The sequence below is a fragment of the Manis pentadactyla genome, chromosome 4 (assembly GCF_030020395.1).
Source record: "Manis pentadactyla isolate mManPen7 chromosome 4, mManPen7.hap1, whole genome shotgun sequence".
NCBI classification, from domain to species: Eukaryota; Metazoa; Chordata; class Mammalia; order Pholidota; family Manidae; genus Manis; species Manis pentadactyla.
In genome coordinates, this window is record NC_080022.1 from 186,803,902 (window position 1) to 187,060,951 (window position 257,050).

At 46.7% G+C, this 257,050-nt stretch overlaps 7 protein-coding genes and 3 long non-coding RNA genes across 52 annotated transcripts; 6 read left to right on the top strand and 4 right to left on the bottom strand.

Moving 5' to 3' along the window:
• The first annotated feature begins 23,178 nt into the window (after window positions 1–23,178).
• On the top strand, window positions 23,179–180,841 carry TNRC6C (trinucleotide repeat containing adaptor 6C). Of its 7 annotated transcripts, none has more exons than XM_036910368.2 (23): window positions 23,179–23,732; window positions 79,381–79,480; window positions 80,252–80,273; window positions 103,058–103,387; window positions 126,349–128,922; window positions 143,114–143,329; window positions 145,033–145,199; window positions 148,081–148,161; window positions 149,469–149,526; window positions 154,638–154,780; window positions 156,282–156,455; window positions 157,939–158,085; window positions 159,296–159,415; window positions 162,325–162,408; window positions 162,647–162,875; window positions 165,986–166,153; window positions 167,032–167,223; window positions 167,598–167,741; window positions 170,953–171,069; window positions 172,878–173,072; window positions 173,853–173,923; window positions 174,478–174,617; window positions 178,395–180,841. In XM_036910368.2, the coding sequence occupies exons 2-23, from the start codon at window positions 79,418–79,420 to the stop codon at window positions 178,753–178,755; spliced, it is 5,796 nt and encodes a 1,931-aa protein (XP_036766263.2). In that variant the 5' UTR covers window positions 23,179–23,732; window positions 79,381–79,417; the 3' UTR covers window positions 178,756–180,841. The 7 variants fall into 7 exon arrangements, with proteins under 7 accessions (XP_036766263.2, XP_036766264.2, XP_036766266.2 ...); XM_036910369.2 differs by having other exon boundaries at window positions 156,306–156,455; XM_036910371.2 differs by having other exon boundaries at window positions 103,058–103,261.
• Window positions 77,093–79,326, bottom strand: LOC130683619 (uncharacterized). Its single transcript, XR_008997487.1, has 3 exons — window positions 78,965–79,326; window positions 77,924–78,933; window positions 77,093–77,847 (listed from the first exon to the last, which is right to left on the bottom strand). It is a non-coding gene; the product is annotated as an uncharacterized LOC130683619 (long non-coding RNA).
• Window positions 180,842–185,036: 4,195 nt separating the features above from the next.
• Window positions 185,037–198,391, bottom strand: TMC6 (transmembrane channel like 6). Of its 17 annotated transcripts, none has more exons than XM_057501743.1 (22): window positions 198,056–198,391; window positions 197,497–197,594; window positions 196,225–196,336; window positions 195,973–196,112; window positions 195,735–195,809; window positions 195,247–195,405; window positions 194,654–194,759; window positions 194,434–194,527; window positions 193,944–194,201; window positions 193,480–193,670; window positions 192,723–192,867; window positions 191,962–192,135; window positions 191,376–191,530; window positions 191,201–191,282; window positions 190,995–191,092; window positions 190,212–190,307; window positions 189,827–189,902; window positions 188,969–189,102; window positions 188,664–188,840; window positions 188,511–188,589; window positions 186,041–186,108; window positions 185,037–185,342 (listed from the first exon to the last, which is right to left on the bottom strand). In XM_057501743.1, the coding sequence occupies exons 3-22, from the start codon at window positions 196,278–196,280 to the stop codon at window positions 185,288–185,290; spliced, it is 2,418 nt and encodes an 805-aa protein (XP_057357726.1). In that variant the 5' UTR covers window positions 196,281–196,336; window positions 197,497–197,594; window positions 198,056–198,391; the 3' UTR covers window positions 185,037–185,287. The 17 variants fall into 17 exon arrangements, 13 of the variants coding, with proteins under 13 accessions (XP_057357726.1, XP_057357722.1, XP_057357723.1 ...); XM_057501739.1 differs by having other exon boundaries at window positions 195,973–196,115; XM_057501740.1 differs by lacking the exon at window positions 198,056–198,391 and adding an exon at window positions 197,916–198,014 and having other exon boundaries at window positions 195,973–196,115.
• A 481-nt stretch (window positions 198,392–198,872) lies between these two features.
• On the top strand, window positions 198,873–208,095 carry TMC8 (transmembrane channel like 8). Of its 11 annotated transcripts, none has more exons than XM_057501753.1 (17): window positions 199,569–199,662; window positions 200,043–200,180; window positions 200,411–200,658; window positions 200,826–200,974; window positions 201,301–201,450; window positions 201,735–201,817; window positions 202,316–202,452; window positions 202,788–202,935; window positions 203,299–203,469; window positions 203,782–203,921; window positions 205,244–205,364; window positions 205,737–205,834; window positions 206,028–206,211; window positions 206,313–206,518; window positions 206,608–206,766; window positions 207,259–207,337; window positions 207,597–208,095. In XM_057501753.1, exons 3-17 carry the CDS (start codon window positions 200,498–200,500, stop codon window positions 207,810–207,812), a joined length of 2,202 nt encoding a protein of 733 aa, XP_057357736.1. In that variant the 5' UTR covers window positions 199,569–199,662; window positions 200,043–200,180; window positions 200,411–200,497; the 3' UTR covers window positions 207,813–208,095. The 11 variants fall into 11 exon arrangements, with proteins under 11 accessions (XP_036766289.2, XP_057357736.1, XP_057357734.1 ...); XM_057501751.1 differs by having other exon boundaries at window positions 200,043–200,173; XM_036910394.2 differs by lacking the exons at window positions 199,569–199,662; window positions 200,043–200,180 and adding an exon at window positions 198,873–199,055.
• Window positions 208,096–211,562: 3,467 nt separating this feature from the next.
• Window positions 211,563–221,591, top strand: C4H17orf99 (chromosome 4 C17orf99 homolog). Of its 3 annotated transcripts, none has more exons than XM_036910404.2 (5): window positions 211,563–212,624; window positions 212,995–213,027; window positions 218,439–218,738; window positions 219,972–220,201; window positions 220,393–221,119. In XM_036910404.2, exons 1-5 carry the CDS (start codon window positions 212,588–212,590, stop codon window positions 220,678–220,680), a joined length of 888 nt encoding a protein of 295 aa, XP_036766299.2. In that variant the 5' UTR covers window positions 211,563–212,587; the 3' UTR covers window positions 220,681–221,119. The 3 variants fall into 3 exon arrangements, with proteins under 3 accessions (XP_036766299.2, XP_057357739.1, XP_036766300.2); XM_057501756.1 differs by lacking the exons at window positions 211,563–212,624; window positions 212,995–213,027 and adding exons at window positions 213,050–213,400; window positions 221,455–221,591 and having other exon boundaries at window positions 219,972–220,241; window positions 220,393–220,489; XM_036910405.2 differs by lacking the exons at window positions 211,563–212,624; window positions 212,995–213,027; window positions 218,439–218,738 and adding an exon at window positions 219,112–219,481.
• Window positions 219,284–223,434, bottom strand: LOC118925044 (uncharacterized). 5 transcript variants are annotated; one of them, XR_008997493.1, is made up of 5 exons: window positions 223,089–223,434; window positions 221,127–221,988; window positions 220,439–220,595; window positions 219,856–220,190; window positions 219,284–219,410 (listed from the first exon to the last, which is right to left on the bottom strand). It is a non-coding gene; the product is annotated as an uncharacterized LOC118925044 (long non-coding RNA). The 5 variants fall into 5 exon arrangements; XR_008997489.1 differs by lacking the exon at window positions 219,284–219,410 and having other exon boundaries at window positions 220,054–220,190; window positions 221,127–221,598; window positions 221,810–221,988; XR_008997491.1 differs by lacking the exon at window positions 219,284–219,410 and having other exon boundaries at window positions 220,054–220,190; window positions 221,127–221,207; window positions 221,427–221,988.
• On the top strand, window positions 222,477–226,362 carry SYNGR2 (synaptogyrin 2). Its single transcript, XM_036910412.2, has 4 exons — window positions 222,477–222,640; window positions 224,450–224,687; window positions 225,088–225,227; window positions 225,314–226,362. Exons 1-4 carry the CDS (start codon window positions 222,542–222,544, stop codon window positions 225,509–225,511), a joined length of 675 nt encoding a protein of 224 aa, XP_036766307.2. The 5' UTR covers window positions 222,477–222,541; the 3' UTR covers window positions 225,512–226,362.
• Window positions 226,363–227,106: 744 nt separating this feature from the next.
• On the bottom strand, window positions 227,107–238,838 carry TK1 (thymidine kinase 1). 2 transcript variants are annotated; one of them, XM_036910409.2, is made up of 7 exons: window positions 238,640–238,796; window positions 238,491–238,522; window positions 237,404–237,514; window positions 235,225–235,318; window positions 229,054–229,143; window positions 228,535–228,654; window positions 227,107–228,441 (listed from the first exon to the last, which is right to left on the bottom strand). In XM_036910409.2, exons 1-7 carry the CDS (start codon window positions 238,703–238,705, stop codon window positions 228,241–228,243), a joined length of 714 nt encoding a protein of 237 aa, XP_036766304.2. In that variant the 5' UTR covers window positions 238,706–238,796; the 3' UTR covers window positions 227,107–228,240. The 2 variants fall into 2 exon arrangements, with proteins under 2 accessions (XP_036766304.2, XP_036766306.1); XM_036910411.2 differs by having other exon boundaries at window positions 228,296–228,464; window positions 238,640–238,838.
• Window positions 238,839–238,967: 129 nt separating this feature from the next.
• Window positions 238,968–250,342, top strand: AFMID (arylformamidase). 4 transcript variants are annotated; one of them, XM_036910400.2, is made up of 11 exons: window positions 238,968–239,097; window positions 240,417–240,507; window positions 245,480–245,584; window positions 245,667–245,715; window positions 246,756–246,841; window positions 246,926–246,998; window positions 247,173–247,270; window positions 247,563–247,641; window positions 247,764–247,905; window positions 248,095–248,199; window positions 249,896–250,342. In XM_036910400.2, the coding sequence occupies exons 1-11, from the start codon at window positions 239,038–239,040 to the stop codon at window positions 249,926–249,928; spliced, it is 921 nt and encodes a 306-aa protein (XP_036766295.1). In that variant the 5' UTR covers window positions 238,968–239,037; the 3' UTR covers window positions 249,929–250,342. The 4 variants fall into 4 exon arrangements, with proteins under 4 accessions (XP_036766295.1, XP_036766297.1, XP_036766298.1 ...); XM_036910401.2 differs by lacking the exon at window positions 240,417–240,507 and having other exon boundaries at window positions 239,006–239,097; window positions 245,476–245,584; window positions 247,173–247,330; XM_036910402.2 differs by lacking the exons at window positions 240,417–240,507; window positions 246,756–246,841 and having other exon boundaries at window positions 238,985–239,097; window positions 247,173–247,330.
• A 404-nt stretch (window positions 250,343–250,746) lies between these two features.
• LOC130683621 (uncharacterized) lies at window positions 250,747–253,740 on the top strand. The gene is made up of 2 exons (XR_008997494.1): window positions 250,747–250,884; window positions 251,242–253,740. It is a non-coding gene; the product is annotated as an uncharacterized LOC130683621 (long non-coding RNA).
• The last annotated feature ends 3,310 nt before the right edge of the window (window positions 253,741–257,050 follow it).

Consider the following 257,050-nt stretch of genomic DNA (forward strand, 5'->3'; position numbering starts at 1 on the left):
GAGGTCCCTCCACTTGATTAAGGAGGATACAGACAGGCTCAGTTAGAAGTCCGTCCAACTCTTGGATGCAGGAGGGTGCAGACAACTGGGAGAAATGAGCTGCAGGCCTGACTATAAAGTGGCCAGGTGACTTCAGGCTCCCCTGAAGTCAAATTATATTTACTCCTTGTGGGAAGGGATAAGAAGCAAAGGTTGAAATGACAATTTGAAGGCTGTCAAGAATACAAAGGTCTGTGAGGGCTTAATAATGAAGTCATCGATTGATTCATTCAATCACTTAGCATCTTACTGGGCTCACCCATCTGGGCCAGGCACTGTGCCAGGCACTGGGAAATCAAGATAACTGGAGTGGCCACAGCCCTTCAGAGCTCACAACTTCTGTGGAGAGGGCAAAACCTACAATCCAGTGATGACCACGTTGAGCATAGTGCTGTGAAGTGCCATAAACTAGCTGGGCTGGCAGGGGTGTGGGACCTGGGCCATCACATGGGGCCCCACATGTAGAGGGACTTCACACTTGGTTTAATGCTCTGATGGTATTCATTATGATCCTTCAAATCCATTCATTCTGCAAAGATCTAGTGAGTGCCTAGTATGTGCCAAGCCCTTCTCTGGGCAATAAGGACAAAGCAGACACAAATCCAGGGTTGGTGATAGCAAATAACTACAAAAAACATGTAGGATGTCAGATGGGAGTAGGCTCCAAGAAGAAGAGCAAGCCTGGGGACCAGTGAGGGAGATCCTAGGCCTCCTTTGTGCAGCGTACGAACACCGAGGAACCACCTACCATACGCATGTGGTTGTGATGGTTAATACTACACGTCATCTACTTGGCCAGACTGTGGTACCGCTGTTTAGTCACACATCAGTCTAGATGTTACCATGATGGCATTTTTCAGATTTTTTTAGATGCAATTAACATTTAATCAGTAGACTCTGAGTAAAGCAAATTATCCTCTGCAACAAGGATGGCCTTCATCCAATCAGTTGAAGGCCTGAAGAGAAAAAAAAAACTGAGGTCCCTTGAGGAAGAAGGAATTCTGCCTCCAGACTGCCTTCGGACTCGAGATCGCAACACCGATTCTTCCCTGGGCCTCCAGCCTGCCAGCCTGCCTTGCACATGTTGAACTTGCCAGCTCCAGCACTTGCCTGAGCCAGTTGCTTAGAATAAGTCTCTCTCCCTCTCCTTCCCCCGTCCCTTGCTCTCCCTTTTCACTCTTTCTCTCCATCTGTCTATCTGTCCATCTCTCTTTCTCTGCAGACCCCTGACTAATACAGCAGTGCCTGGGGCATGGCTACTGGCTCGGCCCCTCTCCCTGCCCCCAGAGCCACAAGCTGCCACAGCTGGGATGCAAAGCGAGAGGGTCTACAGAGCCTGGGGACACATCTGAGGACTCCTCCGGGAGACTGCTACCACAGACAGCCACAGGAGCTGCCCCTACTTGTGCAATGGTCTGGCCACCAGTGTCTTCTCACTCCCCTCTTCCAGGGACCCCATGGCCTGACAGCCCTGCACACTGGAACTCCGCAAAGTCCTCTGGGGGTTATTTGTGTAGAAGAGAGGCTTGCTTTCTTCTCGATGGCTACTGTACTCAGCTTGAGTTGGACCTCAGATGGAGGTACTTGGCTGCAGATGAGGCCCTAACAGGAAGCCCAATAAAGCCTGGCAAGCTGCTAATCGCTGCACAGTTTGGTGCTCCACACCCACCATCTCCAGAGCTCATGCAAACAGAATCCCCACAAAGGGGCTGTGGCCTGCTGAGTGCTGGAGGCCGCTGCTGCAGCCATTTGGACAATGTATAACAAGGTCTTTGAAGCGATAAGTACAGGATTCTCCAAAGAGATTTTTGCTGGAATGTCAGGCTCTGCTCTTTTTTTTTTTTCCGTACACTGAAACGTGTGTCATTGCTCCAGAACACTGTTGTCTTCTGGGAACAAACACAGAGGCCCATTGTTTACACTGCCAATTAGGAGCCATGATTGACCCCAACGCACAAAGGCCCAGTTGTGCCCAGACAGCTGAGGGAAGTATCTTGAATCTTTTGACACAGGTCTTTGGATGGAGGAGCCTGGGTTAGTCACTTATAGGGTCCCGGGGAGCCGTTTTTCTCCTGCTCGGCCAAGCTGACAGTGCCACCAGGAGCTGCAGCGTGCAGGCCTTACTACTGTTTCCTGGGGCATGGCTCCATCCACAGTGGCATGTCGAGCTGGGCCTCCCAAGGGGACACCTCACCCTGGAGCGGCTACTGTCCCTGAGGTCATGCATATCTGCTCCCTGCAGAGCTAGAAAAGGACGCTGGATTTTGAAGCGGCAGCAGGGAAACTGAGGCTGCCACAGGCTTCCTGGGTCAGCAGGGGCATGTTTGCATGCTCCCGATGAGTGGGGATCTTTTGCCCTATGGGCAACACAGGGCCTTCATGGGCAAGGATCATCATTGTCAGCATCACTAAATATGAAGAGCTCCCAGGTCCAATTAGAGATGAAGACTTAGGATCTAAGACTCTCTTGCATCTAGTAGGAGATTCATTATGTAAATTATGGCCAATTCATTTGATAAAATAGTATGTCTGCTATTAAAATGGTTTTTATAGAGTTTATTGTAATAACATGAAAAATGATAATGTGGAAAAGTTTCTTACTCTTAGACTAAATATGTTTCTCTTCTCCCCAGAGAGTAATTCAAAAACAATTCATAGAGCATGAACATGTCTATAGTTTTTTAAATGATGCTAAGATATGAGTCTGGAAGGGAACACTTTTAAATGTTAACATAGCCTTCTCTGAGGGTTGGGGGAAGGTGCTATGTTTCTTTTTTTCCATCTTCCTATAGTTTCTGCAGTTTTTCATAAAGAGCATGTATTATTTCACAGTTGGAAAGAATAAAATAAACAAAAATAAATAAGGAAGTAGTTGCTACGATGAGAGAATAGGGTAAGAACTTCATTATCTAGCTTCTCCCTGGTGCCAGTATCACACTATTCTCACGCTCTCACAACTGGCAACTGGGAACCCCGCCCGGGCCACACACGACAAACACCCAGGACCGCTCGGCTGACTCCAGCTCATGCCGATGCCAAATTTAGAGGTTTGGCAACCCCTGAATTTCACCAGGTTTGGGATTCTTTTTCCCACTTCTGGCTACATGTGCGTGTGTGTGCACACACAGACACACAGCAGGATCAACACTTTCTGGTTTATGGGGTTCAACATGGGTGGCATGCCTGCAAGAAGCAGGTTCACTGGACACCTGACACTTTGGAGTCTCTTTGGAGGAAGAAGGAACCCTTTCATAGATGTTGAAATCCCAATTCTGTTCTCCAAGGGACAGTGGCCTTGAAGCCTAACTGTGGATGAGACAAATTCAGTGATAATCCCCGGGTCATGCTCTCCAAAACAAAGGCTGCATTTCAGAGGCGACTTTGAGAGTCCAAACAGGGCACCTCCCCAAGCTTGGTCCCCTGCTCCCAGAGAGCAGGACTGGTCCCCAGGAGGAAGGGAGCACCTCATGTCCCAGGAGATGGGCACCCACTGTGACATGCTCCTCTGTTGCGCCCACTGTGTCAGCTGATTGAAACCTGCGGTCTGGGCAGCTGCAACAAGCCTGTGGATTTCCCTCTGGCCTCACTCCTCTAATTATTCACCCTTGATTTTAGCAAGAATTATAACGAGTGTCTGAGGTCAGAATTATCTCCATGACCCAAACCATCAGGAGGAATCTGTTTCCATTCCCCCAGCTGGCTTCACCACCTGGGCCTGCATGGATCCTGGAGCCTAAACTGCTTGACCCTCCCTATTCCCCCAATACTCGCCTTCTCCTTAGTGCTACTGTCTCTCCGCCCTGACCTCCAAAGGCTGAGCTAAACAGGTAGTGCCTGGTACAGAAAACCACCTATCGGTCTGACAAATATTTATTGAATGCCTGCTATGTGCCACACACTGGGGATAGAGCAGTGAGCCAGTCAGACCTGATTCTGCTCGTGTGGAAGTGGCTGGACACTTATAAATGGCCAAAAGGAAACCGCTGTCAGAGTGGAGCCGGCACCTGAGCTTAATGCCACATCGCTGGGATGGGACAACAGAGTGAGGTGGTATCTTGGTTGAAACCCAGTTTCAATCCCCAGTCCAGTTGGGACTCCCTTGGGTTGACTTTAACAACAGACTGAATGTGGTCAGTGATTTGTTTATTCAAATATTATCCAAGATGAACAATCATCTGCACATTAACCAATACCCCTTAAACCCTCCTATTCCTACTCCTGACACCACCACTCTGTCAATCACCCAGCTCATCACCTGAGTCCCTGTGACCTACCCCCTGCAGGCTCCTGCCTTCCCATTAGTGTCCAAGTTCATGTCTCTCTCTGAAATGCCTCCAACTCTTTCAACATGGTTGCCACCCTACTTATCTCCATTTTCCCACTGTTTGCCTCCCGGTCCTTTAACAAACATTTGCTCAACAGCTACAGCGTGCCAGGGACCATGCTGGTGCTGAGACAGAGCAGATAGCAAAGGCGCAAGCTCTCTCTGCTATTACAGCAAGTATGGTCCACTGAGGGAGACAAGCATTAATGAAGGCCCGTACATAATCAAGAAAGTCGATAGCATAAATGAATGGATGAATGAATGCATAAATGGCCAACTTCTTGGACTGTCCTGTGATCCTAGCTCTGAGCCATACTACAATGGTGCTGCGCAGATAACCATCCCCTAGGTCAGCTGCTCTCATGTCACTCACCTGCCTACAACTTGCTGTGGCTCCCTACTGCACACCAGATTAAGTTCTAATTGCCTAGTCTGGTGCCTCTCCAATCTACCTTTCTCACTTTTGTTTCCTTCTAACCTTCCTGGCTAATTTTTGTACCATTCTAATTATTGCTATGTTTGTTTTGCCTGTCTAGAAATCTTACCTCCCATTCTGCTGTTGAAATCTTATCCATCTGAGGGAGAGAAAATGTGTAGGATAGTGGGATTTGGTGCAGAAGACCCAAACCCTCATCTTCTAAAGTAGGAAGTCATGATGTTGGACAGGGCAGGAGACGGGTTTTTCTTGTTTGTTCTGTGTTAGGATGGGTGGTACATAATTGCCTTTTTAAAGGCATGGATTAGTTTGCTTTTTAAAAATTGTTTTTGATGCCTAACGTACGTAGCAAGATAAAAATTTAAGTAAGAAATTTAAAAAAGTAAACGAGGTAATGTGTATAAAGATATAGTGTAATTTCTGGCATGTAATAAGCAAAGAAAAAAAGAAAAGGTTATCATCACTTTTGTCTTTTCTATGAATCCTGCTTTGAAGCAGAGGCAGAATGAGGGACACTGTGCTTCTTCACGACATGCGCCAGTCCCTGCAACAGCTTCCTGACCAATCTCTTCACCCTCAGTATTTCTCTCCCCTGGCTGCAGCCATCCTACTGATCAATGGCATATTCGTCTTCCTAAGACCATTTTCCTCTTGAAATCCCTATTGAGAGACTTTAAAAAGGTTTTCTCATGTATGTTAGGGCAGTGGTAGCTGCTAGAACAATAAAGAACACCCTAACTCGGAGGGTTTCATGTAATAAAGGACATTTTTCACTCATCTGGCATTCCTGGTTTATAGGAGATTTTTCTCCTCTTGATGTTTCAGGAACATAGGCCATTTTTATCTCAAGGCTCTTCTGTCCCCTAGGGCCCTAAGTCCTCGGCATCCATGCAGGAGGAGGACAGAGCAAGTGGAGAAGACAACTGTTTCTCAATCACCTTGGAGTAGTACAGAGCATCACTCCTGCTCACCTGCCACTGGCCTGAACTAGTCACCTGGCCCTACCTAGATGAGAGAGTTCTGGGAAATGTAGTCCCTGGCTGAGCAGCCTCTTCTCACTGCACTGACACTGTGGAGGGCAGTGTGGATGTTAGTGGAGGCATCTCTGCCACATCAACTACCTGTAAGACCACATCCAAATTGTGGCTTAGCCCAGTGATTCATTTACTTATCCAAACTGTGTGGTTCCTGCCTCCCAACAGGCCCCTTCTAGAGTCCCAGCCACCAGATCTACTCATCATTCTCACTTCCTTTTCTACATTACACGGGGCACAGTCCATCCACCTGAATACAGTGGGGCTTTTCAAACACAAATTCCCTCTTCTCTTTGAAGACCTCTGGGCACCTGCATCTCCGTGTGGATTTGCTCTCATGGGATCCAGCCTCCAAGATGGCCCCATGAGCTCTACCTCCTGAGATTCACACCCTGAGTAGATGCCTCCCACACTGAGCCAGGGTTGGTCTTTGTCGCGCGCCCCGTCCTCGCCGGCAAGAACAGCACACAACAGCAGGATTCTTCTGCAGAAAGCTTTAATCTTCAGCTCTTTGTGAAACAAATGTGTCGGGCAGGACCCAGACGGGAAGAAAGGGTCTGCTTATATAGGCCTCATGCTCTACGCTGATTGGTGCTGTTGCATAAGCCTTAATTAGCATGACACTTTGGCCTGATTGGTTCATATGCTCAGACTCAATTTGCATGGGTTTTTGTTACACAAGAGGGTGCCATTTTCAGGGTGCGGCAGGCGCGGCTACCAACATCTCCCCATTTTTTGTTTTATAGAAACTCAGAACGGAACATGTCAGCTGAGGCGGAGATAGAGGCCTGATCTCCAGAAACATTTGATGTCCTATTTTCGGAGAGGGGTTTGTAGACATCTACCCCTATGCAATCAGGCATGTCTCTCAGAGGGGTCCAAAACCTCTTGCAGTGCATAGCCTCGCATCCTCTAGCCGACGTTGGGACCGTCTGATGCAAAGGGTCTGGACCTGTTCTTTTTGACCCTCTTGCATCATGAGTTTCTTAGTGAAGGCTGCAGCTAATCGATAAGGTACCTGGGCCTGGTGCAATGCCACGAGGGCTCAGGGTGCAAGGGCTACCTCAAGCTAAAGCTGAGCTTCTTTATTGAGCATGTTGAGCCATACTTGGGGAGAGGCGCCAATATCTACCGCCATTAAAGCTTGAGCAAGGATTACTTTATCTTGCCTATGTTGGGCACGGAGCCTGCATAACAACCAGAGTAGGAGCATGAGACCTCCAAGCATGAATACACCCATCCCAGCCATGCCCGCCCACTCTTTAACGTGGGAGAGAGCTCTGTGGAACCAGGAAGAGAGTCCTTCTGCTACGGAGATATCTAGCCGGGTGGAGTTGATGTGGGTTATTTCTCGCCGTAGCTCTTCCAATGCTCCATCAAAGTCTTGGGACCAGTTTCCTGAAAGATACTGGGACAGGCTTCGTGACAGATTAGCTGCTCGCGTAAAGTTTTCATATTGTATGCTAGTAATGCAGAGAGCGTGAAACTTTCGCTCACATCCCAATTGGGCTAACTGCCAGAGCACATCTAGTTGCTCTTCCACTAGATCTACTCGCTGATTGAGGACGATAATTCCTCCTTTCATCTTTCCATCAAGTGAGGATTGGCGGTCCAGAGCAGTGGCTACTGAATCCGCAAGATTATTCAATTCTGCAGCCGCTTTAACAGAGGTGTCCAAGGCTATGGCAGCTGCAGTGGCAGCCACTGCAGCCAGAGATATTAAAGCCACTATGGCGGCAGTGACACCAAAGTCACGTTTCTCACGAAACAAGGTCATGGAATCAGGTGAATCCACTGGGACAGGGACCCAGCGAGGAATGCGGGCCACTAAAGCATTGGAATGGACAGTTATATTCCAGCACTGAGACAAGAAACAGGTGTCATTGGAGCAAGAGTCAAAACTGTTATTGGATAAGATAAATAGAAATGGGGGATACACGCATACTGGAGTAGGTGGATATTGGCCAGGGGCTGGTGCAACTCTTTGACATGAAATATTATAAGTAGTCTTATTCACCTGGTATACAGTTTTGCCATCTAAGATTGGGCTTGTAGATTCATAGGTACAGGAACTATTAGACATCCCAATCCCTCCCCCTTGTAGGACAATAAAGGGAGAAAGGTCTGAACACGAGCCATTAACTCCACACAGCAGCCATTTATGGAAGGGGTTCCTGCCTACATCTTGTTGGAACTCTCCTCCTTCTGCCACCCTTCTATAAACACTGCCGGAAATTTCCTCCATATCTGGGGACAAGGAAAATTTGTGTCCCTCATCTGCCCAGGTTGTTGCATGTGACTGGCAATCAGTCCAGGGCCATTGCTCTCCCTCATAATCTCCCACACAATGGGGAGCATATTTGGGTTGACGGGGACGGTAAGGGAGGAATATGTTGCTATAATTAATCTGCTTAATAGGAGGTTTCACAAAAGTACCATTGATCCAAAGGACCATTTGGCTTACTGCTGCATTAGTGTAGGTCTTATTCTCACGAAAGGACTGACTAAATTCACCTGATTTTCTATCACGGCCAAACCACCCGTACATATGCTGTTTAAGGGACAGGCAATTTGAGTGGTTACGAGTGGTGAAGCACAAAGATCCATCGGTTTCAAAGGTTCGGTTTTCTCCTAAAGAAGCTGCTAGAGAATCTAATGGTAAGTAAGGCAGGTTCATGCTAGAGTTAGTAGTAAAAAAGCGTGGAAAAACTGCTGCATTATAGCGAACAGGCATGGGCTTAGGGAAGACTGACAATATTCCCCATCTCAGTACTCCCTGTGTCAGGATTCCCATCGACAAGAGCAGGATCCACAGGCACAGAGACGCCATCTCCTTTGTTCAGGACTTTCCTGGTCAGGCGTTCCGGGATCCAGAAGGGGTTTTCTTCACCCTGGGGAAAAACACATACAGCCCCCCTGGATCTAATTATAATTGGATCCGGGCCTTTCCATTGGTTAGATAGTACATCCTTCCATTTTACTAGTTCTGTGGGTCTTTTGGCCATTGATGATGGCGGTCCGCTGCTGTATGGCCTTGAGCATCCAGGTTCAAAAAATTTAGAGTGAAAAGTGCTAGGGCTATAGCTGTTTTAGGTGTAGGGGGTAAGTCCTCAATTCCCCCTTTTTGTTTTAAGAGATAAGATTTGAGAGTGCGATTTGCGCGCTCAACAATGCCTTGACCTTGTGGGTTATAAGGTAGGCCAGTAACATGTTTTATCCCCATGTGATGACAAAATTGAGCAAATTTGGCAGAAGTATAGGCGGGACCATTGTCTGTTTTTAGGATTAGGGGCATTCCCCATGCGCTCCAAGCTTCAAGACAGTGGTTAATGACATAGGAAAACTTCTCTCCAGAGGATGGGGAGGCGAAGATGATTCCAGAACAAGTATCTACAGACACATGTACGTATTTCAGCTTCCCAAAGGAAGAAACATGTGTGACATCCATCTGCCAAACCTGTAGGGGTTTGATACCGCAGGGATTAATTCCCACATGGGGGGCAGGAAGAAAACTACAACAGTGTTGACAACTAAGAACAATGTTCCTGGCTGCAGCTCTAGTTATAGAGAACTTTTGGCGTAGTGTTTCAGCAGTGACATGAAATTTTGAATGGAATTGAGCAGCTGCAGTGACAGGGTCTAGCAGAGGAAAAGCTAGACTTCTAGTTGCGAGGTCTGCTAGCTGGTTGCCGCGGGCCATAGGCCCGGGAAGGCCTGAATGTGCTCTGATGTGGGTTAGATACAAAGGTGATCGCCTGTGGAGTAACTCTGATTGAATCTGCTTGAACAGCGAGGCTACTGAACTCAATGCGTTGATTAGCCCGGCTACTTCTAGAGAATTAACTGCATTAACCACATAAGAATCTGACACAACTTTCAAGGGTCCAGGGAAGGTTTGTAGAACCTCTAAAACTATGTGGCATTCTACTATTTGTGGAGTATCGGGCGTATAATTTTTTGTTACAATTTTGCCGTTATGGACATAGGCACCTGTACCTGTCTTGGATCCATCTGTGTAGACTGTTTCTCCATGTGGCAACAGGGTTTGGCTAGTGATCCGAGGGAACACTAGGGGATGATTTCTAGCAAAATTGATGAGGGGATGTTTTGGGAAGTGATTATCAAAGGTTCCTGAGAAGCTATAAGCAAGTATGGCCCAATCATCATTCATAGCACATAATGTTTGTATCTGCTCCATATTGTAAGGGGTTATGATTGTTGCTGGAGCTTTCCCAAAATGTGTTAATGAGTTTTTTATTCCCCTCAGAGTGAGTTTGGCTATGGCGGCCGGGTAGTATTCTATCGTTCTAGCCTGAGAGGCTTGGGGATGGATCCAGATCAGTGGACCTTGCTGCCACAAAACTGCAGTTGGCAGTCCCGGGGTGGGAAGGACGCATAACTCAAAGGGTTCATTTAACTGCAACCTATTTAATTGTGCTGTCATTAAGGCCTGTTCTACTTTGTGGATGGTCTGCACCGCCTCAGGTGTAAGGGAGCGCGGTGATGTTAGTTGTGAGTCTCCTTCTAGGATTTTAAATAGTGGTTTCAATTCAGTGGTAGGTATCTTTAAATATGGCCGCAACCAATTAATGTCCCCTAGGAGTTTCTGAAAGTCATTCAAATTTCGCAGCTGATCATGTCTTATCTCGAGATTTTGGGGGCAAATTACATCTGTGTAAATGGTGGCTCCTAGGAATTTGCTAATACTAGATTTTTGGATCTTTTCACTTGCTATATTCAGTCCCCAAGTCTCTAGGGATCTAGTGAGATTTATATAGGCCTCTTCTACCTCTGCTGGTTGTGGGGAGCAGAGAAGGATGTCATCCATATAGTGAATGATTTTTAGTGTGGGGTAGTTTTTACGAATCGGTGCCAGCGCTTGCTGAACATACAGTTGACATATGGTGGGGCTATTTGCCATCCCTTGAGGGAGGACTTTCCACTGAAATCTGGCGTCTGGTTGCTCATGATTAATAGCTGGCAGGGTGAAAGCAAACCTTTCTCTATCTCTGGTGTTTAGGTGTATGGAGAAGAAGCAATCTTTGATATCTATTATGATTACTTTCCATTCTTTGGGTAGAGCAGAGAGGAGTGGCAGTCCCCGTTGGACAGGTCCAAGTATTCTCATTTGAGCATTTACTGCTCTTAGATCATGAAGCAATCTCCATGACCCCGACTTTTTGATTACAAATATAGGTGTATTCCATGGAGATATAGAGGGTTCTAAATGTCCTAATTGGAGCTGTTCTTGAACTAAGTGGTGAGCTGCTTCCAATTTCTCAGAGGATAGGGGCCACTGAGGAACCCATATGGCCTCCTCTGTAAGCCAAGGTATGGGCATGGCATCTTCAATGGCCCCTACGAAAAACCCAAACCGCGACGGTCATTTTTTTTTTTTTTTTTTTTAATAATTATTTTTTATTGAAGGGTAGTTGACACACAGTATTACATTACATGAGTTTCAAGTGTACAACACAGTGGTAGAACATTTATATACATAATTCTAGGTTCCAGCTATCACCCTACCAGGCTGTTACAATATCTTGACTATATTCCTTATGCTATACATTACATCCCGGTTACTAATTTATTTTACCATTGGAAGTCTGTCCTTTTTTTTTTTTTTTTTTTTTTTGTGAGGGCATCTCTCATATTTATTGATCAAATGGTTGTTAACGACAATAAAATTCTGTATAGGGGAGTCAATGCTCAATGCACAATCATTATTCCACCCCAAGCCTAATTTTTGTCAGTCTCCAATCTTCTGAGGCATAACAAACAAGTTTTTACATGTAGAACAAATTCTTACATAATGAATAAGTTACATAGTGAACAGTACAAGGGCAGTCATCACAGAAACTTTCGGTTTTGCTCATGCATTATGAACTATAAACAGTCAGTTCAAATATGAATACTCATTTGGTTTTTATACTTGATTTATATGTGGATACCACATTTCTCTCTTTATTATTATTATTTTTAATAAAATGCTGAAGTGGTAGGTAGATACAAGATAAAGGTAGAAAACATAGTTTAGTGTTGTAAGAGAGCACATGTAGATGATCAGGTGTGTGCCTGTAGACTATGTGTTAATCCAAGCTAGACCAGGGCAATAAAACATCCACGTATGCAGAAGATTTCTCTCAGAACGGGGGGGTGAGGTTCTAAGCCTCACCTCTGTTGATCCCCAATTTCTCACCTGATGGCCCCCCTGCGACTGTGCCTGTCTTAGGTTGTTCCTCCCTTGAGGAATCTTACCCGTCTCTGGCTAACCAGTCATCTTCCGGGGCCATACAGGGAAATGTGAAGTTGGTAAGTGAGAGAGAAGCCTTATTGTTTGAAAAGGTTAGCTTTTTACTTCTTTGCATATTTATGCCCTGTGGCTTCTATGCCCAGCATTTGTCTTGAGGTATCTTTACCACTTGGAAGAATTATGATACTCGGTAAATTTGATATGAGGCACGAATTCTATTTAAGGGTTGTAATTAGGAAGGAAGAAGAAAAGCTATAGAAGTAGCAGGCGGAAGAAAACATGGGAAGATTGATTATTTCTTTGATATATCTTCTTGTAGAGTAACTTCAGCATGTATAGGTTTTAAGCTACTACTTAAATTGCACACACACATTAACATAATAGGAGTATAGTTACATAACCAAAGCATATCTGTAATTACCAGCCATCTGCAGTGTAACCAAGAAAACCAGTTAGGCACCTTAGGCATTTGTGAAAACTTATCTATGATATGGTGGATATTGTCCAAATGAACTTGAACAGTCTGAGAGAAATCAGACAAATTAAAACAACCCATTCCTGGGGACTGTTCTCATGCCATATGTTCTTTTAACAGTAAATAGTCTGTAGTTGTAAGAGTTTGGAGCGCTACAATTTGCACTTCTCCAAATTCTTGGTTGAGTTCCAACAGTATAGATCCAGTCAAATTTGTTGTTTTACTGTATGCACAGGCCAGCTTAGATATCTCCTTCCTCATTCCCATGGCAAGTCCAGGAGCTGGTGGGATGAGTGCATCTACAGCTGTAGCAGTGCATGGATCTTTGTTGGGGTTTTTTGATGCTCATCTTCTGGCATGAGTCTTCCAGAGAGTGCAGATGTTGGAAGTTCTTTTTCATATCGTATCTTAGTTCATTTTCGGGGTAGCCCAATTAGGCTTTGATCCTCTGTATAAACACAAACAGAGCGACGGTCATTTTTTACTTTGGGTAGGATAGGCTCTGTGCGTCCCTGTTGATGTTTCCCTAGCCCTCTGCCAGGGATGTATCCCATATCCATCATCATGCGTTGGGCAGGAGTGGAGTACTCATTAATGAGTTTAAGGCCTAGGCCCTGCATAACATCTCTCCCCCACAAATTGACTGGCAGTGGGAGCACATAAGGGGTAACTGTACCTTCTTGCCCTTCAGGCACCTGCCATCTCAATGGTTTGGCACTAATGGTAGGACTAGACTCATATCCTAAACCTTGTAAAGAGTGTGAGGACTGGGTTACAGGCCATTTGGAGGGCCACCAGGTTGCAGAGATAATACTTTTATCTGCTCCAGTGTCTAGGATTCCTTCAAAACTCTTTTCTTCTATTTTGAGGGTCAATTTTGGTCTGTCTGCTAAGTCTAATGCTATGAAAGCGGAATTGTAGTTAGAGGAGCCGAAACTCCCTTCTCCTCTCAGTGGTGGTGGCAGGATAATTGGCATGAAGACTAGGCAGCACTAAGAGCTGGGCTATGCGGTCTCCTGGGGATATAGGGTAGATTCCTCTGGGGGCTGAGCACATAATTTTTACTTGTCCTTCATAGTCCTGATCAATAACTCCGGGGTGGACAACAAGGCCTTTTAAAGTAGCAGAAGAATGCCCCAAGAGTAGTCCAACTGTGTTTGGTGGCAAAGGGCCTTTGAAGTCTGAGGTAATAGGTTGAACTCCCATCTGCAGAGTTAACACTATTCTGGTGGTGGCACGGATGTCCAATCCCGCGGAACCTGGAGTGGCTCTCCTTGGGGGGCTTTGTTGCTCCCGAAGGACACTTGTGTGCTGGTTGCCCCATATATTTGTGGGCCCTGATGGCGGGGGCCCCTCTGGGCGTTTTTTGGCAGCTCTAAGGGTTTCCCTTCTATGTCTTTAACAGATCGGCATTCATTGGCCCAATGTCTGCCTTTTTTACACTTAGGGCACAATCCAGGGGTCTTTTGGGTCGTGTGCTCTAAAGTTGGGCTTCTACATTCTCTCTTTATATGTCCTAATTTCCCACATTGAAAACATTTAATATTTTTATTAGTAATTCTGGCTTGTTTGTGGCTTTGTAATATAGCCGCAGCTAGGCCCGCATTGGTGAGTGGTCCCCCTATTTCTCTGCAGGCTTTTAGCCAAGCAGTCATCCCCTTCTGTTTCCAGGGTGTAATCGCTTGCCTGCATTCTTTGGTACACTGTTCGAATACTAATTGCTCCACCAGGGGCATAGCTTGCTCTTGGTCCCCGAATACTCTACCCGCGGCCTCCATCATGCGAGCGACGAAATCTGAAAATGGCTCGCTCGGCCCTTGGATAATCTTTGTCAAATTGCCTGACACTTCCCCTTTGTTAGTGAGGGCTTTCCATGCCTTAGCAGCGCACGCGTTTATTTGTGCGTACACTTGTGCGGGGAAGGCGGTCTGGTTGGCAACCCACTGTCCCTGGCCTGTCAACATATCATATGACCACGCGGGTTGCCCTTCGGCAGCGTTTGCACGTGCCTGGGTCATGCTGATATCATGCCACAATGCTTTCCACTCTATATATTGTCCCATACTAGTAAGGCATGCTTTAGTCACATACTGCCAATCTGTAGGTGTCATAGCTGTCTCTGTCAACCTTTCAATCTGTGCTAAGGTGTAGTTAGCACTGACTCCATAAGCCCGAACGGATTCTGCTAAATCTTTAACTTGTTTATGGCTCAGGGGCTGGTGGGAGCGTACCCCGTTGTCTTCAAACACAGGTAACATTTGCTTAATTGCTTGTATGGTATCTGGGTGACAGAGTATGTGTACCGCTCACATAAGGTGGCGGAGCAGTGGGCAACGGAGAGCACCCTGCTTTCATTCTCTTTGGTCTGCCTTTCAGCCTTGCTGGTTCCCTTATTTCCGCACTTCGGGGTTCTAGTCTCCTCCTCCTCTTCCGAGGACATTAGTTCATCTTCTGATTCCCTATTGGAAAGTTGGAGTTCCCTCAACTCTTTCCAGGGGTATTTGCTATTTTCTCCGAGGCGGTCATCACCTGCTTCTCGGGGCTCTTTCGCTTTTGCCCTGGATGGGCTCTCTCCCTCACTCTGGGGCTTTTTAACTTTCGTTTTAGCGGCCCTTTTTCGGCCGCGAGCTAGCTCTGTCTCCCGTTCCGTTTCTGACATACTTTCTTGGATGTCTGACAAGGCTCTCTGACCTGCCTTTATCACCTTTTCACACTTTTCATCCTGCAGGCAAGCTCTAATCAGTTTCCCCTCAAGCGTCCTTCTTCTTCCTATCAAGATCTTTCCCTAACTTGTCCCAGCTCGGGATGGAGAGGGACCCTGAACAGATAAACCAGGGGGCAACACGGTCTACTTCTTTTACAAATGATCCTAAAACTTTGGCAGAGACCTTCAAATTTTGCTCTTTGAGAACTGCCTGTAGTGCTGAGACTAACGATGGTGCGTTTCCCATGGTGCCTCTTTATTTACAGAGAACCATCAGCCACCACCCTTAAAAGCGCGTCTCTCGGAACTTACCTCTCCGGGCTTTCTTCTGTCCTGCAGTTCTGAATCCTCTCCAGATGTCTGAAGGGTCCTCCCTGTGCCGGTGATGTTCTGGTTCCTGGGTTTTGGCACCACTTGTCGCGCGCCCCGTCCTCGCCGGCAAGAACAGCACGCAACAACAGCAGGATTCTTCTGCAGAAAGCTTTAATCTTCAGTTCTTTGTGAAACAAATGTGTAGGACAGGACCCGGATGGGAAGAAAGGGTCTGCTTATATAGGCCTCATGCTCTACGCTGATTGGTGCTGTTGCATAAGCCTTAATTAGCATGACACTTTGGCCTGATTGGTTCATATGCTCAGACTCAATTTGCATGGGTTTTTGTTACACAAGAGGGTGCCATTTTCAGGGTGCGGCAGGCGCGGCTACCAACAGGTCTTTGTGACCAGTAGTGTATGGCAGAAGTGATATGTTGCTTCTGATATTCAACTGGAGAGAACTTCAGCTGTCTTGATGCTCCTGCGCCCTTGGACCACTCACTCTGGGGGACGCCGTGTCACGAGCCGCCCGATGGAGAGGTCCTTGTGCCGAAAAACTGAGGCCTCCTGCCAACAACCATGAGAGTGAGTTTGGAGCAGATCCTTGGGCCCCAGTCAAATCTTTGGCTCTCACACACCCAGTCAGCCCTTGACCACAACCTCATGAAAGCCTGAGCCAGAGCCACCCAAAGAGACCCTCCTGGCTTCCTGACTCTTGGAAACTGTGTGATATGATCCATGTTTGCTGTGGATTATTTGGGGATCTGGGGATAATTTGTGTCCCAGAGGCAGATAACTAACAGCCATTTTGCTTTCTACTCATAATCAAGTATGTGTTTTGGTTTACTTGGGAGGGGGAGAAGATAGAAAATTACATACTACATTGAGGTTTTTCTTTTTTTAAAATTTGGGTTCTACAAAGGTCTCAGGAAATGTCTGTTGTAAATATCAATTATTCTGGTGTTCTTTTTGTGTGTCGTCCTAAGCCCTCAAATGATGGATACACTACCAAGAGAAAGAAAAAGAGGTCAGGAAGGAAGGTTGGAAGAGAGAGGGAGGAATCCTACCTCTAAATACAGATATTACATCTATAGCAGTTTGACATTAACTTACTTATGACATTTACCATACTGAATTTCTTGATTAACTCAACAAAGAAATATTTATTGAGTACCCAGAGCTGATTCTGCTCTGGGTGCTTGAGATACATCAGTGAACAAAACACAAAGATCTTGCCTTAGTGGAGCTTACATCCTGATTGCGGAGATGATAAATAATAAACAATAAAAAGCAAATTATATATCATGGAAGGTGATAAATGTTATAGAAAAAAGTAAAAAATACAGGAAGGTAATCATGTCCTCTCTATCAGCACCTCAGGAGGGGTGGCTGGTGAGCTTGGAATGCCTGCAGTCCTTTGCATATGCCAGGTGCTTGCAAATATTTGCCTAATTCATGCAAGGATGAAGGAGCCAGCCCTGCAAAGGGGAGCTTACTCAGACGGCAAATCCAAGAGTTCCCGGCTGCTTATGCAAAGCCCTGCTTCTAGGTGATCATCAGATCTAGGAGCAGATTTGGGCCACAGAGAAGCCCAGCTGGTGGATAACCCACAAGGGATTCATCCTTCTACCCCCAAAAAAACCCTGCAACCTGAACCACCTCATCTCCCTCCCAATTTGGCAGAACTGGATCAAAGAAACAGCCGTGCCCCCAGGCTTTCTGCTCAGCATCACAGGACGCAGATAGATGAAACCTGAGCCCCCCACTCCCTGTACAGGTGACAACCTCATAGTAACTGTGCCAGGCATCTTTGTCCTGTACCCTAGATAACCTCACACAGATTTTCACCCCAGGCTGCAAGGAATAGGCCCAGCAGAAAGAGGGCACTGTGTAGTAGCCGCGTGCTGATCACAGCTTGCCTCCTAGACACCCAAAATGTCACATTATGATTCAGACTCAAAGAAACAAAGGCAAACAAAATATGCCTCCCGTGGTTTACATATGTGGCGCCCTAGAGTTTGGGGTTTGGAATTTAATAACAGGCAAAGATACAAGGAATATGTTTTCCTTTGAGGTTTAATACACCACATACAATAAATTAAAATGGCAATACTGTTAATAAACAATAATTTGTATTCAAATAGTTACCGAGTTCCCAAAGATCTAGAAACAGAATTTTAGACCCAGAAGGAATCCTAGGCTACTTTCAACTTAATTTTTTTTTTAAGGTGGTAATGCCCTCCAGTTTTTGCAAAACCTATCTCCCTCTCTTTCTCTCCCTCTCTCTCTCTCTCACACACACACACACGTGTCCCTGCAGCCACCTCCACTCTGGTCCTCTGGTCCCCTTCCACCCTTGCACAAAGCATCCCCACTCTGCCACCCCCAGTGTCTGCCCAAAGCCTTTCTTAGCCACACTCAACCCCTTTCAAACAGACCAACATCTTCCCCTTTGCTGTGCCCTCTTTACTGGCTCTTCTCAGCACATTGACAAACTCAAGTCTCTCTCTTTAAAAAAGTAAAAAATGAAAACTCACTGTCTGTGCTTCACATTCCTTTCTAGTCCCATCCCCTCCTTTCACAGCTGCACTGGGGCCCCTGGCGCTGCCCTAACAAAGCCCCACACTGGGGGGCTCACGCTCTGGAGGCCGGAAGTCGGGAGGTGCAGGTGCGGGCAGGGCTGGCTGCCTCTGGGGCAGGGAGGGGGTTCTGCTTAGGGCCTCTCCCAGCTCCTGGGGGTTTGCTGGCAGTGTCTGGTGCTCTGTGGCTTGGAGAGGCATCACCCAGATCCCAGCCTTGGTCTTCACAGGGCCTTCTCCCTGGGTGCATGCTGTGCCCAAATTTCACCTTTTTCTAAGGACAGCAGTCATATCAGACTGGGCCCCCCCTTATGTCCTCACCTTATCTTGGCTGTATCTGCAAAAACCCTGTCTCTAAATAACGTCACAGTCTGAGGTCCTGGGCATTAGGGCTCCGGCAAATCTTTTTGTGGGGACACAATTCGACCTCTAACAATGGCCAAATTTAAAAACAAAACCTGGTCTCTTCCCACTCCTGCTCCCTATTTGTCCTCTGGCTCACTCCACAGCCTTCTGTCCCCACCTCATGCACTGCCAGGACTGGGCACTAAATGACCTCATGGTTGCCCAACTTGGTGGACACTTTCCTGTCCTTGCGGTATGGACCTCACTGTCACACTGCTGACGGGTTACTCCTTCCTCAAACTCCTTCCCCGTTCCAGCCTCTCGGGCTCCCCCAAGGATTCGGCAGTGTGGGCTGTCCTTTCTCAGATCCCTTTAGGGCTTTCTATTCCTTGGCCACCCCACCTTCCCTCCTTACACCCCAAGCTCATCATCCGTGCTGCTGCCTTCTACTCCCACCCCTGTGCTGACTTCCCCAGCCAGACATCACCGCTGACATACAGATTTGCCTGTCCCCACCTGCCACTCCCCAGGTGACTCCAACTCCAAATGCACACAACAAGACTTCCCCTTCTTCCCCAAAGTCCCACTGAAGGTCTCTGCTCAACCTGCTCTTCCTCCTTCAGCCCCTGCTTCTCCAGCCACCCACCTCTCCCTGAGCAAGAAAACTAGGCCTTATCCTTTACCATCTTATTTACCATAGATAGCAGTCCCCAAGTCCCCTGGAGCCCCTGGAGCTAAAATTATCCTTCAAATAGATCCTTTCTATTTGGCCTGTACTGTCACTCTGGTTATTTCCTTAGGTTCTAATCACTTGGCTGTGTGACTTTGCAGCCCCCTACCTGTGCCACCACCTCTGCCCATCTTCCCTGTTGTATCTTTTTCCATGTCATCCACCACAGTGTTTTCACAGAAATCCCTTGGACAGCCAAGCATAATGCTCAGAATCCTTCAAGAACTCTACATGGCCTTCAGGATAAAGTCCAAACTCCTTAGTGGATGTGAGATGTCCCTTTGTAAGCTGGCCCCCTGCTCATCTCTCCCACTGCTTCACTGCCCTTCTCCTTATAGGAGCGCTACTCCAATCCTATTAACTCCTGGCAGCCCCCTGAAGGTGCTGGGCTCCCCATCATGCTTCCTCTACCCTGGCTTTTCCCTCTGTCCTCAGTGCCCTTCCCTCAGCACCTTAAGCCATTGCTTAAGGACTCAGATCAGAGGCCCCTCCAGGAAGTCTTTCTGTGCCCTCTGGCCTCCTTCAGCACCCTGTTATGTACTGTAATCCTAAATCAACCAGGCTTTCAACTTTAAATCCCTAGCACCTAGTCCACTGTCTGCATATAATACAGGTACAGTAAACGTTGGGTGGGTACCTGTTAACTCAGTGAGGAGTACAAAGGAGAAGTCTGAGGTCCAGAAAATCACCTAAGGTCAAACAAAGAGTAGGTGAGCAGTGGAGCTGAGATTCAGCCTTGCTTGCCCCTCAAGTTTCTTGTTCTATTCCAGTATTTTCCTCACTGTAGTAGGAGGACAATCACAACAGAATCTCTTGGGCAGTGGATTAAATATGCAGCTCCCTGCGCCTCACCTGAACCTAGATGAAACTGCATTTTCAACAAGCTAATGAACAGAGGCACAAAGGCTGAGAACCAGCACCCTAAGCCTGAGTGTCTGAAAAGCCTTTTATCACATTTTTTTTAGGCCAAGTCAGTTGCTTACCACTAGTGATGAGCGGGGAGCCCAGCTCCATTACATTTTCATTGAAAAGCAATCATTTGTGTGAATCCTGAAGCTTTTTCCTTTAAGAGCCCACTATTAGGATGCAAATTCTACTTGCAGAATTAATGGCTCTGGAAAGAGGGCAGGGACTTCGGGAGGGAGTAAGCAGCTCTGTGTGGTAGGAAGTGGCTGGGAGTGGGAAGGAGGCAAGCATCACACACAATAGAACTGTAGGAAAAGGTGCCCTTTGTTATTTATTCTCAAATGTTAGCTTGCAGCGGAATCATCTGGAGGGCTTGTTAAGAGGCAGACACCTGGGCCCCACCCTTGGTTTCTGATCCGGCAGATCTGGCGGTGGGGTCTGCTATGCTGCATAAACAAACTCCCAGGTGGGGCTGATGCTGTCCAGGGAGCACATTTTGAGAACCACCAAGCTAATTCAACCTTGTGCCCAATGTAGTAATCCATTCTGAAAATCCGAGGAGATAGGGACATGGTCTCCCAGTTTTTCTGCTTAAACCAGATGTAAACCTTGTTAAATTTCAACCCGGAGTTTCTATGGGTAACTCATGATTCTTCCTTGAATGGAACCAAAATTTACCTCCAAACCTTTCATCCACTGATCCCAGGTCTGCCTCCTACATCTTCACAGAATTTATCTGTGTCTGTTTGTACACAAGAGTTCTTTAAATATTTGAAGACAGCCATCCTGTCCTGCTTGTTTCTCCTTCCCGTTACCTGCCTCTTCTGCCCCTTCAGCACCTGCTGAATGAATACTGTCTCCGAGACAGACTTCAAGTTTGCCGCTTTCTTATACCACAGTGCCCGGAAGTGGCCAGGAAATTCCATTTGGGATCTGACCAGCTCAGAGTACAGTCTGTTCAACTGGACACTATTTTAAGGTAATTTGTAGGTTTTTTGTTTTTTTTTAACCATTTTACACATTCAGCCATGTTGAGCATGTGGTCACCTAAAACTAGAATTTTTTTTACGGGAGCTGTGTCCAGCCAGATCTTCTCCATATGTCCTTACCTAGCTGAATTTTTAACTCAAGAGCTACATATAATATTAATCCTCCTAAATGTAATTCTGTGGGGTTTGCCCATTTTTGAAGATTATTAACTCATACCTTAGTTCTGAGGTGGTAGTGGCAGGGCCAGTTAAGGGGGTGACAGACCCCAAACATGCACTTACCCGTTTTACAACTATGGGGACTTTACTCTCATATATTACTCAGTCTAAACAGCCGCTGGTGAGTGTCAGTGTGCTGCAAACTCGTGGCCATCATCTGCCTCAACGTTTCCGGTCAACCCTATATTCAAACTGCCACAGGCCCACATGTCAAACCATGAGTCTAATTTTTGGTTCAGAAAATATGGTCAGTATAGCATTGTCTTTCTCCAGATGTTTACATCTAAGGTAATAGAGGAGACAATTATTCTACCCTGTTTAAGCTGAGAGAGGGAATAGTAAAAAGAACAAGACATAAGTTGAGAGGTTACAATCACAATTAAACATCAAGGACAAATACTCCATTATGTAATTATGTTCAGTTTTCCAAAAGGGCAAGTTGTGCTTATTACAATGATTGGTCCACCGAGGTACCTGATTTCTCATTGATTAGGATGCTGCATATTTTGAAGATGTGACTTTGCACTCCCTCCTGGAACATGTATTAATACCTGGGATTTAGGTTGCTTCGCAGCTAAGAACTAATATAAATAAAACGTTGAATAGAAAAGGCAGAAGCCTGTGTCAGTCCGCTCTGACTTCAGATCCTTCTAAGAGTTGTGGGTTTTGGGGAGGCGGGGTGGGGAGGGCAGCGGATACACAGCACTGGAGGGCTTAAATATGGCAGTGAAAAGAGAGTGCGCGGTTGCTCAGGGGTCCTTAAGGGAACGAGAGCCGTAATCTGTCGTCTTTTTCATCCACACACGTTTCAAAGCCTGACACTTGCGGTGGCAAAACTGCATTGCGAAAGTAGTGTCACTAACTGCTCTTCAAGATAGGGACACGTAGACAGGGAATGGCCTCCTCACACCCCAACTTCCAGGACCGCCTAGGCTGCACCGCGGGACGGAGAAAGCTGGTCTGCCTCCCCAACCCCTCAGAAAAACGCCGTAAATTCCTGGTTTCATAATCTTCTCGCGACTTGAACGTAAAGTTAAAAGGGACTTTTCAGTTCTACATCCCTCCTGACGGTACCCGCGATTAACGACAAGCGTATATGGAGAAGGACGCGGGGTGCAGGGCCTCGGCCGGGTACCGAAGGCGGGGACCGGAGACGGGGATGGGAGCGGGCGCGGAGGGCTCCGCAGGGGAGGTCCCGTGGGCTGTCCCAACGCGAGGCCTGCTCGGCTCGCAGCGGGGCACTCCCCGGGGAACGGCGGCGCGCGTACGGGTGTGTGCGCGGCACCCGCGGGCCGCGCGCTAGTGCGGGCGCCGCTGCGTAGAGGGCCAGCGCCGCCGGGAGAAAATACCACGCAGAGCTCGTGTCCGGACGTTGCCGACCAGGGGGACCAAGCGGACGTGAGGGGGCCGGGCCGCGCCCGCTATCCCGCCGGGAGCCGCAGCACCAGAGGCGGGGAGGGACGCCACGCAGATCCCCACGCTTTTCTAGCAGAGGGAAAGCCACCGCGATTGCAGCGAGCTTGCAAACGTTGGCACCCCGGCGCGCTCCCCGCGCGGTATGGGTAGCCCTAACGCGGGCGGGTATTAAGGGGGAAGGATAGGGCGTGGCCTGACCGAGACGAGCCAATGGACCGGGAAGGGGAGCGCGGGGGGCGGAGCTCAGGTGCGGAGCGCCGATTGGCCAGTTGGCTCTCCGGTATGCAGATGCGGTGGAGTCACGTGCTAGGGGCCGGGACGACTTCCTGTAGGAGGCCAACGCGGGGCGGGGAAGGGGGTGCGAGCGCCCCGTCTGGCTGGAGCGGGGGGAGGGGGGTTCTTGTCAGTTAGAGCAACAAGATGGCCGCGGTGGCAGCTCTGCACCTCAGCGCGACGGCCCCGGGAGCCGCAGCAGCCGCTGCCGGCCCCTCCGCCCCGCAACCCTGAGCACCACCCCGGCCTCCCCTGCCGCCCCTGACAGGGCCGTCCCCGCGCCCGCCGCGCTCCTGCCGCTGCCGCCGCGGGCCCGCCCGAGCCGAAGGCGGAGGGAGCGAAACCGGCCAAGCACCGAGCGCCCAACGTTGCCGCTGCCGCCTCGGATCCCGGGCAGCGCCGGAGCCGTCGTCCCGCCCGGGGACGCGAGGAGGAGGGCGCGTCGCGGCGTCGCCGGGGCCGGACCTGGACCTGCCGGGGCGCGCCGCCGCCCACCCGCCCGCGCCACCGCCGCCCGCGCCGGGACCTGAGCCCACGGCGCCGGCGCTGAGCGGGCCCCCGCCGCCCGAGCGCCCCGCAGGCCCCGGGGCGGCCGCCCGAGTCGTCGTCGTCGTTGCTGCTGCCGCCACTGCCTCCAGGCCCGTATCGCCGGAGCCCCGCCGAGGAACCGCCGCCGCCAACGGGGACGGAGCCCAGGTGAGCGTGGACGGGCCTCCGAGCCGCCGCAGCTGGCCGAGCTGGCGGCGTCGCCTTTGTTCGGCCGGGCCCGGAGCGCGAGGGGTCGGCGGGTCCGGGCGGGAAGGGATGCGCGGCGCGGGGCGGCGGGAGGAGCTGCTGGCGGCGCAGAGCCGCGGCGGGCGTGCACCCGGGGAGAGGTTCGTGGTGCCGGGTATGCAGGGGAGCCGGCGTGACTGGAGCTGATGGTGCGACGACACATTGGCTGCATGTAGGTTTTAAACTAATGCAGTTGTTGGTATTGGGTTCTGACTCTGCAGTCGCCCAGGGATTTTGCATTTCTGATGGCATGTCCGAGCCCGAAGTGTCTTGGATGTAGGGCTTCCAGCGTTGTTTGGTGGGAGAGCGAAGCTGGGGCGCGCTCTGGGGGAGGGTGAAGGGCCCCTCGGGCTTCTGCGGGTCTGGAATCAGGTGGGCTGCTGGCGGTGCTGCAGACTGCGGAGCACTGCGCACGAGGAAAAGGAGCCGCGCCACAGCTACCTTGATAGCGCAGCACGTAACCCGAGCGCCTCAGTGCCACCTCTGCTCGAGCGACGCTTCATTTGCACCTTTACCTTGTGGATGAGATTTAATTAGTTGATTCGTAGCTACTAAAACGTGCCGATGCAAATATAGGGGTTCCCTGCGCGATAACTGGGCAGAGAAGCCCTTCGCTTGCAGGTTGCACGGAGCTTTGGGAATCTCAGTGAGGATGCAGGATCGCTGCTTGGATGCCGCGGGGGGCGGGGGAGGAGGAGCCGCAGATCCTAGCTGCACCCATTGCATTTTAAGACTCTGGACCGTATCAGCGGGTCTGTACAAAATGAGTAAAAATGTCTCCAACCTTTGCTCCTGTCAGATTAAACCTCCATTTGAGTGGTCTGCCCAGTTATGTCTAGGCATGAACTGCAGATTCTGAACTCAAAATGGTGCTCTGTAGATGTCCAACTTGAGCATCTTTAAGGAGTTGCAAATTGGTTCAGTCCATTGTGTTGCCGAGGTTCGGGTTTTCTCCTGTATCCGGTATTCACGCCGATGTGCTGAGGCCGGTATAGGTGGTCAGTTTCTGATCACCGTGTAGAGTTTGCTAGTCTCTGAACGTAATTTGACTTGCAGAAGGCTTATTTTATGCACGTTATTTTCTACATTTACAATTGAGTAATTATGGGGATGAGTGGGGACACTGGAGTTGTGGCTTGAGTGATCTCAGGGGACATTGATGGCCAGTTTGAAATGGGGAGGGGGGGCGGATGCTGACGATTATGTGCATAGATTCCTGACTTCCTTCAGTACTGTGTGAAAAAGAATAAAGGATAAACTTAACTCCAGGCCAGATGAACTGGTTGGCAGGGGGCACCTTGAAGAAATTTACATTATTTCAGAACCACAGAGGTGGTGATGGTATTTGAACATCTTTCAGCATGGCACTCCTAGGTGCTTTGTTGGGGGAAAAAAGATGCAAAATGAGGTTTTACAGATGACTAGCCCAGTTATATTATCTGAATCAATTTTATTGATGGTTTTTACAGAAGGTAATGAAAAGGTAATAATGGTCCGAATAGCTGTTACTTTGCTTACCTAGACTGAACGTTCTCTTTTTTCCTACAGAAAATTTTTAATGTTTGTATTTTCATGAGAATAGAGGTTCTTAGAATCTGTTTTTCTTTAACATGTTAGGTCATAAGAAATTGATAGCCCGGAAAATGGTAATAGTGAAAGTATTGGCTTAGTTAAATTTTACTTATGGTGACACAGAAAATGTCGTCAAGCTAGCATATCCGTAAAGGAGGAGAATGGATCTACAGGTCCCAGATATCATGTATGTGTTCAGATTTGATTTTGTTACGAGGCTCTAGAGTTCTTGTTTTGTTTTGTTTTTTATTATGGTATCATTGATATACAAGCTTATGAAGGTTTCACATGAGCGACCTTGTGGTTACAACATTCACCCGTATTTATCAAGTCCTCCCCACACCCCATTGCAGTTACTGTCCATCAGTTTAGTAAGATGCTCTAGAGTTACTACTTGTCTTCTCCGTGCTGTATACTGCCTTCCCAGTGGAGGCTCTAATTTTAAAAGCCTGATTTTAAGTCTTCAGTGCTTCTTATCTAAATTAAAGACCTTATTGACAGGTACTTCTTTTTTACTATTAAGGTATGAAATTAAATAAGGTTGACATAGAGGTTGTCATAAGGCTTAATCTGAACATATTTCATTGTGGATTCTGGCATTTAAATACTGGGGGTAAATTAAATGTTTGTTTTAGGTTTTCCTCCTTATAGCCTTTATTGTTTTCAAGTGGCTTGTGTTTTAACACTGACAAATATTTTGTAACAAGTTTATACTTAGTATTAACAAGTTGGCTCAGGGATTTTGGAAGAAATAGTTGCATTAGAGTGCTGTTTATGAGTGGGGTAAACTGTTGCATTTGGCTCTCAGTGATTAAAATACAACTAAATCATTGGGGGAATATAGGAAACTTTAAATTACAGTGTTTCTCATCACCACCACCTTTTTGTTAAACCAGTGGGCTTTACTGAGATAAATCTGTGTGTTTCCAGATGCTGTCATCTGGCTCACTTCCAAAACCAAGCTGAAGGAGGAGGTCAGGGCCGCAGAGGAGCAGCCTTTTTCCTTAGTGAGGAGAGCTTTCAGTTGGGAAGAAATGCAAGAGAAAATTCTTACAGTGCTGGCTGAGAATGCAGCGTTTGCATTACTTCCCCAACTCCCAAGTGAGGGCAGTGAAGTCCTGAATGTAAACTTAATCTTGTTTGACTCAAGAAAGTGATGCTTTTAAAAATTTTAAATTAAAAAAGAGACTTAGTAGAAATTAGTTTATTTACCCATTATTCGATTTGCTACATAGAATGCCTTGGCATTATGTAACACTTTAAGGCTTAAGAGACATCTAAAAACTATTTAAAGGTCTTTTGGGGTCTCCCTAGTAGGAATTAGATCCATGAGATCGCATACTTATGTTTTAGATGCCTGTTCACCACTCAGCCAGGGTTTATTGTGCAAAGTCATCTCCAAGATTTTCTAGGGAAGAGAATAGATGGGCTGTGAACTCTGAGGCTGTTCCACATACCAGAGCAGCACAGGAGATCATCAAGACTTGGGGATGCAGCAGGCAAAGATTACTTAGAGCAACTGAAGCTGGGGAAGGGGGAAAGCATGAGAGAGGACAGGGACAGGTTTATAGAAGACCTTGGACCAGGAAAGGATGACTTGAGGGAGCAGTAGGTAGACCTCTGAGCAGGCAGTGCACAGAAGGTTCTAGTAGGTAGGGAAGAACCAGTAACTTTGCTTTTTGTTTTGTTCTTGTTTTCTTTGGAATTGTTTTTCCTTCTTGTCATTTTGAGACAATCAAATAGGTTTTATCTTGCACTCCAACTTTATTTCAGAGGGCCTTCTGATGTTTTAGATTAATTGTAAAGAAATCTTTTGAAAGACAATTGGTGCTGTGGTCTGTTTTGTATGGTAACTGGTTTCACAGTGAAGGTGAATGGATTTTATTTGCTTAATTAAAACAGTTAACATGTTAATTTTGTTTGAAGATGTCATAGATTTAAGTGTAGAGAGCAGAATAGCAGAATACCAAATGAGAACTGGCTTTTTTTTTTTTCAGGTAGAGTTCACAAATTTTCTTGCTTTAAGCCTGTTTAATCATAAATTTTTACAAATTAACTTTAAAATAATCATGCATTGTTTGTGTGACAAAATGTATACGATAGTAGACTTTAATGCAGTAAAGATGTTCTTGATTATAAACATTCAGCTTATACACACTTCCCAGGAATATAAAAACATAAAGGTTACATGTCAGAAAAAACTATAAAACCTTGCGTAATGATTTATCTGTGACATTGAAACCAAGAAATGCGTAGTCCTTGCTCAGTCAACTTGTTTTAATAACTTGATTAAAATAATCCAGAAGTTTTCTGTTGTTCATGTTCAGGTAATGCATTTGAACTGTTACTTATTTAATGAAAAGTAAAATAATGTATTTTTAAATTCTCTGACTGGGATGTGACAAGGTTTTACATGATTAAAACATGGTAAAAATTCATACCCTTTGTGCCATTTTTGGAGTTAGCTAAAAATTAATTCTTTTCTTGGCTTTCAGAGAATGAAGAAGCTATTACAGAGATGGAGAGCTGTTGGTTACAAATGCATTCAAACTCTAGCCCTCAAAAGACTATAGAGCTGTGTGCAGAGCTAGACAATCTGGGCATCCAGCCATAAAACATCACTGCTGGAACACAGATAGTTGTTCGCACCCTCCTGAGCCCTCCGTGGCTGCAAACCACAACAGAGGGAATGAATGGCCTTGGGAAAGCAGCGCTCACTGCTATTTTGAACTCTTAATATTCCATGTGGTTCTTTGAATTCCAACTACGCAGTGGGCCTTTGGTTTTCTAAGATATAGTAATGATTAAGGATGGGGAAGAATATAGCTTCTGAAATATGTCTCTTCTAGGCTCTGATGGATCTAACTATTTGCTCTAGGAAATGAGGAGTAGAGAGGTTGTCTCTCCCATGGTCTCCTCTCTGTATTTGTCTCCTTGTCCCTACATTTCTTTCCTGTTGGAGAGCGACCTGCTTGAAGACATATAGGATCACTGAACCGCTTGGGCCACAACACACTAGGACCCAAAGAGTCGTCTGGAATCTGTCTCCAGAGAGTCTGCTGGATGGATTGGTCTGACATGGCTTGGTTCCCACTTTACTTCCTCAGAGACTGTTCTTGACAGAATTTTTTTTTAACGTACAAAAATAAGAAAGAGTGGGTAAATATGTCATCTCACCACCATTAGAAGTTTAAAGCATTTTCTGTGACCAGCATCTGTTTGTATAAATCCAAATGACCTCCTGTGACCTTCTAGAATACAAACAGCTGAACAGCTCTTTTTTTTTTAGACCCTCTTTTTCTTCTTTAGAACATTTCAGAAATTAATACTCTATAATGTCTTCATAATGTCCTTCCTTTAAAGGCCTGAACTGCAAACCTACAGTATCACAATATCAAGTCAAATTATTCTCAGCAGGATAATCCTTGTCTGTTGAGTTCTGTACGTGCATGCAGTCTGGCTAGTGCCAAACACAAATCCATGCCCAGGTGGTTATTGGGAATCTGTGCCCTGTTGGATTCATTTTGTGTGTACAGCCTAGCTTACTAAGAGTAAGAAATATCTCACAACTAAAATCAGTTGCTTGGGTTGAGCCTGGCAAAGTATTGTGTAGTTTTTATTTCCAAAGATAATTTCTTTTTAATGACTCTTTTAATAAGCGGGGAAATCTAAGTTAAAATAGCAACTGGGAATTAAAGTTAAGATCTGAAATTGGGAAATGGCAGCGTAGGCATAGCTTATCACCTTTTCAACCAGCCATTGTGCTGTGAAGAGATTTTAACAGAGTTGTTGAGAAATTACAAGGGGGATGTGGAATTATTGCTTGGATTGTGTTAAGTTTTCTCACACTGTATACATGAAGCATGTAGTGCAGAGGGGGAGGGGAAAGTGTAGGAAGGGAAATTGATAGGCTCTGTTTTTCAGGAGGCAGATGTTTTACACAGCTTTTTGGGTAGAGAAGTGAGGTAAAGGAAGAAAGTGATGGCTATGTGGAAGCAAGTACGTTCGTGTTAGCTGAGGACAGCTGAGACTTGGGGAGAGGAGGTAGTTAGAAAGCATCCTCTTAGGTAACCAGATCTCCATTAAAAATAATCTTCAAATAGGTACAACTAATATTTCAGCATTTGCTATATGAGAGTGTGCCCAAGGACGAGAGTATTTTCTTGTTTATTCCTCACAACACTCCTGGAAAGTGATTGCTTTCCTTCTTCCCATTTTACAGATCAGGAAAGGGAGGACAGAGAAGGAAGCAATTTCTACAAGATCCTACAGCTGGTAGGAGGTAAAGCCAGAATTTAAACTCAGGCAGTCCACTTGGGAGCCTTCACACATGGATAAATAACTTGAATTGTTTGAATGGCTTTTAATTAGTCTCTCTAGTCTGTGTCCCACCAACCTATCTGTGTATATTAACTGAATACTTTTGGGCACTTTATGTGTGTTGTTATCCGTTCCTTAATAGCAACTGGTAAGGTATCCCCCAAATTCTAGATGGGGAAACTGAGGCTGATGGCTGTTGAATAATTTGCCCAAAGTCTGAGTCTTGCTAGTGTGTGCCTAGGTGCTCTGATGCCAAGGTCTGAGCTCGTTAGCATCCCCTTGTGCTGCCTTCTAAATCCCCAGCCTGGTCACATCATTCCTTCCTTTATTCCACAAAAACTTAATACCCTCTCTGTGCAGTGGCCACAGTAAAGACCAACATCTCCCTGTAGTCCTGGATTTATGCTACTCGGTGAGAGAGACAGGCACCAAACAAAAACAAAACAAAACAAAAACTGAGATAGCAATTAAATATTGTGAAGCTTCCTTAAGTTAACAAAAATCTATGGTAACATATAATTATAAGCTGTATATCATACCTCCCCTCATGGAGATGCATATCAACACACTGGACACTTGGATAAGCCCAGAAGCAGCAGAACTGTTGACCTTTTCTTAGCCCAGTCTTTCTCAGACCGATGTGACTACCAAACATGGTCTTCCCTTCATGCCGCATTTTAGTTCAGTGGAACAGACTTTGGGAATGCAGAAAAAGAGTGCCCGTTCATTCCGAGGGGAGAGGACCCATGGCCCGCAGTGGTCGGGCGAGACTGCACTTGGAACATGGCCTGGAAGGTTGATAGAATTTCGCTGGATTGAAAGAAACAAATGGGCAAACCATGTTAGGGGAACATTCTGGAAAGTGCCTAACAAAGCACCTGGGGCTTGGTGTTTTTATTGAGAAAATGAACACTGAGGGCTTACTACTGTAAGTGGAAGTTTTTGTTGGCAGTAAGGGCCTGCGTGGGAAGAACCTCCAGTCTTTGAGTGGTTAGGAACTATTGATGGTTGTTGATGGGCATGACATGAACCAAATCGTAGGTTAGACACTTTCTTTGAGCTGACATACAGCAGATGGTTGGAAAATTGGAAGCCTGAAAACTGTGGCTGTCACAGTTGTCCAGGTAAGGTAATGCAAGCTTGGACAGGCATGATGGTAGGGCCAAACTGAACAGGTGTTAGGAAGAATCAGCAGGACAAAATAATGTAGAATGAGTGGTGTGAGCTGTTTATTGGAAGAAATGAGTCCATAGTGCTCCCTACTTGCCCTGGAATGTTCCAGAAAGGCTTTAAATTAAATAAAGCTGTTAATGTTAGAATGTTTGGTTAAATACATAGAGTAAGTCCTTTTAAAATGCTGATTGGGGAAAGATGACACATTAAGATAGCAGTTTTAGAAGTTTATTCTGTGAGATTCTGGGATAGAGGTTTGACTCACAGCATAAATCCCAGTATGTAATGAGCCATGTAATAATAGTGTTCTGCTGTTAATTATGGTGAATAGTCTCAACAAAATCAAATTTTCTTAGTACCTTACCTATAAGAAAATACTAACTCAGACTTTATGTAACAGTCCCAGATACATTGTAAAATTTCTACATGTGGCAACTATATAGGAAAGAGAGAAAACAGATCTTCAAATATTTCTAGAAAATGTTAGATCAGATAATAACAAATAGTGTGCCAGTGTTCATAGAGGCTGTGTTGAAGTTACTAGAACTTTTTGAAGGTTAGATAAATTTAACAGATTCCCTAAACTTAAATGATAGTAGATTCTTTTTTTGTTCTGCAGAGTGGGGTGGGGAAGCTTTAAAACAGACAAAAATATTATTTTTTTATCCCAGTCAGGTAACGAATTTGAATCTTGGCCACAGGCATACCTCTGCATGTTTATAGGTTTGTTTTTAATTGATGAGCACAATTTGAAACGCCAGCATAGTCCTTTACAGATTAGTGCTTTGCCGAAAAGCCTTCTTTATTGTCAATCATCTCTGTCCTGGATTTTGAGTTACTTCATAGTAGGGGTAATAACATGTAGTAGGGGTAATAACATGTTTGTAATATCTGTAGTATTTTGTGGATGTGAAGGTAAACATTTTCAGTTTTGTTTTGAATCGTCTCTTTTCTTCAGAGATACTGCTTCCACAAATGATGGTAAAGGGAAGGGTTTTTTTTTAGTCTTTCTGGGATAGTGACCAACCATATCTACAGCTAGTCAGCCCAGCAGGTGTGGGTGTACCTGCAGGTGTGACGAATTTCATGGATGAGGCCATCTTAACAGCCCCCAGTGGGATGCCGTGCACCGTGTTTTCTGTACCCATAGGAATGGACAGTTTCCTATCCCTGAGAACCCTAGGCACTGCACTACCAGTAAGTACCACTGACCAAATTATGAAGAAATAATGTGCGCTGTTTCTGATAGATGTTTGAATTTCAGTCATGACAGATGAATTAGGAAAAAATTATTGGTTTGCCTTTCACAGATCTGGTGACTATCTTCAGATACTAGTCCACTGGAAAAATGAGTGTCCCTACTACTGAGATCATTCTGGCCAATCCAGGGTGTCTGGTTACCATATATTAAGCCTGTTATTCTGTTCTCTTGTAGGGGTCCTCTTGGAAATCAGATAGAATTTTAAAAGGATATTGTCAGAATCTTTTTCGTTGAAATCAATTTATGTTAACTCATAATTTAAGTACTCCTTTAGCGAAATTATAGATTTGGTCATTTATTAGCTGACACACATGCCTATTTAACCAATGAATGGCAGATTTTTTATTTTGTAGATCCATGGCCTAAGAAAATGGTTTTTCTCTTTAGCTTGTGATTTTCCAACTAAATCTCAAACTGGTGGACAGTGATTTCAGAATTTAGACTTTAAGATCACTTGAAAGTTTTTCTTCCTGTTTGTCTTCCCCATGACCTTTTCCCCCATTTCTTCATTCATTCTTTTCATGTTCACAAATTTTTTTTTTTTACATTTTCTCCTGTGAGACTTCGCACCTCAGAGAAGGGCACTTGGATAAGCCCCAGGCAATAGGGCAAACGGTCTGCTCTTTTTCATTTCCGTGTGTTGTTATGTCGGTAAGCCGGTTTGCTGTAAAGATATAAATTCACAGCTGGTGAAAGGATTCTAAACTTTATAATAGCTGTAATTTTTTGAGTGCTTATCATGTGCCAAGTACAGAGTGCTTAATACCTCATCTTTTCTCACCAGGAGATGAGGAAATCGAGGCAGCTGGGAATGGTCAGGCCTACCTCATTGCAGTGAGCAAGCTCCCAACTGTTCTGTTGTTCCACCTCATTCAGACGGACAGTGATTTTCATTTTTTAAAGATCTAAGAGATTTGTGGCATCTGATGTTATTTTTTAATTAAAAATTCTATCAAGTGTAACATAACCTGTCTAATGGGTTCATAGCCCCTAGTATGGTCATTTGGGGCTCTAAAAATATATTAAGAGAAAACTAACTTTGATGTGTTTGTAAGAAACATTATTTATATTTGAAAAACCTGATAGTAAATTCTCTTTTCTCCCTGATTTCTAACTTTGGTGTCTAGAATGCAGCTTAGGCAGGCGCATGTCCTTGAGAGAAACATAGATCTCCTGCATTTTTTTTTTCTGCCATAGCAGCAAGGTTTTTCTTGAAGCATTATTTGAAAATTAATGTTACAAAAAATGTTAAGCCCATTTAAAAGGATTCTAGTTTTGATCCAAATTATAAAAAGTGGGAAGACATTTCTGTAAAAATCTGTGTCACCTTGAAACTGGGATGCTTTAGTTAATGGAATAAGCCAGTAGAAGTCAGCTGCCTTTGATGCATGAAAGCAGCATATGAATGGGTGATAACTGTCTTCCCTCTCATTCAGCTGCTTCCTATTCAATATCAAATCTCAGTTGGAAAGCAATTTCCCTCACTTGGCCCATTTTTCTTCTGTATTTTATCTTTCTGGTTCTTCAATACAAAAAGTTTGAAGGAATGGAGTGTTGTGAACCCTGGTAGATGTGTAAGGAGATTCAGCAGACATGTGCTTTGGAATAAGGACATGACCTTTTGTTTCATCATTTGGCTCCCTACTTGGAAAGGTGACAGTTTTGCTTCTTCACTTCGGTTCCACAGTTTTCAGGAGAGATGTGTGTTCAGTGACTGAGATTGGTAGAGAGGCATATGGATGTACAAAAAAGGATCTTGTTTTAGTAACAAGGACAATTTAAGGATGTTATAATTTTAGTAAACACATATGCAGTAAGCCTGACATTAACATATCCATATTGTAAAATTTCTGTTTATTTGGAGGCCTAGATCTCTTGATATCATTATCCTGTTATTATTAACATGTCCATTAGTTATAGGTATGACATGTTACCATGTAATAACATTTATTTCACATCCATGGCTTATAGTGCTTGCGTTGACTTTTCTCCTTGCCAGATCAAATTCTAAATGTCCTAACATACCTAACATGACACCAGTCCCCTTCATGAAATCATCTCTGACTTCACTCATGTAAAATTTCTCTATATTCAAGCTTCTGGTGACCTCATTCAGACCTGTGACTTTAAATACCACACATGCCCTGAAGACTCCTAAGTTTTGTATTGCCAGCCTGGACTGCTCCCCAGACTCAGTATTTGCGTGCTCAGGTGCCTTCTCCATATCTCCACATGACTGTCGAATGATCATTTCCATCTCACAGCTCCCAGTCTGAACTCCTGCCCTTGCCCCCACATCCACCCTGCTTGTACTCCTCCCCTTGTTACTGGAGAACACTCCATCCTCGTTGTCCAGTTGAAAACTTTGGAGTTGCTCCTTAACTCCCCTTTCTCTCCATGTACGATCCATAAGAAATTAAACGAGATTTATTAATAACCCATTGGTCAAAGAAAAGATTACAAGGGAAAGTCAAAATATTTTGAACTGAATTTAAGAAAGAAAACATAACATACAAAATTCATGTGCTGCAGCCAAACTGTACTAAGAGGGAAATTTATAGCTTTCAATGTCTTTATTTAGAAAAGGAGAAAGATCACAAATGAATAATTTAAGCTTTCACCTTATGAGTCCAGAAAGTGAGGAATAAGCTAAACCAATAGCAAGCAAAAGGAAGGAAACAAAGATTAGAATAAAAATCAGTGAAGTAGAAAATTCAATAGAGAATGAAACAGAAAAACAGTAGAGAAGGTCAATAAAACTAAAAACTGGCTAATTGAAAAAAACAAAATTGACAAACATGTAGCTACATTGACTGAGAAAAACTGAAAAGATACAAATTACCAAAATCAAGAATGAAAGAGGAGACATGAGTACTGGCCTTAAAGAAATTAAGTAGATACTGTGAATTAATTTATGCTAACAAATTATAAAGCTTAGATAAAATGGGTAAAATCCTAGAAATGGACTTATTACCAAAAGTGACTCAGGAAGAATGAAAAATCTGAATGGACATAAAACAAGTAAAGAAATTGAATTGATAATTAAAAATCTTAATACAAAGAAAAACCCAAGTCATCTTGGCTTCACTGGTGAATTCTGTCAAACACATAAAGAACTACTACCAAGTCTTCACAAATATTTCCAGAAGAAAAAGGAGAAGGAAATACTTTCCAGCTGCTTCTGTGAGGCTAATATTGCCATGATATTAAAGCCAAAGAAATTACAAGAAAATACAACTACAGCTCAGTATCTCTTATAAATGTAAACACAAAAAACTTGAGTCATATATTAGGAAGCCAAGTCCAGCAACATATAAAAAGGATTATTTCAAAGTGGGATTTATCCCAGGACTGCAGGTTTGGGTTAACATCCTAAAAATCACTTAATATAAAATACCAAATTGATAGAATAAAAAACAAAAACCACACGAGCATCTCAATAGATACAGAAAAAAACGTTTGACAGAATCAAACACTGATTCATGGTAAAAGCTCACAGCTAAAATCTAGGTATAGAAGGGAACATCTTCAACTTGATAGAGAGCATATTGGAAAAAACATACAAAACACAGGAAGTTAACCTTGTGCTTAAGTGGGAATGACTAAATGACTTTACTTTTTCCTGAAGTCAGAAACAAGATAAGAATGTCCATTCTCTTTACCTCTGTTCACATTATACTGGGAATTCCATTCTAACCTGTGTAATCAGGTAAAAAGAAGACATAAAAGACATCTAGATTGGAAAGGGAGAAGTAAAACTAGCTGCTCTGGTCCAGAGATGACATGACTCTGTATGTAGAAAAACCTAAGAAACCCACAAAAAAAGCTTCTAGAACTAGTAAACAAATTTAGCAAGGTCCCAGGACACAAGATCAATCTACAAAAATCATTTGTATTCTATAACTAGCAGTAAACAATTTGAAAATGAGATTAAACAATTTCATTCACTATAGTATCAAAAATAATTAAATATTTGAGAATAAATTTAATAAAAGAAGTGAAAGACCGTTTACACTGAAAAAACTACAAAACATTGCCTAGAGAGATGAAAGAAACTCTAAATAATTGGCAAGACATTTTGTGTCACTGAATGGGAGGACATAATATTGTTAATGTAGTGATTATGAATTGATGTGCATATTCAATGCAATACCATCAAAGTCCCAGAAGGACTTTTTTTTGGAGAAACTGAAATTGTTTCTAAAATGTTTATGAAAATGCAAAAGACTTAGACTAGCCAAAATGATTTTGACAGATAACAAAGTTAATGGACTTAAAATTCCCAATTTATACATAAAGCCAAAGCAATTCAAACAGTGGTACTGGCGTAAGGACAGACATATAGTCAAGTGGAGCAGAATTGAGTGTTCAGAAGTAAGCGATCCAATCCAAATGACCCAGACATTTATGGTGAACTGTTTTTTGACAGAGGTGCCAAGGCATTTCAATGTGGGAGAAGGATAGTCTTTTCAGTAAATGTTCTGGGACATTTGGATTGGATACCCACATGTTTAAAAAAAGGTGATTTAGACCCTTATCTCACCATACACAAAAATGAACTCAAAGTGGGTCATAGACTTAAATGTAAGAACTGAAACTATACAACCATTAGAAAAATGTAGGAGAAAATCCTCATGACCTTTGGCTAGACAAAGAGTTCATAGTTAAAACACCAAAAGCATGATCCATAAAAGAAAAAAGTTGATAACTTAGACTTCATTCGGAAAATGAAAATGAAGATCATGAGATGCCACTTCAAATCCACTAGAATGGGTGTAAGTGAAAGGACAGGCAGTGACAGGGATGAGGAGAAATAGGAAACGTCTTAACACTGCTGTTGGGGATTGCTTGGTGCAGCTGCTTTGGAAAACAGTTTGGCAGTTTCTTAAAAAGTTAAACATAAATTTACTGAATGACCCAGCAGTTCCCCTTCTAAGTTTATCTATCCAGTACAGGTAAAAACATCTCCACCCCAAAACGTGAATATGAGTGTTGTTCATAATAGCTGGTCATTGAAAACAACTCAAATGACTGAATTGGTAAGTGGATACAAGGAATGTGGTTATACATACAGTGGAATATTATTCAGCATTTAAAAAATGAAGTTTTAATAGATGCTACAGTGTGGGTGAATCTGAAAAACATCTTACCAAGTGGAAGCAGCCAGATTTCATTATATGACATTTCGACAAAGGGTAAATCTATAGGATCCAGAAGTATATTAATGGGTTGTCTGGGGGATAAGAGTAAGAATGGGGATTGACTGCAAAATGGCATGAAGGATCTTCAGGGAGTAATGAAAATGTTCAAAAGCTGGATTATGGTTGTGACCCTACAACTCTGTAAATTTACTATGAATCTTCTCTTTAGAGGAGAAAAGGCTATCCTTATTTCTTAGGACTTTGATGCATGTTAAGATGTATATACCTATAAGACATTTTCATCTTATTTTGTATTAAAAATAAGAGGACTGTTTTCTGTGTGTCTAGTTTTTGCTTGGTTTTATTTTGAGTTTATATTACCATTGCTAGTTAATGTTCTTTATAGTCAAGGTGATAATGCATTACCAACAACAGTATAATTTTTTTTTTTGTAGATAATTATTTTTTTATTGAAGGGTAGTTGACACATGGTATTAACATTACATTAGTTTCAGGTGTACAACATAGTGATTCAACATATATATACATGACAATTCTAGGTACCAGCTATCACCATACCAAGCTGTTACAATATCTTGACTATATTCATTACATCCCGGTTACTTATTATTTTACCATTGGAAGTGTATACTTTTTTTGTGTGTGTGTGTGTGAGGGCATCTCTCATATTTATTGATCAAATGATTGTTAACAACAATAAAATTCTGTATAGGGGAGTCAATGCTCAATGCACAATCATTAATCCACCCCAAGCCTAATTTTCGTCAGTCTCCAATCTTCTGAGGCATAACAAACAAGTTCTTACATGGAGAACAAATTCTTACATAGTGAATAAGTTCTTACATGGTGAACAGTACAAGGGCAGCCATCACAGAAACCTTCGGTTTTGCTCATGCATTATGAACTATAAACAGTCAGTTCAAATATGAATACTCATTTGATTTTTATACTTGATTTATATGTGGATACCACATTTCTCTCTTTATTATTATTATTTTTAATAAAATGCTGAAGTGGTAGGTAGATACAAGATAAAGGTAGAAAACATAGTTTAGTGTTGTAAGAGAGCAAATGTAGATGATCAGGTGTGTGCCTGTAGACTATGTGTTAATCCAAGCTAGACAAGGGCAATAAAACATCCACGTATGCAGAAGATTTCTCTCAGAATGGGGGGGTGAGGTTCCAACAACAGTATTATTAACCAGCCTTATATCTTATTTGTCTGCTATGTTTCCAAGAATAAGTCTTAATTAATTTAAACTATTTAAACTAGTTCTATGGGGTTTCACAGATCTATGGGGTTTAGAGAGAAGAAAACTGAAACCAAAGAGGTGGTATGACTTACCTCAAGATCAGACAGTCCTGGATTTAAACCCAAGTCTTGCAGACAACTAGTTTTATGATTTTTGGCATAGGTAAATGAGCAAAGGAAAAAAGACAATTTATAAAACATATTAGCAAGCAAACATATTTTTTAAATTTATCTTGCTACTAACCAAAGAAACACCAGTGACTTAGAATTTTTATGAGCATATCCCGTTGGCAAAGTTTAAATATAATCTTGAAGAGAAGGAGAAAAATTCTTCCACTCATATGTTTCCAGTGACAGTGCGGCCGTGATGTGGGCACAAGTGCCTCCAGGCAGTGACAGTGAAAATGTCTGTACAAGGCTCAAGTCCTTTCCCTATGCTGATGAGGTTATTTTTTAAGCATCTTTATAGTTTTTTTCTCTCATATAATAAACTGCACATATTTAAAGTACACCACTCAGTAAGTTTTGATACGCATATACATCTGTGAAACCATCCGCACAATCAAGATGATGAGCATGTCCATGGAGGTTAGGTGTTGAAGTATGTTGGTGGCACTGGTGGGACAGTGCACTGGCGCAGGATGAGAAGCAACATAAACCAGGTGACCACTGGAAGGTGGTGTGGAGGGAATAGGGGTGCCTCCTTTATGATATTGCTTAATGCAACACATCACAGTTTTTAAAATATTTGTCATTCTTGTAGGAAGGTAATTATCTCCTGAATATTACTAGACTTTTCCTTGTGGAGGTAAAATCTGTTATTTTGAAAATACAGAAAAGTGTTGTGGTTAGGAGACTTTTGGACTTCAAACACATGTAAAATTTCAACAACAGAAATGGGAGCCAACATACAGTTGCCATCTTTTAGTCCTGCTATGTAAAACATTTGAGTAAAAACCACCACCATCCACTCTTACCATTACTTCATGAAAGAAAAAACATTCCATGCAAAGAAGTAGAAAAGGTACGGTCTTAGATGAGAGTCCTATAAACTGAATGTAACTTAGGAAAATTGTCCTACATCATCCTTATTTTTCTCATTCTGTGGTGTTATCTCAGAGTTATTCTGATTGTGGGGATGGTTTCACAGATGTATATGTATATCAAAATTTATTGAGTGATATTTTTATATAAAGTATATATAGGTTTTTTATGTAAATATATGCATTTTGTTGTTCTCATTAACTGATAACCAGCATTTGAGGACTACTGGAGTAAGTGTGGTCTTGGGAATTATCTACCCAATTCTGGGTTAGATTTCTAGGAATGCCACTTACTAGCTGGGTGACTTTGGGTTTACTTTTTAGTTTCTCTGAGCCTTTGTTTGTTCATCTGGAAGAAGTGGATAATAATGCCTACTACAGGGTAATTGTATGAATTAAATGAGATAGTGCATAAATTTGACATTGTAGGTGCACATTATCTTCCCTGTATTCAGCCCTGCGCAGTCTATTATGTCACACGTTTGCACTGTCATTATCAATTTGTATATTACTGTAATTTCAAAGGAGTGATTCAAGTGTAGAGAGTGGTATTATTTTAACCCTATGATAGATGTGACCATAGTATTCACTATGGTGTGATTTTTAAGGTGTGGGAGGAGGGTTGTTTTACCCTGAAAACATCCATAAATGCTGGCATATAAAATTACTGCTTGAGCAGAATATGTGGGATAGAGATTGAATTTGTATTCTTTGTAGACTATTAGGATTTGTTCTTGTGATGATCATATTGTCAGTTTAATTTACTGTATTCACACAGAGAAGCCCCAGTCAGGTTTCAAATCGGCCTCCTGTGGTATTTAATTATCATAATGTAGTAAAGTTTTATTCAATAAGATCAGATACCTAAGAAATACACAGTCACTTAGTCACATACATAAAGCTTGGTTTTTCCCTTAATTTTTGAAGTACATTAGAGAGAGAAAATAATGTGTGTGACATGTTGCTGTGTGGTGGGCAGACAGTGTGCCTTGTCTGACAGTGTTCCCAGTTGGCTTGTATCTTATGGACTTCCTACCTTTTATGTTGGTTGTATATGTGTACATTTTTTCTTTAATCTGTTAAATTATAAACTCCTTGAAGACAGGATCCATGTTTAATTCTTTTCATTTTTATAAAACTTACTGATTTACACATAGTAGCCATTCAGTAAATACTGTTTCATTGATTAACTACATCTTCACGTGTATTAGATTACTGACACTGCTGGTACCAACTATCTCCAAAGTTTGATGAGCTTTTTGGCAATGAGAGTAGAATGAGCAATAATACTCCATTTTCAAGCCCACTAAGAGCTTTCCTAGATCTAAAATCTCCAGTAATTTTTAAACTTTGGGTAATGAAAAGCAATTCCCTGACTCAAAAATAGTAGATATTGATGACCTAGTGCAAAACAGAACACAACTTTTGGGTCAACAGGAAACAACATTTATTGAGCCTTAGCTTTGTGCTGGGAAAGGATTTAACTTTTTAAGTTGTCACAGAACCTTTTGAGAATGTAGGTAACCTGAATAAAATAGGGAAGGAATTTTAATTATAAAAGAAATTAGCTTCAAAAGTTACTTCTTTTCAGATGTTAATAAAAATTAATTCTTCCATTTTTATATTTATTGTGTCTATTGTCTCAACTTTAAAAAGAGGGAAAGCTATTTGGTTTACTTTATGAAGCTAGCATAATTATGATATCAAGAACATGAAAATGATAACAAAGGTAACTTTATATTTTTGTCAGATAATCTGACAATCTTCAATAATTTACCAGAAAGTATAATTCATCAGTATTAGTACTGTTTCTTTAAAATCACTTTCTAAAGAGAATTTGAGACAAATTTAATAGCAGCATATTAAATCAGTAGAATAGTAACAGCAAATACAGTTTATCTTGGGAAAGCAAAAAACTCTTCATATTCTACTAGTAGTAGTAGATCAAGTAAGAAAATTCTAAAGATTGTCTTGATTGCTGCCTGGAAAGTCATTGAATACATTTCATTATCTTTGGAGACTTCTGCTTCTGACTAAGGCAGACCAGCTATATCCGACCAACCCTGCTGCCAAGAACTAAAAAAGTGAGGTCAAATATAAAAAACAGCCATTTTTGAAGGCATTGAGGACTTTGAGGGGCCAAGAATCCTGAAAGAAGGGAGGTCTGAAGAGGCAGATTAAACATTTGGTACCATATGACTCCTCAGCGGCACTTGCCAGCTCAAAAATTCTGACTGAAAAGCTGAGCAGAAAACAGGTTGAGAAGCTGAGTAGTGTTGAGTGGACTTGGGAGGCCGGAGGCACAGAAGGGAGTTGAGAGTGACAGGGGGAAGGACCCTGGTATACATCTCAAACTTTTGGTCAGTCCCCCCCAAACCCATGGCAAAAGTTTTACCCTGGGAGTATGGTGTGGATGTAAGGATGATGCTGCAGTCCAACCCTCACCAAAACTAAAACTTAGTTTTTAATTGGCTGAAATAGATTACAATGAATCACCGCTATTCTTACTTGCTTGTCAGAAGCAGAAGTAAATCCTTCCTAGAGGAAGGTGACATCCAGAACCTCAGATTATCTCCACATGTTTCACATGCAGCGACTAACATTCAGTGAAAGCACACGCATAGAAAAAGCCTGAAAATCGAGAGTGAAAACAGGACTCCCACAGAAGGTCCAGATATTAAGGTTATCAGACTTGGACTTCATGATTAACATTGATTAATATGTTCAGAAAACTAAAAAATGGAGCAGTTCAGCAGAAAACTGGAAGCTGTGAAGAAATGGAAATTCTAGAATTGAAAAGTACAATAACAGAGTAGTTTTATAGCAGATTAATCATGGCTGAAAAGAGCATCAGTGACCTAGAAGATAGCTAAGAAAAAAGTGTGCATGCTGAGGCATGGAGATGGGAGAAGGGGAGGGGAAAGAACGACACATAAGAGGCAGATGGGACACTACTGAAGTCCTAAATGCCTCTAATTGGAGTCTCAGAAGGAGAGGAGAAAGTATATATCAGAAGCACTATTTAAAGAGAGAACAGCAGAGATCTTCTAAACTGATGAAAGCCGTCAAGCCACAGACTTAAGAATCACTACATACCTAAATAAAAAATAAAAAATAGAAAGAAGAAAAATTGCTAAAAACCAAAGCAAGTCTTAGAATTAGCCAGAGGAAAACAAAGGCACATTACCTTCAGAGGAGCAACTAACAGTTGACTTTGCAGAAGATACAGAAATCTGAAGACAGTGGAACAATATCTTCAAAGCGTTTAAAGACAATAACTGCCATCCTATAAATTTTTATCAAGCAAAAATAAAGGTAGAGGATAGGCATTTTCAGACATACAAAAACTTAGGAGAATTCATCACCAGCATATCCACACTAAAGGAACTATGAAAAGAGTTCTTCAGGTAGGTAGGAAATTTTCCCAGATGGAAGCATGGAGATGCAGGAAAGAATGAAGAACAGTGGAACGGGTAAATGATGAATGCAGGGGTACCTTGGAGATATTTTGGGTTTAATTCCAGACTGCTGGAATAAAGCAAATATCACAGTAAAGCCAATCAGATGAGTTTTTGGTTTCCCAATGCATATAAAAGTCATGTAGTTTATGAAGTGTGCAATATAACATTATGTAAAAAAAAAGTATATGTATCTTAATTTTAAAATACTGCTAAAAAATGATCATCATCTGAGCTTTCAGCAATCTTCAGGTTTCTTAAAACAAGACAACAGTGAAGTCGGCCACATCAATTGACTCTTCCTTTCACTCTTAAATTTAGAAGCCATTGTAGGTTTATCAGTTGGCCTAATTTCAATATTGTTGTGTCTCAGGGAATAGAGAGACCTGATGGGGGAGAGAGAGAGAGATGGGGGAACAGCCAGTCAGTGGATCAGTCAGAACACATTTATCAACTAAGTTTGCCATCTTCTCTGGGCGTGGTTTCATGGCATCCCAAAACAATTACAGTAGTAATATCAAAGATCGGTGATCACATGGAAAATATAATAGCAGTGAAAAAATTTGAAATATTGCTAAAATTAACACATGACACAGAGACATGAAATGAGTAAATGTTGTTTGGAAAATGGTGCTAATAGTTTTGTTCAATGCAGGGTTGCCACAAACCGTTCAGTATGTTAAAAACACAGATTCTGCAAAATGCATGCAGTAAAGCAAAGCACAGTGAAATAAGGCATGCCTGTAACTCTAAAGTACGATTAACTGTATAAAACAGGAAAAAGTGACAACAGTAACATAAAAAGGAAGAGGGTAAATATAGTTTAAATATCCTAAGGCCCTTGTAATTTATATTTAAAAAGTCTGATAAGTCTGGGATATATGATGTAATATCAAAGGCAGCCCTTCCCAACCATATTTAGGGAGAGAATCACATCCTAATGCCCAAAGATGGATTGACAAACTTCAGCCACGAGCCAAATCCAGCCTGCCGCCTGGCTTAGTAAATCATTTTATTGGAACGCGGCTGTGCTCATTAGTTCACGTATCATCTGTGGCTGCTTTCATGCTACAATGCCGGAGTTGAGTGGTTGCAGTGGAGACTGTGGAGCCCACAAAACTCAAATATTTACTATCTGCCCTTGTTAGAAAATGTTTGCCAACTTCTGTGTAAAGCATCCTTTGTATATAATGAATTAACTTATTTGCATCTGGAATGGCATAAGCTATGTATCATCCTTGGAAGAATTGAAAAAAACAGATTATTTTCTGTAAGACATAATTCTCTGATGGAACTTCAGTTGAGAAAAGCTGCTCCACAGTAGCCACTAAAAGAATAGAAAGATAATTTATAGCTACCAAGCTAATAAAGAAGTGAAGGGGGAAATGGAATCATAAAAAAATACTTAATGGTCCAAAAGAAGATTATTTTGAAAGGAGAGAGGGAAAAAAAAGGAACATAGAATAGGTGGGACAAGTACAAAATGAGTAGTAATATGGTTAATTTAAATGATAACAGTCAAAATAGACTTAAAGGCAAGACATCCCTAGAAATAAAGAAGGAAATTTCATAATAAAAATTCTGTCAGTACTCTAGGAAATTTGTATGTACATAATAACAGCTTCAAAATACAGAAAGCAAAAAACAGAAAAGGAGAAAAGGAGAAAATCATTATCACCATTTTTTCTGTTAGACAAATTCAGAAAATAGGGTATTTGTTTAATGTGGTACAAATGATCAGACCAACTTTCCATATCATACTTAATGGTAAAACCCTAAAAGCACTCTTTCACTCTTGTTATACGTAATAGCCCACTCACAGAATTTCTGCTTTGTGTCCTAGCAACTTTAACTCTACTGGGGTTTGGAGTTCTTACTTTCCAAGTGTGGGGGTGCCTCTGCCAGAGAACACAGAATAGTTCCATTGAACTTGAATAGGAGGCTCCTGCCCACTTGGGTGTCACTTTATGGCACTGAATCAGAGGGGTTACTTTACTGACTGGAGTGCATAATCCTGATGGCTGAAGGGAATGGGGGTGATACTACCCAGTGGGAACAGGGAAGACTGTGAACTCGGGGTCCTCTGGAGTGTCTTAAATAAGGACTTCTATGCACACTAGTAAAGGGTGTTGAAAAACTGCAGCATCCCAAAAAAGGCAGGTCTGTTGAGTCAGGTCCTTTGTGAATGAAGGTTTGGGCCATCCTGTCATGTTGAAAACTCATCAGACTCAATTTCTGATTGAGAACAAAGAAAATATGAGATAGATAATGGGGAGAAAAGTCATGGACACCATCCATGACCTCATGACCAGGTATAGAAATGAGAATTGTAGTAACTTAGCATATGTTTTCCTGCTTGTTATTCTATATGTTTAACTCTTCTTTTTCTTCTTCCCCTTATTTGATATATACGATTTGTTGGGACTGATTTGCCAGTTTAGTCTTAGTGGGACTGAATTTAACTCAAGTTAACATAGCCAGTGACAGGTGCAGTTGGGACTGTTAGGTCTGTGGCTGCTCGTTTTGGGGAGAGCATGAGAGCATCTCCATTTATAGGAAGATGCTTTGTGCTGTTAGGTGGAAATAGAGTTGTTCTGATGCTTTATGTAAGTTCAGATGTGTGTAGCAGGTGTTCATGGAAGTCAGGTAGCCATAGGAATGGACTGTTCCAGTTACTGATTCGTCACTCATCTCCCAATCTGTGTCAGTCCAAATCCATCTATGTCTGGCCTTGTGATACTAGAGCACAGAAAGCATTTCCCTTTGGCTAGCTGGCTTTGTCTGTCTGTGTCAATATGGGGCACTGGAGGGATACACTGTGAGGGGAAAGAAAGAGGCAAGGAGGGCTTCCTTTCTCTTCCTGGTTCCTGTGTTCTCTTTTTTTATTGTAGCAGTCAGCAGATGGGTGTCTGGGAGTCCTGGTAGTTCATACCTCAGAAACACTTACAGAGCAGCTTTGGTCCACCTGTACCCTTGGGGAAGATTATCTGCCACTCAGTAGGGTCCTTGGGTGGGCTACCTCTGACCTGGGCCCTCTGTTAGGTCTCTTTGCTACTGACCAGGTGTGTGTCCCTCTCTGTACCCTCTCCAGTCTGTGTGAAGGGATCCTCTTCTAAATTCTTAACCCCTTCTTTATACAGCCTTAGCCTAGAGGTGGTAAATTTCTGTTTTCTGCATTAGCTTTTTCTGGACTCATTCAGACCCTTCTCTTACCTCTCCTAAAAGTTAGCCAAATTTTGTTAATTAACAGGTCTTCTATTAAATTTTCCCTGTTCAAATTCCTGGTGCAGTATGTGACTCTGACTCTTCCCTGATTGCTAAGACTCACTGCAAGATCATTACTTAGTCTTCCCTAACATTGCTATCTGAGTCCCTGCCAGTTAAACAAGGTAGTTATGTTTGTTTTCTGTTGCTGCATAACAGATTACCACAAATTTAGCAACTTAAAAAATAACCAGGGAGCTGGTGTTGGCAAAACTGGACAGCTACATGTAAGAGAATGAAACTGGATCATTGTCTAACTGGATCATTGTCTAACCCTGTACACAAAAGTAAATTCAAAATGGATCAAAGACCTGAATGTTAAGTTATGAAACCATAAAACTCTTAGAAAAAAAATAGGCAAAAATCTCTTGGACATGAACATGAGCAACTTCTTCATGAACATATCTCCCCGGGCAAGGGAAACAAAAGCAAAAATGAACAAGTGGGACTATATCAAGCTGAAAACCTTCTGTACAGCAAAGGACACCATCAGTAGAACAAAAAGACATCCTATAGTATGGGAGAATATATTCATAAATGACATCTGATAAAGGGTTGACATCCAAAATATATAAAGAGCTCATGCACCTCAACAAACAAACAGCAAATAATCCAATTAAAAAATGGGCAGAGGATCTGAACAGACACTTCTCCAAAGAAGAAATTCGGATGGCCAACAGGCATATGAAAAGATGCTCCACACTGCTAATCATCAGAGAAATGCAAGTTAAAACCACAATGAGATATCACCTCACACCAGTAAGGATGGCTACCATCCAAAAGACAAACAACAAATGTTGGCAAGGATGTGGAGAAAGGGGAACCTTCCTACACTGCTGGTGGGAATGTAAATTAGTTCAACCATTGTGGAAAGCAGTATGGAGGTTCCTCAAAAAACTCAAATTAGAAATTCCATTTCACCCAGAAATTCCACTCCTAGGAATTTACCCTAAGAATGCAGGAGCCCAGTTTCAAAAAGACACATGCACCCCTATGTTTATTGCAGCACTATTGACAATAGCCAAGAAAAGGAAGCAACCTAAGTGTCTGTCAGTAGATGAATGGATAAAGAAGATGTGGTACATATACACAATGGAATATTATTCAGCCATAAGAAGAAAACAAATCTACCATTTGCAACAACATGGATGGAGCTAGAGGGTATTATGCTCAGTGAAGTAAGCCAGGAGGAAAAAGAGAAGTATCAAATGATTTCACTCATATATGGAGTATAAGAACAAAGGAAAAAACTGAAGGAACAAAACAGCAGCAGAATCACAGAACCCAAGAATGAACTAACAGTTACCAAGGGGAAAGGGACTGGGGAGGATGGGTGGGAAAGGAGGGAGAAGGGGGAAAAAAGGGCATTACGATTAGCAGACATAACATGGGGTTGGCACAGGGAGGGCTGTATAACACAGAGAAGACAAATAGTGATTCTGTAGCATCTTACTATGCTGATGGACAGTGACTAATGGGGTATGTGGTGGGGACTTGGTGATGGGGGGAGTCTAGTAACCATAATGTTGCTCATGTAATTGTAGATTAATGATACCAAAATAAAATAATAAAATAAATAAATAAAGAATAACCAGGGTTAGTTAACAGTTCTGCAGGCCAGAAATCTGGTGTGGCTCAGGGTCTCACAAGGCTGAACTCAAGGTGTCAGCAAAGCTGACTACTCCTTTGGAGACTTGGGGTCAGGTGGGGGGGGTGAATATGCTTTCAGGTTCATTTTTGTTGTTGGCAGGGTTGATTTCCTGTGGTTGTAGGACTGAGGCCTTTCTTTCCTTGGTGGCTGTCAGTAATGGTTGCTTTCATCTCCTGGAGGCCATCATGTTCCTTGCCTTGTACCCTCCGTCTTCAAAACAGTAACTCTGTTAAATCCTCATACTTTGAATTTATGATTTCCTCTGTCTCTGATTTATACATCTAGACTTGGTTCCTGTGATTAGGTCAGGCCCATCTGGATAAATCTCCTTACCTTAAGGTCAGTTGCTTTGGGACTTGAATTACATCTGCAAAATCCCCTCCCAACAGTGCCTAGATTCGTGCTTGATTGAATGACCAGGGGAAGGTATTGTGTACACCATGGGACAGGAATCTTGGGAAGGGGATCTTAGAATTCTGCCAACCACAGTATGAAATAGAAATAAGGAATAAGAAGGTGAAAAGACCGTTTTTGTTGCAAGATTGTATACCCAGAAAATCCAAGATGATTAGCCAAAAAGTTATTTGATACAATGTAGTAAGTCAGTAAGCTGACCAAACACCTACCATCAGTAACCATTTAGACAATATGTAGAATATTTGATCGCATACATAATAACAGTAAATTATAAAGTACTTAGACATGAGCTTAACAGGAAATACATATCAAGAAAGTAACAGTTTCATTGAAAAAGCAAAGAAATAATGAATTGAGAGATTTTCTTAAGTAGGAAAATGAAATCCTGCAACACTTGCCGTTCAGTTACTTTGTAGATTTAAAGCAATTCTTATTTTTAAACAATACATATTTTTCTTTTGAAACATGGTAAATGGTTATAAATTTCACCTGGAAGGATAAAAGCTGAGTTAAATAATTATTTTAAGAGTAAAGAGGGAAACTAGTGGTAGCAGATAATTGAAATTTTGTGAAACTGGAATAATTAAAACACTGTGGTGCTGGAAGAGGCACACAATTATTAATGGAGTAGAATGGTCTTCAGTCCCATCTGTTATATGTGACACTGATATATAAGAAGAGTCAGTGTCACAAATGAGTAGAGGAAGGATCATTTAGTCCTGGGGCTCTAAATGGTGCCGAGGCACTCTGTTGGCTACGTGATTTAAAAAGGAGGCCAGGTAAAATGTAAAAGTTCAACCATTATGGAAAGCAGTATGGGGGTTCCTCAAAAAACTCAAAATAGAAATTCCATTTCACCCAGAAATTCCACCCCTAGGAATTTACCCTAAGAATGCAGGAGCCCAGTTTCAAAAAGGCATATGCACCCCTATGTTTATCGCAGCACTATTTACAATAGCCTAGAAGTGGAAGCAACCTCAGTGTCCATCAGTAGATGAATAGATAAAGAACAGATATTCAGCCATAAGAAGAAAACAAATCCTACCATTTGCAACAACATGGAGCCAGAGGGTTTTATGCTCAGTGAAATAAGCCAGGCAGAGAAAGACAAATACCAAATAATTTCACTCATCTGTGGAGTATAAGAACAAAGCAAAAAGTGAAGGAACAAAACAGCAGCAGACTCACAGAACCCAAGAATGGACTAACAGTTGCCAAAGGGAAAGGGACTGGGGAGGGTGGGTGGGAAGGGAGGGAGAAGGGGAATAAGGGTCATTATGATTAGCACACATAATGTGGGAGCAGGGCACGGGGAAGGTAGTATAGCACAGAGAAGACAAGTCACTGTAGCATCTACTGCACTGATAGACAGTGACTGTAATGGGGTATGTGGTGTGGACTTGATAATGGGGGAACCTAGTAACCACATGTTGCTCATTGTATATTAATGATACCAAAATAAAAAATAAAGAGGGCCAGGTAAGTCCTAGTGTCTACCATATACCTACATAAACTTTAAATAAAGCATCATCTGTATTAAAAAATTAAGAAATCTAGAAAATAAAAATAGCAAATTTGGAGAATGTTTCTGTGCTAAAAGTAAAATCTCATGTAAGGTTTCTGTAGGATTTTATGGGAATTTAAAACTTGTGAATGTCAAAAATAAAAGGCAGACTGAAAATGGGAGAAATGTTTATAGCAACATGATAAAAGGTTAATACACCTAACATATATAAGCTCCTATAAATTGATAAAAACCCACTAAGAACCCAGAGGATAGGCCACAAAATATAGTCAGTTGACAGAAAATGAAATTCATGTAACAAATTGGGGGAATATGTTCATTAATAATCAAAGAATTGTAAATTAAGGCCAATAAGATATTTTTTCTACCTGATTAGCAGATTAAAAATTATAATACTTGGTGCTTGTGAGAGTGTTCTGAAATAAGTACTCTTGTACTCAGCTTATAAAAAAAGTATAGATTATCAAAATGCTTTTGGATAAGTTTGGTTATAACTGTTGAACAATTAATTAATACCGTTTGTTTTAGTATGTCTGCTTCTAGAAATCTCTCAAGACAATAATCACAAGTACAGAACAGACTAGAAAAATCACAGATATGGAATAAACCACATAACAAGGGGATTTGTGATGAAAACCATATAAAATGGAAACACCTAAATAAACAGGGGAATTGTTAAGAAAATTATGGTCTACCTACATGATGGAGTATTATGTTGTCATTAAAAATGTATTTGTGCAGCTTGTTTAATGTGAATATACCTTGTTACAAATGGATAAAGCAATATAAAATTTTACATAAAGAATCATTTCAACCATATTCTTTCTTTAAGTTTAGAAAGTTCCCTAAACAGAGTTCGGCTTTATTGAGAGTGTAAGTTCAGGTGGTGGTCAGCTGTCCACAAGCAGCACTGTCCTCAGTAGCAGTGTTTGCCACTCTTCACTCTTCATTGTGTCTTCTTACCGGGATCAGAATTTCTTCTCTTGTCTGCCCATTTGTAAATCTGCTCTCACAGGAGGTGGTTCCTGTACTTGCATCATTCCCTGGTTAAACACTGAGCTCCCCCTTTGCTATTCTCTTTTGTTTGAACGTGGAGTCCAGAAGTGTTTGGTTATAGTTAGCATCTTTTCTACTAAGTGTTGCTGTCTGTCTGCTTTTTAGACAGTGAAACTTCTTCAGTGCGATTTGAAACTGTACAGTTGCTTTTCCAGTGTTGGATGTCATTCATCGGGTACTTGAATGAATGTTTAAATCTTTTCTATGGTATATGTGCCTACAAATGATTACAGTTAATGGGGGAAATAACATTAATTTTCAAGGAAAAGTTTCCTTTTATTTGACAGATGCAAGGGCATATAAATTTAAAACATGAGAGTCACATTCTGAATCATTCTCATTTCACATTATTGTGTTTTCTAAAATGTAAGCTCCATTGAAGGCAGGGATCGGATCATGGTCCAGCACATAGCACACTCTCAGTAAGCACATATTGAATGAAAGCATCAATTACCACCTGGTGGAAACGTCCTCAACTAGAATTTGTTAGTATGGAGACCTCAGCACACCTCCAGTTTCTGGAATTTGTGGGTACTTTGTTGCCTTAAAGCCACATTTCTCAACAGGGGAGGTACCAACCCTTTGAGGGGCACTTGGAAATACGGAGATGTATTTAGGGCTGTCACATGACTGAGGTCAGGCACAATGGGCAGGCACATTTTAGTGGGTAGGAGCCCAGGATATTCGGTGGTGCCCAGACCAGTCCCACTGACCTTGCATGCTTCATGACTTTTGTATATCCCTCTGGACATCTAGTAGGTGAAAACGTGTTTAGTTTAACACCGGACCTATTTTACATGTATACACAGTTTTTGTGCTGTTGTAATATATACTGAATTTCCCAGGAAAGCAACTCTGGTAAATTGAGGGAAGATTATACTTTGTCTGGAACTTTCTCAGTAGTTGCTCATCACTTTGGAAATCTCATCACTGATGTCAGTGCAGTCAGGGAATTTGAATCACAGTGTCAATTTTATTTTCTTCATAGCACTTAATCACAAACTGAAATTACGTTTTATTTTTTCTTGGCACTTAGCACAAACAGAGATTATCTTATTTGCTTGTGTTTTTTGTTTACCCACTAAATTATAGACTCCTTAATAATAGGGATCTTATGTGTCTTGTTCATTGGATATCCTTATACCTAAAACAGAGTCTGACACATTGTGGCCAGTTATTGATAAATGATTAATGCATAAGTAATGGATGGGTGTCTAAATGACTGTCTCCTCCTTCTGAGTCTGACCTTTATGCTGTTGTTCCTTAAGCTCTGTCCCAGGCCTTCTTCTGTGTGTTCTCTCACCCCTTCCCTGTGGATCTCAGCTAGAACCATAGCTTTGATTTACATCTCTGCATTGACATCCCCGTAGATATTTTTCTCCAAACTGACTCTTTCCTCTGAGTCCAGAATTACATATCTAGCTGCCAGCTTCCTTCCCAGGTTAATGCCCAGGCATCTCAAACTCAGTCTGTCCTTTTCCAGATTCACCTTGCTGAATGATGCCATCATACAGTTAGTCTTAGTAGTGAAAACGTGGGGATTATTCTGCACACCTCCTCCTTTATGCCTATATCCAATTAATCACCAAGTCCTTATCCACCTAATCCACCAAGTTAATGTGTCATCTAAGAGGTTGTCTTGATTGGGCTCTTCAATTTCAAAAAAAAGAGGTCAACCTTATCACCAGTTTTTTTATAAATAATTTTCAAACCCTGCTTTCTTTCCCCATATCCTCTGCTGCTCCCCAAATCTAAACTTCCAAGTCTAAACGCTCTGAGATTGACAGCAGGAACCTGCTCATGGTCTTTCACTGTCCAGTCTTATCCTCTTGTAATCCATTCTCCACATAGGAGCCAGAATAATCTCATAAAGACACAAATATGATAGTTGTTCTCTTGCTTAAGATTCTTCAGTGGCTCCTCATTAAGTCAGCCACACCAGACTTGTTCTAGCCATTTTTTCATTGCACCCATGCTTCAGGCTCACTAGTCAAATTGCTGTTTCTCAAACATGTCGTGCTCCTTCCCACTGTAGAGCGTTTGTCTGAGTTGTTCATTGTCCCCTTAGTCCTCTGGAAGAACTTTTAGATGGGCACATCTAGAAGCATCTTCCCCAGCTTCCAGGCATTTAGATATGGGCGTGTAAGTTCTGATTAATTGGATGTAAGAAGAAATAATATGTGAATTTCCAGGGAATGAATCAAAAGGAAATTATTTGCTCTCCAATTCCTCTCTTCCCTCTTCTAGTGAATGGAAAGAACTTGAGTCTCTAAATGACCTCGTGGAACAAAGATGGCTGGACAGCCTCTGTTTCTCCCCCTAGACTGCGGGGGAGAAACATCTTGAGGACATTGTACTTAGGAGTCTCTTAGAACAACTTTACCTGTACTGTAGTTAATATGTCATCTAAGAGGTTGTCTTGATTGGGCTCTTCAATTTCAAAAAAAAGAGGTCAACCTTATCACCAGCTCGTGTTAAGTCTGAAGTGCATGGCTCTCATTCTTGGACTATAATAAAAAATATGTGCTCTTTAGGGATGCATTGTGGTATGATGGATGAAGCCTATGCTTGAGATTCAGTCAGACCTCAGCTTGAGTGACAGCTGTCACTATCTGTATCACATTGGGCTATGCACTGAGATCCCCCTTTGCCTTAGATTCCTGTCCTTTAAGATGCAGGTGATAACCAATTCAACAATACTGTTGTGAGCTGGGAATGAGATCACATATTTAAAAGGCCTTCCTAACCCAGTGCTTAATAAATGGCCGCTATTGTTATCATTAGCTTTTTCAGACAGACTACAACCTCAAACTATCTACTGCCCCAGTATTTTTTCAGTTGGACTTGGTATTTATGGAGGACTGTTGGATTTCTAAGTTTTATTTTTGGATTAAGCAAACCATCATACTTGGACTCTGTTGCCTTGGCTTCCCAGAGAATTGCTGACTTCCTATCATGCTTTTTGGCTGAGGACTTTTTAAGAGATGGTTTAATAAAGCCTACCCTCACACGTGCTCTAGGGCATGAAAGAAGCTGTCCAGCACTTCACCTATGTCAGGTGTCCCCTGAAAAACGTATTTCTGGACCTGATTGCTGGAGAAGCTTTTTCTTCCTTTACTGAACTGGTAATGTTCTCATAGTTAATGTAAAGACATAAAGGGCAGAGAAAATAGTAACATAATTCGGTAAATTGTTAATTGCTCTCACCATAGTGCAGAGTGTAGGTTCTATTTGAGTACCTATATTAGTCCATTACCAGATGTGATTACATTAAAGTCCTTTAAGGAGGTGAACTCTAGGCTTTTTTTTTTTTCTTTGAAAGAAATCAGAAAGCCAGAATAGTAGTTACTTTAGTTGACTTTGTGAGAGTAATAAGAAACATTTGCTTTTTAAAATTGGTATATGAACATAGTGTTAGATATATGGTTGATACAACTTTGCACACTTCGAGTATTAGAGTTACCGAGTTTAAGACAGTAATTCCCAGGTAGTAGTTAAGGTGCTGAAGCAACCAACTGTGACCAGTAAGTACTTGTTAATATACAAAGTATGGGACTAAGCAGTTCAGCTTCTCAAACTGGCCCACTAAAACAGTTCACTGCTCTCTGTTGAATGAATGATTAAATACTACACCCGATTATGTAAAAACAGCACAACAAATTACAGAACACTTTTTTCTTAATTAGGTAGTTCCCCGAGGCTTTCTGTGTAGACTTTGTTTTGTTTGCCATATGACACTAGTGTTTGTTTAAAAACAAAATAGAAAATTAAAATTTTTTTCTATTGATATTTTTCAGGTAATTTTCTTGCTCATCATTTCTGAAATAGGAGTTTTTACATTTCATATTTTTTATGTGAAATAGTAATAGTCCTTTTAGTACCTGTATTTTTTCTGCACCAATCAATTGGTCACATAATTTTTTTCTACCTTATATTTCATTATCGAAATTGTTCATGCAGGCCTTTGACACCTTTATCACCTTAGAACTCTAAGCACATACCCTTGACTCCTTCTTTCCTACTGCCCAGTATTTAGACAGTGCTGGGAATTTGTCCTTTCTTTTTCCTAATCATGAAGGACAGCCTAAGTTTGCCCAAATGTACCACAAGTTTTAGAGCATAGAAATACTATGAAGTTAAAATAATACTGGGCAAATGATATTAGCCAAATTCAGGCAGATAAGAGTCCCTTTCCCCATCTATCAAGTTTAATACTTAAGAGCTATGTGTTACTAACTAAATTTAACTTGTAGATTTATACTTTGATGTCATTTAGGTACATGTGTGATTGTTATTTATTTTATAGGTGTGACAGTATCAAAAAGTCTCCAATTTCTTAACAGGATTGAAAAAGGCTGTAACTTAAGGATTCCTCCATCAGTCAGGAGAGAGAAACCATGTAGTAATATGTCCAGGAAAAGTTTAATATGAAGAATTGCTGACTAGCAGGAGACTGAAGTTCTGCGGCACTGGCTAATCACAAGCAGAGAGCTTGAAAGAACGCAGGGGTAAGAGGCCTAAGGAGCAGCCCCGCCTCCAGGGCTGAGAGGGGGCCCCCCAGGCTAGGCCCAGACCGCCGCACTGGAAAGGGCACAGCTGTGGCCACTGGGACGTTGGGGAAGTCACTAACCAGGGATGACAAGGGCAGCTGCGGGCAAGTTGCTCGAGGTGGTGGGGGGTGCTGAAGGAGCAAAACACTTTTCCCACTGTGTCTCTCTAGTGCCCTCTGCTGAAAACGCTTAACATCGTGCCAGCTGGCAAAGGAAACATGACTAAAGGCCCCAGCTCCGTTTTCACAGAGTGGGCAAAAAGCTGAGTGTGGCGCTGAGAGGCAGTGAACCGACAGCCAGCAGGGCTCCCCACCTCCAAGCTCTTCAGTACTTGAAAATAGACACTTTTTGGGGAAAGCACGTTTATCATTGGTTACACAGTACATGTATTTCAATTTTCTAGTGAACTTTGAAATCCTGATCATTATTAGTAACCGCTCTGTAGCTTACACTCCAGCATAAGCCAGCAAGGACTACTGTATCTGAGGTACTGGCTGGAGATTGGCTTCTTTTATCTTAAGCCTACTTAAAGTACACATATCCAAGTGTCATTATATAAATTGACTGTAAAAATGGAGCAACATTAAAAACCATATTGTTTTCTGACTTAATTTGAGACAACTTTAAACTCAGAAATGAAATAAAAGGTTTTCACAAAATAGTGCTTGTACTTATAGTTCCTATACTTATAATTGACATGTTAACATAGTATACTAATGCAACTTTAATAGTAGTTAAAAATGTTTACTGAACCTGATTAGTTTTGAGACAAACCATAAATAAATAGTGATGAATCCAGTCAGCACTTCTACTAAGTAAGCCTAAATTAAATAGATTATTGAGCAACTATATTTATCAGGATTCTTTGGTTACAAGTAACAAGTGACTGTACAATTTAAGGGGAGAGACGAAGAGGGGCTTTTGGAGTGACAGGAGGCAGCTGATGTCGGTTGAAGGAAAAGCTGAAAAGCCAGGCTCTCGGCAGTCTGCAGAATCTAGGGAGCAAGTGCCGCAGATGGGCTCGGTCAGTGGACGGGATCCGCTCTAGCTGAAGTCATTCAGTTCAGGGTTCCCATTCCGAGGAGGGTCTTGACTGGCCTAGTGGGACCAGGCGAGGGCCAGACACTGAGGTACCAAGCCATAGAAATGACTTGTTCCTGGGCTCAAAGGACAAATGTCAACTAGGCTTCTTTTTCACTCCATTTCTTCACTTCTCTTCCTTGGCATTGACTCCATTTTCAGACCCTCTGTGGTTAAGAGATAGCTTAAATTTATAAATTGTTAGTTTTTTGTGCTTTTTTGTTTTTTATTTCTGTTCTTTCTCTTCACTTTTTATAAGTTCATATACAGTACAGTTCACTCTCTGGCATATAGTTATCTAAGTTTCTGCAAACACATGCAGTGTATGGGTAATACATACATGCATGTTACTACCGTCACAGCCAAGATTCAGGACACTTACTGTCACCCTCCAAGAAAACCCCCTCACTCTGCTCCTTTGTAATCAACACCTTCCTCTCCCTGTGACCCCAGGCAGCCACTGGTCTGTTTTCTGTTTAGGTAATTTTTCTTTTTCCCGAGTGTCTTATAAATGGAACCATACGGCACATAGCCTTCTGAATCTGGCTACTTGTCCTTCGTGTACGTTATGTCCAAGTGTGGTTTTCTTTTAGTTTATCCTCTTTGGAGTTCCTAAAGCTTTTTGAATCTGTAAATTTATATGTATCACCACATTTGGGAAGTTTTCCACCATTATTTCTTCAGATATTTTTCCTTCACCAATCTTTTTCTCCTCTACTTCTGGAACTCCATGACATGAATGTTGGGCTTTTTGGTATCCCATAGGTCTCTGAGGCTCTTCGCTTTTTTTTTTTTTTTCAGTCTTTCTCCCCCTCTGTTCTTCAGATTGAATTTCTGTTCGAGTTCACAGGCTCTTTCCTCTGTCCTATATATTCTTCCATTGAACCCTTCCAGTGAAGTTGTTAATTCAGATTTTTTTCAGTTCTAAAATTTTCATTGGTTCTGTTTCTGTAGTTTCTGTTTAATCTGTGAACTCCTGTATTCCCATTTATTTCAAGTGTATTTACCTTGATTTGCCTCCTAGAGCAAAGTTATAATTGCTTCAGTCTTTGATAATTCGAACACCTGGGTCATCTAGGAGTTGCTGTCCCTTGTCTTTTGTCTTGACAGCTCACCACATTTTCCCAGTTCTTTCTATGAAGAGAATTTTGAATTTTATCCTGGATATTTTGAGTATGTTGTATAGACTTTGAGTCATGTTAAACTCCTCTACAGTATGTTGATTTATTGTTTTGTTTTGTTTTTAGTTTTGTTTTTGTTTTAGCAGTAAACCAACCTGGTTGTATTCAGACCCCAAATCTGTCTTAACACTGTGAGTAGTAGTTCCAGGGTTGGGTCAATTTCCCAAGCCTTCACTGTGCTGCTTTGGGCTTCACCCACACATGCAATGCTCAGGAGTTAATCTGAGACTTGGGGAGGAGACAGGAGTGTAGTTGAAATCATAGTTGAGTTCTCAAAGCCTTTGTTCTTGCTGTTTTGGGTCTACCCCACACATGTATATGCCTCAAAGGTTCAAGGCCAGGGCTGAGTTTTCATCAGGAGACTGACTAGGGAAGAGTAGCTTCCAGGCTTACTGTCACTGTTGGCAGAATTAATTTCCTTGCAGAAGTAGGATTTATGGCAGCTGTTTCTTCAAAGCCAGTATCAGAGAGGCAGACAAAATCCAGTCTACTGAAAAGGTGGAATCTATATAACAGTCGGGGGAACAGCATTCCATCACTTTTGCTATATTCTAATGGTGAGAAGCAAATTGTGGGTCTTTCCCACACTCCCAAGGAGGGCATATGAACATCAGGAGATTTTGAGTCCCTATCAACTTCATTATCCTTCCATCCTCAAATAAAAACTCTTCCTTCCACTCTGCTTCTGTTCATCAGAGCCATGGTCCCCCTTCCACCCTAAATCCTGGTGTCATGCTGAGTGACTTCATGCTTCCTACAATCAGTCCATCCAATACTTGGGCCTACAGGTTCTTGACTTCCTATTTGCTAGCTACCTTTATTTTAGAACTCAGTCCTATGACTAAATCCCAAGCATATGCTCTCCACTACGTTCTTCCATTTATTTACATAATCTCTCAAGAATTAAGGTAATTCAAGCCTTGCCTTCACTTTCCTGTTAGATTCTATGCCCCTTGAGGTCTAAGATTATTCTGTCTTATCCTTCTTGTACCACCCACAAGGGTCTAGTATTTCCTGTGCATAGCAGGTATTCAAACATATGTTGAAAAGTTAAGAACCTTAAAATATTTCTGTGACAACTGAACAGGATACTGTTGTCAGGCAGTCCCATCCAGGGAGGTCTCCCTGCCTGCCAGGTGAGACCTCAACCTGAGAGTGTTCTTGACTCTGATCAAGAATCAGGGCAGGTCAAGTAGGTACAAGCAGAGAGTTTAATAAGCTAGGAGACCCCACAGAAATACAAAGAATTATCAGAGACTGCTAAGAAAACCTATATGCTAACAAGCTGGAAAACCTAGGAGAAATGGACAACTTCCTAGAAAAATACAACCTTCCAAGACTGACCCAGAAAGAAACAGAAAATCTAAACAGACCAATTACCAGCAACGAAATTGAAGCGGTAATCAAAAAACTACCCAAGAACAAAACCCCTGGGCCAGATGGATTTACCTCGGAATTTTATCAGACATACAGGGAAGACATAATACCCATTCTCCTTAAAGTTTTCCAAAAAATAGAAGAGGAGGGAATACTCCCAAACTCATTCTATGAAGCCAACATCACCCTAATACCAAAACCAGGCAAAGACCCCACCAAAAAAGAAAACTACAGACCAATATCCCTGATGAACGTAGATGCAAAAATACTCAACAAGATATTAGCAAACCGAATTCAAAAATACATCAAGAGGATCATACACCATGACCAAGTGGGATTCATCCCAGGGATGCAAGGATGGTACAACATTCGAAAATTCATCAAAATCATCTACCACATCAACAAAAAGAAGGACAAAAACCACATGATCATCTCCATAGATGCTGAAAAAGCATTCGACAAAATTCAACATCCATTCATGATAAAACTCTCAACAAAATGGGCATGGAGGGCAAGTACCTCAACATAATAAAGGCCATATATGATAAGCCCACAGCTAACATCATACTGAACAGCGAGAGACTGAAAGCTTTTTCTCTGAGACCGGAAACAAGACAGAGATGCCCACTCTCTCCACTGTTATTCAACATAGTACTGGAGGTCCTAGCCACAGCAATCAGACAAAACAAAGAAATACAAGGAATCCAGATTGGTAAAGAAGAAGTCAAACTGTCACTGTTTGCAGATGACATGATATTGTACATAAAAAACCCTAAAGAGTCCACTCCAAAACTACTAGAACTAATATCGGAATTCAGCAAGGTTGGAAAACAATTCCATTCACAATAGCATCAAAAAGAATAAAATACCTAGGAATAAACCTAACCAAGGAGGTGAAAGACCTATACCCTGAAAACTACAGGACACTTTTAAGAGAAGTAAAAGAGGACACTAACAAATGGAAACTCATCCCATGCTCGTGACTAGGAAGAATTAATATCAAAATGGCCATCCTGCCCAAAGCAATATACAGATTCGATGCAATCCCTATCAAATTACCAACAGCATTCTTCAATAAACTGGAACAAATAGTTTAAAAATTCATATGGAACCACCAAAGACCCTGAATAGCCAAAGCAATCCTGAGAAGGAAGAATAAAGTGGGGGGGGATCTCACTGCCCAACTTCAAGCTCTACTACAAAGCCACAGTAATCAAGACAATTTGGTACTGGCACAAAAACAGCCACAGACCAGTGGAACAGAATAGAGACTCCAGATATTAACCCAAACATATGGTCAATTAATATATGATAAAGGAGCCATGGACATACAATGGGGAAATGACAGTCTCTTCAACAGATGGTTCTGGCAAAACTGGACAGCTACATGTAAGAGAATGAAACTGGATCACTGTCTAACCCCATACACAGAAGTAAATTTGAAATGGATCAAAGACCTGAATGTAAGTTATGAAACCATAAAACTCTTAGAAAAAAACATAGGCAAAAATCTCATGGACATAAACATGAGTGACTTCTTCATGAACATATCTCCCCGGGCAAGGGAAACAAAAGCAAAAATGAACAAGTGGGACTATATCAAGCTAAAAAGCTTCTGTGCAGCAAAGGACACCATCAACAGAACAAAAAGGTATCCTACAGTATGGGAGAATATATTCATAAATGACAGATCTGATAAAGGGCTGACATCCAAAATATATAAAGAGTTCACGCACCTCAACAAACAAAAAGCAAATAATCCAATTAAAAAATGGGCAGGAGGGGGCGGAAGATGGCGGCGTGAGTAGAGCAGCGGAAATCTCCTCCCAAAACAACATATATCTATGAAAATATAACAAAGACAACCCTTCCTAGAATAAAGACCAGAGGACACAGGACAATATCCAGACCACATCCGCACCTGAGAGAACCCAGCGCCTCGCGAAGGGGGTAAGATACAAGCCCCGGCCCCGCGGGAGCCGAGCGCCCCTCCCCCCAGCTCCCGGCGGGAGAAGAGCAGGCAGAGCGGGAGGGAGACGGAGCCCAGGGCTGCCGAACACCCAGCCCCAGCCATCCGGGCCAGAGTGCAGACACAGTGTGTGAACAGGGGGCCCTGGATACTAGGGAAACAGGGCAGAAAGACCGGTGAGCAGAGGCCTGAGGCTGGCACCGGAGAATAAAGAAAAACGAACGACCACCTTTTTTTTTTTTAATTAAAAATTTTTTTTTTTTTAATTAAAAAAAATTTTTTTTCTTGTTTTTTTTTGTGGTCGTTGTTTTGTTTGGGCGGGTGCTTTTTGGAAGTCTTAAAGGGGCAGGGCGGGTCACTTAATCCAGAGGTAGGGAATCCGGGGTCTCTGGGCACCCTAACCCCTGGGCTGCAGGGAGCAGGGAGGCCCCTTACGGAGATAAATAGCCTCCCAGCCGCTCCTGCTCCAACGCGACTCCACCATTTTGGAGCAGCTGCCCGAGCCAGGCCACGCCCACAGCAACAGCGGAGATTAACTCCATAGCAGCCGGGCAGGAAGCAGAAGCCCTGTCTGCGCGCAGCTGCGCAGCACAAGCCACTAGAGGCCGCTGTTCTCCCAGGAGAGGAGGGCCACAAACCAACAAGAAAGGAAGTCCTTCCAGCCGTCACTCGTCCCAGCTCTGCAGTCTATTCCTATCACCATGAAAAGGCAAAGCTACAGGCAGACAAAGATCACAGAGACAACACCAGAGAAGGAGACAGACCTAACCAGTCTTCCTGACAAAGAATTCAAAATAAGAATCATAAACATGCTGACAGAGATGCAGAGAAATACGCAAGAAAAATGGGATGAAGTCCGGAAAGAGATCACAGATGCCAGAAAGGAGATCGCAGAAATGAAACAAACTCTGGAAGGGTTTATAAGCAGAATGGATAGAATGCAAGAGGCCATTGATGGAATTGAAATCAGAGAACAGGAACGCATAGAAGCTGACATAGAGAGAGACAAAAGGATCTCCAGGAATGAAACAATATTAAGAGAACTGTGTGACCAATCTAAAAGGAGCAATATCCGTATTATAGGGGTCCCAGAAGAAGAAGAGAGAGGCAAAGAGATGGAAAGTATCTTAGAAGAAATAATTGCTGAAAACTTCCCCACACTGGGGGAGGAAGTAATCAAACAGACCACGGAAATACACAGAACCCCCAACAGAAAGGATCCAAGAAGGGCAACACCAAGACACATAATAATTAAAATGGCAAAGATCAAGGACAAGGAAAGAGTGTTAAAGGCGGCTAGAGAGAAAAAGGTCACCTATAAAGGGAAACCCATCAGGCTAACGTCAGATTTCTCAACAGAAACCCTACAGGCCAGAAGAGAATGGCATGATATATTTAATACAATGAAACAGAAGGGCCTTGAACCAAGGATACTGTATCCAGCACGACTATCATTCAAATATGACGGTGGGATTAAACAATTCCCAGACAAACAAAAGCTGAGGGAATTTGCTTTCCACAAACCACCTCTACAGAACATCTTACAGGGACTGCTCTAGATGGGAGCACTCCTAGAAAGAGCACAGCACAAAACACCCAACATATGAAGAATCGAGGAGGAGGAACAAGAAGGGAGAGAAGAAAAGAATCTCCAGACAGTGTATATAACAGCTCAATAAGCGAGCTAAGTTAGGCAGTAAGATACTAAAGAGGCTAACCTTGAACCTTTGGTAACCACGAATTTAAAGCCTGCAATGGCAATAAGTACATATCTTTCAATAGTCACCCTAAATGTTAATGGGTTGAATGCACCAATCAAAAGACACAGAGTAACAGAATGGATAAAAAAGCAAGACCCATCTATATGCTGCTTACAAGAAACTCACCTCAAACCCAAAGACATGTACAGACTAAAAGTCAAGGGATGGAAAAACATATTTCAAGCAAACAACAGTGAGAAGAAAGCAGGGGTTGCAGTACTAATATCAGAGAAAATAGACTTCAAAACAAAGAAAGTAACAAGAGATAAAGAAGGACACTACATAATGATAAAGGGCTCAGTCAAACAAGAGGATATAACCATTCTAAATATATATGCACCCAACACAGGAGCACCAGCATATGTGAAACAAATACTAACAGAACTAAAGGGGGATATAGACTGCAATGCATTCATTCTAGGAGACTTCAACACACCACTCACCCCAAAGGATAGATCCACTGGGCAGAAAATAAGTAAGGACACGGAAGCACTGAACAACACAGTAGAGCAGATGGACCTAATAGACATCTATAGAACTCTACATCCAAAAGCAGCGGGATATACATTCTTCTCAAGTGCACATGGAACATTCTCCAGAATAGACCACATACTAGGCCACAAAAAGAGCCTCAGAAAATTCCAAAAGATTGAAATCCTACCAACCAACTTTTCAGACCACAAAGGCATAAAACTAGAAATAAACTGTACAAAGAAAGCAAAGAGGCTCACAAACACATGGAGGCTTAACAACACGCTCCTAAATAATCAATGGATCAATGACCAAATCAAAATGGAGATCCAGCAATATATGGAAACAAATGACAACAACAACACTAAGCCCCAACTTCTGTGGGACACAGCAAAAGCAGTCTTAAGAGGAAAGTATATAGCAATCCAAGCATATTTAAAAAAGGAAGAGCAATCCCAAATGAATGGTCTAATGTCACAATTATCGAAATTGGAAAAAGAAGAACAGATGAGGCCTAAGGTCAGCAGAAGGAGGGACATAATAAAGATCAGAGAAGAAATAAATAAAATTGAGAAGAATAAAACAATAGCAAAAATCAATGAAACCAAGAGCTGGTTCTTCGAGAAAATAAACAAAATAGATAAGCCTCTAGCCAGACTTATTAAGAAGAAAAGAGAATCAACACAAATCAACAGTATCAGAAACGAGAAAGGAAAAATCACGACGGACCCCACAGAAATGCAAAGAATTATTGGAGAATACTATGAAAACCTATATGCTAACAAGCTGGGAAACCTAGGAGAAATGGACAACTTCCTAGAAAAATATAACCTTCCAAGATTGACCCAGGAAGAAACAGAAAATCTAAACAGACCAATTACCAGCAACGAAATTGAAGAGGTAATCAAAAAACTACCAAAGAACAAAACCCCCGGGCCAGATGGATTTACCTCGGAATTTTATCAGACATACAGGGAAGACATAATACCCATTCTCCTTAAAGTTTTCCAAAAAATAGAGGAGGAGGGGATACTCCCAAACTCATTCTATGAAGCTAACATCACCCTAATACCAAAACCAGGCAAAGACCCCACCAAAAAAGAAAACTACAGACCAATATCCCTGATGAACGTAGATGCAAAAATACTCAACAAAATATTAGCAAACCGAATTCAAAAATACATCAAAAGGATCATACACCATGACCAAGTGGGATTCATCCCAGGGATGCAAGGATGGTACAACATTCGAAAGTCCATCAACATCATCCACCACATCAACAAAAAGAAAGACAAAAACCACATGATCATCTCCATAGATGCTGAAAAAGCATTTGACAAAGTTCAACATCCATTCATGTTAAAAACTCTCAGCAAAATGGGAATAGAGGGCAAGTACCTCAACATAATAAAGGCCATCTATGATAAACCCACAGCCAACATTATATTGAACAGCGAGAAGCTGAAAGCATTTCCTCTGAGATCGGGAACTAGACAGGGATGCCCACTCTCTCCACTGTTATTTAACATAGTACTGGAGGTCCTAGCCACGGCAATCAGACAAAATAAAGAAATACAAGGAATCCAGATTGGTAAAGAAGAAGTTAAACTGTCACTATTTGCAGATGACATGATACTGTACATAAAAAACCCTAAAGACTCCACCCCAAAACTACTAGAACTGATATCGGAATACAGCAAAGTTGCAGGATACAAAATCAACACACAGAAATCTGTGGCTTTCCTATATACTAACAATGAACCAACAGAAAGAGAAATCAGGAAAACAACTCCATTCACAATTGCATCAAAAAAAATAAAATACCTAGGAATAAACCTAACCAAAGAAGTGAAAGACTTATACTCTGAAAACTACAAGTCACTCTTAAGAGAAATTAAAGGGGACACTAACAGATGGAAACTCATCCCATGCTCGTGGCTAGGAAGAATTAATATCGTTAAAATGGCCATCCTGCCCAAAGCAATATACAGATTTGATGCAATCCCTATGAAACTACCAGCAACATTCTTCAATGAACTGGAACAAACAATTCAAAAATTCATATGGAAACACCAAAGACCCCGAATAGCCAAAGCAATCCTGAGAAAGAAGAATAAAGTAGGGGGGATCTCACTCCCCAACTTCAAGCTCTACTATAAAGCCATAGTAATCAAGACAATTTGGTACTGGCACAAGAGCAGAGCCACAGACCAATGGAACAGACTAGAGAATCCAGACATTAACCCAGACATATATGGTCAATTAATATTTGATAAAGGAGCCATGGACATACAATGGCAAAATGACAGTCTCTTCAACAGGTGGTGCTGGCAAAACTGGACAGCTACATGTAGGAGAATGAAACTGGACCATTGTCTAACCCCATATACAAAAGTAAACTCAAAATGGATCAAAGACCTGAATGTAAGCCATGAAACCATTAAACTCTTGGAAGAAAACATAGGCGAAAACCTCTTAGACATAAACATGAGTGACCTCTTCTTGAACATATCTCCCCGGGCAAGGAAAACAACAGCAAAAATGAGTAAGTGGGACTATATTAAGCTGAAAAGCTTCTGTACAGCAAAAGACACCATCAATAGAACAAGAAGGATCCCTACAGTATGGGAGAATATATTTGAAAATGACACATCCGATAAAGGCTTGATGTCCAGAATATATAAGGAGCTCTCACGCCTCAACAAACAAAAAACAAATAACCCAATTAAAAAATGGGCAGAGGAACTGAGCAGACAGTTCTCCAAAAAAGAAATACAGATGGCCAACAGACACATGAAAAGATGCTCCACATCGCTAATTATCAGAGAAATGCAAATTAAAACTACAATGAGGTATCACCTCACACCAGTAAGGATGGCTGCCATCCAAAAGACAAACAACAACAAATGTTGGCGAGGCTGTGGAGAAAGGGGAACCCTCCTACACTGCTGGTGGGAATGTAAGTTAGTTCAACCATTGTGGAAAGCAGTATGGAGGTACATCAAAATGCTCAAAACAGACTTACCATTTGACCCAGGAATTGCACTCCTAGGAATTTACCCTAAGAACGCAGCAGTCAAGTTTGAGAAAGACAGATGCACCCCTATGTTTATTGCAGCACTATTTACAATAGCCAAGAATTGGAAGCAACCTAAATGTCCATCAATAGATGAATGGATAAAGAAGATGTGGTACATATACACAATGGAATACTACTCAGCTATAAGAAAAGGGCAAATCCAATCATTTGCAGCAACATGGATGGAGCTGGAGGGTATTATGCTCAGTGAAACAAGCCAAGCGGAGAAAGAGAAATACCAAATGATTTCACTTATCTGTGGAATATAAGAACAAAGGAAAAACTGAAGGAACAAAACAGCAGCAGAATCACAGAACTCAAGAATGGACTAACAGGTACCAAAGGGAAAGGGACTGGGGAGGATGGGTGGGTAGGGAGGGATAAGGGGGGGAGAAGTAGGGGGGTATTAAGATTAACATGCATGGGGGGGTAGGAGAAAAGGGAGGGCTGTACAACACAGAGAAGGCAAGTAGTGATTCTACAACATTTTGCTATGCTGATGGACAGTGACTGTAAAGGGGTTTATAGGGGAGACCTGGTATAGGGGAGAGCCTAGTAAACATAATATTCGTCATGTAAGTGTAGATTAGTGATAGCAAAAAAAAAAAAAAAAAAAAAGGGCAGTTCCTGTGTGGTAACCTCCAACGAGTTCTACACAAGGGTATAAAGGGCATATAAAAGTGTAGGCAAAGGGTCTGTTTGTGTTTACACAGAGGATCAAAGCCTAATTCGGCTACCCCGAAAATGAACTAAGATACGATATGAAAAAGAACTTCCAACATCTGCACTCTCTGGAAGACTCATGCCAGAAGATGATCATCAAAAAACCCCAACAAAGATCCACGCACTGCTACGGCTGTAGATGCACTCATCCCACCAGTTCCTGGACTTGCCATGGGAATGAGGAAGGAGATATCTAAGCTGGCCTGTGCATACAGTAAAACAACAAAATTGGACTGGATCTATACTGTTGGAACTCAACCAAGAATTTGGAGAAGTGCAAATTGTAGCGCTCCAAAGTCTTACAACTACAAACTATTTATTGTTAAAAGAACATATGGCATGTGAACAGTCCCCAGGAATGGGTTGTTTTAATTTGTCTGATTTCTCTCAGACTGTTCAAGTTCATTTGGACAATATCCACCATATCATAGATAAGTTTTCACAAATGCCTAAGGTGCCTAACTGGTTTTCTTGGTTTCACTGCAGATGGCTGGTAATTACAGATATGCCTTGGTTATGTAACTATACTCCTATTATGTTAATGTGTGTGTGCAATTTAAGTAGTAGCTTAAAACCTATACATGCTGAAGTTACTCTACAAGAAGATATATCAAAGAAATAATCAATCTTCCCATGTTTTCTTCCGCCTGCTACTTCTATAGCTTTTCTTCTTCCTTCCTAATTACAACCCTTAAATAGAATTCGTGCCTCATATCAAATTTACCGAGTATCATAATTCTTCCAAGTGGTAAAGATACCTCAAGACAAATGCTGGGCATAGAAGCCACAGGGCATAAATATGCAAAGAAGTAAAAAGCTAACTTTTTCAAACAATAAGGCTTCTCTCTCACTTACCAACTTCACATTTCCCTGTATGGCCCCGGAAGATGACTGGTTAGCCAGAGACGGGTAAGATTCCTCAAGGGAGGAACAACCTAAGACAGGCACAGTCGCAGGGGGGCCATCAGGTGAGAAATTGGGGATCAACAGAGGTGAGGCTTAGAACCTCACCCCCCCGTTCTGAGAGAAATCTTCTGCATACGTGGATGTTTTATTGCCCTGGTCTAGCTTGGATTAACACATAGTCTACAGGCACACACCTGATCATCTACATTTGCTCTCTTACAACACTAAACTGTATTTTCTACCTTTATCTTGTATCTACCTACCACTTCAGCATTTTATTTAAAATAATAATAATAAAGAGAGAAATGTGGTATCCACATATAAATCAAGTATAAAAACCAAATGAGTATTCATATTTGAACTGACTGTTTATAGTTCATAATGCATGAGCAAAACCGAAAGTTTCTGTGATGACTGCCCTTGTACTGTTCACTATGTAACTTATTCATTATGTAAGAATTTGTTCTACATGTAAAAACTTGTTTGTTATGCCTCAGAAGATTGGAGACTGACAAAAATTAGGCTTGGGGTGGAATAATGATTGTGCATTGAGCATTGACTCCCCTATACAGAATTTTATTGTCGTTAACAACTATTTGATCAATAAATATGAGAGATGCCCTCACATAAAAAAAAAAAAAAAAAAAAAAAAGGACAGACTTCCAATGGTAAAATAAATTATTAACCAGGATGTAATGTATAGCATAAGGAATATAGTCAAGATATTGTAACAGCTTGGTAGGGTGATAGCTGGAACCTAGAATTATGTATATAAATGTTCTACCACTGTGTTGTACACTTGAAACTCATGTAATGTAATACTGTGTGTCAACTACCCTTCAATAAAAAATAATTATTAAAAAAAAAAAAATGGGCAGAAGAGCTGAACAGACACTTCTCCAAAGAAGAAATTCAGACGGCCAGCAGACACATGAAAAAATGCTCCACATCGCTAATCATCAGAGAAATGCAAATTAAAACCACAATGAGATATCACCTCACACCAGTAAGGATCGCCATCATGGAAAAGACAAACAACAACAAATGTTGGCGTGGTTGTGGAGAAAGGGGAACCCTCCTACACTGCTGGTGGGAATGTAAACTAGTTCAACCATTGTGGAAAGCAGTATGAAGGTTCCTCAGAATGCTCAAAATAGAAATACCATTTGACCCAGGAATTCCACTTGTAGGAATTTACCCTAAGAATGCAGCACTCCAGTTTGAAAAAGACAGATGCACCCCTATGTTTATTGCTGCACTATTTACAATAGCCAAGATATGGAAGCAACCTAAGTGTCCATCCGTAGATGAATGGATAAAGAAGATGTGGTACATATACACAATGGAGTATTATTCAGCCATAAGAAAAAAACAGATCCTACCATTTGCAACAACATGGATGGAGCTAGAGGGTATTGTGCTCAGGGAAATAAGCCAGGCGGAGAAAGACAAGTACCAAATGATTTCACTCATATGTGGAGTATAAGAACAAAGGAAAACTGAAGGAACAAAACAGCAGTAGACTCACAGAACCCAAGAATGAACTAACAGTTACCAAAGGGAAAGGGACTGGGGAGGGTGGGTGGGAAGGGAGGGATAAGGGCGGGGAAAAAGAAAGGGGGCATTATGATTAGCATGTATAGTGCATGGGGGACATGGGGAGGGCTGTGCAACACAGAGAAGACAAGTAGTGATTTTACAGCATCTTACTACGCTGATGGACAGTGACTGTGAAGGGGTATGTGGGGGGGAGTTGGTGAAGGGGGGAGCCTAGTAAACATAATGTTCTTCAAAAAAAAAAAAGCTAGGGGTATACACCCAGGGAGGGAGTGCAGGCATGCTCCATAGGTGAGCAGCAGGTGGGGTCAGGTTGGGTGGTCTTATAGCTGGAGTTTAAGCAGGGAATGGAATATTCATCAGGATAGGTGGGGTTTTCTCAGAATAGGGAGGGGATTTCTGGGAAATAAGCTAACACCCTCTTTTTGTCCTTAGATGGTCTGCCTTAGAACTGTCATGGTGCCTAGAGGTGTGGTGTTAGTATGCTAATGAGCATATAATTAGCTTTAGGGTAACTAGGTTATTTTGGTTATCCATCTCAAATTTAGTTGGTTTGAACCGGTTATTTTTCTAGAATCTAGCTAGTTTGTTTTCGAGTACCCTGTTTGGCCAGCTGCGCACGTGAACTGGCCCTCAAGCTTTTCTTGACTCGCCGAGGGCCTGGCTCTTTTCCTGAACTACACTGACTCTGTCAATACCTCTTCTTTCCCCTTCTCTTTTTAATTTTGTCTGGTAACACCATACGAGCTCATCCTAACCTAAAAACTGCCAGGAAATTATAGTGGAATTAACCAAACTTTCTAAATAATGGCATGTAACACACAAGTACACACACTGAATTAATGACTGTTTTAATGACACAGCTTTGGAGTCCAACCAATATAACTTAAGAATACAGAATACTGTGTGTGTCGTGTAGGTGAAACTAAGTTAGGATGAGAAACGATTACAATTTCTGATAACTATGCCTCAAAGGCTAAAACAGGCCCACCCTCTTTTATTGAATTCTATTCTTTTGCAAAAAGGAAGTAATCAGCAAACAAAAAGACTGGAGATTTGGAAGATTTTCCACCCAGAATTGTTTTGCATGGGATGGCTACATTCCGGGTCTCCTATATAATTTCATTTTTTTAAATTAAAGTATCATTGATATACAACCTTACGAGAGTTTCACATAAACACCGTGGTTTCAGCATTCACCCATATTATCAAATTCTCACCCCCATCCCCCAACGCTGATTTCAGTCACTGTCTATCAGGTAGTAAGCTGCTATAGAGCATTTGTCTTCTCCATGCTATACTGCCTTCCCCATCACCTACCTATATTGTGATTGCAAATTACAGTGCCCCTTAATCCCCTTCTTCCTCCCTCCCCACCCCCTTCCCTTTGGTAAACGCTAGTCTCTTCTCAGTGTCTGTGAGTCTGCTGCTGTTTTGTTCCTTCTGTTTTTCTTTGTTTTTATACTCCACAAATGAGCAAAGTCCTTTGGTATTTGTCTTCTCCACCTGGCTTATTTTCACTGAGCATAATACCATCTAGATCCATCCATGTTGTTGCAAATGGTAGAATTTCTTTTCCTTTTATGGCTGAATAATATTCAATTGTGTGTATGTACCACATTTTCTTTCTCCATTTGTCTATTGGAGGACACTTAGGTTGCTTCCATATCTTGGCTATCATAAATAGTGCTGCGATAAACATAGGGGTGTATGTGTCTTCGAATCAGGGATCTTGTTTTCTTCAGGTAAACTCCTAGGAGTGGAATTACTGGGTCAAATGGTATTTCTATTTTCAGTTTTTTGAGGAGCCTCCATGTTGCTTTCCATAACAGTCGAACCAATTTACATTTCCACCAACAGTATAGGAGGGTTCCCCTTTCTCCGCATCCTTGCCAGCATTTATTGTTTCTTGTCTTTTGGATAGTGGCCATCCTAACTGGTGTGAGGTGGTATCTCATTGTGGTTTTAGTTTGCAGTTCCCTGATGATTAGTGATGTGGACTATCTTTTCATGTGCCTGTTGGCTTTCTGTATTTCTTCTTTGGAGAAGTGTCTGTTCATATCCTCCACCCATTTTTTAATTGGGTTATTTGCTTTTGGGTGTTACTGTGTGTGAGTTCTTTATATATTTCAGATGTTAAACCCCTTGCCAGATATGTTGTTTATGAATATATTCTCCCATACTATGCCTTTTTATTCTACTGATGGTGTCCTTTGCTGTACAGAAGCTTTTTAGTTTGATATAGTCCCACTTGTTCATTTTTTTATTTTGTTTCCCTTGCCTGAGGAAATGTGTCCAGGAAAAAATGGCTCATGTTTTTATTCAAGGGATTTTTGCCTACATTTTCTTCTAAGAGTTTAATGGTTTCATGATTTATATTCAAGTCTTTGATCCATTTCAAGTTTACTTTTGTGTATGGAGTTAAACAATAATCCAGTTTCATTCTCTTGCGTGTAGGTGTCCAGTTTTCTCAGCACCAGTTGTTGAAGAGGCTGTCTTTTCCCCCGTTGTATATTCATGTTTCCTTTATCATATATTAACTGACCATATGTGTGTGGGTTTATATGTGGGCTCTCTATTCTGTTCCATTGATCTATGGGTCTTTTCTTGTGCTAGTACCAAATTGCTTTGATTACTGTGGCTTTGTAGTAGAGCTTGAAGTTGGGGAGCGTAATCCCCCCAGCTTTGTTCTTCTTTCTCAGGATTGCTTTGGCTATTTGGGGTCTTTTGTGGTTCCATATGAATTTTAGAACTATTTGTTCTAGTTTGTTGAAGAATGCTGTTGGTATTTTGATAGGGATTGCATTGAATCTGTAGATTGCTTTGGACAGGATGGCCATTTTGTCAATATTAAATCTTCCTATCCATGAGCACAGGGTAGAGTCCCATTTATTGGTGGTGTCTTTAATTTCCCTCAAGAGTGTCTTATAGTTTTCAGAGTATAGGTCTTTCACCTCCTTGGTTAGGTTTATTCCTAGGTATTTTTTTTTATGCAATTGTAAGTGGAGTCATTTTCCTGATTTCTCTTTCTGCTAGTTCATTGTTAGTATATAGGAATGCAACAGATTTCTGTGTCATAATTTCATCTTTTAAATGTTGTTTCTCTAGGAAAATGTGTAGTTTAACTAGGAATACTGAGATGAGTGATATCCATAGAAGCACCAGTTATGGGGAATCTCCTATTTCCCAATCCTTCCTTCTTCTGTCTGCTTCTAAAATAGTAGTGTAGCTTCTTTCTTCACCCAAAGTCTCTTAATCTGGTAATTGCTAAACTACTTGAACAAAAGAAACATACATATTAAAAGCCTAATTATTAAAAATGTTTTCTTTCTATGAAACTCAGTATAGTAGGGACCCATTACAATATGCCACCCATACAAACTATAGGTAATTTATGTCCATTTTGGCCCTTTAGACTTGCTCTGGGTCCAGAAGTCAAGCCCAATTCCAGATTTTTCTCCTTAACCTGGTGTCTGTTCCTACTAAAACTCATCAAGTCAGTCCTGTCTTCTGTAGCAGAATAGGAAAGCTGGAGTTACCTGTAGTGGTAATAAACTGGAAGTGAAGCAAATGTGCATGAATAGAGGAATGATTGAATAGACTGTGATAACATTGATGCCATGGTATATTATGTGGCCATTGGAAGCAATAGATTATATCTGTCAGGTAGGGGAGCAGATGAGGAGAGTGATTCAAACACATATTGAATGAGAAAAGCAAGATGCAAAAGATTTTATGCATGATCCCAGTATTACAAAACAATGATCAAATAAATTCCTTTATAAAAATATATAGGTACATATGTTTCCACATAATTACATGACCATGGATGGAGAAAGATTCAGAAGGCTGTGAGCTAGGTGGTTAATGTGGGTTATCTGAAAGGGAGGTGGGAAAGATGAGGAGGGAGGAGAAAGAATGGGATGCCAAGCAAATGAGAAGCAAGAAAGCAAAGATCATACTGGAGAAAAAATATGTTAAGATTATATTTATACATGTATATAAAGGGTATTTAAATATAATTTGTAAAAGAACAAGTTGAAATAAAAAATTTTTATTTAAAAATGAAATACTCTCAGCCTGGCCATCCCTTTTCTTTACCTCCCTTGCAGCGTGACTTGTAAGTCCATCTCACAACTTCTCCACATAGAAAAAGTACTGATTGTATAGTTGATAGGTATATTTTTTTCTCTTTCAGTGAGTCGAGTCCAGAATTAGTTTTTAATCTTACTACCCTGAAAGGTAGATAGAAACTGATTAAATATACTTGATCATTTCTGCAAATAAAGTTTCCCTTGAAAAGAACATATATTTGTAGAAGTTTTTTGCCAACATAAATTTCAACCAAGATTATAGATGAGCTAGTGGTTCCAGAAATGGCCTTGAATGATGACAGGCCTTTCTCGGGGCCACAGAGAGAAGACAGTCTTGTTACCAATGTGCTTACAGCTTGGAGGCCGAAGGAAGTATGCAATGTTCATGAAAACCAAGACATTTGGTGCCCCTGACTGTAACAGGAGGCCATGATGGGCTTAGATGTTCATCCTTCATGCTTTTACTGCATTTTGTACATATCATTGTTGTTGTAATAGTGATATTTTGTTTGATGCATTATTTATGTGAATCAGTCTCTCTGCCTCTGGTGGCTGCCACAGTAGATATCACATGTTAGGTGTATGGCTCCTGAGTGACTGAATTCATGAACAGACAAGGTGATCTTAAGGTTTAGGCTCTCTAGGAAAGGATCTGATGAAAACAGCTTAGAAGAAAATGGAAGTCAGGAAATAGGAGGTTTCAGTGACGAGAAACCCCCAGGCACAGTGGGAGGAAGAGTGAGGGCAGGGGGTTGTCGTCAGAATGTGGAATAGTGACATCTGAAATTCCAGCATGGGAACAGTTCTTGGGTCGTTAAGCTCTAATAGCTGATTGTACAGATAAAGCACTCTGGTAATCAGGGAAAAGGCTGCAGGTTTTGGCATTGGAGGCTGCTCAAACAGCAAAATAACCGGCTCTTTACCTAAAGCAAAACCATCATGAAGCAAGCCCAGCCCACGCACACAAAGCGGATTCGTTTTTCAGTGCCTCACTTTTCAGCCCGAATAGCCAACCAGAGGTTACCAGACAATGGGGGAAAGGCTCTCACATCAGAGCGATTGTAAGAGAAGAAGCATCCAGAAAGGAAGGAAGGATAATGCAGAAAATTTAGAATAGCTTTAGAAAACTCCTAACTGATACCCTCAGCTAGACTAGAGATGATTTGCATCTGTAAAACAGGAACAGAATAGTGTGGAAAAATAGCAACTAGAAAATAAGAAAGTTATTAAAAATCTTAAATGTCATAGGATGAAAAACTAGGAGATTGGAAGACCAAGTTCAGCCAAGCACCCAGAAAATTGAGAACAATAATAAGAAGGACAGAGTAGAAAATATAAAAGATAAACTATAACTGATTGATCCAAGAGGTTCAATATGTTATTAGAAAACATAAAATGTCTTCAAAAAAATAGAGAACTGAAAGAAATGTTTCTGTATTGAAAGCATGAGCCCTGTCCTAAGCACAAATAGTGGGGTAGAAGGATACTAATGCAGACCAGCATGAAATTTCAGAATCCTAGGAAAAAGGAGAAACTTCAGAAAAAAATTTTTTTAAAAATCACCTAAAAAGGACTGGAAATCAAGATGACATCAGACTTCTCATGAGCGGGTTCTAGATGCTAGACTAGTGGCACAGTTCCTTCTGAGTTGATTTTCAGCCAGGAAGTCTATGCTCAGCCAAGCCATCAGTGAAATAAAAAGGTAGCCTGAAACTGTTCTTAGACATGAATCTGCAAAAATTACCATCCACACACACTTTCTTAAAAAGATACTTGAGGGTGTTTCCCAGCAAATTGAGGGCATAATTCAAGGAAGAAGACAAGGGAAGTCACAGGATGACTGTGTTAGTAAGTTTCAACATTAATGAATGGATGATGATGTTTTACTGAGGAGTTCACACATATTCCGTCTGCTTAGTCTGTTGGTTCCTCCTTTCCATTGTATCAGTCTGGGTTGTTAGAAATGACTCATTTCTGTCAGACACATCAAAATTTTTATATAAAGCATAAACTATGAAAAAAGTTACTATAGGCTCCAAAAAGATATACAGGTGTCCAACATATGAAAAGATGCTCAGCCTTACTAATCATTAGGAAAATGCAAATCAAAACCATATGAGGTACTTACAGTAGTCAAGTGACTAGAAAAAGAAAAGTATGGTGTTTGCGGGATGGGGGTGCAGGTAATGGGGAGCTGTTTATGGGGAGTTCCAGTTTAGCAAGATGAGAGTTGTTGGAGGTCAGTTGTCAGCAGTGCACATATAACATTACTAAACTATACACATAAAAATGGTGAAGATGGTAAATGTTATCTATAGTTTACCACAATTGAATCTTAAATAGGTAGAAGATATTAGACAACTGCAACAGAAAGTGCTCCCAGCCCCCAGTGAGCAAGACTGAAGACTCTGGAAAGGAGATTGGGGAATATAGTAGGGGAGAAGGCTGATACTTTAAACTGGGGGATGGGAGGGTGTAAAAACCAAAAACAGAATTTTTGTAAGGAAAATAGTGTAAGAGGGAAAAGAAAAAAACAATTAGGAGCTCTAGGGAAAAAAACAGCTACACAGAAAGTAAATGTGAGTCTGCAGTGAACATCTGCAGATTCTTTAGAAAGCAAAGCCATTTATTGATTTAACTAAAACTGGTGATGGGGTGGAAGATGGAGTGCTATAAGACTGTAAGAACCAAATTGTGTTCTTCACTGTAAGAATTAAATCGTTAGTGTCTCAAACGAGTAAGCCGAGAAATAGCAATCCAAGCATATAATGTAGAGTTGTGGAGAAACTGCTCTCCACATACATTGAAGTATATAATTAAGGGGGAAAATAATGCAGAAGAGAGGGAATAGTATGCTTCATTTGTTTTGTTTGTTTGTCTTTAAGATAAGTGTATAGCCATATAGAGAGAGAATATTCTTAAAGATACCCAAGAAGCTGTTAACATGTAACCTCTAAGAAGAGGGCCTGTGGGCATTGAAAAGAGTCAGTTTTTTGTTGCATGTCTCATGTGCTGTTGATGGTTTTTCCATGAGCATGTATTAGTCTATAAAGTAAAAACGTGATTCAGTGTTCTTTTTTGAAGTTACTAATGAAGATAGGGCAGAAATCGTATACTGGGAATTAGAGGCAGAAGAAATTACTGTTAGTTATGGGGAATTTAGGTAAAATTCCATAAAAAGCATACATTTAATTGTGCTTTGTCAGAGAAGCATGAGCTCAGGCACAAAAGTGTAAGATGTTCCATGGCTACACGGGCTGTTTATTTCCGTGTCATTTCGCTCTTCTAGTCTGCTGCTCGGGGAGTAGCTGTCTCTTACTGTAAGAGTTTTCAGAGTAATAGAATTTGTTCCATCTTCTATTGAATACGTTTTAAAAACATAGCTATGTTTCCCTACTTTGCTAAAGTTTAGTATCTGAAGATAATTTAAATATTTCATTGTGCTTTAGATTAAGAAAGTATAATAACAGATGGGCGACCATACATACCCGGTTTTTATTTATTTATTTTACCCCCAAGATGTGGGCAGCAGTGTGATGGTTATAGCACTAAGCTATCACTCACAGGGCTTGTCTATACCTTATAAGGATATTTAAATGCAGATATCTTAATGTCTCTGCACCTTTTAACATGGAAATATTCCTGGAGTGTATCATCTAAGATAATGAATAATAACGATTTCCCAAACTTGATATATACTGACCTTTAAAAGCAGTGTGCTCAACCTTGATTGAACATTGGAGTCAATCTGGAAGCTTTAAGAACTGCTCATGTCTGAGTTGCAGTCCCAGAGATTTCACTGAAAAGAGTTGCAGCCTTGGCATTGGAGGTGTTTAGAACTCCCTGAGTAGTTCTGAAAGTAGCAAAGACTGAGAACCACTGTTTTAAAGGAAGGATATGCTCTATGCCCCCCATCCCTCCCAACGCGACATTGATTTAGATTATTTTTGCAATGATAGGGTTTAAATATGTACAAACAACAGAAATATGTGCAAATTAACACAAATTCCTTAAGCATGTAGTTGTAAATAAAACATGTTTATAAATTAAAACCAAACTCCAATATTAGTAAATTCAAAACAAACATTAATGAATTGGGTGACGTTTTACTGAGGCTTTTGTGCATGCTGCTCCTTCTGCTTAGTCTGTTGAATCCTCCTTCCTGCCTGTAACAGTCTGGACCCAGTCAGGAGGGAGAAAACACATGGTGACGTGAACAGGGAAAGTTCATCATAAGCAGTCGTTAAACTGTGATGGGGAGCACCTGTAGAAAACCGTGTGGCACCGAGGGCTGAGGTATTGTGCCCAAAGCAGGACTGATGGGAAGGGGCCCTCCCCAAGGCTGGGGTTCAGACTCTCTGAATGCATAGTTGCAGCTCACTGAACGGCAGAGCAGCCCTCTGGCTTGCCCAGGACGGCTGGTCTGCAGTTGCTTGGCCGCAGGAAGTCCTCTTCAGGAGCACAGGACCCATGTAGGAAAGCCACAGCCAGAAGTAGCCAGTTGCATAGACACACAGGATGTGGGGGCATGGGCACCCTGGTGGCAACCCTCCTGGTGGCAAGTTGCTGTTGCTGGCTGGGCATTTCCCAGAGGAAATGGGGTATCAGTACAGCAGGAGATGGGGAGCATATAGTGTCCTCATCACGAGGGCCATGTCATTGGGAGGACTGTATGTAACAAACAAGTGCAGGGGTGTGCCAGAGGCCGAGAGTGCATGGTGTCTGTGTTGAAAGAGTTGGGGGAAGGTGACACTAGACCATGCCAGAGCCATAAGGTTGCAGAAGGACCACCCTTTCTGACTCATGACTGGAGTCATCACTGGTATCCCCACAGCCACATGCTGACCCTGCCATGCAGCAGCCAGATACAGCAGGAGACCCTTTTCTCCTGCAGTGTCCCTCCAGAGCCCTCTACTGAGAAAGCTCTGCATTATGCTCACTGGAGAGGCAAAACGCTTAAAGGAACTATCCATTATTGACGAGCATGTAGTAAAGGGTGAATTTGGAGCAGACAAGCAGTAGATTGCTAACTGACACACCTTCCCATGCCAGCCAAATGCTTCAGCAACATTTAAGCCCTAGCTTTAAGCTGCCTGACTTTTCCAAGCAACTTTGCTCTATGCTGTGTTCCCGTGTTCACCGTGCTCTATAGGGATCTTTGTTTAAAAAACAATTGGTTTGTCAAACAAATATATAATTAGAGTATGCATAATAAGAATTACCTCCAATAAAAAAAAAAAAAAAAAGAATTACCTCCAAAGAGTCAGATTTGTTTGGGCCAGGGTGGAATCCAGGAGTCTGCCTTTCCAGTAGGTCCCTCATGATGATGGTGGCCCCTGAGAAATGCTGGTCTAGGGCTGGACTGTAGGAACAATGTCTTACTCCATTTTGTACCCTTATTGCCTAATACACTGCCTAATAGAAGGCTGGGCTCCACACGCAGGCTGAACGACCAACGCAACCGCTAAAGGAGCCAGGGCAACTTGCTGTGGCCCTGGAGAAAAGTACCCGGTGGTGGGCAAATGGCCACTAATAACACCTCAAGGCGTCCTCTTTGTACCTCCCACCTGTTCAACTTTGTTTGACTGAAGACTTTCTGCAGCTAATGCTTTCTCATTTTTCTGTTTAAAAGACATTATGCTAGTATCGCTTTCCTTTATATTTAATAGGGAGAAAGAACAAGAAACACAAAAAGAGAAACGTTTGATGGAAGAAAAGAAAAAGAAAAAGCAGGAAGAAAAGAAAAAGAAGGAAGGTGCTCAGAAAAAGGTCTGGCAAGTCACTGCTTCATTGTCTCTGATCAGAGGCGTCTCATTTGCATTATCATAGCCTTGACAGTACAAAGTCTTATTTTATTTCTTCTAAAATCAATATGCTAAATCTAGAACTAGCAAAAAAACAGATTTTGTGCTAGTAAAAGAAACATAGGGTGACAACCACAGAATTTGTGTCTTTCTTATAGGACTAGAAATATTAAAGCTGTATTTTCAAAGTTTGATTTTAGTTGGTGTCGCTAGAGAATGTCCGTGTGCTGTTTTACTTAAAATGAACTGTCCAGACAACCGTACCTAAGAAATGGACAAAGGACCATTTAACTGATTTTATTAGAAAAGCTAGAGATAATTTTGCAGCTTTGGTAAATGTTATTTTACAAAACCTATTAGTACAGATTAAAAATTAAAAGCCCTACTGTAAATCTTACAGTCACACTTGGATTTTATGACATTTAATATACCAAGCTGTGCCATTTGTTTTTGTTCTTGCCAAGTTTAATGTGTCTCACAGTTGAAACTGTATAATCTTTAGATTATATTAAAATACAGACCTCAAATGAGATTCCAGATAGTTTTTTTCTTTTAGATCAATATTGATGTATAATCAATGGCATGTAGACAGTTATACATTTTTCCCAGTAATTTAATAAATTCACTGGGCAAAAATCTCTTTTTGAAATTTTCAGTGTTAAAATCTGCTTATAAACTTTCATAGATGTGTACATCTAGGCATTATTATTCCTAAAGAGTTTTTTTTTTTTTCCAGGCTGCTGATCAAAAAACCAAAGGTAAGTTTATTTTATTTTGGGGGGATACATTTTATGGCAGTTCCAAACTTTTTCTGATGAAGATGACGTTTTGTTTTTGTTGTTGATGGTTAAAAACAAGGAATAAGAATCTAACCCTGCCTTTGAATCTTCCTTTTATTATTCACTGTGAAATTCTTCATTTATCACTGCTTTTACATCTCCATTTCATTGGCATTTGCTTAATCTAAAATGCCTAGAGAATATTATATCAACTTTGTAAACAATACTTTATAATTTTCCTTAGGTTTGATTTTCACCAAGGGTTAAACCAATGAAATTGATCCAATTTAAATAAGAACAACCAAAAGATAGTGAATTTTCTGAAGCTTCCAATTTCTCTTCCAACTATTTACATAACAGGTATACTCTTTCTGTATTCATCCTTTGCTTATTGATACATAAAAGGTTTCCTTTTTATTCTCCCAAGTCTAGATTTTGCTTATTATTGTCTTAATTTGTATTGTTAACACATTTTGTTCTTACGGTGACTTGAGGCATCCCTTTGTATTTCCTGGAAAATGAGCAAAAGGGAAGCCACACTCTGAGCCTCTTCACTTCATACTTGGTATGGTTAGGGACTTCCCAGTGGTGAAGGGCAGCCACTCAGGAGTCTCATACACCAGCTCTCCTTAACTTGGGGCAAATTACTGCATTCCTTGGGGCCTCAGGAATCTCATATTTAAAGTGAGGAAGGTAATGAATGAATGGTTCCTGCCTCAGAAAGCTATTACAAAGATTAAATGAGATTATGCATGAAGAGAGAGCTCAGGATCTAGTACATAGTCGGTGTTCAGTAGAGGTCAGTTATAATTAAGTGTTATTATGTTTAAGTTTTTTTTTCTTTTGGACCATCCCATGTACACAGTTGCACATGCTGGCGTGTGTACTACAAAGACGTGGGAGAGTGCTGCTGAGGCAGAACCACTAGTAATACTCTGTTTCCGTTTGTCACTTTATAGTCTTCAAATTAAAGTTTATGTATATTATCTCATTTGAACTTGATAATTGAGGAGAACAGGTGTCCATTTACCAAGAAGAAACTGAGGCTTGTAGCGTGAGTTGAGTGCTTGCTCTTGGTTGAGCAGTTAGAGTACGCATGGAACTTGGGCGAGCTCAGGCTTCTGGTGCCAGGGCAGAGGGCCCCAGAGCCCCTCCACCGAGGCCCACTGAGATACGGATTCATAGAAAATGCATATTGAAAGGCAGTGTGATTTTCAAGAAGGATATTTCCTCTCATACACTCTCAGAGGCAGTGTGAATTTATATAATACTTTTTCTGAAGTGTCCAAAGGATTGTGGTGTGTAGTTGTATATTAATTTATGTCTTGAATAAGAGTAATTTCATAATTATTATTTAAAAGTACAGAATTATTGTTCTGAATCACTTTTTTTTTTTTTAACATTTTGGAACATTTTTACAACCTGATTCAATACCAGCTATATTCTGTTGTCATTGTGATTGTTTTCAAATAGTAACGAGTTGCGTATGATTGTATAGTGATCATAAGTTAGACTTTCCTGCCACTACTTACTTTCTATTACTGTTCTGGGGAGTATTTTTGTTGTTGATTCCAAACTCTGCTGGGCTTTTATCTTCTCTAAAATACTGCTCCTTGGGGTACAACTTGTCAGTAACTCTGTTAACTACTAGCCTTAGAACAGATCGTAATTATGATTATTAATGTTCTTCTAAACAAAAACAATATTTTTTTGAATTATAAATAATATAACAGAGCTGCTAGGTAATTCATTATGAATATTAGCAGCATCGAAGTTTAATTTTTTCTCAGACTCTCCATTATTAGTGGTTCAAATCATAATTATTAACTGCCTGCAAGACAGTAGTGACCAGAATTTGTGACCTGACACATGTGTGATAGATAACAGGCTAGGCCTGACTGAACATGTGGTAGTGCTCACACATAAGAGATATTTTTCTAACCTCCTAGTATTTAAATGTATTTCCCCTGCTCTGGTCTGTGTATCCTAAAGGGCAAGGGCTGTTTCTGCCTTGCTCATTCTTACATCCCCTGCTCCTAGCACTGTGTGCGGTCAGAAAGCCAAGGTCAGCACCCTCACCGGCCAGCTGCTTTCATGCCAGACCCTATACAAGCCTTTATGTGTATTATTTCTCATTGTTAATGGTGGGGTCTTCAGTGTACACAATAGTAAACTGAAGCTATGAAAGTTTGCCAGTGCCCCTAAGAGTGCATAGCTAATAAATAGCAGGACTGATGTGCCCAGAATCTTCCTGAACTCACAGCATCCAGGAAGGGCACACAGCAGACATTTACTGAGTATCTACTTTGTCTCGGTACCTTCCATGCTTCAAAACAATCCTGAATCAGGAATAGAATCTCAGAGAGGAATGGTAACTTAAACAAAGTTGCAGAGCCAGTAAATGGCAGAATTCAACCCTGCCTCTGACTCCAGAGCCACGTCGTGCTTCCTGGCCAGATGTGACTGCTCTGGAATCACCAGGAGCTGGAGAGCTCTGCTCTCATCCCAAAGCCAGCATCCCGAAGTCTCAGGGTTGTGAGTGGCTGGGATGTAGAAGAGGGCTTAGCAATTTGAGTGAGTCTAAGAGTTGAGTACTCTTACGAGAGAGGTTTCAGTTATGAATTAGATTGTATAATATTGAATTAACATAGTAGGAAGAAGTTTGAGTTGATTTTAGTTCGATGATTGGCTCAAACTAGACGAAATCAATCAGTAATTTCCTTGCTGTGCTTTATACACACTGCTCAAATGGTGGTGTTGGTAAAGCCATACCTACATTATTTAGCATTATATTTGAGTTAATATCCTCAGTCACTGAAATATAACCTCTTGAAATTTTTACCTTGAATATTTTCTGAGAACTTTTTACAATATAAGTACACACCCATGTTATTTATACCTTCCTGCTTTCTCCCAGAGAATAACTAGCCTAATCCACTCTTGATAGATTAGCCCTCATTTTAATATGCTTAAAAAGTCTTTTTTAATCTGGCTATAACCTTGAAATTGAACTGTGACTCTTCATTTAAAAGACTTAAAACAACTGAGTCATACTAGAAATTTATCCCTTTTGATTAGCTTAATCTAACTAATATATATCATCTCCTGCCCACTCTCCCAACTCTGAAAACTAGGTTTCTAGAAAGTCCGCTTTACAAAATTACAAATAAAATAAAATTTTGTCCTTGACTCATTTTTCAAATCCAGACCTGTGATTTCTTTGAGGTCATTGTCTTCTTATTTTACGATTGAGACAGATGAGTAAGTTTATTTGAAACACTGTGCTTCCAACATTCATGCTCAGTGTCCTGCTCTGATTCAGGTAGGATAGGAGCCATGTTTTCTCTGCACCTAGAAAACACCCCCTAGTTCAGGTCTGGAGGTTTTCTTTCAGATAGTGAATTTCCTGTTGCCTTTCACCAGTTTCCTCGTCCCTCTATACTGAGTTTCGACCCCTCTGTGGGGTTGATGTCCTCCGCTCCTTAGGAATCTGAGTGGTCTGTGACCTGGAATCCTTTTTCACTGCCTTCTAGTCTTGCAGTCACCCTTTTATTTTTCCTCCTCTGATGAAAAATACATTCTCATTGAATATATATTCGATATATTGAATATATTCTCATTGAAAATAATTTGAGCATAATCTAAAAAGAAATTAAAGTTCACTTGAAATCCCTTCATCCTTGATATCTTAATGCTAGTTCACATTTTGTTGACTGTCCTTGAATGTATGTCTTCATGAATACATATATGTAAATATATATTTTATGTAGACTCTCCACTGCTGCCCCAGCCCCCATCTCCTGCCCCTCAATGAGCTCTACTAAGCAGTTAGAAAACCTGTGTATGAGCCTGTTCACAAAATAATCCCTTGTAAATTCTGCCAAACATTGTCTTTGCATTAGTAGCAACCAAAGAGAGCCTAGTGAACACAGTGACCTGTTAAGGCCTAGTGAGACCCTCAATACTCTCATAGTGGGAGGAAGGGGGGTCAGATACAGTCCTGCTGCAAAACACCATTGACTCTTTTGTATTGTATTTCTGCTGTGGAATAACTGGTGTCTTAAGTGTCAGACACTTTATAATGGGTTTTGCTTCAGTGACCTCGTTTCCGAATTGTAGACACTACCCTTAATTTGGGCGTACATAGATAATGATAGCTTTATTTGTGATGTGATGTGATGACTTTGTAAACCTCAGTTTTCCATATTGTCTTCTGGGATTTCTCGTGAATTTAATGGTGTTTTTTAGGATTAACTATAATAAATAATACTTATAAATGTGAAGTGCACTTAGTGCAGTGGTTTTAGCCATATTTTGTAAAGTTCATAAAATAGAAGGAAAAGTTTTCATACGAAAAGCTCAAGTTCATTATATCATGTATGAAAGTGAATATCTTGATAACCAGTATAGCTCATACTCTGTGATTAATGATTTATGGTTTTGTGTTACTTATTTTTATAAATTCATACATTAGAATTAGTCTTCTAATCTTTCTTAAAAGGACTAATTTAAATTTTGTGATCAGGTATTCAACTTTGCCATACATATAGTTTTTAATTGTTGATTTTAAGAAAACCTTTATATGCTTTTGTTAATGGAAATCAGTTAAAGCTGTACTCTTAGTAGTCTTACATTGATTGAGTGGTAAAGGTTTTGGGGTCACAGATTATATGCACTTTGCTGTATTGCTGTTAAAATTCATTCTCTAAACATATGTTTATAAAGCTTTTTTGTAAAACATGAATGAAAAGTAGTGAGAATTGAGGTTTAAAGCATACCTTCCCATTTTCATAGTCAGATATAAATAAAAACAAACAAGTGAGTCCACATTTCTGCATTTTTCCAATTAGGTGGCACTTACGTTTAGCTGAGGCAGTTGATTGCTGTTTGCTTGGTCTTTTAAGGGTCTAACACAGTATTCAACAGTTAGTATTTATGGAGCATCAGGTTGTGTGTTTTCCCGAGTTATACTGTGCAGTAAAATTGGCCAGATTCCTTGGGTTTTCCTGTATTCACATTCATATCCACATAACCAAAGCAAATATTATTTTGAAAGCAAAATAACTTTTTTTTATTATTATTAAAGTATCATTGATGCACAATCTTATGATAGTTTCACATAAACAACACTAAGATTTCAACATTCACCCATATTATGAAGTTCTCTCCCCGTCTATTGCGGTCACTGTCTATCAGCTAGTAAGACGCTCTAGAGTCATTACTTGTCTTCTCCCTGCTGTACTGCCCTCCCCTGACCTACCTGTATTGTGAGTGCTAATCATAATGCTCCTTAAGCCCCTTCCCGCTCCCTCCCCACTCTCCCCAACCCCTCCACTTTGTTAACCACTGGTCCTTTCTCAGAGTCTGAGTCTGCTACTATTTCATTCCTTCAGTTTGAAAGCAAAATAACTCTTTTAAAAGCAAAAGCTAAAAGTTTAGTCAGGATGCTTAACACAATATGTTTTATAAAATATGGCATTTTATTTGCCTGTCTCCAAAATCTGTAAACTCTTAGAACTTGAAGGATCTTTAGAGATTATCCAGTTCGTGTGTTGGACAGGAAATGAGATTTAAAGAGGTTAAGTGATTTGTACAAGTTTTGACAGCTAGTTAATGACAGAACTAGAAATAGAACCCTCATCTTTTGGTTATTGGTTTTATATATATATATTTTTTTATGCTATCGTATGAAAGAGACACCTAGATACTATATATCTGTATTAGTAGAACCATTTTAGGAAATAACTTAGGATCTTATCAAATAAGGGTGAAAAAAATTCCTAAGAGATTTATTATATAAGGGATCTTTATGGGATGGTATCTTACAGGATTTAAAATATTAGCCATGTCTTTAGCCATGTTGCCTCTCTGTTTAAGGTAATTATTTAACTATACTGTTAAATCCCTGGTGGACGAACATAGAATAAATGCATTTACATTTCTTTCCAGCTGAGCAAAAGAAAATGTATTAGGATGTGGTATTTTCCCCCTAATATGTAGGCAATTTTAAAAGGATAAAAGCTTATTGAAAAACTGAGCAGATACATATATATAAATTCTTTTTTCTTTTCTTCTTTTGAAGGGAGGACAAAACAATTAGTTGCATTTATTTTATTTGGGATCTTCGGGAGCAGTCCTGAAGGTACAGATCCAAGAGACAGGCAACCCAAATTATACCCTGAATTCTGACAAAGTTTAGGGTTTTAAACAGCAGGAAGTTTATTCATTTACATGAATTGTTTTGAAAGTTTTGTGATTGGAGCTGGCAGAGAAGTTGATACACACTGTTCAGTTTCTGATTGGTTGCTGTGGCCAAAGCCGGGTGAGTCCATCTGAGTCCATAGATGGTGGTTTCGGGAATGCGGCGTGGCAGTGGGCTGTATCCGCCATCCTTCTGAGATGTGAAACTTCCATTGTGTCACACGCCCGTCTCCTCACGGCCTCCAGGCCCCATTTGAGTTGTTTCTCTTAGCCATGCTAACTCCATTTTGATCTTAGTTCATCATATTTTACAATATCTTTAAAGTCAGTAAGAAGGGGGAGAAAAAGATCAAAAAGACAAATGGAGAAGGAATTTGGACAGGCAGCCCAAGGAAACTATAGATATGAAAAATGAACATAAAGATTTATGTTTAAGGTCATTTTAACATTTAAAGAAAACACACAAATTGATACTTGTTGTTACTGTTTTTGGCTAGCAGACTGAAAAAATATGGAATATTAAAAGATTGGTAATATTTAATATTGACTCAATACAGGAAAATACACTTTCTTACCTGGCTTTGTCAGCCTAAATAAAGAGGTAAACTGAGATAAGCTTGAATTACCGGAAATTGAGTTTACTGAGGAATTGCAATTGGGGAACTGCATGCTGTAGCAGGCTACAGGCAAGTTCATACATACACATTCTTGGTCAAATTTTTGAAGAAAAGAAACAAAGCCAGTGATAGTGGAGAAGCAGCACAGTGCCTCTTCCTGCTCCAAGTGCCTTCATGACAGCATGCTCAAGGGCCCTTCTGATAAGTCTCAGATAAAGAAAGTCCACATCTCTATTTAGCATAACTTTTCAGTAAAACATTAAACATAAGGGCAGTTCCCAAGTTCAGAGAGTTAGAATATAGCTCTAAAGGAAGCTGACAGTCTGCCTTCTGAGAAACAATGTTTATCAGATTCTTTTTTTGTTTTTTTTTTAACAGCTTTATCAAATTATAATTGACAGTAAACTGCACGTATTTAGAGGAAACAGTTTTGTCATATGCACACCTGTGAAACCATCCCTGTAATCAAGACAACATCCATCACCCCTGAGAGGTTCCCTGTACCCCCTTCCAACCCATCACTCCTGCCGCCTCCCACTCCCTTGGTCTGTAGGCAAACACTAATCTGTTTCCTGTCACTACAGAAGTCTGTCTTTTCTAGACTCTTTCATAAATGGAGCCATTCAGTGTGCACTCACAGCTTCTTTCCCTAAGCAGCACTTCTGAAGGTCGTCCCTGGCACTGATGCCTCAGAGTTCATTCTTGTTATTGCTGAGCAGCATTCTGTTATTGGGATATATCACAATTTGCCTGCCCACTCATCTGTTCATGGACATTTGAGTTGTTTCCAGTTTTCAGCTATCATGAATAAAGCTACTGTGAACTTTCATATACAAGTTTCTATATGGATATATGCTTCCATTTTTCTGTGGTAAACCTGTGGGAGTAAAATGGCTGGATCTTATGATAGATGTATGTTGAGCTTTTCAAGAAACTGCAAAACTTTTCCAAAATGTTAGCATTTCATAGTTCTTATACATATTTGTCAGCACTTGGAAAGCCAGTCTTGATAATTTTAGCCATCCTAATAGGTGTGTGACATTATCTCATTGTAGTTTTGCTTTGCATTTCTCTAGTGGCCAGGTGGTGCTGAGCATTATTGTCACGTGCTTTATTTTGTCATCTGTGCATCTTTTTTGATGAATGTCTGTTCAAATATTTTGCTGCTTTTTACTGAGTTATTTGCTTTCTAATTCCACATTGGTCTCTAATATTAAATTGTCCACTAGAGTTGGGCAGAAAGACTCCTCATTGCAGCTTAGTTTTCTGCATGCTTCAGTCACTTCCCTTTCTAGTGTGCAGTTAATAATTTCAAAAAATACGCACTTTTCCATTGTGATCAAATTTTGTCTAGCTTTTCCCACATCTGCTGAACACTGAAGTAGTAAATGAGCTAGAGTTGTCAAGTTAGTTCATTAATTAAATAAACAATAAATACCTACCGACAGCAGAGATGAGCTGCCTGTTCTCAAAGAGATATATTAGTAGGAAGAATTGGCTGTATAAACAAATGAATGCAATAAAACATTCTGCATATTGGGATTTATTTGTCCCACATCGTCTACCTGAAAGGATTTAAGTTACATTCATTTGATCGTCTTTTCATCCAATATTTATATTTATATAGCAAAAACTACCTGATTTTAAAAATAAGTGAGAAAATGGGGGGAAAGGAAAGTACTGATTAAGAAGATAAACACATGCCAGAGCTGGCCACCCTTCCAGTTGTCCCCAAGTTAGTTGTGATATGTCTTATCCCAGTCATCCTAAACTTATCCACTAGGGCATTAGAACTGAGTGCATCTGATCTTAGAGACCAGAGGGAGCCATTGGAGAGTTCTGCGTTGGAGAGTGACATGACATTTATATTTTAGAAAGATCACTGAACATGCCAGATTGAAGAATTAAATAGTTGGAAAGAGGGCTGCAGCCATACCATTGCATACATAATAGTTCAGACACCAGGTGAGTAAGCCGAGTGGTGAGGGTGTACGCAATAGTTGGACTGGGCAGAACTTGGTTTAGAAACTGACTGGGCTAATCATTGGACCCAACAGATCAACAGATATTCATTAAACACCTGCTATTTGCCTGGCACTGTGCTGTTTGCCGTGGGAGAAAAAGGTTTTAAAAAAAGATGTACTGCCCACGCTCATGAGCCTTATAGGGAGCAGACATAAAACATCAACCACAGTGCTGTAGGTATCATTACTGAGGAGCTGATGACTTCTAAAGAAGGGAACACTGTTGAATGAGACCTGAGAGCAGAGAAACTCAGGTGTGGCTGGGATTTAGGCTGGCACCAGAGTGAGGCTTGAATTGAGATATGAAGGATGAAGAGATCTGAACTAAGCCAGGGAGAGCAGAGAGAGGGCTAAGGGCTCCCACATACAGAGGGAAACAGCCTTTGCAAAGCAGGCTGGCTGGTGTTTGGCATTTTCCAGGAGCTAAACAAACAAAAAGCCGGCATGGCAGGTGAGTTGCTAGCAAGGGGGAGAGCAGCACAGTGAGGCTTGAGGTAGACGGGGCCGGCCTGTGCACTGGCATGATAGAAGAGGGGTGTTCCTTCTTTTAAAGCAGTGAAAAGGCTTTTCAGAATCAATTTGGAATGTGGCCAATTTTTCTTCCCCATTCCCCAGCCGCCTCCACTGTTGGAGTAGCTTAACTTGGGCTCCCTCTAATGGCAGGTTGGAGGACTCTACTTTTTCAGGAAAAACATCCCAGGATTATTGCTGTTCCACAATTTATTAGTTTATTAAAGAAAATGCATGCACAGAGCAGTGTACATGTCCTGGGAGAACATATTTGGGTTAATTCCACTTAAACCTGTGTTTCATGAGACTGGGGATTTGCCATTTTCCAAGAGCTTGTTCAGTTCCAGATGATTCTGCATGGAAAGATGTGAAGTCAGGATGGAGGTGAGGGAACTGAGCAACTGTGTGTCCAGGTGGACTTTCTTTACCCTTCATGTCTGTCCATTGGGGGTGCCTCATGTGGGGAGTATTTATGCTGACATTGCATATTGAAAAGATTATACAAAAGTAGGTATCTATTAATGCTGTATTGGTTACTCGGTTTTAACGTATACTGTTATGATAATTTTCTATTTTGCTCTTCTAAGTCAGCCAGCTGTTGTTTAAGAACTGAGAAATACTTGCCTGTATGAGAGATAGTACATTTTCATAGAGTAGACAAATGTAAGGTCAAAACAAAGTAAGCTTTTTAATGAAATGATTATCATTGTTAAAACTAGTCATTATTAAAATAATTTTACTTTAACATTGATGTTATCCAGTCTGATACACTGAAAGCAGCATTTAATTTAATACCTTTTAGAGAGGTAACTATAATATATTAGAAAAGAAATGTCTCTAAACAGCGTTTCTCATTAGCAACAGTTAGTCGTTGATGAGGCTGTGCTTGTTTTGAGTTGGCCTCCAAAAGCTGACATGGTGACAGGCCAGAAGCCGACAAGAGAAGAAACAGAAGGCCGCTTCTCGCACCCCATGGGGACGGCCCACGGACACAGCGCACGGACCCTTGTTGCTCACGGTTGGCTGCTGCTTGTGCCTCATTCTTCTAAGGGAGCCTCTTGCTATAATGCTTTTTGTTATACACGTTGCCAAAGAAATCGTCATAATGAAAATATTCCTTGGAATCACTGATTATCTCAGCATGGGAGAATAGTTCTCTGAATTTCAGAGTCACATTTGCTAATAGTCACTCATATTTGAATAAACATAAATTAAAATTTGAAGAAACTCTTTTGAGTCTTTGAGTAAATATTCTGAAATGGCTAGAATTAATGCATGATTTTTAAGTATTTTTCCTTTTTATCACTATGTGTCCGTACATAAGAAAAATTCCATGCTTATTGTACAAATACTTCTATTACTTAAGTTCTAAGATGTCATCAGTTATAGGACTTATCATTGATTCAGTAATGCTTACTGATGAGTTGGAGGGTGAATGAAGAAACTATTAAGTTTACACACCAATTGTAAGGTGCATCCAGATTTCAGAAATAAGACATGTTAAAATATGTGGGTTAAACTGTCCCTCAAGGTTGTCATTTACCTGTAAAAACTTACTTTTAAAATATACCTCTCTAGTCTACCGCATGCCTGCTTGTAGGTGTATGTTAGGCTGATTGTGTAGCCCTTGAGGTTCTAACTGAGAGTATAAAAGGGTAGATCCCATTACAGTAAATGCCATTAGAATGAAACCGTTGTTTAATGTCTTGCTCATGCTGTATTCCATGATGTTCTAGGTTGATGAAAGAGTTGGATGTACTACTTGGTAAAAAAAAATTTTTTTTTTTAATTCTCTTAACCAGAGTTCAGGTGAAGTGTATAGAAACCACTTAGTTTTTTAAAGCACAAAAGAGTTGAAGTACAGGGAACTGGCTGCTTATGAAATCATTGCAAGGCTGGGGGCAGGGGGTGTGCCCTAGGCTAGACTCCAGAAATGACTCTTCAGAGAGTTGTCCTAAAGAGCTGCTCCCTAGAGAAGAATCAGGAACACTACTGGCACTGTTACCTTCAAGAGCATAGTGTCACCACTGAGCCCAGCAATCAGAAAACAGCAGTGATAGGGAACCGGGACCCCACACAGAAGTTTAAGCCATCTCCGGGGCTGTGCTTATGCTCAGAGCTGGTGTGGCAGCCAGGCCACTGTGCCCACCAGACCACATGGACCCACGCATCCAAATGGGACCGGATCCATAACTCAGGCCTCCCTGTAGCAATGAGCCAGACCTTTGTCGGCCCTGCCACTAGCGTGTGGGTTGAGGGACAGGGAGCAACTACTGCTCTGTAATAGTTTGAAAAATGATGGGATGGCTGTTCATTAACTTTCGTATAGTGCTTAAAACTGTCCAAACAGTGGAAATTGAGACCTAAATTAAGGAGAGAGGTTTAGGGCTGGACTAGAGATCTAATCCGCCAATCCTGAGCTCAGCTGTCGCTCATAAGTTACTATGGTAGCTTCCAGAAGAGTCTGCCTACCTTCTTCCCTTTTTTATTTCATTATCTATAGTTCATTTAACGTGACTTTGTGTTTTTGTTAATCAACCTAAAATACTTCCCATTGCCTCTAAGAGGAGGAGGGAGATGACTGACAAAGATTCTTCCCTTGACCAAACTAGTCAGGCTCCTGGGACCCTCTCCCAGGCCCATGTGTGCCCCTCCTTGTAAAGTCCAGTTTTGGCAAGAACTTTGCCTGCTAGGTCAGTTTACCCAGAACCCCCACCCTGGATCCGAGTCCTCACCTTCCATCCCCCAGGGGAGCCCTGACCACGCTCGCTGGCCTGCCTTTAGCAAGAACCCTGTAAGGTGAGTTTAGCCAGAATCTTCCCTTTACATCTGAGGATTTCCCTTTGTAGTAGTGTTCCATCCACTGCCTTTCCCACCCTGCTCCTGGGCTGTAAATCCCCGCCTGCCCACACCGTGTCCCCAGTTGAGCGTGATCTGTTTCCCCACTGAAGAACCCCACTGCGGCGGCTCCTGTGCCCAAGGCTGCCTCACCATCTGCAACAAGTGTCACTCAGCATGATGTGAACACTTACAGGCCACTCACTGTGGACCAGGCACTGTTCTAAAAGGTTTCTTTACATATTTTAACATTCACTCCTCAGAACCGTCTCAGTAAGGTATTGTTAGCCCCACTTTGACCTCCCCCCCTCCCACTTACTCACGTTTTACAGATGGCATAGCTGAGGGACAGAAAGGTGAAGGAACTTTTCCAGTAAGTCACAGAGACGAGGTCTAAACCCCGAGTGCACATGCACAGCCACTGCATGGTGTCGCTAGAGAAGTGCCTGGGGGTGACAAACCCTGTGTCATGCGTGGTGAGCATCTCCTTAAGGGACGGTGGGTGGAGTGTACAGTTGGCAGGGAAGACAGGGCTTTGGTGGAATTGGTGAAATTTTATTTCTTAAGCTGGAGATTGGGTCAATGCCAATTTGTTGATTATCTGTTCTTTATGCCTTTAAGTATTTCTAAATAAATGTTAAAAGAAAAGAATGTCTTGTTGGTATGACTTGGGCAATACAATGGAAGTGCCTCTGTGCACTGGGCACCCCGTGCTTCCTGCTCTGTAAGTCCCTGGTGAGGAACAGAGGCAGGTCATGGTGGGAACCGAGCTCCCAAGAGTTCCGCACATGGTGGTGCAGACCGAGGACGGTGCTGCAGGCCATGGCCGCCACATTTCCCGTACCTGTGAAGGGGGTGGACAGGACTGCTGGCTCTCAGGCCTGCACAGACAGGCTCTTGATCAAGGTCCCCTGCTTGTTGATTTTAAGCAGCCAACGGTGGTGAGAGCATTTCAGCTCTCCAGGAGTTTGTGATCCGAGGAGCCCATCCCTGGAGAACGGGCCCCTAAAACTGGAGGCCCCAGGCCTCCGTGTGCTGCCACCAGAACAGTTGGGCATTTGGAACACTGTGGAGTTCCCTCCAGCAAGCTGCCCCAAGGGCTCTCACAGCCGCTGGCCACGTGATGGTTCCAGAGCCCTTACGAAGTCCTCCACCTCTCCAGCCGCAGGCCCGGCTGCGCTCCACTCAGGCGCTGAGTTCAGCCCCGGCAGCTGGTTTCAGGGCCTTCCCATGCCTGTCCCACTGGTGGGAGTGAGCTCACAAGGTGAAGTGTCACTTACTCAGAGGAAAGCTCTCTCGGCCCTTAACTAAATTAGGCTTTTTGGCCCTACTGTTGCTAACCTCAAGTTGGAGTTGTATATTTGTGGACTCACTTTAAAGATAATCTCTTACTAGATTATAAGGACAAAAACCATACCTAGTTATTTTCCTCAGTATACCTAGTGCCTGGCACAAAATAGGCCCTCATTAAGTATTTCCTAAATGAGTAAATAAGGAGGAGGTGAGTGAGGGTACAGGCACAGTGTGGGGGTGAAAAGAGCACTAGGGAGAGGAAATGGGTAGTGAGTTTTCACCCTTATTCACCCTGCCCTTCTTTCCTCATTTTTGGCCACACTTAACATCTGCCGGTGACTGTATCTGACCGTACATCCCATTCATTGTCTTCTCCCCTGCTAAGATGTGAGCTCCGCAGGACTGGGGTCTGCCCTTGGTCACTGGGGTATCCCCAGCACCTGGAAAGGCTGCAAGGCTCAGTATGTGTAAATGTATGAGTAGCTTCCATCTCGGTGGCCTTGAAGTCCGGGTCATAGATTGAGGGGCAGCTGGGCGGTGTCAGGATTCTAAAGATTAAAAAAGGTTTAAACAGTTACCATAAGGGAATCTTGGCAGACCATGTTAGATTACACGAGGAATGCTTAGCAGCAGTGGGAGCATAAAATAGCATGAGTAGGCAGTAGATCTCACTTTTTCTGAGCAGGCAGTTGCAGACATTCGGTCTGGAAACCAGGCCAAAGGTTGGGGTGGTGCAGAAGTATGAATAGCATAGAGAAAGAATAGCAGGGAGCCGAGGGGCTCTGGGAGGCAGTGTTGAAGCTCAGGCAGAGTGAAATGGCCATGGAGGCGGGAGACAGAACATGACCAGAGTGGAGGCAAAGTTGAGGCCAGGAGGGTAGCCCCTCCTCTCCTGTCTCCCAGAGAAGGCAGGCGGAGGTAACAAGAAACGGAGCTCCTTCTGAGTGAAGTTGGCCAAAGCCTGGAAGAGACAGTAAACTTTCTGCTCATACAGTAGCCTGTTGTCTTATAAAAGCTGTAGTAGGAAGGTATAAGCTGTTTGGGACCCATTATGACAATGCCCTTCTGAAAATCTTAACTGACCCCAGAAAATTGTTTCTGGAAAGAAAATTGTAAGATTTGTTTGCTGATATAATGATTTAATATCTACCTTTTCACCAGTAGATGTCGCCCTCATTTGAAAGAAGAAGAAAAGGCCTCTTAAAGGCAAAGGAGAGGAACCACAATTTCCAACTTGAAGGAAGTTTTTAAATTAGCTATGTAGTTATGAACTGGTTACTGTCTTAATTTTTCTAAATAAAACAAGTGATTTGTTGATGATACATAAATAAAATCAGGCTAAAAGTCCCACTGCCTTACTATGTTCTGCTTTGTGAAAACAATGATATGTAGGATAGACCTATTTGTGAGCCTCCGTCATTGAGGTATTATAGCCTGAGATGCTGGTCTGTTTGAGAAGAGCAATGTCAAGATTGCTTTGATACCCTACTCTGTTTTTTTAGGCAACAGTAGACTGAGAAGAGACTATATGACTTGTCAGAAAGCGTATAATTTATCTATATTATAAGAATAGATCCAAATTTTGATATCCTCCACTTATCAGTTGAGATTAGCTGGCTGCTTGTTTCATGGATCTGGAAAATACTGGCTTACACCAGAGAAAGTTTATCACTATCTTATATAAAAGCACCAGAGGTGCAGCTTGACCAGGTCAGGATTCCTGGTTCCCTCTGCCTACTTGCTGTGCTGAATGAGACTTCTCTTCCTTGTGTTTAGGGTCCAGGGCCACTCCCGACCATTAGCCATAGCATTAGCACATGAGAAAGAGCGTGTGGGTACCAAGACTACTGTGCTCTGTAGCCCCACCCTTGGTCTCCTCTGTTAATTTAACAAATGCCCAGTGACGTTCTTCTGCTTGTGAAATGAGGTGCTAGTACTCCAGCTAGTACAGTTATAAGGGCAAATCTCTGCCTGAAAAAGCTTCTGCCATAACTGACAGTCCTTTATGAAAGTATAATTATTTAAATTGACTGTGTTTTGAGAAATCAGCCCACACTTTCTCTTTCAAAAATAGTGCCATTTCTAGACCAGCACTATTCAATAGAAATATAATTCTCAAGCCACAAATGTGAGCCACAAAAGTGATTTTTAATATAATAGTAGCAACATTTTAAAACTAAGAAGAAACAGGTGAGGTTTCTTTTAATATATTTTTAACTCAGTATATCCAAAATATAATTTCAACATTAAATCAATATAAAATTATTAATGAGATGTTTTGTGTGTTTTTTGTGCTATTTGAAATCAAGTGTATATTTTGTGTTCGCAGCACATCGCAGTTTGGATGTCCGGTGCTCGGTAGCCACGGGTGGTTGATGGCTACCATAGTGGGCAGAGCATGGTCATCCTTCCTCTTTAAGTGACTGACTTCCAGCCAATTCCACATGGATCTGTATCTTGTAATTTCTGTTTCCCCAGTTGGTTGTTGGTTCATTTAAGTGAGAAGCCTTATCTTCTGCCCTCTTATAAGCAGTCAGCACCATCCTGGGCTCAAACCCAGACAGTTCTTGTTCAACCTTTGGGTGTGTTCAGTTTGAAGAGTGATGGTTTCCATGCGGCACTGCCCAGTAGGCAAGTAAAAATTGAGGCCAGGCTTAGAGTTAGGGGGCGACATGAAACAGTATTGAGTTCAGTAGCTTGGAGATGACCAGAATCATGGAGATTGTGGCCAAAATTATGCAGATAATGGTCAAAACCATGGAGATGATGGCCAGAATCATGGAACCAGATAACCTCTCCAGAGAGTCCAGGGCAGAAGAATGACTCCAAAGACTTCAAGTCCATTTGTGGTTTGAGGGCCAGCAGAGCAAAAAGGAATCTCTGAAGGAAACTGAAGTCAGTTTATCCAGTCTTCTGTTGACAGATCTAATATAAAATGAATTTTGTTTTACTCATAGCTCAATGCTATGATGTAGTAAAACTACTCGGGTTTCTAAGAGAGTAACCTAATCTCTAAATGAGTATATCCCCTTATTTTCTTAAATAATATAGCATCATATTACCTTTTTTATTCAGTAATCATAAAGAGGTTGATTCTCATAATTAAAAGTGAGACTCGGAACTAACAATTTTTTTTTTTTATTTATTAAAATAACATCTACACTAGACCTTGGTATACATTATGGGGATTTTTCTTGCCCAGAAGATGGATATGTCTGAGGCTCAGTCTAATATTATAAAAAATTTCTAGTCCCTATAGCAGGTGCTGGTCAAACTTTTCCTGCAAAAGGCAGATAGTAAATATTTCAGACTTTGCAGGCTATATATGGGCTCTATCACATATTCTTCATTGTTTTCCCCCCACCTTTTAAAAATACACACCAGTTCACCTGCTGGTTCCTGCTGTACCCGGCACTTATCCAAAGAGGAAAGGGACGCCTGGCTTAGAATGCTTTGGCTCTTAAAATGAGGCTATATAGATATAAAATTGGCCATGCGTACTGCATCAGGCAGAAAACACAAGGAAACTTGAATATTCTGTATTCACATATCCTAGAACTGGTGATCTAGTTTCAAAACTAGTGACTAGTTGATAATTTCATTTTTCTAATACTTCATTTCTGTAGCATGAATTTCTTTTCCTCTAAAGGTTTTGAAAAAAAAAATAGCCCTGAATCTGTCCTTTGATCTTTTTTGAAAAGGTAACTGCAGTATAGTGGAGGGGTGCGGGCTGGTTGTCAGAGATGAGAATCGTGCCCTGATGACAGCGTATCATCTTGGTTAGCTCAGCGGGCCGTGAGAGTCAGTGCAGGTGAGAACGGGGTCGGGTGGTTGGGAGGCTGCTGGCAGCCTGGGTCTTTGCTTCTGAGTCCTTGCCAGTTGTTTTCCTTAAGGTTTTGAATTCAGGTAGGTCTTCGAATTTTCCAGTCTGAAAAGGCAGGATGACAGGATGATGGGTGAAAGGACCTTGACTCTGATAGTAGCTGGCCGTCCAGTGTCAGTCACCGTGAAGGAGAAGCGCTTTGTCATGACGAGTAGCTAGAGCTCCGAGTCTTGCCCTCCTTCCTCTTCCTCCTCTGCCTCCTGTCCTTTTGCTGCTGATGAATTTTGTAGTAAAAGGAAGACCAGTTGTGTTCATATCTAAGCTTCCTAAGAGTCAGTGCAGTTGCGAGGTCTAGAATGAAGCCTTTGAGCCTGGTAGGTTAAAATGTGTGACGAAATTGACGGAACCATGCTGACTACGTATTTTTAAATACATGTAGTGGGTTTGCTTCCCAGACAAATGTACTTCTACTTCATTCTCAGTCTCATTTGTAAAGTTCTACTGGGAACTTGATATTGTGAGAGAGACAGCAGATTGGCTTCTGTTTTTTTGGGTTTTGTTTTTTTAATTAATAGACTGTATTTTTAAGAGCAGTTTTATGTTTACAGAAAGTGTGAGGAGTTCCCATATAGTCCCTCTCCCCACCCCGACCCCCACCACCAGTTTCTCCTATTATCAACATCTTGCCTTGGGGTGTTGAACTTTTAGAATTGATGAACCAATATTAATGCATTATTATTAACTAAAGTCCATAGTTTACATCTGTGTTCGCTCTTTGTATTGTATAGTTAGAATGGGTTCTGGCTGATGCGTAGTGTCGTGTATCCATATTACAGTATCATACAGTTTCACTACCCTGGAGTCAGCTGTGCTCACCTGCTCACCCCTCCTGCCCTCCCCAAGCCCCAGCCAACCACAGATCTTTTTACTGTCATCATAGTTTTGCCTTTTCCGCAGTGTTATATACTAGGAATCATGTACTATGTAGTCTTTCCAGCCTGACTTCTTTTAGCCATATGCATTCATGTTCCTCCCTTTTTTTTTCATGGCTTGACAGCTCATTTCTTTTTAGTACTAATGCTCCATTGCAGGATTGGACCAAACTTTGTCTACATTTACTTATAGAAGGATGTCTCAGCAGCGTCCAGTGTTGGGCAATTACAAATAAAACTGCCATAAACATTCCTATGAAGTTTTTTGTGTGGACGTAAGTCTTCAAGTCATTTGGGTTAAATACTTATTAACCTCTGCTATTTTAATTAGCTGAAGGCCAATGTCAGGAAAAAATATGTTTAAAGGCCTTTATACATTTTTTTAAATTATATCATTGATATACAATCTTATGAAAGTTTCACACGAACAACATTGTGGTATCAACATTCACCCGTATTATCAAGTCCTCACCACCCCCCTCATTGCAGTCACTATCTATCAGTGTAGTAAGACGCTATTGAGTCATTACTTGTCTTTTCTGTGCTGTACTAAGGCCCCTCTACATTTAAAAATCAACCTAAAGTAGGTTTTATAGCTTTCTAGAAGCTATAGAATTATATAGCATTATATCTATAGCTAGATATAGGGCTATATAGAATTATAGCATTAAATCTTTTATAGAAAGGTGTGATGGATGTTCATCTTATATGCCTCTGAGTTAAAGATAGATGAGCTTAAAATCTAAAGTAATCACAAAAAAATATTTTCTGTCTGTATCAAGGCCAGGAAATTGGGACAGAGGCAGGACATAGGTAAGAGAGATTCAACAACTTGAAATGATAGCCATCGCAAAACCAAAACTACATGTCACGTGCTCTGTTCTTCATTTGCGAGATCAGAGGCTTTAGAATTGAAAGGAAGCTTAGAGTATCAACTAGTCCAAACCTTTCATCTTCTGGAATACTGATATAACCAAGACCACACGTACTGGTGGAAGCTGGTCTAAAATCTAGGCCTTTGGGTCCCCAATCTAGTATTTTGTCTCTTATACCAATTACTTTATTTATATTCTGCTATTTCTTCCTTTCTTTTTAATTTCAGTGTGTTTTTGAGAAGAACAGTCAACTCCTTTAAGATGTACTGAGCACTTACTGTCAGGCATGAGGCTGACATCACTTACAGCCCAGAGGGGAAGATAGACATTTTGGAAAGTCGCACAATGCTGAGTGCTCTGATAAATACAGAGGTCTGTGAATGTTTGGGAGAGCCAGGGAAGGGTCTGAGCAGAAGTGACATTTAATCTGATATTTTAGAGAAAGACTAGGAATTACCATGTTTTATTGAATCTGAGATACTGTCAACTGTATTGTGCATTATTTTATGTACTGCTTAAAAAGAAAAACATTGCCAGTTAAACTGATAGAGACATCACCAATTATAAGATGTACTCCAATTTTAGAAATGTGTCTTAGAATTGGTGATACATGGTGGTTAGATAGAAGAGGGAGGAGCAGTGGCCCCGAGGTGGGAAGTCAGCATGTGAAGTTAGAGCATGTGTTTGGAAAATGGGAGTAGGGGCATCTGACTGCTCAGGACCTTGTGGGCTCTATCCAGAGGGCTAGAGGAGCCTGGCAGGATTCTGCACCAGGGGAAGATCTGAAGTGGGTGACGGATCAGAAACAAACAAGCTCTTCTAGTGTTCCAATAGGAGATCATGGTGCCGGGGCTCTGCTCACATCAGTAGGAATGCAAAGGCAGATGAGCTTGAGGGATATTTAAGGGAGACATTTAAGCGCTAGAAATATCATTGATCAGTGGTTAGTTAGATGTAGGTTGGGGGAGATAAAGGGAAGAATCAAGGATGGAGCCCAGATTTCTGACTTGAAGCTATCTGCTGGGAGAGTGATGGGAAGACTCAGAAGAAGAGTGAGGCCAGAAAGCTGATGAGTATTTGGGAAATGCTGATTTTGGGTGCCTGTAAGACATCCACATACAGATATCTGTAGCCACCTGGGACTCAGATTGTGAGTACAGAGTTGATAAGGAAAGCTGTGGGAGTAGACCACACGACCTGGATTGAGTGTATGAGCAGAGTGTCTGCAACAGAACCTTCAAGAAGGGCGGATGAGGAAGCTGCCAAGAGGAGCAGGAAAGAGTGGCCAGAGAGGCCAGAGGAAATCCAAGGAAGGACTTCCAGTGTCATGGGGACCAAGGAAGAGAGTGCTTCAAGATGGCCGGAGCGGCTGTCTCTGATAAAGACAACCTGAGGTCAGGAAGGTAAAGCTCAGAATGTGGTGTTGGGTTTTATCTTCAAGGAAGCTGTGGTCAGTACCAGTGAAGAAGAGGGTGAGGGGCTGAATAAGGGGCAGGTGGCAGGTGAGGAAGCCGCAAGAGGTAGTATAAACGCCCCAAGAAGCCTGGCGGGAGAGGAGACACATTGGGAGGTAGTTGGGCGGCGGGGGCGAGGCTTGGGGTCAAGGAGAGTAGCAGTTGTTGGCATCTTTGCAGATGGTAGAGATTTGTGCATGTCTAAATGCTGGTGCAGAGGAGCTGGTTGCAGAGTGAGCCCACAGTCTCTGGGCAAGTTAGAGGTCGAGAATTTGCTTTTCTCCCCTCAAACAAACACAAGTATCAGAATTCTCTTTTTTGTGTGTACACAGTGATATCCATTATACTAAGCCCTGACTGGAAAAAAACAAAATTCATTATTTATAAAACAAAGAATTAATCAAAGACTCACTCTTATGCTTTGGGCCTTTCTTTCTGCTCTGGAGAGTGTCATGGGTTGAAGCCCAGGGCACACAAAACCCCTGAGATGGGGTCCCATGGAGGGCACTGTCTCACATTGCCTCTCTGGCACCATTGATTGTAAGATGCGCCAGTATTCCATGTACTGCTAAGAAAGGAAAAAACACTGCCCATTAACCAATGTGTCATTGAGGGAAAGACATCCACTCTAAGTGATGTTAAATAGGGAGAAATGTGAGGCTTGGAGTTGGTGTAATACGATAGTGGCCTCAGGTAGGAGCAGTGGAGTGTGGGACTGAGCATGTGATACTCGTGTGTTTGTAGTGGCAAAAACTTGAAGTTTGCACCTGTTGGCTTTTCCTTTCTTCTGGAGAGTCATCAGGGTTCATCTTATGGGGATGCGGAAGGAGATATAGGTACTGACAGCCTGAGAGAGGAAGTTCTTTGAAGGAGCCATTGCCAGCAGTGGAACCAGGCAGACCCGGGAAGTGTAGGATGATCAGGAAGCCGTGAGGGTGTCCCAAGGTGAGGGAACATGAACTTACGTTTGTGACACCAAACTGCATGGTTTTGATTTCTTGAGAGAGTCAAGGGTGAAAAGAGTGGACAGTGGCTTCATCTAGGATGGAGGGTTTGCCTGGCGGGGCAGCAGAAGAACTGTGGGCGGAGGCCTCGTGGATGCAGATTGTGCAGACGGCGTAGGGTCACAGGTGGACAGCAGGACGCGTGTTGGGAGATGAGGCGTGCAGGCCAGGAGAGCTGACTGGAAATATTTTTATGTTACTTATACATGCAAGATATACACAGAACTGAGGATGAACTTGTTTTGCCCATGTCTTACTCAGCTGTAAAACCAAGAACATTTGCAGATTAAGTAGAAGAAAAGATTTTTTCAAATGACAAGACAAAATGTAATTGTTCTGGATAGTGATGTTACAAGTTCAGGATGTAAATGACTGTTGAGACTCAGATTCTTTTGCACTTGATGTGTCTGTATTCCGTCTGCATGCAGAGTTGCTACTCAAATCCCCTTTTTTATTTGGCATGCCTATCACTCAACTCTCCTTTTTTCTATTTAAACTGCTGTGAAAACTTTGTTTATGCAACATATTCTGATACATTTTGGCTTTCACTTAATGCAAATGCATCATTTGCTAATAGCTCACCTGCATTCCTTTACAATAAATTTGTGACAGAATATAGTAGCACTATAGACACCATCACCATGAATGCTTTCATTATTCAGATAACCCAGAATGCACCAAAATACATATTTTTAGGTTGTCATCAGAACTGAAACAAAAATATATATAAATTCATGGACATCTGACAGTCCCTTCATTTGAGAATCACTGACCAAGAACAGTGGTTCTCAAAATGTGATCCAGGGACCAGCAGCATCCGCATCACCTGAGAACTTGTCAGAAATGCAAAGTCTTCCTTCCAACCTGCTGATTTCCTTGGTAGGACCTGGGAATGGGGCTTGACTCAGCCTGAGTTCAGGCTGATGCAAGCGGAAGTGTGAACTGCTGACCTAACTTAATCACCCATTTTACAGATGAGGGAACTGTGGCCCAAAAGTTACTGCCCAAGATTGCACTTAGTTTACAGGAAAACTGGGTCTCAAACCCGTAACTCTGGGCTTTAGTCCAGTTCTGTTTCTAAAGCACTACATTGTCATTTCTCAGTTTTTATTTTGTTTTCTTTGGTTTGGGTTGCGTTTTAAGGAGGTGTATTGGGTTCTAAAGTTTTGGGTTCTCATTTTGTTCCTTATAGTGCCAGAACCTACTAAGACCTGTTCAAGCCAGCCCCAAGCTGCCGGTACCAGTACCAGTACTTCCACCAGCACTCTCTCCAACAGTGGCAATGGCAAACGCGGATCTGCCGGCAGCCAGCAGCAGCCAGCCGCATCCCGCTACCTGCCACGCGAGGTGCCTCCACGCTTCCGCCAGCAAGAACAGAAGCAGCTGTTAAAGAGAGGTCAGCCATTGCCTACAGGGGCTCTGCCCAGTGTGAGCCCAGCCCAGGGTGCTGGGCCCGCAGGGGCAAGCCCCCCTCCCCTCCCTGGAGCCGGAGCACAGCAGCATCCCAGTAAGCTCCAACCAGGTAAAACCACATAGAATGAGGCTTGCTTCTTGTCTGAGAACTGGTGTGCTGTTTTCAGCTTTGCTGCCCTGCAACAAAAAACAGACGTAATTTTGGTCCATACTCAAAATTAGGCAAATTTTGCATCAGTGTTCTCAGCAGATGCTGCTGACACAAGATATTACTGGTATCTTCTTGGATAACTAGAAACTTATCAAGAAATTGATTCAGTAAAATTTTGGTATGAAAATTAAATTTTAAAGCTATTCCTCTAGCTCTTTATACTTTTTAATATCTATATTGAAAACTAAATCATTTAAAAACATCTCAGAAAATGGAATCAATTTATATAATATTAATAAAATAAGAATTGATTGATGTCGGGTTCCCAAATAAAAGTCTTCATTTTATACCAGTTTCATCTCTTCCCCAGTAGTCTCTGGTATCAGCTGGATGTCACCTTTCATTGATTCAGAGGTCCCCTCAAAAACCTGGTTTCCTAGTGCCTGAGGCACAAAGTCTGTCTGCCTGGCTGTTGAGGCCCTTCACAGCCCTGACTAGGTGACGTTTCTCTTTCCCTTCCTCACGGCCTCTTCTTCTAACTGGGGTTGTTCGCTGACTGTCTCACAGACACGCTCAGCGCGGTCTTTCTCAGTACACGTACACACCTCGACACCGATTCAGAATGAGGAACTTCTCCAGCACCAAGGTGACAGTTCGTGACTCCACTTGAACAATCTCCTGTGGGTGACACCTCTCATAGGAAACACGGGCACTCAAACAGGCGTGCCAAAGCAGCCAGGGCGACAAAGGCCTAGAAACGCTGTGTAAGGACGGGAAAGGAATTGACTGGCAGAGCAGAAGTACTGAGTGCGGGCAGCGTCAGCCCTGCGGGAGACCGTCCAGTACCCCCCCACCTCCCCCCACCCCACTGCCCAGCTCCAAAGAGACATGCCCACGAGTCCCCTAGGTAGAAGGGCTCCTCCCAGCCCTGGTTCTGGGCTCACTCTTTCAGTAACAAGTTTGTCCTGATGTAAAACATTGGCCTTCTAATAGAATAATACAGGGGGAAATGGATTTTTGAATTCATATATTGATTTGGAGGATAAATTGATTTGACTCATTTAGTCACTTGGCAAAAAATTTTAACTGGTGAGATAAATTACATACTGTTAGTATGTAAATGTATATAACATGACACTATTAAGGTTCTAGAAAAATATCATTTGTTATTTTCTATTGACTGTCTTTCCAAATCTGCAGCATAACTCCAGCTTGAAAAACTTGAGAGCCTTTATCTTTTTTTTAAAAAAAGCCCTTTCATTGTGCTAAAGGCAGAACTGTATTGCTTTGGAGGTTGCTTTGTGCATTTATAAACAGAGGCTTTGATTAATATGCATAGTGTTTGCTACTTAGATCTTTTTTAGATAGAGGCAGGAGAGTAATTAAGAAGTTGGACACTTGCCAGCTTACATATGGGCTCATTTGGACTCTTACAGCTCGTGTTGGTGTGCCAAATGTTTAGGGGGTGTTTAGCAAAAGCGGGAAAGAAGAAGGAACCCAAAGCAAAGGCACGGAAGAGCTGCAGTTTGTTTGCGTGCAGCCAATGGGCAAGACGCCCTTTCTTTTGGCTGACTTCCACAGGAAGAGCAAGTTTGGTGGTGCTCCCTGTAACTGGGGTCCCGGAGTGAAAATGTGTGTGACAAGGAATTTAAAGGGGGGGAAAAATCAGTTTAGTGTCAGCTGCAGTTAGATCATCAAAGCTTTCGAATCCTCTCTGCAACACCTGTGCCCAGTTGAGTGGGTCCTTGAGGGGTGCATCGTCATGTCCCGGAGAGCAGGGGCACCGCCAGCTCCTGCTGCAGGTGACCACAGGCCTGCACAGGGGTGGCCCTTGTGGCTGGAGTTGCCTGGCCCAGCGCCTCCCAGCCCCGGGCCCTCCCTTGCCCCACTGTGTACGTGTATTGCTCTTCTAGTGCCTTCCCCACCCTGGGGGGTGCCTGCGCATTTTACTGCCATCTTGAAGAACACAGGACAAAAAGCTTATTCTTGTGGACACTTTGATTATTGTTTTCAGTAAACCTTTTACTCTATTCTGTATTTCATAATCCCTTGCATTTATAGAAGGTGACAGATGAAATGTTTCAGAGTCTGTCCAGCAATGGAAATCTGAATTCTAAGTACTTTCTCCATGAGGTTTTTACACACAGTAAATGCAGTGGAGGGGAAGGTGCCTTTGGTTCTCAAAGCTAAAAACAGTTCTTAACATTAATCTTGTCCCTTGAAAACCAAGTGGCAAGGACTTTGTGTTATCAGCAAGCATGTATTTCAGCTATGGGAAGCATTTGGAATTGTTTTTCGTAATGTATAGTTTATTCTTTAATTTCAGTTAAAAGGATTGTGGTGATAAAGAATGAATTACGTTCTATTTATCAGTGGGTACTGGTTAAGCATTCTGCCCTCTTCTGACTAAATCTAGTCCATACTTCCCTCTCTGATTAATTTGATACCTAATTAAAATTTTGCTTATACTGTGGCTTTTGGAAGCTTCTTATTAAATACTTTTCCTTGAAAATTATATCTTTATATCATAACGTCTTGGAATTTAAGAACAAAAAAGAAAGCTTTTCAAAGGGGGCATTACGATTAGTATGTATAGTGTGAGGGGGGGGCACAGGGAGGGCTGTGCAACACAGAGAAGACAAGTAGTGATTTTACAGCATCTTACTATGTTGATGGACAGTGACTGAACGGGGATGTCGGGGGGACTTGGTGAAGGGGGGAGCCTAGTAAACATAATGTCCTTCATGTAATTGTAGATTAATGATACCAAAATAAAAATTTTAAAAAAAGAAAGCTTTTCTCTTTAAACTATGCTATTGCCTAATCCTTTTTAATTTAGTCACTTAGTTATAGTATTTAGATTTTATACACCTATTTTTAGAATATATGAACCGTTTCAACAATAGAAGAAAAGAGAATTTAACATACACAAACTTCATTACTGTTTTTTAAGGCTTTTTTTATTGGAAATTATTTTGATAATGATATAGTAGAAAGAGCACTAGAATTGTATTCTGAAAATGCAGGTTTCAGTTCTATCCTTACTGCTTATTAATTATAACACCTTTGCCAAGTTTGACTTCGCCAAGCCTCTGTTTCCTCATCTGTAAAATAGGCATGATATGTAAGGTTCAGTTAATTTAGTGTGTGGAAATACTTGAATGTTAAGGGCTATAAAGTATGTGCTATCCTATGGGTATATAGACTCTTGCTTGGAAACTCTCAGACCTGCTGCACAGCAGATGTGTATGGGCTTTGGCTTTTTAAAGCTCCCGGGCTGTGCAAGAGAGCCTAGACTACCTGCAAGAGAATCCAGTCTTGCCTGTCTCAGAGCTTTCATTCAGTTCAGAGCACCTGCTGCTAGAAACCAGTTATTTCACAATTTTTTTCACCTACTTTTATCTTTTAGCCTATTACTCAAAGAGGGATTTGAGCATTGATGACATAGTCAAAAGACTTTGTATTATGAAAAGCATGTTATTCATATATTGTTGAAGTCAAAGTTTTCCTATGGAGAATGGTGTGATTTAAACATAAAGAGAAAACATACATTTTCATTTTAGGAATAATTCTAACATCAGAATATGTGGAGGTGGTGGTGGCGGCGATGATGATAATGCTGGTGATGGGGTTGGGGATGGTGGTGGTGATAATGCCAGCGATAAAGTGGAGGAGGGGGAGGAGAGACATTAGGGATCCCCAGAGCAGAAATGTTTAAACTATGCTCCTCAGAGGCCCACCAAAGACTTTAAAGAAGGATGTCTAAGTGGGTAAGGGACAGTGGTGAGTGGCTGAGTGGCTAGAGCCTATTTTTCGTTCAGGTGTTGGGGATACAGGTTCTGCTGTTTGGGTTTTGTTTTGTTTTTACCACTGTCCCAAGGAGACAGTGGTGAGTGGTATTTTCAAATCAGTGACTCTATATTTGAAAACCATAAATATTGCATTAAAATCATAACTTTTTACCTTCTAGTTTTCAAGACCTTTCCAGATTTTTAAATTTTAAGTTAAAACTACTTTTTTATATTTAAAATATATAGAACACAGCTGATTCCCATTTTAAATTCTCATTTTAATATAAGGAATGTAAGGCTAACAAGTTAACTTGCTGTATACATTTATCTATGTGATTACTTGCTAGAGAAGCCACTAAAAATCTTTTTCTATATAGATATGTATTTTTGTGTAACAAAAGCAGTAGATAAGGAAAAAACTGCAAGAATTATTACAATATTTTTCATTGTGATTATTAAGCTTTAAGAATTCTGAGATACCATTTTCCAAAGAAAAGTACTTGGAAAGAAAGAAAAAATGATAAAACAAGATACAAGTGACAGAAGGGAAAACGGAAGCAAGGAGTGGAGCTCGCGTGCCTGGTTCCTGTCCCTGCCCCAGCACGGAACGCTCCGGGGAGAGCCTGGCAGCCCCCTGTGCCGTGTCTGCGAGCCTGTCTGGTGCTCCTGCTGGGCTTGTATGTTCAGCTCAAGACGAGTGTCTAAGGGCACTTGCAGTGAGGACACTGTGACAGGCACAGTATGAGGCCCCCAAACTGTAGGAAGAGAGACATTTGTAAAGAAAGCTCCTGGGACACTGAGAATGTACTAGAACTGGAAACACCAGGTGCTAAGGCCAGAATCAGAATTGTAGAACCACAGCTTAATTTTCATATTTATCCTTAACTTTTTTGGTTTTTACATCTTTAATGTAAATAGTACCCACAGAAGTACTTTTCTTTGGAAAATGGTATCTTAGAATTTCTTAACACTTAATAATCACAATGAAAAAAATCATAATAATTCTTGCAGTTTTTTCCTTATCTACTGCTTTTGTTACACAAAAATACATACCTATATAGAAAAAGATTTTTAGTGGCTTCTATAGCAAGTAATCACATAGATAAATGTATACAGCAAGTTAACTTGTTAGCCTTACATTCCTTAGATTAAGCCTGTCCAAAGAGTTCCACATAGAAGGGTTTGCTAGTCTTTGTAGGCTTGAGGACAAAAGCCCTCATTTCCAAACAGCCTTGAGCGTTTTGGTGCGTGTGCCAAGCTGGACCTCCAGGACTCTCTCGGGGCAGCAACATCCTCTCCTTTCTCCGTCTGCCAGACAGGTAGATGTCGGTCAGTAGAACACTTCTGTAGACTTTTTTCCTCTTGAAACATTTCTTCAGCCTCCCCTTGTTTTGCTCCTCTCCCCTAACCTTCTCTGTTTTTTCCCCTTCCCACTGGTCATGCCTAGTCCCAGAACAAGGGCTTGAAGCACTTGCCCCTGGCTGGCACCACTTGCAGACGTGTCCTTGCTTTGAGGCACAGAGCACTGCTCAGTGAGCGACAGCACCTAGATTTCTCGGGCTCCTTAGATGCCACCCCCACTGGGTCAGGCTACTGAAGACGGTGGTGGAGAGGAGAGTGGCAGTGATGGCCTCTCAGGAGCTAAGTAGAGCACCTGCAGGGACATGTCAGTCCATGTGGAGCTGGGAGGGGACGGGCACCCCTATGCTGGTGAACTGACACGCTCATACCTGTGCTTCTGGCTGCCTTCTCCCAGGGCTTTTGGACAGCTGCTTGCAGGTGCCCCAACTTCAATGTCCACGTGTGAACCCTCCTCACATGTAGTTGGTGAGGTTCCTGGGGTCAGGCAGAAGGAAGGTCTCAGCAACAGGAAGGATTAGCTGAGGGCTGTGATCACTCCTTCTCATGCTCCCTGTTCGGGGCCAGGATCAGCCTGTGTGGCTCAGTTACATGCTTTCAGATTTTACCACCCTAAGCAGGAGACTGTTAGCCGTGTGGCCCTCTAGGGAAATGGGGACTGTAGGTGACAGTCTTCCATACCATACAGGTGTCTGGCAGTATCATGGCAAAGTGATCGGACGATATGAAACTCAGTTATCTTTGACAAAGTATTAAGTGTTCCAAACTTGGTGATGTATGGAAAATTAGAACCTTTTATTTTTAACATGAAAAATATAAGGGAAAGGCTTCACTAATATTTGCTGTATGGATTGACACTCAGCCTTCCGTTGATCATCTAATCTTGGGTCTCATTTTCCACATACGCTCATTTAGTTGTTTGTTTTTGTTGGAGCAGCATTTGAAAGTAAACTGAAGATACCATGGCCCTTAAATGTCTCCTATTCACAAAGATGTTCTCTTGTATACCACAGTACAGTTATAAACTAAGGAAATCTAACATTGATACAATCCATTTATTTAATATATCTAAATTTTATATATTTAAATTTTACCAGTTGTCCCAATAATGTCTTCTTTTTTTTTTTTTGAGGTTTATCCCAGAAATGCCAGGTTAGTTTAATATTCAAAAATCGATGTAATTTGCCATATAAATAGAATAAAGAAGAAAAACCATATGATTATTTCAAAAGAAGTAGAAAAAACATTTGATAAAATTTAACATGCATGTGTGATACTCTCAGGAAACTAGAAATAGTTTTTCAACCTGATAAAAGGCACCCACAATATAACCTGCAGCTATTATGAGACTTAATAGTAAACTATTGAATGCTTTCTCTCTCAGATCAGGAATAGAACAAAGATATCTACTTTCATCACTTCTATTCAGTATTATACTGGAGATCCGAACAATAAATAAGATTTAAAAGAAAGAAGTAAAACTTTCTTTGAAGATGACATGATTGTGTAAATATCAGATCCTAAGAAATCTTAAAAAGAAAAACTACAGAATAATGAATTTAAGCAAGGTTGAAAGAAACAAAGTCAATTCAAAAAAATAAATTGCATTTATATATACTAGTAGTATACAACTGAAAAATGAAAATGGTGTAATAACATCAAAAGATAAAATATTTATGGTTAAATTTAACAAAATATGTGTAAGATTTTTATACTGAAAAGAACAAAACTTTTTTTTTTTTTGTAGATAATTATTTTTTATTGAAGGGTAGTTGACACACAGTATTACATTACATTAGTTTCAGGTGTACAACATAGTGATTCAACATTTATATACATGACAATTCTAGGTACCAGCTATCACCATACCAAGCTGTTACAATATCTTGACTATATTCATTACATCCTGGTTACTTATTATTTTACCATTGGAAGTGTATACTTTTTTTTTGTGTGTGTGTGTGAGGGCATCTCTCATATTTATTGATCAAATGGTTGTTAACAACAATAAAATTCTGTATAGGGGAGTCAATGCTCAATGCACAATCATTAATCCACCCCAAGCCTAATTTTCGTCAGTCTCCAATCTTCTGAGGCATAACAAACAAGTTCTTACATGGAGAACAAATTCTTACATAGTGAATAAGTTCTTACATGGTGAACAGTACAAGGGCAGCCATCACAGAAACCTTCGGTTTTGCTCATGCATTATGAACTATAAACACTCAGTTCAAATATGAATACTCATTTGATTTTTATACTTGATTTATATGTGGATACCACATTTCTCTCTTTATTATTATTATTTTTAATAAAATGCTGAAGTGGTAGGTAGATACAAGATAAAGGTAGAAAACATAGTTTAGTGTTGTAAGAGAGCAAATGTAGATGATCAGGTGTGTGCCTGTAGACTATGTGTTAATCCAAGCTAGACAAGGGCAATAAAACATCCACATATGCATAAGATTTCTCTCAGAACAGGGGGGGTGAGGTTCTAAGCCTCACCTCTGTTGATCCCCAATTTCTTACCTGATGACCCCCCTGCGACTGTGCCTGTCTTAGGTTGTTCCTCCCTTGAGGAATCTTACCCGTCTCTGGCTAACCAGTCATCTTCCGCGGCCATACAGGGAAATGTAAAGTTGGTAAGTGAGAGAGAAGCCTTATTGTTTGAAATGGTTAGCTTTTTATTTCTTTGCATGTTTATGCCCTGTGGCTTCTATGCCCAGCATTTGTCTTGAGGTATCTTTACCACTTGGAGGAATTATGATACTCGGTAAATTTGATATGAGGTATGAATTCTATTTAAGGGTTGTAATTAGGAAGGAAGAAGAAAAGCTATAGAAGTAGCAGGCGGCAGAAAACATGGGAAGATTGATTATTTCTTTGACATATCTTCTTGTAGAGTAACTTCAGCATGGATAGGTTTTAAGCTACTACTTAAATTGCGCGCACACATTAACATAATAGGAGTATAGTTACATAACCAAAGCATACCTGTAATTACCAGCCATCTCCAGTGAAACCAAGAAAACCAGTTAGGCACCTTAGGCATTTGTGAAAACTTATCTATGATATGGTGGATATTGTCCAACTGAACTTGAACAGTCTGAGAGAAATCAGACAAATTAAAACAACCCATTCCTGGGGAATGTTCACATCCCTTATGTTCTTTTAACAGTAAATAGTCTGTAGTTGTAAGATTTTGGAGCGCTACAATTTGCACTTCTCCTAATTCTTGATTGAGTTCCAACAGTATAGATCCAGTCAAATTTGTTGTTTTACTGTATGCACAGGCCAGCTTAGATATCTCCTTCCTCATTCCCATGGCAAGTCAAGGAGCTGGTGGGATGAGTGCATCTACAGCTGTAGCAGTGCGTGGATCTTTGTTGGGGTTTTTTGATGATCATCTTCTGGCATGAGTCTTCCAGAGAGTGCTGATGTTGGAAGTTCTTTTTCATATCGTATCTTATTTGATTTTTGGGGTAGCCCAATTAGGCTTTGATCCTCTGTATAAACACAAACAGACCCTTTGCCTACACTTTTATATGCCCTTAGTATACTCTTGTGTAGAACTCATTGGAGGTTACCACACAGGAACTGCCCTTTTTTTTTTTTTTTGGTATCACTAATCTACACTTACATGGCAAATATTATGTTTACTAGGCTCTCCCCTATACCAGGTCCCCCCTATAAGCCCCTTTACAGTCACTGTCCATCAGCATAGCAAAATGTTGTAGAATCACTACTTGCCTTCTCTGTGTTGTACAGCCCTCCCTTTTCTCCTACCCCCCAATGCATGCTAATCTTAATACCCCCCTACTTCTCCCCCGCCCTTATCCCTCCCTACCCACCCATCCTCCCCAGTCCCTTTCCCTTTGGTACCTGTTAGTCCATTCTTGAGTTCTGTGATTCTGCTGCTGTTTTGTTCTTTCAGTTTTTCCTTTGTTCTTATATTCCACAGATAAGTGAAATCATTTGGTATTTCTGTTTCTCCGCTTGGCTTGTTTCACTGAGCATAATACCCTCCAACTCCATCCATGTTGCTGCAAATGGTTGGATTTTCCCTTTTCTTATGGCTGAGTAGTATTCCATTGTGTATATATACCACATCTTCTTTATCCATTCATCTATCGATGGACATTTAGGTTGCTTCCAATTCTTGGCTATTGTAAATAGTGCTGCGATAAACATAGGGGTGCACTGATCTTTCTCATACTTGATTGCTGCATTCTTAGGGTAAATTCCTAGGAGTGCAATTCCTGGGTCAAATGGTAGGTCTGTTTTGAGCATTTTGATGTACCTCCATACTGCTTTCCACAAAGGTTGAACTAACTTACATTCCCACCAGCAGTGTAGGAGGGTTCCCCTTTCTCCACAGCCTCGCCAACATTTATTGTTGTTTGTCTTTTGGATGGCAGCCATCCTTACTGGTGTGAGGTGATACCTCATTGTAGTTTTAATTTGCATTTCTCTGATAATTAGCGATGTGGAGCATCTTTTCATGTATCTGTTGGCCATCTGTATTTCTTTTTTGGAGAACTGTCTGTTCAGTTCCTCTGCCCATTTTTTAATTGGGTTATTTGGTTTTTGTTTGTTGAGGCGTGTGAGCTCTTTATATATTCTGGACGTCAAGCCTTTATCGGATGTGTCATTTTCAAATATATTCTCCCATACTGTAGGGATCCTTTTTGTTCTATTGATGGTGTCTTTTGCTGTACAGAAGCTTTTCAGCTTAATATAGTCCCACTTACTCATTTTTGCTGTTGTTTTCCTTGCCCGGGGAGATATGTTCAAGAAGAGGTCACTCATGTTTATGTCTAAGAGGTTTTTGCCTATGTTTTCTTCCAAGAGTTTAATGGTTTCATGACTTATATTCAGGTCTTTGATCCATTTTGAGTTTACTTTTGTATGTGGGGTTAGACAATGGTCCAGTTTCATTCTCCTACATGTAGCTGTCCAGTTTTGCCAGCACCATCTGTTGAAGAGACTGTCATTTCGCCATGTATGTCCATGGCTCCTTTATCAAATATTAATTGACCATATATGTCTGGGTTAATGTCTGGATTCTCTAGTCTGTTCCATTGGTCTGTGGCTCTGCTCTTGTGCCAGTACCAAATTGTCTTGATTACTATGGCTTTATAGTAGACCTTGAAGTTGAGGAGTGAGATCCCCCCTGCTTTATTCTTCTTTCTCAGGATTGCTTTGGCTATTCGGGGTCTTTGGTGTTTCCATATGAATTTTTGAATTAATTGATCCAGTTTATTGAAGAATGTTGCTGGTAGTTTCATAGGGATTGCATCAAATCTGTAGATTGCTTTGGGCAGGATGGCCATTTTGACGATATTAATTCTTCCTAGCCACGAGCATGGGATGAGTTTCCATCTGTCAGTGTCCCCTTTAATTTCTCTTAAGAGTGACTTGTAGTTTTCAGAGTATAAGTCTTTCACTTCCTTGGTTAGGTTTATTCCTAGGTATTTTATTTTTTTTGGTGCAATTGTGAATGGAGTTGTTTTCCTGATTTCTCTTTCTGTTGGTTCATTGTTAGTGTATAGGAAAGCCACAGATTTCTGTGTGTTGATTTTGTATCCTGCAACTTTGCTGTATTCCGATATCAGTTCTAGTAGTTTTGGGGTGGAGTCTTTAGGGTTTTTATGTACAGTATCATGTCATCTGCAAATAGTGACAGTTTAACTTCTTCTTTTCCAATCTGGATTCCTTGTATTTCTTTGTTTTGTCTGATTGCCGTGGCTAGGACCTCCAGTACTATGTTAAATAACAGTGGAGAGAGTGGGCATCCCTGTCTAGTTCCCGATCTCAGAGGAAATGCTTTCAGCTTCTCGCTGTTCAATATAATGTTGGCTGTGGGTTTATCATAGATGGCCTTTATTATGTTGAGGTACTTGCCCTCTATTCCCATTTTGCTGAGAGTTTTTATCATGAATGGATGTTGAACTTTGTCAAATGCTTTTTCAGCATCTATGGAGATGATCATGTGGTTTTTGTCTTTCTTTTTGTTGATGTGGTGGATGATATTGATGGACTTTCGAATGTTGTGCCATCCTTGCATCCCTGGGATGAATCCCACTTGGTCATGGTGTACGATGGTTTTGATGTATTTTTGAATTCGGTTTGCTAAAATTTTGTTGAGTATTTTTGCGTCTACGTTCATCAGGGATATTGGTCTGTAGTTTTCTTTTTTGGTGGTGTCTTTGCCTGGTTTTGGTATTAGGGTGATGTTAGCTTCATAGAATGAGTTTGGGAGTATCCCCTCCTCTTCTATTTCTTGGAAAACTTTAAGGAGAATGGGTATTATGTCTTCCCTGTATGTCTGATAAAATTCCGAGGTAAATCCATCTGGCCCGGGGGTTTTGTTCTTTGGTAGTTTTTTGATTACCGCTTCAATTTCGTTGCTGGTAATTGGTCTGTTTAGATTTTCTGTTTCTTTCTGGGTCAGTCTTGGAGGGTTGTATTTTTCTAGGAAGTTGTCCATTTCTCCTAGGTTTCCCAGTTTGTTAGCATATAGGTTTTCATAGTAGTCTCTAATAATTCTTTGTATTTCTGTGGGGTCCGTCATGATTTTTCCTTTCTCTTTTCTGATACTGTTGATTTGTGTTGACTCTCTTTTCTTCTTAATAAGTCTGGCTAGAGGCTTATCTATTTTGTTTATTTTCTCGAAGAACCAGCTCTTGGTTTCATTGATTTTTGCTATTGTTTTATTCTTCTCAATTTTATTTATTTCTTCTCTGATCTTTATTATGTCCCTCCTTCTGCTGACCTTAGGCCTCATTTGTTCTTCTTTTTCCAATTTCGATAATTGTGACATTAGACCATTCATTTGGGCTTTTTCTTCCATTTTTAAATATGCTTGGATTGCTATATACTTTCCTCTTAAGACTGCTTTTGCTGCGTCCCACAGAAGTTGGGGCTTAGTGTTGTTGTTGTCATTTGTTTCCATATATTGCTGGATCTCCATTTTGGTCATTGATCCATTGATTATTTAGGAGCGTGTTGTTAAGCCTCCGTGTGTTTGTGAGCCTCTTTGCTTTCTTTGTACAGTTTATTTCTAGTTTTATGCCTTTGTGGTCTGAAAAGTTGGTTGGTATGATTTCAATCTTTTGGAATTTTCTGAGGCTCTTTTTGTGGCCTAGTATGTGGTCTATTCTGGAGAATGTTCCATGTGCACTTGAGAAGAATGTATATCCTGTTGCTTTTGGATGTAGAGTTCTATAGATGTCTATTAGGTCCATCTGCTGTACTGTGTTGTTCAGTGCTTCTGTGTCCTTAGTTATTTTCTGCCCAGTGGATCTATCCTTTGGGGTGAGTGGTGTGTTGAAGTCTCCTAGAATGAATGCATTGCAGTCTATTTTCCCCTTTAGTTCTGTTAGTATTTGTTTCACATATGCTGGTGCTCCTGTGTTGGGTGCATATATATTTAGAATGGTTATATCCTCTTGTTGGACTGAGCCCTTTATCATTATGTAGTGCCCTTCTTTATCTCTTGTTACTTTCTTTGTTTTGAAGTCTATTTTGTCTGATATTAGTACTGCAACCCCTGCTTTCTTCTCGCTGTTGTTTGCTTGAAATATGTTTTTCCATCCCTTGACTTTTAGTCTGTACATGTCTTTGGGTTTGAGGTGAGTTTCTTGTAAGCAGCATATAGATGGGTCTTGCTTTTTTATCCATTCTATTACTCTATGTCTTTTGATTGGTGCATTCAGCCCATTAACATTTAGGGTGACTATGGAAAGATACGTACTTATTGCCATTGCAGGCTTTAAATTCGTGGTTACCAAAGGTTCAAGGTTAGCCTCTTTAGTATCTTACTGCCTAACTTAGCTCGCTTATTGAGCTGTTATATACACTGTCTGGAGATTCTTTTCTTCTCTCCCTTCTCATTCCTCCTCCTCGATTCTTCATATGTTGGGTGTTTTGTGCTGTGCTCTTTCTAGGAGTGCTCCCATCTAGAGCAGTCCCTGTAAGATGTTCTGTAGAGGTGGTTTGTGGGAAGCAAATTCCCTCAGCTTTTGTTTGTCTGGGAATTGTTTAATCCCACCGTCATATTTGAATGATAGTCGTGCTGGATACAGTATCCTTGGTTCAAGGCCCTTCTGTTTCATTGTATTAAATATATCATGCCATTCTCTTCTGGCCTGTAGGGTTTCTGTCGAGAAGTCTGATGTTAGCCTGATGGGTTTTCCTTTATAGGTGACCTTTTTCTCTCTAGCTGCCTTTAAAACTCTTTCTTTGTCCTTGATCTTTGCCATTTTAATTATTATGTGTCTTGGTGTTGTCTTCCTTGGATCCTTTCTGTTGGGGGTTCTGTGTATTTCCGTGGTCTGTTCGATTATTTCCTCCCCCAGTTTGGGGAAGTTTTCAGCAATTATTTCTTCTAAGATACTTTCCATCTCTTTTCCTCTCTCTTCTTCTGGAACCTCTATAATACAGATATTGTTCCTTTTGGATTGGTCACACAGTTCTCTTAACATTGTTTCATTCCTGGAGATCCTTTTGTCTCTCTCTATGTCAGCTTCTATGCGTTCCTGTTCTCTGGTTTCAATTCCATCAATGGCCTCTTGCATCCTATCCATTCTGCTTATAAACCCTTCCAGAGTTTGTTTCATTTCTGCGATCTCCTTTCTGGCATCTGTGATCTCCTTCCGGACTTCATCCCATTTCTCTTGCGTATTTCTCTGCATCTCTGTCAGCATGTTTATGATTCTTATTTTGAATTCTTTTTCAGGGAGACTGGTTAGGTCTGTCTCCTTCTCTGGTGTTGTCTCTGTGATCTTTGTCTGCCTGTAGCTTTGCCTTTTCATGGTGATAGGAATAGTCTGCAGAACTGGGACGAGTGACGGCTGGAAGGACTTCCTTTCTTGTTGGTTTGTGGCCCTCCTCTCCTGGGAGAACAGCGGCCTCTAGTGGCTTGTGCTGCGCAGCTGCGCGCAGACAGGGCTTCTGCTTCCTGCCCGGCTGCTATGGAGTTAATCTCCGCTGTTGCTGTGGGCGTGGCCTGGCTCGGGCAGCTACTGCAAAATGGTGGAGTCGCGTTGGAGCAGGAGCGGCTGGGAGGCTATTTATCTCCGTAAGGTGCCTCCCTGTTCCCTGCAGCCCAGGGATTAGGGTGCCCAGAGGTCCCCGGATTCCCTACCTCTGGATTAAGTGTCCCACCCTTCCCCTTTAAGACTTCCAAAAAGCACCCGCCAAAACAAAACAACAACCACAAAAAAAAAAAAAAAAAAATTTTTTTTTAATTCAAAAAAAAAAAGAGAGAGAAAAAAAGTGGCCGCTCGTTTTTCTTTATTCTCCGGCGCCAGCCTCAGGCCTCTGCTCACCGGTCTTTCTGCCCTGTTTCCCTAGTATTGGGGTCCCTATCCCTTTAAGACTTCCAAAAAGCGCTCGCCAAAACAAAACAGCAAAAAAAAATTGGTCGCTCCCTTTTCTTATGTCCTCCGGCGCCCGGCCTCCGGTGCCCGCTCACTGTTCTTGCTGCCCTGTTTCCCTAGCATCCAGGGCCCCCTGCACACGCACTGTGTCTGCGCTCTGGCCCGGATGGCTGGGGCTGGGTGTCCGGCAGTCCTGGGCTCCGTCTCCCTCCCGCTCTGCCTGCTCTTCTCCCGCCGGGAGCTGGGGGGAGGGGCGCTCGGCTCCCGCGGGGCCGGGGCTTGTATCTTACCCCCTTCGCAAGGCGCTGGGTTCTCTCGGGTGCGAATGTGGTCTGGATATTGTCCTGTGTCCTCTGGTCTTTATTCTAGGAAGGGTTGTCTTTGTTATATTTTCATAGATATATGTGGTTTGGGGAGGAGATTTCCACTGCTCTACTCACGCCGCCATCTTCCGCCCCCAGCCCTCAGTGTCTTCTTTAGCAATCAAATTATGTGTATTTGTTGATGCCCTCCTCCCACAAATGGAAGATAAAATGATACAACTTACTTCTTTACATTGTTTCTGATAGTAAAATAATTACTCAATGTAATGTATAGTCCCTGGCTTTTTAATTTTTGGTTTTTGCATTCATAATTTTCAAATAAATACCTACAACTTGCCCTTGGGCAGAGAGCTTTTAAGTGTAGAATAAACACAAGAATAACTTTTGTTTACTTTTCATTTACTCTTTATGTACTTTTTGTCTCTGTGTACCACCACTGAATTAATTTCTGGAGACCTAGTTTATGTGCTGTCACTAAAGAACCATGAAGCAAGAAACAGCAGAACAGCTGAAACAGGAAAGAAAGAGGAAGGCATGGCAGTGTGTCTGGTTATGGCAGGAAAACATCACATGCTGACAGCTGCGGCCCGAAACCGAACACGGAGGGGCCTTGCTCTCTGCCTGCCCCTCCCCGGTGACGGGACTGCCGCTTAGCCAGGAGCCCTGAGGAGGCTGCACAGGTGGAGGAAAAGAAACAGCTGCTTGGCAGTTTGCTTTAAGTAAAATGCCGTTGCTCCAAACTGATGTCTGTGGCTCTGTGACTTAGCTTTGAAGGAAACAATGTTTTAGTAGTAGATTGGTAGTGCCAGCTGTTAAAAAAAGGGGGGGGCAAAAACTGGCAGTCCTTGTCTTTGAGGAGTTTACAACCCAGAGGGAGAGACACATGGTGCCCCCTGAGGGGAGGGGTTTGTTCCTCAGTGCCCCCAGTATGACGCCCGCACCTGGGAACCATTACATGATAGGTAGGTGTCCTCTGAATTGGGGCTTGGCAAGCTAGGGCCAGAGCCACATCTGGCCCCCGCCTGCTTTTGTAAATAAAGATTTGTTGGGACGCAGCCACACTCATTTACATATTATCTATGGTGGCTTTTGCACAACAGAACTTAATAGTTGAGACAGAGACCATATGGCCCACAAAGCCTAAAATATTTACTAGCTGGCCCTTTACAGATGTTTGCAACTCCTGGTCTAAATGAGTTGAAAAGAAGACTTTCGTAATGTGTCCAAGGACCCTAACTGGGGAAAGAAAGCTTCTCAAGTGTCCATCGAGGTGCCGCAGGGAAAAAGGTATTGAGTCCAGGCGGGGGACAGCTGCCTCCTAGGGCCTTGCTGTCAGGGCTGGGAGGGTGAGGGGGCGCTTTGAGGCGCTGGTTAGAGCTCAGGGCAGGGGGTGGGATGACGTGAAAAGGGCGAGAGAGACCGAGCCTCGTGGGCGGCCTGGAGCCCAGGCCTCCGTGCGAAGGCCCCTTTGAGGTGGTTAAGCAGGCATTTGTGGCCTGCGTGTCCAGGGAGGGGATGCGGGCCCACTACTGAAGGCCCTGGAGAGGAACGGGGGTGAGGGGTCCGCTGGGAAGCCAGCGTGAGGACCCCGTCGGGAAACGGGGGTCTGGGGTGGGAGGCGCCCAGGGGCCCTTGTTCCTTACTCCGGGTGGACGGTTCTGGGGTCGGCCAGTGTGTGCTGCCCAGGCCGGTGTCTCAGACACACTGTGAAGCAGAGGTGACCGCGCCCCACCAGGCTGGCGTGCTGCTCGTGCGCTCTTTGTCTCCACCCTGCGAAGAATGGACGACTCTACCTTTATCGTTGGGGCGGTCACTCCAGAAGGTGGACATGCCTGTCAGTAGCAGCCCGGCCTGCACTGTGACCTGTAGAAACCCGCATACACCTTGGTGTGGAGATTTTTTTTGGTCCTAATAACTAATATTTTTCTTGAAATTTGGGATTTTTTAATTCATATAAATGAAAATTTCTCTTTCTCAGAGTATTATCTCCTTAATTCCAGGGTTACCCTTTGGTCCTTGCCCTTTGTTGCCCTTGTAAAGCTCTAAAGGCCTGTCTGTGAAAGTACAGAATTGCTGCACTTACCAGTGTTACCAATTCACTGCTTTCCACCTAATTCTTCTTTTGTTGTCTGCCTTTTCAGGTTTAGCTGATATATCAAATTCATTTCCAACCTTTTGTGTTAAATTCGTTGCCTACTATCTCATAGAGAAGCTTAGAAATTACTTTTTTTGAAGAATGTTATGGGATATAACTCAGAATGTAAAGGTTTAGATTTTTCTCATAAACAACATTACCCCTACATTTTATCGTCTGGTAATGTTGCAAATTAAATGTCTTGGCTCATTTTGTATTCATATTTGTTATTCACACTTTTATATTTTGATTGTAAATATTTGTAGAAAATTCCAAAACAAAGTCATCTGAGTGGGAGGGTGGCATATGTTGGAGTCATTTTACAGTATTTATTGACAACTCTGCATTTTATTGTTTTTTATCTCCAAACAGTGTAGCTCTTTGTCTTTGCCTCTGATCATTTTTAAACAGAATAAGTTTTATTACAAATATATATTTGCTTTAATATGTGAAGAGAGGCTCAGCATTACTGATCATTAATAAGGAGATGCAAATATAAACCACAATGAGATATGTTTTGACACCTGTTACAATGGCCATTATTCAAAGAACAGAAAATAACAAGTGTTGGCAAGGATGTTGAGAAAATGGAACCATCTGTATGACTGGTAGGAATATGTAAAATAGTTCAGCCACTGTGGAAGACAGTATGGAAATTCCTCAAAAAATTCAACATAGTTTTACCATATGATCCAGCAATACTACCTCTGGGTATATACCCCCCCAAATTGAAATTTGTATGCTTATGTTTACCATCATCCACAATAGCCAAAATGTGGAAAAAATCCAAATCATCCATGGATGGATGAATGGATAACTAAAATGCAGTATATCCACACAATGGGGTTGTTATTTAAAAGGAATAATCTTTTTAAAAAGGAAGGAAATTCTGACACATGCCACAAAATGGATGAATGTAAAAACATTATGCTAAGTGATACAAGCCAGTCACAAAAGGACAGATATTATATGATTCCACTTTTAGGAGGTACATGGAATAGGGAAAGTGAGAGAAAAGAAAGTAGCCTAGTGGGTACCAGAGTCTGGGGACAGAGGGAAATGAAGTTCCATTCAGCGGGTGTAGAGTTCCGGTTTGGCTTGATGGATAATGGTGATGTTTGCACAATATGAATCTGCTTAAACCACTGAATCATATACTCAAAAACGGTGAAAATAAAAATTTTCATTTGTATATTTTACCACAATTAAAAAAATAACTTTGCTTTAATATTGTAGTTGAGATTGACCATGTCAATATGTTGCTTGGTATTTTGTGTGATTTTTCACGTTAATATAGTATATATAAGCTCTAAAAATCATAAATTTTAGAGCTGAACCTTAAGGATTATTTAGTTCAACACTGTCTTTCTAGAGTTGAGAAGTAACTTCAGATTGTTCAGCTAATCGGTGGCTTTAGCTGGAATTCAGGTTTAGTTTTATGTATTCTTTTATTTGTACCGGAAACATTTTTAATATGTGGCAAGCATGATGGATATAAAGCTAAAAGATACTATCTATGTCTCCACTTTCAGAAATTAGACTTAATTCAATGATCAGATTATTTTTTAATCACACTGAATCTCTTTGCTCTCAAAGTCATCACATTTTTCTAACAATAAAGATTTACTCATTACATTTCTGTCTAAGAACACACAGGTACTTTTTGGGGTTTCATCTATGTCACTTCATTTGATAACACATTTAAGCATTTATTTTTTTTTTGAAAAACTTTCAAAATAGAAGAAAGTGTACAGAAAAGAATATGACTATATCCACAACACAGATATAACATATTTTGCCTTATTTGCCTCAGATCTCTAATTCAGAAACGTTACTGATATCACCCTCAACCCCATTCTTGTCTCCCTCAAAAGGAAAACCACCACCACCATGTTTTAGTGTGAAACTAACTGTCTGAGGTGTGGAATGATGTCTCAGTGTTTAAAAGTGCACTTCTTGGTTACTAATGAGGTTGATGATTGCTCCATAAGTTTGTGGCCACTCAGGTTTCTTCTTCTCTAAATTGCATCTTCCTGTGTTCTTCCCATTTTTGTTCTGTTGTTGGTCTTTCATCAATTTGTAGGAGTTCTTCATTCTGATCATCTGCTACCTGTTCTATCTTCTTCCTATCTGTGGCTTACTTTTTAGCTTCCTTTATATGATGTCTTTTGTCATAACAGATGTTTCTAGTATTACTGTAGTCAAGTTTATCAACTTTTAAAATGTCTTCTGTGAGAAGATAAGTGTCCCAGATCACAGAAATATTCTCCTACATTTCCTTACTAAGCTTACAGTTTTGCTTTTCATCATTAGGTCTTTGATCCATCTGGAAGTTGGTTTTGTGAATGATACGAGGTGTGGGAGTCTCCTTTTATTTTTCCATATGGCTAGCCGGTTGTCCTGCAGTACCTGTTAGCTAGCCTTTCCTTGCTCCACTGGTTTTTTTTGTTTTTGTTATCATTAATCTACAATTATATGAAGAACATTATGTTTACTAGGCTCCCCCTTTACCAAGTCCCCCTGACAAACCCCATTATAGTCACTGTCCATCAGCGTAGTAAGATGCTGTAGAATCACTACTTGTCTTCTCTGTGTTGCACAGCCCTCCCCGTGTCCCCCATGCACTATACATGCTAACCGTAATGCCCCCTTTCTTTTTCTCCACCCTTATCCCTCCCTTCCCACCCACCCTCCCCAGTCCCTTTCCCTTTCCCTTTGGTAACTGTTAGTCCATTCGCGGGTTCTGTGAGTCTGCTGCTGTTTTGTTCCTTCAGTTTTTCTTTGTTCTTATACTCCACATATGAATGAAATCATTTGGTACTTGTCTTTCTCCGCCTGGCTTATTTCACTGAGCATAATACCCTCTAGCTCCATCCATGTTGTTGCAAATGGTAGGATCTGTTTTTTTCTTATGGCTGAGTAATATTCCATCATGTATATGTACCACATCTTCTTTATCCATTCATCTACTGATGGACATTTAGGTTGCTTCCATATCTTGGCTATTGTAAATAGTGCAGTGATAAACATAGGGCTGCATATGTCTTTTTGAAACTGGGCTCCTGCATTCTTAGGGTAAATTCCTAGAAGAGGAATTCCTGCATCAAATGGTATTTCTATTTTGAGCTTTTTGAGGAACCTCCATACTGCTTTCCACAATGGTTGAACTAATTTGCATTCCCACCAGCAGTTTAGGAGGGTTCTCCTTTCTCCACAACCTTGCCAGCATTTGTTGTTGTTTGTCTTTTGGATGGTAGACATCCTTACTGGTGTGAGGTGATATCTCATTGTGGTTTTAATTTGCATTTCTCTGATGACAAGCGATGTGGAGCATCTTTTCATGTGTCTGTTGGCCATCCGAATTTCTTCTTTGGAGAAGTGTCTGTTCAGGTCCTCTGCCCATTTTTTAATTGGATTATTTGCTTTTTGTTTGTTGAGGTGCGTGAGCTCTTTATATATTTTGGATGCCAACCCTTTATCAGATCTGTCATTTATGAATATATTCTCCCATACTGTAGGGTACCTTTTTGTTCTATTGATGGTGTCTTTTGCTGTACAGAAGCTTTTCAGCTTGATATAGTCCCACTTGTTCATTTTTGCTTTTGTTTCCCTTGCCCAGGGAGATATGTTCATGAAGAAATCGCTCACGTTTATGTCCAAGAGATTTTTGCCTATGTTTTTTTCTGAAAGTTTTATGGTTTCATGACTTACATTCAGGTCTTTGATCCATTTTGAATTTACTTTTGTGTATGGGGTTAGACAGTGATCCAGTTTCATTCTCTTACATGTAGCTGTCCAGTTTTGCCAGAACCATCTGTTGAAGAGACTGTCATTTCCCCATTGTATGTCCATGGCTCCTTTATCGTCTATTAATTGACCATATATGTTTGGGTTAATGTCTGGTGCTCCACTAGTTTTTGATGCTGTCGTCCTTATCCATCAAGGACAGAAACACATTTTTCAAACCTGACATAACTGAGTGTGAGTCCTTCAAACTGGGGGCCGAGCAATAGTCAAAAAGCATTTCACACAAACCCTCAAAGTATACTGTTAACAAAGAGCTGATCCTTCTACAGTGTGACCTGTTACAAAATGGCAACGGTAATGTTACGTATTCCAGAGGTACTCTGGGCCTAGAAAGGGATGGGTTGGTAAGCCAGCCAGGTTGTTGACCTGCTTCCAGGGGTGGGTTACAGTGCATGCTGTCCTAATCTAAGAGGCAAGGCCTGCCTGCCGGTAAGCCCTGTCTCTGGGGGAAGCAAGACCTGCCTCAGTGGTCTCTGTTTTTTACTCAGTCTTATTTTCTTTGTTAAAAGATGACTGACTAATAATTTATCTCTTTAAATTAGTTATTATTTAAGCTGGTTTTTATAGTGTATACAAAGCCAACAGGGGAAATTGTCATAAAACCAGGGTTGCACAGCCAACCCCTAATATTTGGCTATAAAAGGCTAATTTTATAATAACTTAGATGCTTAAAGTTTTTGTTGCCTATCTTCATTTTTCCTCTGTAGTTTTCACCTGGAATTACCTACCTACATTGGAAACACCTAGAGTATAATTCTAAATTACATTCCTTTTAAATCAGGCGACAAAAATTGCGGTTTTTTTAAGGTAAAAGTTACCTTTAGTATGTTCTTTCTAGTGATAGTGGTAATTCATTACATACTTCCTCTTTTTTTTCATTTAGGTCCATCACATTTTAAAAGATATTTTCTTTGGGAAACCAGTTTTACTGTTCACAAGTATGGTTTTTCTTATTAAAATCAATTTTGACAAGAACTTAATGATAACAGGGCTGTAAAAGAGAAAAAATATTTTATTGCAATTATCTGTATATCATACTATTTAAAGAAACTGTCAAGTGACAGTCTCTAAATTGTATAAGTTTGTTGTATGTGTAGGTTAAATTAATGTTTTGTATGATTTTTACTTTATTTTTGAGGGATACATACTTCAAATGAAGTCTGGAAAATTGATTGGAATATAAGTTTGATTGCAGTGTTAGAAATACTCAATTAGGAAAGATAGGAGAAAGAAATAAAACAGGAGATAAGATGCAGATACCAAATACTAGATTCTTTAAATGGATCAAAAGAGTGACACAATATAAATACTGTAGGAAGATAGCATATAAATTTACTCTGGGGATCTCCAAAGAAAAGACTATGATTGAAGTAGAAAGCAAGCCTAGAAGAAATCCTTAGAGATCCAGGAAAATACCAGATGTAAAGCTGAGAACATTTGTTATTAATGCACAGGAAACAGTGATAAGCCCTAACTGCTAGTAATGACAGATGAAGTAGCATAAACGTAATTAAACATTCTAACCCTCAGTAACCTCGACATAAGGTAACATTTTCTAATACCTCTTCCCTCTCTCTGCCTTCTTCTATCCTCCAGCCCCCAAATAATGGCCCTATTGTGTGACTGTGCAGTGCCTTTACAGTGCTCTTCTAAATGAACTGTTGTAGCTTTTATATAATACTGTAACTCTAGTCGAAGGACCTGAAGGGAACTACAAATTGTTTTCAGGAGTCCACGTGAAGTTCATGTTGTCATCAGCATTTTCCAATAAGTCTGAGTATTTATAGGTGTTGCTTAGTCACAAAATTTCCAAACTGGAGCATTCCGGTTTAGCATCTTTCTTTACTACACATGCTTCCAAAGATGCTTAGCTGCTAGTGTGCATTGTGAATCTTCCCAAAAGAGTATAGTGTAATGGTAAGAATTAATATAGTTTTAGAAACATTCACTCAGTTTCAAATAGGAGCTATTAAGAAGACAAATAACTTTTTCCTTTAAGTAATTTTTTAGCATTTAGTATTGAAACCTTGAAATAAAGAGCTTCCCCCAAAGACTAGTTCACAGCTGATTCATTGACAAATGGGAGGAAAATCTAATTTTGAATTTGTTTAATCTTTTTCAGATCTCAGTCACAGTGGATTGGCGGATCATTATGAAAGTCCCCACTGGGGACAGCAGCCCAGTTGCAGAAGTGAAGCCAGCTGCAGCTGGGATAGAGCGATAATCGAGAGGCCCGACAAGGGGGCGTGGCCCGCCGTCCCAGGGACAGAGACTGAGCCTGCCTCAGAATGTACCACAGACACTGACTCTGCGTCCAACTGTGGCTCGGACACCAGTAGCATGGCTACAGGGAGTGCCCAGGGCAACTTCACGGGACACACCAAGAAGACAAATGGCAATAACGGCACCAACGGCGCACTCGTCCAAAGCCCTTCTAATCAGAGTGCCCTTGGAGCAGGGGCAGCCAGCGGGAACACAGGGGCAGCCCGAGTGTGGGGCGTAGCCGCAGGCTCCAGCTCCGGCCTCACTCACTGCGCTCTCGGCGGTGGGGATGGAAAAATAGACAGTATGATTGGAGATGGGAGAAGTCAGAACTGCTGGGGGGCTTCCAACTCCAATGCTGGCATTAATCTCAACCTTAATCCTAATGCCAACCCAGCTGCCTGGCCTGTACTGGGACATGAAGGAACTGTGGCGACAGGCAACCCTTCCAGTATTTGCAGTCCAGTCAGTGCCATAGGTCAAAACGTGGGCAACCAGAATGGGAACCCAGCAGGCACTCTAGGTGCTTGGGGAAACCTGCTGCCACAGGAGAGCACAGAACCACCAACATCCACTTCTCAGCATGTGTCTTTCAGCGTACAACCTCAGAACCTTAGCACGGATGGACCAAATAACACTAAGCCCGTGAGCACTCCACCAAACCCTATCAATGCAATGCAGACGGACGGACTGCCAAACTGGGGCGTGGCTGGGGGCCTGGGGACCACCATCCCGCCCCACCTACAAGGCCTTCCTGGTGCTAGTGGGCCATCAGCTGCTCAAGTCAGTGGGGCTGGTGGTGAAGGAATCAACAGCCCTGTGTGGGGACTGTCCCCAGGTAACTCTGCCACAGGAAATAGCAATTCTGGGTTCAGTCAGGGGAGTGGAGACACTGTGAACTCAGCATTAAGTGCTAAACAGAATGGATCCAGCAGTGCTGTGCTAAAGGAAGGAAATGGAGGAAACGCCTGGGATTCGGGACCTCCTTCTGGACCTGGAATCCTCACTTGGGGAAGGAGCAGTGCCACCACTGGCGTAGGTAACATCCCCTCGGGAGCCTGGGGCCACCCCAGCCGAGGCACCTCCAATGGTATGAACGGGGAGTGGGGAAAGCCCTCAAACCAGCATTCCGGGAGTGACATCAGCACGAAAGGATCAACAGGGTGGGACAGTCCTCGTGTGAGCAGCCAGAATCCTGCCGGGCAGTCGGGCAGCGAGCATGTGAACTCTTGGGCCAAAGCCGCATCTTCCGGAGCTCCCGCGAGCGAGGGAGGCAGCGACAGCTCTGGCAGCCACAGCGAAGGCAGCGCAGGGAGGGACGGAGCGGACAGCCGCAGGCGAGACAAGGCGGCGGGAGACCCAGGGCACGTCCAGCTGCCAAGGAATGACCTCGACCCAAGAGTTCTGTCCAATACTGGTTGGGGACAGACTCCAGTAAAGCAGAACACTGCCTGGGAATTTGAGGAATCCCCCAGGCCTGAGAGAAAAAGCGACAATGGGACAGAGGCCTGGGGAAGCGCCCAGCCCGCAGACTCCGGGGGGAAGAGTGGCGGGGACAGCGCCGACGCCTTGCCGGCGTCCGGGTGGGTCAGCTCGCCGCCGGCCGCTGCGCCCCCCAGTGCAGGCTGGGGAGATGGCAGCCACAAAGCACCGAATGGCCCAGGGGTGTGGGGGGACTCCGTAAGCTCTCCTGCTGCTAGTAATGCTGCTGCGGCCAAGAGCGGCCATGCTTGGAGCGGGACCGCAAGTCAGGAGGACAAGTCACCCACCTGGGGTGAGCCTCAAAAACCCAAATCTCAAAACTGGGGAGATGGGCAAAAATCTCATCCAGCCTGGAGTGCAGGAGGAGGAGATTGGGCCGATTCATCTTCTGTCCTTGGACACTTGGGGGATGGGAAAAAGAATGGCTCTGGATGGGATGCTGACAGTAGTCGATCAGGGTCTGGCTGGAGTGACACCACAAGGTCGGGGACCAGTGGCTGGGGCAATGGCACAAATGCAAAGGTGAATCCAGGGACAAACTGGGGAGAGTCTTTAAAACCCGGCCCCCCACAGAACTGGGTGAGCAAACCCCAAGACAACAATGTGAGTAACTGGGGAGGAGCCACTTCCGGTAAACAAACAGGGGCAGGGTGGATAGGGGGGCCTGTCCCTGTCAAACAGAAGGACAACAGTGAGGCCACGGGCTGGGAAGAACCTTCTCCACCATCCATTCGCCGCAAAATGGAAATCGATGACGGTACCTCAGCTTGGGGTGACCCAAGTAACTACACCAACAGAACTGTAAACATGTGGGATAGAAACAACCCGGGCGTCCAGAGCAGCTCCACGGCCGCCACCTCCACCTCCACGAGCAGCAGCACAAGCGTGGCCGAGACGCCGCCCGCGCACCAGGCCAGCGTCCCACCGAACCGATCGCCGCTGCTTGGTCCAGGTACGGGAGGGACCGCGCAGTACTTGAGTCAGAGCAATAGCATTCTGCCCTTAATGTAGGCGCATGTACTCCAGCCCCTCCAGTTTATGGCATCGTATGGAACTGTTACCCAAAGAGGGTGAATAAGTAGGGTTCTCAGCTAGTTTCCTACCCAGGAAAGGTATGCTGAGTACTTTCAATAGGAAGGAGAAGAAGGAGAAACCACATCCTCTTCAGGAAAGATTGGGGACCATTTTTAGTTTGCTTTTACTGACAAAGTCTTCATTTCTTTATGTTATAAAGCAGTGGTTCTCAGCCCCTGCTTTCGGTACAGTACGTGGGAGACCAGGGGCCTGGAAATGCCGATCTCAGATCTCAGGTGTCGCTGGTCCGGAGGGAAGCCCATTCTCTGGTGGCTTGTAAAGCTCCTCAGGTGTTTTCTGATGTATGGTTACCGCTGAAGTAAAGGTGTTTTAGTAAAATATGAGTGGCATTACACAGTATAAGTCATATTTCGATTACAGTTGAAAGAAAAACCCTAAATTAGACTAAAACTTGTGTTTTGAGTTCCTTTTTTGTGCAAGGCACTCTACCAGATGCTATGGTGGAAAAGAAGGTGATAAGGTAGTCTAGACCAGAGCCTGCCCACAGGGAGTATGAATTGTGACAGTGACAAGGAACATGCAGGATGGACATGAGGGACACAGTTAGAACTCGCCTGGGGTTTGTAGTGGGAGAACTAGCCATGGCCCTGGGTTTCTACCTGTGGTATGAGTCTCACTGGGCTGCAGGCAGTCCACCTGTACAGTGCAGGACAGCTCAGCTCACTGAATCACAGCGCTCCCCAGCGTGGGAGCAGTGGAAAGAGGACAGAGTCCAACCCAGGGCCTCCCCTCCTCTGCACACCAAGCGGCTGGATGCCTCTGCATAAAGGCCTGTGCATGGTGCAGGGCCCGCCCCCCACCCCGTGTGCTGCTCTCCTGGCCACTCTGGCCCTTAAGTTCTTTTTTTTTTTTATTTCTTATTAAAAAATAAAGTGTATTGTTGATATACACTCTGATGAAGGTTTCACATGAAAAAACAATGTGATTACTATATTTACGCATATTATCAAGTCCCCACCCATACCCCAATGCAGTCACTGTCCATCAGTGTAGTAAGATGCCACAGATCCACTATGTCCCTTCTCTGTGCTGCACTGTTTTCCCCGTGACCCCCCACACCATGTGTACTAAACATAATATGCCTCAGTCCCCTTCTCCCTCCCTCCCCACCCACCCTCCCACACCCCTCCCCTTTGGTAACCACTAAACCCTTCTTGGAGTGTCTGAGTCTGCTGCCATTTTGTTCCTTCAGTTTTGCTTCGTTGTTATGCTCCACAAATGAGGAAAATCACTTGGCATTTGTCTTTCTCTGCCTGGCTTATTTCACTGAGCATAATGTCCTCCAGCTCCATCCATGTTGTTGCAAATGGTAGGATTTGTTTCTCTCTTACGGCTGAATAATATTCCATTATGTATATGTACCACCTCTTCTTTATCCATTCATCTACAGATGAACACTTAGGTTGCTTCCATTTCTTGGCTACTCTAAATAGTGCTGAGATAAACATACGGGTGCATCTGTCTTTTTCAAACTGGGCTGCTGCATTCTTTGGGTAAATTCCAAGGAGTGGAATTCCTGGGTCAAATGGTATTTCTGTTCTTAGTTTTTTGAGGAACCTCCATATTGCTTTCCACAATCATTGAACTAGCTTACATTCCCACCAGCAGTGTAGGAGGGTTCCCCTTTCTCCGCATCCTCGCCAGCATTTGTTGTTCTTAGTCTTTTCAATGCTGGACATCCTTACTGGTGTGAGGTGATATCTCATTGTGGTTTTAATTTGCATTTCCCTGGTGATTAGTGATGTGGAACATCTTTTCATGTGTCTGTAGGCCATTTGAATTTCTTTGGAGAACTGTCTCTTCATATCCTCTGCCCATTTGCTAATCGGGTTATTTGCTTTTTAGGTGTTGAGACGCGTGAGTTCTTTATATATTTTGGATGTTAACCCCTTGTCGGATCTATCTATCATTTACAAATATATTCTCCCATGCTGTAGGATGCCTTTTTGTTCTGTTGATGGTGTCCTTTGCCGTACAGAAACTTTTTAGTTTGATGTAGTCCCATGTGTTCATTTTTGCTTTTGTTTCCCTTGCTCGAGGAGATGTGTTCAGGAACTGGCCCTTAAGTTCTTCGTGGACCAAGCCGCAGCCAGCCGCCCTCCATTTCTGTACTGCTCATTTAGCTTTGTTCTCTGGGATTTAAGTTCCTTACTGCAGAATTTCAAACATTTGCCTGTAGTTATGTCTCATCTGCCCATTCTCCAGGAAATAGTCCTAGCTCTTTACAGCTGTTCATTAGAATCATTGTTACAAATCCTTTTTGTTTTCATCTGAAAAACCTGTAGCTTGTAAGGGTCCTTGTGCCCAGAACTGCTACCTTTACAGTATAAGTGTGGTTTAGAGACTAGAACCTACCTCGCTCCTAAAATGACACTTCTCGTAATGCATTCCAAGTTCATTTAGCCACTTTGAGCCATGTCACACTAACTTTTCTTAAATTGAGCTTAAAATCTGAAATCTTTGTTTCTGCACACTCTGCTCTGAAGCCCCTTGTCACACAGGACTGTTCTTTTGCGGTTGGTTGCTTGGTCCCAAGTATAGAACTTTGTACCTGGTAGACCTTGGATTCCAGTCCTCCAGCCTGTTGGGAGCCTTGTGAACCCTGATTCTGTATTCAGCATATTAGTTATTCCTTCTGGTTTTTAGCCATTCGTAAATTTTGTAAAAATACCATAAAGACAAGACTACAGATGGTCCTTTCCTTATGGTCACTCACTCAGTCATCTTATATTCGGAAGTGAATTTCCAGCCAGAACCCTACAAGGGAGTTTGGAAAGTGTCATGTTTTAGCTTTGAGCCTCTGTGGCACAGGGAGGCCCATAGAAGACATGGAGTGACTGCCGAGGGCCTGTTGACTGCGGGGGTTTGGGTGAACAGAATTGTTCGGACATCAGACATCTTTGAAACAGACGTGAGTAGAGAATCTGAGGTGCACCCTCACTACCTTGCACCAAAGTGCCATCGGAAACCCAGCTGGGGCTGGTTCCTCCCATTCCTCTGCCTCTGACCCAGCTCCCAGCCTCCAAACTGCCTCCATCCTGTGATTTATGACCACCCAATACAGTCCTAAAGTTTGTAAGGTTTCTCGTGTTCTCATACCCGACTTCTACATTAATGCTTCTCAGACCAGTAACTTTGTCCTTTTACTTGCCGTATACTCATTCAGACTACATTTTTGAGCACTATCGTGTGCTCCAAACAGCACACAGATGCTCAGGATATCACAGTGTGAAACACAGGAGCTCTGCCCTCTTTGAACCTCCATTTGGACAGGAAGGCAGGTACCCCGACAATTACTATACGGTACCCAACAGCCACAACCAGGGAAGTACAGCACATTGGATGGCCCCTAACCGAGGTTTTGGCCATGAGGGGCCAGGGGGACCAGACACAGGGTGACAGCACGGGTGAGTGTTTCAGATAGATGGGCTGGCGTATGAAACAGCCTAGAGGCAAGAAAAGAGGTGACATGACTGAGGAACAGAAAGAACTTGAGAGTGGTTGGTACGTGGGGTAAGTGGTGGGGGGTGACAGGAAGGCCTTGCAGAGAGGCCGTGCTGAGCAGGGTGAGGCAAGGTCTTTCAGACCACTGAAGGGGTCAGATTGTGTCCGGAGGCCTGGGGAGCCAAAGAGGTTCTCAGCAGATGTAGAGGGGTCAGGCGTATTTGTGGGATCATCCCTGTTATAAGATTAAGAATGGATTTGTGGGAGGCAAAGCAGGAGAAGGGGATCTGAGCGTGGCTGATGTCTTGGAAGACATGGAAGTGTTTGGATATAGGAGCAAAGAGGGCTCAGAGCCTGGCTAGTGGGCAGGTGACTTGGTGCTCCGTGACACGTCCAGGAGCCCAACAGGAGGCACGTGTCCCATGGAGGCTATCACAGAGGTCAGGTATAGAAGACTGGGTCTCAGCCAGAGGCCAGCCTGAAGATGCAGCCGTGTGAGAGTGGCCATGAGAACAGGGGCAAGGTCAAGAGTAGGGATTCTGTTGAAGATGGTAGAATTTTGAGCATGTTTAAAAGCTGATAGAAAGGAGCAAGCCGAGAGGAAGAGTGGATACAAAAGGGAGGAGATCCCTATATCCAGTAGGGAGGGCACTTCCTCCAGCTTCTAAAGGAGGCTGAGGTGTCTGAGGCCAGAGGGTGAGGGGCACCTTCCAGTATTCTTGTTTCTTGAGGACACCAGTCTAGAGAGTTAACAAAGGAACAGAGAGCTGACGGGGTTCCAAAGGGCTGCTAGGCAGTGAGCAGGACCTAGACACCAAAGTTGTGCAATGGATACACATCCACGTATTTGACATGCGTTTATTGGATACAGCATGTGCAGGCAGTACTCTGGTTTGGGGGATACATCCAGGAACAAAGCAGGCAGAAGCCCTGGCCTGATGGGGCATGCAGTCTAGCAGGGAAGGCCAAGACTGCGTAGTTAGCAAGTACACACGGAGCAGGTCAGGAGGTGAAGGTAATGTGGGAGAGGGAGGCCAGGAAGGGGAGCCAGAATGCAGGGATTGTCACCTTGCACAGGTCAGCCAGGCATGGGGTCAACTTTAGGTCTTTGTGAACACGTAGTAGCTGAAGAGCAGGGGAGCTGAGTATGAGAGGAGTATGAGAGGAGGTGGGAAGGATCATGCCCAGCATGTTCATGAAGAAGTTGCCCATATTTATGTCCAAGAGATTTTTGCCTATGTTTTTTCCTAAGAGTTTTATGGTTTCATGGCTTACATTCAGGTCTTTGATCCATTTTGAATTTACTTCTGTGTATGGGGTTAGACAGTGATCCAGTTTCATTCTCTTACATGTAACTGGTACTATGTTGAATAACAGTGGGGAGAGTGAACATCCCTGTCTTGTTCCCGATCTTAGGTGAAAAGCTTTCAGCTTCTCACTGTTAAGTATGATGTTGCTATGGGTTTGTCATATATGGCCTTTATTATGTTGAGGTACTTGCCCTCTATACCCATTTTGTTGAGAGTGTTTATCATGAATGGATGTTGAATTTTGTCGAATGCTTTTTCAGCATCTATGGAAATAATCATGTGGTTTTTGTCTTTCTTTTTGTTGACGTGGTGGATGATGTTGATGGATTTTTGAATGTTGTGCCATCCTTGCATCCCTGGGATGAATCCCACTTGATCATGGTGTATGATCCTCTCAGTGTATTTTTGAATTCAGTTTGCTAATGTTTTGTTGAGTATTTTTTTTTGATAGGGCATCTCTCATATTTATTGATAAAATGGTTGTTATTTGTTGAGTATTTTTGCATCTATGTGTTTATATGGTTTTTATATGTCCAGTTTTATAGAAGTAAGTGCTACCGGACAATCATTTTTGTCCTATTCTTGTTATGTTGATACTAGTTTTCTTATGAACCTGAGGAAAACATATTAATTTAGGAAATGCAATATAGCTTCATAAACTGGATTATTTGGGTCTGTTTCAAACCCGTTCTGGAGACAGATCACAGTGATCATCCAGAGATGAGTCCCCGTGCCTGCCTGTGATCAGAGATGGCAAGCTAAGAAGGACTCACGAGGTTGAGCTTAACACAGGTGCCAAGGTGTGTATGCTGGCACGGCACAGCATCCCCAGCTCAGTGCCCCAGTGACCAGTGTGAATGTGAGCCAGACATGTATGCCCTCCGTGGCACACAGCTGTTAAGTCATTGGAGAACCAGTATTTTGACAATTAGTGGAAATGTGGCCAAAAGGGAGAAACTGCAAACATAGCATTTACTTATGTTCCTAAGGGAATGAAAGCAGATCCCCAAAATACTTAGCAGCCTAATTATCTCATGCACTTAGAAGTAAATATTCTAGGATGCTTAAAAATCAATTTGTAGATGCAGGAGAACTTTGAATACTAATTAGTAAAACTTTAGATGAATCACAGATCCTCACAATAAACTCTTATTCTGACAGTGGGAATGAGAAGGAACCTCCAAAGATGGTTTCTTTCATCCCTGAACTCTCAGTTTCACCAAGACATCTGGGTAATTTGAAAGGGTTTGAGCTGCGGGTGGTGAGGGGTTAGAGAGATCACTGTACAGTTAAGGTGTGTCCCCCGTGAAGGTCATTATGGACTTGATCTGAGCTAAACAGCAGCACAATGCTGTCATGAAATCTTGCCCTGGGTTATATCTTCCAAAAGTGTATGGAAGTGAAATACTTGTATCATCTGCCAATCAGAAAACCATCTGTTAATGTTGATCTTATTCCAGAATACCTTTTTATCCATCTTCCTACCTGTTCTCCTCAGCATCTCAGGGAGGTCTCCCATTAGCCAGCACTGGGCATTTCAGCTGTGCTGAAGGTGGTTGCTATAGTGAACTTGTTCAAGCTGGGGAAGGTCACAGCCAGAGGCAAACTTTACTTTGTATTTGGGTACTTAATCTAGTGATAATATATTTGCATTATCACTTAGTTTTCTGGCACTGATTTTATAACCAACAGCAGAGATTGTGTGAGTTAATTATTAAAGAGGCATATCACCCGTTCAATGAACTAAAAAACTTGGACGGAATTAGATTTAGGAATCCTCTGCCTGGGAAGATAAAACACATATGTATGTTGTTTCTCTAAGTTTCCTTGAAGCGCAGCAGCTGTAGAGCCTTGTCCTTTCTGCAAGACTCCCTGTCCTGGCAGCTGAGCTGCTCCTTTGTTATCTTTGGTGTAAAAAGGATACCAAAAATAGAGTCACCTGCAAGTGGAATGAATCAGCAAGATGCTGTTAGAGTTCAACGGTTTTCACACCATAACTTTAGGAATCTTGCTGACCTCTCCAGCCAGAGTAATTGTTTTAAGCACCAAGCAGATGTTACTTTTTAAAAGAGGAATGTCCTAAGCAGTTACGCTCTTTGTGTGTATGGGATTTTTCCCGGGTTTGGTTTGGTTTGGGTGTTTTTACTTTCCTGGGTTTGGGGGGACTTGGTTAGTGCACTGGAGTCTAAAGAGAATCAGGGAGTCAGAAGTCCCACTAAAAAGGTCAAAGGAGATGCCTGTCTGTGCAAGTCCTGGGAATATACACAAAGGTTCTCGCTTTAGGTCCCTTCAGTTCAAAGTGAATAAATGAATAAAATCAGTAAAAATACAGTTTGCACACACACACACACACACACACACATACCGATAAATAAAAGTTAGTATATTTTAAATAAGTATTAATGCACTAAAATAAAAACTATGGAGAAATTTTTTCTGATACCTACCCTCCGTGATGACGCAGTAAGGCAGGCAGAAGCAGCTCCCCTAAGAGGCTGCTAGGCAGCTCGGGGCCACGTGATCAGCTTTTGTTTTGTCTGATTGCCGTGGCTAGGACCTCCAGTACTATGTTAAATAACAGTGGGGAGAGTGGGCATCCCTGTCTAGTTCCCGATCTCAGCGGAAATGCTTTCAGCTTCTCGCTATTCAATATAATGTTGGCTGTGGGTTTTTCATAGATGGCCTTTATTATGTTGAGGTACTTGCCCTCTATTCCCATTTTGCTGAGAGTTTTTATCATGAATGGATGTTGAACTTTGTCAAATGCTTTTTCAGCATCTATGGAGATGATCATGTGGTTTTTGTCTTTCTTTTTGTTGATGTGGTGGATGATATTGATGGACTTTCGAATGTTGTGCCATCCTTGCATCCCTGGGATGAATCCCACTTGGTCATGGTGTACGATGGTTTTGATGTATTTTTGAATTCGGTTTGCTAAAATTTTGTTGAGTATTTTTGCGTCTACGTTCATCAGGGATATTGGTCTGTAGTTTTCTTTTTTGGTGGTGTCTTTGCCTGGTTTTGGTATTAGGGTGATGTTAGCTTCATAGAATGAGTTTGGGAGTATCCCCTCCTCTTCTATTTCTTGGAAAACTTTAAGGAGAATGGGTATTATGTCTTCCCTGTATGTCTGATAAAATTCCGAGGTAAATCCATCTGGCCCGGGGGTTTTGTTCTTTGGTAGTTTTTTGATTACCGCTTCAATTTCGTTGCTGGTAATTGGTCTGTTTAGATTTTCTGTTTCTTTTTGGGTCAGTCTTGGAAGGTTGTATTTTTCTAGGAAGTTGTCCATTTCTCCTAGGTTTCCCAGCTTGTTAGCATATAGGTTTTCATAGTAGTCTCTAATAATTCTTTGTATTTCTGCGGGATCTGTTGTGATTTTTCCTTTCTCATTTCTGATACTGTTGATTTGTGTTGACTCTCTTTTCCTCTTAATTAGTCTGGCTAGAGGCTTATCTATTTTGTTTATTTTCTCGAAGAACCAGCTCTTGGTTTCATTGATTTTTGCTATTGTTTTATTCTTCTCAATTTTATTTATTTCTTCTCTGATCTTTATTATGTCCCTCCTTCTGCTGACCTTAGGCCTCATTTGTTCTTCTTTTTCCAATTTTGATAGTTGTGACATTAGACCGTTCATTTGGGATTGCTCTTCCTTTTTTAAATATGCTTGGAGTGCTATATACTTTCCTCTTAAGACTGCTTTTGCTGCGTCCCACAGAAGTTGGGGCTTAGTGTTGTTGTTGTCATTTGTTTCCATATATTGCTGGATCTCCATTTTGATTTGGTCATTGATCCATTGATTATTTAGGAGCGTGTTGTTAAGCCTCCATGTGTTTGTGAGCCTTTTTGCTTTCTTTGAACAGTTTATTTCTAGTTTAATGCCTTTGTGGTCTGAAAAGTTGGTTGGTAGGATTTCAATCTTTTGGAATTTACTGAGGCTCTTTTTGTGTCCTAGTATGTGGTCTATTCTGGAGAATGTTCCATGTGCACTTGAGAAGAACGTGTATCCTGTTGCTTTTGGATGTAGAGTTCTGTAGATGTCTATTAGGTCCATCTGTTCTAGTGTGTTGTTCAGTGCCTCTGTGTCCTTACTTATTTTCTGTCTGGTGGATCTGTCCTTTGGAGTGAGTGGTGTGTTGAAGTCTCCTAGAATGAATGCATTGCATTCTATTTCCTCCTTTAGTTCTGTTAATATTTGTTTCAGGTATGTTGGTGCTCCTGTATTGGGTGCATATATATTTATAATGGTTATATCCTCTTGATGGACTGAACCCTTTATCATTATGTAATGTCCTTCTTTGTCTTTTGTTACTTTCTTTATTTTGAAGTCTGTTTTGTCTGATACCAGAATTGCAACACCTGCTTTCTTCTCTCTGTTGTTTGCTTGAAATATCTTTTTCCATCCCTTGACTTTAAGTCTGTGCGCGTCTTTGGGTTTGAGGTGAGTCTCTTGTAAGCAGCATATGGATGGATCTTGCTTTTTTATCCATTCTATTACTCTGTGTCTTTTGATTGGTGCATTCAGTCCATTTACATTTAGGGTGATTATTGAAAGGTATGAATTTATTGCCATTGCAGGCTTTAAGTTTGTGGTTACCAAAGGTTTAGGGTTAGCTTCTTTACTGTCTTACTGTCTAACTTAACTCGCTTGTTGAGCTATTATAAACACAGTCTGATGATTCTTTATTTCTCTCCCTTCTTATTCCTCCTCCTCCCTTCTTCATATGTTGGGTGTTTTGTTGTGTGCTCTTTTTAGGAGTGCTCCCATCTAGAGCAGTCCCTGTAGGATGCCCTGTAGAGGTGGTTTGTGGGAGGCAAAATCCCTCAACTTTTGCTTGTCTGGGAATTGTTTAATCCCTCCTTCATATTTAAATGATATTCGTGCTGGATACAGTAGTCTTGGTTCGAGGCCCTTCTGTTTCATTGCATTAAGTATATCATGCCATTCTCTTCTGGCCTGTAGGGTTTCTGTTGAGAAGTCTGATGATAGCCTGATGGGTTTTCCTTTGTAGGTAACCTTTTTTTTCTCTCTGGCTGCTTGTAATACTTTGTCCTTGTCTTTGATCTTTGCCATTTTAATTATTATGTGTCTTGGTGTTGCCCTCCTTGGATCCCTTGTCATGGGAGTTCTGTGTACCTCTGTGGTCTGAGAGGCCATTTCTTCCCCTAGTTTGGGGAAATTTTCAGCAATTATTTCTTCAAAGACATTTTCTATCCCCTTTTCTCTCTCTACTTCTTCTGGAATACCTATGATTCTTATATTATTCCTTTTCGTTTGATCACTCAGCTCTCTTAAAATGCTTTCATTCCTGGAGATCCTTTTATCTCTCTCTGCATCAGCTTCTCTGCGTTCCTGTTCTCTGTTTTCTAGTCCATTAATGGTCTCTTGCATCTCGTCCATTCTGTTTTGAAGTCCTTCCAGAGCTTGTTTTATTTCTGAATTCTCCTTCCTTAGTTCTTGCATATTTCTCTGCAAGTCCATCAGCATGGTTATGACTTTTGTTTTGAATTCTTTTTCAGGTAGACTGGCTAAATCTATCTCCCCAGATTCCTTCTCAGGGGAAGATGTAGCGGATGCCAAAGCTGTCTGGGTTAGTCTTGTCTGGATCATATTTTTTTGCCTTTTCATGTTGACAGGTGCTATTGACTGTCAGCTGGGAGGGCCAAAATTTTCACTTGCTCCTGGCCTTTCTTTACTGGGACAACTGCGACCCCTAGTGGCTTGTGTTGGGTAATTGCGTGTAGAGTGGGTCTTTGTGTCTTGCCCGGCCGGAAGGGAGAAATTTCCCTTTCTGTGGGCGGAATTTGTCTCAGGCTGCTTCTCTGCTTTCGCAGCGCCCGGTGGGGTAATGGACGGGGGGGCTGTTTGACTGTTTGCCTCCGTGAGGGGTCTCAGAGCTGTTGCCCAGGGGGTTAGTGCACCCGGTTTTCCCTGTAATTTCCAGCTGCTGTACTGTGACCTGGGTTGTTTCCGTCAAGCTTTTAAGTCCCTGTCCCTTTAAGACTTTCAAAAAGCCCCCGCTTTTCTTTGTCACAGGGGCATCAGCTTCAGCACCCGCTCAGAGGTCTTACTCCCTGTTCCCCCAGTATCCAGGGCCCCCTGGGCATGTACTGTGTCTGCGCTCTGGCCCGGATGGCTGGGGCTGGGTGTTCGGCAGTCCTGGGCTCCGTCTCCCTCCCGCTCTGCCTATTGTTCTCCCTCCGGGAGCTGGGGGAAGGGGCGCTCGGGTCCCGCCGGGCCGGGGCTTGTATCTCACCCCTTTCACCAGTCGCTGGGTTCTCGCTGGTGTAGCTGCAGTCTGGCCACTGTCCTGCGTCTTCTGGTCTCTCTTTTAGGGCTAGTTGTGTTTTTTGTATTTTCAAAAGTATATATGTTTTTGGGAGGAGATTCCCACTGTCCTACTCACGCCGCCATGTTGGCTCCGCCTCCGTGATCAGCTTTTGAAAGGACGCTTATCTATAAACCTCAAATGGAGTCCCCTGACTTGGGAAGAGAAGTTTGAAATAAATGCTCACAAAACAAGGCATTCTGAAAAGGACACTCGGCCATCTGACTAAGCAAACTCTTCTGTATAAAAGCTTCACTATGTGAATACCTGTGTTGATTTCAAATACAAAAAATTAATTGCTGCAGCTTCCAATTCTGCTCTGTTCCTCCATAATCCAGTAGCCAGACAAGCATTATGGTAAATTTACATTAAGTTTAAAGGCCATTGGTGTGAACAAAATCCCATCTCATATTTAAGTGAGAACCTAAAAGTGCCAAGCACGTAGCAGGCAGGCAAATGCTTAATGAATTGAATTTTTAGCCCTTTATCTTTCCTTCGCTTAATTAAAATTTCCCATTTTTAAACCGAACCTTTCTTCCCAAAAAGGACTGCCTATCACACTTACAGAACTATACTTACTGTAAGTATATCTGTGGAACAAGGTAGAATTGATTTCTTATTCCACAGAAGGAAGAGCGCCATCTACTGACTTAACTCTGTAGTGCTGCAGGTGCAAATGGTTGCGTTGGGTAGAGAGTCTCAGTTCCATTTCCTGTCCTTGTATCTGCGTTTTGTTCATTTTTATACCAGTCTTCTGGGTGTATACCACTTAAGCCCTTTGTTTTCTCCATTCTGATAGAAATGAAGAATACATATTTTAAATGGAATGGAATTAACATTCTGGTGTCATTTCATTGTTGCTGTTTTATTCCCAATGCTGTATTTGTTAACAAGGGAGATGGATTGCTGAACTCCACAGTGCAGAAATATTTTGCCAAAAGCAGTAGTATTTGATGGGCCACTTTTTGAGTATTAATATCCATGTTTTAAATGTAAGATAGAAATTTGTTCTGTCTCATTAAGCCCAACTTAATATAAAGTTATTAACAAAAAGGATACCAGATTCACTCCACCAGTAATCACTGAACAATGGAGCTTTACTTATTTTCATGGTATGCATTTAGAATTATTTTCTATTTCCTGAAAATACTTGCTTTGCATCAGAATTATCTAGTGTGCCCCTTGGCATCTCTTCTAGAGCCTGGTGATACAGAGATGATGTATATGGTAGTTGGACACTGTAGGTGAATTCCTGCCAGAGATCAGCTTTAAATGGAAATGGTGTTTTCTTGATTTTTGAGTAAGCAATCATTCCATTTATTTCTAAGATTTTGAAACATGCTGCTTATAGAGCATTTGCCTTCTATGTAAAAATACTTTAGACATTTCTGCTGCTTTAGCAGGAATTAAGAACTCTATAAAAATTAACTGTAATTGCCATAGTCTTAGTATTTATTCTTAGCTTTGACTTAAGTAATTTGTCACATTGCCTTTCAAAAAGATGGGAGTATAAGAATGACAAATATCTGGTGAATTACTTAATTACTTGTAGTAATTCAGTATTTTTACAGCTGATTGGCCTTTAAATTATTTTATCTTCCCAAAACATCTACACTACAACTTTTGTCAGCTTTTGTCCTGATTAAGTTTTGTCCTTTAATTTATAAAACTACCTCTCCCAATATACATTGTTGTTTTCTGTGTAATTATAGGTAATATTTTAGTTAGCAATTGCTGACAATAACTGAGTAGGGCTGACTTTCCTGTTATTGGCAATCATTTACATAATACATTGCTCAACATAGAGCTTGTAAATTAAAACAATTCATGGGTTACATATCCTCCTGTCATTAATCAATCTTACTACATTTTATTAGAATAAAGAACATCAAGGGAACTGATTCCGTTCTATTTTTAGTCAGGAAAGCAATGTTTCATGATTGGGTCGGTAATACCCATGTTGCAACCAGGTAATTTAAATTTGTGGCTAATTACATTTTATGCTTTCATTTTTTAGTTAGCATTTAGAACAGTCATATTTCTCTCTCTAAAAAACTCTAGCCACCTGAAAATTACAACTGATACAAGCTGTCAGTATGACTGTCAGTTGTGTCAAGTGAGTTTAGGGGCAGAAAAAAAATGACCAAAATTGAGGTTGATTTGGGAAAATGAAGGTCAGAAGTGGAAGGGCCAGGAGATCCTCACGTGGCCTGGTCCCGTGAGCCCTAGTGTGCCTGGGGATATGAATGCCGTAGCCTTCTGGTTTCATTTCCTCATGTACCTTCACTGGGTAACAGTCCCAGATCAGAGTGCCGTGGCACCAGGAGTGGGCAGAGGAATGAAGGAAGAATTCCCCAAAAGCCTGGCAGTCAGTGTGCCTATTGGCACCACTCTTGTCCGTAATTCCTCCCGTCTGTCCCCATCTTTAAGACAAATGCCTCAGCCCCTCCTCAGCTCACCAGGTGGTACCTGAGACCTGTCTGCATTTTACTTTACCTGTACATGGTTAATCTGCCCTCTGCTCCTTTCTTTGCCAGGAGCAGAGAAAGATGGTTGATCATAGGAAAGAATAATTTTTAGTGTAAATTTTCAGTTTATAAATTGTTAGAACACTGTAACAACATTTCTTTTAGATGGTTACATATAACATAAAGTTAAAAAGCTACTTTTTAAACATTAGTTTTAAGCTATTCTTTTAAACCCTGTTATGTTACAAATACTGTGAATTTAATAGTTGTCAATATTTAACGGATTTCCGATTTTAATTTGGGGATCAGGACAGAGGAAATTGCAACTTTAGAAAGCTCAACGAATCACATTAGATTTAGTATTGTCTCCTTTTCACTTTCTGCTGAAAGCCATCCTACAGATAGATTATATGGAAATTATTTGAACTTGAAATCCCCGTTTTCACTTCCTCAGTTTCACTTGTGTTATTTCCCCTCTCCCTGGGTACCCTCTTCAGTTTCCTCAGGCTGGGGAGAAATGCCTAATGTTCATGCAAAGGCTGAAAGCTCCTGGGGGGAGCCATCCTCCCCTTCTACCCTGGTAGATAACGGCACAGCAGCGTGGGGCAAGCCGCCCAGCAGTGGCAGCGGGTGGGGGGACCAGCCCACCGAGCCAGCCGTGACGTTTGGAAGAGCTGGCGCTCCCACTGCCACCCCGGCCCTGTGCAAGCCAGGTAAGCCCGCCCTCCGCCTGCCTGATTTGGCGGTTTAGAAATGGGTCAAAGTATTTTATTTACGGGGATAATTTTCATTGAATTTTAAGAATTAATTTTCTAAGGATACTTACCTCATTTTATTCACACTTTAAGACCAGCATTAAATGAAGACTATAAAGAAGCATTTGCTGTGTCCGATACATAACAGAGAGGAGCTTTTAACAGAAGTCCGTGCTCTCTCCCTGCTTGGTTCTATAGTAATATCCACGCCTGTTCAGCAGCATTCTTGGTACCCACCACCTCAAACGATTTAAACTTGCTGTTTCACTGAGCAGAGTAGATGAAACAAAGCACGCCGTTTTTCCTTGTTGTGAGAGTAGGTTTTAAAACCGATTACTTCACAGCACTCTGACGCTTCTTGCCTTGCCTCTGTCTTACACAAAAAATTCTGCTTTGGGTATCCCAGGTTTATGCTTTTTCTTTTCTTTGAAAAAGAAAAGAAAATCATGCTATATTTTCCTCCCATTATCCAAAAGTGTAATAAGTATACATATAAAATATGCATTCTTACAGTTGTCCAGGTCGTTTACCCAGTGGAATTCTGTGATGTCTGGGCGTTTTGCAGTGGGATACTTATGACATTAGCATGAACATTAAGTTGCCGATTTAAGGCTGATTTTAGAATTAATTGTTCACATGGCTGTAGAAGCTTCATATTTCCTTCGGACATCATTACACGTCTTAAGTCTTAAAACACGATACTGGTTTTGTATTTTGTTACGTGGCTAACACTTGGTGGTTTGCTCCTTATATCTGCCGTTCTGCTGGATTATTTATTCTATTCACAGACCTTCTTGTTAAAATGTAAAGGATGAAGGAGCTTCTGGGTGTTTCGATTCACATGCTTTTTGAGGCAGTACATTTGTCATAATGATTTGTCCTTGGAGGCCCAGGTAGACACCTGTCCACCTTACAAGCACCCTATCTTCCCTCCAAACCCCAGCTAACTCTGCCATCACCTGATCTTTGACCTTCTCCAGGTTCTCCCAAGAAGTGGAAATTTGGAGTGATATTTACACCAAAATCCACTTTGTATTTTAAGAAAGGAGAAAAATAATATCCCGAAATACAAGCTTGATATTTAGCTCCTAGTCCCATCTGCCTAAGGCCTCAGCTGTCTCCATCCTGTTATTCTGGGAGCACCTCCTGGGAGCCTGTCAGAAACAGACTGTCAGGCCCAAGCACAGACGTGCAGTGCCTCACGATCCCCGGATGACGCAGGTGTGGTCACCTTGGAGGAGCACTGGTTCACATGACAGACGGCTGTGGGTTTGGATCAAGCAGTGATTAAAAATCACATGTAGGACAGTGACATTTTTAGGATTCTGTACATTATTTTACTGGCCATTTCACACCATGCAGAGATAGCCATCTTCTACTGTAGCCCCAGGGTTTATTCTTAGAATGCCCATGCTTCAAAATGACATACAGTTAGGTAAGGGGGTTTGGAACAGCGCAGGCTACAGATAGCTGGAGTTTGAAGAAAAAAATTGCATGCATATGTTTGTATGTGTTGTATACCTTTAGAAGTTCAGTCCTTAGGGCTGGGGAGTGGGGCAGTAACAGGGTAGATCACAGTGTACACCTGTGCCCTGCCCCCAGATGCGCGGCTTGTCCGCTTTAGGAGTGGTGAGGCTGAATCATGTCTGCTCTCCTCCTAGCTCCAAAATCTATGCAAGAAGGCTGGGGCAGCGGTGGGGATGACGTGGGCCTCGGCACCAGTCAGTGGGAAGATGAAGACGGGGGCGTGTGGAACAATGCTGCTTCCCAAGAAAGCACCTCCTCCTGCAGTTCCTGGGGGAACGCCCCCAAAAAAGGACTCCAAAAGGTGTGTGTGATACTCAAGAAAAGATACCCAAAATCACACATTCTGTTTAAAGGTGGCCTCTCCAGTCGGTGGTGCCACAGAGAGGTTCTCTGTGCTCTGAGGTCCCTGGGCCCCTTTCAGAGGGATCTGCTGAGCATAGTGAGGCTTTCCGGAGGCTGCACGGCATCACTGTCCTGGCAGAGCACAGGCAGAGGCTGGCATGAGACTCCACATGCTTCTGTGGAACCAGACAGTAACAGATTTGCTCTTCTCATCAAGAAATTTTTATTTTAGAAAATACGATTATTTGCCATTGAAAGAATGTTCTTTATGTTAACATATAGTGGGTCTGTTATTGTTCTTTTAAACATTAGTAAATATTTTTTAAATTTCTCAGTTTTAATTTTTAATACAGTTAATACTTTAACTACAATCTATATAAATAAAAGTTCTTTAGGCTCCTCAGGCTTTAAAAGAGGAAAGTGAAGTCGGTCCTGAGACCAGGAAGCCTGAGAACTCCCGAGGTGGACCATTAAGTAGTCATGAAACAAACAAGCAGCTGTCTAGAAAGGATACATGAGATCTCCAAGTCATGAATGTACCAACATAAATTCCAAGTAGATAACAAATTTAAATGACAAAAATAAGGGTATTAAAATGTGAAAGAATTTGAAAAACATTTCAGAGTGGGAGAGGTCTTTCTAATTATGACAGAAATCTACAAGACTTGTAACTTCAGTGGCTGAACATAAAAACTGTGCGTGGCAGAAAATAGCATTATCAGAGTCAAAAGACAAATAACAAACTGGGAAAAAAAAATTTGTAACTCATGTCCTAGAGAGGGCTGATCTCTAATACAAAGAATGTCCTAGAAATTTTTTTTTTTAAACCAGTAACCCAATAGAAAAATGAGCAAAGAATGTGAATAGATGATCAATAGAAAATTAATACAAATAGCTCTTCACCAGATGAATGGATATGCAGTCTGACATAGGGAGAGCTCAACTTAAAACACCACCCAGAAGTGCCATTTTTCACCTCAGACCAGCAGAAATCCCAAAGTTGAATAAACATGCTCTGTTCGCAAAACTGTGAGAAAGCCTGCGCACTCGCACATGGCTGGTGGGGATGTGAATTAGCATGACCCAGCTGGAGGGCACTGGACATCACTGGTCAAAATCACAGAGAGGTCAGCACTTGGAAGCAGCACGGAAGCAGCACTTCTGTGTCATGGGAATAGCAAATGGCATCTGCATAGTTTTTTGTTACAGCATTTTTGTAGTTAAATTACATTGAGGCGGGTAACTAGCTAAATCATGCCACATCCATATTGTAGAAAGCTAAACAGGTTTTTTTACATATGTGTATATATATAGATACACACACACACACACACATATTGATGTGAAACATCATCAAACTGTATTGTTAAATGAAAAGGCAGAGTTTATACAAATGTATGTACTACACCACCACTTTGGGGGAAGGGGAAGAGAAAAGAAAAAATGTGCATGTGGATGAGTGCACACACTCCTTTGCTTCCATAGACGTGGAAGGGCAAGGGAGGGTGGTTGCTCTTGCAGAGAACAGGAATTAGGCAGGTAGGGGTGGGGCGGGAAGAAGATGCTTTCATGTATACCTTTTTTCTACTTTCCAATCGTGTGTATTACTTACTGTAAGAAAGTGTAAGTTAAAAAAGCATTCAGTCACCACTTAGCAGAACCCAGCAACTAAAATCATGGCTCTCTTCCTAAGGACTGGAAGTGATTACAAACATCAAAAAGAAGTCCTTTTCACAATCAGGCTGGCAAATAATCCAACTGATGACCAGAAATAGCAACTTGTTAAAATATAAGATGCTGCATGGTCTTGGCGCATCTGGTCCTGGCAGCAGCAGTGGTGAGAACAGCCTCTCAAAAAATTAAAAAAAGAAAATGAGTGTTTTCTAAATAAATTGTAAATTAGAATTCTACTTACGCCTACTTTTTGCTGTTCAACCATTTTTCTTGGTCTTGCTGTCTGATTCCATACATTCCAGCCTGTTCAATGGATTTGTAATAAACTGAAAATACAAAAAAAAAAAAAAAGCTGCGTCCTCGAGGAGGGAGCCTGCTGGCTGAGTACTGCCCCTGTGCCCCCACCCCGTGCACTCATGGCAGACTTGGGGATCATTTTGAAAAGCACTGGGAAGAGTATTTTTAGAGGAGGACTTTATATATTGTATTGGTGCTCACTGTAGTGATGTAATTGTAGAAATAGCTGAGAAGTCACTGACACAGCTGAGTTTCTGCTTCCTCGGCCCTTCTGCTGTGCCCACCCTGTTCCGCGGCACCTTTTTCTAGCTGACCCCTTTCACTTCATCCTCTCCCTCACTGACATTTTCCCATTACTTTTTTTCTATCCTAAGAGCTGTGAGTACTTAATAAAATTAACAGGTTTTTGTTCCTTTTGTCTTACTACCTTTTCATTCTGTTGTAACAAACCCCCCGCGTTCTGTCATCTGTTAGAATAAAGCTTATAAAAGGGCAAAAAAAACATGCAATTTTTAGTAAGATCACATACTGTTAGCAGAGGGCCGTGTTCAAGGGAGCATGGGTGACTACTTGATAATGGAAGTGATGCATATTTGTGATGAACTAAATCGATTCTCTGGGGAAGAAAACTAATTATCTTTAAGTCCATAAATAATACACATATACCAGCCTCCAAATGTACCCTAAAGCATTCCATAGTACTAGCCATAAAAACAGTCAGGACTTTCTGGAATACAGCATTTTCAGTGTTAGTGCCAAAAGATTCTGTGACACATAAATCACTATGAATCTTAGGCATCTCCCATTTCTAGAAGAAATGCATTAAAATGTGACTAATGGACTTTTTCCTGGCCCACACTTCATTGTAGGGCATGAAGACATCTGGCAAGCAGGATGAGGCCTGGATCATGAGCCGGCTGATCAAACAGCTCACAGACATGGGCTTCCCGGTGACTGGTGTCTGATTTTACTGCTGCCCACCATGTGTCCTGCTGTGCATGGCCCTCATTGTGTCCTGCCCGTGTTTGTCATGTGTAACAGGGAAGGAAGCCTTTTGAGGGATGAGACTGTTGATATAACGTAACTCATAAGTTCAGCTTTGACCTGGGCACTTCTGTTTAGGGATCATTGCTTTGAACTGTAGCAAAGATCCACATCATTTCTATCTAGAGAGGTGTGAGACCCTTTTCCTAAAATTAAAGATTCTGTGTGATTTTATATTTTAAAATATATATACAAGTTTTCTATTTTCTTGTTATTTATAAATAAAAGTTAGTTTTTGTTAGTTTATGTAATAGACTGACAAATATCACAAGAGAAAACTTCGTATTAAGTACTAGAGATTCATGTCCAGAGAAAGAATCCTATTTATTTAGTTTCCTGAGTTTCAGATAGTATATAAGGAGAGTTTGAATTGCAAGGTATCCCTCAGAAAATAAATCACCATCTGTTCATTCCTAAGATCAAATGGCATGAGTTGAGATATGAGAGATACCACTTGTATCTGCCATGTATTCCCTTCAAACGTCTTCTTTCCAAATCTTCATTCAAATGAGTACTTACCTTTTGGTTACTATAGCTGTCCCTAAAGAGTGAGTCCAGAGTGGCCTCAGTCTAGAGTAGGGACCTACATACTGCATACAGGGCATAGGCCCTCTGATGCTGGGCAGGGCATGTAGCCTTGGGAGCCCCCCTCTTCATGTATGAGGCAGTGAGAGGAACAGCGGGGGCCTGCCTCATGTCCAGATGCACACTGTGGTGGTAAGCATGAGGCCACTGGTTGGTTTTGGTCTTCCACTGAGACTAAGTCTGTTCCAGTCACGGGGATAATGATCAGAATGAATCTTCTTGAAAAGTAGTTGACAGCAGAGCCTAGAGTCCGTGAGTAGTGCCAGAAGCTCTGTGCCCCCACCCTTACGGTGATTTCCGCACGGCTCTCCTTGCAGAGGTTGTATCCTTGCCAGACCCTTCTGCCCAGTGTTGGACAGAGACAATCACAGGATTCCTGACTCTGTACATTTTGTTTTTAAAATGTTACATGAGTTCTTTACTCTAAAAACCGATTCTGTACATCTTACAACAAGTATTTTTTATTTAGAAAGCATCTCTAACCTCAACAATGAAGGAAAGTATTTCTAGTTCTAAAACCTAGTATCATTAGGTTAATAATAATAATCACTTCTCTGAGTCAATAGTGATAAAACTCCTTTTCTTTTTGTGAACACACAATGCTGATGAAAACTGTTTTCCTGTACAGAGAGAGCCAGCTGAAGAGGCCTTGAAGAGTAGTAATATGAACCTTGATCAGGCCATGAGTAAGTAGGATGATGTACTTACACTATACTGTTTTTAAAGGTACCAATTTATGGAGTTGTGATTCCCAGAAGCATTTCATTGTAGTCGTGGATTAATGATTGAATTCATGCTGGGTAGACAGGACCAGGCTGCAGCGAAGGAGTAACCGTAAGATGTGCCCTAGGCGCAGGAGGGGATTGGTGGGGTCTGGGATCAAATAGCCAAATACCACATTGGAGCACGTTTGATTTTTTTTTTTTTTTTTCATTTTTATCCAGTACATCAACAAATAGGTGAACTTTTTTTCATCTCTTTTTGGGGTAAGTCATAACGACATTCTTGGAGAGAGAGAGTAGGCTCACATGCCAGCCTCGCCTCACACAGAGCACCTTCCCCGTGCCCGGCCCCAGAATGGGCTTGCTCAGAGGCCAGAAGCACCACCATCCGGCTGAGCTCTTCCTCTCGTTGAGAGATGAAACTCACTGCTAGGCAACAAGCAACCATAGTCTTGGAGCTGCTTTAAAAATAATAATAATGAAAGGTGATAGTCCAGATGAGACTATTGTAAGTACATTTTAGAGTAACTGTAGCATAAAGGTTAAAGGAAAAGCATTAAAAATAACCATCACTACAACTTGGTACCACAGTACAAAAAGATAATTTGCAACATCAAAAATATAAAAGGGTTTGTGAAAGAAAAGGATGGAACCTTTATAGGTGAATGAACATAAATTGCTATCAGTAGAAAAAAGGACTGTTTTGTATACCAGATGTTTTATGTAAATCTCATGGTAACCACAAAGCAAAAATCTAGAGCAGAGACATGAAACAAATGCAAGAAGATTAAAATCATACCAACTATCCTGTCTGAGCATAATAGCATGAAACTAGAAATCAACAACAAAAAGATCTACAAGTATGTGGAAACTAAATAACACACTTCTAAAAAAAAAAAACAGTGGGTCAAAGAAAATAAATTATCTTGAAACATATAAAAATAAAGACATAACATATCAAATATTGTTGAAAATCACCATAGAAAACCACCAACTTAGAAAGGTAGACAGAAACAGAAGGAAAACGATATAATAGACAAAATAAACCACAAGGCAGAAGATAAACTGGCAGCAGTAAATCCTTACATGTCAGTAATCACCCTAAATATAAACAGATTGGACTCAGCAGTCAAAAGGCACAGAGCAGCTGGTTGGGTAAAAAGCAAGATCCAACTGTGTGCTGCCTACAGGAGACTCATTCATCTCTAAAGACGCGCACAGTCTCGAAGTGAAAGGATGAGAAATGGGATTCCACGCAAACAGAAACAGAAATAAGTAGGCACAGACTTACTTCATTCCATCACACAAAATGGACTTCAAGCCAGACGGTACGGAGACAAAGAAGGTCATTATGTAATGGTAAGGGGTCAATACATGAAGAACTATATATGCTCTCAACACCTGAGTACCAAAATATATTAAGCGATTACTGGTCTTAAGGGAGAAAGAGACAGTAACACAGTAACTTTGGGAGACTTCAATACCCCATTATCAACAATGGATAGATTGTTCAGACAGAAAATCAACAAGGAAACACTGGAAATGAACCATATGTTAGAACAAATGGACTTAATAGACATATCCCATCCACCAGCAGCAAAATAGACATTCTTTTCAAGTGCACATGGAACATTCTCCAGGATGGATAATTTCATAGGCCACAAAAATCTCAGCAAATTTGAGAAGATTAAAATCATACTATATTGTCTGACTATAATGGCAGGAAGCTAGAAATCAACTACAGAAGGAGAGTGAGATCTACAAAAGTGTGGAAACTAAACAACAGGCTTCAAAACAACCATTGGGTCAAAGAAGAAGTCAGAAAAATTAAAAATTCAAACAAATGAAAGTGAAAGCAACATGATCAAATACTGTGGGATGCAACGAAAGCGCTTCTGAGAGGGAAGTTTATAGCAATAAAGGCATTTATTAAGAAATTAGATCTCAAACAATCCAGCTTTATACCTCAAGGAACTAGGAAAAGGATAAAGTAAGCCCAGTATAAGCAGAAGAAGGAACTTACAAGGATCAGAGCAGAACTAAAGACAAGAAAAACAATAAAAAGGCTCAACAAAACTAAGAGCTGGCTCTTCAAAAAGATAAAATTAACAAACCTCTAGACTAAGAAAAATGGTTCAAATAAGTAAAATTAGAAATGAAAGAGGTGGCACTACAACTAATCCCACAGAAATACTTAAAATACAAGAGACTATAATACTACAAACAATTACATAACCTAGATGAAATAGATACATTTCTAGAAACACACAACCTGCTGAGACTGAATCAGGAAGAAAAAAAAATCTGAACAGACTGATAACAAAAGAGTAAAGAGATTGAATCAGTAATTTAAAAACTCCCAAGATAAAACTGCAGCACCAAATGGCTTCCCTGGAAAATTCTACCAAACATTTAAAGAAGACCTTAACTCTAGTCCTCAAACTTTCAAAATATTGAGGGTGGAACACTTCCAAACTCATTCTACAAAGCCAGAATTACTTTGGTATCCAAACCAGGTAAGGCTACTGCAAGAAAACAGTAGGCCAACATCCATGACGAATATAGTTACAAAAATTCTGAACAAAATACAAGCAAACTAAATTCTAGAACCATTAAAATGATCATACACCATGGCCAAGTAGGATATATCCCTGGGATGCAAGGATGGTTTGACATGGGCAAATTAATAAATGTAATATATCCCATTGAGAGAGAAAAATCACACTATCATCTCAAGACAAAATGCAACACCCTTGCATGATAAAAACCCTTAACAGATTCAGTATGGAAGGAGCATACCTCAGCATTAATAAAGGCTATGTACAATAAACCCACAGTTAACATTATACTCAGTGGAAAGAAATTGAAAGTGTTTAAGATCAGGAACAAGGGAAGGATGCCCACTTTCACCACTCCTATTCAACATAGTATTGGAAGTCCTAGCTAACACAGTTAAGCAAGACAGAAATAAAAAGCATCCAAATTGGAAAGGAAGAAATAAAGTTATTATTTGCTAATGATAGGATCCTATATATAGAAAAATCCCAAAGAATTGGTCAAAAAACTTGGAATTAACAATTTCAGAAAAGTGGCAGGATATAAAACATACTAATGATGAAGCATTTGAAGAAGAAAGAAAACCATCCATTCACAATACCATCAAGAACAATAAAATACTTAGGAATAAATTTAGCCAAGGAAGTGAAAGATCTGCATGATGAAAACTATAGAACGTTCCTGAAAGAAATTGAAGAAGACACAAACAAATGGAAAGACATCTGTGTTCCTAGATTGGAAGAATTAATACTGTGGAAATGACCATAATACCCAAAGACATCTATAGATTCGACACAATCCCCATTATAATATCAAAGGCATTCTTCACAGAAATAGAAGAAACAATTCTAAAATTTGTGTGGAACCATAAAAGACCCTGAATAGCCAAAGCAAGCCTGAGAAAAAGCAAATCTAGAGATACCACACATTGGGATTTCAAAGTACACTACAAAGCCATAGTACTAAAAACTGTATGGCATTGACATAAAAATAAACACATCAATCAATGGGACAGAGAGCCCAGAATTAAACCCCACCATATCTGGTCAACTAATATTATATAAGGTAGTCAAGAATACCCAATGGGGAAAGGAAAGTCTCTTCAGGAAACGGTGCTGGGAAAACTGGAGAACAATGAAGCAGGCCCCTCTGACACCACTCACAAAAATTAACTCAGAATGGATCAAAGAGTTAAACATAAGACCTGATACCATGAAACCGCTAGGCAGAAACATAGGGAAGAAGCTCATCCATATTGGTCATGGCAATAATTTGGGGGGCATGATACCGTAAGTACGAACAGCAAAAGACGAAATCAACAAATGGGATTACATCAAACTCAGAAGCTTCCGCATTGCAAAAGAAACAATGAACAAAAGGCCACCTACAAAAGGGGAGAAAATTTTTGCAAACCATGTAAGATGTTACTGAGCTCCTTCTCAGCAGCCTTACTTTCATATCGGTGGCTATTCTCTGCTTTTTCTGGATGAACCGTATTGGTGATTCATTAACATAGAACTTGCAGCCAATGGCCTTGTACTTCACGCCTGAAGTACCCTTACCCAACGTGTGTTCTCCAGGGCACAGCAGGGCCTTCCTGCTTTGAGAACACTAGAGCACACATTAGCAGTACACCTCGGGATCATTTTAAACATCATAATCACTAAAAAGCATAAAAATGTGTAAAACATGGCACTAAATAGACCATAAAAGGGACACTCATTTACTGTTTGAGAGCTGGAGTAAGAGCGCCATCCTCTTGTTGGCCTATGCTGGGAACGTGCCAGGCAGCTCAACTTGTTTACCACCCTGTGTGTGTTCACAAAATGGTCACAAAAGTGCCATTGGTAGGTTTGGGGGCTACAAGTAAATTTTAGCCAGTAGGTAAATGCACAAGCACAGAATCCATGAACAATGAGAATCAGCTTTGTAATCATGTCCAAGGGCCAAAATGCTTGGAATAAGCTGCCAGGACAGAAGGAAAAGTCCGTGTGAACTGGAATAAGTTAGTTATAACTTGTTAGAATTTTTAAATAGTACAAAGTTAAAGTGAGCTAAGCAAACACCAGGCACTAAACTGAAAGGCCATGAGAACAAACTATGTCTTTGCATTGTATTGGATCCTTAACATCTAGAAGATTCCTTGCAACTAATAGGGACAGGAAATGGAAATCAGTGGCCATGAGTTGGAACAGAAAGGCCATTTTATGGGATAAATCAGGGAAGATCCCCTGGAAGCCTATGTGAAAAAGATGGGTGCATCTCAGGGGAGAGGAAGGGCAGGCCACTGAGGGAAAGAGGTGGCCAGTGTTGCTTGCGTGGGAACGAGCAGGAGCGGGGTACCCGAGAGCAGGGCCAAGTCAGACTGTCGGGGCTTGGCCAGAGCCTGGCCAAGGCCTCCCTGTTCCCTGGGAGTTGACAGCCTTCAAGTGGCACCTGTCATGTGCTCAGGGCTCATAACTAAGCTCATAACTCCTCAGGCATTTCCTTTAAGTATTCTTCTGTTTGTTGTGCTCCAGGCGCTCTGCTGGAAAAGAAGGTGGACATGGACAAGCGTGGACTGGGAGTGACTGACTACAATGGAATGGTCACCAAACCCCTTGGCTGCCGCCCACCAATCTCCAAAGAGTCTTCCGCAGACCGCCCCACCTTCCTCGACAAGGTATGAATTTAGGTGGTTTTTTGTTTGCTTGTTTTTAACAATAGCTATTTTCATTTTAACTGTGTTCTTAATGAAAGCTGGATTAAAAACTTACTGGACTTTAATATTTAAGTAACTTTGAACCATTTTTTTCTAATATATATATTTAACTGAAAAGAGGTAAGAGGTAGCATTGTATTTCATATGATGTGACTAGGAATAAAAAAATGCTGAAACTGAAAACTGATTTTCATTTTATTGGGTGAATTTGGGTTATCTGCTTCAACTTGTCCAATAGACAAGGGTCATCAGATTTCTGTTTTACAGTCTTAGTTTATATGCACAGTTCTTCCCATTGGAAATGATGTGTTATATGTTTAATTTCAGAAAAGGGTTAGAAATAGTTGGGTGTGGGCACCTGTGTCTGGCGGGCCACCTCAGAGAATACACAGGTGTCTGTGGGAAATCTCCTTGGGTGGTTAACAGTCTGCTCACTGGGTCAGTCCTTTCATTATTGTGGATTGATGTCCCCACTCCAGATTGGTGTGACTTCAAACAGCATCCCATTATATTCAATCTGTTGAACTTGAGAAATAAAATTGAAGCAGGAAAGGAAAGTTAAAAACAAACAACAAAAAAACCAGAAAGGCTCACAGGAGAAGAGATGCAGCTTGGTCTCTGTTCTCAGATCCGCAGGGGCCTCTGCCACCTGCTCACTGCAGAAAGCTGCAGAGGGCCAAGAGGCAGGGGCTGAGTCCCCGTACTGCCTGGCACCAGTGGGGAAGGGTTCTGATCCAGAGTCCAGTGAAATGGGAATTTCAGATAAACAATGAAAAATCTGTGGAGCATACTCATTATAAAATATTAATTTACTCTTTATCTGAAATTCCAATTTAACTTGGCATCCTGCATCTTTATTTGCTAAGTGTGGAACCCTGACTTATTTCCTTATCTTTAAAATGTGGAATGAAACTATACAGGTTTGTTGTGAAATTAAATGAGATAAATTTGCAAACAGCCTGGCACATAGTGTGACCTCAATAAATGTTTAAAAAAAGATTTTTTTATAAATTACCCTATTATTAGGTTGAACCATATGAAATTGCTGTGTTTATAGGTCAAGAACAGTTGAATTGCAGAGAATTCAACCTAATGTATAGTATACCTAGATCCTTGGTAATAACTTCTCAGAAAGAACCTATTTATTTGAAAACAGTTGTAAACTTTTCCAGATAAGACTTTCGCCCATGTTTCTGTGTCTTTCTCTTGATTCCCACCCTGAGGCAGGGCCAATAGTGTATGAGAATATTAGAAGCTAATATATGTATTTGAAAATAATTGTTAAAATGAAAACAGCATCTTAATCGTTTCTCTTTTTTCTTTTTCTCCTCTTCCTTTTGCCCATGTTCTCCATTCTCTTATTATCCACACTTTTTGATCTTTTAATTATTATTCATCCATATCCCTTTATCTGTCCTTGGGAAACTGCCCTGTGCTCTGTCTGGATGGACACTGCACGCAGCTCACCCTTTCTCTCTCCAATCAGGACGGTGGCCTAGTGGAAGAGCCCGCGACTTCACCATTTTTGCCTTCACCCAGCCTGAAGCTCCCCCTCTCAAACAGTGCACCCCCTAATCAGGCCCTGGGTGGGATTGCCTCAGGGCTGGGCATGCAAAACTTGAATTCTTCTAGACAGGTAAGGCTGCTGGGAAAGAGCCCATGGGGTCTCTGTTTTACCTGCCTTTAGGAAAAATAAGTGAGAGATATAAACTTACTTATTTTTACTTAATACCTGTGTTTTAAAATAGAATCAAATGTGTAGAGGTCGCTAAGGATTTCCCTTCAAGTGATATACTGGAGTCAAGAATTAAATCCATTTCCTAAAATCCTACCATATCATAGACACTGCTGTAGAATTATATTCATTTTCATATGTAACTGAACTGTCCCTGAATCCAGCTCTCTGGGCACTGACCCTGCTTAGTTTGAATGGCACGCCTTGTAGGGCCGTCTCTGTTGCCAGGTGGCACCATCGATCCAGTAGTGCCACCTTTCTCCTGGCAGCCAAAACCTTAGGTCCACTGGTCTGTGAGAAAACACCACTTTCTCCCCTTCTTCCCCTAAGTAGAGGTGGTGTCTCTTACAAGGTTCTCAGGAGTTTTCCAAGTCATACTGGCATTTTTCCCAGTCTCCGACACTCTCAAAGGTGAAAGTCACTCCCACTGAAGGGAGGACTTGAGCGTTCTGGTTGATGGCCACCCCATGTCCCTTCTCTGCCCTGGATTCTCTAGAGCAGAATGATGTGCAAGTAAATCATGCTTTTCCCCTCTGAGAGCTTCCCTTCTCGTTGATTGTTCTCACGGGTGAGGCTGACACACACGCACCCTTGAGACTTGTCGTAAGTAGCAGTTGTGAAAGCCTGGGAGGCGAGACAGTCCCAGGTGTGCCTGTGGCCCCAGGAAACCGCCCGCGGAGCCTCCACTCTCGGCCGCTCCCCAACCATGTGCGCCTCCAGGCCCCCATCTTTCCCGGTGTCCCGCCCACACCCCACAGCGGGGTTTTCTGGCGGGTCCCTGCCTTTGTGGTGCCACGCCTATCAGGTGACTGGCTCCAGTAGAGTGGAAAACAGAACTGAGAGAGCGCACTTAGCTCGTTAGCTGTCTGAATTTGTCATTGTGACCCAGCCTCAGACATTGTTGGAATTATAGTTGCATTTCCCACTTGAGAATTCTGCTGTGCTCGAAGGTGGGTTAGCCCCTCGCACTGTCCCTCTAACTCATCACAGGGCCTTGTAGAAATGTCTGTTCTCCAAGTAGCTGTGCATGTTGCTGGTGTTTTTATTATTACACTATTATTTTTTACATTACAAACTATTCTAGTTTGTATTAAACTATTATTATGGTTTCTTTGAATGTGATAGCCTTGTTTTGGGACACTGAAACTGACGCTGTTGTATGGCTTCTGGGATGTAAAAACATAGGCAGTGTCACGGGTTGATTGTCCATCATCTGCAACCAGTTGAAAGAACACTTATTAAAAATTCACTTTGGTACAAGCTGACAGTGGTAGGGAGTCAGTACAGCTTGGCATTCATCGTTAGGAAAACAAGTCATGTCACCCCACCTCCGGTGTCCTGGAGCTCCCAGCTTTGTAACAACTTCCCCTTCCCACCCCTGCAGATACCGAGTGGCAGTCTGGGTGTGTTCGGCAGTAGCGGAGCAGCACCAGCCAGACCCATGCAGCAGCCCCCGCAGCCACCCGTGCAGCCTCTGAGCTCCTCCCAGCCCAGTCTCCGTGCTCAAGTGCCTCAGTTTCTATCCCCTCAGGTCAGACCTGTGTCCACACATTCTTAGTGAGGCCACCCACATGGGCGGCCTGGGGTGTCTTATGCCACAGCGACCTCACTGTACTCAAGTGAGACCAAATTAGGCGTCTAAGAGGAGGCCTTCTGTGCTGACCTCTGAAGTCATTCTCACCTACCCACTGCTTCCCTGCTCCAGGAGATGCTTGCAGAATTGTTCTTCGGGGTGCCCCAGCCAAACCAAACCTGGGCACCCCCCCATCAGACGCAGTATTGCTGGGTGAAAGGTGTGCCTAACTCACGACCACTGATGATTTTTGTCCCCATCTTGAAAAAATTACTTCTATGATCCCAATCAAGTGTCCTGGATTGGTAGGAACGAAGAGTAACAACATGAAATATTGTTTAGGATATTCAAGAACCCACCTAGAAGCAATCAAGGATTGGACAATGCTTTGGTGACAAGCTATACTCGACAATATATAGTAGTATATATGTTACAGACTTTTTAGTTAAGTTTATTACTTACATTAGATCATATTTGCACATAAAGATTCTTTTTTGAAAAGATCAAATGGAGTTCAGGAAAAGAATATCATCATTCTGTGTAGCTCTAAAGCATATCAGTTTTTTCATGTTAATATTGTTTAATTTTAGAAATGCCATAATTTTAGACTTTAGGCTGAGTTTTTAAGTAGTGTTTAGTCCTTACCCCTTATCCCCTTATGAGAATATCCAGTAATAACTTATAATGATAAATTACTATAGAATTAGCTGAAAGTCATTACCACTCCATAAATGCATGTGCTGAATTGAGATGGCTGAAACCTTGGTAAAATAAGTTAAATTCATTAATTAGGATATAGAATAAACTACTATAACGAAGAGACCCAAAAAACAGAAGCTTAGACGAGACAGACATTTACCTCTCCCTCAGGTAGGAGCGTAGAGGCAGCTCGGTCCCAGCCATCTCCCCACAACAGGAAGGCGGGCAAGGGTGAGCCGCTCCTTTTTGCTGTGACTGGGGCTGCACAGACCACTCCCACTCCAGCTGGAGGGCAGAGGGACAGGTCCTGGGGAATGCCCATAACCTTTTTGAATGGCTTTTGAAGTGCACTCATGCCACAAAATTAATTGTCATTTAATTAATTGGTTTTGAATCTCGAAAAACTACACAAACAAGTAAACATTTTAATAAAGATGCTGTGCCTCATGGTCTGTTTTGTGTTAAACAGGTTCAAGCACAGCTTTTGCAGTTCGCAGCAAAAAACATTGGTCTCAACCCTGCACTATTAACCTCGCCAGTTAATCCTCAGCATATGACGATGGTGAACCAGCTCTATCAGCTGCAGCTGGTGAGTGGGCGATGGACCCAGGCTACAGAACAGCAGAAGAGCCCTCTCCTGACATACAGATAGGCCAACAGCATGCACACTGACGAAGAAGTTAATGGGATGCTCTTCCTCACAGCAGGGCACGTCACTGAGACTTTTGTGACATTCGTAAACCACAGTTGACCCTGGAGCAACACACGTTTGTTTGAACTGCATGGGTCCACTTACACACAGACTTTTTTCAATAAACATTAGAAACCACTGTTTGGAGATTTGCAACAATTCGAAAAAACTCACAAACCACATAGCCTAAAAATATAAGTCCACTCATACATGGATTTTTTTCAGTAAACATATTAGACACCGTTGTTTGAAGATTTGCAACAATTTGAAAAAACAGACAACCTACATAGCCTAAAAATATCAAGAAAATTAAGAAAAAGGTATGTTACGAATGCATAGAATATGTGTGGATACTAGTCTATTTTAATACTACCACAAAACAATACACAAATCCATTATTAAAAAGTTATGCACATAAACACAGACTGTATATGGTGTCATTCACAGTCAAGAAAAATGTAAAGTTGCCACACATCTCCAAAAAATACTCCAATATATTTGTAGAAAAAAATCCACATGTAAGTGGACAACACAGTTCAAAGCCATGTTGTTCAAGGGCCAAAAACAGGCTATTAGCAGTGAAACTTGGGGGGAGAGTAAAGAGTATGCACAGGTTTTTGACGGCACGGGGGGTGGGGGTGCGGCCCGCATACTACCTGAAGTTGATTGGAGCTCAACTGTGTGAGAATGAGGGCATGTCTCTCGCCAGGGTTTTTCACTGAGCTCTGTGAACTCTCTGGCCCTTTGTGCTCACAGTCTCCCAGGTCTCAGGTGAGCACTTTCTTTAGCTTGAGATCTCAACCAGCCTTTGTCACACAGAGGCTCATCTGAACCACCGGACACGGAAAATAGCAAGTGATTATTCTCTCAGTTCGTCCGAGGATGGCATACACAAATGCCATTCTACAAGGAGCATAAGAGAGAAGTTACTGCATCATATACAGTATATGCTTAGAGATTAGGACTTAATTGTTTCTCAGAATCCCTGTTGAGAAAGACTGAGGTCGCATAATAATTCTTGAAAGTTTTATGATTTAACGTACCTTGAATTGTTCATTTTTAGTAATCTTACTTCTTTCCCATAAAATGCCATGTCATTGTATCCCTGGATGCATGCTGAATTTATATACACCAAAGAACCAAATGTATTATTTCTTTTTTTAATATATTAATAGCCAATTTATTTAGAACTGTTGTCCAGCAACTTCATCTCCTAGAAAATGACCAGAAATCATAAAGCAACAAAAAAAAAAATGTCTCCTATACACAAAACCCAGACATCAAAACTTTCCATACAGGAGAGTTCTGGGCGCCCTCGGCCCTAATTTGTCTGTTTGTTAGACACAGAAATAACCAGTGTGAGTGGCCAGTTTCCCAGTAAGTAGTAGGGTAAGATGGGAGGTGGAAATTGTCCTGAGACAAGTAGTGTCAAGAAGTACCCAGAGCTCTGGAGGGGGCTCCTTACAGCATGGTGGCAAGGCTTCTGAGACCTGGCAGCCCCATGGGTAGGCGGCTCTAGTGGCAGGTATTGACGGTTTTACCAATGACAGCAACACCGACCTCAGAGGTGGACAAGCAACAGCCACAGAAGTCAGGCACATGTTTTAAAAGCCTGTCATCGAAAACCGTTATTAAAGAGGAAGATAGCTTTCCACTCCTTGATGATGCTGAAGACATTGCTGTTTTCTGACATGTGACAGATGATTATCTTACTGATGTTCTAGAATCTTCTACTTACACAGTAATTTTTATTGACCCACATAATGGGAAAAACATTGAGAAGATGTTGAATTGTTTAATGAATTCTGTATTTAAAACAATGTATACTGTTTTTACTCCCCCCACATAATGGGAGAAGGGGATTAAGTGGCATTCTGATCAGCACACATTAGGGCGGTCACAAGGAGGGCAGTGTAGCCCAGAGAGGGCAGGTAGTGACTGTGGCATCTTACTACACTGATGGACAGTGAGTACACTGGGGTATGGGGTGGGGACTTGATAATGTGAGTGAATGTAGTAACCACAATGTTTTTGTGTGAAACCTCCATAAGAGTGTATATCAATGATACCTTAATAAATAAAAAATAAAAACCAAACATCAAAAAAAAAAAAAAAAACTCAGTTACAACTTTTGACTCCCCCAAAACTTAATAAAATGCCTACCATGAACTAGAAGCCTTACCCAACAGTATAAACAGTTGATTAACACATATTTTGTATATGTATTATATACTATATTCTTAAAGCTAAAGAAAAAGGTATTTTCAAATTGTTGCAAATCTCCAGAAAAATTTCCAATATATTTATTGCAACTATCCACATATAAGTGGACCCACCCAGATCCGAGCTGTGTCGCTCCAGGGTCAGGTGTGTCTGTGGTCTGGGGGGCGGCCAACGCCGCTGTTCCTCCATACCGTCCGAGCATTCCGGACCACTGCCATCTGTGTCAGTACAAGAACAAACACTTTGCATTTTTCCCCTGTCATTTCTTTTTATTTTTAGTTTGTATGCTATGAGCAGATGAGTTTTGATCTCTTCATTAACTGAAAAATACTTGCTGACAAACCTCATTAGCAGCATTAAACAGGGGTACTGGCTCGAGTTGCCTTTCAAAGTCTATGCAGTAGAAAGGTTTTGGAACGATTTCTCCTTTTAAAAATTCTTTGTGCCTCACAATGTGCTTAAGCCACAGGAAGGTAAGGGGACCAAGAACCTTGCCATTTTCTTTTTTTTGCTCGTGCTACTAAGTTGAATGATTTGGTGATGGTTTTCATATTGTATTCTAATTATACTCTTTCTGTCAACAGGCATACCAACGTTTACAAATCCAGCAGCAGATGTTACAGGCCCAGCGCAACGTTTCCGGACCCATGAGACAACAGGAGCAGCAAGTAGGTGTCAGGCCCACGAGCTTCCCACTGGGCTCGTTGCTGTGGCCCTGCCTGATCGAAAAGCACTGACTTTAACCACCGTACCGTCACCAGTTTTCTCTCGCTAAGCCTCACCTTCTGAAAGTCTCGGGGTCACCTGGGTTTGGGAGGTGGTGGCCCAGGCATGACCATGGTGGGGACAGTGCACGTGGCGTGCAGGGTGTCTCTCGAACCTGCTAAGCTGTGTCTCTGCCACCAGGTCGCGCGCACAATCACTAACCTACAGCAGCAGATCCAGCAGCACCAGCGCCAGCTGGCCCAGGCCCTGCTCGTGAAGCCGCCGCCCCCGCCGCACCTGTCTCTGCACCCCTCTGCAGGCAAACCGGCCATGGACAGCTTCCCCCCTCACCCTCAGGCCCCCGGCCTGCCCGACCTGCAGACCAAAGAGCAGCAGTCTTCTCCCAGCACCTTCGCTCCTTACCCTCTCGGTGAGTCCCCGGCCCGCGCAGCCGCCGCGGCAAGGGGGTGCCAGTCAGGCTGATGCCGCGCTGCTCTCAGTGGTCACAGTGACTGGCCGCTGCCAAAAGAGTGTCGGAAATGCAGCTCCAGATGCCACAGAGCAGCTCTTGGCTTCCTTGGGAGCCACACCAGCTGCTTCTGCAGAGCAAGAGTTTTGCTACAGCCATACCTACTTTCAGTATAAAATCTTTTAAGTTAGTACCAGCGAGAGGCCCCAACCTGTCTCGCTGGCATTGTGCACCTGCAGTTGTCCCACCCCTGGGTTACTCCTTACTGCTCTTCAGCAGCCATTGTCTTCCAGCCTAAACTGCAGGGAATGGTTTGTAACAGTTTTACAAGGAAAGGTGTTTGGATTTCTGGGATCCAGGCAGTCTTAAAAAGCAATTGCTGTCCACGCAAGTCCTCTGGTATAAAAGGTGATCTGTGTGATCAGCCACATCAACATGCATGCACTGACCCCTAACCCGCAGTGGGCATGCCCAATGCTTGAAACCTGCTGGTTAGTGGAAGACATGGTGCTACCCTCAGGGGCATACACACTAGCCAGGGACATAGGCTACATGACTGAAGACGGTATGGAAACCTCACACAGGCATGTGTCGGTCAACTGGTTGTACGTGGAATAATTGCTGTACAAGTCCAGAAGCTGGCGAGAGTACTTCCGGCTTGTCTGCCAGAGTCCAAAGCTACAGGATAAAGGGAATCAGTAACCTGGGAAATAGTTTCCCGGAGAGGCAAAGGCCAGACTGGAATCTGCTACCAGCTGATAATGGTGTTTTTCTGTAAGACAATCACATGCCTCTGAAAAGGGTGGTGTGTTCTAATCATCTGAGCACTTTCTACTTGACACATAATTAATGTGGTGTGTCTTTAGTGTGAAAATGATAAATGCTAAGCTGTTACTCTCTGTCCCTTTATCATCACCCCTCCCATTACCATCCTTTATGTTTAAGAAGTAGCTTACAGTCTGGCGGGTGAGACCTGGTTTAGCAATCAGACTGCCACGTGGAGTCCCAACTCCACCACTAACTGGGTCACTGCCTACTTGTGTAACTTGCCTGACTGCTCTTTGCCTCCACTTCCCCATAAGTAAAGTGGGAATACTTACTTCATAGGGTTCTTTTAAAGATTAAATGAACTGATGTGTAAGCTTCTTAGGACAGTGCCTAGCACATCGCAAGCACTTTGTAAAGTGTCGGCTGTTGGTGTGAGCAGCCTTTTTTCAGAAATCATTGTTTCAGAAACAAAGTCTATTCCATCTGTTATCCTGCAGTGCTTTAGCTTCAGCTTCCTTGTATCCGCCTGTCCTCTTAACTTGTGTTTGAAGAGTAGAGCACATGATGTTTCTCTTAAAGATCTTAGTACAGATCAAAGAATTAGTTCAGTGAATCTTCAAAATTAGATGAAAATAATTTGGATAATAGTCATTTTAAAGTTATAAAATAAATTTATGTGTTGACAATAAATAGCTAATAAAGCATAAGAAACCTAGCCTATGAAGTCACCTGTCTGGCTGGTTCTCGGCACTTTTCTTCAGCAGTGGTAGCTCCATCCACCTTCGTTCCTGCACAGCACCTCCTTATCACATTGTCTCTTGACTCCTGGAGTCTGTCTTCTGCGTGGCAAGATTGGGCATATAAAAATGAGAAAATAACCTTCACAGCCAGTGTGATGTAGTTATTCCAGAGCTAAAAGAGAAGGCAGAGTTCATGGTCACCTTCAGTGGTGAAAGAAGGGTCAGAGCAGGGTCAGGTTCGGACCTCGAACAAGCAGGATTCCAGCTGATACAGAAGGAGCCTCACATAGAAGAAAGGGCGCCTCCAGGGCAGGCACGGGACAAGGGCCTGGCTAGTCTAGCTGACTTGTAGAGGGAGGACAGCAACAAGACAGGGAGGTTGGGAGAGGTGGGTTAAGGCCCAGTTGTGGGATTTAGAGCCCATTGAAGGCTGGGCTGAAGCCCCGTCTCTTGTCCACTCACCTGGCTAGGTCTGTGCGAGTGGAAGTGAAGATAGCCGTTAAAGCAAACTACGAGTTGGCAGCCCCTTGGCAGCGTCTGACTTGTACAGGTGTGTTCTGTTAGGGCTACAAAATGTGTGTGTGTCAATCGCCAACATTTAAAAATTGGAAATTTTCAAATAAGTTTGAAGCAGTAACACCTGCTTATTTAGACCGTCCGGTGCACTGCAGCTCCCACCAGGCCCCCTTGGCCCATATAGGCCTTTGTGTGTATGGACCCTGGTTTGAAGTTAAGAGCAAGCACGTTCAGCACCTTGCTCAGGAGTAGAGATTCCCTTTTGCATGTGTGCCAGGATATAAGGTGTGAGAACTGCAGGGGCTGGGAAGGACCCGTGGGTGATAATAGGCTGCACACCCACTGGTTATTCTCTTACCAGCCGAGGTGTCTGTCCAGCCCCTAATGGAACTTGTTACTTCAGCCTTTCTGCCATCGTCCTCATCTTTCCTCATTAACCTAGCACAGCAATGGTACTTGTCAGATACCCCAGTCACTACTTTTAGCTGTAAGAAATAAACCCAGAGTCAGTACGCCATGCAGCTGGGAATAGGTGGTGGCACTCACTGTCGAATAGTTCAAGTCCTTAAAAGTAGCTTGAGATGTAATTGATAAACTCATCACAAGCAAACTTTTGTAAAGTAAGTTCACTGAAGGTTGAGTCAGTTACCTGACCTGCTTGTTCTGTAGGTGGTACGTTAGAGTATTACTTAGAACTCTGAAAGTGGTTTTTGATCTGGTGAGCTTCCCAAAAAAGGTTTTCCTAATTGTTTAGACGTGTTCTGTTCTTCTGTGGGCCCTGAATGAGAAGCCTCAGAACCATGCTTAGCACTGAAACAGGTAAAATGAAAAGTCATCAAAGACTTGTTCCCATTTTCACCTTAATTCAGGAATAATTCCTAGAAATATATATTGTTAAAAAACAAAAAGGTTTTTTTCCCACCAGCATTAAAAGTTTCAGTTAAAGTATTTGGCCAAGAATTATGGCTTAGATTGCTTGTCTAGGAGAACTTTGGGCTATAACAATTAAGAAGAACAGGTGATTCCTAATAGCATTTTTATTCGTAGCTGGACTGAACCCAAACATGAATGTCAACAGCGTGGACATGACTGGGGGTTTGCCGGTGAAAGACCCGTCTCAGTCCCAGTCCCGCCTCCCCCAGTGGACACACCCCAACCCAATGGACAACCTACCCGGTGCTGCTTCTCCGCTCGATCAGAACCCCAGCAAGCATGGTACGTCTGAGCTGACAGTCTCCTCGCAGACTCTCCACTGCACAGGTCATGTTATGTGCTCATTTTATTACTTACACTGCATTTCTTTTCTAAAAACACAATGCTGAAAGTTGAATAAAAAATACTCCATTCCATTAAAAGTATATAGCATCCCCACTGTCAGTGATCAGACTTCTTGAAGCCTCAGCCTCCAGGTCTTAGCTACAAACCCGCAAATGATTGAAGTTACCCCAGAGCAGCAAAGGGTATAGGGTGCATACTTACTTACATGTGTATTGTTCAGCAAAAAATTTGAGTCTATGAAAAGAAATTTTGTCAATGAAATGATAAAACACAATTGAAAATCAAATGCTTAGAGAAAAACAAAAGTGCTAATAACCATAGGTGGTGTGATCTCACTGTGAAGCATTAAATGTAGCTCCTAATTCCCTGATAACACAAACAGCAAAGGATATTGAACAGGGTTTATAATTCTTGATATAAAGATGTCTAAAAAGGAAATTTTTCCTGATGGTTAATTCTACAAGAAAATCATCACATGCCCTCCGGGCACCTGCCTTGGCAGGAAAGAGCTCAGTCTCCCGTGGCAGGGCAGTGTAGACCCTGTAGAAAATCCGCAGCCCGTCTTGTCCTTCCATAGGGCAGCAGACCACGGCGACTCCAGCATCCCTAGAAAGTGCCAGCTTCCTGTGGTATGGGCTTGCGTTTTAACGAGATTTCCAACTTGACAGTCAGACAGTTCTTAAAGAGTCTCAGTCTTCCACAGATAAAGTGTGGGCCAGCTAAAGTAGTCCTCTGGGCATGGAGAATGCCAGACAAGCCAAGGCTGATGGGTGGCGTGCCCTGTTCACTCGGCTTTCTTCCTGCTGTCCCTGCAGGTGCTATTCCTGGAGGTCTAAGCATTGGGCCTCCGGCTAAGTCCTCCATTGATGACTCCTATGGCCGGTACGATTTAATCCAGAACAGTGAGTCACCAGCCAGTCCTCCTGTAGCTGTTCCCCATAGCTGGTCACGTGCCAAATCTGACAGCGATAAAATCTCAAATGGCTCCAGCATCAACTGGCCCCCAGGTAAGAGCTTGCAACGCTTCTGTGCAGCAGCAGCCAGAGCTGCTCCAGGCCTGAGGAGAGTGAACAGACAGGAGAATCCTGGGCCCAAGCCAGGAACCCTCGGAGCATCGACCCCATAGCTTTTGGCTTTTTCACTGGAATCCATTTGCCAGATAAAGCTTGGGTGCAGTTGGTGTCCAGCCCCTTAGAGCAGAGGAGTGCAGGAGAATGGGGGACACTGTCTTAATGTGGAACTGTATATCTAGTTGTAGTTCATTCCAAAGGCTTGAGGGTTTCTGGAAGAAAGTCTAAAATGTGCCTTAAATTATCAGGAAGCAGTGTTAAGGTACTCTAAAATTCATGTTTTGATTTTCATTTTGTTTGTAATTTTCCAGAATTCCATCCTGGAGTTCCGTGGAAAGGACTTCAGAATATAGATCCCGAGAATGACCCCGATGTCACTCCCGGAAGTGTCCCCACCGGGCCCACCATTAATACCACCATCCAGGATGTCAACCGCTACCTCCTCAAGAGTGGAGGTAGGAGGAGGGCCGCTCCGCCCGCCTCGGGGGGGGGGGGGCATCCGAGCGGCGGCGTGGGCTGTGGGTGCGGTGGTGTAGACAGGCGGATGGGCACTCCTCCAGCCGCTCAGGTGGTGTTCGTGTGAGAGGACATTGGGTAGAGCCAATGGTGCGAGTGGAAATTGATCTGGGCTAAGTGTTGTTGATCTGCACTAAGTGCTCCATTTGTTTGCACATCATTTTTTATAAGCATAGTGTTATGAAATCATGATACCAACCATTACACTTTTCAGTGAAGAAGTTTCCATTTGAAATTTCTTTAAACTGAAAGTAAGGTGACATCTCTGTCTATAGCTGGCAAACTCGTTGTGCTAAATTTTGGCACCCCGTCTGTCAGACTTCAGGGTCCAGTAGCAGGCGATAAGCTGTGCTGAGAAGTTACAAACCGCGAATGTAGATTTCACATGAGTAGAGATTTCCCTGGAGGCATGCAGGTGAAGAAGTTCTGCAGTTTATCAGCATGCTAAAAATGTGAAAGAATGCTAGGTTACCATCAATACTTAACACTAATAAGGCCACTTGGATAGTTCCCAAAACATTAATTTAGGCTCTTCCTTAAAATATGACCTGTGGGAGAGGTGCATCTTTTTAATGGCTCTTTAAATGTTCAGCTTCTCAGTGTGTCTGTGGTTTGAGTAAAAAACAGCATTAATACAGCTTATCCTTCTGTTTAATGTCATGCACTCCTCGTGTGTCAGTGGGTCTCGGACGTCCCTGCCGTCGGGGACGGATGAGTGGTACGGGAGACACAAAGCCGTGGGAAACCGAGCCTGTAGGAGGCAGCGGGGGCCAGAGCACAGGCCAGAAGCAGACTCAGCCCTCACTGCCGATCCATCGCCCTGGGTGTGGCAGCAGGGCTGTGCCAGAGCAGGGGACACCAGTCACTGTGTTCTGAGGATCGTGGTGAGGTGTGAGCACACTGTGCTGGCCCAGGGAGTAAAGACTTGAAAGGGGTTGAGGTTGCACAGTAGAGAGCAGTTTCCTGAAGGGTGCCCAGTGGATTGTGCGGTGATCCTTGGCCTCGGGTTAGCACCTGGGGCATTACACACACCCTCCACCTTTGCACAAGTGTGCCATGATGTGACAAGGTAGCCTGGAGAAGTACGTGAATTCTGAGGAGAGAGCCAAGCAGCTATCCTTCAGTCCCACAGAGTGCCTGAGAGAGGAGGCCGTCAAGGAAACGAGATGACCGGCTCTAGGATAAAGAATTCAGCCAGACATTCAGCCGCAGCATCTTGACGCTTCACATGGCATTGTGTGACCTCTAGGGGCTTGACACTTAGGAGCATGTGATGAGGCCGTTAGGAGGCCTGGGCAGGTCACATTTCTGTATGCAGAAGCTGTTTACAAAGCAGCACCGCCACCGTGGCGCAGTGGAAACAGACTGGAAACCTGGTGGGCCAGTCGCCTTCTCCAGAGCATGCCGGGCTGCTCCCCATACGCAAGGGGCTGCTGGGCATCCCTTCAGCTGACCTCACTCAGGCACCAGGCCACAAAAGGCCATCATATTTTTGAGTGACCAACTTGATCTAAAGTACAGAGAGAGAAAAAAAAATGAAGAAACTGTGCCCCAGAAGGAAAACAGTGAGAAATAGCCACTAACCTCTCAATACTGGTTTATTTCACATAGTTCCGTATGGAATTTCCTGTTTTCTTTTACTAAGTATACTAGGTATTGGTTTTTTACATTTTTGTTTTTTATTTATTGCCATTGGCATTAAGTTCTAATTTGATATTAAAAGCTTACATTAATCCAGTATTTGGATATTACTTATAATTTTAACCCTGCTGAAGTGAATATTAACCAGAATGGTGAAATACAGTCCTGCCATTTCATAGCATACTGATACTAACACTTCTAGAAAGGAAAGTTAACTGTAATTTTATGGGACAAATTCCACTATGTAAAAATTTCAAAACTAGAAAACGATTAAAATCTGAGTACCCTATTGTTAACTATTAAAGAAATACCATATAGGGTTAAAATAACTGTAATCTTGGCATCTTGAGTTGATTGCATTTTGTTAAATGACAGAAGAGGGTCTAGGAAGTAAGCTTAGGAGGGCAATAGAGCTGATACCTTAAAATTAAAGATGTGCAGATTACAAAGAAATTCTGATGTTCACCAACTCCGCCTCCCTCATGCCAGGGAGGCCAGTCGCGCTGATGCAGCTGCGAGCAGCGGTGCAGGATGTACACCGCGGGAGTCGGAGGAGCCCCGCGCCTGGTAGTCTCTGTGAGGGATGCCCCTGTGGTTGTTCAGTTCCCTGCCCCGGGGAGCCCCTGTCAGGAGTCCCATGTCTTTTGAGATTCTGTGTGTGTTATTGAACATAAAAGCCAGAGTCTTAGGTGCCCATGTCCCCTCCCCAGCTGGAGTGATTTTCCAAGCGGAAGAGCTGAGTCGTCCGGCAGCAGCCCAGACGGTCACCGCTGCCTCACCCCCCTACCCCAGCTGCCTGCGTCCTCGGAGAGCTATGAGGGCGTGACCCGGAGCACCCCGCGGTAGCCAGCTTTTTTGGAAAGTGCAGCCACAGGTGGCGGCACACCCTCAAGCCTCCCTCCCAGGGCAGGAACCAGGCTTTTTCAAAGTGGGAAAGTGCAGGTCTGGGACACAGCCGCCAGTTCTCAGACCCCTCTCCATTATTCCTGTGTAGCAGAGGAGAAATGCGCCTCGGTGGGAGAGGGTCTGACACATTTTAAATCAGAAGGAAATGCTGGTTCTGTTTATGGCAAAATTTATAACCAAAAACTTGGCATTTTGTTTAATTTTGTTTTTTTAATTTTGTGGATATTGTTGAGGTGAGAAAAGGTAGAGGTTGCCCGTAATTTTCATGTTTACCTCATCTGGAAGGGTGGAAATCCGTGTGACCCTTTAAAGCTGTGCCGTGCTTTTTTAACATTCTGGCGATAACTTCTCTCTCCTCTGCGAACCCCCTCTTGGAAAGTTACTGCTGTTTCCTGGCCTTCCTCTCGGCCACGGCCCCCTTCCGTGTGCCTCCTTCCCTTGCCAGGAACTTGACTGTGTCACGCGTTCATGTTCAGCCGTCTCCCCGAAAGGGCAGCTTAGGGAGAGACTCCTTCTCGGTTGTTAGCACCCTCCCACTCGAGGGTGAGCGGGAACCCAGCGCGCCTGCTGCCGCCTTTCTTAGTGCCATGTTTGGTTCTGCAGGGTCCTCCCCACCATCATCTCAGAATGCCACGCTGCCTTCCTCGGGTGCCTGGCCGCTCAGTGCCTCCAGCTACAGTCGCTCTTTCAGCAGCATTGCACCCGCACCTAGTATTGCAGGTACGCACCTGGCCTCTCAGCTCGCAGGTCGCCCGCCCTTTCTCCCAGCAGGCACAGCTGACAGGCCCAGCGTTCCTGCGGTCCATCTGCTCGCCGCCTGAGCTGGGAGGCCCTGCGGTGTGGAGGAGGGGGACCTGGGGCACCGTGCGTCATCCTGTGTGGAGTGGAATTGGTGACACCTTCCCATGGGCTGTGTGATGACCACGGGACTGTGTAAACTGCCCAGTGCAGGACAGGACGTGGCTGCTGCCCAGGCACCTACTTTCCTCTCTCCCCCTTCCTCCCGTGGCTACAAGACAAGGGATGTACAAGTTCTAAAACGTGGAGGCAACAACTGCTCAGAGTTGGCTGTTACTCGGGCCTGCCGTCAGGAACGGGAGAGCATAACAAGCCCCATAGCTGACCCAGTGTGACCGCTTCCCTTGCTCAGATAAATGTGGCTGGATTGTTTCTGTATTACCATAGATTTCACGAGTCTTCCAAGTAAGAAATTTCTTTTCAGCCTAGAGGAGAATTGAAAATTGTTTGTCATAAAACATCAGAGGAATTTGAATCCAAATTTAAGACAAAGATATCAAGAAATGTGGACAGATACATGAACAGAATATATAGCAGGCTTATAAATAGGTAGAGAACTTGAGGGGGTTTCTTGTTTACCAGTTTCTTCACATATGCATTCCTGTACTCTGTCCTCCTTTTTGTCCGCTTTCCAAAGGCGTGCGGGAGTGCTGCAGGGGTTCTTCTGATACCAGTACCGAGGGGAGAGAGTAGTCCAGTGTGGGTTAGCATCCTCCTGAGAAAGGGGGAGTGTCTGCATTATTCATTCCTTCTGATGTTTATTCTTTCTAATATTTCAACAGGGGCATATTTAGACCATTAATACTTCCATAACAACTTAGCTGAAGAGAGGGGGCAAGGTAAAATCATCTTCCCTGCAATTTAGGCAGCTTTTCATGGCATTTTTGTTTTTCTGATCAATGGCACCTTTGCCAAAATTAGCATTTTGTTTGTTGTAAGGTTGCACTCGGCTCTGATGGCCAGGGTTGGAGGGGACACCACTCAGGGTTTTTGATGTCCTGGTCACTGCAGTGCTGTCTGCAGAGTATGGTGACAGCAGTCACTCTGCCACCAGCACCCCCTGTCCTTGCCGCTGGGCCAGGGACACAGGTATACGGGCATCCTGGTATCTGCGCATCCTCACCGAGCCCTGGGTGCAGGAGGGACTGGGGCTGGTGATCACTACTGGCTGTCTTTTCTCTCAGAGAGCCTTAAAATAAGCTTACCCCCAACCAAGGTGCCAAAATTCTGAACTGCTCAGCGTGGCGTGGCCCTCTTCCACAGAGCCGCGCAGAGGGTGCATCACACAGCTGTTAAGAGATCCGGGGCAGATGTGGTTGTGAGGGCCATGACAGGGGCATTGCTTTGAAGAGGGACTGATGCCTAAAGAAATAGCATAGAGGATGTATATGTTTTAGGCTTTTGACCTTGATTAATTTGTTACATCGTGTGCTCCAGTAGAATGTTAAGTTAGCTTTAACACTGAACTGCAGGAGTGCTACTTTCTTGGTGGCCCACTTGTGGCTGGCACATTAAGGAAATTGACAAAGTATCAAATACTGGCAAGGACACAGGCAGGCCATCTTGGGCAGAAACTGATGCCCTGTGGGTCTCACTGGGTGCTTTCCTTGGTGTTTTTTTGTTGTATCTCACAGACTGCTGGTGCCAGCCAGCACTTGGTATGGTTCCCTGAATACTGCAGTGACTTTTCTTCTCAAGAACACCTGTGCTCCGTTTCTCTGCCTTTTTAGGTAAACTGTCAGACATTAAATCGACGTGGTCCTCTGGCCCCGCCTCCCACACCCAAGCCTCTCTGTCTCACGAACTGTGGAAGGTGCCCAGAAACACTACTGCGCCCACACGGCCGCCGCCAGGGTTAGCCAATCCCAAGCCTTCCTCCACCTGGGGAGCCAGCCCGCTCGGCTGGACCAGCTCCTACTCCTCGGGTATGCATCTCCTGCGCCCAGGGGCGGGGCGGGGCTCTGCCTGCGCTGCCCGCCCTTCGGGGGGCCCTGGCTGTCATTCTGCTCTACAGCTCTTTTGTAAGAACTGCTGCCCCACACTTGCACTCGGGGCCATCTTAGGGGAGGCCACAGCACCCTGGACTCTCGGGGCGCGGCTGTTGCAGCACCAGCTGTAACCGACCACAGCGTTCGAGCCCCAGCCGCAGGTGTGCTCCGAGCCAGGAGGGCCTGGCGGCCCCAGCCCCGTGGGGAGGCCGCGCGGGACCTCACCGAAGGCCTGTCCCACCAGCACCAGGGTCTCGGGTTCCACTCCGTGTTTGCTTCTCCACAGTGTTTAACTGGGACAAAGAGCTTCCTTGGCCTAAACCAAACCGCCCCCCAGTATGAGATGACCGCTCCATCCTAATGCGGATGCGGGGACGAGGAAAATAGCTGCGTCAGCCTTTGCAGGGTCGCCCTGCGGGCAGCTTTGTTTTGTGAAGAACTGTAGAGAATGGGTTCTGCATGCGGGAGGAGGCCGAGGAGACCAGAACTCTGGGAGGTTCTCACCCGAGGCGGCACACCCACCCCGCGGGCTACGGGGGTTGTGGCGTTTCGGCTTCTCAAGCCAGAAGGACAGTGCGGGCTCGAGGTGGACAGAGGCCAGGCTCCGCGGCAACGGCCCGCGCCGCCCCCCGGTGGCCAGGCGGGGAGCTGCAGGGCTAGGGCTCGCGCCTGCGCACTGATAGCCGCGCTCACCACATCTTCCCTGGGTCCGCGCAGGTTCTGCCTGGAGCACTGACACCTCAGGAAGAACAAGCAGCTGGCTCGTTCTCCGCAACCTCACGCCCCAGGTACAGGCACTGCGCGGTCGGGGGCCTCGGCGCATGCTGGGAGGAGGGATGCCACCCACCCCAGCTGCACACGGGTCTTGGCGCCGGTGGGCGCCATCATTCGGGACCCAGAGGCCGTGTGGGCAGCAGTGCAGACGCCAGGCGTCTGCTGAACTGTTCACTTTTCACTTTTCTGAGGCTTTGAAAGCCCAGCTCTATAAACAGGATTGCTCTCCTGGACCTGCACCGCTCAGTGACGGCCTGGGCTCACCCTTCCAGGGGCCAGAGGCCCTGTGGGATGTGCTCTTGAGAGGGGTCAGAACCGAAACAGGGTTTTCTCCTCCTCTGATTAGCCTAACTCTAAGTGCATGGCAGTGTCCAAGGATAAAAAACGGCGTGGCGGGTTGGGTCCAAGGTATCAAAGGTTGATATCATGAAGTCAGGCATCTTAAGCCCTTTCAAGGAAAGACATTTCCTGGGGTTAGTGCACCTGGATTTCATATGCATTTCTTTGGAAGATGCGGTGGAAGAAGTCACAGGAAGCTTATTCCCACCCCCTTTGCTTCCTCGACCAGATCGATGGCTCCACCCTGCGGACACTGTGCTTGCAGCACGGGCCCCTCATCACATTCCACCTGAACCTGACGCAAGGCAATGCCGTGGTCCGGTACAGCTCCAAGGAGGAAGCCGCCAAGGCGCAGAAGTCCCTGCACATGTACGTCTCTGCGGCTGCCCATGGCTGTGGCCCTGGCTGAGCTAGGTTTGGGGTGTCAGAGTGTCCTGGGGCACCTGCGACACAGCGTTGCAGCAGATGTTACTTGTCGCACGGTTCTGGAGGCCAAAGGCCGACACCACGCTGTCGGCAGGGTGGGTTCCTCCTGAGGCCTTTCTGCTTGCCTTGCAGATGGTCACCCTCCCGCTGTGTCCTCAGTCTGAGTCTGTGCATGTCCTAACTTCCGCTTCCAGAAGGGCACAAGTCCTAGTGAATTAGGGCTTCCCTAATGACCTCGTTTTACCTTAATGACCTCTTTAAAGACCCTCTTTCCAAATATAGGCACAACTGAGGTATTGGGGGTTAGGGTTTCAACCTATGAATTTGGGGGTCAATTCTCCCCATAAGGGTCGTGTGACTTGTTGGTTTCTTTTGCTGCCAAGTTGCCATGCCATGTCCTCCACTGGTAAAAGGCCCCCCCACAAGAGGGCACAGTGGTAGGAAGCAGACACTCCAGGGAGCACAAAGCCTGACACATTTGTGCCCACTGCTGGCAGTGGTCCTTACGTGTAGCCAACTCCTCTCCCCTGATTAAAGGGTGCGTAAGAGGTGTGAGGACACCATCATCTGACACATCTGTCATTTGTATTTTTACACTAGGAGGTAAATTACCACTGATCCTAAATGATGCCCCGGTTTAAAGGCACGCTAACCCCCTCAGAAAGCCAGTGAGGCAGGGCCTTCCCCTTTTTTTGTTTGAGGGGGGTTTTTGAGAGATAATTAACACACAATGTTGTGTCATTTTAAGGCATGCCGCATGCTGATTTCATGCCCTTGTAAGTCAGTCTGATTACCACTACAGCATTAGCCAGCACCTCCCATCAGAGCATAATTACCATTTCTTTTTTGTGGTGAGAACATTTAAGATCTCTTTTAGCAACCTTGAAGCATATGGCACAGTATTGTTAAGTATAGTCACCATGCTACACATTAGCTCCCCAGAACTTACTCATCTTCTGACTGGAGGTTTGTGCCCCATGACCAGCATCTCCCCAGCTCCCCACCGCAGCCTTTGGCAACCACCATTCTACTCTGTTTCTACAAGTTTGGCTCTTTTAGATTCCACGTGTAAGTGGTAACGTACAGTACTTACCTTTCTCTGTCTTAGTCACTTAGCATAAGGCCCTCGAAATTCATCCATGTTGCTGCAAATGGCAGGATTTCCTTCTTTCTCATGGCTGAATAATATTCCATTTTGTGTGTGTATATAAATCACATCTTTCCCAATTCATCCATTGGCAGTTTGTTCCATATTTTGGCTATTGTGAATAATGCTGCAGTGTACACAAGAGTGCAGATATCTTTTCAATATTCTGCTTTCATTTACTTTGCATATAAACCTGAAAGTGGGATTGTTGGATCATATGGTTGTTCCAGTTTCCGTTTTTTGAGGAACCTCCATACTATTTTCCATAGTAACTGAACTAATTTGCCTTCCCACCAACACTGCACAAAGGTTCCCTTTTCTCCACATGCTCACCACCACTTACTCTCTTCTGGATGATGGCCATTCTAGCATGTGTGAGGTGGTATCTCAGTGTGGTTTTGGTTTGCATTGCCCTGATGATTAGTGATGTTAAGCGTCTTTTCATGTACCTGTTGGCCGTCTGTATGTCTTTGGAAAAATATCTGTTCAGTTCCTCTGCCCAGTTTTTAATAGGGTTTTTTTGTTACTGAGTTATGTGAGCCCTCCGTGTATTTTGGATTAGCCCTTTATCAGATAAAGGGTTTGCTCGTGTCTTTTTCCCATTCCATAGGTTGTCTTTGTATTTTGGTGATGGTGTCCTTTGCTGTGCAGAAGCTTTTTAGTTTGATGTGGTCCCACCTGTTGATTCTTGCTTTTGTTGCTTGTGCTTTTGGTGTCACATCCAAAAAATTGTTGCCAACACCAATGTCAAGGAGCTTTTTCCCTATGCTTTCTTCTAAGAGTTTTATGGTTTGAGTTCTTATTTAAGTCTTTAATCCATTTTGAGTCATTTTTTTTGAATGGTGTGAAATAGCGGTCCAATTTTATTTTTCTCATGTGTTTATCCAGGTTTCCCAACCCCAGTTTACTGAAGAGACTATTCTTTCCCCACTGAGTATACTTAGTGCCCTTGTCGAATATTAGTTGACCATACATATATATGTATGGGGGTCTATTATGGGCTGCCTGTTCTGACCCGTTGGTCTGTGCGTCTGTTTATGCCGGTACCATACTGTTTTGATTACTATCAATTTTATAATATAGTTTGAAATCAGGAAGTATGAGTCCCTCCAGCTTTGTTCTTTCTGGGGATTGCTTTGGCTCTTCGGGGTGTTTTGTCATTAGAAGTTTTAGGGTTCTTACTATATAAATTGTTTTTACTATTTGAAGAGTGCCATTTGAATTTTGATAGGGATTGCACTGAATCTATAGATGGATTTATGGACATGTCAACATACAGATTCCACCAATCCATGAACAGAGGAGATCTTTCTGTATCTTCTTCAGTTTCTCTCATTGCAGTCTTGTAGTTTCAAGATACAGATTTTTCACGTGCTTGGTTAAATAATATTTTATTGTTTTTTTGCTATTGTGAATGGAATTTTTAAATTTCTTTTTCAAATACTCCATTGTTGTAAAAATGCAACCATTCACTGTAGATTTTGTATCCTGAAATTTTACTGAATTTATTGATTACTTCCAACAGTTTTTGGTTGAATCCTTAGCATTTTCCACATGTAAATCATGTCATCTGCAAATAATGACAATTTTACTTCTTCTTTTCCAGTTTGGATGCCTTTTATTTCTTTACCTTACCTGACTGCTCTGGCTAAGACTGAGTATTATGTTGAATAGCAGTGGGAACAGTAGGCATCCTTGTCTTGTTTCTGACCTTTGAGGAAACGCTTTCAGCATCTAACCATTGAGTACAATGTTAGCTGTGTGTTTTTCATATATGACCTTTATTGCGTTGAGACATGTTCCTTCTATACCCTATTTGTTGAGGGTCTTTATTATGAAAAGATGTGTTTTGTCAAATGCTATCTTGCATCTATTGAGATATATGATTTTGATCTTTCATTCTATTGATGTAACATATCACATTGATTTGCATATATTGAGCCATCCTTGCATCCCAGGGATAAGTCCAATTTAATCTTTATGTATGATACTTTTAATGCATTGTTTGACTTGGTTTGCTAGTATCTTCTTGAAAATTTTCATACCTGTATTCATCAGAGATTTTGGTCTGTAGTTTTCTTGTAATGTCCTTAACTGGCTAAGTAGTATCTGGTTAGTACTGGCCTCACAAAATGAGTTTGGGAGTATTCCCTCCTCTGCAGTTTTTGGAAGAGTTTGAGAGGAATTGGTGTTAATTATCCTTTAAATGTTTGGTAGAATTCACCAGTGAAACCATTAGGTCCTGGAATTTTCTGTGTTGAGAGGTTTTTGATTACTTATTTAATCCCCTTATTATTGGTGTATACAGATTTCTCCATTTCTTCATGATTCAGTCTTGTTAAGTCACACGTTTCTAAGAATTTGACCATTTCTTCTAGGGTATTTAATTTCTGGGCATATAATTGTTTGTAGCAGTCTCTTATGATGCTATGTATTTCTGTAGTGTCAGCTGTAGTGCCTCCTCTTATTTTGTATTTTGAGTCTTCTCTCTTAGTCTAGCTAAAGGTTTGTCCATTTTGTTTATCATTTTTAAAAAAACAGCTCTTAGTTTCATTGTTTTCCTTCTCTTTTAGGTGTGTTCTGGGAAACACTACCATCTTGGCCGAGTTTGCCGGTGAAGAAGAAGTGAACCGTTTCTTAGCCCAAGGCCAAGCACTGCCACCCACTTCCAGCTGGCAGTCCAGCACTGGGACCAGCCAGGCACGGCTGGGTGCCTCCGGCAGTTCCCATGGCCTCGTGCGGAGCGACACCGGCCACTGGAATGCCCCGTGCCTGGCAGGCAAAGGGAGCAGTGACCTGCTGTGGGGTGGGGTCCCCCAGTACTCGAGCAGCCTGTGGGGCCCACCCAGCAGCGATGACGGCAGGGTGATCGGAAGCCCCACGCCGCTGAATACTCTGCTTCCCGGTGACCTTCTCAGTGGGGAGTCCATCTAGGACCTCGAGGACCCCGTGGGCACCACAATCATCAGCACTAGGAAGAAAAAGCTGACCCTTTCCAGTCCGGGCAACTGCTGAGGACCCTGCCTGACCCGAGCAGCCTGGCAGCCCTTTTGAGTACCTCTGTCCAGTACTGAAGACGAACCTTCGCTGCAGCCCTTGTGAACTGTTCACGAGGCAGTGCGGGCTGCACTTGGTCAGTGTCACATGCTAATGACAGGATGTTTCTCATAGCTTTTTATTTTGTGTTGTCTTATGTTCGTATGGTGTGTTGTTCTGATTTTTTAAGTATAAAAGCTGCTTAGAATAGTTCTATCATGAAGGGCACTTTTCAGATTGTGGGCTGGAAAGGGTTATTTTATCAAGGGGGAGGGAGGGAGGGAGACGAGAAAGCCTATTTAAAACGAGCCTGTGACGATTATGCACATCACCAGAGGCGGACCCCGTAATCAGGGGGCGCTGGTGTTCATCACTGGGCGCAGAGCACAGGCCCCACGTGGCGGTCCTGGCTGCCCAGACCAGTGACTGAGTGGAAGGAACGGTCTGCAATCTGTTCTCTGTTCCCATGGATCCGCCTATGCACATTACCCTTATTTCATTACTTTTTCATGTCATTTTTTTATCCCAAAAAAATATTTTTTAAAAGTTAAAAAAAAAAAGACATATCAAACACGCAAATACTTGAATCCAGCAGGCCAATAATGAAATGTGAACACTTTCTAAGTCTAATTCTACACTTCCAGGTTGACATCAGTACGCAGAAACAGGCTCTAGGAAAAATTTCTAAGTTCACAGCCTATGTATGTGTGTGTTGAAACAGAGCGTGTGTGTGTGTGTGTGTGTGTGTGTGTGCGTGCACTTTCTGTGTTCACGTGTTGAGTGTGTGAGAGATTTAACTGTGGGTTTTCCCTTTTATTCAGTATATGCTTTTTTTGGCGCATTGGTCAAGCATTTGTCATATTATTAGCTTCTAACTTTGCACTGAGTGTCCTCGCCCTGCCTTTAGCTGATCCTATACGTTAAAGAGAATTCATAGGACAGGGCTGGCGACAATTCATGTGTAAATGTTTACTCAAGGACTCTGTTATTGCGTTTAAGAATTACAGTGTATATCTCTGGAGAAATAATATGTATACCTACCTTTAGCAGCTTTTTATTGTGGACTAATGCAAGAAAATTATTACCAGAGTATTGCACCATTTTTCCATTTGGAATATAAAGTTAACGAGAAAAAAACTGTTGTTGAACTGTGGCCATAGATACTTGTAGGGAATGGATGGTTCCACGGAGGAACGGAAACAAGCACTTGGACGTGGGTTGTGACTGCTTTCGGGGGAGCCCGTGGTTGGGGCTCCCACCTGTTTACAGACCTTTTTTTCTCCTTCAGACTTTAAAATAAAAAAATTTTTAAAAGGAATTTAAAAAAAAAGAAAAAAATAGACTTCCATCGTAAAGAAACCTATTTTCAGAATGCAGATACGCTACTTCAGAGCTCTGGGATCGAACAGTGTTGTGGTTTTCCCCCGGCCATCGTCGTGGACTCTGCCGACTGTCCCCCGCCCCCGTCGGGGTGGCGAGGCGTTGTGGTCACTGTCTTGCACATGTGGGCGCGCTCAGGAAAGCCAGGGTTCCCGAGGGGCGGCTCCACACCAGTTCATGTATTTTGTAACCCAACTCCTAGCACTGAAGATGTTATTAAAAAACAAAAAATAAAATAAAATAGATAAAAAAAAGAAAAAAGAGGAAAAAAACACAAAGAAGAAAAATACCTAATCTCTAATGTGTAGCAGTTACATATTTACCAAATAATGGACTCAAAAGAAATAGATGTTTGAAGAGTGCTTTATATATTAAAAATTGCTTTATGTTTTAAAAATGATCAATGTTTTGATTGTTTTGCAAGGAAGAAAGACAATGGAGTAACATACCCTCAAGTATGTTCAAGAAGTATATGAACATTGTGCTCCCTGCCTGCTTGATCAGGAAACTTGTGCATTACATTTTTTTTAATTAGCTTTTTAATGGTTTTATCAAAACAAAAACAAAAAAAAAGAGAAAAAAAAACAAAGGTCCTGCAAAATTGCAGATCAACAAACGCTGGTTTTATAGAGGATCATGAACTATGCACAAACTGGGTTCAAGACTTTTTTTCTCAAGTTTAGTAGTGTATTTAGCTAAACAAACCCTCCTCAGAATAATTGCATCTCATTGCCATTACATGCATTCTGTATATTTGATGTATATATATACCTCTATATGTATATCAAATATATGTGTGTGCGTGCATGCACCAGAAATACGGCTTCCCGTGCTGCCATTTAGCGTTGAGTTGTAGGAAAACTCCTGAGATTTTAAAATTGGAGAGGGAAGTAAAGACTCTGTTTTTGTTTTTTGTTGGGGTTTGTTTTTGTTTTTGACTTTTTATTTTGAATTAAAGATGTCTGTAACTCTTGAGATTAAAAAAACAAGTTTGTGGCTTTTAATGTTTTTCCTCATAGAATGTGATGATTGTTGAAGAACATGCACCGAAAAGTTGCTTTCAAAAGTACAACGCTTTGTTGAATCTTAATAAATGGCAATTTTTTTCTTGGCTGTTCAAATAAATTTGTTTTTTATTTTTCGAAGACAGGTATCACCAATTTTCACTTTCTGTGTATCAGGAGAGTTGTCCTGCTGTATGTCTCAAATTCCCTGTCTTTTTTTATGATATCCTTAGAGTTTACATATGTAATAAGATAAATTCCAAATTTCAGTTGCTTGGCATATAATTTATCAGTTGTGGTTTTGCAGTTCACATTGAAATCTTATCCCTAATCATCAAGAGGTGCAGTAGAGCGCATTAGCTCCTGGACAGCAGGGATGTGGCCCGGGGCCGTCTGCTTAGAGCCCCTGCTCACTCAACCTGTGACCCAGTTTAGGCATCAGAAGAATTTGGAGAGAAGAAAGTTATAAAGGTCATTTGTGTTTCCTACCTAGACATTTTTAGTCACTTATTTGTTTGTAAAACAGCCGTCACTAACAGTTTATACCACATTTTGTACAAGCATAGTGGAATTTACAGTGCCGGGCAAAGCGGGGGTGTTCTCCCATTATGTCCCGTGGCGGTTAGAAATCAGACACTTGGGTTTGTCATCAGGCCACCCAGAGCGCCCACCGTGGCGTTCAGTGATTCTGTGTCCCTGCTTCCACTTCCTCAGCAGCATGGCCTCCCGAAGATGAGTCAGAATGTCGTCTAGCTCCAGCTGAGAGGCTGCTGGCAGGAGTGTGTCCATCTCGGCCCCGAGTCAATCCACGGTGAACACAAGACCCGAGTTGGCCACCAGGGCGAGGTGGTGAGCTGGCTCCCACCTACCTCTGCAAGTTGAGGGAGAAAACACCGAATGGGTCGTGATCGGGGGAGGAAACAAAGCGAGAGGACTAGCACTCAGGTCAGGATGCGCCAGACGTCCTGTGCCGGGCACGGGCCTGGAGGTGGCATCGCCGTCAGCCGGACCTCGGCCACACATCTGCCCGGTGCCTGTGGGTTCCTAGTCACCACGGAGCCGGCTGCCACCACCTGTCTCCTGGGAGGACAGGCTCAACCTCCAGAGCGTCTGTAGGGTGCGGCTGGCTTCACGGAGGCAACATTGCCCTGGGCCAGGGAGGCCAAGTGGGATTTTGACGGGGGGGCACGGTATAATCTGAGATCCAGGAGACCAGTGTCAGGGGTGGTCCTGGCGAGCCTGGTACCTTCTTGTAAAAAGAAGGCTGGGTGTCCGGAATAAAGAGCATATAAGTTCAGAGCTGCACTCTAAATTGTTCTGGCAACACCATGGGAGGATGGCAGAGAACGGAGGCAGGGCACTCAGCAGGGCAAGCACGCTGTGCAAAGAAAGGGCTGTTTGACCGGAGGGGGTGCTGGAAGAAGTTGCTGTGGCAAACACCGATTCCAGCAAGGTGAAGACTAGAAAGGAGCTGAACACATGGCCACTGAAGAGAGGGGAAGCAGAGACAAGCCATTTCGTGATGATTCTTTGCAGGAATAGCACATTCGGAATGGATGAAGGAAGACCTAAATAGGAATCAGGATGGAAGCATGATGCTAGTTTACCAGCTCTGCACAGAGGTTTCTCAGTGGAAACTGTTGACAAGCTCTGCTTGTGTGGGGCTGTGTCCGGACAGCCTGTGCAGCAGGCCTTGGCCCGCGGTCTGGCCCCCAGTCGTGGTCAGAACCGGAAGCACACTTCCAAACACCCCCAAAGAGGGCAGTACCGCTCTGGGCACGAGAGCTCGGATGCCGGATGAAGCACAGAGCGGTGCTTCTGGACCCTGGCCGCATATGAGAATTATCTGGAAACTTAAAAATCCCAGTGCCAGAACACATCCCAAACAAATCAGCCAGAAGCTCTGCCGTGGGGCCGCAGGTGCCAGAGATTTAAAAGTCGCTTCCGGGGAGCAGCCACGGTCAAGGAGCATTGGCACAGGTGAATCCCGCCATCAGGCCGAAGTCTTACTACCAGCCCTCCCATCCACTGGGATGGATGTTTCTGAGAGGCTGGTTGGTCTCGCCTCACAATCGTAGCCAGAATTTTTATTTTAAAGGTGCCAGGCATGGCGCTAAGCACCATGTCGGAGCTGAGCCCCACGAGGTAAGGAACTGGGCTGGGCACAGCTGCAGAACGTGCCCAAGGCCATCAGCTGTTAGGGTCAGAATCCAGGCCCGTCTGACGCCCTGACCGTCACTCAGCCCCACATGGCCTCATCGTGGAAGGAGCGTGACCAAGCGTTCCCGCTGGGGGACACGGGGCCAGAAAGGGCACCAGCAGGGAACGGATGCACACGGCAAGGAGTGGCTCGCACGGCCGCAGGCTGTCACGTCGAATCTGGGGCCACGCTGGCAGCTGCGGCCTCAGGCAGGAGTTGATGCTACCGTCTTGAGTCAGTTTCTCTGGAAAAACCTCGGTTTTGTGATAAAGGTCCTTCAGCTGAGTGGGTGAGGCCCCCCACACTATTGGGGATTATCTCAAAGTCCACTAATTGTAAGTGTTAGACACGTAGTAGCCTGGGTGGGCCTTTCACTTGTTAGTCTCAAGTGGCCTGTCCTGACCTCACGGTTGCTGTGAGGCAGGGGACACAGGTGCTGTAAATCATGGTGGTTTGCCAGGCCAAACTGGAAGGGGTCTGTCTTTGTCCATTCAGAGGGCACCCAGGGCTACGGAGGCATCTGGGGGGGTCTGGCCCACGAGCCCAGGTCAGTCTTGTGCTTTCTGGACTGCCCCCCCAGCCACACTCTGCCCAGAAGAGGTGCCACCTGGGATCCATGCCTGCTACCGGCAGAGGTCCCTGGGCAGCACCTGGCTGGAATCGGCCACCACCAGCCTAGGAATCCTGGCCTATGAGGCGCTGAGGGTGCCAACCCCACCCACGTCCACCCAAGTCAGATTAACACCGGAGAGCCTCCAGGACCACATCAGTGGTGGCATCTGCCCTTGGACGCCCGCCAAGCACAGGGTCCCCCACAGCTTGGGTGAGTATGGGGTGCTGGGGATTGCAGTGCTTCTGGCATCTGCCCTGTGGGTCTGACCTGGCCCCCCAACTGCCTCACCGGACCTGAGCTTTGCTCTTTCATGTTTGCCTTTGCGATGAGGCCCAGTGCGCCCATCTCCACTCTCTGGTCCTGTCCCCTCCCGCCCCCGGCCCATTCCTGCGCTCCTGTGGACGTCAGGACACTGGGACTCTGATGACAGTGCCAGCTCAGTCCCCTCCTCTCCACACCCACGGGCTCCTCAGACTAAGACCGGTGGTCCAGGGTCTCCCCGACCAGACACAGGCAGCAGACACCCCTTGCCCCAGGCCTTGGTGCTTGCTGCCCCTTCGCCTGGCAGGCTCCTCACGGTTCCTTGCTAACTTCTCCCCCCAGGGACCTCAGAGCAGCACCGCTGGTGGCTCTGTTGTCCTGGACACATACATGCCAGTGGCTCTTGCCAGCCTGGCCCCCCACACAGGGGCAAGCCCGTCCCCACCCCAGGCACTGGCAGGTTGGGGCAGCATCTCAGGCCATGGCGTGGGCCACCCGTCACATGGGGCTCAGCCGGCAGACAGAGCCCTGTGCTCAGTGCCAAAGGAGGACACAGCCCTGGTGTGGCAGGAAGCCAGAGGCAGGAGGAAGGGGCAGCACGTGCAGGGGGGAGGCCCCCCCGACCTCGCCTGGAGGCCATCCACAGGCAGGAGGCAGGCTGTGGGCCTGCACCCACCAGACAGGACTGGGTGTGAGCACAGACTCCCTAGAGGCAAGCCCATTCTGTAAAACATGTTTAATCAGAATAAATAGAGTCCCAGGAAGGTGGCACCCCAGTCCACCAGGGGTGCCTCAGCCCCACTTGCCCAAACTCCAGCTCCAACCTCAGACAGATGCTTTGCCCCAGTGGGGTCACCTAAAGGGGATGCGTGGTCTCGGGCCACCGCCTGTGCCTGCAGGGCTGCCGGAACAGGGGGAGGGGGCGCAGAGCATGCTGGTGGGCAGACACAGGGCTGCTGGCCCTTCACCATCCTAGAAGGCCTCACGATCGTCCACGAGCTTCATGGCCTCCTGGGTTCTCCCAGCCCTGTGGGGAAGGGAAGTCAGCGAGGGGCTGCTGTGGCCTGGGGCAGTGCGTGGCCCCGAGGGAGGCTGAAGATCCCAACAGCTGGCCCTGCAGCCCTGCACCCAGGCCCCCAGAGAGGCGAGGGGCTGGTGAGGCGCGCCGCTGGTGAGGCGCGCCTTCACCACAGGGGGTCTTGTCGGAGGAGCCCCAGGGCCTTGGGACCTGCCCACCTGGCTGGGTCAGAGGCCAGGCGTGTGTGTGTGTCTGCCATGGCAGCGGGGAGATGCTGGAATCCCCTGGGCTTAACCACAGGTAACTGCCATGAAGGGTGAGAAGAGGCCACAGGAAGCAGCCCCGGCCTCACCAGGAGCAACTAAGGGAGGTGGCGGCATCCTGGGGGCATTTCCCAGGGAAGCCAGCCAGGCTGGCACCTGCTACAAAGGGGAGAGGGAGGGAGGGGAGGGGTGTGACGGACCCCAGCTCCACCCCACCCCTGCACACAGTTCTGTTTTTCCCTTTCTCACCAAACTTAACTTTGCCCATCCCTCAAATGCCCCATCCATCTAAGGAGAAAAGGTGGGGAAAGCGGGCCGGGGGGTTCCCAGAGCTTCCCTCCCTCCCACCCCCAGCTCCACGAGATGTCTCAAGAGGCCGCCCTGTCCAGCTCCTGGCCCCCCTCCGCACCACACTCTACAGAGCGCCCCGCCAAGGCCCCTCACCGGCTCCTCTCCTTCCTCTCGTAGACAGAGTGAAGTTTGTTGATTAAGAAGATTTTGTCTTCCCCCTCCTAGAAAAGCCAGAACGCAAAGGGTGAGAGAAATGGCCCATCCGTCCAGAACTGTCCTGTTCCAGGCTGCATTTGGGGGAGCTCACAAGGAATATCCGACATCATAGGAAAGAGGCACCAAACAAGGATAAGGGAGCCAGGGAGTGGCATATAGATAAAAAGATGATAGAGAGATGGGTAGGTAGGTAGATAGGTGATTGGATAGACTTGAGCTTCCTAGTGGCCAAAGTAAAAAGAGAAATGTAATAAGCCACACAGGGAGGGCCACATAGCCAGCCTGACTCAATTTAAAACCTGCCCTGCCGCTTATTAACTCTGCCTTAGACAAGTTACCTTCTATCTAACCCGAGTCACCATCTGTAAAAGGGGGATAAAAATGTCTGCATCACAGGCTTATATTGGTTTGTTTTGTGGCTCTAACCAATTATCACAAACTTAGTGGCTCTAAAACAACACAAATCCATCTTTCAGTTCTGGTGGTCAGAAGTCCAAAATAAGGTCTCACTGAGCTAAAACCAAGGTATCCACAGGCTGGTCCCTTCTGGGGGAGCATCTTTCCTTGCCTGTCCCACCGTCTGGAGGCCTGTGTCCCTTGGCTCGCAGCCCTTCCCATCCTCAGAGCCGGTGGTGGCCTCGAGTCTTTCTCCCAGCACGACCCTCGACACTGACTCTCCCGCCTCCCTCCTCCACTTGGAAGGACCCGCGATCACACAGTGCCACCCAGACGGTCCAGGATACCTCCCCATCTCTAGGGCAGCTGGCTGCCAACTTTAATTCCACCTGCAACCCTAATCCCCCTTTGCCACCTAACATGGCATATTCACAGCTGCCAAGATTAGGATGAGGATGCTTCTGAGGGTGGTACTGGCCGACCCAGGGCTCCTTCAACAACTGAGTGTGAAAAGCACACAAAGCGGTGAGCCTAGTAACCGGTGCACATAACCACCAGGTGGATTTGGGCGACTGTCAATCCCGGGGCCAGACTGGATTCCCTGCAGTGAGTCGTCACAGAGAGAGCAGAGCGACTGTCAGGATGTGTCCTGCGCACCTGCGACCGCGGCTTGCCCAGGAGGGTGTCTCAGACTGTCTGCAGGGAAGGGCCTCCTTAAGTGACCTCCCTGGGCTGTAGGTGGGTACAGAGGGCTGTGCCCCCAAGCGCCTCCCTGCCCAGCTAGCGAAAGCCACCCAGGAGCTGGCTGAGCTGAGACCTGCAGCCCCAAGGACTCGGATCTGGGGCAGGGCTCAGCCGTGGGTGGGCACCATCTGTAGCAAGAGCCCACCTGGAAAACAGCCTGTCGGTTCCCAGAGAAATGGCGCAGGGAGCTGGAATTCTCCCGATGCTTGTATACACCCACCACCCCACCCACACCCCTGAAGCACCACACAGCAGGGCGAGAGCCAGTTGGCAAAAACCTGCTTCCAGGGCAACCTCCTCAGCCAAAATGCCCGGCTTGAGCTCTGCTCCCTGGGTTCTTGGCAAGGCACATTTCACCATTGTGAAAGGGAGACAGGATAACTTGTACTGCATTACTCATAACCCCATAAAAAGGGGGAGCTGTCCTTAGGGATTTTCCTGCCTGAGGAGAGCTGACCCCGCCCCAATCAGCCAGCAGCAGGTCCCACGCTTGCTGCACCCCAGCCCCGTCCTGCCCGGGCTGACACCCTGCACCCAGCCCGCAAGGCCTCTCTAAGGCAGCGGTCCACCGGGAGGTACAGCTGGGGGAGAGCTGTGGCCGGGTCCCTGTGGGGGTGCCCGGGGGCCCTCGGGCACAGCCGGCCCCCAAGGCGGCTCAGCATTCAGCACACAGTGCGAACTGCAGGAGCAAGAGGAAAAAGAGAAAACGAGGTAAAAATGATGGAGCCCTGGGGGTGAGGAGGTCCGAGCCCCAGCCAGCCAGCCGGGACCGGGCAGGACAGGGCTGGGGTAAGGCCAGGGTCCTGCTCCGAGGAAGCACTTGCCCTGCCCAGGAATGCGCCAACCCCAGGGACCCAGACCCGGCGCGACAGTAACTTGTTCTCAGCATGATGGGAGGCTTAGTAAAACGTCCTGAATCCCGAGCCAATTTTGACTTCACTCCATTCTGTAAACTGCGGGCACTGAACAGGGTCCCTGCGGGCGTCCAGACACCAGGTTCCAGTATGTCAGAGCTCCCTAGGGGGACTGCACCGCAGGGCCACACACCCCAAGATGCCGTGCTTGGGCTTGGGGCCGGCATGCGCTCCACTGGGGCCTCGCCCCGGCAGGGTCTTCACCGCCCGGGAGCCCACTGGCCACGCATCCGCATCCCCACCGGGTACAGACTTCGCCGATTGATGGGTGCAGCCTGTTTGGCAAACGCTTTCACCGGCCCAGGCCACGGCTAGCGGGTGCCCCGAGGGTGGAAGTGGGAGGTGGCACTCACATTGCTGATGTGCTCCTTGAGGAGGCAGATGACCTTCCGCTGGCCCTTCACCACCTGGATGTTGAGGTAGATGACGGCCCTGAGGGAGGCGGGCGGTCGGGCCGGGCCCTGCACGGGAGCCGGCGGGGAGGACCCCCTGCCCCCTGTACTCACAGCAGCAGGGCTGACGCCAGGTAGGTGAGGAAGGTATTCTCCACCAGGTGCTGGTGGACCCACGGCAGCCAGGAGACCCTGGGGCCCGCCTTCTCCAGGCGGCGCACCCACAACTTGCCCGCCTCGTACATGGTGTCCAGGCCCCGGAAGGGGCCGCAGGTGCTTGAGGGCTTCACCCTAAGGGCAGAGGGCAGCTTGAACCCCCAGCCTGGGCAAAGGCAACCTCCACCCCACCCAAAGCCCCGCCTGGCGGCGCCCCCCCGAACCAGGACAACACACACCCCCCCGTGCCAGTGCCCACTCACTGCCAGATGGCGTAGCAGAGGAAGATGGCGGCACCCAGGAAGGAGGGGAAGCAGAGCAGCGAGACGAAGACGGTGCTCATGCGGGAAGCCAGCCAGGGCCTGCGGGGCGCCCGGCAGTTGGCCAGCAGGCTGGTCTGGGGACAAAGGCTGCGCTCTGCCGCCGCCCTGCTGCCCCCCCACCCCACCCCCCCCGCCCAGGGCAGGGCAGGGCCCCACCACCCCACCCCCGCGTGGGACTCGGGCGGCCCTGGCAGAAGGGGGCAGACACACTCAGAACCTGCGTGCGTGGGCTAGAAGGAGCCAGCTGGGCCCCGCTCCCGGGTCACAGAGGGGACACTGAGGCGCGTGGGGCTACCTGACCAGGGCTCCTCGTATGCGGAAGAGTGGATGCTGACAGTCACTGCCACTGACTGGGCCAGGCCCTGTGCCCGACACCTCAGAAGCATCCCCTCCCACAGCCCCACTAGTCTGTCCACGTGGCACAGACAGGAAGTAGAGGACCAGAGAGAACAACCTGGCTCCCAGCCACTGAGCACACCCCCTCCTGAGGACAGGGGACCAGGACTGCTCCCCATGGCCCAGGAAGGCCTGAGGCTCAGAACATCTCCCAGCTGCCTGGCCCCAAGCACTGGCCCCACACGTGGGCACCCGGTAAGGCCAGGGCCCCCAGGAGCGTCCAGCCTGCCGAGGGCAATGATGCCAAGGGAGGGGCAGCTGGTCCCCAGGACTGACCCTAGAGGGTGGCCCTGGCCCCAGTCCCGCCTCCTCTGGTGAGGGTCTAAAGCCCCAGGGCCCCGTGTCTGCGGGCCCAGCGCGCCCCCTTGCCTCACCGCCCTCCTGGGGGTCCAGCACCGGTACCTTCTTGACATAGAAGAGGAACAGCAGCTTGATTAACTGCACAGCAGGGAGGAGGGGTGAGAACAGGACCCCCAGCCTGAGGAGATGGGGGTGTGCTGCAGCGCACAGGCGGAGCTCGTGGTCCCTATGCTACTCCCCAGGGCTGGAATGGCCTGGCTCAGGGTCGCAACAAGCCGCCCATGCCCTCCCCCCAAGGCCAGGCTGGGTTCGGGCCCCCGGGGAGGGGATGAGTGGCCACAGACTGCATCCCTAGGAGGCTAGAGGTCAGGGCCCACATCACCCCCAAAATCTCCATCCAGGATGGGCCCTGCTGAGGTCCTGAGGGGGCAAGGGGCTCAGCCCTCCCCCAGGGCTGGGCAGTGGGAAGCGAGTGGAAGCCACGCACCAGGTCAGGGTCTGCCCATAAATCAGATCCAGAACATTCCGGGCAATGTCAAACTCAGGCTTGCCCCTCCTCTTAAACTTCTTCTCAGAGATGAGCCTGGCAGAGGACCCCCTGAGGGTTACTTGGGGGGCCGGTCCAAAGACCAACCCTAGCCCCCAACCCGAAGGCCAGCACCCCAGCCAGGTGACATCCCTGCGCTCCCCACCTTGGGTATGTCAAGGAAGCCAGCAGCCTGGGGTCCCCACCCGAGGGGCTCCCACCGCAGCCGGCTCCATCCGGCCCTTGCCACCAGCACAGACTCGGCCCGTGTAAACAGGTGCCATCAGCATCAAACGCTTCACTACTTTTTAAAGATCTTATTTTTTAACTATGACTAAATTCATATGTTCTTAAAGAAAGCTCAAAAAAGGTAAATCAACAACACCTGTGATGCGAGCAGCCACAGCGGGTGCCTGTGGCCTTTGGGAAGCGCCCCTCCACTCTCCCGCCCTCTCATCTGTGTGAGGCTGGGGCCGTACTACACGCATCATTTCAGAACCCTTCTCCCTCTCAGATCTAGAAAAGGTCACATCCTGTCTTGTGGGTGTTCTTCTCAGCTTAACGATCTCACAAAACAGCCGTGGTGGGTGGGGATTTGTGGCCCAGATCGTGGAGGTCAGGTCCTGCTTCTGAGAAGCCTGAGGCCCTCCCTGCCACACAGGTGAGGACGCTCTGAGCCCAGCTCAGGTGGGGAAGCCCAGGGGCCCGGCGCGCGCGCAGAGGCCGGCGCGCACAAGGTCTCACCTCCACAGCAGCTCCCCAAACAGCGTGTCCAGCAGCATGAAGAGGAAGTCCACCACCGTGAGCCGGTATAGCTCCTGGCCCACGAAATTCTCCCAGCACTGCAACAGGAGACCCGGCCAGGGACAGGCACGGCCAGGTGACGGCTGGCGTGTGGGACTGAGGGCCGGCCACCCCCTCTGCCCCCACCTGGCCCAGGCTGCCCTCACCTGGTCCTTCAGGGCGCCCACCCTGCGGCCCAGCCAGTGATAGCAGAGGATCCCCAGGATGACCATCTTGAGGATGAGGTTCCTGTGGAGGTGGGGGGCTGAGGCTGAGGGAGGGGTGCCTGGGAGACAGAAGGAGGGATCCCAGGGAGCCCCTCCCGCCCCACCAGCCACACACCTGCAGATGGCCACGTACACCTCCAGCCCCGGGGAGTCGTGCCGCTCCAGGGCGGCCAGGCCACGGAATAGGTAGGGGGCCCCCAGGTTGAGAAGGCAGACCACCAGGGGCAGGGCCAGCAGGGCCCCCTCCCGCTCAGCCGACACGGGGCTCTGCTGGGGTGGGGGGGCAGCTGTCACGCAGGCGCCCCATCAACAGGGCTGGTCAAAGGGTGGGGGTGGGGGTGCCTGGAACCGGCAGGCTGTAACCCCCCAGAATACCCCCACAGGCCTCTGGTTCAAACCACACAGGAAGGGGCAGGAGCACAAGTGTAAGAAAAACAAAAACAGAAACCAAAAAGACAAGACAACAAAAGGAGAGAAAATAGGGGAGAGCGTGAAACAGACTGAGGTGGGGTAAGGACGGCGTCGGAGGGAGTGGGGCTCAGGGGCGCAGGGGACTGGGCCCCAGACCCAGGTGGGCGGTGTGGGAGCCCCAGCTGACTTCCCAGCAGGCACCTGGCCATCACCGAGGACGCACTCCAGTGAGGCAGGAGTCGGCCCCGCGGCCGGCACTCCGGGCAACCCACTCCCTCTCGCACTTGCACCTGGGTCAGAAGCTCAGAGAAGGCGTAGACGGCCACGGCACAGCCCAGCGTGGTTCCGAGACACAGCAGCCACACGAGCACCAGCACAGCCACCTGCCGCAGCCGCCCGCACGCGCTCCGGGGGCCCTGCCGCAGCTGCCACTCAGCCAGCAGCTCCTGCAAGTGGCAGTGAGCCTGTCACTCAACTGCACAGACGATGCAGGTCACACAGTGGGCACATGGGGAGGCTGGGAGGGACCCAGGGGTTGCCACCCCCGCCTGGGGGCCCATCACCAGGCAGAGAGACAGGGCTTGGCCTCCAGGCTGAACCCCCAGGTGCCGTCTGAGCCCTGCACCCACATCCCCCACAGGCCTCCCCCCTCCCCAGCCCTGCCACCAGAGCGTCCCCCTGCCGTGTGGGGGATGGACCAGGAACCCCGAGGTGAGAAGGGCACCAGGCCCCCGTGGGAGCCCCCTGAGGGCGATGAAGGCCCATTAGCCAAGAACTCCCAACATAAATCCTGTAGCACGAAACCCCAGGGGGCGCAGAGAACTTTCCACGAGAGCCAACTTGGCCACCTGCTAGCCCTGTGGCTTTGGACAAGGGACTGAACATCTGTACTTCAGGGAGAAAACAGCTCTGACCCCTACACTGCTGTGGCCCGCCGGGAGCTGGAGCCCACAGACCTCTTCCTCCTGGGGACCTGGGGACACGGGGACTCGCGGGAGAGGGCACCCAGAGCAGACCCGCCCCGCCGCCACCAGGCTGCTGCGCGGCTCACCTTCAGCTGGGTCCGGATGCTGTCATGCTGGAGGCGGGACGCCCACTTCTGAGTCACCTTGTAGTCCCAGGAGCAGAAAACAGTGATGGCGTGGACCCCCAGGGTGCTGCCCACCCGGTAGCTCTCCCCAAAAGAGCGCGACATGCTGGGAGGAGCAGAGCCAGGTGGCAGGTGGTAAGGGGCACAGAGGCCAGAGGAGGGCAGCTGAAACCCACCACTCAGAGGAGCCCCCAGCATGGGCTCGGCCTCCTGGTATGGGCTGCCGGCCACTCCGGGTCAGCCCTGTCCAGTACAGTGACCACTAGCTACCTCTGGCTAGGAAGGTCAGGCTCCACTCCCCACAGATGTGGCCAGCTGGCTGCCTCCCACCCAAATATGGCTGCAGAAGACGCTGGCTCACCTCAGGACCTTTGCACTGTCTGTCCCGATTCTAAGGACCTTAGTCTGCTTCTGCCTGCCTGGGATTATTTAACCTCAGGGAAGCCAGCCTGGCTCCTCCAACGCCCCCTAACACCTGGGCAAACAACCCTAGACTCCTGGACGTTCCCAGCCTCCTCACTGCCCTGCCTGCTTCCCTAGACGGCAACTTCCACCAGGTGAGGCACCACACTCATATACCTTCCCACACTGAGGCGAGCACAGCCACTATTTGTGGGGGTACAACTGGGTGCGTATTAGGAAAAGGAAGGCCCTCTGGGTGCATGAGTAGGTGGGTCAAAGTGCTCAGACCCAGGGCCCTGTGGTGGAGGGACATTACCTGTACACCAGGGTGATGCAGGTGATAAAGAAGACCATGCCCACAGTGAAGAGGTAGGCCAGGGGCATGTTATAAGGCAGGCCGTGTGCCTCAGGGGTGCACTGGCTGCCATCCAGCAGTGGGGCACAGGGCTGGTTCAGCGTGGCATTCCTGTAGTAGCCGTAGTACATGACAGTGTGGGAGAAGGAGCCCTGTGGGGACGCCCGGCGGAATCAGGGGCCCTGACCCACCTGTGGGGGCAGGGGAGGGGCAGCAAGGAGACCACAGAGGTGGACAACAGGGCTACAGCCATCCTGGGGCTGCCCAGGCCCCACTGAAATCAGAACCAGACAGACATGAAGGAGAGCTGGCTGTGGCCCACCTGGGGTCCCAGTACAGTGCAGGGTGGGGTCCGAGGGGGAAGCTACGACTGGAGGGGCAGGGCAGAGGACAGGAGCCCCGCCCCAGGCCGACCAAGCCCTCACCCCGCCGGTGAGAAGCTCCAGCCCCGTGAAGGCAGGCCCAGGGCCCGTGGGGGCGGGCGGGAAGGCAGCCTGCACGCCCACGATGAAGGCCAGCAGCGGCAGCAGCAGCAGGGCATTGAAGGCCAGCAGGGTCTTGAGGAAGAGGAAGTAGGAGAGCACGCTGGAGCCGAACTGGCCCCCGATCCGCTTCAGGGAGTAGCGCCACGGCCTCAGGGCGTGCAGCCCCCAGAGCAGCCGGAGCCCCAGGTTGTGCAAGGCCTGCGGAGACGGTGGAAAGGAAGAACCTGCAGCAAGGGGGCCTCTGTGGGAGCCGCGGGACGGGGCAGGGCCAGCCCAGCGGGAGCCCCATGCCCAGGCCTGGAGGAGCAGAGGGCAGATGAGGGGCGCTGCAGAAGGGAGGCCAGGGAATGCAGGGCACCAGAGCGAGGCTGAAGGCTAAGAGACCCCAGGAGCAGAGGAAAGGGTGGCGGCCCTGCCCTGGGGCCCCTACCAGGACACAGGTGTCCCGGAGCCAGCTCCAGCAGCCGAGCCCTCGATGGCCCCGCCAGCCCCTCCGCTTCCCCCTTGGGGTCTGGCTCTTCTCTCTGGGGACAGAGGCAGAGTCAGGGCCTGGGCCCTCAACAAGCCCAGCACCCACCCGGGGGCACACGCTGCAGCCTCCGCCAAGGGGAAGTGGGTCTCGGGGCTGCCCGAGGCAGGTGGGCACTGACCGCAGGCAGCGTTTCTCAGCCAGGCTCAAGGGCATCCCCCGGAGCATGTGGTCTCGCTGGGTCACTGTCAGGCTTTGAAGCTCCCTCACCAGGAGCATCTGCCTCTCTGCAGAAGCAGCAGGAGGGAGTCCTGTCAGTTCCCCAGTCCCCGCTCCAGCCCGTGTGGCCAGGACCTCCCTGCTGGCCTCCCAGAGTCCCTCTGGGCTACCCAGTTTGTGATGCTCTCCTGCAGTGCCTTCCCTCAGTTGCCCTTATTTGAGCTTTAATCATCTGCTTATCCATTTATTTGGTTCCCGTCTGGCTCACTGCGCAAGCAGTAGTAAGCTGCTTACCACCACCACAGCCCAAAGCCCAGGCCAGCGTCTGTGAGTGCCCAACAGATGCCACGGGGTGGAGGGCACAGGCCAGATGTTTCTGAGCTCCTGCCTGCCCTGGGCCCTTTGCCGCCGTAAGGACCCTGCTTCTCTGCTCCAGTGACTGGGACACCAAGACAGTCCCCAGCCCCTGGCAAAGGGACCTCACAGCTGCACCCAGGCCCCCGCCCCAGCCAGCCTAACTCCTCCCCAGCGGGGCTCCGGCCCTCGCTCACTCACCCTCCTCCTGGAGGGTCGCCGAGTCCAGCTCCAGGTCGTACAGGCGGAGGCTGGGCCGGGCTGAGCGCCCTGAGCCCCCGAGCCGGGGCCGGCCCGTCCTGCGCCGCAGCCTCACCGTGCGGCCGTAGTACTGGGAGATGATGGCCCCCCGGCTGCGGCCTGCAGGGGCAGCTGGTCAGGGCGGGCACGGCCGGCTCTCGTTCCCCCACTCCTCATGTGAACACCATCCCCGCTTCCCAGGACCCAGAAGTCCCTTCATAGGAGACCTCGGGCACCACTGGGTTCCCAAGAGCCTATTTTTATCCCTGTGACGACTCAGGAGTCGTTTTTAGAACCTAGCAAGGCTGTGTGGGGCTGTGCTTGGCCTCGGGCAGCAGACGGGTAGAGCAGGAACTGAAGGGGCCTGGCTCTGAGGTAGAGACCCCCGCCCCAAATCCCCCACCCAGTGCAGGAACAGGGTCAATGCCGGGGTCAAGGGTCCCACTCACCAATGGTACGACTGGGCATGCTGGCCAAGATGCGGAGTGTGGCCGAGCTATGGACAGGGGCACCCTTGGCACTGCCTAGGAAGCAGAAAGGCTTGTCCAGAGGTCCGCTAGCCAGCAATCTACCCCCGCCCCCATCCTAGGCCAGCAGACTGCAGGGAGGGATGTCCTGGGAAGTTGAGAAGGCTCAGTGCCCAGCCCGCACCACCCCAGCACCTGGGCCTGGGCCGGGCAGGCTCACCTGAGGCCTCCTGGGTTCCGGCGCCCGGCTCCCTCGGCTGCAGCTCCAGCGCCTGCGCGGCCGCCCACTGGGTCTGCTCCTGGATGATCTGGTGGAAGGAGTCGTGCACGTCGCTCTCATCATAGGGGCTGGGCTCCTGGCTGCTGGGATGAGAGGGAGGAAGGGGTCCAGTCTTCACCTCCGCAGCTGGTCTGTCCTGCCACCAGCCTCACCCCCAGGGAACTCACCAACCCCCAGCCCCAGAGCACTTACCCCTGATCCTCCGGGGTCTCGGGGATATTGAGGTCAAAGGCCAGCGGCTGGGCCATGTCTGTGACCCACACCCAGCCAGTCCGCAGTCCTAGGGCAGTTCAGAGTCACCCATCTGAGGAGAGAGGGCCAAAGTTGGCCTTCAAGGCCTGGTGCCCTGGGGACAAGTGCCACTCGCAGCCCTGCCTCAGCCCCCGCCCGGCTCCCAGCCTCAGCCAAACACATGGTCAGGTGAGGGACCCAAGTAAACCTCAAGCCAGAAGGCCCTGAGGGGGAGCCCCATCGGGAGGAGAAGGACGGAGAGAGAGGAAGGAAGGGAGTGAGGGGGTGAGGTCTGGGCAGTCCCCATCGGTTTCCTCAACGGCGCCAGTCCCCAAGAAACGTGGGGTGGGGGCTGCCCATGGACGCAGCCCTCCTTTCTGAGCCCCCAGGGACACTGCAGCCAAGGAGAAAGCTTGCACTCAGGGCAGCTCTGAGCCCTCCGGTGCCTGCCTGGCAACCCCACAGCACATCCTCTGCCGGGAAGTGCAGCTGCCCCTCACCCACCACCAGCCTCCAGCCCCAGGCAAAGGTGGCCTCCTCCGCTGCACCCTCACCCAGCAGTCACTGTGCAGGCTGGGCCCTGCAGGGTAGGCAGCCCTCTAGAGACCAACTCCCCCACATTCTGCCACCCAGGCAGGGCAGCTGGCTGGGGGAGGGGGCTCGGCATTACACAAGCTTCCTTTGTCCAAGCAGAGGGTGGCCATCACCCAGGACAACGAGCCAGGACAGCCTCGTCCCAGCCCACCAGTGTGGGAGAGGGGCAGGGCAACCAGCTCCAACCAGAAGCCAACTCTGCCAGGACTCAGCAACAGCACCACAGGCCCAGCCCTGGTCTGTCCTGCCACCAGCCTCACCCCCAGGGAGCTCAGCTCAGCAGGCTGCCTCGGGTGGGGGCTCTCCCGGGGGAGGGTGGTGCCCTCATTTGGCAGAATTGGGGATGTCCAGTCTCTCAGCCCACACCCCACAAAATCCAAGCCCCTTGCCCTTTCCTCCAGTGGGAGCACAGCACAGGGAGAGCTGCAGAGAGGTGGGCCTCACGCCAGGATGTAGCTGGAGGGGGAGGCTGGCAGTGCACCCACATCCAGTCCTAGGGCTGGAATCCCTCCCTGGACACACAGCCTCCCAGGCTCAGACACACAGGCCTCTCCACAGTTAAGGGGGGGGCAGGGGCGGGAGTAGCAGGGAGGTGAGAGGTGCATGGAAGCTCCAGCCAGAAGCAGGGCACGGGCTCACCTAGGCACTGCCCAGGACTTCTGCCTAGCTGAGAGCCGGCGCCTGGAACTCCACCCCAGGCCCAGGCAGGTCGAGCCAGTTTCCGGGGTGCGCCACTCCTGAGCCATGAGCCAGATGGGGAGGGTCAGAGCCGGGCCTGTTTCCAGGAATACCCCACCCCACCCCCGGCAAGGAGCCCTCGGGGTAGCAGGTGCTCCCCAGGAAAAGCCGCAAGCCCAGGGGCGGCAGCAGTACCTGGGGCTCCTCCACCCCCACCCCGCCAGTCTCCCCTCCCCAGCTCGCAGCCGGGCCTCCAGTCCCCGGAACAGCCCTCCACCGGCCTGCCAGTGCTGCCGGTGGGAGGGGTGGGTGCTGGGGGCTGCAGGCTCCCCTCCCAGGCCCCTCCCGGGAGATCCAGGGGAACCCGGGAGGAAGCTCACAGCTCGGAGGCCCCAAGTAATTCGAGGGGGCCGAGCTCCCCTCTGCAGGGGAACCCTGGAGCCTGGGAGGTGGAGGGCGCCGACCCCGAGCCCGGGACTGCGGCCCCTCGCGGACCAGCACCCGGGTCCGGGACGCTTACCTGGGAGACGCCGAAGAGGAGGGGCCCTGCGCACCGGCGAGCCCTCACCTGTCCCCGTGAAGGGCCGCGGGAACTGCAGTCGGGGCTCCCCCACCGGGGGTGGGGCCGCGGGGCGAGAGGGAGCTGCACCGCCCAGTCCGGCCCACGTGGTGGCGGGCCTTGGGTGTCACGTGGCCGGCTCACCCGCGGGCGCGACCTGCTCCCCCTTAATGGCGCCCTCGGGCAATGGTGCCCTTACCCTGCTAACTTCTGACTTCTCATAGCACCCCCACCCCGAGGTCTAAGCAGGGTGAAGACGCCGATCGAGATCTATTCCAATCTCTGGTTGAAGACCCCACTGTCTGCGGGACTCAGTTTCCCCAAGTTTCAAATGGGGACAGTATTTCCAGACCTGCCCATTTTGGAGGGCGATTATCAAAATACACACGGTGCTTGCAAAGCCCCACCGACAGGGCGCCTGAGACGGCAGGTCGGGTGACCCTTCCTCCAGCGCAATCTCCCGGCAGATGGCTTTCCCACACTGACCTGGAACCCAGATTATCCCCCTCTGCCCCCCAGCCTGGGCGTGGGTTTCTGGCGTTTATCAGGCAAGAGTTCTGGCAGACTTCCGGTTGTCCCGCTGGGGAGGAAGGGAGACTTGAGGAGGCCAGCACTGCGTGCACGTTCCCAGCGCTGTGTTCTGTTACTCCCCACAAGCCGGAGAAGGGGGCACCACAGCCCGGTTCACAGAGGAGGCCGCTGAGGCCGAGGGCCCACCAGCCCCCAGGACGTCGTCTGCCAGGGAGAATCTCGTCCACCGGGCCGCTCTGCAGAGGAAGCCTGGCAGAATGCCAGAGGAGAGGCCCCCACGAATTTGAGAAAAGTGACGGGGGACACCCCTGGTTGGGAGAAGCCTCTAAAGACAGGCAGGGTGCAAGTGAGTTGGAAGCAGAAAGGCAGGAGAGGCACCCCCCCCGAAGGGAGAACAGGTGGGCACGCCAGGATGCCCACATGAAGACAGGTAATGCGGCTCAAAGGGGCCAGGGTTGGGTTTTCCTGCAGCGGTCAGTTACCTCAGGTGCGTTACCTCAAGCTGGATCTTGGCACAAGGCACCCCCTCATGGAGACCCAGGCCTGCCCAACCCCTGCCTCCCTGCACACCGACTCTCCGTCAGTGTGGCACGTGCATGACCCCAGGCCCAACTTGAAAATCAGCTCCTCAGGGGAGGCTTGATGGGTTGAACACCGTCTGTCCACACTCCCTGCACCCTCTGAGCCCGCTCTGGGCCTGGCCTAGAGGAGGGCCTTAGAAAACCAGGAGGGGCCAGGCAGGGAGGCAGAAAGGCCCCTGGAGCCCAGATACAGGATGACCCGGCCCTGAAGAAGGTGGAGAGGAAGCAACGAGGAAGGGCAGGACCGCGGGGCCCCCCGGGGGATCGCAGGCGGAGGGAACGGCCGGGGACTTTAACACATCTGGCCTGGGCGGGGCGTGCGCGCAGCAGGTTCCTATAGGTCGGGCGCGGGGCCCGGCCTTGGCGTCCACGCTGGGGACAGCGGCGGGAAGTTGAGAAATAATGCCGAGGGCTTCTGGACGTCGAGCCCCCGAAGTGACGGGGCCCGCTTTCTAGGTCAGTGTCGCGCTCTCCCGGCAGGGCCGGGCCGCTTGCGACCGGCTGATAAGGCTCCAGGGCGGCCGCCCAGGCCGGAAGGGAGCGGGCCGGGGCGAGCGGCAGCGGCAGCCGCCGCGCGGAGGAAACCGCGGGGGGTGGGGGAGGGGGAGGAGACGGCGCGGAGCCGGGGTTCCTGTCATGTGACCTCTCCCCGCGACTCCCTCCCCGCCAGCCTGGCGTGGCGGGAGCCTGCCTGAGGAGGGGTCTCCCCCGGGTGCTCCCCAGGTGAGCTGGGTGCGGAGCGTCGGTTGCAGGCAGAGCGCGCGAGGGGGGTGGAGGAGATTGAGGCCAAGGGGCTGCTGGGGCTGGACCACAGAAGACAGAAGGGGTCCCAGCAGGTCCGGGTGCTGCAGGACACCGGGTCCTCTGACTGGCGGGGTCAGCGACGTCTTCCCAGTGGGCGAACCAGCACGTGCACGAGAGCGGGAATTGTCCCTCGCCAAAACGTGACCCCCCCCGAAGGCCGCAGGTAGCAGGTGGGGGTGGGGCGGAGCAGGCCTTGGGTCGCCGCGCTTAGCTGCGGCCACACCTGGCCGTCGCTTTGTCTGTAAAAGTCCCGTTTTTCCATGCCATTTGGACCTGTCTCCCCATTTGACAGACATGTAAACTGAGGCCCCTGGCCATGTGTTGCTTTGAGGTGTGGATGGGAGCTGAGTCCAGATCTCCTCCACCAAGGATTCTTTCTCTTCATTTCTGGGCACGCCAGAGCCAACACCTTGAGGCTCACCCGACAGGCGCCCCACATCCCTCCTGGGGCCAGCACCGCACCCCCAACATCAACCCCACCTCAGAGATGCTGCGGCAGTGGTCGGTGCAGTCGGGGCAGGCCCCGGGGGAGGCAGACCCCGAGACAGGAGTCGAGGTGCTGTGGGAGCAGGAGATGGAGCGGCTGTGCGCCTCCCGGGTGCCGGTGCGCGCACTGCCCTACGCCATGGTGGACAAGCGCTGCATCCGGTGGGTGCCCGAGGGCCGCGAGCCCCGGGCGGTGGGGGTTGTGGGGGGCGCCGGAAGGATGCACCTGTCGGATGGCGTGGGAAGATTCCTCCGAGCCGTGGGGCTGCTCTGCCTGGCCGGTGAGCACCGAGTGACTCTAAGGCGCCCCCATCACCACCCCGTCCCAGGCGGCTGCGGGAGCCCGAGGGGATGGAGACTTCTTGCTGGCGGCGGTGGCAGCGCAGGCGACAGACCGCGGGACGGCGCCTGGGGGAGGCAGCACAGAGGCTGGCCCGGGGCTTTGGGCTCTGGGAGGCGCCTCTCTACGAGATCGGGGGTAGGATCCGCACCCCAGTCCCTCCTCCCCTCTCTGGAGTCCAACGACCAGTTTATAGACTGAGACGAGCATCGTCCTGCTTGCCGCTGCCCCCTCTGCCCCACCGACCAGCAGCCCCCGCCCTCACACCCGCCACCCCACCTCCGTTCGGAGAGCGCACCTTGGTGGATGACAGCACCCCCTGGTGGCTCTCGGAAGTACTGCTAGGGAGGCCTCCTGGACCGAGGTCCGCCAGAGGCTGGTCCCCCACATCCCTCGGGTTGGTCCACCCTCACATCCCACCGCGCTCGGATTCTCAGCCAGGCCCACTTGGGTCCTCCCCACAGGCCTCTTTGGCACCGGAATCCAGTCCTATTTCACCTTCCTCCGCTTCCTGCTGCTGCTCAACCTGCTGGCACTGCTGCTGACTACCAGCTTCGTCCTGCTGCCCCTGGTCTGGCTCCGCCCCCCTGACCCAGACCCCGCCCTTAACTTCAGTGAGTGAATTCCCCCCGAGGGACGGACGCCCCCCAGCCCACCCGCAGCCCTGGGCTCAGTGCTGGGACAGCCCTGACCCTCTGTGTCCCGACCCTGTGCATCCTCCTGCTTAGACCCAGCCCTGGGACTCTCCCTGACCATGCCTTTTGCATGGCATGCCTCCTGACTCATCCCCAGTGTCCTGCTGGGGGGGGGGGGTTGTGGCCCGGGAGCCTGCAGGGGAACAGCCTCACCTGTGTGGCAGGAGCCCTTCCCCATCGGCCCCTCTCCCTGCTTGACACAGCCTTCCAGTGCCCTGGCGGCCACCAGCCCCACAGTGGTGATCCCCAGTTGCACACTCGACTCTGGAATGTTTTGACCGGCAGGGTAAGTGGGCTCTGTCTTGGCTATGGATTGGGGGGCTGGGAGTCCTGGGGAACTGACTGGCCTCATGAGACCCCAGTCTAAGACCCCCACCCCTAGGACATTGTGGCTTGTAGGTGGTCAGTCTTACAGACAGGCTGGCTGGGTCAGTGATGGGCGAGAGAGACACTGAGGCCACTGTACGTGCCCTCAGAGCCCAGCTGGGCAAGGGTGCAAGGGCCGCAGAACTCTCCAGGCCTCCAGGATAAACGCCAGCCCTCCCTCATTCCCGGAAGCCACTGAGTGGTTGCCGTGTGGGGCTCTGTGTCCTGGTCCTGTGCCTTCCTCAGAGCTGTGTGGCCTTGGGCAAGTTACCTAATGCCCTCTGAGACTCTGTAAAGTGGGGGTTCACTGACTCCCTACCGGATGGCATTTTGTGAATGAATGAGTCCCCATGTGAGAAGTACTTGGCACGAGGCCTGGCATGGACTGAAGCTCAGGTGTCGCCTCTGATGCCCACAGGCCTTCAACAACACCTATCTCTTCTATGGCACGTACCGGGCGGGGCCCGAGAGCAGCGCTGCGTACAGCATCCGCCTGGCCTACCTCCTGAGCCCGCTGGCCTGCCTGCTCCTCTGCTTCTGTGGGACCCTGTGGCGGTAAAAGGGCACCCCTACCTCCACCTCTTTTCAAGAGATCTTCCCTGATTACCCCTCTCTTGGCATGGTACCCCCCAAGTTGGCAAGAAGGTCCTGGCCCCTGTTTAACAAGGCTCATTGGTGTTCCAGGGTCTGAACTCTGTGTCCCCAGCTGCAGGCCTCAGGAGTAGGAGCCACCACCCCATATCCACCCCAACCCCCAGGTGGAGGCCAAAGCCTGCACCTGGGGCTTCCAGGGGCTTCCCACCCCAGACCTAGAGCCCAGCCAGGGCTGAGGCTGGCAGCGGGCGGGAGGTGCCCCTCCTCCACCAGTCCTGGCCTCCTCTCCCCTCCAGGATGGTGAAGGGGCTGCCGCAGAAGCTGTTCCTGGGCCAGGACTATAGGTCACCTCTCAGTGCCAAGGTCTTCTCTTCCTGGGATTTCTGCATCCGGGGGCAGGAAGCAGCCACCATCAAGAAGCATGAGATCAGCAATGAATTCAAGGTGTGTTCAAGACCATGCTTGAGTGTGAGATGTGTGAATGTGCCAGTATGAATGTGAGCACATGTGTGACTGAGTGCATGTGTGTGCTGAGTGCACACACATACCCATTGGGTGTTGCAGCAGGAGGTGGGACTGGGCTGCTGTTTGACTGTGGGCACTCACCCTCATGGTGAAGGAAGGGGTTGTCTAGACAAAACCAGCCACTGTTCCTCCACCTGTCCCTGCCCCAGTGTCACTCCAGCCCTGCCCAGATCCTGGAGGCTGGTCTCCCCACACACCCTGACCCTGGCCCAGGCACCTCCCCTTCCACCCCCACCCCCACCCCCCGCTGACCCCATCTGCCTCTGCCTTGCCCCCTGGCAGGTGGAGCTAGAGGAGGGGCATCGCCTCCTGCTGGCACAGCAGCAGACCCGGGCCCAGAGAGCCTGCCACCTGCTCACCTACGCTCGTGTCAACATCCTCATCGGGATTCTGGTGGCTGGGGCCATCAGCGCCATCTTCTGGGCCACCAAGTACTCACAGGATAACAAAGAGGTACCAGGAGAATGACAGGCATTCATTTAATCCTGGCCAGAACTGTGGGGGGAGTCGGTATGGTCCCACTTTGCATATGAGGAAACTGAGGCCCTGAGAGGTTAAAGCAATTCGCCCAAGGGTACGTCCAGGTCAGACTGGCTCTACCTGTGGATATCCCCCCATCCCTCCTCCGTGTTGCTCCTGGGAATAGTCTGTGGGCTTCCAGGTGCCTGGCCTGCACCAGAGTTATGCTCGAGGGGGTCATGGGGATGGGGGTGTATTGGGGGCCCTCCAGCCCATGGGCACCCCCTTACCTGCTTTTCCCCACAGGAGTCCCTGTTTGTGCTACTCCAGTACCTGCCCCCTGGGGTCATCTCTCTGGTCAACTTTCTGGGTCCCCTGTTGTTTGTCTTCCTTGTCCAGCTGGAGAACTACCCTCCCAACACTGAGATCAACCTCACCCTTATGTGGTGAGTGCCACCCCTGGGGTGACAGGTGGGACAGCATGCAGCCGGGAAGGCAAGGAGGCCCCGGGCACAATAGGAGGCTGTGTCCTGCTGCTCGCCTTGGTGAACTCCTGGCACCATGGGTCCCGAGCAAGCGAGGGCAGGTGGGCACTCTCAGAGCACATGGCCTCCTGGACCCCAGTCTCAGAGTCTCCAGTCCAGTCTTCCAAAAACAGCCAGCAGTCTGGACCATGCGCCGGCCATTCCTGGGGGCCCATGACTGTTTTGCCAGAGGGTGTTGGAAATCATCTTCACACACTTAGGAAAGCCGGGAGCACAGGATGCACGTGGCCCCCATGTGTGCCCCGAGGGTTTACACCCCTTACCTTGACAACCCTCACATGACCTCTGAAGTTGGGACCATCCTCATCCCCATTTGATGGCTGAGGAAGTTGAGGTTCTCAGGGGCTAAGGGCCTCTGCCAAGGACAAGCCCACCCTGCCTGCTGGGTGCAGGTTCAGACACAGGCTCCTGCCCCCACGCTCCGCTCTGTCTCCCTTCTCAGGGCTCGGGTCCTACCTTGGACCCAAAGCCCCTGTTCAAACCCCACCTGAGCTCCCAGCTTTTGTCTCCATCTGCCACCCCGCCCCGCTTTCCCTTCTGTTTCCCTGGCACAGAAGCTGTCTGGAGCCTGGTCAGCTCTCCTCCAAGGTGGACTGTGTTTGGTTTTGAAACTTTATTTTTGGAATAGGCAATAGCACACACACAGTAAAAAAACTTAAAATGCTCAAGAGGATGAAAGACAAAAATAAGCCCCTGCCCTTCCCTGCTTCCCAGCTTCCCTCAACAGAAGAACCACTGTACGTGTCAGCCTTGGACGTGCACGCTTGGACACCGGACACATGCAGTGGCTTGGGGTTAGGGCAGCTCACCTGTATGGTCCCGATGCTCCTTGTTCAGGAGCATGCCTGCACGTGTTTGTGATAAATGAGACAGTGTAAGTGGGCTGGGGTATTAACTGTCAGTGGAAGAAAGGGAGATCTCACCTGCAGTAGGATATTAAAGGCCCACAGACGCCTGTGAGTCTCCAAGCTAGGTGTGGGGAGAGGACGGTGGACTGCACAGTGTTACCCAAACTAATGCAAAAGCAATCCTTCTGGGAATCATCTGGAGACTGAGATTCTGGGTAAACTTTGCCACAGACAGCAGGCTGGGCTCTGAATGTAGAGGGGGCTGGGCCCAGGAGAGACATGATCTCACGCTGCCGTCAGTTACGCCAGTAACCTGGGTCAAATGTGCCCATGTAACAACTGGGCCCCTCCTCTGACACAGTCCCGCCCTCTCAGGTGCGTGGTGCTGAAGCTGGCCAGCCTGGGCATGTTCTCCTTCTCACTGGGCCAGACTGTGCTGTGCATCGGCAGAAACAGGACCAGCTGTGAGTCCTACAGCTACGCCTGTGACTACCAGGTGGCTGGCGGCTCCATCAGGGCCTGTCCCTCCTGTCCTTCTCCACAAAGCCCCACCTCTCTGATCTCCTTGTCCCTCTGTGGGTCTCCCCTTTGTGAGAGGCTGTGAGCAGAGCTGCCCAGACAGTAGCACACTTCCGGGGTGGGGAGGTGGGGAGGTGGGGAGGCGGGAGGGTGGCGGGCATTCACAGAGCGCTATGCTCCGGGCTGGCCGTGGGGTTTCCCTGGCTGAATCTTATCCTCAAGGCCTGGGTTTTACCATAGCAACCATACCAGACTCCAGGCAAAGCTCCTATACCACAGAGACCCCCCAGCAAGCGGGTGAGGGGCAGCCAGGGACCCTGGGCGGTGACAGGCCCTCCCTCTGCACCAGTGCTGGGAGAACTCGGTCGGGGAGGAACTGTACAAGCTCAGCCTCTTCAACTTCCTCCTCACGGTGGCCGCGGCCTTCCTCGTCAGCCTGCCTAGGAGGTGAGCCGTGTGGGGACACCACCAGGAGAATGGGGGTGACCCGGGCGTGTGTGGGGATGGCCAGTGGCCACGGCCAGGGGTGAGCAGTTCTACACAAGTGTGTCCACATGAATGAGCGGTGGTCCAGGGCCACGACCACTGGGGTCCACTCGCTTCTCGTGGGTGGTGGTGCCTGGAAACGCCCCTCCCGCAGGCTGCTGGTGGAGCGGCTCTCCGGCCGGCTCTGGGCCTGGCTGGACCGGGAGGAGTTCCTCGTCCCCAAGAACGTGCTGGACATTGTGGCAGGGCAGACGGTCACCTGGATGGGCCTCTTCTACTGCCCCCTGCTGCCTCTGCTCAACAGCATCTTCATCTTCCTCACCTTCTACATCAAGAAGGTGGGGGCCCACGGGCTGGTGGGGAGCAGGGAGTGTGCTGGGTGGGCTCCTCTCACCCCTGTCAGCAGAGCGGGGCTCACACCCTGCGTCTGCCACCCCAGTGTCGCTTCCGGGGGCGTCAGACTCCTGGGGGTCCGCAAGCTGGGCTAACCGCGCCTGCTGTCCCTGCTCCCCAGTACACCCTCCTGAGGAACTCGAGGGCGTCCCCTCGGCGATTCCGGGCCTCCAGCTCCACCTTCTTCTTCCAGCTGGTGCTTGTCCTGGGCCTGCTCCTGGCCACCGTGCCCCTGGGCTATGTGGTCAGCAGGTGAGGGGAGCAGAGGGGCAGAGCCTGGCGAGCAGGCAGCTGCTCACCCAGGGCCTGACACCAGCCCCTCTCTGGTCATCCCTCCCCAGCATCCACTCTTCCTGGAACTGCGGCCTCTTTGCCAACTACTCGGCCCCCTGGCAGGTGGTCCCAGAGCTGATGGCCCTCTGGCTCCCACCCCCTGGCCAGCGTGCCCTCCACTACCTGGGATCCCACGCCTTCAGCTTCCCCCTCCTCATCCTGCTCAGGTGCCTCTCAGGGCAGCAGGGGCCAGGGGAGGGTGCACCTGGAAGCGGGGAGTCCTTCCATGAATGCCCCCAGCCAGGCTCACTGGGTCTGGGTGCCAGACAAGGATAGCTGAGAGGGGCAAGGTCCCAGGGGATGGAGCGTGGGCCCGAGGCGGGTGGCCTGGGGGCTCCTCCTGTGCCCCTGGGCACCTCGGCCTCTGGGCCTCACCTGTAAAGCAAGCCCCTTACATGACTGACCCCTGGGAAACAGTTGCTGGGGCAAGCACACCGGAAACCTGAAAGAGTCGATTATCTTGTTGCCATTTAGAGAGAGAGTCTCAACGACCTGTGGGGGGAAGGAGGGGAGAGAAAAAGGGGAGTCTGCCAACCAACTCAGGCAGAGGGAGGACCCCAGGAGGCAGTTTTTAATAGACTGGGGTGGGGAGGGAGGAAGCAGGGGGAGGCACGTGCCGTCTGAGGGGTGACTGACCGCGGTTCCCCGTCTGCCCAAAGCCTTGTCCTGACCGTGTGCATCTCCCAGTCCCGGGCCAACGCAAGGGCCATCCAGGGGCTCCGGAAGCAGCTGGTGTGGGTGAGTGTCGGTGGGGCTGGAATGGGGCGCGGGCTGCAGGCCAGACCCTGCCGGGGACTGTGGGCCCAGGCAGGGGGGAAACCGGGGAGGGTGGGGGACGGAACGGCCCCGGGCCCGGCCGAAGGAACACGGCCTCAGGCTGGACCGGAGGGTGGGCCTGGGTTGCGGACGCGTCCCGGACCTTCATGGCGAGGAGCCTCCGCGGGGCTGGCGGCTGGGAGAAGGCGCTGCTCAGGGTGCGCCGCCCGCTCCCGCGCAGCAGGTCCGGGAGAAGTGGCATCTGGTGGAGGACCTGTCACGGCTGCTGCCGGAGCCGGACCCCGGCTGCTCTCCGGGGCCCGCGTCCCCTCGCTGCCGCGCTTCTCGCCCGCGGTCCTTCTGCCCCGGATTCCCCTGCCCAGGCTCCCCCAGGCCCGGACCCTCCCCCTCGGATCCCGCCGGTAGATTCCGCTTCCCCAGCGCCTCGGAGCTGTAGTACTGTCACGGAAAATACTGGAAAGCCTGGGCCGGATCACCGACGGCAGAACCAAGCGGCACTCGGAGGTCTTGGAGTGCTGAGGTTTTATTTCACACCGGCGGGCTCAGAGCGGAGCCATCGCCCAGGGTCTGAGCCCTGAGCACAAGCAAGGGGAGCAATTTGTTATTTTGATATGTGGCATTTCTGCGTGCGCAGGGCAACAGAGGAGCCCCGGGGAGGGGAGGGGGGAGCTGGGAGGGCTTTGCCAACCGGAGGAAAAAAAGCGGTTTGCTGACCTTGACGGCTGTGTTGGGTATTTTCCTTGCCAGTACTGACCTGCCTCCACCCGGGGCACCCCCAGGGCCTGACCTGTGGCCCCCCACCTCCCGTTGCCTCAAGCTCTGGCCCCCTGATGGCCACCACCCCTCTCTCGTGGGCCTCCCAGCAGGGCTTCCCAGAGCAGGTGCACACACCAGGTGAGACCCATTAGGACCCAGAGAGTAGCAAGAAGAAAAGGGAACTTGTATTTATATTTTCATCTCAGTCCTTTAAAGTTTCTATTTTTGTTGAATGATTTGTAGTGCACACATCTATCCGTATAGTCGCCCATGATCGCAATTTATAAATACACACCCACTGGGAGTGCTCAAAAATCGTTTCCTGTGGGGAGCAGCCTCATAAAACCTTCAAGACCTCCTGCCAGAAGAGCAGGCCTGGCCAGTCACGCGGAACCTGCGCCCCTGCTGGCTGTGTTCCAACAGCACATGGCCCAACATAACCTCCTGGTGATCCTCTGTCCCATGTGAGACCCATTAGGACCCACAGAGGTTAAGTGACTTGAGTCAGGGGCAGGGCTGAAGGTTGAAGGCTGGCTGCAGGGCCACGCTGCACCAGCCTGGGGCTCAGAGGCCCATCTCAACCCTGACCCTGGCCCTGACTCGGACCCCGGCGGCCTACAGGCTTAGAGAGTCTTAAAAACAGAGGGTCCATGGTCAGCCTCTCCCTAGCAGGATGCCTCAGAGTCCCATATTCTAACCCAAAAGTCCATGCCAACAATGGGGGGGGGCATCCTTAGGAAACCAGAACAGAGGCCCCCCGAGCCAGGCCTTCTGCAGAATCTGTTCTCCCCCCCAGCATGTGCCAGCCCCCAGCCCCCACCCCGGTTGAGCTAACCTTTGGGGACAGTGGGATGAAGGAGCCACCAGGGTGGCTGGGAGTGTACAGACCCGTAGTGTGAGACACATGAAGTGCAGGGCTGCCAGGCCACGAAGGGGGGCCGGGGCTGAGATTCCCTAGCCTCCACCCTGAGCTGCAGTGGCTGGGAAGCCCATCGGCAGCTGGCCCTTGCCAGCAGTTCCGACGTGATGGGCCAGGGGCAGCCGGCAGCCAGGCATGGGGGCTTGCCAGAGAAAGCTCCCAGGGGACTCAGTGGCAGCCAGGACTGAGGACTGAGGGCCTGAAGCACTGAGAGGAGGAGAGGTCGGGAGAAACCAGGGCGGGACATGCTGGAGGAGCCTCGGCTTCTCCCAGGCCCGGCCCAGCACTTGGCTGCATTCCCGGCCTGAACGCAGCGTCAGGCGGCTTTGGCCGAGCGCACAGTGACTGGGGCTCCACGTGGTCATTAAAGGCTGGCCATTGGCTCCTCCGGTCCCTGTCCTGTCACTCACCCGGCATCACATGACCCATTCATCTGTCAACAAGTGCCGGCCCTGCTCTGGGGAGCACATGGAGCTTGTGCTCAGTCGTGGGGGTGACAGCCTGGGCCAGATGAAAAAGGCACAGGTTAACAGCGTGGGGCCGAGTGTGCTTGGACCTCCAGCCCCTGAGAACTTGTTAGAAATGCAACTTCTCCGTCCCCTACCACCTCCTCCTCCTCAGAGAAACTCTAGGGTGGGGCCCAATGATTTTTGAGAGTTGAATGAGCCCCAGGACTGATGCTGAAGTGACAGGCTGCTGCCCTGAATCCGCAAGGCCTTTTCCTCGTCACCCTCACATGCCTTCTGGCCCCCGAGCTGAGACCAGCCAGGGCTCAGCAGGGTCCACGGTGTCTGCTGAGGGAGAAGATGAGCTCTTGAGACCTCAGGGGACTCCACCTCTGGGCCACACCGGGGTGACACCACCCTCTGAGGGGCTGTGAGCTTCGAAAGCGCCCTTCCTAGGAGAGTAGTCGAGGTCCTATTACAATGTGGTCGTTGGCCTGAGCAGCAAAGTGGGAGAGATGGAAGTGGCCCTGAGAGCCCCGTGATCCTGGCTGGCCAGCAAGGTAACCCCGGCTCATCACTGCGGCAGGAGGCGCTCATGGAGCCGTGACGAGTGGGGCCTTGCAGGAAGAGAGGGTCCAGACTGGACAGGAAGGCAGCAGGAATGGCCTGAGCAGAGGTGTGGATGTGGGGCCACCCAGGGCTGGTCGAGGACGCTGGGAACCTGGGCAGTGTGGCAAGGACAGTGGGAGGGCAGAGGGAGCCAGCGCCCCCACGTGGGAGCCACAGGCGCGGGTGGTCTGTATGAACACGCGGGGCAAGGGGAGACCTGTGCGGCTACTGCCGTCAGGGAAGCAAGGGTCTCGCCAGGTGCAAGAGCCCACTGCAGGGAGGAGGGCAGTAGTCTCAGCTCTACCCCGGGGGTTCCTGGCCTCGCCCTGCCCAGCCCTGGGGGGCTCCCCGCTATGTAACCTTCCAGCTACGCCAGCCGAGGCAGCCCAGTGCAGACACTGGCAGGACCCTCCCAGGAACATAACATGTGACATGAGGGGAACAAGGTGATGCTGGGATGGCCACATATCAGAGACTGGCCCTCTGTGGGCAGAGTGTACAGAACTGCTGTCTGTAGTGGGTACACCCCAACTCCGCTCCAAACAGGCGACCTGGGGTAACCTGGTGTGTCCTCATCCGGCCTGTCCCGCCTGCAGCCTGTGGAGAAGGGGCAGAACAGCCCAGAGAACCAGCCCCTCCAGAAACAATGACACTCCAGTCCAACGGGCAGAGGGCTGCTGGCTGCAGAGGGGTATACCTGGGGTGGGGTGGGAAAATGACCCTGTCCCAGCAGGACATTTCTGGGGGAAATGTCCCTCAAGTCTGCCCACCATGCCCTCTGCCTCTGGATCTGTAAATGCACTGATCTCATCCCGAGCACAGTAGAGGAGACAACACGGGCTTCTGGCCTTCAGGCAGCAGCTGCCAGCTGCCGAGACCACCCCTCCGTCCCCTTCGGTCCTCAGTTCCCTCCCCACCCGCTTCTGCCGGGAGAGACCAGACTTTTTGGAAGGGGATGTTGCTAGGAAACTAAGAGGAAATGTTCTTGCTCCCCAAATGCAGAGAGGTATGTGGGTCCACAGGGCACTTCCCCAGGGGTACAAGTCAGGACTGCGGGTGGCAGGTGACGATGCTGATTCCTGCCCCCTGAGGAGAAAGGGAACCATGGAGGTGGTCCACAAAGCTGGTCCCTGAGGACCACCTGCATTCGGCCTGGGCTTCCCCCACCATCCTGCTCCCAGGCAGGCAGAGTCATCCTGCCAGACCAGGTGCCCCACGTGCCCACACCTCACAGGCTGCAGCGGGTCCTGCTGAGAAGGGTGTGGGGACCCGAGGGCGGGCTGGAATTGGCCTCCCATGGGTCAGGTGCACATCCCAGGCTGTGCGGGGCAGGGGTGCGGCTGACCTCTGACCTGCGGGGCTCTGTCTGAGCGGGCAGTAAATGGTTCCACAGCAGGGGCAGGCTGTCCTCCCTGAGGAAGGCGGCCAAAATGGACGTTTCCTGCACAAACTACGTGAACCTGCCCGGGAAGAGACTGGCTAGGGAGGAGCCGGGCTGCCTGGGGACTCGGCAGAGGCCTCCCGCAGGGCCGCCCTCCTTCCCCACCTCCCCTCCCCTCCATGGTCTGCTCCTGGCCGCCCTGAGGGTTCAGCCCTGGTCTGGCCTTAGTGCTTGTGGAGGTTTCCAGCTTTGGGAGGCCTTGCTCACCCCCACCCTTCTCTCTAGATCCTGAGCTCAGCTGCAGACAGCCCACAAGGTCATGCCCACGTCTGTGATGAGACTTAGCCTCTTTTTGGTCTAGCTGGCATTGGGTCCAGGTCCCTGGGGAATGACCCACCATCCCTGGGCAGGACGGCCCTTCCTGCTCTGAGCTCAAGGGCAGTGCTGGAGCGTAGAGCCTGTCACACACGCGTCCCACCCCTGCTGTGGCCAAGGGCCTCACCCATTAAACCTCTGAGGCTTAGCGTGGGGGCTGAGCCCAGCATCAGCCACCTGGCCGGTGCCCACTTGGTGGTCACTAACGAACCAGTGTGAGATGGCAAACGTTGCCTCTCCTGTCTGCATCTTTAACAGGCCCAGCCCACCACTTCTCCTGCCTGTACATCAGACCCTCACTGGGAGCTCTGGAAGGACCTTCGTGGTTATAGGCCCATCCTGACGACCCAGAATAACCCCACCCACCCATCTCAAAAGAGCAGATTAGCAACCTTGGGTCCCCCTCGCCTGGTAACGTACATATTTCAGGGGTCAGGACATGGACATCTACCTACTAAAGAGGCCCAGGGCCTCAGCTCAGCAGTGACAGCTGAGTAAGAAAGCCCAGGTTTGGCTGCAGACGGGCACCTCCTCATTCCGTGGGGCTGTCTGAGGGAGTGTGTGGTTCTGGGCCCAGCCCTAGTTGCTGGGGCCCCAGGGCGCTATCCAGGTTATCTCCCCACTGCAGGCACACACTCAGAGCAGCCCAGGGGCCCCAGGGTGGAGATGGCCCAACCGAGGCAGCTTGTGCAAGCCTGGGAAGAAGGCCCCACACCAGCAGAGGCATGAGCCTCTTTCTGCTGCTCTGCTCAGCCACCCTGGGTGAGCCAACTGGGGACTTTGTGGGAGGGGGCCACTGAGGGAGGGGCCATTGCCGGGGCCTTGAGGAGGCAGGCTAAAGGGAGCACAGGACAGGTGGGGCCTGAAGGTGGGGCACAGGACAGAGGCAAAGATCCAGGCTTGAGCCTCAGACTGTGTTGCTTTACCCACCCATTGCTTCACCATTCTGGACACACTATTTATTCATCTGCAGAATGGGCTAATGATACTAAATGGCCTTGAAAAAGCTTCTATGAGTGCAGATACTTGCTGAGTTCTGGGCCTCCCTTCTGACCTCAGCCAGCGGTCTCCGGCCTCCCCACCACCCTGGGCCCCCTACTGACCACCTTGCCACCTTCCCCATATCTTACAGCCACCACCAGCTTCCCCGTGGGGCAGGAGGTAGGTGAGTAGCCCAGCACACTGGAGGGAGAAGGCTCCGGCTGGGGACCTGGAGTCAGAGCCCCCACCCATGGCGGGTGCCTTGGCCGGGGGGAGGTTGCTGATGGTGAGGGCGTGTCTGCTGGTGGACAGCTGGACAGTTCTGGAACCTGGCCTCAGCCCCTGCAGGACCCTGGGGGCAGTGGAGAGGAGAAGGCCGACAGGCCAGTGTGGGACCCCTTGGAGACACAGGGCAAGGGAAGTGCTTGGCTCTTGTTGGGTAAGGGAGGAGGGTAAAGGGGGCAGAGGACGTGCCCTGGGCAGGTGTATCCCTGATGTGCCACCCCAGGTTCTGATCTGGAGCAGAAGCCCCTCGGGGAGCCCCACGTTTCTGCCAGGTGGGTGTGACCCCAGAGCAGGCTGAGGGCATTCCGGTGGGGCTCTTTGGACCGGGAGGGGGGAGGTGAGGGAGCGTGGCCGTCCAGGCGGCCCCCCTCCCACGGCCAGCAAACGGAAGGCTGCCTCACTGTCAAAGGCAGCACGAGGATGTCAGGTCCCCCGCCACCAGTCACCCAGGGGGTGGTGCAGAGCTGGGGAGGGGACGCTCCGCTCTCTTCCCCTGCCCCCCCCTTGTTTCTAACCCTGCCACCTCTAAGCTCAAGGTGGAGAGGCCCCTCCTCTTCTCCGCTCAGGGGGGAGCCAGTACCGTCCCTGGGTCACAGGGGTCACAGGGGCGCAGGGCCGGCATCTGCTTGATTCCGCTGAAGGGCGGGTCTCACTTGAGCGCAGCACAGGCTGAACTATCATTTCCTCATTTGCTCTAAAAACAAACGTGGTGGTGTTTCTGCTGAAAAGAGAGCAGGGCTGACTGCAGGCCTCTGGGTCTCCGGGGAATACCCGGGCAGGACCAGTCTGCCGCCCCTCCAGCCCCTGACTTCTGCTCGACCTCCTGCGGAGCAGGCCCGCTAGCTAAGCTCCTGAGAAACCAAGTGCTGAAGCATTCGTTCATTCAGCAAATACTGGGTGGGCCCCGGGCGAGTGCCAAGCACTGTTCTGGGCCCCAGGATACGGAAACAAAGCAAAGGTCCCAGCGCTTCTGTAGCTTACACTCCAGGGGGTGGGGGCACAGTGATGACGAAACTGATCTTGCCAGGATGTCATAGGCCCTCGAGAAACGCAGGCAGGGGAGGGGAAGGGGACACGGGGAGGGGCTGGGCGGGAGGTCATCACTGAGAAGGGGTCACCCAAACAAGGACATGAAGGAGGTGGACGAGCAGGACACCCCTGGACTTGGCCTGCGTGGCCAGAGCACAGGAAGCAAGGGGGAGGGGAAGCGGGAAGGGGTGAGACTCGGGGGCTGAGCATGGGGGGCCCCGTGGGCCTAGCTGGCTGTGGGAGGGCTCGCACGGAAGAGTCTGATTTGCATGTCCTGGCGGCTGCCTTGACGGGAACTGGATGGGGACCTAGCGCGGCATCCCCGGGAGCCGGTAGCTGTTCCTGGAGCCCAGGGAGGAGATGGGGTGGCAGCGGGAATGGAGGGGAGACGTGGTCAGGATAGAGTCTGAAGGTCAGGCCAACAGTACTTGCTGTGAGACAGTGGAAACCCTGGGGTTTTTAGCCTGAGCTGCCACACGGATCAGCTGAATAAAATGCAGCCTTACAAGGAATATCCCACAGCTGACACAATTTCAGTGGGGGCGGGAAGGCAGGCAGAAGGTAGGCTGAGGGGTTGAAAAGCCAGGGTATGGGAAGGATTACAGGTGTGTTTTGAAATCCCCGCCAAGTGTGGCGTTGGGAGTGGGAACCAGGGCGGGAACCTCCAGCGGGTGACGGGATTTCTGGGCATTGTAGCCCGCAGTGCAGGGTGGGACATGTCTGCAGACGTGAGATTCAAGGCTGGTGTTCAGGAAGGAAGAGGGGTAGTGGTCCAGAGATACCAGGAGAATGTCCACCCTTGTCATCCCAGGTCAGGGCCAGGAGGGCTGCGGGGACCGCCTGAGATGGCAGGGCAGTGGGTCGTGCCCTGTGGGAGGCTGCCTTCCGTCAGGTGGAGAAGACGAGATGCCGAGCAAGGCTGAGAACTTGGTTCCAGAGGGCTCAGCACGGGGTTTGGGAGCTGGGGAGGCTGGGGGTGGGCATAAAGGGAGCTGGCAGAGCCCTGGGAGGGGCAGGGCAGGAGGGGTGGGTGGCCCAGCAGGCCGGGTCGGGAGATATCTGGTTGAAGGACAGATTCAAGCTGGTGCACACCCCGAGAGAGGGCACAAGGGCCGGACAGGCCGTCTCCCTTCACTCCCAAGCCCATCTGGGACCCCTGAGCAAGGCTGGAGAGCGTCTCACAGGACTGGTGGGGTGGTGCCCTATGGTGTTGTGGGGCTGCCATAACAAAGGACCACACACTGGGATGTTTAAACAACAGAAATGAATTCATTCCAGGTTCTGGGGGCCACAAGTCCAAAATCAAGGATGGCCTGGGGAGAACCTGCCTCACACCCGTCTCATGGCTGCTGGCATCCCAGGTGTCTAGGGCTAGTGACAGCAGCACTCCAGTGCCGGCCTCAGTTCTCACATGGCCTCCCACCCTGTCTGTGTCTGTCTCTCCTCTGCTTATGAGTAATGAACCCACCCTTTACATCTGTAAAGGCCGTATTTTCAAATGAGGTCCCATTCCCATTGAACATATCTTCATGGAGGATACAATTCATCCCTCAAGAGGCAGGCTGCATGTTCAAAACCAGATCCCTGGACCCCGCCTCGGGTCTAATAAACGGGGTCACTAGTGTGGGACTGCAATCTCCAAGCCTTCGGTTATCACAGAGACAGGTCTGGAGAGAGGCTGGGGCCACCCCAAGGCCTCTGAGCTGTGGCGGGCAGCAGCCCAACGTGGCTTCCTTCTGTAGCAAAAGGAGGAAGCTCCACAGGGCCACCCATGCCCCCAGTCTTGACTGGGCTCTGTTTCAGTCCCAGGGTGGCCTTATCGCTTCATCGCATTTTGAATGTGCCATTCCATCATTCAAGTGTTCTGATACAGTTGATGGATTTTTAATTAAATGATAGACCACTCGTTATCGGTGGATTAGATGCATAAACTAAATAATCCAAAGGAAAAGAAAGATACAAGTCTTATTAGAGTATAGAGTGAATGCTGCACTGCACTGCGTACTAAAAAAATGACCGCGTCTGAACTTATGTAAATCATGCTTCTATTCATGGCTGTTGAAATGGAAATGAAGGCGGACCACTTTTTCCACTTTTGTTAAGTCGAGGTCATTTCTCTCTGTGATGGGGCAGAAAGAAGCGTCATCACACTTCAGCCCTGGACTCCCATGTCCCCCGAAAAGGAAGATTCTGGCCCCAAGACTGTCTTGGGACAATGAGAAGTTGGCCCTCTGGCCCAGGGTCACAGTGATGAAATTACTGGGAGGAGTTTGCAAAATAGGTGCCCCAGAGAGGAGACTGTGCTCTAGAAACAGTTTTTCTCACCTCAAATATAAGATTTTGCATGAAAGGCTGTTTGGGGGAAAAAAAAATTTTTTTTTAATGGGGTTCTCATGATGTTCAGAAAGAGGCCGAGATGAGAAAGTACTGGCTTGTGTCTTTGCTCTGGGCAAGGGAAGAGTGCCTGCCCCCACCTAGATGCCAGGAGCAGCACCCCCCGCCCCCCGTCCCTAACAACTAAAAATGTCTCCAGACGCAAAGGTCCCCCAGAGGCAAAATCACCCCTGGTTGAGAACCCTGTCAAAAAGAAATACGCCTAGTAGTCAGAAACTAAGATTCCGAGGAAAAGTCTCTGAAGAGCAGCCCTCTGTCGTTCGTTCCAATTCTCTGCCCAGCGAGCAGTTTCCCGATCACACTGTGGTTTCCAGAGCCAACGTGCGCAGCAGCACAAGGGGGGTGTATGAGGTATATGACACTTAGGTGTCCCGAAGCCTTCTCTCCACCCCTCTGCCCTAGCACTGCCCCTACCCACTATTCTTGAGAAGGCACCATTAATAACACAACCCTGTCTCCTGATCCCCCCTCAGCAGGCACCTTTGTTGAGTCCCTGTGGTGGTCTTGGCTCAGTAGGAATATCTTAGAGATGTTTTCGGCACCAGACTCAACTGCACAGCAGAAAAGTTCGTTTCACATGGAGAGGCAGTCTAGCTGGGTGAACACCTGCTCGGAGCGGGCCGGACGGTGGGCTTTGATTTCAGGAGTCTAGGAGAGTCCTCTGGGGGCCATGGGTGTCTCCTTCAAGGGTCCCCCATTCTCCTGAGGTCCTCCTTTCCCAAAGTGGCCTCTCTCTCTGGTCAGCCTGTTCCCCTCCAAGTCCTTTGTGACACCTCCTTCTTGGGGCTCAGGGCCGTGTCCTCTGCCCCTGCCTTCTGACTGCCCCTTTAAAGCAGATGCTGACCTCTCTGGGTGCAGGGTCCCGGAGTGTGCACGTTTATCACGTAAGAGCCGACTGTACACCGCACTTCATTGTGCAGCTGGAGAGTAACTGCCTCCTCATGTGAACCACTCAGCCAACAAATGGAACCACTCAGCCACCTCTGGGCTCCTGCCAGGGGCCAGGGATATGGGGATAGGCAAGAAGGACAGAGCATCTGTCCCCTACAGCTTACAGCTGACAAAACTGTTGTATCTGAAGTTGAACCCAGTGTCAGCCCTCCTAACCTATGTTCCAAATTTTTCCATGCGTCCTGCTCTTGCCCTGACTTCATTTTATTTTTCTAGTAAAATATTCTGGGAAGAAAGAGTCTAAACCCAGGAGGTAGACTCTCTTTTCCAGCAATTTCTTTTTTTTTTTAATTGAGGTGAAATTCACTTAACACAAAATTAACCATTTCTTAGTGAACAATTCAGTGGCGTTTAGTGCCTTCACAATGCGGTGCAACCACCAACCCTATCCAGTTCCAGAACATTCCCATCACCCCGAAGGGAGACCTCAGACCCGTTGAGTGGTCACTCCCCTCTCCTGTTCCCCAAGTCCCTACTAACCACCAATCTGCTATCTATCCCTAGGGATTTCCCTGTTCTGGGTATTTCACATGAATGGGTCATACAATATGTTGCCTTCTGCGTCTGACTTATTGCACTTAGCATAGTGTCCTTAAGGCTCATCTGTGCCGTAGCAGGCATCGGTACTTCACTCCTTTTTATGGCTGAGTACTATTCCGTTGCAAGGATGGACCATATCTTGTTTATCCATTCATCCACTGGGGGACATGAGGGCTGTGTGTACCTTTTGGCTATTATGAATAGTGCTGCTATGCACACGTGTGCACATGTATCTGAGTCCCTGTTTTCAAGTATTGTGGTAGATACCTAGGAGTGGAACTGCTGGGTCATATGGTAATTATTAAACTTTTTGGGGAACTGCCTAGCCAGCATTTTCTTCCGGTGCTTGATAAACATTGGTCTCCTTCTTCCTCCCTGAACTGTTTCACCCCCCAGAAATCACCCTTGAGACCTTCATTGCCTACAGAGTCCTGGAGGTTTTCCCCAGAGGCCGTCGGGTTCTCATAACATGCCACTCACCCCAGGCGTCCCCGCCTGTCACCTATACCCTCTGGGGGAGCCAGGACACTGAGGTCGCCAAGAAGGTGGTGAAGACCAGAGACCCGGCCTCCTTTAGCATCAACATCACACTCAAGTCCAGGCCAGAACTGCTCACCTACTCCTGCCAGGCGGCCTCCAACTGGGGAGTGCACAGGACCAGTGCCAAGCTGCAGATGTACTGGGAGCTGTGGGCCAGTGAGCACACGGGGTGCTGGGGTGGGGGGCATGCAGGCTGTAGGTCTGGCAGACAAATAGAAGTTCCTGGGGTGGGAATTGTGGGAACAGTGGTCTGGGGCTGGGAGAGAGTGTGGGGACAGGACAGGTTGCCACCCCCTGAGGGCCACCCTCAGTCTCTAAAGGCAGAGTAGTTCCTAGCGGGGCCGCCAGGGCACAGTCTCCTGGCAGGGGCCTGTGGGGGCTGCAGGGGAGTACCGAGGAGCCCAAGGGCAGCAGTCCTGGGGAGGTACTGCAGGGCGGGCTCCCTCTGTTGAGTGCTGACCTCAGGCCAATAAAGTAGGCACCTGTTTTGCTTTATGTAGTTTAATCTTCACAGCAGCTCAGGGGTGGGATGCACGGTCGCTCCAGATGGAGGCGGAGGCTAAAGCTCTTGCTGGTGAGGAGCGTTGCCCCAGGCCACCCAGCATCCGAGTGGCAAAGGCAGCCTTCAGACCTGTGTCCTTCCCATTTCTATCCTGATCTTAACTCAGGCATCCTTCTGGTGGGGGGTACGGGACATTTGAACCGGGTAGGACATGACCCCCTGGACCCACCCCTGAGAAAAGACAGCCTAGGGGAGGAGAGCCCAGGGTCTGGAGGCTGTGTGGTCTTGGGCAAGTCACTCAACCTCTCTGGGTCTTGGTTGCTTCTCTGCAAAACAAAGATAAATAGTACCTACTCCAGGAGGGCAGAAAAGAATCCATGGACTTTTTTAGTAGGTGGTAAGTATACAACAAGGGGTAGTGGTTATTATTCATCATTAAGGCTGTTTTGAACATGAGGCTGAAGGCCCTGGCTGATTCTAGAATCTAGAATCTGCTAAGTGACAGTTCTTGTCGTGAAGGACTATATGATGCAGTAAAAGACTGAAAGAATATAAACAGGTTTCCCAGGTAAGTTTTACATAGACCTACTTATACTAAAAAATTACTCATTGTTTATCTGTAATTCAAACTTAACTGGGCACCCTGTATTTTTATTTGCTAAGTCTGGCAACCCACAACATACCAAACAAGAATACAACCAGATGTGAACTCTTGTGGTGGGTAGGGCAGAAGCCCAGACATAAGGTAGAGAGAATAATCCAGAAGGTTACCTGGAGGAAGTGGCAATCACAGGCCTCCAGGCTCATTTGTCATTTTGTAACAAGGGGAACTTGCTGGGGAGAGGGTCTCCCAGCCATGCCTGTGCTCCCTTCTCGCACCCTGTCAGACCCCGTGTCCCAGCTGCAGGCTGACTTCACTCTCCTGGACAGAGGAGCAGGCCCCAGGGTAGAGATTTCCTGCCAGGCGTCCTCGGGCAGCCCACCCATCACCTACAGCCTGGTCAGGAAGGATGGGCGCGTGCACATGCAGCAGAGACCGAACCACGGGCAGCCTGCCAACTTCTCGTTCCCACTGACCCAGACGTCGGACTGGTTCCAGTGCCAGGCTGAAAATTACGTTAGTGTCCAGTGCAGCCCCCTCACGCTGGTGCCCCCAGGTGAGAAGGCCCCTTGGCTTCCAGAAGGGCAGCTGGCTGGCATTTCTGGGTAGGTCGGTGGGAGGAGGGCGAGCACCACTTGGCTGAGCGGCCGTACCTGCCCTGGCCTTGCCTAAAGGGAGCCCAGCCCAGCTGCCTGCCTCCCCCACAGGACAGCTGCCCCAGGCACCCACCTTCATGTTGGCTGGCAGCCTTACCTCCATTGCAGCTATCACCTCTGGGATGCTGGGCTGGACTGTGCGGACCAGGTAGGAAATGGTGCTGGGTGTGGGGTCACAGTGAACTGCTGCTGGCCTGTGTGCACCCAAGGGGCCCTGGCTGGAGAGCAGCAGGCAGTGCGTTCATAGGGCAGGGCTGCCACCAGGGCGAAGAGAGGACCATATCACTGATGCATAACTTCCAAGTTTTTAAGCCCTACTGTGTACTGAGTGCCTGCTGAGGGCTTGCACATTTGTGGCTTTATCTGACCCTGCCCATTGCTCCCAGCTGCCCTACAATGGAGTCAGCTGGCCTCTAGGTGGGGCTGAGGAGGGAGGCCAGATGGGGAACAATGCCATTGGGACTAGGGTGGAGGAGGGGCTTCTGCCCTTCATGGGACCCACATAGTTCAGTGCTTCCTATCTGGTGAAAAGGGCAAGACATCCTGGGGACCCCTCTCCAAGGCCATCACTTCGCTGGCTTGTGAAGTGACCAGGGCCTTTGTCCAATCCCAGGCCCTGCAGGCCTCCGTGCTCCCCCTGCCTGGCCTTTGGCGGTGGTCACCTCTTTCTGGTGAACTTCTCAACTCCCTTGGTTTCTAAGGCACTGCTGTCAACAGGTCCTCAGCCTCCCTCCCTGGCCAGCCTCTCAGCAGACCCTGCCCAGGACCCTATCCTTGGCACTCACCTCCAGGTCCCTCTTCCTAAGTCTCTGTCCTTTCCAGAAGCTAGACTTGTGGGATGGGTGAGCCCCGTCGCCTCCCTGAACCTGTTTTCCCTCATGGGGAAATAAACAAATGGGGTTCAGAGTCCTGGCTCCCACTCACCATGTGACCAGGGGCTAGTGCTTGCCCTCTTGGTGATTAAATGCCCCCTTCATTTTATGGGGTGACTAAGCCTTACACCTGCCCAGGGTACTGGTGTGCTTGACACTGTAAAATTCCTGGAGGCCTTAGGAGGGGGTGGCTGAGAGGCATCCTTGCCTAACCGGGAGTCTTAACGCCTTTGTCCTCAAGGTGACCAGAAGATGCAGGATCGGCAGAGCGGCCCTCCTCACTGCCTCCAGAGCGACCCGCCGTCTGAAGAAGGGTTCTTGGAGCCTTTGTGTCCTCCAGTGAACGCACGTGGTGTTATTTTGAGGATTTAAGCATGGGATGGGGCTGTAATGGAAGGGGAGGTCCATTGGAAGTGGGGCAACCCAAGGGGGCCACCTCCAACACCCCCACGCCCGCCCCGCCCTTTTTTGGAGTGGCACCGCATCTCCAGGGCGCCCGACTCTCGGGCTCCACCCACCAATGTCTCACTGACCAGCTCACCCGGGAAGCTCTGGGCCGGGCGCCACCTGAACAGCACCTCCTCATTAACCCTTACCTGCTCCCCGCAAAGCGTGCCTGGAATTCCTCCTTGTGAGTCAGCCCGTGCCCCCTGAGCACACACACCCCCTTCCCCAGCCTTCCTTGTCCACATCAAAGAACTGGATTAAACTTTGCCCGCTGCCTGTCACCCTGGGAACTTGTTTCTGTCTGCACACCACCTCGGCTCCTGCAAGTCTGAAGTCACACAAAACGGGAAGAATTGGAGGCGGTGGGGGGGGGGGCTCGATCCCACCCCAGGCTTAGCTCCAGAGAGGAAGAAAGAGTGACAGGCCAGGCTGTCGCTTGGGGTTTTGAGTGGACCGACGAGAAGAGAAGGGGTGTTTTTGAGCCTGGCTCCTGGGCAAATGGGGCCCAGAGGGGCGTCTGGAGGGGCTTCCCGGAGGAGGCGGCGGGAGGGCAGGGGCAAAGGGTGGCTGGGGCAGAGGGACGGGCCCTCTGTGCGTCTCTTCCTAGGGACTCTAGCCCCTTGCTGGTGGCGCCACGGGCCCCCGTAGCAGCGGGACGAGGGCCCGGCCAGAGGCAGGCCGGACGGCGCGCCCCGGGCGGCTGGACGCTGTTCCCGGAACGCAGTCCCTGCGGTCAGGGCGCCCCGCCGCTGCCGCCAAGGGCCGCACTTTGCCGCCGGTCCCTGGAGCCGCGCTGGCCACGCCCCGGGGCGGGGCGGGGCGGGGCGGGCGGCCGGGCGTTCGGTTGGTTCCTCCGCGTCCGCGGCGGCAGCGACGGCGACATGGAGAGCGGGGCCTACGGCGCGGCCAAGGCGGGCGGCTCGTTCGACCTGCGGCGCTTCCTGACGCAGCCGCAGGTGCTGGCGCGCGCCGTGAGCTTGGTGAGCCGCCGCGGGCGCCGGGGGGCCCACCGCACCTCGGGCCCGGGGCGGGAGGCGCGAGCCCGCGAGCGCGACAGGTGGCGGCGACCGACCGAGGGCCGGGGTGGGGGCGGCGCGCGTGGGGCGGGCGAGCGGGCCGCGCCGCGCCCCCCGCCCCGGCCCCCGGGCCCGCCGCTCCCCACCCCCGTGGTCCGGGCCCCGGCCGGAGGGCCGGAGGCGCCGGGGGAGCCGGCCGTCGCCCCGCTGGCAGTGGGAGGAGCTTGGGGTGGCTCCAGGACAGGTGGCCGGGAGCCGCGAGTGCCGACTCCGGCTGGGGGAATTCACCGGGAAGGGGCTTTCCTAAGCCACGTGAGGTCGGGGTGGGGGAGGCGTGTGCCCAGAAACAGGGCCTCTGTTCCCCTCAGGAGCAGGCCAGCCTCTGCTTCCCCGCCCAAGACACCGGGTGTACCTCTGCCCGTGGGCCGGGGGAGCCTCCAGCACAGATTTCCGTGGTGGGCGGGCTGGGGTCTCGTGCCCTCGGACAAGGGTTGCCAGGGCTGGATAAGGTGTTAGAGAGACAGGGCTGGGATGCGGGGCCCACACCACACCTGCCGGGGACTGGAGCCCTCCGAGGAGTCTTGGTGGCTGCCACGCTCCCTCCCTGTTATCTGTGGGGTCTGATCCCAAGGAGCAGATGTCCCATGTGCCCGGATGGCAGTGCCAGGAGTCGGGCCTGGCACACGGCTCCCAGCATCCCAGAGTTCCGGCCTCATCTCCAGCTGGGGGTGGGGCTTGTGACTGCCAGCCCCAGAGCCTACTGAGAGGGCTTTGTGCAGCCAGGGCAGGGCAGGGGAGAGGCCCGGGCCTGCCCCAGAGGGAGGCGGGTGTCCAGACTGTCCTGTATCTGCTGACATGCGGTGGGGATGGGCCCTGGCCTTGAAGTTTGGGGAGATGAGGAGACACGAGGCTTTCCCCAGGGCCTGGGGCTCCTTCCGGAGTTCTGGCAGGTGCACCCCCTTCTACCCTCACCCTAGAACCTCCAGGGATCTGAGAGCAGGCCGTGTCCACAGATCAGCCTGGATGCCCTGTGCAGGAAGGACCCACTGTGGGCAGGTGCAGGGCCTTGCAGGGGAAGGGCCAGGATGTCAAAGAGGCCAGAAGTTCTTGTAGGAAAAAAACTGGCCAAAGTGGGGAGGCCAGCCTGGAGCAGGGAAGAGTCGGAGGGGCCGTGGGAGATGGGAGTCTGGGAGCATGGGTTTCAGCTCAAAGCACACTGGCCAGGCTTTCCTGAGAGTTGTGGGGGAGCCCTCCATTCCTGGGGTATTCAAGCAGAGGCTGAGAGCTGTAGGGGTGACTTAGGCATAAGGTGATCAGGAGGTGAGATTCCATGTTCGGGTTTCTATGACTTTGTGGCCCATTGTGTTTAAAACTCCTTGAAAGTGGGGGTGGGCAAGCGTGGTGGATTGCCCTGAATCCCCATCACTTACAGGATGAAGCCTCCAGTCCGCTGGAGTGCAGCAGTCCCCTCCCAGGAGATCCCCAGCCACTGCCTATGCGTCCCAGTCTAGGAATCCCCAGCCATGCCCCTGTGATGGCGAATCTGATTTGGTCTCTGGCCTGGGAAAACAGACAAGGGGGCACTGCCCTAGGAAGAAACTTGCTTGTCATCCCACTCCCCAGGTCCAGAAGGGGCTGCAATGCCAACCCCTGAAGGGGAACAGCAGCAGTGGGAGAGGCTAGTGTTCAGACCCCCCTGCCAGGGTCCCCCACTATATGTGCCCCCCCGTGGAGTTCTGTGTGACCACTCGGCCCTTACCCCTGTCTGCTCAGGTCTTTGCCTTGATTGTGTTCTCGTGCATCTTCGGTGAGGGCTACAGCAATACCCATGAGTCCAAACAGAAGTACTGCGTGTTCAACCACAACGAGGATGCCTGCCGCTACGCCAGTGCCATCGGGGTGCTGGCTTTCCTGGCATCCGCCTGCTTCTTGGTAGTTGACGTCTATTTCCCCCAAATCAGCAATGTCACTGACCGCAAGTACCTGGTCATCGGCGACCTGCTCTTTTCAGGTAACTGCCAGCAGTGCTTCCATTTGATCTTGGAAGGTGAAAGGAGCAGTGTTCCCCAAACTCCAGGGTTCCATGATTGCGGGAACTCAGCACCCTCGGGAGGGTCAGGGAGCAGCCTAGGGTCCCAGTCCCACTCAAGCAGATTTGCACACAGTGATTTCTGACCATCTGCTGAAACCCACTGGTGCTGAGTAACAAGTGTGGGGCTTTGGGACCAGACTTCCTGAGAGGGCATCGCATCTCCACCCTGGCCTCTGCATGTGCCCTGCGTACCTCCTAGAGGCTTCTGGGAGATCCCTGCCACAGGGCCTCCCTCCCCACCCACGGGGCCCCTCCTGGGTCCCTGGAAAGCCCCTGTCTCCTCCGTGGAACTGACCCTGACCCCCTGCCCTCTCCTTAGCTCTCTGGACCTTCCTGTGGTTCGTGGGTTTCTGCTTCCTTACCAACCAGTGGGCAGCCACCAATATAGAAGACGTGCTGGTGGGAGCTGACTCGGCGCGAGCGGCCATCACCTTCAGCTTCTTTTCCATCTTCTCCTGGGTAGGTGGGCAGGGTGAGCAAGGTTGTGGTGACTTTGTGAAGGGTGGTGGGAGGCTGAGGAACCCAAACCTTGTGGCTCCCTGCAGGGTGTGCTGGCCTCCCTGGCCTACCAGCGCTACAAGGCTGGAGTGGATGATTTTATCCAGAACTATGTGGACCCCACTCCAGACCCCAGCACGGCCTACGCCTCCTACCCAGGTGCGTCTGTGGACAACTACCAACAGCCACCGTTTGCCCAGAATGCTGAGACCACTGAGGGCTACCAGCCACCCCCAGTGTACTGAGCTGCAGCTGGGCATGGCAAGGGGCACGGGGGCACCTAGGGGCCCTCCGCTCTGCCCTGGACTCCCCCTACAAGGCTTGCAGAGCCTTGGGCCGCTCATCCCACCTGGCGCCTGCTGGAGCCACACAGTCTGGAGAGGCCCTGCCTTCCCCAGTCCCGCTGCTGGTGGAGCCTCCACCCAAGTGCCTGCGCCCCAGGGGCCTCACCCACCACTCCTCAAGGGCATTTTTTAGAAAAGGGTTTTAGCTAGATGTGTTCTGTGGTTGCTTTTAATGACCCCCAGCCCTGCCTGGAGTAGAAGTGCCTGATACGCTGTTTTTGATACGCCTTAGCTTTTCCCCGGCTGGAGGCAGGCCCAGGCCGTGGTGGCTGCTTACTTGGGGTTCTCTGCCAAAGACAAGGCTGCGGGGCCTCCCACCTGCTGTCGGTGCTGGGCAGGCTTCCCCCTCACTCAGGTGCACTCCCACCCCAGAGCGGCTGTACCCGACCCCTTCATATTCTGGGTGTGGGCAGCCCCGTGCTCACTGCTGTAGTGTCTGCTGGCTCTTGGATTTGGGGTCACTACCCAGGGCCTTGGGCTGCCTTTCTGACAGCACCAGCGAGGCACATGCCCACCCAGGGCCGCAGAAGCGCTTCATTTTCCTTGCTCCCACCCCTTGGCAATAGGGAGGGGCTTTGCCTGACCTACAACACCCAGCTTTATGTAAATACCCTGCCACTGTTGGGAAGTGTGGGGTGCACTCACAGCCCCCAGGCTGTCTGAATGTATTAAAAAGCCTTGGGGGAAGATGCACAGCACCTTCTGTTCGTTTGACTGATTTGGAGATGAATAAATATTTTTCTTGTTCATAATCTCCATTATCATTGGTTGGGCTTCAGCCTAGTGGTAGGAGGAAGAGAAATTCCTTGCTGGGGTACACCCTGGGGGGTGGTTTTATGGAACTTGCATTATGAACAGCGCCCTGGCAGTCTGCCCTTACAGCATGCGTAGTGACACCCCCTTCCCCACCCCCATCCAGGGTCCCATTCCTCACACTGCCCGCCATCAACTTCTTAAAATAGCAACTGTACTCATCTTGTAAACAAGCTGGTTTTTCTGGACTGCCCTGCCAGGGTCCTGCTGTGCCCTTGGGAGTTGGGTCGGGGGTTCCTGAGAGTTGTCCCACTTAAGGCCCTGTCCCCGGTAACCCTTTCCTTCCTGCCCCCATCCTAGCAGAGGGAGGGCACTCTGGAGGAGCCAGGGTCCTTCATTTTCTGCAGACGAGTCAGCACCTCTGGACCCTGTCCCAGAAAGCAGCAGGAAACAGACCCAGCCCACCCCACGAAGTGAGCCCATCTCTGGCAGGAGAGGCCAAGGCCCCTGAAACAACTCCCAGCTTGCCCTTCTGAGCAATGACAGAGGGAGCTGTTAAAAGTGGGCCTGACAGTTTCAAAATCCAAAGTAGCGTTCTGTGAACTACAGCCCCAGCACTGTACTACACCTCTGTGCAGTCTGGGACCAATCACTAGCGGACTGGAGTAGAGCAAAGGGGAGGCCGTCCAGGAACCTGACCCTTTCTGTGTAGGGGCACACCTAGAGCCCAGGCCCTGGTGGGATTCTTGCCTCCACACAAGCCAAGGCCTCTGAGGGAGTTTTCCAAGGCACAGCTGAGCGAGTCTTGGCTCTTGAATAACCAAGTGTCCATTTCACAAACAAAACCTGACCTCACGGCCCCGGCTGGCGGCCCTGCCCACGGCTGCTGCTTTCCAACCTGGGCTCCCCTGTCAACCTGTTTTGTCCTGAAACCCATCTGGACAGAAGAGTGAGCAACTGTTCTTCTTAGGATTTCTGTTAACAAGGGCCGTGGCTGAGAGAGTGGTGGTACCAGGAAAAGGTCTGGAGAGAAATCCCTGCCCAAATCACTTCAAAGCTGTTTATAGTGAGACTCAGAGATCCCAGGTGACTAGGAGACGTATCCTTTCCTCAACCAATAAATTTTAATATTACTTATTAATTTCACACGAGAGAAGAATCCTGGACTCGGCATCTGCCTGTGCTCCTGCCCATCCCATACACTTGAAAAAACAAGCCCCTGGGACCCAGGCCCCAGCCGGGTGCCGCCCATGTGAAAGAATCTGTGATTCTGGAGAAAATGACCACCAGAGCGCGGGAAGGGCTGGCAGCCCAAAGGGAAGCGAGAGGGCACAAGTGCAGCCCTCCTCAGGGGCTGGAGCCTGCCCCAGGCAGAGGGCAGGAACCCTCTGTGGGAGCCCAAGCCTGGTGCTGAGCTCGCGGTGCTGCTGCGCGGACTTGTCAGTGAGAACAGAAACTCAACAGTGAAAGCCACACGGGGGGAAGAGGCCCGCACTCCAGCGTCACCATGGCATGTGGTTCTTCCCCTCGCCCCGGAGGAGGAGGGGGACGTCTGCAGCGGCCAGACCCCGAGCCACAGCGCACGGCCTGCTCCGGAAGGGGGCAGAGCATGAGCAGTCCGGTAGCTGGGAAGGGAACTGAGAAAGAGCTGGTGGGCAGGAAAGGAGAGAGAGGTGACACGCAGCCCACCAGCCGGGCAAGGGCACAAGGCAGAAAGCCCTGGTGCTGGTGAAAGTTCTCCCGCACGACTTCCTCTTCTGAAAGGCCTCGCAGCGCGCAGGGGGCAGGAGGCATCCACCAGGGGGCGCGGCAGGAAAGGGACGTGGCCAGTCAGTGTCCTGGGCAGGGGCTCTTCCCAGGCTGGGGGCCCCAGCCCCTCAGATGGCAGGGCTGTACTGAAGGATGTGATGAGGGGCGAACAGCCTCCGGGCTCCTGTGGCCTCCCCTGGCTTTCCCGGCACCGGGCAGTTCTCTTTATTCTCTTTGCTGTCCAGCCCAGCAGGCTGACCTGAGGCCTTCTTGAAGTAGCAGAGACGGCACACAGAGTGGTACTTGTCTGCTCCTCCGATCACCTCGACCTGGCCATGGGGACACAAAGGGCCTGGACTGAGATGGAGCACAGCGCCTCCGGGCCGCAGCCCGCCCGCGCGGGGAAGGCAGTTGGGAGGTACCTCCTTCTCTGTGCCCAGTCTCTTGGTGTAAGCGGCTTCTCGGAAGCACTCCATGCACACCGCCGTCAGCTTCACCACGCTCTCGGCCAGGGGCACCAGGTTCAGGATGGTCCCGAAAGCCTACGGTGCCAGGGATAGACGGCAGGTGAGCACATCCACTTGGCCAAGTGGCTTTTTCCTTGAAACCCTTTGACTCACAAGCACTGAAGCGGGGAAGCCTCGCCTTGACCTTGCTTTCCCCCAGACCACCATCCCCTGCAGCAGACTGCATCCCGTCTGGGATGGACTCACTCTTGGGCCAGCCAGGGAGCTGGGTCTGGCTTGACTGCCTGAGCTCAGGCAAGGCCTGGTCTGAGCAGCTCTCAGTGCCCCAGGTGCCAAACCCTGGTCATCCAGGTAGCACTGCTTTGCAATGGAGATGACCCCGCTGGGCTGCCATCTCTGTGCAGGGTCCTGTGCCTGCCCAGGCCCCTTCCTACCCATCAAATTCCTTCCCAAGACAGGGATCAGACACCTGACCTTCCTCTGGAAGGTCCCATCCAGTGCAGCCACGATCACAGTCTTGCCGGCGTTGGCCATGGTCTCGCTGAACTCCACAATGTCGGGAAACTGGAAGGGGTGGGGGGAGGGGAGAGTCAGCCTCTGAGCAGCAGCTTCCAGGAGCCACACGCAGAAGACCCTGCTGTTTCTATCTGATGGTCCCACCGCCCAGATCGGCACTGAACCGAGAACAGGGTGGCCCCGACTGGGAGACGAGTGTCTGCGCAGTTGTCCCGACCGCCCGCGTCACTTCACGCCGCCAGCTTTCCACACGGAACCATTCCGCTCTGGCACCGCGGCCCGTCCCTAGGGCGGTGCAGCCCGGCTGGGGATGCTCTCACACGGCAGTGCTCACAAGCGGGGGCAAAGGGCTGCCTGGCGCTTGGCTGGATCCATTAGCCGGGTGACCCGACTCCATGTTTCTGAGCCTAGGAAATGGCATGGAATGCCCTCGGTATTCTTTCAGAATCAGAGGCACTCAAATAGTAAACAGAGAACAAGCCATGCGATGCCTTGATGGGGGTCAGGGTTCCACAGGCCATTTACACAGCAGAATGACACAGCACAGCCGGCTACATTCAGGGCCTACACAAGGCGCCTTTACTTGATAAATCAAACATCATTTTAAGTGGCCTACGGCAAATCCTTTGGTGAATTTTCAGTGATGAGTCTTTGGGTTGGGTGACAGGGCGACACTGTCTTTGGGTACAGGGCCACTCACTCCAAGCTGCTCAGGATCCACTGACCCATTTGTTGGGGTGCAAGCTTAGTGAAACCCAAGTGCTTAGCAAGACAAAGACCATGAAGGTAGTTAAAAAAACCAAGAGAAATTCAAGTGGGATTCAGCTGAAGCCAAGCCTGACCACCCTCTGCAGAACTAGCTGGGCCTGAGCTACGGAAACGGGCCCCTCCCACCCAGACCCCAGCACAGTCACACACAAGCCCCCTTCTTCTCTAAAGGACTCAGCGCAGGTCATAGAAGTGCAGCTCCAACCTGCAAGGGGCTGTCAGTCAGCCAATCTCCCCCTCCTCCAGCCGCCATAAACAATTGTTTCTAGGCATTGCCAAATATCTACTGGCTGAGGGTTGGGGAAGACACAGGAAGATGGCACCCAGCACCCCTGTGTCTTACCCTCCACGCTGAGGCATACATCAGGACACCAGTCCTTCCACACCAGTGTTTGGGGACCCCTGCCCACTACCCCAGTGCCCACAAAAGCTTAAGTCTTCCACCTGACACCTGGTCCCCTGTTCACATCCACCTCCCCAAGGAAACATTGAACCTGGGCCTCCAGCAGGGGTTCCTGGGAGATCAAAGATAAGGATAGAGGCACCCAGGTTGTCTGCAATATTTCAAAATGTCCATTGGTAACCACGTTACTGGTATGTATTCCTATTGCCATTAGGTTTTTAAGCTATGTTACGGGTTGAATTGTGTCTGCTCCCACCCCTGAATCCCTATGATATCCACAATATCTTATCCACAGTATCTCAGATTGTGACCTTGTTTGGCGATAGCAGCTTTGTAGAGGTCATCCAATTAAAGTGAGGTCAGTAGGGTGGGCCGAACTCTAATCTGATTGGTGTCCTTATAAGAAAGGGAAATAAGGACCCATACCTGCAGAGGGAAAGCTATGTGAGGACAGGGAGAAGATGGCGTCTTCAAGCCACGGAGAGAGGCCGGGACCGATTGTCCCCCACGGCCTCAGAAGGAAACATTCCTACTTACACCTCTGATTTCGGGCTTCAGGCCTCCAGGCTATGAGGGACTAAATCTCGGCTGTTTAAGCCCCCAAGTCTATGGTACTTGTGTGGCAGCCACAGGACAGCCCTAACTCAGATTGCATTTGTCCTGAAAGCTCTGACACGTTTAAAAAACAGTCACACGGAATCCAGGTAGAAAAGTAACATGAGGAGTTTCTTGATGGTGACGAGTTTGCCCACTTGGGTTCATCTGCCAGCGCCACACCCCCGGGGACCTGCAGCAATCTACTTCCTAAACAAGTTTCGGTGAAGGGGAAAGAACCCAAAGGAGAGATTAGGAAGCCTACGAGGAGGTTATTCATCTTGCCAAGAGCTGGCTTGCTCATGATGGGGGGCAGAAGGATGTCTGGCTCTGCCGAAGAGGCCTCTGTGTCCTGGCAGACAGGCTGGCATTGAGGGGCAAAAGGCAAAAGCCACAAAGGGCAGGGATGAAGGATGTGACAAAGCAGACCCCTCAACTAGTGAAGGCCGAATGCCTGAATGAAATGCCACAGACGAAATTCAAAGACGACGATGGGGGAGATGTGGTCACAACAACCGACAAAGCGGCATAGGTCACCTGACATCTGCTGGACAGAAGGTAAGCCAAAGGGAGGATGGATGGGGGACCTTAGAAGGCATTTACAGATGGAGAAACACGTGGGAGGAGGCATCAGCGGCAGTGCTGGGAGAGGTGCCATCGGACAGGGTGTGTGTGTGTGTGTCCGCGTGCCACCCCGCCCTTCACCTTCCTCCTGCCTGGGGACTTCTGCAAAGGCCTGGCTGCCTCACCCTTCTGCCCCCTTGCCCTCCACTCCCCAGGCTCCCCCAGGGGTGATTTCTCAGTCTTTTCTGCTGGCCTGCCGGGAGCTATCTGGCCTCCCTTCTGGACGCACCCAGCATGCATGGGACCGTCCCCCACCTGGCTCCCTGCCGCTCTCCTGCAGGCCCCTCCTGGGCATCCCCACCTTAGCTGTGCCCCCCCCATGCTGTCTTTTCCCTCCAGTTGTCACCACCTAACCTATTACTTATTTCTCTCCCTGACCAGAATGCAAGGTCAAGGGCAGAGATGCTGGGGATACCCCTGGCTCCTAGAACATTGATACCACGGGGTGCGAGCCCAGAAAATGCTTACCGAATGAATGAGTGAATGAGATTGGCCACTTGACCCACATTTCACTTAGTAGATAAATCCCAGCACACCAGACAGCAGCCCAAGATGTCCACATTACAGTGTCCATCACACCCTTTAAATACCACGCACAAGGGGTCCTGCTCAGGATATGGCGCATGTGTAAGGGTGGGTATTTGCTGACATGGAAAAATGGTCACAGAATCTGACACGAGACCCATCTACAAAAAAATACACATCTATAAAGACTAGCAGGATGCAGACCAACGTGTTCCATGTTTTTTGTTTGTTTTTCTGGGTGGCAAAAAGAGAAAGGCAGTGGGAGCTGGCCCGGTACCCGCAGCAGGCCCGGGTGCTGGCCTCCTGAACACCGTCAGTTCCATGGAACGTGAGCACCAAGAGAGGCCACTCCATGGGGATCGAGACAGAAGCAGGACCCCTGTAAGGTCTGAGCACAGACAGAATGTGAGCACCATCTAGGCCGGGAAGCCCCAAACGTCCCCCTTCTCCCGGCTGACAGGAGCCCATGCTGCTGGCTTAGGGCTCCTCTGGGCCACCCGCCCTAGAGATGGGGGTGCGATGCTGCTGCAAACCTGCCTTCCTGAGCACAGAATCAAGAGCGGAGCTGGAATGACCCAACATATGCTCTAGTCCTGGTGACCAGATGTGGAGACAACCAAGCCCTCTCCAGTCCTGGTGCCCACGGCGTGTGTCCTCCCTGCAGTGACAAACCCAAGCCGTCCAGCTCCAAGAAAGGTCCTGGTGGTCTCTGGCTAGAAGATGGCAACAGTAGTCAGATAACGGACTTTCTTTTTTCTTAGGTGCTGCCGTAACTTTTTCTAGACTTCACGCGTCACTACTTGTATAGTAAGACAGAAATAAGACACCAGTATGTTTTTTCAAATCATGGTTTCCACTACTGCTGAGCACTTCTGGGGCCACCAGCACCCTGCCAAGCACCCACTAACCAATGTGGCAGTGACCACGGCAGGGCTGGCGTGCCCGGGAGCAGGGTGCCCACCTGCCACAGCGTCCTCAGCTTGTGGCTTGGAGTCATTGGATGCCTCACCCAGACGCCAGTGACTTCCCCAAAACAGCCTGAGTGCCTCTGCGTCTCACCCGGAGTCACCAAGAAGCCCTTGCACCAAACTCGGGCCCTCATCAGAAAGGCATGGTGGCTACTCTCTGAAAAAACCTCCCTCCCGCCCAGAAAATGGGGAACAAGGGGCCTGGAAGACCCTTCACCCACTCTCCATGTTTCTACAGTGGGACAATAAGCACTTGTTATAGGATCTAGAGTTTTACTTGCGGCCAGGCAGACAGTGGACATACACACAAGGAGCAGCACCGTGGGGCAGTCGGCCGGCTGGCCGCTACCCGGGGTGCTCGAGTACCAGCCAAGGAGGAGAAAGAAGAGGACAGTCCCCACAGGGGTGGCCGGCTCAGCCCTGTGACACACCTTACACACGCCAAGGAGCAGAGCTGCCATCAGCTCACTGTACTTGGTCAGAAAGGGAGAGCCCCCCAAAGCCTCCGTTCCCTGTTCTGAGAGCCACACCCCCAAAGCTGACGGGCCGCCTCAGATCCGTCCTGAGACCACAGTTTGGGGAGAGAGGGAAAAACTACCCCCATTCCCACTCTGGGCTCATTTTCTTACCTGCTGTCTCCCCACCATCCAGCCACAAAAGAAAACATAAATGTCCGTGTGCGTGTGAGACATGAGATGCAGTTGTGCCCAGAAGCAAGACAACCCCCAAGGTCAGAAATGGAAGGGACACAGCAAGGCAGATGAGCAGAGAGACATGGAGACAGGCCGCTGGGCGTCTGCCTCCACAGGGCACACGCCAAAGGATATGCTCACCTCTGGGGGATTGGCTGGCCTCGCTGTGGGAACAAAGCGTGGGGCTGTGACTTATGCGGGGCAGGACCTGTGATGCCCCTGTGGGGTGGCATGGCCCAAGCTGCCCGATTCATGGAACCTGGGAGGGAAGGACTGCTAACCACTCACCAAACACACAAAAGTTTCTTTATTTCCAGTTTCTTGTTCTAGATGCTACTTAAAGGTATAGTAAAGGGAGTCACGTGCCCAAATTCCAGCGGGCAGGTCAGAGGCAGTTATGTGCAACTTCTCCTGGCTCATGAAAACCCTGCACAGCGGCCCTCCAGTTTCCCTCTTCCACCATCTGCGTCACAGGCCATCTTAGAAGCCAGGTGTGAAGGTGGGAGACCCCTTGGCATGACTCCCCACCACTGCCTTGAGGAAAATTGCTATCGTATGAAGCTACTGAAGCATGGGGTTGATCTGTGACGGCGGCTCCTGACACCCTCACTATGCTACTGGGCGGAGGTGGTGGTAACCCCACAGCCTCCCAGCCGAACTCAGCCAGAGGACCCACCCGCTTCTGAGGGAAAACCAACAGACTGAGCTGGCAAAGACTTTAAAACCAGGTTTTCAGAAAGACAACGGAAGGCACAGCATCAGTTAAAAACAAACAAACTGTCAATTCTTAAACAAAAGTAAGCATATGTGAACTAGAGTAGCAGATAAAAAGAAAAGAACTAGCAGAAATCCTGGAAATAGACAGTCATGGAAGGCAGACACATATTGGGAGATAGTACCCAGGACTCGTCACAGAGATGGGGAGAGATTCCAGCTGGCAAAGGCTTCATTCTCCCCCACAGAAATGAAGGCCTGAGTGTTCAATGAAAAAGGCACAGCAATTAGAAAACAAGGGAACTAAAAACAAAAGCTCCCCGGGGCACTCCATTCTGAGAGAATGGACAGACTCCCTGCCCGGAAAGTAGCCATTAGATTGGAGGCAGCCTCCCTGTTAGTGGCGAGGAGCGCCACACTGCTTTTCCAAAGCAACAAGGAAAAACAACGGCCAACTAGCATTTGCTTAAACTGGAGAACAAAATGAAGACATTTTCATACCAGACTCAGAGAGCTTCCCATCCACACATCATGGCTGCAAGAACTACTAAAGAATGTACTTCAGCAAGAAGAAACAATGAGTCAAAACAAAACCCTCCCTACACGCCATTGTCGAGAAATCTGATTTTTCTGTTCACAGTAAAGTTATATATTTTTTACAAAGGTAAAATAAATCCTCACCTAACAAAACATGGAAAGCAGTTCAAGGGTATTCAGACCCTAGTTAAAGCAAGTTAACGTTGTTTACTGAGAGATCAGGGGAACTTCCAAACCAGCAGAGGAAAAAGAGAGACAGACAAGGGATTCACAGGAACAATGACACCAGGACAAGCCAACTTACAAACTGCCCTTCATCAATGCCTATGACAGCCACGCCCAGGGCCTCCTGGGCCACATCCCGGAGCAGGCAGGCCGGCAGTGCCTCCATGGTGTTCCTGGGGAGAAAAAGCAGAGTGAGCAGGTGGGGAGACCGAGGAGACCAGGAACCTGAATGCAGCGGCCAGGGACTGGCGCTGTGATGTTTGCCCAGAGCTTTAAATCATGCCCGTGGGGGCAGCTGAGGAGAATTAAGGCCTGGTTCAGAAAGCCAGTTACTCAACAAGCTGTTTCACTTGATGCTTCAGACTGGAAACTAGCAACGTCTGACAATAAAGCTCAACTGAGATTCAGAAGCCCTTCGCTTCTGCTCAGCAGGTGTAGGCAGACAAGGTGACTTTATCAGGTACACTGCCCAGGGCCCATTATACTTTCAGGGGCCAAAGAAACGGCTTAATTGCTTTCAAAACTCAGCCTACGTTATATTTGTCTTTTTATCAATGAAATCATAGAATGACTGTAGGAAGGGGCCCACAAAGGCAGAAGTGCCCACCACCCAGGGAAGTCCTAACATGGCCCCGGGCAGACCACGAGCACCAGGCTCTTAAGACCACAAGCCCTGGGATCCCAGCAGAGAAAAGCCTGGACTCCAGCCGGCAGAGCTGCAGCACGCCTGCATCTAGCTCCTCTGGTGGACTGAAGGATTTCACCAAGGTCATAGCGCTATTAAGGGGCAGAGCCACCGGGCCAACCCGAGGTCACACAGCTGCTGTGGGGGGATTCCTACCCAGGGGAGTCTGAAAGTGAAAGGGCACATGTGGGGATGTTCCAGGGTCATAAATGACACAGTGGCCCCAACCTGGCCCCAGAGCCAGGGCCTTTTCTGAAGAGGGATGCTGTTCTCTGTTCTCTGTCCTTTTAAATTGTTTCTATGTTTTTCTCATGTTTACTTCTGTTTGCATTTAATTACTGATTAATTTTGCTATAATCATACTTCAAGAGCTGGATAGAGCATGAAAGTATTTCCTGCATTTTCAATTCCCTCCCCAAATAAAGAAAACCAGAGAGTGGGCAAGGCAAGAAGCTTCTCTGGAGCTTTGTCCCCCACACCAAGGGCTTGGTCACTGCCGAGGACCAGCCCAGCCCCTACAGCCCAAGGATTTGTGGCACTGAGGGCAGAGCCTGGGTCCGACCCGGCTGAGCCCCACTCTGGGAGTCACACTTCTATCCCCGTGCAGTGCTATCCCCCGGCTTTCACCATCCTGGCCCCTTCTCCCCACACCCACCGGCCCTGTGCGGCGGGGATGCAAAGCTGGATGATGAAACAACCTGCATCAGAAAGCATGGCTGGGAGCACCAGTCACCCAAGTCCCAACACTTATCTCTAAGTCCCAGAGACCAGCAGCCTGGTCTCTGAAACCCCACGTCGCCACTCTGGAGCCACACACCCGGCAGCTCTGAGGCCACAAGCCCTGTGGATGGTGCAGCACGGCTTTGCTGCTGGGGCTCAGGTGGGCAAGTCCAGAGGACTGAGAAAAGAGTGTCTCAGGCTCAAAACCACCAGGCCCAAATCTGCTGCTAAGGAACTGGCAGGGGTTTTATATCCCCACCTCAGGTTGCCAACTGAGATGTCCACAGGGCACAAGCAGATAAACTACGTGAAGGCCATAGATGGCAGGGAGTCAGCAAGGACAAGCCAACTGAGAAACTGAGTAAAAACTATATGCAGGCCACACGAAGCTGGTTTGTAACCTCCGCACCAGTGTAAACTCCAGAGCAGGGTTTTTCTCAACCTTGCTCAGTGCTACTGACCTTTGGGGCCAGAACATTCTGTCACAGAGGGCTGTCCTATCACTGTAAGATGTTGCCTGGCATCCCTGATCTCCACCCACTAGACACCGGTAGCATGCCCCTCCATCTCTAGTTGTGCAAACTAAGAACAGCTCCCGACATTGTCAGCTGGACCCTGGGGCAGAATCGCCCCTGGTTAAGAATCACTGTATTGGAGTCCAGTGAAAGGCAGAGTCCTGGGCTACCTTGCTAAGCAACCTGGAAAGTTTGCTGACTTGAATTTCAGTGCCACGCTTCAGCATTATTAACCATCTCCATTAATGAGCTCTGACAGTGTATTTTGGGCCCTGTGAATTTTCACTGGGCTTCTGAGAAAAGGTGTCGGGGCAGGACAGAAGGGAGCAGGGACTGACCGGTCATGCGTGGAGAAGTTGCTGCTGTACCGTGTGTCTTTGGCATATTTGATCACCAAGCACTTGTACTGGGCAATCTGGAAGCGGCGGACCCTTCTCATCAGCTCGGTACTGCAAGAGCAGAGTGACAGGTGAGGCCGACAGTGGGCAAGGAAGACCCCATCAATACAGCCGGGCTCCCCACTGCCTTCTAGGGGTGTACACCCTAAGACCCACCAATGGACAGAAAGACGGCAGGCTGGGTGTGGGAAAGACCAGTGAGGACAGGAAGGGCCTGTGCTCTGAGAATTCACAGTAGACCTAAGAGGGGCAGATACAGTGCCGAATGCCACTGGAGAGCCTGGGAACTATAAGTTTTAAGTTGTTCTCTATGGGGAGGGTGGAAAGGAGTGGCACCCAGGTGGTCAGGGGAAGGGCTGGAGGCACAAGTTTCTCAGGGATATGGTGGTGTGGGTGACGGCAAGTGCCACATGCCCAGGAGAGGGCTCCAGGTTGTGTTTCAAAGCAATGCCATGCCAGAATTCTTCCCCTAGTCTGAACTGACTTCATAAAACGTGCAAAGAAAGCATTTTGCCTCTGGGTCCAAGAGCCTACCCTAAGCCTCACCTTCTGGAAAAGGGGTCTGCAGTGATACTCCAGGGCCATCAAGGAATGGGCCAGGGGAGTCACTCAGGGGCGCACCTGCCTCACCTCCGACAGGGAAAGTTTCTGGCACGTCAGGGGAGCAAGCCCTGGCTTGGCCGCTCAGTGTGGAAATTCTCATCTAAGGAAACAGTCCCCTGGAAGGTGTGCTGATTCTGCCGGGCCGCGGGGCCTGGCCTGTGTGCACACGATTTCTAAGACTTGGACGGACCTTTTTGTGGACTTTAGTGAGGCGCTAAACTGTAAGCAGCTGTGACCAGCTCCAGGAAGCGCGGTGTTTGAATGACTTTAATGGGAGGGCCGGCATCCAGGCGGGAACTCGGTCCCGCAGTGGGGCTCGGATTGCGAGCGCCGCCGCAGGCCAGGGCGGGGCGCCGGGGAGGAGGACGGGGTTCCGGGGAAGAGGTGGTCCCAGCTCCCATCCACGCCCCCGTGGAGCCATTACCTTTTTCCTGAGAACATGGGTCCGAGAATCACCTAGGAGAGGAGAAGTCACTTCAGGGCCCGCTGAGCAAGGACGCCAGGGCACCAGCCACAACCCCCAGCCCGCTCCCACCCCGCCTCCTCATGCCGCGATCCGCCTGGCGCCCGCACCTGGATCTGCCCCCGGGTCTTGCTGGGGGAGCCGGGCAGCACAGTGGGCAGGTTGATGCAGCTCATGGCGCCTCCGGAAAGCTCACAGCCCAGAGCCAGAACGCTGCAGCCGTCCCACCGCCTAGTGGCGGTTCCCGCGCCCCTAGCGTTTATTGCCGGCCGCTGGCCAATCGCAAGCCGGAGCCACCTCCCCGGAGCCAATCACCGCGCGGCTGCCGACTGGCGGGCTATTTGGCCTTAGCCCGCCCCCTGGTGGGCGGGGCCCCGGAGCGCCCCGGGCTGCGGCCCTGCGGGCGGTGGACGTGGCCCCCGGCGTGCTCCGCCCCTCGCCCCGCCCCTCGCGCCTTCCCTTTATAAGGGAGCTGACTGAGCACGCACGCTGCGCTGTAGCTGGCGGGATGGAGGCCCCGCGCGAAGGTCCCGAGTGCGAGGCACCCTGGAAGACGATGTCCAATGAGGTAGGCGGGTTGCAGGCGGGGCCTGGGCCGGGCCGGGGCTGAGGAGGTCAGATGGCAGATGCGCAAAGGCAGCTTAGAAGCTGCTCGGTGGGCGCCGCTGAGGGCCTGCCGTGTGTCAGCTCCGGAAAGCTTTAGCACGTGGTCTATTTTACTGCTCGCCACAGGAAAGCTTTTGTTAGCCTCATTTTCAGGGTGGAGAAAATTCAAGTCCAGGCCGTGTTAATATCCATAAACCCACAGGGGTTGGGGCAGAAATGCTGCCCTTAGTCCTAGGTTATGCAACGTTTGTGGGGGCTGTGCCAGGATGGGGAAAGGCCGTGTTTACCGAAGCGGCCGTGAGAGCAGGGGACAGCGTGTGCAAAGCCTCCTGGTGATTACCGTTCAGTTATACTTACCTAACTAATTTACCTGCATTTTAGGCAGTCGTTCTGATCATGGACACATGCGAGCATTCTCAGTCACACACAGACAGACACACAGCTGTCTACATACAGTATCAACCGACTCTCAGAAACCCGTTGCATTATCATTATCATACATAATAGCTACAAAAATGGTGTTAGCAGTCACGGGTCTGGCTGTAAACATCCTACAGGTACAGACTCTCCAGATCCAAAGACCTCGGGCTCAGAAACCCATTCGTGGGGAGGAGGAAAGAGGCCACATGTGCATAGTTAGCTTTACTGCATTTACATGCCTTATGTCTTGTAACTGTGAGGCTGGCATTATGCCCATCTTATAAATGAGGGAACGGAGACCCAGAGACTGTAAGTCGATTGCCCAGGGTAAAACAGCCTGTATGTAAATGATGCAGCTTGGATGGCACTCAGCCCATCTGACTCCAGAGTCCAGGACCTTTCCGTGAAGCCACCGTGTCTTCAGATTTCCGAGTCTGACCTCCACCCTTTCTCCTTTGCCTTTGAGCCCTTTCTCCAGAACCTTGTTTCCAGTTTCTTTTTGTGTTATATCTCAACATCTTATCCTGACGTCTGTCATCTGCCAGCCCCAGCTTTGCAGCCTCACCTCTGTTTCATCAACATTTCCAAACTGACCTTTGATGCCTGCCTCTCGCCTCTGTGCTGTTGGTTGTGCTGTGTCCTGCAGCTAGAATCAACCTCTCAGAAAAGGACAGCTCCACGTCACTTTCTCTGCAGTGGCCACCCCAGCTCCCTGGCCTCCTATAGTCTAGGAGAGCCTGAGATATTGGGACAGGGGCTTTGCATGGCACCCAGAAAGGAGCATCCAGGCATACGGAGGGTGGGGGCACACTGTGTGTGGGAAACAAAGGTCTTACAGGACCTTGTGTCTGTGCCCCCTAGGAGCTGGAGAATCAGTACACACCCAGCAGATGGGTCGTCCGACTGGGAGCAGAGGAGGCCCTGAGGACCTACTCACAGATGGGACGTGAGGGTACGGCGACCTCTGGCTGCTTCTGGTGGACTTTGGCATGTGGCAGTGGTTCAGAATTGTGAGGGGGGTGTGAGTTGCCTCTGGGGCAGTTCCCAGACAGGTGCTACGGAAGCTTAAGCCTCCTCTGCTCAGAGCCAGGCTCGTGGAGCCCTCGCCCCAGGGCTGCTGGAGGCAGGAAAGGCCCACCCACCGCGCTCCCTCTCCCATCCTGCTCAGCCAGCCGTGCCCAGGTCCTTAGGACCACATGCCACAGGGGCACAGCAGGGCAGAGTGAGAATAGGAGGGCCACCCAACATGGGATATTGTTGCTATTTGTAAGAAGCAAAGAGTCCTTTTTTTTTCTTTAAAGAAACAGGTCTGGGAACCTATCAGCTAGTGAGTCACGAGGTTAGCTCCCGTCTCCGGCCTGCGTGTCCAGAGTGCTGCACTTTGCTTCTTGCCTTGGTGAAGCACCCGGCGGGGCCGGGGGAGCAGGCTTCGTGGGGGAAGTGCGAGTCAGGAAGCAGCCGGCTCCAGCCTCAGCCAGGGACGCTGGAGCGGGCAGATCTGCTCTGTCACAGCTGACCGAACAGAGTCCCAAGGGTTGGTGGTTCTCTAAACGGATAATCCAGCAGGAAGAACAGGCTTGTGGGGTTATTCCAGCACATTCCATCGCCCTCCCTGTCCTTTATAGAAGTGCGGTGGAGCCTCGCCCCAGACTTTGAAGAGTCCCCTGCTGTGCCCGGCTCTGTGCCAAATACATGTATCTCTATTCGCTCATTTAGTATTTGAGTGTGTGGTGAGATCGATGTGAGCTTACAGAAAGGCTGTCTGTCTGAATCGTCTTGAGGGAGCAGAGAGCTGGCCATGCCGGGAAATGGACTCACCTGGAAGGAGCCCGAGCTACGAAGAATGTGTTGCCTGCGGCCCTCGGGGGCTAGTGATCGCCCTCCATCCCCGTGGACAGCTTTGAGCGTACTCTCCACTTCCCTTCCCTTTTTTGACACTCCAGCTGGACCAGAGGGCCTGGGTGTGCAACTGACCCGTTTCACACCCAAAGAGCACAAGCCTGGTAACAGGCGCTGGGGCCAGGGGAGAAAGCAGAGCGAGGCATGCGCGGGAGTGGAGCCGGTCGCCGCTCCAGATGTGGACATCTTGTTCATCATGGGCTTTTTGACATTAATTTTGCTTTAAAAAATACTGCATTTAAATATTATTTGTCATAGTGTTGGTCAGCTTGGGCTGCCATAACAAAATGTATAGACTGGATGGCTTAACTGTCAGGAATCTATTTCTCACAGTTCTGGAGGCTTAGAAGTCCAAGATCAAGGTGTGAAGGTCCTCTGGGCTCTTGCCCTTCTAAGGCCACATGGTGGGGCTCTCCCCTCATGACCTCATCCAAATTAATCACCTCCCAAAGGCGCCACCCCGAAATGCCATCCCATTAGGGGTTAGGGCTTCAGCACAGGAACACTGGGGAGGCACAGAAGTTCAACTCATAGCGATCTTCACTGCTGACGTTTTGGCTTCCTCCGACGCAGCCGCCCAGTGTTGTACCCAAGGCAGGGGCCTCACCGACCTCACTCTTATCCAGGCCCTGCATGTTGAGGTTACATAACTTGCTCAGGCTCATGCAGGTCGGGATGGTCGCCACTTCCCTGAGCTGAATGTCCAGGGGACAGCAGTGACGATGGCCAGGCGGCTGCGTGAGTGCCGCCCCAGCTGGCGTCTGCTGGCGCAGTTCCCAGGCCTCACCGGTGCTGAGTGCGGACTCGGAGATGGTCATGTTGGCATCAGACTCCTAGGCGACAGCAAAGGGATGGAAGGCAGAAATAATGGAAAACGAAGTCTCCTGCCGACCCAGGAAACCTCCGCAAAGGTAGAAGAGGCAGAAAACACATTTTATTAGTGAGTACGGGTTAAACCAAACCGCAGAGTGTATCACAGGCAAGCAGCTACTAGCAAGTTGGCTGTTTTTAGGTGACAATTGATTTTCTTACTCTAGAAGGAGTACATGCTTATTGAAAAGGATTTAAAAAATAAAATCCTCTGCAACCCTGTCACTAACTGCTAACTAGATGGGGGCCAAGGGCCTCTGCCTTCTCATAAACTGCTGCCACTCCATGTAGGCAACCCCTGGTCTTCAACCCTTCCGTGACTTCTGGTGGGTCTCCCCGCCCCATTCTTGCATTAGTCTTTGGCCCCCCACTTCCCTAATTGCTCTAACACAATGCTCAGATGGGTCCATGGGCCCTGCATCCTAGGCCTGGAGTTTCTGACTATAAGAATTCTGACGCTTTGGGTTGTGAGTATTTGAAATCCAATTTTTGCTTTATCGGAAAGGAAGTTTGTAGTAAGGGTTAGTTGCTGAAGCCCTCCTGGCTTCCACCCCTTGGGTTCAACGGCCTGGAGAGCTGGTGGTATACACGCTCTGGGGGAGGCTGTGGGCCACCCCATTCTCTGTCCCTGAACTCAGCTGCTCACCGCCAACCACTTAGTTTGGGCACAACATAAATCTGGTTGGCTCGTGTGTTTTTTTTAAGAACTCTTGTTTCAATTAAATCATTACCTTTTGATGAACCTGCTCTGCTGATGAGCTTGTCAGGCACAAGCATCTTCACACTGTGCTGGTGGGAGGGTAGCTGGCCAACCCCCGCGGAGGGCAGTGGGCAGTGGGCTCAAAATGACAAACACAGGTGCCTTCTGATCCAGAAACTGCATTGCCAAGAGCAAACTTCCTACAGACCCTGGCTCGCAGGTGTCATCACGTGTGCGTGAGGCTGCTCACAGCACGTTGTCTTGTGGTAGCCAAGTCCACGGGCCTCTCAGCCTAGGATCAGTTTACCATTTACTGATCCATTTCATGAACATGTACCGGACGCTTGACATGTGCTGGTTACTCACCTGTGTGCACAGGATGTATCAGTGAGCAAAATGGACAAACCCCTGCCCAATGGGGAAGGTGATAAACAATAGACAGAAGGACTGCGTAAATGGCATCATCTGTTGGAAGGAGCAAGTGAGCTGGGAGGGCTGTTACTGCCTTCCCGGGGAGAAGTGAAGGGGGCTCTAGGGTGGTCTCAGCAGAAACGGGGAGACCTGGCATTCAGAATAAGGAGGGGAGGGATTGCCGAGAGATTTCCTCATCATTGGATGTGGTTTGTTTGGCTTAAGCAACTGGTCTGACTGGTTACATGAACCTGCCATTTCTCTTTCCTAAGAAGCCTCCCTCTGGCCTTGCGCTCGCACTCCAGTGGGGTTGGAGACATCGTGACGGCAAAACGGGCTTTGCAGACGCGTCTCCTTCCCTGCAAAGGCAGCCTGGTCCCTGGCTTTAGCATCTCTTGTACCTTTTATTTCTCTTGGCTTTGAGCAGTCCAGCTGAAATGAAGATGGTCCATTTTAAAACTTTGGTAAACACATTTTATACACACTGTCTGCACCTACTAAGTTTACCCCTTCTGAAGGTGCAGAATCACCCAGCCCAGGGGAGCAGTGTTGTCCTTTTGGGCTCTCCTTGGCCACCAAGGCTGGGGACCTGGGGGCCTCCAGGGACATGGATCCCACATAGCAGGTCCCTTCCCACAAAATGTTCAGTATGAGAAAGATGGCACTGGTCCTGCTGCATGGTAATAATATGACCTGCTTTTCCTCTTTACATCATGAACTACTCTTCTGTTTCTTTTGGATGAGTGCCTTTTGGGTCCTGTTTACACTCTTTGCCTGTTCCACGATCTTGAGGCCCTCCTATTTTCTTTTCTAAAAGCTTGGTTGTCTTCTCTTTGACACTGAGATCTGTAATCCATCTGGAATTGATCTGGTTTGTTGTGAGGTAGGGATAAAGAACCTTTTCTTTCCATTTGGTATTCAGTTGACAACACTGCTTATTGATTATTTACTCCTTGCACAATTTTCCTATGAGTGGTTACTTTTTATCAGCTCCTGAGTGTACAGATGTGAGCAAAGCAAAGCCCTTGTCTTCACAGAGCCTATGTTCTAGTGAGGGCAGCAGACAGTAAACAAGGTGAAAAGTATGGATTCATCAAGGGTGATGAATATTGGGATAATCAGTAAATCAGAAGACGGGGATATAGCATCATGTATTTATTAACCCATCTTCTATTACAGGTCACTTGGGGTTTGTCCAATGTTTTGCTATTATAGGTAGCATTCCTGTAGACATCTGTAAATAAGTCCTTGGAAATATTTCTAATTATTTCCTTACAATAAATATATGGATAGGGGCTTACGCATCAAGGAATGTGCTCTTCTTGGGCTTTGATACATAGTTCCAAGTTGCCCCCCAAAAGAGCTTACCAGTGTACACTCTGCGCAGTACCCAGTGTTGGGAGGAGATAAGCTACCTGGAATTCAGTGATTTGGGGGGAGCAGTTGACTGGGGGTCACTTTGTACTGCAGTGTGAACATACAGGGCTGCCTCCCCCCACACCTGCCTGGGGTATTTATTTCTCTTACAATGCCCTTTGTCCTTTCAAGGGCTCAAGTCCTAGCCAATTTTCATATCCCTCTGACCTCCCCGTCATGGCACTCAGTTGTAAATTCATATTGTTTCATTATATATTTATTTAATGTGAGTTTATATCTTGCATCCCTAAAAGGTCATTTTTCCAAATCCTTGGAAAAGCTCATACTTCCTGGAGCATATAGCAAAATATTATACACACAATAAGCATGCTGTGCGGTGGTCGTAAAGTGGTGGTCAGATGGTGCCCGTCAGAACTGCCATCTCATGCATAGACAGACACCAGCAGGTAGTGTTGGCCCCGCCTGGGTGGGCCAGTTTGGTCTCTTTGTACCTACACACACCTGGGATGTGCCCTCCCAGATTATGGTGGGGTCTCGGGGAAGATCTGTCGTGGGAGCCCTGGCAGCTGGGGCTGGCTGGTCAGCCCAAAGCCTGTCTCCGAAATAAAGCATAAATGGCTGCTGCCTGAGGTCGCGCTTAGAGCAACTTGTCTGTTTCCCGAGGCAGCCACCAAGAGGGCCCGGGCCACCAGGAGGAGCCTGCTGCACATCCCCTATGGAGAGGGCCACGGTGAGACACTGGACATCTATTTTCCTGAGGGCATGTCTGAAGGTAAGGGCCGGGCAGGTGGTCCCTGGCAGAGCCCAGCCGGGCACCAGCCTCAGCCACGCGCTTTGTTCTGTCCTGTGTGCAGCCTGGCCTGTCTGTGTGTTTTTCCACGGAGGATACTGGCAGAGTGGAAGGTGAGTGAGGGAATTTGGATGAACAGAGGAAAGGGGAGACTCATCTCTCCCAAGCATCTGGGTGTCCTGGGGCTCCTGCAACAAATGACCACAAACTGGGGGCTCAGAACAGTGAGATTGATTCTGACAGTTCTGGAGGCCAGAGGTCTGAGACCAGGGTGTCAGCAGGACATGCTCCCTCCCAAGGCAGCGTTCCCAAGGGGAGGGCCTGTTCTCGGCTCTTCCAGCTTCTGGGGCCCGAGGTCTTCCTCGGTTTGTGGCCACAGCACTTCCATCCAGCCTTCATCTTCCTGTCTTCTGTGTGTCTCTCTCAAATCTCCTCTCCTGTTATAATGTTACTAATCATTGGATTTAGAATCCAAAATCCAGGGTGATCTTGTCTCAAGATTCTTAGTTGCATCTGCACAGACTGTATTTCCAAGTGAGGTCACCTCTGCGGTACTGGGATTAGGATCGGATTCACTGACCCACTGTACCCAGTGAGAAGCACGTCCAGCCTCCTGTACCCAGAGGGAACGCCACAGTGACTAACCAGTCCAGTGCGCTCGGGATTGAAGAGTTTCCCAGGACCCAGGGCTTTTAGCCGTAAAAAAGAGAGTCTTCAGCAAACCAGGGTAGCAGGTCACCCTGAAATCAGCAGAGGCTACTGGGATCTCTCAGGACACCTGCGCGGTCTGGGACCTCACTGAGGAGCCCCTGGGACAGGCCCCGCCGCCCTTTGAGCATTTCCTCCTGACAGCGCCTGTCACTGCACCCTACCCTTTGCAATGCAAAGCTCTCTCATGTCTGATGTCTTTTGATTCTCAAAACTGGTACCCTCAGAGAAAGAACGTAATTGTCCCTATTTTACAGAGGAGGAACCAGGCTTAGAGTTTAAATAAAGTCTCCAAGGCCCCATAGCTAGCATGTGATGTGGTAAGGACAGAGCGTGCTGTCTTCCTGTGACACATGGGGGCCACGGAGGGGCGCTGCACTGGGTGGACAGGGCACAGCAGCAGAGTGGCTAAGCTGCCTCCTGTTGTCACGTCTGTCTCCTGCAGTAAAGATACATCAGCTTTCATGGTGAACCCACTGACAGCACAGGGAGTGGCCGTGGTGATAGTGGCTTACGACATTGCCCCCAAAGGTAATGAGGGCGGCCTTTTGGGTACAAGGACCAGTGGGCTTCAGCGGGGAGGGAGCCCCTGACGCCAGCTCGTGCTCTGTGCAGGCACCCTGGACCAGATGGTGGACCAGGTGACCCGGAGCATCGTGTTTGTCCAGAAGTTGTATCCATGCAATCAGTGGGTGTCGCTGCAGATTTTCCTCTCATCAGGCGAAGCTGGGCTGGGGGAGCAGTGGATTCAGCCCAGCTGCCCTTCTGGCCTGTGGAGCAGAGGGCAAACTGGGACTCCCTGATACTGGCCTGAAGCTCTAGGAAACTGACACAAATCCAACTCTGCTCTGACCCATCTCAGGGGCATTTATCTGTGTGGACACTCAGCTGGGGCCCACTTGGCCGCCATGATGCTCCTGGCCAGTTGGCCCAACCATGGAGTCACGCCCAATCTCAGAGGTGTCCATGGGGACTGTGGCCCGCCTGGGCAGCCTTCACCCTCCCCTGATGTGCCAGATGGTCTGTACCAGCTGCTCAAAATCCCAGCAGCCTTGAGCGGCTTGTCCTGGGCGCTTTGAGCGCTGTGAGCTGGGCCTGCTTTGCTTTTCCTCTGTCCCCACCCTGGTCCTGCCCCTCCAGCCCTCGAGGCTGGGCTGGCCCCTCTTGCCGCACCTGGGGCCTGCGTGACGCCTGCTCTGGGTGGAGTGTTGGCCCCACTTGCAGCCTGGCCCTCTGTCCTTCACCTTCACAGGCCTTTTCCTGGTAAGTGGGATCTACGACCTAGAGCCGATCCTGCACACCTCTCACAACGCCCCTCTCCTCATGACCCTGTGAGCCACTTGCTCCCGCCTCCCTCCGGCTGGTCTGGAGCCTGGAGCCCGCAGGGAGAGCTGCGGTGGGGGTGGGGGACAAAGGCGTCTCTGTCCTGACCCTTGCCCACCCCCTCCACCAGGGAGGTTGCTCAGAGGAACAGCCCACAGTGGCACCTGGGGGCGACCCTGACACAGCCCGCGGATCCCATGTGCCGTGTGCTGGTGATCCTGGGCCAACATGACTCCCCTGAATTCCACCGACAGTCCAGAGAGTTCTATCAGGTACCCCCCAGGACCCTGCTCTTGGCCAGAGGTTGAGGATCATGTGATCTCATTATCTTCCTCTTTATTTCACCCAAATGGACCCCAAGACCATCAGCCATTTACTCGGCAAATAGTGAGCCCCTGGTGCGTGCCAGGCTTGGTGCTCCCACGGCCTCAGGCTTCCTCTTCGCTCATTTTGGCATCCAGACACTTTGCCGAGGTGGGTGGGAAGCCTCGTTTGAAGAACTCCATGACGTGGATCACTTTGAAATCATTTGGAACCTGACCCGGAAGGACTACGTGCTCACCCAGGTGAGACGCGCCCGTTCACCACACACAGCATGGATCCTGCCTTAGCCCCTACTCAGCAGGGCAGCTGGGCGGGCGGGGTGCACAGAGGAGCCTTCTGGAGGATTCTTTGGCATCTGGGAGGTGGGGGTCCTGACAATAGGAGACTACCTATACTTCACTTCGTGCTGAAATGGCCCCAGGCGACCTATACCTGGGCGCTCAGGTGGGGTCAGCATGGCCTGGGGCTGTGGGGGGGCGCAGGCAGGTACAGGGGGGTGTTAGCCTGTCTGTGTGTGAGCCTAAAAGCAAAGCCAGCTCAGCACAGGGAAGGCGGGTGGCTTTGGTGTATAAATGTTTATTACAATTTTAGTGTGAAAAAGCCCTTTAAAAGTCAGAGGATAAATTGGGGAAAACATTAGCATGCACCTGGAAGATTTAATTACTACTTTTTCTCTTTTTCTTTTTTTTCTGGGAAAGTGGGCACTTGAGTAGCTCCACTTTTTAATCAGCTACCACCTTAGAGGGGTTTTTATTGTATTCGGTTTTACATAGTCAATATCCTTAAGACATAAAGAGCACTTTCCAACCAATAAGAATGGTCTTCTCTTTCAGTACAGAAATAAATAGGAAAAATGGACAGAGAATAAGAGATAATTTAAAAAGAAAACTAATTGGCCAGGAAGCATGGGGAAGGTTAAATTGCATTGGTGGTCATAGAACTGTCACTTAAAATGACAGTCCTTTCCCTTCTCTCATTGAAAATGTCACTACGATTATGCCCAGCACTGGTGAAGATGTAGTGAAGGGAGTCCTCGCCACTCCTGGTGGGAGCACAGCCTGGCAAAATGCATCCAAACCTGCTGAGCCAGTGACTCTGCTGCTTGGAATCTGTCTTCAGCTTAATCAAACACACAGATAGTCTGTGCAGCTTTCGCATGCTCAAAACTTAGAAACCTTAATGTCCAGTGAGGTTAAGTTATGAGATAATCGGGTAATAAAGTGAAGTTTGTGAAAGGTAGTTAGGATAGGTCAGATTAATTCAGCTAGGAGAGCAAAAACACAGGAAACAGCTGGTCCAGTGTATTTCTAGTTTTAAAATACATGGACAGCTATAGACCCTTGGAGGCATAAATGTGCATATGAAAAAGCCATTTACCAGTAGTACTGTAAGTACATTTTTGAAATCTATTTTCACATTTTCTACTAAGAACATGTATTGCTTTTTTTATCTGGGGAAAAAACAAACAACTATAAGTGACATCTCCTGAAAAACCTAAGAAGTAAATATTTTAGGTTTTGGGGGCTGCACCATCTCTGACACGATTACCCAACTCTGCCATTATAAGAAAAGCTGCCACAAACAGTTCATAAACAATGAATGTGGCTGTGCTCCAATAAAACTTAATTTATGGATGCTGAAGTTTGAATTTTATGATTTTTACATGGTGTGAAATAATAATTCTCTTTTATTTTCAACTGCTTAAAAATGTAAAGCCATTCTTGGCTTGTGGGTCATACAAAAATGGGCATCGAGCTAGAGGTAAGCCTACGTGTGGTTGGGAGCTTTATTAGAACATTTCAAATGAGAGGTGCGAAAGGGCTGTCACATCAAATGCCATCTCTGTGACCGCTGATGCGGCCTGTTTCTTTAATCAGATTCTTTCTGAGAGGTTCTCACAAGAGCTTCTCAGTTCTGGGGCTTTGGGGTTTTTTGCAGATGATTTTGAAAACCATCTTGCAGGAGTTCTGATGGCACCTGAACCCCAGGGGGCATGCACCCTGACTGTGAAGCTCCTCCAGCGAGCCTGCCCGCCACCCCGCCAGCCCCGGGAGTGCCTGCAGGTCCACTCACCCTGCCACTAGCCCATCCTCGCTGCTCTAAGCACTGCTAAAAACCTCCGCTCCGTGGCCTTCCCTGGCCTGGACCAAGCGGCCTCCAGGGAGGGGCCAGCCCAGGTCACTGCTGTGGGGTGCCCAGAGCTGCCACCTGGCCAAGTCTGACCCCTCTGCCTGCTGAGGAGTGACAAAGATGACAGCTCCTAGCCATACCTGGACTTGCCTCTGGCTGACCCTTCTGTCAGAGCTTCCCAAACCAGACTTCGTTTTGTCTTGTCACCCCTTTATCCCCTCTGTCCTAGCCACCTGACATTTGGGTGTGCCCCTGAAAGCCTGGGGTGTTAACCTCAAGGTAGCACCCTGTGACAGGTAGGACAGGCTTCTTCTGCCCCACCAGGGGTGTGTGCAATTCCCAAGGACCCACCATCTGTCCTCCACCCTCCACACCCCACTTCCTCTCTCCCCACTCTGAATAGCTAAGAGTTCAGTAGTGATTGATGACTGCAAAAATAGGAAATAGCCTAAATATTCATCAGTAGGGAATAAGCAATCTCACCACCATGTAGCCATTAGAAAGAGATCTATGTTTAGCACATTGGAAATCTCCACGATGTACTGTGACGTGACAAAAAGCAAGATGTTCAATGATACAATATGGTACTATCTCTTGATGATGTCATAAAATGTACACCCACAAGGTGACGTGTTTCCATGCACATGTGTGTGGTGCAGGGAAGAGCCTGGGGTGGCCCACACCTCATGCCTGTGCTCCTCTCTGGGGATGGGGACACGTGAAGGTGGGTGTTTGCTTTGCTTTCTCTGGATTCTTTGAGTCTTTTAGGATAAGACTGAAATCAGCATTTAAATGTAGTATGTAATTTGAAACATTAAAATATTCAGAAAGCTTCCAAGATGCAGGCAAATGAGAATGACATTATAGATGTAGCTTGAACCCATTCTAGATTTTTAAAGGAAATGACTCACAGATTGTAGGCCTTCATTTAATATTTGTAACAAATTTCTTAGGAGACACCTCTGGACTGCTGGCAGGAGACCCAAGTTGTCACCACACCTGGGTTTGGAAATTATTCCCTTAGCTTATGCCCTGTTCAGGCAAATGCCTTAAGGGAAGCAAACGACAGAACAAAAATGCACTGCCTGCTGTGTGTTCCTATTTTTATTAAAATGAATACGTAGACATCTATATATGTGACATACTATATGTAGCTATCTATAGATATAGACTGTGGATTAGGTAACTATCATTGTTAAATATCCTGGTTTTGACACCTGTACTTGGCTATATGAGAAAATGAACTCTTTACAGTAAAGAGGCATAATGCCTTCTTACTGTGACATAATTCAGGTAAAAAATACATGCACACATGTATGCATATGAGATACAGAATACATATGTACACACACTCTGATCATATATATTCTCTCTATATAAATATAGATAAACAGAATGAAAATGATAACGTGAATGAGGAACATGTAAACAAAACCTGGGTAAGGGACATAGGAGTATTCCTTGTACTACTAACAACTTTAAGATGATAACAAAATTACCAAAAAGTTGTGACATTAAAGGAATAGAAGCCAGCAGCAGCTCGTGAAGGCCTCCTATTTCTGGCCTGGCCATCCACTCCCCGCTGCAGCCTGCAAAGTGACTTCAGAACACTGTCCCAGCACAAAGGACACACAGACTTTTTTCCTGTAGGCTGCAGGACTTCTGTTCCTGGGACACCTACTTTGAGGAATGGGGAGTCTGCCCTCGGCCCCCCCAGTCTGGTATTCCCCTGCTGTCCTGTAGGTTTGTCACCATGGGGGCCTTGCCCCCACCCTCCTGGACACCCAGTCTGGGTGATCAGGGACTTTGAGCTCTGTCCTTTCCTGTCCCTTAGTCCTTCAAGCTTATTTGGAGTTTTCTGTGTGACGTCAAAGCCCTATGAAGCTGTCCTTTCTGACTGCGGAGCAGGTCAGGGCCTGTGTTGCCCACTTTGGTTGCCTAGCACCCAGGGGCAGCTCGTGGATCTGTTCCTAGAGCTGGATTCACTCTCTTGCTCCCCGTCCTTTGCAGACATCTGCTGGCAACTCTGGGTCTCCATCATTCGCCCGTAAAAGAATCTGGGTGGGGCACGGATAGGCAGGCCCGCAGGCAGAGCTGAGACTGGAAGTAGGTTCTAGAACGTGGGGAGTTTGGTGTGATGACGGCGGGATCTCAAATCCATCGTGCAAAGCTGCCTATCAAACAAAGTGTCGGGGTAGCAGGCTGAATCTAGGAAGGCACGAATCCAAACACTTTTCCCCGCACCTCCCGTTGATACACTTCTGGAGGGGTCAAGACTTAAACATAAAAACCCAAAGCAGAAGAAATCTTCAATGACTTATAAATCATCTGAGTGGAACAGGCCTTTCTAAGCATGACAAAAAACAAAACTAAAGAAGCTGAGTCATTATGTCTGCATAAACATTAGAAACTTGTGCAGGAAAAAAACATGACAGTCCAAAGACAACAAATTGGAAAGGGGGCGAGCGGCTGGGGGAGAGGACAAATGAGAGAAGCCCCTCGTGTATAAAAATTCTCATCAAACAGTAGGAAAAAAATCAGTAACCCAAAAGAAATGTGGGCAAAGACAAGAACAGGCAATTCACAGGAAAGGAGTTTAGGTGACGGTAAGAGAGCCACCCTCCCCTTGCAGTAGAGATAACTTTAAACAAGCACATGCTGTTTGCATTCTCGGGCAAAGACCAAAAAGTTTGGTGTTCCGCAGCGTTGCCAGAGAACGGGAACTCTCGGGCCTTCCAAGAACGTGGTCTTGACCTTCTCAAGTTAACTAGGGAGAACTTTGACCCTGAGAACTTAGCAAACAATGAAACTAACGCAGCCTCACCCTGCTTCCTGCCTTCTGTGTGGAGTCTCCGTTAATTTCTGTGTGACTTTCTCTCCCCACTCTGTTTCCCAAACTTGTGAATTTTTTTCCTGTAAATTAGGCTGAGAAGTAGATCCAAGCTACCAGCTTCTTACCCAGTTCATAAAGATCGTTACTGGTAGAAATGAACAAAATTAATTTGACAATGGCTAAAACTGTACATGGTAAATGTCTTTACTGACACTGATAGAAGCATCAAAGGTTTTTTAACTTAGATGTTAAAAAGTTGACCCCAGACAATGGGAACTTGGTAGAAAAAAAAGGCTCAAAATGGCGGGTGCTGTCATTGGTAAAATTTGATATAGCTTCAAGTTGAGTCGTGAGTTACACATTTGTTACTAAATCTTACAGAAAATGGGGAGTTAGTGTTTAATGGGTAGAGTGTCAGTTGGGGAAGCTGCAAAAAGCTCTGGAGATGAATGGTGGTGATGGTTGCATAGAAATGTGAATGTGCTTAATGCCACTGAACTACACTTAAAATGGATAAAATAGCAAATTTTGTTACACATGTTTTACCATATATAATTGATATATATGTATGTATATATCTCCCAAAGAATGATCTAGAAAAAAAACGGGGACATTCCAAGTATTTCAACTTATCGTTACCACTTTTCAGTTACCATAGAAACTCAAAGTAACCAAAGCCCAAAATGTTGAGATTGCTCTGCATATATGATGTTATGATGCATATGAACTTTATGATAAATACCTGTGTTATAGATATTACTCTTGTACATGATAGAGATACAAGAAATAATAATTAAATCTTACGGAAAAGACCTAAGCAGTTGAAGTTTCCAGTACAATAAAAATGTAAATGGAAAAACTTGGGACTTGTTTGTGCCAAATAGGAAATGAACCACAGAAATACATCGGCTTGATGGAGTTTGCTCCAGAAGATATATTTGTTTGGTGAATGTCATCAATTTGGTAGAACTCATATGAAAACATCCTGGGGTTGTTGGGGTGATGATTTCTATTCAGTTCTCGTCCCACTGCAACAAAGAACTGAAGGACAGAGACACAGCAGTGAAGCACAGTGAAAGTTTTATTTGAATGCACTCTCAGGGAGGAACAGGCTAGAGACAAGGTGGAGAAAAGCAGGCTTGTTTGCTTCTCTGGGTAGGACAGAGAGAGTGAAGACTTATGCTTAGAGTCTGGAAGACAATGAAATAACAAAATGACAAAGACACCACTGGAGTACGTTGAGCAGTAAGGAGTCTTTTAAGAGATACACACTCCAAGAAGGGAGTCCAGGCAGCCTTAGAGAAGAGGTGCGCTTAAGGGCTTAGGATTCTGTCTTTGAAGCCTTTCAAGAATGGGGTAAAGGTAAAGGGTCGGAGGTGGGGTGCATAGGCTTGTCAGGTGGTCTCATGACATTTATCTCTGGTGAGAGACAGTATGTCATTGTCTATAGCCAGTCCTCTAGGTGATTCTGTAGGACAGACCTTTTGTTCCTCTCTAAGACAGTGCCCACTCCCAAGTACTGGGAACACAGTTAAGACTGCTTGCTTCCTTAAGATAAGTCCTTCTTGTTCTTATTATGCTAATCTTGGCTTTTTTTTTTTTATCCCAACTTTGTTAACTTTTTATTCCAATTCTTTTTTTTTTTTTTTGAGAGGGCATCTCTCATATTTATTGATCAAATGGTTGTTAACAACAATAAAATTCTGTATAGGGGACTCAATGCATAATCATTAATCAACCCCAAGCCTAATTCTCAACAGTCTCCAATCTTCTGAAGCATAACAAACAAGTTCTTACATGGTGAACAAATTCTTACATAGTGAATATAATCTTGGCATTTTTTAAGAAAATTAATCATGATGCTTGTCTCAGGTCTCTGCCCTATCTCACCTGCATTAGCTGGAGCAAGTCTCAAGGTCAGCCCAGATTCAGAGCATGTGGAATGAACTCACATTGCAAAGGCTGTGAGTCCTTCCGAGCTCTGGCTTAATCTGATCAACTCCCTGAGTTCTTGGTGGGCTCTACCCTCTTCAGATCCTCATATCTGTCTTTCTGCTTAACAGGATGAAGGGGAAGGACCGTATCCTGGGACAAGATGGCAAAGCAAACCGTGTTAAATTTCTGGTGATTGAGAGGGTCTGTTGGCTGTATACAAAAATTTTTAAAGGGGGTGCATACACTTTTCCAACAATCATGCTTGTAGATGTTTATCCTGCAGGCATAAGTGCACACGTGCATGTCAGAAGTCCCATGGTTCTGAGTGACTCAAGCTCCAGTTTACGTCTGAGGAAACTGAGGTCAGAGAGGCCAGGTGACTTGCAGTGGTGGAAGAAGTACAAGGAAGTGCCTATTGGATTAATGCCCATATCCGTGGCCCCTGTACACAGATGCAGGACTCTGGCTTCTATGAGAGCAGTAAAGCAATGTCCTGCACACGTCGTGTTAGCGTGGAACCTGTGGTGCTCTACAGGCACTCCCCTGACTTATTCCCCCTGGGTTGCTTGCACTTGGAACAATGCCTGGAGCAATTAGCACTCACTGAATGAATGAATACATAATAAGGGGTCAGTAATAGACTGTTATCACACGACTTAGCTGGAGAGCTCCAGACCCGGGTTGGGAGGTAGATGAGCCACGTTTTAGATCTGCTCTGATGCCTCTTGACCTCATTTGATTTCACCTAGACCTGTTTTCTCATCTGTAAAATGGTAAGTTGCAACACATAACAGAAAAAAGGCAATTATCATATAGCTGTAAACTCCTCAATATTGATAAGAAGGAACAACACAATAGATATGTGTACCAAAGATACATGTTGGCAAAAATTTAAATATCTAGTGCTGTCAGGAAACAGGCAGGCAGATGGGAATGTGTACTGCTGCAGGTTTTCAGGAAGTAATGTGGCACTAGGTATTAAAATTGTAAATGTGCATTCAATTTAGAAATCTAGCCCATGGAAGCATAGGTACCAGGACACAGGGGAATTCATAGAAAGTATTGCAGTGTTATTTGTAATGTTAACCTTAAAATAAAACTCAGTTATTTAACTAGCAAAATGGGTTTGCTGGGGAACAGCAGAGAATTGCAATTAGCAACAAGCTAACCACAATAAAACCACAAGCAAATTGGGAAAACTAAGAAGAGGACTTCTTTCATAGAGGACAGTACCTTGGGCAGGTGGGAGGACTGTTCCAAGCAGAAAGCCCATTGGAGGAAACGGGAGTCCCATGTGTCATGGCTGCTCATTGGATAAACTGTGACTGTCTCATTGCCTGGGCGGTTGCTGGGGGAGCAGAAACTTTTCTCTCCTACTGGTTGGTAGAGTAGGCAAAATGGTTTGGGTTGTAAATTGTCTCTACTTTGGTTGTGGTGTTGGTTGGGGGTGGTGGGGTGGTCTGCAATTGACCAGGCATGGTGGGCGTGAGTGCTCCCCCTGCAGACCTCCACACTCGAAGTCAGTGAGGTTTCCCTTTATCAATTTTCACTGCACAAAATTAGAAACCTAAGGGCCCATCCAAAGGGCATGGGTGACGAAGTCTCAGCAATAGCTGTTGACCTGAAGGGATATTGTAAGTCTGGGCAAAGGAAATCTCTGGGCAAAATACCTCTAAAAACCAAAATCAGTCAAAGGGAGAAATAAAGTTTAAAACCGGTTTATTGCTTACAAACTGCAGTCCAGCGCCGTCTCTCTCCTCTGCTCCAGAAGAAGCAAGCCAGCCAGCCAGCCCCTCCCCTTAACCTCTCAGCTTCAGACACGCCCTCAGTTGCCCAGGTTCATTGACATGGAGATGAACTTCTCCCCATCCCTGATGTGCAAATGTACTAAAGCCAGGCGAGATATTCTGGAAATGTTACAATTTTACCCACAGATATCTAATTCCAAAGGAATTCTGGCAGAAAGGGAAGAACAAAGCTCCAAGTGTCCGTTTCTGAATTTCCAGTAAGTTTCAGAGAACAGGTGATAAATGGAGGAGTTAATAGCTCTAGCTCCCTCCAGCAAGGGTGGGGGTTAGCTGTGGACTTCATCTACGTGACATCTTCCCCCGGGGTGCCTCCGCACACCTCGCTTGCAGGCACAAGGGCTGGGGCTGCTGACACTCGCGGGGAGCTCCGGGAGTGGGGCGCCCACG

What these genes read in the sequence shown, in the direction of transcription:
- AFMID (XM_036910400.2), top strand. Translation starts at nt 239,038, where the DNA reads ATGGAGGCCCCGCGCGAAGGTCCCGAGTGCGAGGCACCCTGGAAGACG. An exon ending in GGATACTGGCAGAGTGGAAG is followed by an intron (nt 245,716 to 246,755) that starts GTGAGTGAGGGA and finishes TGTCTCCTGCAG; the next exon opens with TAAAGATACATCAGCTTTCA. An exon ending in AGTCCAGAGAGTTCTATCAG is followed by an intron (nt 247,906 to 248,094) that starts GTACCCCCCAGG and finishes TTTGGCATCCAG; the next exon opens with ACACTTTGCCGAGGTGGGTG.
- C4H17orf99 (XM_057501756.1), top strand. Translation starts at nt 213,094, where the DNA reads ATGGCGGGTGCCTTGGCCGGGGGGAGGTTGCTGATGGTGAGGGCGTGT. An exon ending in GTACTGGGAGCTGTGGGCCA is followed by an intron (nt 218,739 to 219,971) that starts GTGAGCACACGG and finishes GCACCCTGTCAG; the next exon opens with ACCCCGTGTCCCAGCTGCAG. An exon ending in CCTCACGCTGGTGCCCCCAG is followed by an intron (nt 220,242 to 220,392) that starts GTGAGAAGGCCC and finishes CCTCCCCCACAG; the next exon opens with GACAGCTGCCCCAGGCACCC.
- TMC6 (XM_036910387.2), bottom strand. Translation starts at nt 196,280, where the DNA reads ATGGCCCAGCCGCTGGCCTTTGACCTCAATATCCCCGAGACCCCGGAG. An exon ending in TGCATCACCCTGGTGTACAG is followed by an intron (nt 192,868 to 193,479) that starts GTAATGTCCCTC and finishes TGCTCCTCCCAG; the next exon opens with CATGTCGCGCTCTTTTGGGG. An exon ending in TGGGCGCCCTGAAGGACCAG is followed by an intron (nt 191,093 to 191,200) that starts GTGAGGGCAGCC and finishes CTCCTGTTGCAG; the next exon opens with TGCTGGGAGAATTTCGTGGG.
- SYNGR2 (XM_036910412.2), top strand. Translation starts at nt 222,542, where the DNA reads ATGGAGAGCGGGGCCTACGGCGCGGCCAAGGCGGGCGGCTCGTTCGAC. An exon ending in TGGCGCGCGCCGTGAGCTTG is followed by an intron (nt 222,641 to 224,449) that starts GTGAGCCGCCGC and finishes CTGTCTGCTCAG; the next exon opens with GTCTTTGCCTTGATTGTGTT. An exon ending in CGGCGACCTGCTCTTTTCAG is followed by an intron (nt 224,688 to 225,087) that starts GTAACTGCCAGC and finishes CCCTCTCCTTAG; the next exon opens with CTCTCTGGACCTTCCTGTGG.
- TMC8 (XM_057501750.1), top strand. Translation starts at nt 200,327, where the DNA reads ATGTGTTGCTTTGAGGTGTGGATGGGAGCTGAGTCCAGATCTCCTCCA. An exon ending in ACTCACAGGATAACAAAGAG is followed by an intron (nt 203,470 to 203,781) that starts GTACCAGGAGAA and finishes TTTTCCCCACAG; the next exon opens with GAGTCCCTGTTTGTGCTACT. An exon ending in CTCGTCAGCCTGCCTAGGAG is followed by an intron (nt 205,835 to 206,027) that starts GTGAGCCGTGTG and finishes CCCCTCCCGCAG; the next exon opens with GCTGCTGGTGGAGCGGCTCT.
- TK1 (XM_036910409.2), bottom strand. Translation starts at nt 238,705, where the DNA reads ATGAGCTGCATCAACCTGCCCACTGTGCTGCCCGGCTCCCCCAGCAAG. An exon ending in CCCATGTTCTCAGGAAAAAG is followed by an intron (nt 237,515 to 238,490) that starts GTAATGGCTCCA and finishes CTGCTCTTGCAG; the next exon opens with TACCGAGCTGATGAGAAGGG. An exon ending in AACTTCTCCACGCATGACCG is followed by an intron (nt 235,319 to 237,403) that starts GTCAGTCCCTGC and finishes TTTTCTCCCCAG; the next exon opens with GAACACCATGGAGGCACTGC.
- TNRC6C (XM_036910368.2), top strand. Translation starts at nt 79,418, where the DNA reads ATGGAAGAAAAGAAAAAGAAAAAGCAGGAAGAAAAGAAAAAGAAGGAA. An exon ending in CCAAAAAAGGACTCCAAAAG is followed by an intron (nt 145,200 to 148,080) that starts GTGTGTGTGATA and finishes ACTTCATTGTAG; the next exon opens with GGCATGAAGACATCTGGCAA. An exon ending in GAACCTTGATCAGGCCATGA is followed by an intron (nt 149,527 to 154,637) that starts GTAAGTAGGATG and finishes GTTGTGCTCCAG; the next exon opens with GCGCTCTGCTGGAAAAGAAG.